The 223,618-nt window shown below is 36.4% G+C and overlaps 3 protein-coding genes, 1 long non-coding RNA gene and 1 pseudogene across 9 annotated transcripts; 3 read left to right on the top strand and 2 right to left on the bottom strand.

Moving 5' to 3' along the window:
• Positions 1–423: 423 nt before the first annotated feature.
• SIKE1 (suppressor of IKBKE 1) lies at positions 424–7,790 on the bottom strand. Its single transcript, XM_058716122.1, has 5 exons — positions 7,551–7,790; positions 7,208–7,313; positions 6,200–6,342; positions 4,223–4,336; positions 424–2,386 (listed from the first exon to the last, which is right to left on the bottom strand). The coding sequence occupies exons 1-5, from the start codon at positions 7,707–7,709 to the stop codon at positions 2,285–2,287; spliced, it is 624 nt and encodes a 207-aa protein (XP_058572105.1). The 5' UTR covers positions 7,710–7,790; the 3' UTR covers positions 424–2,284.
• On the top strand, positions 7,685–59,061 carry LOC131504136 (bile acid receptor-like). Of its 2 annotated transcripts, none has more exons than XM_058716121.1 (11): positions 7,685–7,794; positions 47,265–47,376; positions 49,470–49,832; positions 51,438–51,578; positions 53,222–53,361; positions 53,467–53,571; positions 53,735–53,834; positions 54,709–54,831; positions 55,224–55,349; positions 55,499–55,612; positions 58,192–59,061. In XM_058716121.1, exons 2-11 carry the CDS (start codon positions 47,313–47,315, stop codon positions 58,437–58,439), a joined length of 1,524 nt encoding a protein of 507 aa, XP_058572104.1. In that variant the 5' UTR covers positions 7,685–7,794; positions 47,265–47,312; the 3' UTR covers positions 58,440–59,061. The 2 variants fall into 2 exon arrangements, with proteins under 2 accessions (XP_058572104.1, XP_058572103.1); XM_058716120.1 differs by lacking the exon at positions 7,685–7,794 and adding an exon at positions 42,735–42,848.
• On the top strand, positions 11,137–12,605 carry LOC131504138 (microtubule-associated proteins 1A/1B light chain 3B-like; annotated as a pseudogene).
• On the bottom strand, positions 27,731–61,093 carry LOC131504139 (uncharacterized). The gene is made up of 6 exons (XR_009257806.1): positions 60,986–61,093; positions 50,963–51,122; positions 46,419–46,493; positions 38,448–38,525; positions 38,237–38,292; positions 27,731–27,800 (listed from the first exon to the last, which is right to left on the bottom strand). It is a non-coding gene; the product is annotated as an uncharacterized LOC131504139 (long non-coding RNA).
• SYCP1 (synaptonemal complex protein 1) lies at positions 60,990–190,221 on the top strand. Of its 5 annotated transcripts, none has more exons than XM_058716117.1 (33): positions 60,990–61,100; positions 61,542–61,673; positions 64,888–64,972; positions 65,151–65,194; positions 65,380–65,436; positions 66,774–66,938; positions 67,624–67,691; positions 76,420–76,493; positions 85,275–85,333; positions 86,762–86,831; positions 87,438–87,511; positions 89,850–89,958; positions 97,260–97,354; positions 97,821–98,005; positions 99,460–99,527; positions 106,276–106,337; positions 119,339–119,443; positions 120,258–120,361; positions 121,632–121,749; positions 122,544–122,614; positions 125,624–125,705; positions 128,895–128,957; positions 131,396–131,458; positions 131,621–131,683; positions 145,437–145,553; positions 146,219–146,329; positions 147,593–147,685; positions 148,204–148,278; positions 169,035–169,094; positions 175,683–175,862; positions 181,840–181,983; positions 189,600–189,689; positions 189,787–190,221. In XM_058716117.1, exons 2-33 carry the CDS (start codon positions 61,566–61,568, stop codon positions 189,922–189,924), a joined length of 3,000 nt encoding a protein of 999 aa, XP_058572100.1. In that variant the 5' UTR covers positions 60,990–61,100; positions 61,542–61,565; the 3' UTR covers positions 189,925–190,221. The 5 variants fall into 5 exon arrangements, with proteins under 5 accessions (XP_058572100.1, XP_058572101.1, XP_058572102.1 ...); XM_058716118.1 differs by lacking the exon at positions 60,990–61,100 and adding an exon at positions 61,156–61,229; XM_058716115.1 differs by lacking the exon at positions 60,990–61,100 and having other exon boundaries at positions 61,346–61,673.
• Positions 190,222–223,618: the final 33,397 nt, after the last annotated feature.

The raw sequence follows: 223,618 nt of genomic DNA, 5'->3' as shown, positions 1-223,618 counted from the left end.
AATCATGTAATTTTGGATTTCTAAATCATGAGGAAATCTCTAAAACTATTTTATTTATTCATTTATTTGTTTGTTTAGTTAGTTGAGAGAGAGAGAGAGCCAGCACATGAGCCGGGTAGAGAGGGCAGAGGGAGAGAGAAGAGACAATCTCAGGCAGGGTCAAGCTCAGCATGGAGCCCGATGTGGGGCTCGATCCAACAAACCTGGGATCATGACCTGAGCTGGAATCATGCTCAACTGACTGAGCCATGGAAGTACCCTTCTAAAACCATTTTAGATACAACTATTTGTAGACTTATACATCTGACTACATTATGCTAATTATAAAATATTTATGAAAAGCCCTGTCTACTTGACATGTTGCTATTATGTGAAAAATAGACCTTTGTATTTCCTGATAATTAGACTCACTGCGGAATAAAATTAACTGTTATTCTCAAAATGAAGTTTTTATTAGAAACATTTATATTAACACTAGCCAGAATTACATTATGTAGGGTGCTGAGAGCTCTTTAGACTCAGACTTCAAGCTTTTGATTTGCTGGGGTGAAAAGTTAACATAGACATTTATCCTGATATCTAAGATGTAAAGTACTTTATAAACACCTTTAAAGGAACATAAGGCAGATAAAGAGACACCATGTCATATTTTAATGGGCCATTTGATGGCCCTGTATAGTCCACTGCCTCCTGAGTGGAACTGTGGGACACACAGTGTCACTTAGGGTATATACTTCAAGCCAAATGGCTGGACTAAAGGTTTACTTACTCTTGGAAAACAAGATAAAAATGCCCACACTGGGGGTGGTAGTATTTTTCAAATTCTGTATAGGACTTTGAATAGAAATTTGACAAATTCTAAAATACCTGATTATTAAAGACCACCACTATAGGCAAAGTCATTTCAGTATTACTGGGATTAGATGCTTTTAGGATATCTTAGTGAAGTTTTACTGTTTTAATTGGAATTAATTCTTTATGGCAGTATGAAAGTTTACATCACACAAAGCACAAACAAAAAACTCTTTTTAATACTGGGTCTCTCCTATGCAGTATGGTGCTTAGTACTACTGGAAAATATGGACAGGTTTAGGATTTGTTATTTCAATTATTTTTAGGCAAACCTAATCTGACAGTATAACATGATGTAATTTGTAAATTTCACATGTGACTAAATTGAGATGGGAGAATGAGTTGATGAGTGAGCCTAGTTGACCACTCAGCATTTGAATCTCAACACTGCTTTGTTGTCTGCACAACACGATGAATGTAATAACTCTCATTAGGTGATAAACCTTTGCTTCCTTGTGAAAAGTGGATCTAAAAAGAAAGCCAACTGCCAGTACTAATAATGAAAGACATCCAAGTAAGTGATGGTACTCAACTATAAAAAGAAGTTCTATGTATAGTAAACAGAATGTTGTACATTAAAAACCATGATGTGAATAAACCTATTGTATGCTCTTCAACTGGGTGAATCACCCAAGTTGAAGATTTCCTATGAGGACAATATTGAAAAATTGACTATTAATATCAAATAGAATAAATAAAAGCTACCTTTAGGATTTAACTAAGAGTACATGTGTATATGCACATACACGGGACAAATTTCTCAGGATTCTTTGAACAATACAATGACTTTACTATCACCAGAAAAAAGGTGGACTTATTTTCAAGTATGTTTCTTGGGAACTAGCAGTAGGTTCTCTCAAATTAAGAGTAAAGACACCAGGTCATAAAGTGCCAACTCTTAGCACCAGAGAGACTTAAAACTTCATAGGAGGTGAATGACGTTACAAATCAGAGAATCTACTAATCTAGTTCTATGGAATTGTATTACTTTTCTCAACTGGAAAAAAAACTAGGTGTATGCCAAGTAGATTTAAAAAGCTAATCTCTTTTAAAAATTTTTTAGAATTCTAATTTATAGTCCTATATAAAATAAAATTGCTGGCTTATAATAAAAGGCTCTAAGTTTCAGAGATATGAACAAACAAAAAGGAACTGGTAACATAGTTTATATAAATCAAGGTCCCAGAACTGAAAATTAAAAGTAGTCTCTCAGAGAAAGGAATGGTGAAACTCAGTGTGTATTTTCACGAACACACCCAAAAACTGTTTTGTGGACAGCCAATCTGATTTCGAATTTCTGAACTGCCACCTGGTACCTTTAATCAACACTAAATCAAGTCTGAGGCAAGACATTACATGGACAATACTCAAATAGAAAGATAATAACTTCCTTCCTTCCTTGACAATCTCCAGCTGTCATTCAGAAGTGGAGTTATTTGATGGCTTGGGAAGCAGTGTCCATTGAGTTTTCCTTCCTGACCTGAAGAGATTCACTGCTGATGGACAATAATTCTCGAAGTTCCTTATTTTCAAGCTGGAAAAAAAAAGGTATGTTTATTTCAGTATTTTGATTGTCAAACTGTATCAGAATACATTGTTTTGGGCCAGGAACAGAAAGCATATTAATTTTAAACATTTGAAAGAAACAAAATAACTGAGAATTTCCTAAAATACTAATTATTAATCATTTAATATACATTTACTGAGTAATTTATATAAACCACATGTTAGGATTACAAGGAAAAAAAACCAAAGTCTCTCTCCACCTGAGGTATTCAGTGCTTGTTGTACTTTTTGTGGTTCCCGCTAGTTTTACTACTATTTCTTCTACCTTTTAAATTCCTAATAATATTTTTACTGTGCTCAGTCTTTTCTTCTGAATGTGCTACAGTTTTGGAGGAAGGAAGAAAAGGAGAAGAAACTACACATGGGTCCACAGCCAGGTACCAGTGGGTGTCCTACATATATCATCTCACAACAACATGTAGGGCAGGTACCATTCCCTACATCCATGTTCTCTAGAAGACGAGGACACTGTGGCTCACCAAAGTCCAAAAACTTGTCCAAACGCAGACAACGTGGATGTGATACTGCTAGGGTTTCAATCTGATGTTGGTGTCCTTTCCACTTAAAATACTGAGTAAAATTTGTTCCACATTTCCTTAGGGCTATTTCCATATTTGAGGTACATCAGGGATACTACAGACAAGGTTGTTCTACTGTTTTAACTAACTCCTAATTCCTACTTGGGACCTTGTCTCTCCCTTTGATTTCCAGCTAGGGCAGCTTGCACTCTGTATCCTCATTCTCTCTGTAGGAAATTCTAGGAAACCATAGCATTTTTAGGCTTCATCAAGAGTCTGCGTCCATGGTCATTAAATCGTCTAACATATAAAGTGCTTCCCTTAGTACTGTGCATCTCTCCTAGCATGTACAAACCATTTCAATATCATATAAGTACTAGTCTTATTCCTTTCAGTAGACTCTGTGCAGGGATCCTCTCTTTCTCTCTGATATTTCTCAAAGGGGCCATGACAGCATCTTGTAATAAGCAACATTCAAATGATTTACTGTTATGTGTTTTCTTAATAATTTTATGGGATTCTAATACCTCCAGGTCTTTTTTTTTCCCTTGGTAAATTATTGCTATTATAATAAAAATATTACATGAAAAGAGCCTTTAAAAAATCAAAACTGTAAGGCTTATAAAATAAATAGCATGCCCTTGGCTTTGTTCCCCAAGGGCAACTACTTTTAAAACTTTTATCTATTTCTTTTGGTACTTACTTCCATAGTTAATAAATGAATAATTAATAGTAATTATTATGCCTGTACTGCTATATATATATTTTTAATGTTTATTTTTGAAAGAGAGTGTGAGTGGGAGAGGGGCAGAGAGGGAGACACAGAATCTGAAGCAGGCTCCAGGCTCTGAGCTGTGAGCACAGAGCCCAATGTGGGGCTCGAACTCATGAACTGCGAGGTCATGACCTGAGCCGAAGTTGGATGCTTAACCAACTGAGCCACCCAGGTGCCTCTGTACTGCTATTTCTTGATGATCAATTTAAGACATTATCTGACTTCCTTTTATAGCAGAGGGATTTTAGCTCACATGTAATCTGTCTCTTCTACTCTCTCTACCCTCTCAATATGATAATATCTCAATTTCTAGCCAATACATAGTTGGCATTTTCATTGTTTGCTGCTGATTGTATTTACTTTCTTGGAAAGGATGTAGAACAGGAGTTTTAATTTTAAATCATGAACACACAGAAAACATCAATATACTGCCTAGGATAGCAATGGCATACCTTCTGGACTCTAAGAAAACTCCCTGAATATTGTGACCCTATAATAGCAACAATCTTACCTCTAATTGGGCTAGTTTTTCCTGAATCTTACAAAATTGGTCATCATCCACCTGAACTGCTTTCCTCATCACTTCTCCCATTTCACAGATTCTGTCAATCTGACTCTCAATTTCCTGTAAAGATTAAGATTAAGAAAAGACAAAGGTGAAAAGTTATCTTTTCTACAGATGTTCACGAGAACATATGCATTATGAGTTAAAAAATTCCTTTAATCTATGCTATAGAAGTTACACAGGAGTTTCATCACAATCTGAGTCTGAAGAGGCAAAGACATAATCAAGTTATCTTGTGGTATTCACAAATAAATAATTTGTTTTCAAAAGATTGATTCTAGTCTAACCAACCACTGGCCATTGAACAACATCTCTAAGTGGCTGTTTAACTTAAATTTGAGTATATTTATTGGCAGGAAGCTCACCGCATTCCAAGGTACCTTATTCTATCATTGGACATATCTCTTCGCAACTTTTTCATGTGAGTTAAACTGTTGTTTTTTTTTTTTCCCTTTTTTAAATGTTTATTTTTGAGAGAGAGTGAGTGAGGTGAAGAGAGAGAGGGGGACAAGGTCCAAAGTGGGGTCTGCGCTGTCAGCACAGAGCCTGACGCAGGGCTTGAACCCATGAACCGTGACATCATGACTTGAGCTGAAGTCCAATGCTAAACCAACTGAGCCACCCAGGCGCCCCAAACTAAACTGTCTCTTTTAAGGTTCAAGTTTTTTCCTCCAGATAACAGAAAATCATTTATTTTTCTCTTCTAGATGAGAGCTATTCACATATTTAAAATATTCCTGCTCCCTAAGACTTTTGTTAAGTCAGTAAAATGCTTTCAAAGGAATCTAAAATGCAACTTATCTTTCATAAATTCCCTGGAGCAAATAGGTGCCCATATTTTAATCCCGTTTTAAATAATATAGTACATGTGAATGTACAATGACAACTATGAAGCACTCTACAAACATAAGCACAATTACTAGGTCTCCCAAATTAAATCATAAGCAACCAAAGTATAGAAACTACGCCATGTATTTTTTTAAAACCATACTTCTTTTTTTTTTTCTTTTTAATGTTTATTTATTTTTGAGACAGAGAGAGACAGAGCATGAACGGGGGAGGGTCAGAGAGAGGGAGACACAGAATCGAAAGCACGCTCCAGGCTCTGAGCCATCAGCCCAGAGCCTGACGCGGGGCTCGAACTCACGGACGCGAGATCGTGACCTGAGCTGAAGTCGGACGCTTAACCGACTGAGCCACCCAGGCGCCCCTAAAACCATACTTCTAACAACATAGTATGATGCTATGTAGTTCAGTTTAATAAAGGTTTACTGACTGCCTGCTATGTGCCAGGTACTATGTTAGGGATAAAAGAAGAATTCATGCTCCTTACAATCAAGGAGCTTATAGTTTAGTGAAAGTACAATAATAACCAACCAAATATTGGGGCTCCGGGGTGGCTCAGTGGGTTGAGCGTCCAACTTCGGCTCAGGTCATGATCTCGTGATTTGTGAGTTCGAGCCCCGCATTGGGCTCTGTGCTGACAGCTTGGAGCCTGGAGCCTGCTTTGGATTCTGTCTCTCTCTCTCTCTCTCTGCCCCTCCCGTGCTCACTCTGTGTCTCTGTCTCTCAAAAAATAAATAAAACATTTTAAAAAATTTAATAAGCAACCAAATATTTACTGAGCACCTTCACCACTACCTGGCATTATGTTTGGTCAAGGAACTAAGCGTCCATTAATCTTGAAAAGAGATCTTGGTGAAGAAGGGAAGAACCTTAATCCCACTCAGAGAAAATCACCTGAACAGTCCCTTACCCCCTTCTTTCTATTCATATCCTTACAAAGGTATAGGGAAATCAAAGCAAATATGACAAACATGAAAGGAAAACAAGCTTACTTTTCTTCAAAAACAAGCAAACAATTTAAAACAATTCAAGATTTCAATCCTGTTCATTTAGAACTTATTCATCAAAATTTCTTACTGCCGAGTGAGACTGGTGAGCTTTCAGGACTGGTTCAGCATCCACGGCCTTTTTAGCAACCATTAATTGTAACATCTGTTTCCGGTACTTGCTCATGATGAGTTCCAAAGCATCCTGGTGTTCCTCCAAGGAAACCCATAGCTCTATAAGAAAATAAATAAATAAAATCACTTGGCAGTGATGTCTGAGAGAGAGCTCTCAAAGCCAAAGCTCTTAAAGTTGGAATTTTATGACAGTCCATGAGATATTGTGAATGCAAAGTTATAACTCAGTGTTTAAGTCCACAAAACTCAACAGTTAAGGTCTATCTGAAAAATAACTTTCTAGGCAGAGGCAGCATAGTCTGGTAGAAACAACATGGGATGTAGAACCAGAAGACATGGGTTTCGGTTCAATTCCGTGAGTTACTAGCTTACTACTACTCCTATGCAAATCATTTAACCTCTCTGAGCCTATTAACTGCATTGTAATATTAAATACTGGCTTATCTACCTCAAAATGAAGATATGAGAATATAATGTGATGATATATGTGAAAGCTCTCTGTAAACTGACATACAAATAACTTCATACTATCACTGATCATTTACTCATTAAACCTGAGAGTATATACCCTGAGGATAAAATTCATTTCTTCCACCTTGCACAAGAACATTTAAAAAACTTCTTCAATCAGTGTTTATGTCAATTAATAAACAAAAAATTTAAGCTCTTGAGGATATTAACTCTTTTCTTATGCAAATATCCATATGGGGATACACAAATAAGCCATGCAATAATTCAACTCTACTAAGCACCCACTTTGGTAAGCAGCCTATAAATACAAAATCAGTCAGATGACCTTAAAAAGGGTAACGTAAACTTTATTGTTACCGGGCCAGCAAGGGATAACGCTTTTTCAAAGTACTAATCCGGAGATATATACAAGATGTGAAGTTAGTTTGGCAAGAACTTTTGAAACATTATTGGATATTAGAAAATAATAACTACAGAAAAAGACCTGACTAACCTCTGTTTTCCTGCTGCAAGTCTCTAATCTGTGTGTTCTCTTGGGACAGCAGAATGTGAGGTTTGAATTTGGACATGTCCTTTATATCGGGTGCATCTTCTTGATACTGGACAAACAGAGACAGACTAAGCGCGCCGTTAACAGGAAAACAGCCGCGGATGCAACCGAAGAAGTTGGGGTCGGGGCTCCAGGGCAGCATTCTCAGCCCCGACCCCGCAGAAAGGTCTCACCGCCACCCTCTGAGAGCAGGCATAAATTTAAAGGCGGGTTCCCACCGTCCTATGCCCTCCACCCCTCCCGGTGCACAGAACCGGCGGGCACGGCCCCCTACCCTCTGCCCGACCTGGTCCGGAAGCGCCGTCCCCGCCTCCCTCATAGCGGCCACCCGCCGGTGCAGCGCGGCGGACTGATCCACTAGCGACTCTGCGGCCGCGTCGTGCTCCCGCAGCCGCTCCAGCAGCGTCTTGGCGTCTGTCAGGATCTTCTCGATGGTGCAGCTCATAGCGGCCCAGGACCACGGCCCCCCGCCCTGCTCACCTACACGAACCTTCCCTGAACCTGTCTCAGCGTTACAGACGTCACTTCCGGTATGTTTAAAAGGCGCCTAGGCAGCCGCCATATGCGCCTGCGCAGGGGCGGCCCAGTGCGCCGGTGACCCAGTTTAACCAGCAGCCTCGCCGTGCGGCCCCGCCTTGCGCGGAGCCCCAGGCCTGGCCTGGCCCCGCCTGGCCCCGCCTCTGGCTTCTGGCTCCGATGGCCAGGTAGTCAAGCTGGCTTCTGGTCCGTGTCTTTTTTCCCAGTGGGTTCTGACTGATGTGGATTGCTGTTCAGTCATCTTTTTTTTTTTTTTTTAATTGGTGCTTGGTTTCTTTTTAAAATTAATTCTTAAAAATTGTGGTAAAATACACATAAAATGTAGCATATTAAGCATTTTCATGTTTATTTATTTTGGGAGATAGCTAGAGCAAGTCGGAGAGGAGCAGAGAGAGGGAGGGAGGGGGAGACAGAGAGAGAGAGAGAGAGAGAGAGAGAGAGAGAGAGAGAGAATCCCAAGCGGGCTCCACGCTGTCAGCACAGTGCCGGATACTGGGCTCCATCCCACCAACGGTGAGATCGTGACCTGAGCCAATATAAAGAGTTGGACGCTTAACCCAGTGAACCTTTTTTAAATATATACTCTAGTACTGTTTAAGTGCATTGCCTTCCTTATGCAACCATCACCACCATCCATTTCCAGAACTCTTCCTCTTGCAAAATGGAAACAATATGTCCATTAAATACGAACTCCCTATTCTGCAGTCCTCTCAGTGCTTGGTAACCACTAATCTACTTTCTGTCTGTATGAATTTGACTACTTTAGATACCTCAAGTACAGTAAGTGGAATTATACAAATCATATCTGTTGTTTTGTTACTAGCTTATTTCACCTAACGTGTCCTCAGGGTTTATCTATGCATTTCAGAATTTACTTCCTTTTTAGGGCTGAATGATAGTTCATCAAATGTATGTGCCATATTTTGCCTATCCATTCATCCACTGAGGGACACTTCCACCTTTTGGCCACTGTGAACAGGGATGTTTGCTTATCTGTTTTGAGTCCCAGCTTTCAATTCTTTTAGGTATTTACTAGAAGTGGAATTGCTGGGTCATATAATAATAATTCTGCCTTAGATTTTTTGAGGAAAGATCATACTGTTTTTCACAGTGGCTGTACCATTTTACATTTTTAACAACATTGCATAAGGATTCCAGTTTCCCCACATTCTTGCCCACACTTGGTTCTTTCTTTCTTTCTTTCTTTCTTTCTTTCTTTTTTTGATAGCTATCTTCATGGGTATTATGATGCAGTCATTATTATTTTCTGCTTGCCTATTTTTCCTTTCTAATTCAATTAACAAATAATAAATTTAACCAGAATGGCACTGACTTCCATACTATTTGTTATATTGGTTTATAAGAGTTTACCATATCAAGCTTGTATGCCAATCTTTGTTCTTTTTCATTCATTACTTTAATAAATATTTTTGGTGAGACTGCTTTGGTTCAGGCACTGTTTAGTGTCTGAGAATGCTTCAGAAAATGACACAAGGTCTCTGCCCTTAGGGAGTTTATATTCTAATGGGAGAAAGAGTTCATACTCATGAATAATTGAAGTTCATGACAGCATAAGGAGGCTGGTAAAACAGGCAAGTGCCTCAGAGAAGTAGTGACAGGTTAGAGAAGGGAAAGAACATAGCGGGGGAAAGAACTATGCTTTTTATTTTTGTATTTCAACACATGGCACAATGGAGACATTCAATGATTGTCAAGAGGGTGATGGGGAACAAGTTAAACAAAAATAACAAATCAGGACCACTGATCGACAGAATAAAGAATAATGTAGAGCCACAGATACAAAGAGGTTTCATTCATTCATTAAAACAAAACAAAATACCCTCCCTAAGTGATCTCTTTCACTTATTTACCTTTGACTTCTATTCAGGGATGATGGTTCTCAAATTCATCTCTGTAGCCCCAATCTTTTCCATGAACCTAGAATATATTTGTATTCGCAGAGGGAGAAGATCAAAACCCGATCTCATTATTGATGTTTATATACCTGCTCTTCCCCATTTCAGTAAAGAGCATATTCATATATCCATTTGCCCAAAAGAGCATCCTGGAAGTTGTCCTTTATCCTTCCTATTTATTCTTTACACTTAATTAGTTATCAAAGCAATCTATCTCCTTTATACCATTAGGACATATTTCCTTCTTTTTATTCTCACTGCTACTGGGTAGTTGGGCCATCATCCTTTCTCACCCAGATGCAGCAACAGTCTCCCAACTGGTCTTCTCCCTACCTCAAGTCTTCTTCTTCTCTAATAGTTCTCCCTTAAGGACACCACAAGCCATGCTGCCCTTTCCATGGTGGCAATTATTCTTCTATGCCCCACCCATGTTAGGGCTGAAAACTAGACTGTCATTGTAATTCCCCAATGACACTGCCAAACCATTACTTGTACTTGGTTGTGTAATTACAACCTCTACTTTATTTGAAGTTTACATCATGCAGCTGAAGAATCTTCTGTCCCTCCTTATTGTTGTCAGTTACTGACTACCTTGGATAGTCCCCTTTATTCGTAGGAATAAGGAATTGGCTTACAGTCTTTTTGATTACTTCATTGGTTTGCTCTCATCTTGGGTGACATTCATGTCTATGTGGACAATTTGTATAATGTCTTCCTTGGCCTTTTCATTTCAAGAGACATTGAATTTATTTGGGCATCCATGACCACACCCTTGATCATTCACTAACAATTTTTCCTCATTGGGAATTTAAACTTTCAGGGGCACCTGGGTGGTTCAGTGGGTTGAATATCTGACATTGGCTTAGGTCATGACCTTACAGTTCCTGAGTTCAAACCCCACATGGGGCTTCTCGTTGCTGTTGGTGCATAGCCTGCTTGGGATACTCTGTCGCCCTCACTCTCTGCCCTTCATCCACTTGTGCTCTTTCTTTCTCTCTCTCAAAAATAAACATTTAAAAAAAGGATTTTAAACTTTCATATCTAGTCATTTGACTGCAACCTTTATTTTAATCTGTCTAGTTCTTGCATACTTTTCTCCCACTACTGTCTCTTTGACCTCATCCAGCTCTTTCATTTCTGAATATGTCATAATCTCTCTACCTATCAGATTATTTTGTTATGCTCTAATTTTCTTTCCCTGAATAGACAGGGAGCTTATGATAGCCAATGTGAACCACAGTCTCTCTAGTACCCTTAATTTCTGTGCATATAATTAATAATAATATATTTTAATTATTATATATACTAAGCCATATTATTATATAATATGTTACATGTTACGTATAATTATCATACATTAATTATTAATTATATATATGTATATTTATATATCTTTTTTTTCTTTTAAGTAGGCTTCATGCCCAACGGGGAGCCCAAGATGGGGCTTAAACACAGGCTCAGATCAGGACCTGACCTGAGATTGAGATTTGGATGCTTAAGTGACTGAGCCACCCAGGTGCCTCTGTGCACTTTTTTAAAAAGCCAAATGCAAACAGTAAACTCCAACCCTTGACCAATACTATGATTCTAGTAGTGGTTAAAACAGGATACAGGGTTTTTGTTGCCATTTTTGCTTTTATTTCTATGAACAAGTGTTGAGCATGTTTATAGCCTTCATATGGGAAGGATCCAATGGAGGAAGAGTTAAAAGAGAGGAGGGGGATGTATGAAGGAGGAAGAACCAGAAGAAAAGGGACATAGTAACTATTTAATAAATTTTTTCAGGAGTTACTATCTCCACAGTCAGAGCCACCGCTGCTGCCATCCTATCTCAATCTCCTATGCCAAGATCTTGGAGAAGACCTTCAAGTGGCTCTGCACCTTGCAACAAAGAAAAAAGATGCCAAATTTACCCAAGAGCAGTATCCTACCCAAATCCCAGTGATAATAGAACCAAGAAAGGGTGAGAAGCAGTTTCCTATCCTGGATAAAACTGAGTTCTTTGCACCTGATCACATCGAAATGCGTGAACTCATCAAAATAATTAGCAGACTCTTACAATTCAATGCCAATCAAGTCTTCTTCCTGGCTGTGAATGGACACAGCATGGTGAGTGGATCCATGCCAATTTATGAGGTGTATGAAAGTGAGAAGCATGAAAATGGTTTCTGGTATATGGTATATGCCTCTAGGAGACATTTGGAATGAAATTGTTGGTCTAAGATTAGAAAACTGGGTCTATTTTATTTTGCTCCTTTGTCCTCCATATGGTAAGTTTTGAGCTCTCATACCTATTTTTTTTCATGTTGTTGCTAACTAATGGCTTTCTAGGACTTGGTCTTGAAAAACCACAGACCTTCATAATTATGGTAAAAGAAATCTCAATAAGATAAGGAAAAATGTTTAGTCTTCTAGAAAGTCAGAAAAGCAGATGCTCATTTTGTATCATAAAACTTCTTGTAAATGTTAATTCTAATTAAGAGACACCCTGACTTCAGAGATTGTTGCTATGGTCTGTGAAAATAACCTTTAACATCTAAGAAGTCTGTAATTCTGATTTGCTGTTTTACTTAATAATTTGTCCAAGCCCTAACTCCCTGTACCGGTGACTGTGACCTTCCTTGGAAAGAGATCTTTCCCCAAATGATATGTCTCCCCAAAAGATATGTCCAAGCCTTAACTTCCTATGCCTGTGAATATGACCTTACTTGGAAAGAGATCTTTGCATTTGTAATTAAAAAAAGGATCTCAGGGGCGCCTGGGTGGCGCAGTCGGTTAAGCGTCCAACTTCAGCCAGGTCACGATCTCGCGGTCCGTGAGTTCGAGCCCCGCGTCAGGCTCTGGGCTGATGGCTCGGAGCCTGGAGCCTGTTTCCGATTCTGTGTCTCCCTCTCTCTCTGCCCCTCCCCCGTTCATGCTCTGTCTCTCTCTGTCCCAAAAATAAATTAAAAACATTGAAAAAAAAAAAAAAAGGATCTCAAAATGAGATCATCCTGGATTAGGATGAACCCTAAATCCAATGACAGTCGACCTTAGAAGTGGCAGAAAAGGGGGTACCTGGCTGGCTTAGTCAGTAAAGCATGCGACTCTTGATGTCAGGGTTGTGGGTTTGAGTGTTGGGTGTAGAGATTACCTAAAAGATAAAATCTTAAAAAAAAAAAAAAAAGAGTGACAGAAAAGAAGACACACAGAGTCAAAAAGAGGAGGAGGTCATGTGACGGAAGTAGAAATTGGAATGGTGTGTTTACAAGCCAAGGAATGCCAAGGTTTGCCTACAGCCACCGGAAGTTAGGGAAAAGGCATGGAATAGATTTCCTCAGAGCCTCCAAAGGGTATCAACCCTGCTGACACCTTGACTTCAGACTTCTGGCTTCCACACATCTGAGAGAATAAACTTATGTTGTATTAAGCCACCCGGGGGTAATTTATTATGATAGCCCTACGAAACTGATACACACATATAGTTGTTTTGTGTGCGTGTGTGTGTGTGTGTGTGTGTGTGTGTTAACGGAATCAGAAGAACATCATTGGTGATCACTGGTGATGTTCTTCTGATTCCGTTTAAAAAAACCCACAAAAAACAAAACAACTATATGTGTGTATCAGTTTTGTAGGGCTATCATAATAAATTACCACTGGGTGGCTTAACAACATAAGTTTATTCTCTCACATGTGTGGAAGCCAGAAGTCTGAAGTCAAGGTGTCAGCAGGGTTGATACCCTTTGGAGGCTCTGAGGAAATCTATTCCATGCCTTTCCATAAATTCACCCTTCTTCTCCTTCATGTATGGAGATTAAAAACAAAGAAACAAAAACTGTGATGGGTATATTTCTTAAGTAAACAAAAAGCCTATTCTTATTTAAATTAACGAGGGAATCCAAGAAACAGGCATTTGGGGTATTATCACAATGTTGGGAGAACAGCAAGATGGGTGGTCCTAGTTATGAAACCCAAACTACCTCTTGTTGGATTAGACTCTGCTGAATCTGCTTGCCTGGCAGAGTGGGAAGGCAGGTGAATGCAGCCCCAAAGTCCTATTAACAATGGTGGAGTCAGTGCAGACCAAAGGGTGGCTGACTATGCTTTTAATTGTTCATTTTTAAAAAACACTTCTGTGTATAATCCAGTGTTTATCATCAAATGTGCTCCAAATCTTTCACAAGTGTGCTGACCAATTCTGATCAATTTGTAAAACTATATGCAATAGGGTCACAAATTTACTTTTATTACACAGATATGTGCACAAACTGTATCTTATTTTCTGTAATCTGCAATTTCTTGTGAACCCCCATGTCCACCTTATTAGGTAAAATAGGGCAAAAACCCCAACCCTAGCTTTTAGTTGAGTCTGATAAACTTAGTCTAATTAAGTAATTTAACAGTTTCTTTAGGTAAATCAGATTCTTTTTTTTTTTTCAACGTTTTTTATTTATTTTTGGGACAGAGAGAGACAGAGCATGAACAGGGGAGGGGCAGAGAGAGAGGGAGACACAGAATCGGAAACAGGCTCCAGGCTCCGAGCCATCAGCCCAGAGCCTGATGCGGGGCTCGAACTCACGGACCGCGAGATCGTGACCTGGCTGAAGTCGGACGCTTAACCGACTACGCCACCCAGGCGCCCCTAGGTAAATCAGATTCTTATGTGTGATTGTTTTTCAGATTTCATCCCCCTTTTCCCTCTTTGACCCATGATGGAGTATGGGTATTTGGAGGTGTTGGGCAAAGAGTGTCCCCTGCAAACCCCAGCCTTTGGAGGTGTGATTGGTCTGTGGTTGGTCTGGTTCCATCCCTCAGAAAGCTTGGTCTTTCCTCTCTAGACTCGGGACCTAGTAGTCCTCCCTGACCCATATGCAGCAGTGGGGAGGGGTTTATACATCTAATACCTCCTTAAGGCCATACCTCTCAATAGGTTCCTGGCTGAGGCAGTATTTGGAATCCTTAGTTATAGGACCACCTGGGTACCTCCTGATGTTGCAGTGAATTCCTCTGGTAAGTTTCCTAGCCAGTTTCTCAGCTACTGCTCTCATTTCCTTAGAGGCCAGTGGGAACATCTGGGTGTCTTCCATGTTGTGATCACCATTTCTCTTTCTCAATATTTTGAGAGAGAGAGAGAGAGTGCACGCGCAGTGGAGGGGCAGAGAGAGAGGAAGACACAGAATCTGAAGCAGACTCCAGGTTCTGAGCTGTCAGCACAGAGCCCCATGTGGGGCTTGAACCCACGGACCGTGAAATCATGACCTGAGCCTAAGTCAGATGCTTAACCGACTGAGCCACCCAGGTGCCCCACCATTTCTCTTCTTTATATCAGCAATGGTTGTTGTGGGGCCAGCAAGGAGTCCTCCTCTTTAACTAACGAGATATAGATTATCAAACTCTTTGTTTAAAAGAAATCTACCTAAGTCGGGGGTGGGGGTGGACAGGTTAAATGGGCGATAGGTATTAAAGAGGGCACTTGTGATAAGCACTGCGTGTTGTATGTAAGTGATGAATCACAAAATTCTACACCTGCAAGTAATATTGCACTGTATGTTAACTAACTGGAATTTAAATTAAAACTTGAAAAAAAAAAAAGAAAACTTGCATTTAGAAGGTTAGGTTCTGGAATTATAACTAATTAATTTTAATTTAATTTAAATTAGTATTATATGAGAGAGCAGACCCGATGAGTTCAAATTTTACTAGAAGAAATAATAATGGGTATGGAATGGAATGCTTTACATCTGCATAGAATTTCAAATGGGAAGCAGGACAAAACATTCTTCTATTTTGGACTTTAACCTGGGACTTCACAGAAGAAAGGTCAGGACCTGTATGTGTCTGTGTCTTCCCACAATCTTCTGATTTTTTCCACAGTCCACCCTGACAGAAAGGGCAAGATATTTTTTTTCTACTTCCTCTCAGGCCTGGACACTCCCAAAGTATCCCCTCCCTCCTTTTTGGAACTGTAAAGTGAAAGGAAAGAGAGGCCAGTTGATTAATAAGAAAGCAAATGAGGTATTATTTCTAAATGCAATATATGTTATGAAGTTATGGAGTTATTTGTCAGCAGAAACACTGAGGTGAGATATGAATCGCTGTATAATATAGAGTATCAACCTGGGTTAAGAGGCAAAGTTGGCTCCAAAGCCTACTGAATGTTCCGTAAAACATGAATGAGATTGTAAATACTTCACTCTGTAACATGGGCCCACCTAAATGGGTAGGCACTGTGTTCTGATTCAAAAGATTTATCACCCTTACCCTCATCCTTGACTGCTCAGTGTGTCCCTAAATTATGGAAACATATAACCAACAGTGACAGATCCCCTTCCATCGTATGGAGAGCCACATCACAGAAGATTCTTGGAATTTGAAGATTTAGCATTCGTGACCTTTGAGTATTCTCAAAAGATCGTGACAGTCCATGAAGTATGGTGATTTTTCTACTACAAGCTAGTGTGTAGGGTCTCTGCTTAGCTAGTGAGTTGGTTTAAGCAACAACTTAACTCTGCACTGGCACCATTTTATTGTTGCATATGTGGTTTTGTATTCATTTTGTGGGGAAAATTATATGCTGCAGTCATCTTTTCAAATTTGCAGTATCATAAAAGTCTCAGGCTTTTTCACTCAGGAATGTTAAGAGTCTACTCTATAAGAAACTGTTATGCCTTTGTAAGGAAGACTGTGTTGGTTGAGGCAAAGCTGTAAAGTGGTAAGAAGACAGTCAAGTTGTCTTCAAAACTACTTTGAAGGAAATGGGAATCCTGAGATGATGAAGTCTGACCACCTTGGTTTGCATCAACTCAGAGAAAAATGAAAATGCTTAGCCTATGCCAGATAAAATGGGCAATTTTATCAAAGTTTTGCCTTTCACATCATGCATACAGCCAGAACTGGGGAACGTAGGTTTGTTTATAAGCTTTGACAAAAAGCTGTGCAGGTTCCCTGAGAACTCTTGAAAACTCTGCAGCTTTCAGCCCTAGCTGAAAAATATATTAGACTGTTTTTGTTTCCCCCTTGAATTTTGAAAGAAATGGTGCTAATCAAAAGGCCCATAATCTAGATTCCTGATTGATGTAGTCATCTCCACTGTTTTTTTTTAATTTCTTTTTCTTTTTCTTTTTTTAATTTTTTAATTTTTTTATTCTTTTTTAATATATATTTATTTATTTATTTATTTATTTATTTATTTATTTTAATATATGAAATTTATTGTCAAATTGGTTTCCATACAACACCCAGTGCTCATCCCAAAAGGTGCCCTCCTCAATACCCATCACCCACCCTCCCCTCCCTCCCACCCCCCATCAACCCTCAGTTTGTTCTCAGTTTTTAACAGTCTCTTATGCTTTGGCTCTCTCCCACTCTAACCTCTTTTTTTTTTTTTTCTTCCCCTCCCCTATGGGTTTCTGTTAAGTTTCTCAGGATCCACATAAGAGTGAAACCGTATGGTATCTGTCTTTCTCTGTATGGCTTATTTCACTTAGCATCACACTCTCCAGTTCCATCCACGTTGCTACAAAAGGCCATATTTCATTCTTTCTCATTGCCACGTAGTATTCCATTGTGTATATAAACCACAATTTCTTTCTCCATTCATCAGTTGATGGACATTTAGGCTCTTTCCATAATTTGGCTATTGTTGAGAGTGCTGCTATAAACATTGGGGTACAAGTGCCCCTGTGCATCAGTACTCCTGTATCCCTTGGGTAAATTCCTAGCAGTGCTATTGCTGGGTCATAGGGTAGGTCTATTTTTAATTTTCTGAGGAACCTCCACACTGCTTTCCAGAGCGGCTGCACCAATTTGCATTCCCACCAACAGTGCAAGAGGGTTCCCGTTTCTCCACATCCTCTCCAGCATCTATAGTCTCCTGATTTGTTCATTTTGGCCACTCTGACTGGCGTGAGGTGATATCTGAGTGTGGTTTTGATTTGTATTTCCCTGATAAGGAGCGACGTTGAACATCTTTTCATGTGCCTGTTGGCCATCCAGATGTCTTCTTTAGAGAAGTGTCTATTCATGTTTTCTGCCCATTTCTTCACTGGGTTATTTGTTTTTCGGGTGTGGAGTTTGGTGAGCTCTTTATAGATTTTGGATACTAGCCCTTTGTCCGATATGTCATTTGCAAATATCTTTTCCCATTCCGTTGGTTGCCTTTTAGTTTTGTTGGTTGTTTCCTTTGCTGTGCAGAAGCTTTTTATCTTCATAAGGTTCATCTCCACTGTTTTAAAGAGTTATCTCCAGAGATTTACTAACAACTTACCTGTGGCCCTCAGACTTATTATGATTCTGGTAATCATGTCAGATTCCTTTGTGTATGTCCACATGTCCATTGCCAATCACCTTAGGACCAATTTGCCAAACAGATTATATCAACAGAATTCTGGAAGACAAATTCCACTACCATATCTACTCTAGATAACACTGCTGGTCCTCCTACCTCACCACTGCAGAACTGCAAACAATACTTTAATATACTTTTTACTAAAACCCACAATTCCAGTACTCTCCCACAATTTCCCACACTGTTGAACCACAACCCTCCAGGACATCTACATTATACAAAGCAGAGTACTTCAGTATGCACAACAGAGAGTGGCCTACAGGAGAGGCAGTCTTGTGGAAGTCCCTGTCTAATTCTCTTGCTATGCTTGTACAATCTGTTCCTATCAAAATCTGGAAGACGACTTTTTGGGTCCATTCAAAGCCACAGAGATAACCAACTGCATTGAATTCTACCTCTCATTATGCTATTCTGTGATATTTTTTCCTATTACTATTCTGTACTGTGCCTCAGGAGGCCTACATCCTGCCCCCCTTCTCCTGACATGGGAAGCCAAAGTTTACAGAAGAGAATACTGGTTTTATAGAACCATAAACATCTCTGACACCTGGTCTAATGGAAGGTATTAGATCCAGAAGAGCTGTCATTGGAACCAAACTCCTACTTCAACAAGAATAATAGCAATACTGGGGCGCCTGGGTGGCTCAGTCGGTTAAGCGTCCGACTTCGGCTCAGGTCATGATCTCACGGTCCGTGAGTTCGAGCCCCGTGTCGGGCTCTGTGCTGACAGCTCAGAGCCTGGAGCCTGTTTCAGATTCTGTGTCTCCCTCTCTCTGACCCTCCCCTGTTCATGCTCTGTCTCTCCCTGTCTCAAAAATAAATAAAAATAAAAATGTTAAAAAAAAAAAGAATAATAGCAATACTGATGTTTAATAAGTGCTTACTATGTGCCAGTCACTGTTCTAAGGACTTTATATTAATTACTTAATCCTCATGATTATCCTATGTGTTAGATTTTTTTTCTTTTTTCTTTATTTTTTTTAAGGCTAGTTGAGTGAAGCAGTGGGAGTGGAGAAGGAACAAAGAAACCTGTAACTGGCTATGATCAATTAATTATAAACACCACTGCACTCGGACCAGCCCCATGTATTAGATACTTTTATTTCCTACTTCATGCATGAAAGAGCTTTAGTATTATCTGTCAAGCTCAGACTTTTATGATAAGTCAGGTTTTGGTTATACAATCGCATAATTCCTTACTAAAAATCTTGGGTCCCATGTATTCTGAGATTCAGAAAATTTAAGATTTTACGGAGGCACTGAGATCTATAATATTGATATTATAGAACACCCTTGGCAGGGTCTGGGGAAGTACTCAAAATTAAACAGATTTCTGCCGCAAATAAATGCATATTGATTTAACATGGGCATTAAAGATTATATATAACCTCACTCAGCAATAACCCAAGTCATGTTTTTTGTTTTACTTTTTAATACTAGCTTTATTGAGATATCATGTATGATGAATTTCACCCTTTAAAAGCATACAATTTGGTGGTTTTTAGTAGATTTTAGAAGTTGTGTATTGATCAACACTAATTCTAGGACATTCATTACCTGAAAAGAAATTCCATAACCATTAGCAGTCACTTCCCATTTCCCTTCTCACCCTAGTCCTTGGCAACCTTAATCAATTTTCTGTCTCTAATGATTTGCCTATTCTGAGTATTTCATATTAAACAGAATCATAGAATATATATCTTTTGTGTCTGACTTCTTTCACTTAGCATAATGTTTTCAAGGTTTGTCTATATTGTGGTGTGTATGAGAACCTCATTCCTTTTTATGACTGAGTAATGTTCCATACAATGGAACAATATATCACATTTTATTTACCTCTTTATCTGTTGATGGATATTTGTATTGCTTTTTGGCTATTATGAATAATGCTACTATGAACATCTGTGTACAAGTTTTTGTGGGAACATATGCTTTTGATTTTTATGGTTAAATACCCTGGAGTGGAATTGCTTGGTCATAAGGTAACTCTACATTTAGCTTTTTGAGGGACTGCCAAACTATTTTCCAAAGCACCCACACATCATTTTACATTGTCAGTTTCTTCTCATCTTTGCCAACACTTGTTATCCTTCCTTTTGTTGTTGTTGTTAGAGCCATACTAGTGGGCGAAATGGTATCTCACTGTGTTTTTGATTTGTACTTCCCTCATGGCTAACGATGTTGCGTATCTTTTCATATGCTTAATGGCTCTGATATATCTCCTTTGGAGAAGTGTCTATACAAACACATTGATCATGTTTAAGTTGGATTTTTTGTCTTTTTGCTGAGTCATAAGAATTCTTTGTATATTCTGGATTTAAGTCCCTAATCAAATATATGATTTGCAAATATTTTCCTCTATTTTGTGCTTGCCTTTTTACTTTCTTTATGGTAGTTTTTGAAGTACAAATGTTTTTTTAATTTTGATGGAATGTAAATTACCTGTTTTTAATTTGTTTTTTTATGTTGTAGCTGTAATAGCTAAGAAACTACTGCATAACGCAAGGTCATGAAAATTTACTTTTGTTTCATGTAAGAGTTTTATATTTTCAAGTTCTTACATGTAGGTCTCTTATCCATTTTGAGTTAATATTTGTATATAGTGGGAGGTAGCCAGCTTTGCTGCCAAATGAGTTATGAAAACAAGCTTTCAAATTTCAGAGATTTTTGGATTTTGTAAGAATATTTAAGGGATTATAGGCCCTTATGATCCTGCCCCCTGACCACAGGTGGTCGAAGTAGGCATGGACAAGTCACATGAACTGGAAAGAATGTCATTTTAAGGACAGTAGCCAGTCTCTATATTGTATGATGGAGCTTGGAGTTGTTCTGTAAGCATTTTGGTGACCTCTTTCAGTGTTGGAGATGTTGAATAATGAGTAATAGTACTTACTTTATGGGGATGATCCTGACCGGGTGAAACAAAACAAATTAATATGCTTAATTTCGAGATGATTAAAGTTTGGCTTAACAGTGTGAATTATGTGCATCTTTTACACATAATTGCATCTTTTACAGAACAGGCTGCCTACAGTTAATTGTTTTCTTTATCATTCCAGAATTAGGCTGCTTTATGACAGAATATAATCATTACTTTTATTTGGGAGTGTGTATGTCTTTGTTACGAATGTTTGTTTGTAAGAAATTGGGAGAGCAGACCACAAGAGGAACATGAAGATCTGAAATCTTTTCAGTGTAACCTGGAGGAAAGTATGGGAAAAGGAGCTGGACTGGATCTGACACGGTGGCAGCTGGGTGAGACAGTCAGTGAGCCACATGTGATCCCTGTTAAGGCTGAGTAAGTCAGACTTTGGAAACTCTAAACTATTGTGGCTTCCTGTGGCCAGGGCCCATACCATATTTTGTGTGGTGGGAAATAGGAGATCTTTCCTGAATACCACACTTGTTCCCACCGTCAGTCATCCTTGAGAAGGAGATGAGGCTCCTAAGTAGAGAAGGCCAGCCTTTTACTCTGGCTGGGTCTGGGAAAGAGCAGGAAAGCCCATGGCCTGGGAAGGAAAGGATAAAAAGCGTTGAAAGGACCCCGAACTTTGGGAGGAGAACTGTCATTCTATACCACTGTGGCCGACTGAAGGTCACTGGTAGGGAACCCTCTGTGGTAAAGTATTGCCAGTAGATACAAGGGCAATGATGACTAAAATTTTGTTTTAAATAACCATCTTTTCCTGTGTTGTAGTTTCTTTTATCTTTTATTTTTTTTATTAATTTTTTAATATTTATTTATCTTTGAAAGCTAGAGAGACACAGAGTGTGGCAGGGGAGAGGCAGAGAGAGAGAGAGGGAGACACAGAATCGGAAGCAGGCTCCAGGCTCTGAGCTGTCAGCACAGAACCCAGGAACCATGAGATCATGACCCGAATTGAAGTCGGATGCTTAACCAGCTGAGCCACCCAGGCGCCCCTGTGTTAGAACCTTTTAGAGGGCAGAGATTTGTGGGAAGTCCTAGATTTTTAAGTCTTGACAGAGTAGGTCTGAAGGTGGGAAGTGAGAAGCTTTCCCTGGTGCCACACCTTTAAGTTAGCCTGGCAAATGTGAAAATGTTAGCTGTAGACAGGCTGGTACTGTTTGTGGCTATGTATTGAACTTCATTTCCTCTCAAGTCTGTTTCCATCTGATCCTAATTCTTGGCTTCACCTCTTATTTACAGTTCTGCTCCTGCTCATTAGACTGGCATCAGTATTTGGTATTCCCTGTTGGACTTTTGGCCTTTCCTCAAGGATGTGTCTGACAGCCACTTTAGTATTTCAAGTCTCCAAATCAAGCTTTGTTTGGGGGTGATGAAAATGCTCTAAAATTAGATTTGTCATGACGGTTGCACAAGTCTACAAACATACTAAAAATCACTGAAATGTACACTTTAAATGTATGAATTTTATGGTATATGAATACTGAATATGGTTGTGAATGAAACTGTTAAAAAGTCAAGGTCACTGGCCAGTGCACAATAAACATAATAGTAGCTTATATTTTTAGTGTTGACTATGGGAAACAAAATGGTCTCAAGGCTTTATTCATATTTTTCCCCACAACTGTATGAGGTAGGTATTATCACTGTCCCTACTCTTACAGAGAAGGAACACATAATTTTCTCTCAGCCTTATAGCTTATATGTGCCAGAGTCCAGATAAGAATTGGGAGTCTGGCCTTAGGATTAGTATTCTTGGCCACTATGCTATAGTGTGGTGTTTGGTCAGGGTGGGGAGTTAAGTATGTCTGTTTTTCTTATTTGAAAAAGGAGGTAAAATTAGGTACCTAGAATGGTAGCGGGGGTGGTCATTGAATGCTTGGAATAAAGTACTGAAGTGACTCAGAAGGCGGATCATTTATTTCTTGTTACATAATAAACTACCCCCAAACTTAATGGCTTAAAACAATAACTATTTTGTTCATGAGTCTGCCGGGTAGTCCCTGTGGTCTGGGTCAGGCTGGCGGATTCTGGTTTGTGATTGCTTGGCTGGCAGGAGGCTAGATGGGAAAATATTTAAGTTGACTTTCTTAGTCATTTTAAATTGGCTTAAGGTGTAATATATAATATTGTCAATTGAAGCATAGTGGAAGTTCAGTTTTCCAAATCTTGCTTAACAGTTATTCTTAATTATCTAGGAGAAAGAGAATACAATGTATTATATTCTTTAGTATTTTAAGTATTTCAAGTCTCAAAATCAAGCTTTGTTTGGGGGTGATGAAAATGCTCTACAATTAGATTGTGGTAATGGTTGCACAACTTTGTGAGCATACTAAAAATTTGGGTATTTCGGTTGTAAATAACATGATTGAGGCTGTTCACTTAGATTACTTATGTTAGTGTTCTTTTGAGACTTCAGTCTAATCTCTCATTTAGAGACTATCAAGATATTTAACTATCCTATGTTTCAATTATTGAAGGAACACTCCTTCAATGTATCTTGGATAATCAAGTCTCCTTTGAAGCTCTAGCATCTCATAGAAGAGGAATTCATTTTAGGGTCAGGTCCCTCTGACTCTAAGTCAGTAGGCTTAACTGTCTTTATCATATTTGACTTTATTGATCTAGCTAAAATGTGGGGACTATTTTCTCAGCCATTTGAGAATTTTCTGCTTCAAGCTTCTGCCTCCAGCTACTCCTTTATGCCCATTTCTGCAGTCTTCTCCCTGATGGATAGTTGCATGTCCCAGTAGGTGAGAACTAAAATGTAGTCTTATGTTTATGTCATAATACTGTCCTGTTGGACCACTCAGCTTAGTTTGTCTGTTCTACTGATGGTCTTGTATGAGATGGGCCATGTTCAACAATAAGCCAAGAAGTTCCAACAGGTTGCTCCTAGGAAGTGAGGATTATGGTTTTTATTTCAGGCCTCTTCCTTTTCTCTGGTCACAAGGCCATACATATTGTGGTCAGTGTTTTGTTTGTTTGTTTGTTTTGTTTTACTTTTTTAAAAAAATTTGAGTGGAGTTGACACGATGTTACATTAGTTTCTGGTGTACAACATAGTGATTCAACATCTCTATATATTATGCTATGCTGCGATCAGCATTTTTCTTTTTTTTTTTATTTTAAGATTTTATTTTTAAGTAATCTCTACACCCAACATGGGGCTCAAACTTACAACCCCAAGAGCAAGAGTCATATGCTCCACTGACTGAGCCAGCCAGGCGCCCCTCTGTGATTGGCGTTTTGAGGAGGATAGGCCAGTTTATCTCCTGTCTTCACCTACTCCTCCTGAACCACTGTATGGGCTTTGAATATACCTAGTTGAATATATCTAGGTTTAATCTGGGTAAACACCTACCAGCTGTGTAACCCTGGGAAAGCCATTTAAATTTTCTGAGCCTCAGTTCCCTCATCTATAAAATGAGGATTACATGAGTACTTGTGTAACATGGTGGCTGTAGAAATGAAAGAGGCAATATATACAAAGAACCAAGTATAGTGCCTGGTCCATAAATAGTCGGTGCTAGTCTGGGATGATTTCAGGGTTAAATAGCACAGAAGATCGAGCTGTGGAACTAGTCAGTTTATTGAGAAATGACTCCTAAGGAAAACAGTCCTAAGGTGAGGCAGAAGTAGAAAAACTGACCCTAGGGCTGGAAGCACACATCCTGCCATGATACTCTTCAGTCATTACTGCAGATCTCAGCTTACCCTGAACAGTTATCCAGCCAGATTCCTGGGGAAGTTTCTTTGCAAAGGTGCCAAATAGCAACTTTGCCTCTTTACGGCAGCTCATCAGTTGAAGACTGCTGGAGTCTGATGCTTTGGACAGCCCAAGTACCAAAATCCACTAAACCTGTCTTTGAAAACATAGTGTGAACAAAGGGAATAAGTGTATTGCTTACAAGATGTGCAGGTATGTAAAGAAACAAACAAACAAAACCCTGGGGAATTGCATCTCAACAACAACTTGGAATGATTATATGCATTATTCCAAATATATATTCTTTCCTTTTAGGAGTTGTAAACTCAAAGACCAGGAGGGGCCAGACAGGAATTGTGAGTTAATTGAGCTTAGTGCTAGTAACAGGGAGTGGAGGGCCTTGGGGTCAAAGTGAATTCAAGAGAGCTTGTTTTTCACACACCCCCGCTCTCCCCCCCCCACCCCCAGATAATCACAGAGGATGTTTCTTGACCAATTCCCTTTCTGACACTAGTTTCACCAGTCATAAGTGATTAGAATTATGTTAACACTAAAACAACTATTTATACTGTCTCTTCCTTCTAATGCCTTACTTTCTATCACATTTATTCTTTTAGGTTAAAGGGAATAGATCCGTTGTTCACTCCAATTTTTAGCGTTTGACTTCAGTTTGATAAAATACTGAAACGCGGGTACTGAGTGAAAAATGAGGTTGCTAAAGGTTAATGTTTTAATGCTTTTAATATCTAGTAGTGCCACTTCTGCATCTTGTCAAAATGAGACAAGTTCCATTCTGGTAGGACTCAGAAGAGCTGCTAACAAAGAATTACTTGATTTAGTTAAAAACAAGAAAGGGCAACTCTTCCCCTGTATGCAGCTATCATCCAGAGCAACTATCCTCCTCCTTAATCTAAAAAAAAATACCCATTCTAACTCTGACATTAATGTAAAGAGGACTGTCAAGTAGTCATAAACACTACATTAAAAATGTGAAAAATTTTTTATTCTTACAATTAGAGCCTGAGCTGATCTGTCAGTGCTGCATCACACAAAGCAGACTGGCAATGCCAAAACAATCCTCAGAAATCATGTGCATTTCTATAACATTATGCCAAACATAATATCAAGGAACAAGGGGAAGTATAATGGGAAAAATATTAGAGTGTTTAATTCTATATTTTAATGTGCATTTATAAAACATATCTGACAGTCTAAAACCAATGGTGAAATTTCCAGGTAAAAAGTGTTAGTATCATAAGTGGTGACTGAAATTCTCCCTGATATCATTCAGTTCTTTAATTCATATAAAGGAGATTTCACTTGTCGATTTAAATCAGATGGTGTGTGTGTGTGTGTGTGTGTGTGTGTGTGTGTGTGTGTGTTTCCTCTCAGAATACGGACCCTTAGCAGGTGCCTATGTACCTTTGCCACTTTGGAGAAAAATGAATATTTTTTCCTAGATTGTCCCTGATATTATGGGAAAATTCTGGGAAATTTTATTTTCTAAATCCTCCAGATAGGAGAATTGTAACTGGAACATTAGATAAATTTTCTGCTCTTGAAATTGGGGTTGTAACAAGATTTAATTTTTTCATTGGTTGTTGTATTAATATAATTTTTTAAATGTGTAATATTCTGTAAAATCCAAATGAAGAAATTTCTAAAATATTATTTAATGCTAATTAGAAGTCATAAATTTTTGGAGCCATTTCTTCGTAAGTCAGAGCTAATCAATAAGATTTCGAAAATACATTGTCACAAATAAGTAGAAATGCCCATGGTATTATCTGCACATTCCTGAATTCTGAAAGGTCTGTACTATATTAATACACTAGAAACAACTTAAAAATGAAAAGGAAAATATTTTTAGAAAAGTTTAAACTTTGGGTTCAGCAAGCATTTATTGAGCATCTCTTATGCACAAGTCACTGTATTAAGCGCCAGGGAGATAAAAACGAACATGGTGTTTGCTCATAAGGTATACATGACTAATGGGTTAAATAAATATGAATGAAAACAATTAAGGCCCAGGGAGATAAAGTGCTAACAGATGCATAAACAGTGTTAGCTACTAGTGCTCAGTTTTCCTCCTGCAAAATGAGGATAAATAAATGTTGAGTTCAAAAGTGAAGGTGTAAGATAATGGGCTCCTTAATTGAGTATTTTGACGTTCTCGAATGCCAGAAGTATTACTTTATTACGTCTTCGCTTTCAAGTTCTGGACAGTTAGCTCAATTGGTTAGCATAGCCGTCATTCATCCTTCATTCATCCATTTGTTTATTCATCCACACAAGAAATACTGAGCACGCATTCTGAGCCAGGCCCTGAGATGGGCACTGGGAACACAACAGGGAGGCAGATAGCCACAGACCAACATTCTAATAGAATAGTAATGAAAAAAGATCAGGGATTAAATCACCCGATGTGCTTTCTCCTGCTCCGTTGCTACTGTTGACCTTTTAGCTAGCAAAGTACAATTGTGTACTAGAAAAGAAGCTCAAAGAACATGCTCAGTTGGTGATCTACCACTTGCATCATTTATATATATAAAGTTTGCATCTCATCATTATCTCTTGTATTCTGAATTAACATTTTAATTTTTGCCTTATTTTTCTAAATTAGTAATATTCTAAATTCTATAAAATATGAAGCCTTGGAGAGAAAGGATTACAATAGTGGAGCCTATTTTCCTAGAAATCATTTTTTTTTTTTTTTTTTAATTTTTTTTTTCAACATTTTTTATTTTATTTTTGGGACAGAGAGAGACAGAGCATGAACGGGGGAGGGGCAGAGAGAGAGGGAGACACAGAATCGGAAACAGGCTCCAGGCTCCGAGCCATCAGCCCAGAGCCTGACGCGGGGCTCGAACCCACGGACCGCGAGATCGTGACCTGGCTGAAGTCGGAGGCTTAACCGACTGCGCCACCCAGGCGCCCCTCCTAGAAATCATTTAAAACTTTGTGGCATTCTCATTAAATGCCAGTGGAGCAGTCTTTTAGAATACTTAAATCTAATTTTGGTTTTGGATATACAAACCATAATTTTGCTTGTGTGCTCTCATAAATATATCTTGAACTAAGAAATATGTCTTCAACTATCTCCCATGCTCCTTTTCAGTCACCTAAAAATCAAGTAAATAGAAAATAAAGTCTCTAAAGGTGGCTTGATTAAATAAGAATCTGATTTTTGTAAGTAATAGACATAAATAAGCAGCTGAAAACTCAGAGCTTTTCATAACAGCGGATAAAAAGTATTGTTAAAATAATTCCTCTTGGATAAAAGAATTCAGATAACTATGCCAAGAGAAAATCTGTAGGTCCTGAAGGATTCTTTCATAATAAATGGAAAACAACAACAAAATAACTAGAATACTTTATAATTAGTTGCAGTAGCTTTCAAAGAGCTGTTACTTTGCCCAGATCCTATTCTTTGTTTAAATTTTGTTTGACAAGCATTTTATAAATGATTATAGGAGGTGGTTTCTGTTTCATTAATGAAGCTGATAATGGTTAATTACTAAAGTGGAGTAAACAGTTCAAAACCAGATCAAGAATGAAAAGCCAATTATGTAGAAATGATCCAGCTGTACTAAATATGATTTCCTTTTACTATTAAGAACCTCAAAAATATTTTAAAACCCTTAAGAAAAAAACCAACCAAACCACCTATGTTGTAACTTTATTTCTTACTGTTTGGTTTAGTATTGAAAGCCATATCTAGTTTGGTTTTCAAATTCAGTGAAACAGCTCCAAAACACAAAATGGAATTCACTTGATCTTAACATGAAATGAAAATCAGTACAACTGGAGACATTCTTTTTGATTGCTTACTATGAACTCTTAAGTATAGAGCCAAATTTAGAATCCAGCTTTTCTGTTTCTAAGTTGAGATTCACGAAACATAACCATTTAAAAAGGGAACATTTCGGTGGTATTTAGTATATTCACAGTGTTGTACACTTACTACCTCTGTTTTAGTTCCAGAACATGTTCATTACCCCACAAGGAAAGCCCATACCCATTTAAGCTATTACTCTCCATTTATCCCATCCCCACCTCCTGGCAACCACCGGTGTGCATCCTGTCTTTATGATTTACCTATTCTGGATATTTCATATAAGTGGAATCATACAATATGTGACCTTTTGTATCTACTTACTTTTACTTAACATTTTTGAGACTTATCAACATTGGACCATATGTCAGGACTCATTTCTTTTTATGGCTTAATTAATATTTCATGGTCTGTTTATGCCACAGTTTGTTCATCCATTTGTCTGTTGGTGGACATTTGTAGTGTTTCCCATCTTTTGGCTAAAGTGAATAGTGCTGCTATGCATATGTATTTGAGTACCTGTTTTCAATGCTTTTGGGTATATATTTAGGAGTAGAATTGTTTGGTCATATGCTAATTCTATGTTTAACTTTTTGAGTTATCAATAAACTTTTTCATAATACTGAACTATTTTACATTCCCATTAGCAGTGTACTAAAGGTCCAATTTCTGCACACACTCGCCAACACTTATTTACTATTTTTTTAAATTATAGCTATCCTAAGGAGTATGAAGTGGTACTTCATTATGGTTTTGATTTGCATTTACCTAGTGGCTAATGATGTTCATCTTTTCATGTGTTTGTTGGCTGTTTGTAGGTCTTCTTTAAAGAAATGTGTAATCAAGTCCCTTGTGCATTTTAATTTAATTTAATTTATTTAAAAGTAGGCTTCATGCCCAGTGTGGAGCCCAATGCAGGGCTTGAACTCACGACCCTGAGATCAAGACATGATCTGAGATCAGGGGTCAGATGCTTAACTGACTGAGCCACGCGGGTGCCCCCATTATGCATTTTTTTTTTTTAATTTTTTTTTCCAACTTTTTAAATTTATTTTTGGGACAGAGAGAGACAGAGCATGAACGGGGGAGGGGCAGAGAGAGAGGGAGACACAGAATTGGAAACAGGCTCCAGGCTCCGAGCCATCAGCCCAGAGCCTGATGCGGGGCTCGAACTCACAGACCGCGAGATCGTGACCTGGCTGAAGTCGGACGCTTAACCGACTGCGCCACCCAGGCGCCCCCATTATGCATTTTTAAATTGGACTTTTTAAATCTTTCTGTGGTTGAGTTGTGAGAATTCTTGATATATTCTGGATACTACATATATGGCTTGCAAATATTTTCTCCCATTCTGTAGATTTTTTCACCTTTTTGATAATGTTCTTTTATACATAAAAGTTTTTAGTTTTGATGAAGTCCAATTTATCTATTTATATCTTCTTTTGTAACTCATACTTTTGATGCCCTATCTAAGAAACCATTCCTGAATCCAGGATCATGTCAATTTACCCCTATGTTTTCTTCTAAGAGTTTTATGGTTTTAGCTCATATTTAAGTCATTAAGCCATTTTGAGTTAATTTTTTTATATGATGTGATATATCATATATATGGATATATATATATATATATATATATTTCCAAAAATATCCACTTTTGCATGTGGGTATTCAGTTGTCCCAGCATGATTTGTTGAAGGGACTATTCTTTCCCCATTGGATGGTTTTGGCATCTTTGTCAAAAATGAATTAGCCATAGATGAATAAATTAGAGACTGGATTTTAAATAACTGCAAAACCAACTAGTCATTTTTATCTTACTACAGAGATTCTAAAAAATTTGATCCAAGGCTAGCGGGGTGTATAAGGATTTTCCTGATGTTATACATTCTGATCTCTTAGTTTAGTTCCTATAATAAGAAATGGTAGTGAGGAAGCATTTTCCAGTGGAAAGAGCAGTCTCTGTACACTGTCTAGGCTTTGAATCCCATGTCTGCATTTACTTGTCATCGATCTTAGGCAAATAACATTATCTGCTTCTTTAGGACAGTGTCTAAACATTTCTTAGCTGAATTTATTATAATGGTGTTCATTATTGGTAAGCTGCCCAACACTACAGTCATGCTTCTGAACTTTGTTCTTTTACCGCAGTGACAACTGTGTGAGAAAGAGGCTCCACTGGGTCTTTTTTCCATGACAAGGTGTACTGTAGAAGAAAGAAGCTTGGTGTATACTTTTCTGTTGTATATTCTGTTCTCCCTCCACCTTCCACTTAAGTGGTGTAGACTCATACAAGCCAACTGTGCGCATTTTTTCCTGAGTCTGTATCCTATAACATCACATTGGTGGCTTGATATTGGCCATGGTGGGAGTATATGCACCAGTGAAATAATCAACCACCACAAATCAAGTTTGTGTTTTTCCAGCAAGCTGGCTTACTAGCTTACCACCGCTTCCACTTCTCTCTTACCTTACTAATTGTTAATAATTCTTTAAAATTCAGTTTAAGTGAAATCTCACTCTGGAAGTCTTCACTCACCTCTCTAAGTCAAGTGTAACTCCTCTGCTTTCCTAGAAACCAGTGGATAACTTAATTGCCTTTTCAATGGCTTCTTAAGGATCAAATTCAGTATCAGTCAGGATTTAATCAAAGAAGCAGAACCAGGAATTTTAAGGGATTTACTGCAAGGAATTAGCTGAAGCATTTGTGAAGGGTGGCTAAGTAAGTCCAAAGTCTGTAGGCAAGACAGGACAGGAAGAGAAGATCACAAGTAGGCTGGAACCCATGGGCATGAGCTGTTTGGAGTCCTCTTTATTCCCTTGACTCGCTGCATCATTAATCTCTCCCCTCTTCACTGCGATCACTCCTGTCACCTGACAAAGTTTGTCTCCTTGGCGTTAAAAACAACAACAGCAAAAAAAAAAAAAAAAAAAAGCAACCAAAAACCTCCGGACCTTAAATCCCAGTCTAGATACCATCCCACTTCTCTGCTCCTCCATACAGCTAAACTTCTAGCCAAATGAAGAATGTTTCCATCTGTTGTGTTTTGCTGCCTCTCCCTCCAATTCACCTTTTTAAAAAGTCAACAACTTTTATTATAATTCCATGTATTTTACAGAAATAAGAATGTAGCCAACAGGTCAGAGGCATAGGACAAAATGTTCTAAAACTGCAGGTTTGTTCATGTTGCTCTACTGACATCTGGAACAGGATCTCCGTCACATCGGGCACAGCAGCTGCGCTTGTCTGATGCCTCCTTCTGATGCCAGATGCGGCCCTGGGCACACTTGGCACTGCCCACCAGGCAGCAAGAGCAGCAGTTCTGCTTCCTGCAGTGCATTTGCATTCTGCATGTGCAGAAGCCACTGGTGGAGCAGGGGCAGTTGGGTCCGTTTCTGGCTGAGGTGGGGACAGAGGTCCAAAGCAGGTGACACAAGGAGACACGCTGCAGGAATAGTTCCGGTTCCCTCTTCAGTCTCCTATGTAATCTGGTTTTGTTCTCATCACACCACTAAAACTGTTGTGGTCAGGGTCATCATAGCAGGCACTTTTGATCGACTTAACCCTTCATTCCCAACTCCCTTTTCCCTTGTCTACTTTCTCCGTAGAGGCTAGAAAAATTCAACTCTCACCTTCCCAGAGCTTCCCTTGCAGTTCAGGGTGGCTACGTGGCATAGCTCTGACTGATGAGATGCAAAAGAATTCTGGGGATGGAAGCTTCTTGGAAAGTTCTTCTATTCTTAATAAAGGGATATACACTGTGGGCTCCACACCTTAGCTTCCCCCCCCGCCCCCCGCCTTGTACACGAGTCCAGAACAATGACACCCATCTTGCCGCCATCAGAGCATAACCGGCTCCGATATTCAACGGCCAACTAGCGCCTGTAGCTGGTGATAGATACCTCCAGACTTTTTGTGGTATGTGTGGGGAAAAAAATCCCAGATTCTTATTTGGGTTTAATCTCATTTTTTGTTGTCATTTCTTGACTCTGAAATCAGTTCCTATTAATACAGTCACCACCAACTTTCATGCTGCTAAATTCAATAGAACCTTTTCTTTCCTCATCTTATTTAACTTGTCACTAGCATTCCACACTGTTGAGCACTTTCTCCATGAAACATATGTCTCTTTTAACTTCCTTGATGCCTTTTTCTTGTTTTTTTCTTTTACCTTTTTAGCTACTCTCTCTATTTTGCAAGTCCTCTGTTGTCAAACCGATACTTAAATATTGGAGTCTGTCAAGGTTGTGTTCTACTACTTTTTTCTTCCTCAGTGATCTTATGTATTTTAATAGCTTTAAATACCATCAGTATCCTGAAAACTTCCACAGTATTACCACCAGCATGGACTTCTCTCAATTCCAGCTTCATATTATCTGCTTAACATTCCAGATGCTTCACAAACATTTTAAACTCAATATGTCCAAAATTGAACTACTACTTTTCCATTTAAAAGTGCATTCCTTCTTTATGTCTATATATCTTAGTAAACTTAGTAATATAATCCATCAACCAGAAACCTGGGAGTTATCCATGGTTCCTTACTCTCCATCATCTTTAATGTGGCAGATAGTATGGGTTGGCTCACCTAACACCCATTACAATAAACTCCTCCTTGCTTTTCTTTCCTTTAAAGACTGGAAAATGAAATACTCATTTCCTAGCCTCCCTTGCAGCTGAGTAGCCACGTAGCTTTTTTTTTTTTTAACTTTTTTTTTAAAGTTTATTCATTTTATGAGAGAGAGAGCAAGAACAAGCAGGGGAGGGGCAGAGAGAGGGAGAGAGAGAATCTCAAGCAGGCTCTGTACTGTCAGCACAGAGCCCAATGTGCGGCTTGATCCCACAAACCATGAGATCATGACCTGAGCCTAAATTGAGACTTGGTTGCTTAACCAACTGAACCACCCAGGCGCCCACCAGTTACATAGTTTTGATCAAGGAAATATGAATGGATCTTTACAGAAGTGCTTAACTTTCTTTTCTTTTTCTTTTAGAGAGAGAGTGAGAGTGTGAGTGGGGGAGAGGGGCAGAGGAAAGGAGAGGGAGTGGGAAAGAGAGAGAGAGACGTTTAAGCATGCTCCATGCTCAGCACAGAGACTGATGTAGGGCTTGATCCCATGACCCTAGGATCCTGACCTGAGCCAAAATCAAGAGTCAGACACTCAAACTGCTGAGCCATTCAGGCATCCTAGAAGTGCTTAACTTTCTACATAAAGTTTTACTAAAAGAAAATCTTTGCAAGTCTCTCTCTATCTTCCTTACTGGAACTTATCTGTGATACCTGGAGGTACAGCATCCATCTTGTGACCATATGGTTCAAAGCTACATGCTAGTGATGAGAAAGCAATGCATAGAAGTATCTTGAGACACTGATGACATCAATAAAACTACTGTTAAACTGTTAGACTTGTCACATTCAGACTATTGTTATATGGGGGAGAAAAACCCTCCACTTAAGTCATTGTTGTGGACTTTTTTTTTTTTTAGGGAGAGAGAGAGCATGCGAACAGGAGGAGGGACAGAGGTGGGGGTGGGGGAGCAGAGGGAGAGGGAGAGAGGGAATCTTAAACAGGATCCATGCCCAGCACAGAGCCCCATGCAGGGCTCTCTCTCATGACCCTGAGACCATGACCTGACCTGAAATCAAGAGTCAGACACTTAACTGACTGAGCCACCCAAGTGCCCTGTAGTAGACTTTCTATTGGTTGCATCCAAATGCAATTTCTAACTCTAACCATCCAATCCATCAGCAAATCCTACAGAGTCTACAGCAAAATATATCTTGAATCCATTCACCTATCTCCTGGTTCAGATCACTATCATCATCTAAGCCTAGGCTATCATCATCTTTCACCTGGAGTACTGTGATAGTCACCTAACTGGTTACCTCACTACTTTTTAAAGTCTCCTCTAATGTATTCCTCTTACAGCATCCAGAGTTATTTAAAAACAATATTCACTCAGTAAGTGAGGAATATAAGAGATTTACCTCAACTTGAGAGTATCTATAAAAAGTTACAGTTAATATCACAGAATGCTGAAAAACTATATGCTTTCTCAAGATTGGGAGCAAGGGAAGGCTGTCTGCTCTCACCACTCTTATTCAGCATAGTACTGGAAGTTCTAGCCATTGCAAAAGGTCAAGAAAACAAATGAAAGGCATACAGATTGGAAAAGAAGAAATAAAACTGTTTCTATTTGCAGATGACACGATTGTCTACATAGAAAATTCCAAGGAGACTTATGTTGGGTGTAGAGATTACTTTAAAATATTTTTAAATTTTATTTTGTTTTAGTTTTTAAGTTTATTTATTTATTTTGAGAGAGAGAGAGAGAGAGAGAGAGAGAGAGCACAAGCAGGGGCGGGGCAGAGAGAAGGAGAGACAGAATCCTAAGCAGGCTCCACGACATTAGTGCAGAGCCCAACGTGGGGCTCGAACTCATGAACTGTGAGATCTTGACCTGAGCCAAGATCAAAAGTCAGACGCTTAACCAACTGTACCACCCAGGCACCCCAAAAATAAAATCTTTATTTTTTTATTTATTATTTATTTTTTTTGCATTTTTTTCAATATATGAAATTTATTGTCAAATTGGTTTCCATGCAACACCCAGTGCTCATCCCAAAAGGTGCCCTCCTCAATACCCATCACCCACCCTCCCCTCCCTCCCACCCCCCATCAACCCTCAGTTTGTTCTCAGTTTTTAAGAGTTGCTTATGCTTTGGCTCTCTCCCACTCTAACCTCTTTTTTTTTTTTTTTTCTTCCCCTCCCCTATGGGTTTCTGTTAAGTTTCTCAGGATCCACCTAAGTGAAAACATGGTATTTGTCTTTCTCTGTATGGCTTATTTCACTTAGCATCACACTCTCCAGTTCCATCCATGTTGCTACAAAGGGCCATATTTCATTCTTTCTCATTGCCATGTAGTACTCCATTGTGTATATAAACCACAATTTCTTTATCCATTCATCAGTTGATGGACATTTAGGCTCTTTCCATAATTTGGCTATTGTCGAGAGTGCTGCTATAAAGATTGGGGTACAAGTGCCCCTATGCATCAGTACTCCTGTATCCCTTGGGTAAATTCCTAGCAGTTCTATTGCTGGGTCATAGGGTAAAAATAAAATCTTTTAAAAAAAGGGAGGGGGGCACCTGGCTGGCTTAGTCAGCAGAGCATGCAACTCTTGATTTGATCTTGGGGTTGTAAGTTCAAGCCCCATGTTGGGTGTAGAGATTACTTTTATTTATTTATTTATTTATTCTTCGTTTTTAAAGTTTATTTATTTTGAGAGAGAAAGCAAGGAGGGGGTTGTGCAGAGAGAGAGAGGGAGAGAGAACCCCAAGCAGGCTTTGCACGGTCAGTGCAGAGCCAGCTGTGGGGCTTAAACTCATGAACCTCAAAATCATGACCTGAGCCAAAGTTGGATGCTTAACCAACTGAGCCACCCAGGTGCCCCAGGTGTAGAGATTACTTAAAATCTTTTTTAAAAAATTTTTGTTTTAACGTTTATTTATTTTTGAGACAGAGAGAGACAGAGCATGAACGGGGGAGGGTCAGAGAGAGAGGGAGACACGGAATCGGAAGCAGGCTCCAGGCTCTGGGCCATCATCAGCCCAGAGCCCGACGCGGGGCTCGAACTCACGGACCGGGAGATCGTGACCTGAGCGGAAGTTGGACGTTTAACCGACTGAGCCACCCAGGCGCCCCAAAAATAAAATCTTTAAAAAAGAAAAAAAAAAAAAAAGAAGAAAATCCTGAGGAATAACAAAATCACTCCAGAACTAGCAAGTGAGTTCAGCAAGGTTGCAGGATACAAGATCAACACAAGAAATGAAACCATATTTCTATATGCCAACAATGAACATGAAGTAACTGAAATTAAAAACAGTACTATTTACAATCACTTCGAAAAAAATGAGATACTTAGGTATATACTTAACAAAACATGTATAGGATATAGATGCTGAAAATTATGATGAAAGAAATCAAAGAAGACCTAAATAAATGAAGAGATGTATTACGTTCATGTTTGGAAAGGCTCAATGTAGTAAGATGTCAGTTCTTCTCAAACTGATCAATAGGTTTAATACAATTTTTATGAAGAATCCCAGTAAGTTTTTGTTTTGTTTTCTTTTCTTTTGTTTAGAAACAGACAAGCTTATTTTGAAATTTGATTTGTGCAAAAAAGCACAGGTCCCAGAATAACTAAAGCAATCTTACTAAAGAAGGATAAAGTGGGGGGGGGGAGGATCTCTTCACTCAATATTACAGGCTTACTTGATAGCTATAACAATCAAAATAGCGTGGTGTTGTACTGGTGGAGAGACAGATACACAAATCAATGGAACAGAATAGAGAACCTAGAAATATATCCACCCAAATATGTCTAACTGAATTTTCACAAGGTGCAACAGCAATTCACCAATGGAAAGATTGCTTTTTCAACAAATGGTGCTGGATCAATTGAACATCTCTTAGCAAAAAAATGAACCTTAACCTAAATCTCATACCTTTTAAAAATAGTAACTAAAATCGTAGACTTAAATGTGAAACTTAAAATATAAAACTTTAAGGAGCGCCTGGGTGGCTCAGTCGGTTCAGCATCTGACTTGGGCTAAGGTCATGATCTCATGGCCTGTGGGTTCGACCCCCACAACAGGCTCTGTGCTGACAGCTCAGAGCCTGGAGCCTGCTTCGGATTCTGTGTCTCCCTCTCTCTCTGTCCCTCCCCTGCTCACACTCTGTCTCTCTCTCAAAAATAAATAAACATTAAAAAAAATTAAAATATAAAACTTGCAAAAAAAAAAAACACAGGAGAAAATCTTTGGGATCTTGGGCTAGGTGAAGAGTTCTTAGACTTAGCACTTAAAGTACACTCCATAAAAGGATGAACTGATAAATTATACTTTATCACAATTAAAAACTTGTTCTGCAAAAGATCCCCTCAGGAGGATGCAAAGACACACCACAAATTGGGGAAAAAAAGCTTGCAAATCACATATGCAACAAAAGATTAGTAAGTATCTAGAATATGTAAAGAACCCTCAAAACAGTAAAACAAAACAAAACAAAACCTCAGTCCAATTAGAAAACAGGAAAAAGACATGAACAGACATTTCTTTAAAGAGGATATACAAATGGCAAATAAGTACATTAAAAGATGTTCAGGGGTGCCTGGGTGGCTCAGTCAGTTGCTTTGGCTCAGGTCATGACCCCAGGGTCATGGAACCTACTTGAGATTCTCTCTCTCTCTCCCTCTACCCCTCTCCCAAGTTTGCTGTCTCTCTCTCTCTCTCTCTCTCTCTTTCTCAAAAGAAAAAGGATGTTCAATATGATTAGCCAACAGAGAAATGCAAATTAAAACCATGAGATATCACTACACATCTTTCAGAAAGGCTAAAATAAAAAACTGTGACAATATTGCATCCTAGCAAAGATACAGAGATACATTTGCATGTTGCTGGTAGAATTGTAAAATGGTATAGCCATTCTGGAAACGTTTGGCAGTTTCTTATAAAACAAAATATACAATTACCATAAAACCCAGTAATCACACTCTTGGGCATTTACCCAAGAGAAATGAGCATATACTTGTACATATCTGTACATGAATATTCATAGCAGCTTTATTTGCCATAGCCAGAAAATGGAATCAACCCATGTGTCCTTCAATAGGTGAATGTTTAAACTGTGGTATACCCATAACCATAGAATATTACTCACCAATGAGTATACTATTGATACGTACAACAACTTGGATCAATCTCCAGGGAATTATGCTGAGGAAAAAAAAAAGCCCACCATAAAAGGTTATATAATGTATGATCCATTATATGACATTTTGAAATTACAAAATTTTAGAAATGGAGAAAAATTAGTGATCTCCAGCACTCGAGAATGGGGAATGGGAGGAGGGAGGTGGGTATATACAAACCAGGGCAACACGAGGGCTTCTGGTGATGTTGGAACTATTCAGTGTTTTGACTGTGACTGTGGTGATGGATACATGAACCTATAGGTGATAAAATTACATAGAATTTAATACACATGCAAAAATAAGTACAAGCAAAATTGGGGAAATCAGTATCAATGTCAATATCCTGGTTCTGCTATTGTAGTATAGTTCTGCAAGTTTTACCATTGGGGAAAACTGGATTAAGTATAGACAGATCTCTCTGTATTATTCCTTACCTCTGCAAGTGAACTGACAATGATGTCAATGAAAGCTCCATTAAGAAAAGCAGGAGCACCTGACTGACTCAGTAGGTAGAGCATGTGACTCTTTATCTCAAGGTTGTGAGTTCAAGCCCCATGTTGGGTGTACAGATTACTTTTAAAAAGGGGTGCCTGGGTGGCTCAATCAGTGGAGCATCTGACTCTTGACTTCAGCTCAGGTCATGATCCAGGGTCATGAGATTGAGCCCAGGATCAGGCTCCGTGCTGAGCGTGGAGCCTGCTTGGGATTCTCTGTCTCTCTGTCTCTGTCTCTGTCTCTGTCTCTCTCTCTCTCTTTCCCTCTCTCTCCCTGCCTGTACCCTTCCCCCACACGCACACGTGTGCTCATCCTCACTTTGTCAGGAAAAAAACAAAACAAAACAAAACAAAAAATATACTTCAGATTACGTGCCTTTTTTGGGTAGAGTCCTTCAATGATTTCTTATTATACCTGGAATAAAATTCAGATGTCTCTCTAAGGCTCTTATGTTACCTAACTGGAATTTAAATAAAAACTTAAAAAAAAAAAAAAGAAAGAAAAACAAAGGGGAAAAAATCAGGTTTATGTCTTTCCCCCAGTATCATTTTATGCTAACTGTGTCTTCTTTTCCCATTCATCACACTGGACTTCTTTCCATATTACACAAGCCAATAGACAACACTGTGTTGTTCCCACGAAAACATTCATCTCCCAACCCTTCTGTGGCTTTTTCTCATCTTTTAGGTCTTGGCTTGGATGTCATCTCTTTAAGAGCCTTCCGTAATGATGCTCCCAACCCTACAGCAAACTAGTTGGTTAGATTTATAACTCTTTAGATTGTTTGTTACTGATATGGTAACAATGTTAATATTTATTTTAAATGGCATGTATTGATAAGATAACAATGTTAATATTTATTTTAAATGGCATGTATCTATCTATCTGGGCTAGCTGCCTATTGAGTGACTGTATGAAAAGAATAAACTTCAGGAGATTCCCCCATTTATGCTTATTAAGGAATATCAGTGAACTATGTAATTATAGAGTGCTTAGGTGACAGTAGCCTGTTGTATAAAATTTAAAAATATGTTCTGCATTCTCTATTTTAAAGTATTAACATATATTTGCACATATTTTCAAGTACTTGGAATGAGTACTATGTGAACAACATAGTAAGTCTAGGGTGTTATCATAAACCAGGGAAGTACATATAAAAATTTGTAACAGAAAAGGTCTGAATGAATTACTCTTTGCAATGCTAAACAAGGAAGCTGGTGGCAATGAATTATAATATTTCAGATATAGTAAGGGTGGAATGAGGGTGTAAGTGGTCATGGTGATATGAATTAATGAAACGTTTGAATCATTGAGCATTTGAGATACATCACTGAATACAGAAACTAATAATTATAGTTATAAGTAGAGGCTAAAATTGGTAATTATCTGAATAATAAAATTAATTTATAAAGCTCCTAGAAGTAAACATGGACTATAAGCTCATTGCATTGGTTTTGGTGATGATATTTTGGATCTAACACCAATAGCAAAGGCAACAAAAGCAAAAATAAATAAGTGGGACTACATTAAACTAAAAAGCCTCTGCGCACCAAAGGAAATACTCAAAATCAACAAAATGAAAAGGCAACCTACTGAATGGGAGAAAACTTTTGGAAATCATATATCTGGTAAGGGGTTAATTTCCAAAATATATAGAGAACTCATATAATTCAATAGTAAACAATCTGATTACAGAGTGGGCAGAGGACCTGTACAGACATTTTTTCAAAGATGATATAGAGGTGGCCAACAGGTACCTGAAGAGGTGCTCAACATCATTAATCATCAGGTAAATGCATATCAAAACCATGATGAGATATCATATCACACCTGTTAGAATGTCTGTTATCAAAAAGACAAGAAATAACAAGCATTGATGAGGATGTGGAGAAAAGGGAACTGTTGTACACTGTTGGTGGGACTGCAAATTGGTGCAGCCATCATGGAAAACAGTATGGAGAATCCCCCCAAAATTATAAATAGAACTATTATATGATCAAGAAATTACACTTCTGGATATTTATCTGGAAAAAAAAATGAAAACACTAACTTGAAAATAAATATGCAATCCCATGTTCATTGCAGCATTATTTACAAGAGGAAACATATGGAAACAACCTCAGTGTGCATGGATAGATGAATGAATAAAGAAAACATGATGTATACCATTTGCATTTACAACAATAGGGATGGACCTTGAGGGCATCATGCTAAGTGATGAATGAAATGAGTCAGACAAGGACAAATATCGCATGATCCCAATTATATGCGGAATCCTAAAAAAAGCAAAATACAACAACCAGTCTCATAGGACAAATTGGTGATTGCCGAGGGGGTGGGGAGTGGAGGGTGGGCAAAATGGGTGAAGGGGATCAAAAGGCACAAACTTCCAGCTATAAAATAAAATAATGAACAGGATGGTAACTATACTTAATATACTGTACTGCATATTTGCTATTTGCTAAACGAGTAGATCTTAAAAGCTCTCATCACAAGAAAAAAAAATTGTAACTATGTATGGTAACAGACCTTAACTAGACTTATTATGTTGATTATTTGACAATACATAGAAATATTGAATTATGTTGTAAACCTGAAACTAATACAAGGTCTTGTGTCAATTACACCTCAATTAAAAAGATAAAAAAATGATAAAATAATTTATAAACTATCCCTGATACTTGTATACTAATACTGAAAGGGCTGAAGTTCTTTTAAAAATGTTTTTTTTTTTGAGAAGCAAATGTTCCTGATAAATATTTAGAAGTTAAACATTGCTTTTAAAACACATCAAGTAGTGTATGTTTGTTTTGCCTTATTTCATTGTAAGGTTTCCAGTAGAGTGTCAGTTCTTCTGAGACATAATTTGGAGCCTGTTTTTGGAATATTTTATAATCAAATAAATGAATTTATAATGCTGGAACTATTATTCTTTGGTTCACGGATTAAAATTCATAGACACAGGGCCTATTCTTTTAAGAAATAAGCAAAACTCTGTGTGACATGACTTGCAGATTTTATCATGAATTCTTCCCAGTAGTAGATAAGGTCCCTTGAAGAATTCAGCAGATATAGTAGTTGTGAAGTCAGAAACGGGAGGTGGACTAAGATGCCAAGAAAGGTGGAAATGTATACTGTGCTACGTTAACGTGCAAGCAGAACTGGGCAGGACAGAGACCAGAGCCTAGAGTCACGTAAAATAGGTGAGTTAGAGGAGGTGTTACCAGAAGAATTGGAGGTTAATGGTGGAACATGCCTCTGTAGAGATGCCTTACAGGGATGATACTATGAGCCTGGTAGCCAACAGACTTTGTTTACGTAAGTGACATTAAAAAAAATCATAGTGAAGTTATTTATGTATCTTGTTCAACTATATGAATTTTCATTGAGTTTCAACTCTGCTGCTAACTGGCTTAGCTATGAGAACTTGAACCAGGAGTAGTATTTATTGGTGTTGCAGTTTTTTAAGCCAAAACATCGAGAGGGTTGGACTAGATGGCTTGTATACATGTAACACTGTACCGATCTGAATTATTATCAACATTTCTAATTGGACTAACAATTACTTTGTAGGTAATGCAGAGATAAACTTCAAGTTGAATTGTTACAACACCTGTATTAATGACGTTTGAATTAATGACGGGTTTTCCTTTCCTGTACATATTGCTTAGTAGTTTCTAGAGACCCAGTGTTTTGTAACCAAAGTGGGAGAATGTCAAATTTAATCAAGAAAACAAAATATTTATTAAGTAAACAATAAGGAACTCTGGGAGAGTGTGACCTGAAGGTCCCAAAGAACTCTATCCCTGATGATCTGGTTATTATTTGATTTATGTCAAATAATAACTGCCCTTGTTTTGACCTAAGAGAGGATTGTCTGGGAAGTTTGTCTCTGAGATAGAGCTGAAGTGTTGCTCTGCAGAGTGTCTGGAGCCTAAGTGTATGCAGAGTGCCCCCCTCTCCGCTCCTTGATAAATAGGGAAAAGGTCCAATTTGCTCCAGCTGGAAAGTTGAAGTCCTTGTTAAATCTATCTATACTCGTTCTGCGAGGAAAAGGACAATCTCTAGTAATATCATTTAACTGTGAGTATTTTGTCTTCTTTCAAAACACAAAATTTTATAATTTTATGCTGTCTAAGTTAAATATGAATATTAATTTTGTTGGCAATTTAAACTATTATTAAACTGGAAGGTGTTAAGGGTATTTTTGGAACCCTTTAGTTTCCATCATCATTAATTTAATTTTTGCAAAGCAAATAAGCCAATGTTGTTGCTATGATAGTCAAACTATAAAAAGCATTTGCTCCTTGAAAACAAGAAACTTAAGTAGCTTATACAGTGGTTTGGTTTTCCCCTGAAGAATGACAAGGCAATTTTGAACCGTAGCTGGACTTCAGGTGACATTTGATGTAATAATGTAAGTTGATTCACAGTGGTATTTACTCTCATATTTAAAAATGAAATGTGTTTTTAATCAAGAACTTATTCTTAAAACACATTTTATTTTTTAAAGCAATAGGTTATATGTAAATTGAAGGCAACTTGAAATATATTCTGATAGGGGTATATTCAGGGAATTACACCTCTGTTCAAAATGCTATGATATTTATAAACATTCTTCCAGATTATGGAAGTAGACACAAACTGTATTTCCACATCTCTGAAGTATACATTGAATTCATAGCCATGAATTTTCTAAACATTTAGTCTGTTTTCTCTTTCTTAAGCTGTAAAAATTACTTGACATGATATTAACTAAATATGTTTTTTCATTTAAAACTATATATGGAATTGTAGGATTCCATTTATATGAAATGTCTAGAATAGGCAAATACATAGACACAGAAAGTGGATTGGTGGTTGCTAAGGATTGGGGGGGAGGAGGAGAGACTGTTTATGGGTATAGGATTTCATTTTGCAGTAATAAAAATGCTCTGCAATTAGATGGTGGTGATAGTTGCACACTCTGAGTATTCTAAAAACCACGAATTGTACATTTTAAAAGGGCGAATTTTATATTATGTAAATTGCATCTCAAAAAAGCTGCATGATAAAACTATATGTGAAGACTTCACAGTGTAAAATCCTCCAAGTATTCGAAGGTTAAAGGACAGATCCTTGTAAAGGAATCCAGAAGCCTTAATTTGTGCTGTTATTCAAATATATTCTTTTCATTTTCTTTGGTTCCAATAAGCTCAGAGAATTTTGGATCAAAGAAGTTCTGCTCTGAAAAACCTTTTTATAATTGTGTATCATACAGCACTATCATTCCTTTTTTTCTAGTAGAGGCTACTCTGAAGAGTAAAATGTTTTTCTTATGAAGCTATCTACTTTTCAGTGATAACAGTTTTATGCAATGCATTATTCATGATTCAAGTGACTTATTGCAAGAGTGAAAATGTAAAAACCGTGCCTTTAACATGTCACTGTAGTTCTCCGGAGTCAATATGTTTTTCCTGTTAAAAGTTCTAGCTACGTGAAGATTTCCTACACATGATTTAGGGTTAAGGCAGAGGAGATGCAAATTCATTTCTGCAATTAAGCATCTTTTCAGGTAAATAGCTATTATAATCTGTGGAAAGCACAATTTTTTAATAAAGTTATATTTGTTCTAGAAAGAAAATACAGACTTTGCCCATGCCAAATTGATCCTCTTGATAAAAGCTTCTCTCTTAACTAAGTTATTTTTGTTTTTAAGTAAATATTTACTAGGAAAGATAACAAAACAGAATCATGCCAGGCCTATTGTAACTTTTAACAGGATAGGAAGTCTTTGATTACATACCTTTCTCTATGTTGTTAATAATTTACTTAAGTGATCTTAAACTAATTGTACGAACACTGTATTTCTGAAAGCTTTTATTTATTATGTATACATATTAAAATAATTCTATTAAACATCTAAAAGGCTGAAGAAAATTAGTGAAAAATTTTATGTAGAAAATAATACAACATTACTGTGAGCATTTAGAGAGATGAATATTTCATATTTTAAGAAGCATATTTTTTTTTTTTTAATTTTTTTTTTTTCAACTTTTTATTTATTTTTGGGACAGAGAGAGACAGAGCATGAACGGGGGAGGGACAGAGAGAGAGGGAGACACAGAACGGAAACAGGCTCCAGGCTCTGAGCCATCAGCCCAGAGCCTGACGCGGGGCTCGAACTCACGGACCGTGAGATCGTGACCTGGCTGAAGTCGGACGCTTAACCGACTGCGCCACCCAGGCGCCCCAAGAAGCATATTTTTAATCAAAGGCTTATTTATGTATGTTTCATGTATGCCCGGGAATATAACTAGTCCATAAACTGATAAAAACAGGTTTACTTTAGATAATATTTTTGGGTGTTTATTTACCAGCATTGGAAGGACTGGATTTTAGAACATCATTGTTTGTGATTTGAACCCTGATAGTGGCATTACTACAGGATACTTATGTGTGTCTTTGTCAGGATACTACCAGTTTTGTTTTAATGTGCTACCTCTGGTTTGTTCTATATTATTTCTCAAACTCTCCCTCAGCAAGGTCTGTATCTAAGTAGTACCAAATACTTTTAAATTATCAGACTTCTTCAGATATTCAATATTGTATGAAGCCTCATGGCAAATGCAGCAATTTTAAAAGGAGGGTGAATAACAACTTCAAGTTTTCACATTCATTTATAATTTTATGAAATTGAATTGAGACTCCAAAGAGAAGTTTGGAGAGAACTGAACAGGATCATTGCTAAAAGGGACCACACAAATTAAATGGATGGCATTCAGAATTGTTTTTCTATGGAGGGCCAATTGACCTGTTGCAATATAGGAAACACAGAAGTGTATGCTGACTGATCATACTGATTTTAGTCCTGACTTTTCAAGGAAGGAAAACTTCATATCAAAGTTGCACTTATTTGGGGGTACTGCTTTTGCTTCATCTCTTCCATCCAATACTCATTCTACTGACTGCTATGCTGTCAGAACACTGGAGATTCAAACGCTTTTAAAGGAGCATACATTCTATTAGATGATAAAGGGGACACATTTCAGAGATATTACTATTTGAACCGTCTTCGTGGACATAGAAACCTTAGCCACGAACTCGTCACATGGGTAATAAATCCAAGTGAAAGATTTTTCAATATAAGCTCAGAGACTGTCTCAGAAGTTGGTCACATAAATTTTCTGGCATGATTTAAAACCCCAATTTCTCCTTTTTTGGTTCTTTTTGAAGGTGAAAACAGTCTTTATCTTCTAATAGAGAAGATAAAGCTGTAAGATACGATGGACTCTAGGGTGAACTTTATTTTCTTCCAATAATTTTCAGTCTCTTAAACTGTGATTTCCTGTTTAACTTTATTTAAATTTTTGGAGTTCCTTTCTAGGAAATAACAAAAATAAAGACTTTTTTTTTTTTTTTTTTTTAAAGGATAGCCTTAGATTTTGAATAATTTTTCTTATAACAGCTTATGATTTTTAGGCTTTACTATTAAAAATAAAACACTTTCTCCAGTAATCCATAAACTTTCTTTAATAAATACTAAAATAAAATTTTAGTTAAGCAGAACAAAAATTAATGTTTTAATGTTTAGCATATCATAGGACTATGAAAAATATTTATAGAGGACTTAGAAGATAAACACAAGTGCTATGAAAGGCATTTTTTTCTTACTCTTTAATTTCCTTAGTGAAAAAGTCTCATTTTTCTTCCTAGTTCATCTAAATTTAGAACAGTGAAATCTAGAAACTATTAGAATAGAGATTATGAGAATCAGTTATTAAGACAAGAAGTGTGCTGGATTTTACATACATTAATTAAACTCTCCCAATAATTTTGCCAGGAGGGTTTTATTATTTTTCTTCTACAAATGAGGAAACTAAGGTTAGGGGAGGTTTAATAAATGACCCATAAGTAAGTGGTGAAAGCAGTGTATGAAGCCTGACACCAAAGCTTGGTACACTTTCAAAAGCCACATTAAAAAAAAAAAAAAAAAAAAAAAAAAAAAGCCACATTCATTATTACCAAGGTTTAATGAGTTATTTGTAAAGAGCTGAGCAATAAGAAATTGGCAAAATTAGGGATGCCTGGGTGGCTCAGTCAGTTAAATGTCCGACTTTGGCTTGTTTCATGATCTCACGTTTCATGGGTTCAAGCCCCACTTCGGGCTCTGCACTGACAGCTCAGAGCCTGGAGCCTGCTTTGGATTCTGTGTCTCACTATCTCTCTGCCCTTCCCCTGTTCATGATCGATCTCTCTCTCTCTTTCTCTCTCTCTCTTTCAAAAATGAACATTAAAAATTAAAAAAAATATGTATAAAGAAATTGGCAGAATTAATAATTTGGTGTTTAGAAATTGAAAACTCACTATTTTTCCAATTAAAGTATAAATATAGATGTCTAATTTTAGTATAAATTCTGCTAACTCCTCTTTTCCAAAAATAGTACTGTACTTTTATAAAGTCATGCTGAGTTGATAATCATGCTTTCAGACAGTCTACAAAAGTTTTATTTCCTTCAGGCTCTATTTCAGCATTCACTGATGAGTAAGTGAGAATTGGACCAGAGAATGGCAAATACTTACATTACTACATCTGATGGGTACTGTCTTGCTGAACCAGTGGAGTACTATGGTATGTAGACAAATACAGTATAATAGTTAATAAAACATTTTTGTGTGTGTGTGTAATATTGGTTAATAATAGGGTTTTTTTAAAAAAAGAAATAAACAAGTAAACCAAAGACTTTAAATTATTCTCAACAAGAGGAATTAAAATAAAAAACTTAATAAAAAATTATTCCCTCTACGAGAATATAATTTAAAAAATCAGTAATATGAAAATATTGTAAGCCAGAATCAATTGTAAAAGGGAAAAGCCCAGCGTGCTTGGGTAACTCAGTCGGTTGAGCATCAGACTCTTGATTTTGGCTCTCACAGTTCATGGGATGGAGCCCTGAGTTGGGTTTTGCGCTGATAGCTAGGAGCCTGCTTGGGATTCTCTCTCCCTTGCTCTGACCCTCCTCTGTGTGCCTGCGGGAGTACACTCTCTCTCTCAAAATAAATAAACTTTAAAAAAAAAAAGGAGGGAAAATCAAGATAGTACAAAATTGTATTTAATTTTTAAAATGTGAATTAACATGCACATTAGAAGTTGTTTTAGGAGTTAGTTGTAGCTAGTTCACATGCAATTTAGTAAATGTAGCTCAGAGTGCTATTCAATATACTTGAAATTTTAATCTTGATATAAGATTTTTATCAAAGGGAAAGAAATAGAAACAGAATGCAGGATATGACAGGAATTTTCTCCAAAAAGAGTAAGGCTATAATATAAATTTATTTTAGGGGCAGTTTTCTTGTTAGGGGTAAGGTTAGGGTTGAGATTTCAACTCGGATTGCCATGACAATGGAACATCAGCCAGTATTCTACAGTCTTTTGACACTCAGTCAAGAAGGGCCTTCTTTTTTAAAAAAAAAAGTTACATTGTTTTTACTGATAACCTTTCTTTTCATATCAGGTGGTCATTAGTATTTACTCGACACTTAGCATTAGACTGAATACTCTAAGATTGCAAGTGACTTATGTGAGTTAGTTAATGAAAATTATAACGTTTACTGATATTGGTAGAATTTTGAGGTTAATCACCTGGTGATTCAGCATCAGGAAAAGTACAAATATTGCTAGTTACAGACATAGGGTACTCAGTACTCCTGGATCCATTTGGAGCCAATTTTCTGGATTTAGATTTAACAATTTTGCTGAAAGTGAAAAGTAAGCTGGTGTTTGGGAGCTTCTGATAATTATAATAGTGATATTCATTAAGCATTATTTTGTATTTTATGTTTTATATTTGCTTTTGCATACCATCTTTTATTTATCCTTGCAGTAACCCTTTGAGGTAGGTGAGCTTATCACACATAATTGCTAGTTAGAACTGTTAGTCAACAAAACACAAAAGAAACTAGTAATTTAAATCAGGCCTATGAATTGCAAAGGAGAGTGTTAAGGTATATTAAATGGGGAGTTCAAGTAAATAATATTTTTTAAATTTATTTATTTTGAGAGAGAGAGAGAAAGCACGAGTCAGGGAGGGGCAGAGAGAGAGGGAGAGAGAGAGAATCCCAAGCAGGCTCCATGCTGTCAGCACAAAGCCCAACATGGGACTTGAACTCATGAACTGAACTCATGAACTGTGAAATCATGACCTGAGCTGAAGTTGGACACTTAACTGACTAAGCCAGCTAGGAGCCCCAGAAAAAAAATTTTTCTTTGCTTGAAATAACCAGGTAACTGGTAAAATTGTATTTCAGTTTGGTATTTTGGGGAGGTGCTAATTTATGAATTCATCTCTTTGTTGGCCTGACTGCATTGCAAACGGTTGTATCCACAATAAGGGAAATGCATACGGTGGGGAAAACCTTTCATTCCAAACTTTGGGAAATACGCATTTGTATTTAAGACGGAGGCTGGGGTTGTTATGCAGGCCATTAGCAACGACTGCCCTTTCTCCCAGCTCCTGGGCAACCTCTGCATACCACTGGGACAGCAGCACTTACGATGCATTGCAATACAGTTTACTGCCTGCTCCTCATGCTGGACAGCAAGTCCCTGGGATGTAGTGGACATGTTGAACTGTTTGTTGAGCATAAAACTCTTTGACCTTTGAAAACAATTATGAAATTTTGACTTTTTACCATTTGTTCTTTGTTTATGCTAAAAACACCTAGATATTCTGCCAGAGCAAATCAGTTATCAGCTGTATGACACTGATTTTCAAGAATCGCCTTTTTGCCAGTATTCTACCGCCCAGTTTCCAACAGCTCTACAGTCCCAATCTTTACAAAGTCATTTCAACACTTACAGCTTGGATCCACAGTTCAGTGGTGGAGAATGTGGACTTGTTTCCTGTGAATTAAATAAACCCACTTATGTGGTTGACCATGATGTTGAAGACGGATACTCTGGAATAAAAAGGTCCAGACTAACTCATTCTTCTATGCGAATTAAGAGACAGGAAGACCTCTGTGTAGTTTGTGGTGATAAAGCATCAGGATATCATTATAATGCACTTACTTGTGAAGGTTGCAAAGGTAAGGATAAAGTTAAAACGAAACTGAAGTCCTAGTGTTCACTGAAGAGACATGAAATTTTAGGCCTGTAAGAATAGCCTTACTTTTTAAAGTGTGAAAAAGAAAACCAGGGAGACCCATTGATGTATTTAAAGGTGATCCATCTGTGGCATAAAAGACATGAAAGTGGAATGTAATAAAGTTTTGATTTAGTTTTCATTTTTGATGAAAACTTTTACATTTAAATACAAACTTCAATATTTATATAATAGCAGGAGGTTTCTGTGTTCCTAGATGAATCTGATATTGGAATGGAAAATGATTTTTAAAACCATCTGAATGGTAACTAATACATCTTCTCATGCGGCTGGTATAATTCATGCATTAGAAAGGAATTTGAAATTAAATGACTTCTATGAGTCTATTTTAATTCTTTTGGAATGCTTTTTTGAAAACAAATGGGAAGTTTGCAAGCAAAGATCATTATTGACAATGAAATTTTCAAAAAGTGAAACAGCCCTTGATGAAATTTCGAGGTATTAAAACACTTCTGCACTATTTTTATTTACAAATGCAATGTTGAGACAGACCTGGAAATGCTTAGGCCAATGCAGCACTAGGTAAACATATCTATTAGAAGTTCACGGTGAAGACTTACTGTCAGAATCTCACAGCATACCCCTCACAAAGAATAGCCAAATAAAGACTATGGGAAATGAAGTACCAGCTTTGTGAATAGAATAGCTGGGCATGTATTTGCTTACTCTTAAAATGCAGGGCCTTGCTGTTAAAACTAGGTGGAGGTTGAGGCATAGTTCTTGAAGACTTCAGCTGACCTTTCTGCTCCCTTTGTTGAATCTAAGTCATGAAACTCTCACTCTCAAGTGTGGCTACAGAAAAAAGGTATGGCAGGCCTCTGAGAGAGGCATTGACATGGCTTATCGACTTTACTGCTTGGAATGGATTAAGAAGGTAGCAGGGGTGACTACAGAGAAATGGGAAATAAAAGAGGAAATGGGAAGGGGGACTGCTATGCGTGGATTTAGGAAATGAAAGAGCAAATATAGATACCTCCACCAACACACACACACACACACATAACACCGCTGACTCAATGTCTCAGGCCAAATAACTTAAAAATATTTTCTCACCTGTGGGGGTGCTAAAAAAGGAAGGACAGGGAACTAAGTTTCGAAGAATATCTCTTCCTTTATGGGTTGAGGTGGAAATGTGAGGAGAGCAGAAAAGAGGTTTCACCTGAGCACATATTTCAAAGGCAGCTAGAGAGATGCTTCATGGAATCTTGATAGTCTGCAGAACATAGTTATAAAAATGCTTTAGATGATATAGTATAACCATGGTAAAATAGATAAAAGAAAATCTTAATGTGTTGGAGCTATTTAGTTTAATTTTCGGATGTGATTATTGAAAGGAATACCCTTGGAATAGAATATTATCAATCACGAGGGAATATAAATGTATATCAAACCAAACCTTCTTATTGATAGAAAAACACACTTTATTGAAATAATTTTATTTTGATCATTTTACTAGGAAGGTATATTAATAAAAAACAACTAAAAATACCTAGTCGTAAATTTTAAAAGTAGTTTTTCTTGTCATTAGGTTTTTTTCGACGTAGCATCACCAAAAATGCAGTATATCATTGCAAGAATGGTGGCCACTGTGAAATGGACATGTACATGCGTAGGAAATGTCAAGAGTGCAGACTAAAAAAGTGTAAGGCAGTAGGAATGTTGGCAGAATGTAAGTATTATTGTGGATTTGGGGGGCTCTTTTTTTTGAGGGGGATTTTAGTTTTTCTTATCTTCCTGACAACTTAATGCATTCCTCAGATTGTCATTTTGAATTGTAACATACTTGTCTAGATTTAAGCTATTTCTCTAGCAACTGATAAATTAGGATGACCAGTAACCAATCTAGGTAATTATTTCCATAAACCCCATTCTATACTATATTGCTCTAATTTTTCCAGTAATCATGTGTTCTTAACTGGAAATCCTTGTACTGCCATATTACTTAACCTAAAGTTATACAATGTATCTGTAAAGAGCAGAATTTTAAATTGGTAGTTCCCCTTCTTTGGTCTGGTATCGTTACAAGCCTACATGATAACATGATAGGGAAGTAGAGCCTACTAACAACCCATAGGTGTCAAAACCCAACTCAACAGGCAGAAGAGTACCTAAGCTATTTGGGTTCCTTGTATGTTCACTGAGTTTTTAGCTGAAACTTACATGATGTCATTTAATCCTCAGAGTAGCACTAAGATTTTGGCATTATTTCCTCAATTTCTCCTATTTCCCAGGGCTCAAAATCTCATGGTGATTTCAAAATTTCATTTTTCTTAGCAAGGTACTATTAATGTTTTCTTATGTCTAATCTTGCACAAACTCTTATCATCTTGCACTTATACTATTATATTAATTTTATGGCTATTTTTTCATTTTCTGTTTTTTAGTTCAATCTACCTTCAACTGCTATAATATTCTTCAATTTTTATTAAGTTACATTCTTGTTCAATAAATACCAATGCAGTATCCTGTTTATTTTATACAGCTTATTATAATAAAATCCAAACTCTTCAAAGTTTTTGAGCGAAAGGATTCCTATTTAAGATTCTAGGGTTGGAGAAGATCTTAAGGTTATCCTGTCCAGCCTGAATCCTTTACTTTATCCCTGTCTTGAGACTGCTCGGGCTGCCATAACAAAATACCATTTTCCTGTCTTGTTAGGAAAAAATTGACTTAGCTCATTTGAAAAAATCACAAAATATTCTCTTGACCTTATATAAAAATCAAAGAAAAAAGCTCATGGATAAGGTAGTTAGTTCAACTGCTATACCAATTGATATTTTATGTTACTTCCGAGATCTAATTAATGTGTATATTTCCCTGACATAAAAAGGTCTAAACTTATAGTTTGGAGATGCAAAATTAATTTTTAATTTATGTCTAGGCTATGTATTTTTTTTGATGTTTATTTATTTTTTGAGACACAGTGTGAGTGGGGGAGGGGCAGAGAGAGAGGGAGATGCAGAATCCGAAGCAGGCTCCAGGCTCTGAGCTGTCAGCACAAAGCCTGATTGATGCGTGGCTTGAATTCACGGGCCATGAGATCATGACCTGAGCCGAAGTTGGAAGCTCAACCGACTGAGCCACCCAGGTGCCCGTAGGCTAACTATGTATTTTTAAGTAGAAGGCAGTGATGGAAGGAAAAGGAGAAAGTAATGTAGTAAATTTAATTGCTGCTTGCCATAAAAGAAAGATTCTTTGTGAAAAGACAAGTCTATGATTATATATGTATCCAGTATAAGACAATTTTCATCAAATCCTAGAATGTTATTTGCCATACCTAAAACATTTTATATGAATTTTGTAATATCACAGGTTTGCTCACAGAAATCCAATGCAAATCAAAGAGACTTCGAAAGAATTTTAAGCAGAAGAATAGTTTTTCCTCTAGCATCAAAGTGGAAGAGGAAGTAGACAACAAGCTTGTATCATCTACCACTAGATCTGGAAAAGTGGCAAGACTCTTCTTATAAAATTTCTTGTTTCTTTAATGATGACATGATGTCTTGTTTAATAAGAATTCATTATAGTTCTCCTCCCTCCCCCATGTTTTCTTACAGATTAAGGAGAGCATGGAACTAACTCACGAGGAACATCAGCTCATTAAGGACATTGTGGCTGCTCATCTAAAATACACAAGTCCTTTAGAGGAAACAAAGATGTTTGTATGTGTTCATTATTGGCAGGAAATAATTTATAACTAATTATGTTAGAAAATAAGAGTGTAATTGTGAAAGTTAAAAATTTAAACTTGTAATTTAAAAGTTAAACATTTTAATTTACTTAAAAGAAAAAAATCTATTAACCTTATTTCTTTTTGCTGGCTAGCTCCAGAAGTATGCAAATCCTGAGCTGAGCTTTTTGCAACTCTCGGAGACTATGGTCCTACACCTACAGGGGTTAGTGGATTTTACCAAGGGACTCCCAGGTAATCACTTCACCTTTGGAAAAAAAATTACTTTAACACTTTTTTTTTAATTAAAAAAAATTTTTTTTTAATGCTTTATTTTTTTGAGACAGAGAGAGACAGAGCATGAGCAGGGGAGGGGCAGAGAGAGGGGGAGACACAGAATCTGAAGCAGGGTCCAGGCTCTGAACTGGCAGCATAGAGCCCGACGTGGGGCCTGAACTCATGGATCCGAGATCATGACCTGAGCTGAAGTCTGGATCCGAGATCATGACCTGAGCTGAAGTCGGATGCTTAACCGATTGAGCCACCCAGGCGCCCCAACACTTTTTTTTTTAAGTTTCCTATTTTAAAGGAAGGGGACCATTTAGGAAAACAAAAACCTCTATTTTTCCAGCAAAGCTGGTGGAAATGGTTCATTTTGTCTGCTTTAAACAATCAGGTAGTTGAAAGTATAAATATTTTAAAATATTCAAATGACTTCAAGGACTTAGGAACAAGAGAAATAATATGACTGTATCTTTTAACTTTAGATAAAACATGAAACAAAATTGCTGGTACAGTATGAAAAAATCAAGGTACAGTTGGCCAAAACTTACCTATCTACATATACAGATAACTCACTGTAGAAATAAATTCTTTGAGGCTAAACTATGTTTGATTTGCTCTTGCCATATGAAAGTATTATTATCTAGTTCTGATGAAAGTGCTCCAAAATATTATCATGTGGAATCAAGAATTTTATTTAGATTTGAAGTTACAAATTGTGATTATTCTAAGGAAACATTTAGGATTTATATTATAACTAAATGGATGGTTAAAAATACTAAATCTTATACCTGAAAATTATCTTTTCATTATTGATTTCAAACAATTATGTGATCTTTTGTTAAAGGATTTGAAAATTTGACAACTGAGGACCAGACTGCATTACGTAAAGGATCAAAAACTGAAGTGATGTTTCTTCACGGGGCCCAACTTTACAGCCTGAAAGAATGTCTTTCGTCAGCTTCTGAAAGTAAAAAAGTCCGGCCAACATAACCTTACTGTTAATAGTTAACTATTAAATACAGCAACAAATTATACAACATTGAGTTATTTTTCTTATTATATTTTTGTTTTACTAGTTAGTGTAGTAATAAGAATTTCGTAACATTGGTCTAGCTTTTGCTTTTCTTTTAAAGTAAACCATTTTGATTATATGGCATCATAAGAAAAATCTTTTTGGAAGGTTTTCTACACAAAATTTATATAAAATCTAAACTATTAATCTCACTTCCTGTTTCAGTAATAAAAATTATAAATCTACCATTTGTTGGGAGTGTTTCCTAACAGATTAGAGAGAATGGATTTACTATCTGTGTAAAGTTTTTTTCAAAAATCAGACTTTATGTTTTCCCCTGTTACTAGGTACTATGAGAATATCAGATCATTCAGATCACTCACTGAATTGTCACAATCAGAGTGTTAATGGAAGTGTTATTTATTCTATGGAAACCTTTTGCAACGAAGACTGTCCTCCTACTACACTGACTGGTAATATTACATATCATACAAAATATAATGGGTGGAAAAAATTGGTCAGATATAATGTTTTATTCTGCTTTAATAAAAAATGATAATGACAATATGTTTGATTCTGCACTATGTTCTGATGAAAATACATTTGATATTAATCTTTTTAGGTATTGCTGAAGAATTTATTAACACATTGTTTTACTTCTGCAGAAGAATGAGTGAGCTTAATATTACTAATACTGAATATGCTCTGCTTGCAGCAACAACTGTGTTTTTTTCAGGTAAAAACCATTCAAAAGTAAAAATTTGGATTAAGTTTGGCAATCAAATCATGATGTCTGTGGTTATTACATTATTCACTGATGCCAAATGTAACAATTTTGTTTCATCAAAATCTCTTTCTCCTTGAGAGAATTCTCTTTAGCTTACAAACATGCTATAATTTCTTGCATCTCAAAAAACGCCTTCTTGACCTATAATCCCCTTTCAGCTGTTCTCCCATTTCTCTGTTCTACTTTACAGAAAAAAAAAAAACAACTTTTTGAGTTGTCTGTGCTCCTGCCTTTATTTCTCTCAACTCATTTACTCATGAACCCACTGCAGTCAGATTTTGTCCCCTTCTTTCCATTCTGCCATAACTTGTCAAGATCTTTAGTAATCTGGCATTGCTGATTCCAGTGGTCAATTCTTAGTCCTTATTGTACTTGACCCATCATCAACTTCATCTGACAGAGCAGATCATTCCTTCTTTCTTGGAACACTTTCATCACTTGGCTTCTGTTGGTCACTCCCTCCCTCTTGAAAAAAAAATTTTTTTCCCCACTTAATTTCCAGGACATCACACTCTCTTGATTTTCCTCCTCAATGACTGCTCTTTCCATCTCCTTTGTTGACTCCTCCTCATCTTTCACACTGATAAATGCTAAGAGTGTTCTAAGGCTCAGTTCTTTTCTCTTTCATACTCACTTCCTCTGAAATTTCATCCTATCTCATGGCTTTGAACACCGTCTACATGTTAACAACTTTCAAATTTTTTTATCTGAGAGAGAGAGAGAGAGAGAGAGAGAGAGCGTGCGTGTGTGCGCGGGAGAGTGAGTGGGGGAGGGGCAGAGGGAGTGAGAACTTAGGCAGTCTCCTTGCTGAGCCTGAGCTGAGCATGGAGCCTGATGTGTGGGGCTCAATCCCATGACCCTGGGATCACAACCTGAGCCAAAATCAAGTTGGATGCTCAACTGACTAAGCCACCCAGGCGACCCAGCCAATTCCCAAATTTATATACCAACTTGGACTGCTCCCCTAACTCCACTAAATAGCCTACTCAAGATTTCAACCTGCAGTAAGGCATATCAAATTTAATCTATCCCAGGATGAACTCCTGATCTCTCCCCGATCCTCCTATATTCTTCCTCCATCTTTACTAAATGGCATCTCCATCCTTCAAGTTGCACAAACCAAAAACCCATATCAAAAAGGCAACATCTCCTGTTGGCTCTAGCCTCAGAATATATCCAGAACTCAACCATGTCTTACTGTTCTGTTCCTGCCACCCTAATTCAAACTAGTGTCCTTTTTTGCTTTCCTGTTTCTGCCCTTTCCTCCCTAGGGTCTAGTCTCTATATAGAGACCAGAGTTATTCTTTTAAAACATAGGCCAGATCATTTCACTTCTCTGCTCATAACCCTTTCATGGTTTCCTATTCTACATAGCTTAAAGCCCAGTTTTTTCCATTATTGCCTACTACTATTCCTTTTGCTTACACCACCACAGCCACATTTTTTTTTCCACATTACTTTTGATACATTTTGTTACTTGAAAATGTCAAGCAGTCTCCTGCCACAGGTTGTACTGTACTTGACAAATATCCTTGGAAAGCTATTTCCCCAGAAGAGCTACATGCCTCCCTCCTTCATCTTGGATCTCTGCTTAAATGTCATCCTATCTCTGATTATCCTTTTAAAAATAGCTAGTGTGCCTCCCCCCCTAAATTCTTACCCCTTTCTCTGTTTATTTGTCTCTGTAACACATATCATTGTCATATTATATTTTTATTTAAAATGTGTACATGTCTCTTTTCTCATCCACTCCTCCCAAACTCAGGATATAAGCTTAATGAGGGCAGGAAATTGTGTCTGTTTATGTTCACTGCTGTATCTCTACCAAAATGCCTGGATAAATAACTGTTGCCTAAGCATTAAGAAATTCTTGGTTGGTTCTTATTTTTATAACTAGGTACTTAAGAAGCTTAACCTTTTGGGGCGCCTGGGTGGCTCAGTCGGTTAAGCGTCCAACTTTGGCTCAGGTCATGATCTCACAGTCCGTGAGTTCGACCCCCGCGTCGGGCTCTGTGCTGACAGCTCAGAGCCTGGAGCCTGCTTCAGATTCTGTGTCTCCCTCTCTCTCTGCCCCTCCCCTGCTCATGCTCTGTCTCTCTCTCTCTCTCAAAAATAAAGAAAAACATTAAAAAAATAAATAAATAAATAAATAAATAAAAGAAGCTTCACCTTTTACTTGTTGTTGACCCGGAGGAAATTAATCTTTTTAAGTTTCAAGTAAGCTTGAAACTTGCTTTTATATTCTTACAACCACTTACTGACCTTTCTCTTCCTATTTGACTTCTCTACATCTTAAGAAGCTTGTCCAAAAAAACAGCGGTAATAATAGAATTTACCTCATAGTGTACTCTGAAGACTAAATAAGACATTGCATGAAATAAATTACTTAGTGTAATATCTGGCATATATTAAGGGTTCAGTAAATATTTGCTATTTTTATTATTTACAAACTGTATTGTTTTCAATGAATTTGCTATCTTTTACCACTTTCCAGTATTCATTAAGATGTATATGATGATGTTTTTCAGATCGTCCATGCCTTAAAAATAAGCAATATGTGGAAAATTTACAAGAACCAGTTTTACAGATTTTATACAAATATTCAAAAATTTATCATCCAGAAGACCTACAGCATTTTGCTCGTCTCATAGGGAGGCTCACAGAACTGAGGACACTGAATCACAACTACTCAGAAATACTTAGCACTTGGAAAGCAAAGGACCCCAAATTGGCTAGTTTACTCTCAGAGAAATGGAATTTGTATTCACATTGCTGAAATTTTAGAATGTGGCTGTGGTTTGTCTTAAAACTTTCAAAATCTAGATTGTTTATCATTATAGGATGACTGCTTTGAAAAACATAAACAGGATTGCTAGGTTACCAATGTATCAGCATAAAATGGGACATTATCAGTGCTCATCAAATTTTGTGGAATATAGGACCACCACTAGAGGGACATCCAGGATTCTTTTCCAGATTTGACTCAAAAGAAGCAAGGATTATTGTTTGCATGGTTCCTTCTAAAGGGAAAAATGCTAAATAGAGTTCTTTCCTGAAGATGCTCTACTTTTTCCCTTTAGTAGAAAACTGAACGAAAATATGTAGATTACTTATAGACATGAGAAAGGGTATCTAGTGGAAACAATTGTAATCAGAATAAAGGCAGTTTGTGAACCTCATTAATTAGGCCAGATTGATGGATAAAGAACTAACATTTTAAACTTATTCCTGTTATGGCATTTTATGAATTATTAAAGAGGAACAAAACTTTGTTCAACTCTTACCTTTTCTTAATGTTTTTTGAAAAGAAATCTTTTATAAGTCTAAATTTAAAAAAATTGCGATGGTAAAATATTGAAAAAAGTTAAAGTGACAAATCATTAAAATGGTTTTAAAAATTTTTTTTTAACGTTTATTCATTTTTTGAGAGACAGAGCGTGGGGTGGGGAGGGGCAGAGAGAGAAGGGGAGACACAGAATCCGAAGCAGGCTCCAGGCTCTGAACTGTTGGCACAGAGCCCGACATGGGGCTCGAACTCAGGAACCGGGAGATCATGACCTGAGCCAAAGTCGGACGCTTAACCGACTGAGCCACCCAGGCGCCCCTAAAATGTTTTAACACATATTGGGAAATACTGGCACGATTTACTGCTTATTCTGGCAGACAATACTTTGACATTTTTGCCAATATCTTTTGTAGAAAAAATGAAGTTCTTAAAAACTGAAATCTTCCCACAAATATTTTAATCCTTGTAAGGATAGGAAGGCTATCTAGTAAAAATAAATTTCATATGAAATACATGAAATTAATAAATTCTGTGGTGGTTTTATTATTTTGAAAGACTGGGTGTAAGTCTTTCAATGCTGTGAATTTAAGTTAATTTGATAGCAGAAGTAGTAGCAGTTTGGTTTTCGATGAAAAAAAAAAAAGCCCATAGTTAAAATTTTCATATTTATAAAACTTAAAAAAAAAAGACATAGTTGAATTTATATCCTCAACTTCAAAAAGATCTTATTTAAATGTATTAATTATTGCCCCCGGGGGGGGTATCTTGGGCATAAACCTGGAATCATCTCTTGGAGGGAATATTCTTTTTTTAGGGTATCTAGACTCAATTTCCTTAAAGTGTAAAATGAAGGACAACCTGGCTCATCTCTTTCAAAGCTCAAAAATTTTTTAAATTCTAGCAGAAACTATGATGTCTCATTAAATTTACACAAAACAAAATTGGTTATTTAAAAATATTACTCAAGTCCTTTGGAAAAACATCAATTATAGACATTAGAAAACAAAGTCAAATGTGGTCAAAACGGAACGGAACTCATCTAATTGCTCAAACCTAGGTACTTAGAATCACAATATTTATTGCATTTACTTGCCCAAGTCTGAAACTAGGAAGTCATCTTAGACTTCTCTCTTTCACTGCTTACTGTTAAAACAGCCCATCAACTCCTATTAATTTTACTTCTAAATACTTTTTACTTTTGATGCCTCTTCCTCATCTCCAGCGCCACTGTCATGGCTTGGGTCCTCATACTTCACCCAGCCTATTAAAACTGTCTCCCTAACTCAAGTCCCAATGCCTGCCTAAACCATTTCTCATACTACAAATTTTCTTCTGAACTTGATCTTGCCTCCCTCTCCACTCAGAATTCTACCAGTTCCCCATCCACATTGGCTAAAATCCAAAGGTCTTTGCAAGGCCTTATCTGTCAAGTCTGCAGTCTCCTTCTTGCCATTCCCCGACCTTGTCCTCACACACGTACGCCACACTTGTTGGAGTCTCTCTTGTACTAATCTCTTTCACAACCACAGGGCCTTCGCCTACCTTCAGGAGTAGTCTTTCCCCATTGACTAGCCCAATCTGTCTATAGTCACTCTATCCTTGACGGAAGCCTTAAAAGAAGCCCATCACATCTGGGCAGCCTCTCCTGACTCCCCAGGCCACTGAAAGTACCGCTTTCCCTGTGTCCTAACCAGTCTTTGAAAATTACCACCTTTAAGTGATTACACGTGGCTACAACTGTTTGCCCATCTGTTTTTTGCCCTAAGACTGAACTCTTGGAAAACACAAGTGGAGTTTTTATTCTTCGCTCCAATCTGTCATGGGACTTGTTATAGTTTTCCTTGCATTCTCTGACAATCGCAGAAGCTTCAAGAATGTCTAAGGAAAAACAGAATCCAGAGAAGAATTGTTACTAACACAAAGGAAAATCTCGCGAGAATCGGGAACCAACGGTCGCGGCTGACCGTTATTTAGCCGTTAAACCGTTGTGCACCCGGCCCTTTTCGGCCGGCCGCTGAGGCGGAGCGATTTCTTACTTTTCTGGAGGTTTGGCGGCAGAAGTTCTCGTAGATTCTTTTTGCCGCCCTAGTAGACAGCGGGTAGCAGTTCGCGTGGGCACCGAGTCCATGGTTTCCCGCTGACTATTCAGAGGTAAGGGCAGGTGTACTGAGTTCTTTTCCTGACGACCGAACCCGGAGCTGGGCGATATTTTGATTCTGGCCGCCCCCCTCCCCACCCCCCGGCGCCTCGTTGGTAGCTGTAGCCCTCTAAGAACCTAAGGTAGTTCTCGCGGCTGGGTGATGCAATTTACCAGGGCCGGTGGGGGCAGAGCTTTCTTTTCTGGGGTGGGAGTTTCTGGCTTATCTACGCTGCCAGCGTGGCCATTGGCGGTGGGGGGTGGAAGGGAACAACTGCGGGGTGTTTTTACTTTGCCCAGTAATGTGACGCTGCAGACTCACATTGTGGCAAAGGGTACACCTGCTCCTTGACACAGCATTTATTGTACAAACATCGCCTTTTAAAATAAAGAGGGTATTAATGAAACCATGTAAAACGCTTTCCCTCCCTCCACCCCGCCCGCTGGGGCAACAGATAATTACAACTGGAAGAGAGAAAATGGAAAAGCAAAAGCCTTTTAAATTGTTCGTACCACCAAGATTAAGTAGCAGTCAAGTATCTGCAGTGAAACCTCAGAATTTGGGAGGAGATTCTAATTTCTTCAAGGTAAATTTGCGTATGAATCTTGATTTGAATATTCTTCAGGTAAAGAGGCACGGTGTACTTTCTAACTGGTAATATTGTATAATTTTATTTGTACATTGTATAATTTGTTTTTCACCAAGTGTGGCCTGATTTGCCCAAGAATTTTTATTTTTAATTTATTTTTTATCTTTTTTAATGTTTATGTTTTATTTTTAAGACACAGAGACAGAGCACTAATGGGGAGGGGCAGAGAGAAAGGGAGACTCAGAATCCGAAGCAGGCTCCAGGTTCCAGGCTCCCAGCGGTCAGTGCGGAGCCCCATGCGGGACCTGAACCCAGGAACCCTGAGGTCATGACCTGAGCCGAAGTCGCTCAATGGGCAGAGCCACCCAGGCGCCCTATTTTTGATTTTATTTTAGCCCAAGAATTTGTAAACAAATTTATTTAAAAATTTAAATCCAATTTACTTGATATACAGTGTTATATTAGTTTCAGGTGTACAATACAGTGATTCAGCAATTCTGTACATTATTCAGTGCTCATGAAGATAAGGGTACTCTTCATCCCCTTCACCTATTTCACCCGTCCCTCCACCACCTTCCCTCAGGCAACCACCAGTTCTCTATAGTTATGAGTCGCCTTCTTGGTTTGTCTCTTTTTTCCCTGTAGCCTCCTTTGTTTTGTGTCTTAAATTCCACATAGGAATAAATCATAGGGTATTTGTCTTTTTCTGACCGACTTATTTCGCTTACCACTATACTCTCCCAACTCTGTGCTTGTCGATGCAAATGGCAAGCTTTCATTCTTTTTTTATAAATCAGTACTATTCCATTGTATATCTATAGCACATCCTTAAATTTTTTTTTGATGTTTATTTTCGAGAGAGAGAGCGCAAGCCGGGGAGGGGCAGAAAGAGAGGGAGACCCAGAACCTGAAGCAGGCCCCAGGCTCTGCGCTGTCAGCGCAGAGCCCGACGTGGGACTCGAACCCACAAGCTGTGAGATCGTGACCTGAGCCAAAGTCGGACGCCCAACCGAGTGAGCCACCCAGGCACCTATGACACATCTTCTTGATCCACTCATCTATCAGTAGACACTTGGGCTGCTTCCATGGCTCGGCTATTGTAAATAATGCTGCAGGAAACATAGGGGTGCATACATCTTTTCAAATTAGTGTTTTCATATTCTTTGGGTAAATACCCAGTAGTGGAATTACTGGGTCATAGGGTAGTTCTATTTTTATTTTCTGAGGAACCTCCATACTGTTTTCCACAGAGGCTGTACCAATTGCATTCCCACCAGCAGTGCACAAGTGTTCCTTTTTCTCCAAGTCCTCACCAACACTTGTTTCATGTGTTTATGGTTTTTGCCATTCTCACAGGTGTGAGGTGATACTGTGATTTTGACTAACATTTCCGTGATGATGAGTGATGTTGAGCATCTTTTCATGTGTCTTTTAGCCATCTGGATCTCTTCTTTGGAGACCTGTTTGTTTCATGTCTTCTTCTCATTTTTTAAATTGGATTATTTGGGTTTTTTGGTATTGTATATATATTTTGGATACTAACCCTTTATTGGATATGTCATTCGCAAATATCTTCTCCCATTCAGTAGACTATTTTTTAGTTTTGTTGATTGTTTCCTCACTGTGCACAAAGAAGCTTTTTATTTTTTTGTAGTCCTAATAGCTTATTTTTGCCTTTGTTTCCCTTGTCTCAGGAGACTTGCCTAGAAAAATGTGGATATGGGCCAGTGTCAGAGAAACTCCTGCCTGTGTTGTCTTCCAGGATTTTTATTACCCAAGAATTTTGAATAGTATTGCTTTGAATGAATAATGAGCATACTTAATGTTTGTGAGCATTGTTCATTAAAAAAAATAATCACTGTTGCCATAGAACTCCGGGTACATAATGGGTCCTAATTTGAATCCTCTCTTGGAGGCAACTTATAAGACATGTACATTGAAGTAGCAAGATATAAAAGTATATTCAGAGACTATTAGGATCAAAAAAATAAGAAAATTTGGACAAATATGTCAATAAATTGGTAAAAATTAGTGTCTGACTAAGCTTAAAATTTGGCTTTGAGCTTCCTGCTTGACAGGATAAAAAGAGAAATTCATTTCTGTAGTAGAGTTCTTACCAGAAAGGGGGAATCATACCAAGTTTCTCAGGCAAAACAGCTCTTACTACTAAATTATTTTAAAAATTTCTCTGGAGGTTTTTTTAAAAATTTTTTTTTTTAAGTTTATTTATTTTTGAGACCGAGAGAGACAGAGCATGAACGGGGGAGGGCCAGAGAGAGAGGGAGACACAGAATCGGAAGCAGGCTCCAGGCTCCGAGCCATCAACCCAGAGCCCGACGCGGGGCTTGAACTCACGGACCGCGAGATCGTGACCTGAGCTGAAGTCGGACGCTTAACCGACTGAGCCACCCAGGCGCCCCTCTCTGGAGATTTTTATATCTGGAGATATAAATATCTCCAATATTTATAATAATATATAATCTATATATAATATATATAACATGTAATAATATAATATAATAATATTATAATTATAACCCAATAATATATAATATTTATATACTAAATATATAAAATGTTAAAATATTTTAATTTTATATGCTGTAGAAAAATTTCTATGTCTGTATAGCTAAGAGGATAACATTAAAATGCTATTCAGTGAAGACAACTCTCAATTCTCTCAAGGGAAAGATAATGAAATTGAAGAAGACTAATATATTAAGCTAGTAATTAAAATTACTGTTACTTTTGGGGTGCCTGGGTGGCTCAGTTGGTTAAGTGCCCAACTTTGGCTTAAGTCATGGTCTCATGGTTCATGAGTTAGAGCCCAGCACTGACAATGTGGAGCCTGCTTGGGATTTTCTCCTTCCCCCTCTCTCTGCCCCTCCCCCCACTCATGCTTTTTTTTCTCTCTCTCTCAAAAATAAATAAAAATAAATAAACTTTTAAAAATAAAATAAGATTTTACTGAATACTTCCAAAGTGTGTATTGTGAAATTTATAGTTTAGCTTTATCTTCTAAGTCAAAAAATTTTTTGCTTTCTTATATAGCAAAACCACTTGATATTTTAAATACTGTATATACATGAAAGGGTTTACAATTAAAGTCACTTTTTCAAGCAGATGTATGTTCCATATATAACTACATATTCACTCCTAGTTACCAGAGTGATATGGAACAGTATGTTTAAGAACTTCTTTGTGTTTCTAGAGTTTCAACAAATGTATTGAAGATGATTTTGGCTTTCCATTTGCAATGACTAATCTCTCCAAAAATGGGGAAAACGTTGATTCAGGTAAGAAACTGGAACAGCAATACATCACTATACGTATAAGCATTTTTTATATATACATTGTTAGATATTGAAAATGTAAGTATTATATTGATAGCCTTGACATTAAAGCTAGATATAATACTTGACCTAAAAAATAAGATGTTGGCATACTTAATATCAGTTGTCTTCTATCTTGCAGATCCTGCTTTACAAAAAGTTAAGGTTTTGCCCATGCTTGAACAGGTCAGTTAAGTATAACGTACAATACTATAACATATAACATGTTTAGGTCTTGAGTTGCTTGTTTGAAAAAAAGGAAAAAAAAATCTTTATTTGTTGGATTACTAGCCTTCAGTATTTAATTGCTACTATTTGGAAACTCTCATCAGAAATATTTTCTTACAGGAAACATTTATTCATTTTTTTAGGTTGATAACTCTGACAGTTGTCACTACCAGGAAGGACTAAAAGACTCTGATTTTGAGGTCAGAAGTTTTCCTATCCATATTCAATTTATTGTAATTGAGTATCATTTATTGCTATTTGTTTATATTTTTCTTTTGAAGGTTCTAAAGGATTAAAGTTTGGCTAATGTTTTAAGTTATATCCTTCAAAATCTTTTTCCCCTCTTTGTTTTTCTTTTAAAGTTATTGAAACACTAGGCTTCTGTATTTTCCTGGGTTATACAAGCAACCATCCTTTAGGAGAAATTTAATTTTAAACTATAGCAAGAATAGAAGAGGGGCTGTGGCTACAATTTCATAGGCTCAGCTTATGAAAAGGCTGAGAATCAAGTCACTATTTTACAAATAAAACTAATAGATATGATTGTTTGGCTGGTTTGCTGTCTAAGGAATTTTTTTTTTTTTAAGGCTTATTTATTTTGAGAGAGAGCACAGAGGAGGGACAGAGAGAGAGGGAGAGAGAGAATCCTAAGCTGACAGCACAGAGCCTGATAAGGGGCTTGATCCCGTGAAATGTGAGATCATTATCTGAGCCTGGTGCTTAACTGACTGAGCCACCCAGGAGGCCCCAGAGCATGTGACTCTTAACCTCAGGGTCCTTAGTTCAAGCCCCACATTGGGTGTGGATCTACTTTAAAAAAAAAAAACAAAAACCAACAGAGAGAAACTATGGCCTGATAAAATGCTATATGTTTGTTGCTGTGATTATAGCATCACAGAATTTAATATTCATATATTTTGATAACAGAGCTAATCAGAAAACAGAAATCAATATGATTTAAAAAATACAAACTCTGGCATTACCTTATAATGTTGAAATGGATAATGAAGGAAATTCAAATAAAATCTAAATAGAACCTGAGAATAAAAAAAAAAAAGAAACTGCGAATAAATGAAAGCTAGATCTTTTGTTAACTATATTTTTTGTCATTATATTTTAAAATTCTTGTCCTTTAGGTAATCTTCAAACTGTATAACCAAAATGTTTTAAGACCATGGTAAAAATTTATAGATATCATGTAGAGGGATTTACTCTAGCTTTTAATCAGCGATACTCTCTCACTGATTAAAATATTTCTAATTACTGGCTTAGGTATATTTTGAAGGTATTTGATTATACTCAGTGGGTATAACTTAATCAAGTGACCAGTAACTTTAGTAAAGTAGCTAATACTGCCTTAGTATTTTAAAGAATTAATGTAGCCTTTAGTATGATATTAGGACGTAATTTGAGGAGAGATTTATTGTCAACTAGTAAGGTACTATTAGTCTTGGGTATTTTCAGTAGGCAGCTGTAGTTTGTTAATTGTTCATAATTTTAGTGTAACCAATCTTTGAAAATCTATTTGTTTTAATAGAATTCAGAGCCAATGAGCAGACTGTATTCAAAACTGTATAAGGAGGCTGAAAAGATCAAGAAGTGGAAAGTGAATATAGAATTTGAATTGAAGCAGAAAGAAAATAAGTTGCAAGAAAATAGAAAGATAATTGAAGCACAGCGGAAAGCCATTCAAGAACTACAGGTATAATGAGATTTGGAATTGAAAATGTAGTGTAGTAGATTTTGTCATAATAGTATTTAAAATAGAGTATTTCTGTGGTGTGGATTTTAAGGACAGTACTTTTTTTAAGTTTCAGCGATACTGCATTTCAACTTTAGGATGAACACAGAAGACAAGTTGTACAGAGCTTAATGCAAATGATTAGGGAAATAATAAATTACTTTAGATAAAGATTGATTTAATGATTCTAATTATAGACTTTGAATTTTTTAATTCCTATTACTGATGTTCTGTTTGAAATAAATGTCTTTTATTAATTGGAATATGATATTGGTGGTTAAAACTGTATTTGAAACTATTGAGCTTCAGTTTTGTGGCCTAGTGAAAGAAAAAGGTTGAGAAAATGCACCATTGGGTTAGGACAAAGATAAGACATCATTTAAAAATGTTTAGGGAAGATAATATTGCATTAAAATATTGTTGGATACTTTCTGGAGATGATTCAGCAAACTTGATTTTAGATCTGTGAAAGTGAGACTGTATTCTTATGGGAAAATCCATAAGCTGTGACAAAAAAACTTTTTTGTGTGCAAAGAAGTTTTTTACACTTCTTAGTTGTTAGCAAAGAAATGCTGCTTAATAATTATACTCATGTTTATTTTCCTAAGCAAAATGTGATGCACTGTTCTTCTGTTTTGTTAATTAGTTTGAAAATGAAAAAGTAAGTTTGAAATTAGAAGAAGGAATTCAAGAAAATAAAGATTTAATAAAAGAGTAAGTAATCGTTTAATGAATTTGTTCTCTCTAAATTTTATTCCAGATTTATTAAAATAATTTCCAGAAATGTATTGAACACTTTCTATTATGTATTATATACAGAATTTTACCTGGGTACTGTGGGAGAAGGAAGACATAGTTATTCTACATTCTTATGTTTGGCAAACAGTGGTCACTGACTAATAATTTTTCACTTTCTAAAATGTCAGGTAGGAAAAACCATTAATTGGGTGTCAAAAAGGTATCTGATAATTCTGTATCTACAACTGCCTATGTATATTGTCTACCTTTCTGTTGTAGTATTTTAGGTACAGTATTTATAGTGTAAATAGTATAATAGTTAAATAGTATAAATAGTGCTCAATTTAGTTCCAAGCTAATTCTCACTCTCAAGTTCCTGTTTTTGTCAGTGGCCTAATGATTGTTTCATGAACATTAGCTTTAAATTTTAGAGTCATCTTTAACTTTTCCTTTTCTTTGTTCTAGGCAGTAGCTAAGCCTTATTTTATACACTCTTACCTCATCCTCATTCAGATTATATCATATACAATTTAATAGAAATATATAATTGTTTAATTCATCTGCTAAATAGATATTGAATAGTTAGAATGTAATGTATGGGTACACAAAGAGTGCAAAACTTATTTATTCCTACTTGCTTGCTAAATATGGTTTTAGAAGACCTATCACCTTGTCAGTGAAGTTGCTGATAAGTGAAAAGGGCTCTTAATGACAAATTGTTTTAGCCCAAGTGAAAGACAACCTGTGGAAGTGCCTGGCTGGCTCAGTTGGAAGAGCATGTGACTCTTGATCTGAGGGTCATGAGTTTGAGCCCAATATTGGGGTTAGAGATTACTTAAATAAACAAACTTTAAAAAAGGTAACCTATGACTTCCCAGATCAAATTGAAATATTATACCTTAATTTTTTCTCTGCCTACTTGAGGTTTGGTTATTAGGGAGAAGAGAGAGTGAAGAGGAAGTTTCTGACATTGTGTGCCTATTGTATATTTTGTACTTACGGTCACTTTTGTAGGTTATGTGACTGAGTTCCTACAGTATCTTACTGTCACCCTAATACCAGTATTTGATAACTGGTGAGCTTTCTTAAGTTTGGTGTTATCTCCATTAATGAACATGTGTATTTTTGTTAATACTGTGACTGTTAAATTACATAGTATAATGTAATGTAGTGTAGCGTGACATAGGAGTTACACCATTTTTTTGAGGTGAGAGGTAGTTTATTTTGGATGGGATCTCCTTCTATTTTAAGCACTTGTTTGAGTTGTGTGTCTGTTTTGCCCTCAAATGCTGAATTGTCATTTGTCATCTGAAAGAACCTTGACGTTTAGGTAAGAGCTTTGTCAAAATGTTGGTGAGAAACAAAGTTGCACTTAAGGTCGAGTGACTTGATTGTTGGATGACAGACTTAATATAAAGTTGCTCAGGACCAGCCTATTCACTGGTCATGACTTTCTAAAAGGGATATAGATTTGAAAGAGACTTTGGGTATTTCAAAACCATATGCCTGGCCTGTAGTAGAAGTTTGAGAGGGAATGGACACTTTAATTTATTGACAGTTTTGAGCAGGAAAAGACTTTTGAGATAGTTTAGATAATTTGGGAGGGATTTTTTTTTTTTGAGTGGAGTGTGATTTTATTTCCATATATTAGTGTCTCAATTTTCAAATTTCAGCAGTCAAACCTGAAGCATCCACAATTACATAATTCAGAAATTACTTTAAAAAGCAGCATTTGTCAGACTCCTATCTGGGATTTGTTTAGATAATTTGATGAATTAAACCCTTATGGCATGCATATGGCAAACCCTGTGGCATGCATGTGATAGTGATAGTTATCAGAGAAGAGAAGGCTTTCTACAGATGAGGATGTCCAAAGGACGAATAGGAATTAACCAGGAGGAGAATTAGAGGTTGCAACTCTGGCATTTTGTGACACGCTAGAGTTTTGATTTTATCTTAAAGTGGGGTGGGAGGGTAGGGCTGAAGAAGAGTGGGCTGAAGAAAGGCTGATTGGCTATAGCTATGGCTCCCTTCAACAAGAATAGTTTTATTTTTTCAGTATAATTTAAAATCTTGTGTATCCAGTTAAGATTTCATTTTGTAAGAGAATTTTGGTTCTAGGAAAAAAAAAAAAAAGATTGAAAATTGCTGCAGATGGTCGTTTTGAAGCCAGTGAAGGGTTTTCAGAATTCTAAAATTGAGCCATTGTGAATACAGAGTAGGCTTGAAATATTTATTTGATTGGATGATTGCTTGTATATGGATATATGGCTAGTTTTATACCAAGCTGTGCTGCTCAAAGGGTCTTTGTGGTTTGGGGAGCGTATTGCTAAAGACACTTTTGTCCTTTACTTCTCACCATAGATTAGCAGGAAGAGGCTGAAGTTGTTTTTTCAAATTGTAATTGAAAAATTAGGTTTATGGTCACTTGTTCTGATTTTTACAAAACCTCTAACAAAAAAGACCCTCTCTAGACCAGTGGTTCTCAAATTTTAGCAAGCATCTGAATTATCTGCATAGCTTGTTGAAGAATATACTGTTGTCCTCCCCCCACCCCCGAATTTCCGATTCAGTGGAGTAGGGCTTCAGAATTTGCCTTTCTAACAAGTGATGTGGATGCTACTGGTCCAAGGATCATACTTTGGGAGCTACTGCTCTGTACTAGAGAATAGTCACAGGCTTTAAAAATAAAGCAAACCCACCTTTTCTCTGACTGGCTTATTTTTCTTAGCGTTATACTCTCTAGATCCATCCATGTTGTTGAAAATGGCAAAATTTCATTCTCTTATGACTGAGTGATAGAATGTTCCATTGTGTGTGTATGTGCATACACCACATCTTCTTTATCCATTCATCTATCAGTGGCCACTTGGGCTGCTTCCATATTTTGGCTATTTTAAAGCTGCAATAAATATAGGACTGTGTATATCCCTTCAAATTAGTGTTTTTGTGTTCTTTGGGTAAATACCCAGTAGTGCTATTACTGGATCATATGGTAATTCTGTTTTTAATTTTTTGAGCAACCTCCATACTGTTTTCCACAGTGGCTGCAACGGTTTGCATTCCCACAGTGCATAAGGTTCTTTTTTCTCCACATTTTCTTCAGCACTTGTTGTTTCTTGTGTTTTTGATTTTAGCCATTCTGACAGGTGGCGTGATTTTGATTTGCATTTCCCTGTTGATTAGTGACATTGATCATCTTTTCAGGTGTCTGTTGGCCATCTGTATGTCGTCTTTGGAGAACTGTTTATGTCTTCTGCCCATTTTTAAATTGGGTTACCAGGTTTTTTTGTGTGTGTTGAGTTTTATAAGTTCTTTGTATATTTTGGATACTAACCCTCTATCAGATATGTCATTTGCAAATATCTTCTCCCCTTCAGTAGGTTGTTTTTTAGTTTTGTTGATTGTTTCCTTTGCTGTGCAAAAGCTTTTTATTTTGATGTCCCAATAGTTTATTTTTGCTTTTGTTTCCCTTGTCTCAGAAGACCTATCTAGAAAGATGTTTTATGGCTGATATGCCTGTGCTCTCTTCTAGGGCAATCAGACAACAAAAAGAAATAAAAGGCATCCAAATTGGAAAGAGTTTTATGATTTTAGGTCTCACATTTAGGCCTTTCAAAAATCCATTTTGAATTTGTTTTTGTGGATAGTATAAGAAAGTGGTCCAGTTTCATTCTTTTGCATGTAGCTGTCCACTTTTTCCATTACCATTTGTTGAAGAGACTTTTTTCCCATTACATATTCTTGCCTCCTTTGTTGAAGATTAGTTGACCACATAATTGTGGGTTTATTTCTGGGTTTTATATTCTGTTCTCTTAACCTGTGTGTCTCTTTTTGTGCCAGTACCACAGTTTTGATCACTATATTTGTAGTAGCAGTTGAAATCTGGAATTGTGATACCTCCAGCCTTTACTCCTGTGGAATTTAAGAAACAAATGAACAAAGGAAAAAAAGGCAAACCAAAAACAGAACAAACAGATGGTTACCAGAGGTGAGGTGGGTGGGGGGTGGGTAAAATAGGTAAAGTGTATTAAGAGTACATTTATGGGGCGCCTGGGTGGCGCAGTCGGTTAAGCGTCCGACTTCAGCCAGGTCACGATCTCACGGCCTGTGAGTTCGAGCCCCGCGTCAGGCTCTGTGCTGACAGCTCAGAGCCTGGAGCCTGTTTCCGATTCCGTGTCTCCCTCTCTCTCTGCCCCTCCCCTGTTCATGCTCTGTCTCTCTCTGTCCCAAAGATAAATAAAAAGCGTTGGAAAAAAAAAAAAAAAAAAATTTAAAAAAAAAAAAAAAAAAAAAAAAAAAAAAAAAAAAAAGAGTACATTTATCATGAGCACTGAGTAATTTCCACAATTGTTGAATTACTGTATTATAAACCTGAAACTAATATAACACCGTATGTTGACTACTCCTGAATTAAAATAAGTAAAAAATTTTGAAAAAGCAGACAAAAAACCACACTTGATTTCAGTGATTTCTTAGCTTTTTCATTTATTAGATTATTGAAAATGTCAAAGGATATGGTCTATGTAATAATCTTTTGCTTTTTACTAAACTAATATGTAGATTTTAAAACTCAGAAGTTTATTTTTATTTATTTTTCAGAGAGAATGACCATGCAAGTGAGAGAGGGGCAGAGAGAGAGGGAGACAGAATCCCAAGCAGGCTCTGTGCTCTGAGCACAGAGCCCAGTGCAGGACTTGAACTCATGGACAGTGAGATCATGACCTGAGCTGAAATTGAGATCCACACTTAGTGACTGAGACACCCAGGTGCCGCTAAAAATCATTATTAATGAGAGGCACCTGGGTGGCTCGTCGGTTCAGAGTCCGACTTCAGCTCAGGTCATGATGTCATGGTTTGTGGTTTGTGCTGCTGTCAGCACAGAGCCCACTTTGGATCCTCTGTTCCCTTTTCTCTGCCTCTCCCCTGCTTGTGCTCTCTCAAAAATAAATAAATATAAAAACACCCCAAAAATCATTATTAATGATTAATTTGTAACAGTTCATTTCTATGGAAAATTTATAAGGTGGAAAATTATATCTAACTGTTGAATATATGATAACTTCAGGATATCTAGAGGTCTTTTTTCCCTCTTCTTTCTTTTTTAAAAATTTTCATTAACATGTAATGAGATTTGGAACATACAAGACTACATTGTATTGAACTTTCTAAAAAAATTTATTGGTATAATTTATCTATGACATTAATTTTAGGTATGAAACATAATTATTGGATATATGTATAGCAAAATGATCAGCAAATATATTCTCCCATTTAGTAGGTTGTCTTTTCATTTTGTTGGTAGTTTCCTTGGCTGTGCAGAAGCACTTATTTATTTTTGTTTTTTTATTATTATTTTTTAAATACTGATCATGTATTGATTTCAGTTGTCATGGCTTTTTTTAAATAATTTTTTTAACGTTTATTTATTTTTGAGAGAGTGACATGGAATGCGAGCAGGGGAGGGTTAGAGAGAGAGGGAGACACAGAATCCGAAGCAGTCTCCAGGCTCCGAGCTGTCAGCACAGAGCTGGATGTTGGGCTCAAACCTACAAACCTTGAGATCATGACCTGAGCTAAAGTCGGTGCTTAACCAACTGAGCCACCCAGGCACCCCCAGAAGCTTTTAAATTTGATGTGGTCCCACTTGTTTATTTTTGCTTTTGTTGCCTTTGCTTGTGTCAAATCCAAAAAAATCATTTCTAAGATTGATGTCAAGGAACTTACCACCTATGTTTTCTTCTAGGAGTTTTATGGTTTCAGGTCTTATGTTCAAGTCTTTAATCCATTTTGAGTTGATTTTGTGTATGCTATAAGACAGTGGTTCCATTTTCCCAGTGGCATTTATTTATTTCAAACAATTTTTAATGTTTGTTTATTTTTGGGGGACAGGGAGAGAGCACGAGCAGGGGAGAAGCAGAGAGAGAGAAAAACGCAGAATCAGAAGCAGGCTCCAGGCTCTGAGCTGCAGCACGGAGCCCAACACAGGGTTCAGACTCACGAACTGTGAGATCATGACCTGAGCCCAAGTTGGATGCTTAACTGATGGAGCCAGACACCAAGGTGCCCCTTCTCAACACCATTTATTGAAGGGATTCTCCTTTCCCCGTTGTATATTCTTGGCTCCTTTGTAGTGAACTCACTGACCATATATGCATGGGTTTGTTTGTTTTGTTGATTTATGTGCCTGTTTTTATGCTAATACCATACTTTTGAAAAACGTTTTAAATTCCAGTTAGTTAACATACAATGAATATTAGTTTCAGGTGTACAATACAGTGATTCAACACTTGCATGCAATACTTGGTGCTCATCCCAACAAGTGTACTCCTTAATCCCCGTCACCTATTTGACCAGTTCCCCCCTCCTCCCAGACTGTTTTGATTACTCTAGTTTTGTCATATAGTTTGAAATCAGGAAGTGTGATTCCTCTAGCTCTTCTTTCTCAAGTTTGCTTTGGCTCGTTGGTGATATCATACAAATTTTAGGTTTGTTCTGTATGTGAAAAATGCCATTGAAAATTTGGTTGGGATTGCATTGATTCTGTGAATTGTTTTAGGTAGTGTGATATTTATAAGAAAAATATATTTGGTCATTCAGATGACCAAATCTGTATTTCTCATATAAATATAAATATATATATACATACACATATACACACACATATATATGTATGTATATGTATATATATATGTATATATATTTGGTTTTCATCCACCATTCCTGGCTCATAGCTTCCAAAACCCTTGGAATTTCCTAAGTGCTAAGAGTGACAAAAGTATCTCTTATTATGTTAATGAGATGACTTTTGGAACCTACTTAAGGATGAGGTTGGCTGCTAGGAGAACCCAGCATGTGATTAGAGGGTTGGAACTTACAGTCCCTCTCTACCCCTACCCCCCCACCCTTGGTAAGGGGAAGAGGGTCTGGAAGTCGAATCTGTCATCATTGACCAATGATTTAATCAATCATGATTATGTAACTTAGCCTCCATGAAAACCCAAGAGGACAGGGTTCAGGAAAACTTCGAGCTTGGTAAAGAGATTTGAAGAGAGTGGTGAGCTCAGAGAGAGAGCATGGAATCTCCCCACCCTTTCCCCATGCCTGTCCCTATGCATCTCTTTTACCTATTTCTGACTTACATTCTTTTATAATAAACTAGTAACATGGCAAGTGAATTGTTTCTCAGTGTTCAGTGAGCTGCTCCAGCAAATTAATTGAACCTAAGGAACCTCAGATTTATAGGCAGTTTGTCAGAGGTATAGGTAACAATCTGAGCTTGTTACTGGTGTCCGAAAACTAAGGAGTGAGTCATGGGAATTTTTTATTTATAGCCAGTTGGACAGAAGTGTAGGTAACAACTTGGGCTTGCAACTGGTTAAGTAGGGCTGGGGGAACAGCAGTTTTGTAGGACCGAACCCTTAACTTGTAGAATCTCAAGTAGGACTGGGGGAACAGCAGTTTTTGTAGGACCGAACCCTTAGAATCTGAGGCTATCTCCAGGTAGGTAGTGTCAGATTGAATTGAATTGTGGTACACTCAACTGGTGTCCCAAGAATTGCTTGTTGGTCCCAAGAATTGAACCGCTGCCCCTCCACATTGGAATTGGTATTAGGACCCATTTAGGTAATGTGGACATTTTAACAATATTCTTCTAATCTATGAGCATGGAATATCTTTCCATTTATTTGTGTCTTCAATTTCTTAATGTATTATAGTTTTCAGTGCACAGGTCTTTAATTTCCTTGGTTAAATTTAATCCTAGGTATTTTATTCTTTTTGATGCAACTGTAAATAGGGTTGTTTTCTTAATTTCTCCTTCAGATAGTTCATTATCAGGGTACACAAATGCAGCTGATTTTTGTGTATATTGATTTTATATCCTACACACTTCACTGAACTGGTTTTTTCTAACAGTTTTTTGGTGGGGTCTTTAGAGTTTTCTCTATATATCATGTTAAGAGTTTCTTTTTCCTTTCTAATTTGGATACCTTTTTTGATACCTTTAATTTATTTATTTTCTTGCCTCATTGCTCTGACTAGTTCTTCTAATACTATGCTGAATAGAAATGGCAAGAGGGGGTATTCTTGTCTCGTTCTGATCTTAGAGGAAAAGCTTTTGGCTTTTTACTGTTGAATATGATGCAAGCTGTGTACTTGTCATATATGGCCATTATTATGTTGAGGTACATTCTCTTTATACCCAACTTTGTTGAGAGTTTTTATCACAAATGGATATTGAATTTTATTAAATGCTTTTTCTGCATCTATTGAGATGATCAGAGGTCGTCTTATTCATGTAATGAAAGGCTAGTCAGAAAATTACCTGTTTACTGTTTTGAGGGTAAGACAGCTAGAGTATATGTGGGGTAATTAGTAAATGAAAAGCCCTACTCTCTTTTCTCATATTTTTTCTTCTGCAAATCTAGAACTGTTTACTGAAGGGTTATTGATAGCTACTTGGGTAGAAACTTGTTAAGGAACTATCCTTTTTACTTTAAAGGGAAGCAGTTACTAAATCATCTTTGCTAATAGTGCAGTCAACCCATTTTTTTTCCATAGTCATTTATGAGGGATGTGATATATATATTAAAGTATTATAAGACTTTCTTCAAAAATTATAACAATAATGTTTCATAACTTTTACATATGATTTTGCTTTGAGATCAGATTGCACTTACACAGACTCTTTGCTTTCTTTCAGGAATAATGCTACAAGGCATTTATGTAATTTACTCAAAGAAACCTGTACCAGATCTGCAGAAAAGACAAAGAAATGTAAATATTTTTCTTGTTTTATGTGATTTTCTAAATTTGTTATTATTTAAAAAAAATTTTTTTTAATGTTTATTTTTGAGAGAGAGACAGAGTGGGGGAGGAGCAGAGAGAGAGGAAGACACAGAGTCAGAAGCAGGCTCCAGGCTCTGAGGTGTCAGCACCTAGCCCAAGCCCGACGTGGGGCCCAAACTCACAAACCGTGAGATCATGACCTGAGCTGAAGTCGGATGCTCAACCAACTGAGCCACCCAGGCGCCCCATCAACTTATTATTATTTTAATGGAGAAGGGAAGAAATTGTTTTTTCACTTTTTGGAGCCAACTTTGATTTGAACAAGTTACATGTGCCTCATACCATTTCTTTGCATAAGTAGTGATTTGATTCTCAGTTCTTTGAGCTTTCAAAGCTCAAAGTTTTTTTGAAAGATAATTTATTTCAAAAGCTGTATATCTGACATTGGTAGTTCTTATTTCAGTTAAAATGTGATCTTGAGACTAAGCTTCTTTCTGTCTGGAACAACCAGCATATTAAATTTTGATGCATAACCATGTTTATTATAGAAACTACTGGTGGAAGGCTATGCTGAAGGCCTAGTACTTAAGAGTAGTGCAATATTTATTTCCTATCTAAATAGAATTCTCAAGTTTCTTCTAAAGAAACATGCTTTTAAAATATTCAAATAAGGTTGTGGTATATATATGAAAGTATACCTTTTCATTGTATGCATATTTTGATTTTACTTGTAGGAATTTTTTTCATTTTGATGAAAAACAAATTTTATTTTCAAAAATAATACTTTTATCTTTGTCATTATTTTCACACTAGCTCTACTTTGTTTCTGCCAAGAATCTATTAGGATATACTGTCTATCTGCTTTTTCAGGATAGCTAAAATTTTAGTGTCACACAGCTTATTGCTTAAGAGCCTGGGCTTAAGAGTTAGGTTGCTGTCTACTTGACCTTGGATAAGTTATATAATCTCTGATCCACTGTTTATTGGTTAATAAAGTGCCTCTTAGTGTTGTTTTGAGAATTAAATTTGTTAATAAATATAAATTGCTTATAACAGTGCAAAGTGCTCCTCCCCTCCTCCTCCCTCTTCTTTTTTCTTTTTCTTTTTTTCCTCCTCCTCCTCTTCCTTTTCCTCCCCCCTCTCCTCTTCCTTGTCTGTCTGTCCGTCCGTCCTTCCTTCCTTCCTTCCTTCCTTCCTTCCTTCCTTCCTTCTTCCTCCCTCCCTCCCTCTCTCTCTCTCTCTCTCTCTCTCTCTCTTTCTTTCTTTCTTTCTTTCTTTCTTTCTTTCTTTCTTTCTTTCTTTCTTTTTCTTTCTTTCTTTCTTTCTTTCTTTCTTTCTTTCTTTTTCTTTCTTTCTTTCTTTCCAGTATGCACTATTGCTAGTGTTTTTAATTCTTTGTCCCTACACATAGTACTTTGCTTTTAGAACTAATATATATAGTTCTAGAATGTAGTGTACCCTACCAGCTCCTCCACTGCATCCTGTTTATTCAACTTTCAATATTAGCTTTCCCATCTATATATAAAAAATGGTGAAAAGTATACACTGATGGGTGTAGAGGGATGGTGTGTTGACTGCTTTGTAGAAAGTAACCTGGGCCATAGAGACAAGGCTGCTAGGTTTTTTTTTTTTTTTTCTCTGTTTAGTTTTATGTTCTCTAAGTCAGAGATAGATGGTGGGAGAGGTTTGCTGAATCTTTAAAAAGATTTTTAGGTGATTTCTTAAATGAACCGATGAGTGTATCTTGATATGATGTGTAGATCGTTTTTTCCTATACAAAGTCTTTACACTTATTAATGTAAACTCCATCTAGATTCTTCCTGAAGTCTTTCCTTTTGCTATTGGATTTTTCTGTCTCATTTATTCATTCACCAGCTTTTTAAGTGTCTACTTTGGGTCATGAAATATTCTGAATGCTGAGGAAAACAGCAATGAACAGTTTCTGCTTTTAAGGAGGATGCATCCTAGTGGAGGGACACAGACCATAAATTATATGTTGGGTGATGGTAACTACTTAAGGAGAGAGTATTTTGGAATAGGGTGATTGGGGAAGTATTTTAGGGACCCTAGTAAGTGTGTGTGTGTGTGTGTGTGGGGGGGGTGAGCCATGTAGTTATTTTGGGAAATAGTAAGTGCAAAGTCCCTTAGATGAAAGCCTGTTTAATCTTTTCAAGTCAGTGAGGCCACTGTGCTGTTACCTTTCATATTTCTGCCTTGTATATGTTTTTCATCTTTTTTCTTGTGTGCCATTCGGGAACATTTCTTCTAATCTCTCTTCTAGTACACTAATTCTCTTTTTAGCTAGTTCTAGTTTGTTTTTTAATTCATTAGTCGAAGTTTCAATTTTTGTTATTGCATTTTTTGGTTTTGTATATATTAGCTGGTCTTAAAAATATCCGTAGTGTCACTTTTTAGACTTTGAGGTTTGTTGCTGAAATTTTTCTTTAACATAAAGTTGATGGACAATGTTACATTAGTTTCAGGTGTGTAACATAGTGATTTAATATGCGATGTTCACCACTAGTGTTCCTTGCTGAAATTTTTAAGTTCAGCTTTTTTATCTCCATGAACATAGTAAATTAAACATTATTTTATTAAGGTTTTAATAAAGTTTATTAAAGGGGTCTATTCTGGTGTGTCGTCCTCTAGATTCTACTTCTTGTTTATCTCATTGTGTACTTCATTATCTATGATTATTTGCTTGAGACCTAGAATGGTGTCACATTTTCCTGGTTCTTTGAATGTTGAAAAGTTTTGATTATATCCTGGACATTTTGAAATTATATGTTGTGAGAATCTGGGTCCTTTTAAAATCCCCAGGACAATGTATGTTTGTTTATTTTTTAGCAGTTTGTCAACTCCAGATCAGATCACAAGTTCTATCTTGCCTTTTGTGTGCTGGGTTCCAGTATCAGTTCAGTTTTCAAAGCCTTTGGTATACTGCTCTGGCTCTGTTTCTTGTATGCTCCACTCAAGATTAGGTCTGGGATGTGGGTAGTGGTTTATATTGGAGTTTAGTTTTCAAAGCCCTTGCTGTATTTGTTTTGGGTCTGTCTTGTACATGTATAGTCTCTCAATTTTCCCATGGGACTCATATCATAATTTAGGTAATCCTCTTTTGGAGCTGTCTTTAAGATTTCTCCCCCATGCTCAGCCTTGGGCCCATTTTCCCTGCCCGTTGGCTGTAAATGTGGAATTTCTTTTGGGGTTTTGTATGTCCTCACTGCCATGGCTGCTACTATTCCACTACTAGGGCCATTTTGGGGACAGGGCTGTGAGGGGAAAAAAAAGAAAAAAATCAGGATTTCCTTTTGCTGCTCATGTTTCCTGTTACAGTTCTGCTGGGGCCTTACACTTTGGCTACTGTTAGGAGGGAAGATAGGAAAAAACCTAAACAGGAAACTCACCTTCCCATGAGTCATTTCTTTAAGATTTTACTTTTTGTCTCCAGTATATCTGCCTTTGCTTACTTTTCAGAGTCCTAAAGTAGTTGCTTTATGTATTTCATTCAGGGATTTTAGCTGTAAGTAATGGGAGAGAAAAGCTATAGTGGAATTACTTCATCTTGACGGGCACTGGAAGTTGGTTTGGTGTTTTTGAATTATAACCCTCAATCTATTCTTGGCCTGATTATGTTTTCATCATTATGTTTTTAGATCTTTGATTCCTTCAAGAATTAAAAAATCCTCCAGGTTTTTAACTGTCTGCAGTAGGAGGGTTGGTCTGAATTACTTAGCTATTACCAGAAAACAGAGTCCTTGATGCTTTCCTAAAATACAGACCAAATCATGTTACTGTCTAATTCATTAAATGGCTTTCCATATGTTTTTTGGTGGATAGCATGGTGTTTGCCACTTTCCCATATATACAGGCTCATGGAGAACTACTTGTTACTCCCTAAACAGATTATGCTTCTGAGCTTTTGAATATATTTTTTTATTGACTGATCCTCTTTCCTTCATCTCCTTAGCTCGTATTTGTCCTTCAAAACTCAGAATAAATGTTACTACTCTTGGGAAATATTCCCCAATTTTGTAGTCTGATTTAGATGCTCCTCTTCTTTGTATACCTTTACCATGTACTGTATTTATGAATTCCCTCAACAAATATTTGAGTGTCTACTACTATATGCTAGACATCTCACTGCAAGCTTAAGGACAAGGGATCATATCTTAATTTAGTATAGTCCGTTCTTTAGACAATGTCTTTCAAGATAGTAGGTGATAGGTTAATAAAAAAAGAACAAATCTGTTCTTAGATGCACCTTTAAAAAAAAACCCTTTAAATGGCTGTTGCACACTGAATGATATTGAATTCTTTAGCCTGCCATTCGAAATATTGCGTTAGCTTTTTTTTTTTTTTTGTAGCCTTAAGTCCTAACCTAAAGTAGTTAGTATTTTAATGTTGGGAAAGACTTTAAAGCTTTTGTAGTCTACTTACATTTCCATTGATCTACTTTCCTTTATAGCATGTCTAACCAAGTGGTAGTCGTTTTTATGTTTGAATATATTCAGTGATGGAAACTCACTAACCCCAAGATTGTCATTTAAGGACAGCTCTTAATTTTTATGTTGAGCTGAAATCTTGACATAGTTTCTGTCTTCTTATTGTAGCTCTCCTTAGGGCATATGGAAAAAGTCTAAGTCATTTTTTATGTGCTATCTCTTTAGATCTTTAAAGCTGGCTTCTTGTCCTTTTTGAATCTTGTCGTTAGCCTAGACATTTGAAGATTCTTAAGTGCTTTTGGCATTTTGGTTGATCTGTTGAACATCTTTGTTATAGAGTCCAGATCTGTCTGAGGTAATCTAGTTTTGTAACTTAACCTGTGTAAGGGACTATTCATTGTCTAATTGTAGGTGTCTTTAATGAACTCTAAGGTCAGCTTATTTGATAGTCACAATGCATTATAGGCTTAGTGAGTTCACTATTAATTAAAACCTTTACATTTTCTTTTTTGCTTCGTTCTTTGCATGTACATTTACATTTTTGGATCCAGATAGCATTCTTTGCATTTATCCAAACTAGATTTAATCAGGCACACCTGTGTTTAAAAAAAAAAATTTTTTTTTTACATTTATTTATTTTTGAGAGACAGAGACAGAGCACAAGTGGGGGAGGGGCAGAGAGAGAAGGAGACACAGAATCTGAAGCAGGCTCCAGGCTGTCAGCACAGAGCCTGATGCTGGGCTCAAACCCACAAACCATGAGATCATGGCTTAAGCTGAAGTCAGACGCTCAACCGACTGAGCCACCCAGGTGCCCCCAGGCACGCCTGTGTTTTAATCATGTCCCACTACTCACTAGCTTTGGGATCCTGGAAAATAACATAATTTTCTGTCTCACAATTTCCTCATCTGTGAAATGGGGGTAATCACAGTTCCCTAGATCTATACCTAGATATTGTGTGTGTGTGTGTATGTGTGTGTGTATGTGTGTGTGTGTGTATTTTTGATCATTATAATTCACAGTTTTGTCAGTACAACCATTTCAATCTGTACCGGTCTTTTTTTTAGCTCATGAATGCTTTATGATATCTTTGGGCACTGTCTGATTTTTGTTTGGGCAATACTTGTTTGTTGGCCTTCAGTTCTTCTTTTCTCTAATTGTTTTAATATTTTCCCCCTCATTGGGTTTGTTTCCTATATTTCCAGTTTGACTTTTGAAATATCAATTCTGTACTGTTCTGCCTCTAACCTGTAATTCTCTTGTAGTGTCATCTAATTCATTGCCCCTTTCCTCCTCATTTATTTTTCTATTTGATTTATTCCATTTCTTGCATTTCTGTTGTGGCCTGTTCTGTCTTTTTTCACTGTATCTTCCTCTTTCATTGACCATATTTTCTTGGTTCTGTTGAGAATACTGGATAGTTTTCTGAAATCTTCATCTGGGTTCTCTAGATAGACTTTGTTTTCAGAGATAGGTTATTCCTTTTAACATCTCTCATGTTGTTCCCTTTCCTTTGTTTGACAGCATTTTTTTGTAGGCCTCATGTGGGTTTTCTCACCATATATGTCATTGAAAAAAGCAAGAACTATCCAGACTAAATAAACTAGGTGATAAACTGACTTTAGTCTGGATTTACCTCCTCTGGTTTAGTGGCTGAATCCTCTTTTTATATTTACAGTTGTATGGCAGATCCCTGAGCAGTTTGTAAATTTTTCACCTTGTGTAACTCTGCCCCTTCTGGCTGGTTTTCTGATGCTCTGATAAATGTAGAAACTATGATTCTGCATAATTGTAATCAATAAACTGAAACATGCATAACACTTGGATATCTTAAAATATAAAAAAATCTTAATTTTTTAATATCTTAAAGCCTTGATGCTGCTAACGTAGAAGAAACATAATCTTAGTAAATTTGGGAACTTTCCCCCTTCCCCTGGGGTTGAATCTAAATTTGGAAGTTCCCATATTGTACCATGTGGTAGAGAAGGACATTTGTTATCCATGGAGACTTTTCTCGTTTCGACTGGTATTCGGTAACTGGTCCACATAGGTTGCTGCTGAGTCCTCCCTCATTTCTGTCCTCAGGGCCCATTCAGATCTGCTGGTTCTCTGTGCTTTGTCGCACCATGCTCAGCTGCATCGGGTGTTGCAACGTAGAGGATGAGAATCTTTGTTCTGACTCATATATTTAAAAAACCTAGTGTTTATGTCCTGAATCCTTCCCTTAATCCCCAATCTGGTGTTTTGAAACCCAAAGAGTTTTTCTTTGCTTTTGTTTGAATCATCTCTTCTTTTCTAAATTATTTTTTAAATGTTTATTTATTTTTGATAGAGAGTGTGAGTGGGAGAGGGGCAGAGAGAGAGAGGGAGACATAGAATCTGGAGCAGGTTCCAGGCTCTGAGCTGTCAGCACAGAGCCTGATGCGGGGCTCGAACTCATGAGCCATGAGATCATGACCTGAGCCGAAGTCGGATGCTTAACCGACTGAGCCACCCAGACACCCCTGAATCATTTCTTCTTTAAGGCAGTACATGCTGAAAGATCTAGTTGCCCAAACTGGGGCAAAGCATGTGTGGGGGAGGGGGGGGGGAGGAGGGGTAGAGTGTGAAGGGAGAGGGAGGGAGGGTAGTAAAGAGAAGGGAGTGAAGGTGGGGGGTGGGGAGATAGATCAATGGATAGATAAATATCAAGAAGAAAAACAGAAAATGTAGGGTTATATTTTTACAATACTGCATTACCACATTGGAACACTCAACAGCTACCAGAGTCCCTACTTTGTACTACCTATAGGGTCTTGCTTCTGACAACTGTAAAGTATATCTATACCCGTTTATGTTCTTTTCTGTAGTTTTATTTAATTTCCAGTACTTTTCTATTGGAAGAATGGCTGGATGGTATCTTGGAAGTACTAATGGTATTGGTAATGGGAAAATTGGAGGTGTTGGCAGTAGAATGCAGTTCTTTGGCACAAATCATTTCTGAGGAATAGAGAAGATGTGTTACTAAGTGTGTAAGTAGTGAATATAAAACAATAGATGGAGTGAGAAGTATGAACTATCTTTCTGTTCAAATGCTGATATATTCTGCCTCTATTTCCTTAAATTTTCCAGCCCTTTATTTCCAGCCCTTTAATATTCAGATAAAATTGGTTCAGTTCCTGTTTCATATGCTATAAGTCCAGAGCTTTCTCCATTATTTTTTAGGGGTTTAGCACACCTGCATTCTTCTAAAGATAGTTCATGTACCCTCTTTTTGGTTATTTGGGTTCCCATTGACAGCTGCTATTCTCTTGTTTGCAGCTGGTTACTGAGAGTCTGGGACTAATACCCTCTTTACATTTTTTTTTTTTTAGCGTTTATTTATTTTTGAGACAGAGAGAGACAGAGCATGAATGGGGGAGGGTCAGAGAGAGAGGGAGACACAGAATCTGAAACAGGCTCCAGGCTCTGAGCTGTCAGCACAGAGCCTGATGCGGGGCTCGAACTCACAGACTGTGAGATCATGACTTGAGCTGAAGTTGGACGCTTAACCAACTGAGCCACTCAGGCGCCCCTACCATCTTTAAATTTAACATGCTTTAATGTAATGCTGGTCTCATTTGGGGGGATGATAAAGGAACAGCCACGTTGTCTGTTACTGCTTTGTAATTAAGGTACTGCCTTCTACCTTCATTCCCCTCAGCATAGCTAGAGGGAATCATTGATCAGGTAAAAAAAAAAAACACCCAGAAAAATAAAAAGGTTGTAGAGGATTTATAGGGGATTTCTCTCTGGAGCCACACCTATTCTTAAACCTCAAGGCATGAAGAGCAAGTTTATCTTCCTTTCTGCCTCCTCAGAAGTAGAGCAAGAGATCATGGGCTTTGGTTTTCATGTGGACTCTATGAATCATAAATATACACAGGAGAAAGTACTTAATAGAATAATTGTTAAATCCCTGCTCATTTTAAAGGCTAAAACTGTAAATATATTTTACAAAGTTTGAATAAATTCATGGGTAGTAATTCGGTAAAAGAAAATTGGAACTTTTGAGGTTGAAATAAAATCATGCCTTGCTGTGCCTTGCTGTGAAACTACTATGAAGTAGCTTATTTAAAAAAATTTGTTACTGAAGTAGAGTTGACATACAACATTATGTTAGTTTCAGATGTACAACATAGTAATCAACAATTCTGTACATTTGATACTATTTTCAGAGACTCAGGATATACTAATACATTTCACTAACAGAATTTTAAATATTTTAATGGTTTCTTGAGGCATTTTGAGTATTATTGGCATTATCATTTTAAAATTTAATTCTGAATTATTTTATATTAATAGATGAATATGAACGGGAAGAAACTAGGCAAGTATATGTGGATCTAAATAATAACATTGAGGTAAGATGTAGTGAAAAGTTAAATGTTTTAAACAGAGGCATTTAAAAAAAGTGTTTATTTTTGAGAGGGAGAGAGCGAGCACACACAAGCAGGGAAGGGGCATAGAGAGAGAGGGAGACACAAAATCTGAACCAGACTCCAGGCTCTGAGCCTTTAGTGCAGAGCCTGATGTGTAGGACTCAAACCCATGAACCATTAGATCATGACCTGAGCTGAAGTCGGACGCTCAACTGACTGAGCCACATAGGCACTGCTAAATAGAGACATTTCTAAGCAAAATTAAGTGATAGCTACAAAGATATATGTAACTCTTCTTGATAAAAGGATTATTATTTGTTGACATAGGATTATATCCAATAAGGTTAAGATTCTGTACTAGGTGTGTTAATGTTTTGTTATTCAGTGGCTTTTGAATTTACGTGTTAGTGACACCATTTAACTTAATTTATCAAATATGTATTAACTCTGTGTCAGAGACTATCACATTATGTTACATAACCATTAATTTGAAAAAAAATACAAAGTATTACTAATGTGTCTGGTTCCTGCTTACCTTTCTTATCCCTCTTGTTTTCCACTTTGCTTTTTCAGCTATAGTCATTCTCTTTTATGTTTCTCAAACTTGTAACTTCTTTATGATCTTGGTTCTTTGACTTTGTCTAGAACTTTTGTGTCCAAGATTTTATGAGAACTCTTAAGCTTCATTCTCCTTTTTAATTATCCCCCTTACTACTTTATCTAAAATACCTTTCCTTTCAGTTTTTCTCTATCTCCTCACCGTGTTTAACTTTGCTGAAAGCCACATGACATTTATTTGATATAGATGTATATGTAAGTATTTTCCATTACCCTGGAATATAAATTGGTTCCCTATCAGAACCTTGTCCTATATCCTAAGTGCCTAAAACAGTGGCTGACACATGGTAGATACTCAGTAACTATTTATTAAACAAATAAATGAATTCGTACAAATCCGCAAATCAGGATTTGTTGAATGCTGAATGAACTTAACACTGCTAGATGACGTAAGTGTTAATTTGGACTCTAATAGGAGGGAGACCTCACAGAGGTTACACTTTAGTGGGGGGAAGACAGAAATTAAGTAAGCAAAAAAATATGTAAAATTATAGACTTTGATATGGGCTATTAAGTAAATGACTAGAATACCAAAAATCATTTTGCTACTGTTTGGTAGTATGTAACATGTCTCCAGTGCATTTAAGCATCTGGGAAGCTAATTTAGTAGGCACTCTTAATACATTTTTAGTAAGTTATTTAATTATTGCAAGTTATGGGAATTTCATTATTCAAAGTTGAGTGGTTTTATATCTAGTGATCATGAGACAAATTTATTAATATTTTCATAGTTTGAAGAACCTATTTAAAAAATGTCAGTATGATTCTTAAAAGTCAAATTTTATATTTCAGAAAATGATAATAGCTTTTGAGGAACTTCGTGGGCAAGCTGAGAATTCCAGATTGGAAATGCATTTTAAATGTATGGATCCTATTTAATTTTATATTACTCTACTGATGTTTATAAAAAATATAAATAGATAAAATAAATAAATAAAGTAAAAATAAATAAAAATATATAAATCTAATAAAAAATTAGATTCCTTTAATGTTTTCCTAGCTTCAGCTTGATTCCTCAGGTGCAAGAATACAGTGTATAATACATATGACCTACAAAACATGTTATGGGTAAGGCTTCTGGTCACCAGTAGGCTATTAGTAGTTCAGTTTTGGGGGAGTCAAAAGTATATGTGGATTTTCAACTGTGTAGGGGTCAGTGTCCCTAATGTTTGTTGTTCAGGGGTCAACTCTGTATATATTTAAAATCTGTTATTTCAGGTTAGGGTGTTATAAAGTATAAGGTTTTACATATTTGCTGTTATAAAATTTATAGAATTTTCTTGTTATATTTTGATATTATTTAAATTCAATATTTTATTAAACAGCAAGAAAACAGCAGTTTTAACTTGATAGAACTTTGAGGTTTAGTATCTAGATACATAAGGAGGTGAAATAAAGTCTCAGAAACTTTAAATTTTATTGTGTAATTGTGTTAAGATATTAAAGTATATCGGCTTTATTTTTAAAGTAAAGGAAGATCATGAAAAATTCCAACACCTTGAAGAGGAATATAAGAAGGAAGTAAATGACAAGGAAAAGCAGGTATTTTTTAAAAAAATCAACTCTTTGTATTCTTTGTATTTGCTAATTCATAAAATACTTAAAATTTCAAAAGAAATCTATTGCAGACTGCATGATAAATTTCTGTGAGAGATTTTAAATATATATTTCCAAATACTTAGCTATTTACCTAGCAGAATTAATTTCCATTGATTCAAACATGCATGCCCTGAATGGCAGCCCTATTTTAAAAACTCAGTGAATTTTCTACAATATTTATATTAGTGGGTAACATTGCTGCAAAAATATTTTATGAGAACTTTAGATAAAAATTTTATCAAATGTAAAGATGATGATCGTTGACCACTCAACTCCTATTTTGCAGTTTATTTTGAAATGTATTTGGTATTAATGACACCAAGGAGGGGGAACTAAAATACTCTTTTGCTTCTTTCTATTAATGTCACATAGTGGAAAATGTGAAAATAATGTCTGTGTTCTTTGACATTCACAAGAATGTCAATTATTATGCCAACTTAATTTCAAGTCATGCTTACCAATGGAAAATGTTTTATAGAAAGGAATCCCCTTCTTTCTGTCTCCCCCTATTTTTTCAGAGTTTTTTTTTTTTTTATAAGATACTTTGTAATGATAGATAACAAGGATATCTACTTAAACAATAGTAACAAAAGTTAATTGAAAGTACAGAGAAGATACTTGTATTTTTAAATTCTGGTTAAATTTATGTGTTAAGGCTTAGATCTTTTGAAAGACTTAATAATTTTCCATATTGTAACTGAACTTTTAAACCAGATTTCTGAGAGAAGGCCTTTTTAAAAGTTAAAATTGTGAATATTATAAAGAACACAAAAAAAGAAGGAAGTGCTAAAAAGCTTGTTGGAGTTCTGGGTGCATGGGCAGGGCTTATAGATTGGTGGGGTTCCCTGTGAAATGGTGGCGTGGCCAACTAGTGTTTTGCTATGGACTCCTAAATGTCATTATTTATAATGCTTTTTTTTTTTTTTTAATTCTCCAAATTCCTGCATGGTGATACAGACTTGACTGATGGCATTTTGGATTGAGGCTGGCAGAGTAGGAAGGACAGAATGAGTTTTACTATTCCACAGGCTGACCTTTCATTACAACCCTCCCTGTGATTAGAAAACCTACGTTTAGAGATTCTCTTTTTCAATATGACTACGTCTGTATCTTTAGTCAGGTTAGTTCTCTGACTACATTGGCTATCAAGGAGGAGAGTCCGAAAAAGGAGGATTAAGTGGACCTGGGGAGGTTTTAATACGCTTTATACAGACTTCCAAATAGCCTCCTTATACTTAGTCTTTTTTATACCTACCTTCCACAGTGTCTGTTGCCTCTAATTCTTGAAACATTCTGGAGTCCTTTGGGATTGAATTGTTTTGCTTCTCAATAGTATCTTCCCTGTGTAGGCTCTTAGGTTTGACCTTGCTTTTCTATACTACATCATTTTCCATTCCTTTTAACTGCTTTCCTTCTTTACATATCGTGGTTTGGGTGATAGAAGTCTCATAGTTTCATGGGAAATGGAATTTGTCTTTGTTCTCCTGGTTATTTCTTGGGTGATTTGGAATTGAATACAGGGCAGACAGGTCTTTCTGCCATCTTGAATCTGCGAGTCTTCAGCTTGTCTTTATAAGTTTATCTTTTACCTTTTTCTTCACATGGACTCTATACTCTATCCATCTGAATATTTTCAGCTCTTTAAATAAAACATGATCTCTTGATCCTTTGTGTTCTTGTATGAGTTAGAATGTTAATTTCTGTGTTTGATTAATTTCTATTTGTCTATCAAGACTCAATTCAGTACTCTGAGAAGGATTAATTTTTATTTACATCCTCTAAGACTGACTTAGGTCTGTGTGTGTGTGTGTGTGTGTGTGTGTGCGTGTGTGTGCGTGCTGATTCATATAACATTTTGTCCTGTTACTAATATTCAAGTATAGTTGTCTCCTGGTGTAGGCTCTGAGTTTCTTTAAGGTAAGTTTCCTTATCTCTGTATACTCAATGCTTATTATGGTTTGTGGAATGAAGTAGGTGCTCCATAATATTTATGGAATAAATGAGCCAATAGATTTCATTATATATCTATTTCATTATCTGCGTATTCTAAGTACTAACTTGAAATGCATATTATAATATCGCGTAGATCATTGGGTAGATCATATTAGTTTGTTCATTCACTTAGTAAATGTTTATTATGCAAATATGTACTAAATGCCAGGCACAACCAGTTGAAAAGCATATAAACAAGTACATAAATAATCGTAGGTAATGGTAAATGCTAAGGTGTTATATTTAATTTTTCATATTTATATTGTATTATTTAAATATTTCATTTTAGGTATCACTACTATTGGTCCAAAATACTGAGAAAGAAAATGAAATGAAAGATTTGGTATTTCTGCTGGAGGAATCCAGAGATAAAGTTAATCGATTAGAGGAAAAGACAAGTAAGAATTTACATAAGAAAATATAACAATGTGTCTTGTGTATTACTCTTGTTATATTTAAAATTTTGGCTTTCATTACAGTTTTGTCGTAATGCTTTCTAGTGCTGTAATTCTCAACATGGATTGGATCTTTGGAGGAGGGTGTAATAGAGTCACTTAGGGAGATTTTTCAGTGTACATATGATCTTTTCACTTTTCCATACTGTCCCTTTCTTCAGAATTTCAACAAAATGCTTCAAGAAAACAGGGATTTTCTTTCTTTTGTTTACTGATGCATTCCAAGTGCCTAGAACAGTGTTTGGCACACAGCATACTCAATAAATATTTCATGAATGAATGAATACCCTGGGAACACTCTAGAGGTATTGGGAAAGGTATTAGGGAAAATTGCTTGTTAAACTAAATATACCTTTGATGATTAAAGTTTCTCTACTGAATTGGAGGGGGGAATGTAGGCAGAAGAAATGCCTTGTGCAAGTCATAGAAGTGTCAGAGTTAGGGTATATTTGAAACACTGATTTGTGTGTTTATATCTTAGAGAACTCAGGTACATGACTGGAAAAGAATGTTTGGATCAGATTGTGAAGGTTCTTGAATGTCATGTTATGTTTAGACCACCTTATTGAATATTTTTCAAACTTGTTTAGGTGGCAGGGCACTTGGAAGGCATAATACACTTTGTGAAATACTGTATACCTTCCAGAGCATCATATAGATCTTGTGATATTTGTCACTTCTCTCTTAAAAAAAAATTTTTTTTCACATGGCAAATGATTACATAGTTTGGGTGAAACGTTGCCCACTCACTTTACATTACTGTTATTACTAAATCGGTATACTCCAGGTATGAAATAGTTTAACTTCCCATACGTTTTTTGTTCTTCTTACCTCTCCATCGTGATGTTGGCTACTTCCTCTGCCACAAGTGAGCCTCTTACCTCCACTCCAAATATTTTGCCTAAATTCCAGTGAACTCCTTATTCTTTTTTTTTTTTTTTTTTTTTTAAATTTTTTTTTCAACGTTTTTTTATTTATTTTTGGGACAGAGAGAGACACAGAGCATGAACGGGGGAGGGGCAGAGAGAGAGGGAGACACAGAATTGGAAACAGGCTCCAGGCTCCGAGCCATCAGCCCAGAGCCTGACGCGGGGCTCGAACTCACGGACCGCGAGATCGTGACCTGGCTGAAGTCGGACGCTTAACCGACTGCGCCACCCAGGCGCCCCTGAACTCCTTATTCTTAAGAATGGCTTAACCATTACTCATCTGTGACTATGGGTGTCTTGCAGGCAGGGCTGTATTTCATTAAGTATCTGTGTAATTCAATGCCTAGCATATTGCTGTGTACATAATAGCTAAAGAGTTGTTAGGATGAATGAATGTTTAATCTTATCATTTAAACTGGAAACAATTTCCTGGTACTAAGTAACTAATTCTCTGTGATTCTGCAGACTCATAAGCACTGAAATGTATTCATTTAAGTTACTTTTCATTGTGTCCCATATGTGGTATATCTTTTATTTTTTCTCTTTGTTTCAGTTGGGAGATCTTCTATTGACCTGTTACCTAATCCCACCTTCTGTGTCTAATTTGCTTTTCTTTTTAATTTGTTTTTAAAATATTTAAATTATTTTTAAAGTTTTATTTAAATCCAAGTTAACATACAGTGTAATAATGATTTCATAAGTAGAATTTAGTGATTCATCACTTGCATGTAATACCCAGTGCTCACCCCAGCAAGTGCCCTCCTTAATGCCCATTCCCCCTTTAGTCCATCCCCCCCCCCATCCAATACCCCTCCAGCAACCTTCAGTTTGTTCTCTGTACTTTAAGAGTTTCTTATGGTTTGTCTCTCTCTCTGTTTTTATCTTATTTTTCCTTCCCTTTCCCTATGTTCATTTCTTTTGTTTCTTAAATTCCACATAGGAGTGAAATCACACGATATTTATCTTTCTCTGTCTCATTTCGGTTAGCATAGTACACTTTAGTTCCATCCATGTTGTTGCAAATGGCAAGATTTCATTTTTTTTGATTGCCGAGTAATTTTCCATTGTTTATATATACCACATCTTCTTTATCCATTCGTCAGTCAATGGACATTTGGGATCTTTCCATAATGTAGCTATTGTTGATAGAGCTACTATAGACATTGGGATGTATGTGACCCTTTGAATCAGCATTTTTGTATCCTTCAGATAAATACCTAGTAGTGCAATTGCTGGGTTGTAGGGTAATTCTACATCTGTTGTTTCCTGAGTTGTTAATATTAGCCATTCTGACCAGTGTGAGGTGGTATCTCATTGTGGTTTTGATTTTTATTTCCCTGATGATGAGTGATATTGAGCATCTTTTCATGTGTCTGTTAGCCATCTGGATGTCCTTTTTGGAAAAGTTCATGTCTTCTGCCCATTTCTTCACTGGGTTGTTTTTTGGGTATTGAGTTTGGTAAGTTCTTTATAGATTTTGGATACTAACCAATTATCCAGTATGTCATTGCAAATATCTTTTTCCATTCCATTGGTTGCCTTTTAGTTTTGTTGATTGTTTCCTTCACTGTGCAGAAACTTTTTATCTTGATGAAATATAATAGTTATTTTTGCTTTTGTTTCCCTTGCCTCCGTAGACATGTCTAGAAGAAGTTGCTGTGGCCATGGTCAAAAAGATTGCCTGTTTTCTCCTCTAGGATTTTGATGATTTTCTGTCTTACATTTAGGTCTTTCATCCATTTTGAGTTTATTTTTGTGTAAGACAGTGGTCCAGGTTCATTCTGCATGTCACTGTCCAGTTTTCCCAACGTCATATGCTGAAGGGACTCCCTTTTTTCCACTGGATATTCTTTCCTGCTTTGTCAAAGATTAGTTGGCCATACATTTGTGGGTCTATTTCTGGGTTCTCTATTCTGTTCCGTTGATTCGTGTGTCTGTTTTTGTGCCAATATCATACTGTCTTGATGATTACAGCTTTGTAATACAGCTTGAAGTCCAGAATTGTGATGCCTCCAGCTTTGGTTTTCTTTTTTAACATTACTCTGCCTGTTCAGGGTTTTTTCTGGTTCCATACAAATTTTAGAATTCTTTGTTCTGGCTCTGTGAAGAATGCTGGTGTTATTTTGATAGGGATTGCATTGACTACATAGATTGCTTTCTGTAGTATTGACATTTTAACAATATTTGTTCTTCCAATCCATGAGCATGGAATGTTTTTTCATTTCTTGTGTCTTCCGTAGTTTTCAGCATATAGATCTTTTACCTCTTTGGTTAAGTTTATTCCTTGGTATTTTATAGTTTTCAGTGCAGTTGTAAATGGGATCAATTCCTTGATTACTCTTGCTGCTGCTTCATTATTGGTGTATAGAAATTCCACAGATTTCTGTACATTGATTTAATATCCTGTGACTTTGCTGATTTCATGTATCAGTTGTAGCAGTTTTTTGGTGGAGTCTTCTGGGTTTTTCATGTCGAGTATCATGTCATCTGTGAATAGTGAAAAGTTGACTTCTTTCATGTGGATTTGAATGCCTTTTATTTCTTTTTGTTGTCTGAATGTTGAGGCTGGGACTTCCAACACCATCTTGAACAACAGTGGTGAGAGTGGACATCTCTGTCATGTTCTTGACCTTAGAGGGAAAGCTCTCAGTTTTTCCCCATTGAGGTTGATATTAGCTGTGGGTCTTCCCTATATAGCATTTGTGATGTTGAGGTATGTTTCTTTTTGTCCCTGCTTTCTTGAGGGTTTTTATCAAGAAAGGATGCTATATACTGTCAAATGGTTTTTCTCTATTTAGAGGATCATGTAGTTTTTAAATTTTTTATTAATGTGATGTATCATGTTGGTTGATTTGTAGATGTTGAACCAGTCCTGTATCCCAGGAATAAATCCCACTTGATTGTGGTGAATAATTCTTTTAATGTAATGTTGGATTTGGTTTGCTGGTATCTTGTTGGGAATTTTTGCATCCATGTTCATCAGGGAAATTGGGCTGTGGTTCTCCTTTTTAGTGGGTGTCTTTATCTAGTTTTGGAATCAAGATAGTGACTGGTCTTATAAAATGAGTTTGGAAGTTTTTCTGCCATTTGTATTTTTTGGAACAGTTTCAAAAGAATAGGTACTAACTCTTACTTAAATGTTTGGTAGAATTCCCCTGGAAAGCTGTCTGGCCCTGGAGTCTTGTTTGTTGGGAGGTTTTTGAGTAAGATTTAATTTCTTTAGTGGTTATGGGTCTATTCAAATTTTTTTTTTCTTTTACATTTATTATTTATTTTTGAGAGACAGAATGAGACAGAGCACAAGTGGGAGAGGGGCAGAGAGAGAACAAGACACAGAATCCAAAGCAGGCTCCAGGCTCCGAGCTTCAGTTTCAAGGCTTCGGGTTCCTTGGACCACTCAGGTCATGGGAACCTGGGCTGCAAATCTGCTTGAGGATTGGTTTCCTTTGGCTTCCTTTACATAAACAGTGTCTCAGCTTATTGTATAGAGGTTTAGTTCTTGGATTCCTTTCCTTTTTTAATGTTTGTTTATTTTTGAGAGAGCGAGAGGAGAGCGAGGAAAGCTGGGGAGGGCTGGAGAGAAAGAGGGAGACACAGAATCTGAAGTAGGCTCCAGGCTCTGAGATGTCAGCGCAGAGCCTGACATGGGGCTTGAACCCATGAAGTGCAAGATCATGACCTGAGCCGAAGTGGGACGCTCAATTGACTGAGCCACCCAGGCGCTTCAGTTCTTGGATTCTTTGTCTTATACAGTCTTTTTGGGTTTTCATGTTTCTTTTCCTGACCTCATTTTTTCATCATCTCATTTCAAATCAAAAGTCTAACTTTGCCAGGATCTGCAAATGCTTTCAGGGCAAAAGAGGGTTTCTGTGCTTATCTTCTCCAAGTTTCTGTTTTCTCCTTCACTTGGTCCTGGTAATTTCTTACGATTTTGTCAGGAGCTTAATGATTTTAATATTCTTAATATTTGATCCTGGGTTTTTATGCCTTTTTAGAGGAATGTTTGAATGACATACCTTACTCATTACCCCAATGGAATTTTCAGTTTCAGTTTTATAAATGTCATTTCTAGGGGCGCCTGGGTGGCTCAGCTGGTTAAGTGTCCAATTTCGGCTAAGGTCATGATCTTGCGGTTCGTGAGTTCAAGCCCCGCGTCGGGCTCTGTGCTGACAGCTCAGAGCCTGGAGCCTGTTTCAGATTCTGTGTCTCCCTCTCTCTCTCTGACCCTCCCCCGTTCATGCTCTGTCTCTGTCTCAAAAATGAATAAACGTTAAAAAAAAATTAAAAAAAAAGTCTTTTCTAGAAGTCTTATTTAGTTTATAGATATCTTCCTTTTTTAGTTTTTAAAGAATGTTATAATACTTTTTTTTTTTTTTTTTAATCCACAGCCAGTAATTCTAACATCTGAAATTTTTGCAGATCCAAGTACGCCTTTCATTTATTATGCTGACTCTGCTCATGGTGCTTTGTTTTCTCTTGTGATTTTGAGGTCATGTAACTTCATCTGTGGAACTTCTTTAAGACTTGGATTGGAAGTAAATTTCTACAGAGAAAATTTGCATTAGCAGTTCTGGAATCCTGGGTGAACTTAAGGACATTTCAAATTAAGTTTCGGCTTGGAGCTTTTTAGAACATTCAAGCAGCATACATTCAGTTCTCATACATGCTGAAGTACTAGTTTGTGATTATGATTTCTCAGAGGAGACATTTATTACCAGACTATAATAAATAGTACCATAGCAGACACCATAGTCTTTGGTAATCATTTTCCTCTCTCCAGATCTATTTTTCCCATTTTGTTTTCAGAGGTGGACCACTAACCTTTTCATTTCTACACAGATTTTCAGAGTGGAACTTTAAAAAAATATGAACTTGAAACATTCTGTGGTCTAGCATCTTTCATCATTTTTCATAGTGTTTATGACTTCTGAACTACCTCTGAACAAGTCATATAAATCCTGTTATCTTGTCCTTGTTATTTTTCTAACCATAATTGCTATGATTCTTCCCTCTTACTTTGTTTCATGCTACTGAAATGCATTTCATTTAGACATTTAGATGTGTCATCTCGTCTCTTTCATTTTTGTCTTTGTACATGCTCTTTGACCTGTGATATTTCTTTCTCTCCTAGCTCCCACTACTCTTATTCTTACTGGCTTTCAAATGTTTGAACTGATCTATCACTTTCTGGAAGCCTTCCTTGAACTTTCCCTCTTTATGTCTGTCTCCCCTTACCTCTAACTTTTATTGATCCTTTTTGGCTTAGGTTCCCCGTCTGTATATTTCCAGAATTTCTGAGTGAGTGCCCATCAGCAGTTATCATTGATTATTTGTCTGCTTGCATTGTAAATACCATGAATTTTTAAGGCCCAGTTTCTAGTTTACACCATCATTATCATACTAATCTTTAACACTAATTGACTATATATGCTAGACACTGTGGTTAATCATTTTAAGTTGCATTATTTTGTTTAATCCTTCAGGATATGAATAACTATGATTATTCTCTTTCTCCAGTTGAGAAAAGTAGTGACAGACTAGTTATTATCATGCCTAAGTTTAGGTAGCTAGTAAGAGGACATAGAATAATTTGAATCCAGGGAAGAGCATGAACTTTTTTTTTCACCCTATTTTTTCCATGAGGTTTAAAAGTAGAATGCACACATATAAAGCACATAGACTAGTACGTAACGTTTAGTATTTAATAAATATTAGCTATAGAGTCAAAAGCCTTTTTTCATAATATTTCAATATATAAATGTAATATTTTAGAAAACTAAAAATCAAGATGTGCAATGATAAAAATAAAGTATTGAATAATTTCACCATTAAGAGGTAAATTACTTGCAATATTTTTGTATTGTTTCCTTTCATATGCATTATTTCTATAAATACCGTTTAAACTTGCCCTTTTTATTCTGCCCTTTTTATTTAATACATATTCTGTGAATATGTATTCCAATTTGGAATAAAGTCCATTATCTTTTATAGTGGTTACATGGTATGCCATTGTGTGTATGTACCATCATAATTTAATTTATCTCCTATTGAATATTTAGATTGTTTCCTTTGTTTAGCTGTTATTAAAATGTAGCATCAAACATCCTCATGTTTACTGGTGAGTGCTTGGGAGTTAATAGTCTTGAAAAGTCAGTAAAAGTAGATGATGGCCAATATCAGTGCATCTATATTTGCATAATTTTCCTTCATTTTGGAGTATCTCATGGAGGAAAGAAAAGTAGTTGAACAAATAATTTGTTTTCTTGGTATGTATTTTTTTATTAAGTACTACCAATCCACAACTCTCTTTTTTAGAATTACAGAATGAAAACTTAAAAGAATCAAATGAGAAGCAGGATCATTTGACATCAGAACTAGAAGATACTAAAATGTCTTTGCAAAGAAGTGTGGTATGATTTAAAAACTGATTCGTGTGTGATAAGCCTCACACTATGAATCAATAAATACTTATAAAATGCTAATACTGTGTACAAGGACCCGGAACTTCATCCCAGTCTACAAAATGCTTATAATTAGAAACATTGGGTAAAAACGCATCAAAAGTATAAAATAGAAGACTCTGCTAAATACCAACAGAGTGATTCAGGCTAAAATTGTTACAGTAGTTCTAAAAATGGAAAGAACACTGTGGGCTAAGAAGACTCCATTGGGAGGTTGGGACTATAGGTTGGCTTTGGGAGAATGGTAAATTGAAGTAGGAATACTGAATGGGCATTGAAATTGGCCAGGGTGGGGTAATGGAGGAGGGTGATAGAATAATAAGGAGGGAGGAGAGGCGGCAAAGGCAGATGAGTTCAGTTTTTTTTCTTAAGGCCCTTGGATTATAGCTTTTGTTTTGTATTTTATTTCATTTAGATTACTCAGAAGGCTTTAGAGGAAGATTTACAGGTAGCAACAAAAAAAATATATCAGCTCACTGGAGAAAAAGAAACTCAGATGGAAGAATTTAACAAAGCTAAAGCTGCTCATTCATTTGTGGTTACTGAACTTAAAACTTCTGTCTGCAGCTTGAAAGAATTATTGACAACAGAACAGCAAAGGTAAAGCTATTTTTATTTAGCTAGATAAAAACAATTTATTTCCAATATTCACTATATTTTCTATTCATTGTCAAGTGACTTCTAATTCCTATAGTATCTGTAACCAAGTCTCTTTTTTAATTTATAAAATGGGAGTACATTTTAAAAGTTTGTATTAGGTAGGCAGGTGTCCTGGGAAAAGATAGCAGGTATTCTTTAGGGTAGTTCCCATGCATACTTGGCCACAGAGTCCAGCTATATAAACAAGCTCATAAATGCTGATGCAGTGATAGGACGTATTTAATTAAACTGTGGATCATTATTAGCTTCATAGAAATAACTTCCCAGGTTGTGAGTTTGTTTTACTTGGGTCTGTAACCTCTCTGATGTATAAAATTAGTACTAGCCTGGTATAGGGTAGGTACTCAAAACATTTTTTTATTAAATTAATGAATTAATGAATATTATATATAAGATATTCATTTGAATTTCATCTAAATAACAGTTTGTCTAAAGCTTGAATTAAAAACTTACTCTGTTTTCACTATATGTGTATTTTTAAAGCTGTGTTATGAGGCCTAAGTTATTATTTTTGTCCCATTAGCATTAGGGTTTAGTAAGTCTAGTAGGATGAAAGACAGGAACACGCTTTTCTGTGAATTCATGACCTGAACCTAGTAGTATTTCTTCTCTACTGCTTATGTATGGTGGTGGAAGAAAAGCTAGTTTTTCTACTTCAGCTCATCTTATATATTCTTTGTTGATATTATAGGTGATTTTCAAATTTTGAAATTGTAAGTTAGCTTAAATATCATCTGTTCCAATTATTTCAGTTAAAAATTTTTTTTAAGTATTTATTTTTGAGAGAGAGAGAGAGAGAGAGAGAGAGAGAGAGAGAAAGAAAGAAAGAGAGAGAGAACTGGGGAGGGGAGAGAAAGAGGTTGACACAGAATCTGAAGCAGGCTCCAGGCTCCAAGCTGTCAGCACAGAACCCGATGCAGGGCTCAAACCCACCAGCAGCGAGATATGACCTGAGCTGAAGTCGGATGCTTAACTGAGTGAGCCACCCAGGGGCCCCCAATTACCTCGGTTTTATAGATGAGGAAGCAGAAAGCTAGAAGAGTTAAGTGGATTGCCCAATTCTCACATTTATATTGTTTCTAAGGCAGAATTCAATGTAACAGTAGGTCTCTTTTAAAGTTCTAGGATGCATTAATTTGATTATCATCAATAGCTAAGAGATAAATTGTGACCATAAGCTTTAAGGTTTTATGCAGATATAATTAATATACAACTATTGATTAATAATAGTGATACCTTATTTTGAAATGTTATACTATATGGCATGGTAGGTACTCAAAAATTGTTTAATTGGGTGAATCTGTGAAAGATATATTGTTAAATTGCACCAGTTTTAGTTACTAGATGAATTGTGATTAAAAGAATGTTTTACATGTAAATTAATATTTTACAAGATTGGAAAAAAGTGAAGATCAATTGAAAATACTTACCATGAAGCTTCAGCAGAAATCAAGTGAACTCGGTAAGATTTAGAGAATAACGTGTACGTGATAATATTAGTCTATTATACAGATATAAATGCTATTTCAGATTATAATATAGTTTCTCCTTTGTCATTTATCAATAATAATTATTTTGTAACTTTTAATTTGATTTTCAAAGACAGAACATTTAAACCTTAAGAAAGACTATTCTGTGCCATTATGCAATTCATAGATGTCTGGAAGTGGAAGGAGCTTAAGAGATGTTTCTAGTTTATTTTTCTTATTTTAGGATTTAGAGGCCTTAATAATTCTTAGTGGAAAAGGTCTGTTATATTTTAATTGAATTTTGACATTTTATTGATTAGTCATGTTGGATTATGAACTATCTATAGGAGAATGCTATCCTGTTTTGTCATGTAGTATTGTTAATACTCAATAGATTTCATGGCCAAAAGAGAAAGAAGTTCTGTAGTTATTTTGTGAATTTATAACCCTTTAATTAGCTAATCATAATTTAACTCCTGTATTTCATATTTACAAATCTTCATATGTACAGATGTGGAGAATTATAAAGCTATAAAAACATTTTTCCAATTTTGGTGAAAAGAATTATTTTTATAAATTAACTCAGGAATTTGCAGGTGTTTTCTAGACTGTCTCCACAACATTCTGTAAACTTTATTATTAGGTTTGAGAAATTGTGTAATTAAAATAATTGTAAGAAATTTTGCCTTGTTAGGATGTTTGGTTGAACTTTCAAATCTTATTTATGCCTTTCCTTTGGCAATGCTTAATCTCCCACTATAGACTAGACCAATCTTTGAGCATCCAAAATTGTACTTTTCAGTGGTAAATAATTCCTTTGGTATTATTTTATATTACAATGACTGTAAATGCAATTTTCATCTAATTTTTAAATCTTCCTTTAAAGCATAATGTAGTATTTTAAATCACTGCACATACCTGCTTTCTTAGAATTATTCAATTGAATGTGGTAGACTAAGGAATAATTTTAGTCCTTAAAATATCCTTAGTGGATATTTATTTGTAACAATTCAGTCTGATATTGAAGTTAAGTGGCTGTTATTGTCAGATTAACAAATCAAATGCATAAGGTGATTTTTCTCATAATAGAGAAATCTCTAATTTAATGAGAGAAAGGTTGAACACATAAAATCATTAGAGCAATGAGGGGATGAGCAAGAATTCTATTAAGAGAAGGGAATATTTAGAGTTTCTATTTCTATTTATTTTATGCTTTGCATATATTTCATAATAGTATAGTACACATATTTATATTTTAAAATTTTACACGATATATAAGTATGTATTTGGGGTGAATGCTCACAGACTTGTTGCTGATGGAGATGTGTTAATGCTGATGACAAGAGGAAGCCAAAGGTATCAATGTGGACTGCAGAATTGGAAATGATTCTCTAGAAGAGGTAGATTTTAAAAGTAGACTTTAAGGTATAAAGAGGCTTTGGGTAGTTGTAGAGAATGATGGAATGTGTAAAGCATTATGTGTAGGAGAGCAGCATTAACAATGACATAAGTACTGAGCATTAGCTTATTTCCTTCTTTGGTTAATAGTATAGTTCTCAAAATCAAAATCTTGAATGATATTCTGTACTGTTCTTTCTCCCTTACTTTTCACTTCTAATTGGTTATCCAGTGCTGTTGTTTCTAACTTTTAATATCTATCTAGCTTGTAAGATCTAACTAATTTAACTCTATCTTGCGAATCTTTGTCTTTTTAAAAAATATTTATTAGAGGGTGCACACAGGTGGGGAAGGGGCCAGAGAGAGAGAGAGAGAGAGAGAGAGAGAGAGAGAGAGAGAATCCCAAGCAGGCTCCATGCTGTCAGTGCAGAGCCCTACCAGGGCTCAAACTCATGAACCATGAGATCATGACCTGAGCCAAAGTCAGACGCTTAACCGACTAAGCCACCCAGGTGCCTGTAGTTTACATTTTTAGAGGATCACTGCCACTTTTGTATGGCAGATAAATTTGGTGGTGGGTGGGGAATGATGATAGGAAAAGGACAAAGAGGAGAAATCATATTAGAAGCTGTTTGAGTGGTACAGGCATGAGAGACTATCTTTTAAAAGTGGAATCATATCACACTTTTGCTAGCATTTGGTGAGCTCTTGAATCTGAGGACACTGTCTTCAGCTCTGAAAAGTTCTCTTAATTCTTCTTTTCTAGTGTCATTGTTCTCTCTCTGTAAATTTTGATAGGTGGATTTTAGAAATTCTGAATCTTTTATATTTTTATTTAAAAAAATTTTTTTAATGTTTTTTATTCTTGAGAGAGAGAGAGAGAGAGAAAGAGCACGAGTGGGGAAGGGGCAGAGAGAGAGAGAGACATAGAATCAGAAGCAGGTTCCAGGCTCTGAGCTGTCAGCACAGAGCCCCAAACGGGGCTTGAACTTAACAAGCCATGAGATCATGGCCTGAGCCGAAGTCAGACGCTTTACCAACTGAGCCACCCAGGCGCCCCAATCCTTTATATTTTAAAATTTCTCTCTTAAACTCTTTACTTTTTAGTTTATTTTGAGGGGAATTTTGGGAAAAAAGTTTTTTTGGCTTCTCCCTAATAATTCAGTCTTTAGATATGTTTAATTTGCCTTTTTTTGTTTTTGGTAGAGAGCACATGCATGAGCTGGGTGGGGAGAGGCAGAGGGAAAGAGAGAGAATCTTTTTTTTTTTAATTTTTTAAAAAAATGTTTATTCATTTGTTGAGAGAGAGACAGAGACAGACAGAGAGAGTGCACGCACAAGCAGGTGAGTGGCAGAGAGAGAGAAGGAGACACAGAATCCAAACCAGGCTCCAAGCTATCAGCACAGAGCCCCATGCGGGACTTGAACCCATGAACTGTGAGATCATGACCTGAGCCAAAGTCGGATGCCCAACCAACTGAGCCATTCCGGTGCCCCAGAGAGAGAATCTTTAACCAGGCTCCATGCTTAGTGCAGAGCCTGACATGGGGCTAGATCCCACGACCCTGGGATCATGACTAGAGTTGAAATAAAGAATTGGATACTCAAATGACTGAATCACCAGGCACCCCTACTTTGCTGTTTTTAAAGTCTTAGTTACCAAATTTTAAGTTTCTGAGAGCTCTAGGTGATTAATTTCATGGATATTGTATCCTGTTGGAACATACTATACTTAGCAACATTTCTGCTTCTGTTTGCTCTATTAATTCCTTCTTGAATTTTATTTTAGTTCTTCTCTGAATTTGGTGCCTAACATTTATGGTTTTGCTTTTCTTCACTAATTGGTGATTTTTGATTATTTACTCATCTAAATATTTGAGAATCTTTTTTCTCCCACATATGTTATAATGTGATTTTTCTGATTATGTTGGGGGGAGACGGGAGGTACTGTAGGGAAGGGTGGGCTCAGTAGCTAATCTTTTGGATTTAGGGGATTGTTTGTAGAGATCATGAGCTGTTTGGGGGCACTGCCTTACCCCTTGGGCTCCAATTCCTAGGATCTTTGATTTAACCTGAGGTGGACTCTGTGGTGGGAGGTATAGTCACCTGGTCTAGTTGTTGCACATAGTCTTCAATGAATTAATGTAGGTGACTCCTCCTCCTTCTAGGATTCTTCAGTATTTTGGTTTGTTTATGGTAGTCTGTCTGGTTTTGTTATTGTTGTAAATATATATATATGAAGGGGTTTTGGGGTGATGGTGGGGTCCAGAGCAGACGGCCAAGGACGAATTCTTGAAGACATCTTTGGTGTAAAAAGTGATTTTATTAAAGCACAGGGACAGGACCCGTGGGCAGGAAGAGCTGTGCTGGGGTTGTGACAGGTAACTGATTATATACCCTCAGGTTGGGAGGGGATTAGGGATAGAGTAACTCTCTAAGGTATTTTGGAAGCAAGGTTTCCAGGACTTTGAGGGGCTAGCTGTGTTAGGAAAACACCATTTATTACCGTTCAGTAAAACCTGTCATGAGACCCTTCATATGTGTATCAGGGGGCCATAAGCTTGGAGTATAATTGCCAGCATATATCTTAGGGGAGTTGAGATAAAGGAAGTTTCCAAAGGAATTTTTATATGTTGAAGTAGACTTACAGATTCCTGGGGGGTCAGGATAAGCCAAGATTTCCTTTTGCCCCTAGCAGAGGTCACTCTGCCTGTTCCGAGGACTTGTCAGTGGGCTGTAGACAGTAAGGCAATTTAATTTTTCATTTGTCTTCGTTTTCCACATCATCATGGCAAACACTTAAATCCCTTTTCTTTATTCTTGGGTAGCCAGGACTGTCTGAGGAATATCACACATATCCCACCTGGGGGTGGGTGGTGCCATTAGCCTGTGTTTTGCCCTCAGCTTGTCCTGTACTCCCTCATCATATATTTTTATATATGATTTATATTTTATATATATATAAAATACATATATATATATATATATATGTATCTTTAAAAAATTTTACGAGAGTGGGGATGAGAGAATGTGAAGATATGCTTAGTCAACTATTTTTAATTAATCCTTGAGTTTGAAAAACTCTTTTTACCTAAAATGAAAATTGTGGTTAAATAAGCTTTGCTTGTGACAGGTGTTTCTTTTAGACTCCATGCTGGCATTTCCTATTTGTTTGATTTTTTCTTAAAAATTGTGGGTAATTATTACAATTTTTTTATTTTTTACTTTTATTTTTTATTATTTTTAAAAAATATTTAGTTTTGAGAGAGAGTGTGTGTGCAGGCGGGGGAGGAGCAGAGAGAGAAGGAGACACAGAATCCAAAGCAGGTTCCAGGCTCTGAGCTGTCCACTCAGAGCTTGACGCAGGGCTCAAACTCACGAACCATGTGATCATGACCCAAGCAGAGGTCAGACACTTACCCAACTGAGCCACCCAGGTACCCCTGTTTATTTTTAATGTACAGAGTCTTGGAAATTTCCAGTAAATCTCTTATATCTCCATTTATTAAAAACCCTTAATTAACAGTGAAGAAAGACAATGTTTCAAATACAATAAAATTGTAGCTGACAGCTAGGCATCATTTGGGAACTTTGTAGGCGGTTAAAGAATTTAAGAAAGGAGGATAAAGGTGGTTTGGCCTGGAAAAGTTTTATAAATTTATTAGTCTAATACTGAATTAATAGAAGATAGAAATAAAAGCGTTGTGTAGAGTGTTATTATTTAGGGTAGGAAAAAAAAAGAAGGGTGTCAGCAGAGAAAACAGGAAATGCAAATAACACAAGGTCTTGAAAATCAAAGAGAGAAAAATAGAGAGTAGTTGATCGCATTAAATTCCAGAAAGCTCCACAATAAAGAGGACTGAGAATTGTACCACAGAATGGTTATTGAGGATCATAGTTTTAATAATGTAATTATAAATAATGTAATTATAAATATTTTATAAATATAAATTATGAATTATTTATAAATATTTATTAAGGTATTTATATTTATAAATACTTATAAATAATGTAAAATAATGTAAGAGATGTAATTAATGTAATGTCATGAGATAGGCATTAGTTTTGCATAGGACTAAGAAATGTGTAGATAACAAACAGGAATTTGTTTGCAAACCAAAGAAATTGGACAGTAGTAAGAAAAGGCAGAAAGGTCAGTCAGATATTGTTTTGTATTCAAATAGATGTTTCGATGGGATGGGGGAAATGAAAGATTCCTTTACAGAGAGTCAGTATATATATTGGTTATATAAGCAACTAAAGTCTCAGAGGAGGTAGGAATGTTGAGGTCCAGAGTACAATGGTCAGAATTAGCTTGAGAAAAGTAGATCACTTGTCCTTTTTAGTTGAGAGTGAAGATTAAGAGGCCAGGTATTTAGACAGTGATGAATTAAAGGTAAAGGTACATGCTGAGTAACCTCATTCCAAATATATTTGGAGTGTGTGTGTGTGTGTGTGTGTGTGTGTGTGTGTGTGTGTGTTGCTTATTTTGACTAATGAACTCCGGGCTCATTTGGTTGTGGAATTAACTTGATACAAACATTGCTATTAATACGTATCCATTATTTTTGCGTAGTTCCATTTGGACTTCTTCTATGCTTTATGGGGCTTTCTTTTTTATTTTATTTTTTTTAACTAAGGCATTTACTTATTTATTTTTTAATATGAAATTTATTATCAGATTGGTTTCCATGCAACACCCAGTGCTCATCCCAACAGGTTCCCTCCTCAACGCCCATCACCCACTTTCCGCTCCCTCCTACCCCTCATCAACCCTCACTCAGTTTATTCTCAGTTGTTGTTGTTTTTTTTTTAATAAGGGATCAGTTTATGGGTAACAGTATCGGGTTTTTTTTTTTTTTTTTAATAAGGATCAGTTTAGTTTATTCTCAGTTTTTAAGAGTCTCTTATGGTTTGCCTCCCTCCCTCTATAACTTTTTTTTCCCCTTCCCCTCCCCCATGGTCTTCTGTTAAGTTTCTCAGGATCCACATAAGAGTGAAAACATATGGGATCTGTCTTTCTCTGTATAACATATTTCACTTAGCATAACACTCTCCAGTTCATCCACGTTGCTACAAAAGGCCATAATAGCCAAACTATGGAAAGAACCTAAATGTCCATCAACTGATGAATGGATAAAGAAGTTGTGGTTTATATATACAATGGAATACTACTTGGCAATGAGAAAGAATGAAACCTGTCCTTTTATGGTGCTTTCTTTAGTTGCACTAAACCATCTCCGTTTTCTTCCCTTTCAAACTGTGGTATTCTTATTTCTCATCTTTCCTTTCCTGTTCTTCTAATCTGGCTTTTCACACCTTGTATTCTTTTGCTTATTTTAGAAGAGATGACTAAGCTTAAAAATAACAAAGAAGTAGAACTTGAAGAATTGAAGAAAATCTTGGTAAGTATATAGTTTCTCTTATTAATACAGAGCAGTTATTTTTCAAAATAATATGAATCTGTTGACCTAGTCTCATACACTATAGATATTTTATATTAGTGTTTTCAGCTAAATATAAAAAAATACACTTGTGTTTTAGTAAAACCACATTCTTATCTGTACCAAGTTTTATACATCTGTCTTGGCAAAAGTGTTTATGTTATTTGAACATGTGTTGACAGTACATTTAAGTAAGAGCAATGCATATGATATAGCTGGTTGTAAATTTGGTATGCCTTTGATACCTTTGAACCACAAAGCTACACTTTTAAGGAAGATATGTATGTTATATATTCAGTAGCTATTTATTTATTATTTATTTTATTTATTTATTATTTTATTTATTTATTTATTTTTTTAATTTATTATTTATTTTATTATTTATTTACTATTTATTTATTATTTCAGATAAAATCACGTTTAATGAATATGTTAGGGTAGGCTTCATTATGTTTTAATTGATTATAATGTGTGGAGCATGGGTGGCAAACTTTTATTTAAAGAACTGGATAGTAAATATTTTAGGCTTTATAAGCTATATACAGAATGTTAATTCTCCTCTCCTCCTATTTCCACACCCCCTTCTCCTCCTCCTCTCTTTTATTTTTAAATAAAATGTAAAAATTATTCTTAGGTCAAGGGCCTACATAAAGAGATTGTGGGCTGATTTTATCTAGCAGGCTACAGTTTGCCAACCCTTGCTATATAGTATTGTTTATGATTATAGATATTTGATGGTGGGTTTAATCTATTGTGTCTCTACCTGACTTTGCAACTCCTGATTCTTCCATCTCTTGGGAAGCATTATTTCCAAATGCTTATCTTTTCTCCACTGAATTGCTTTAACTCAAATTCTTGTGAATAGTAATGTTTACATTGCTTTCAGATTTGATAATGCAGACTCATACTTTAAGTTTCAGCTTGAATATCAGTTGTTTAGGAAACCTCTCTTTAATACTCTTATCTAGTTTAGGTCTCTGTATGGCTTGTTCCCATAGCCACCCTGTACTTTTCCTGTATAGCATTTATCACAAATAGAATTACTTTATTTTTGGTAAAATTATTTAAAGCTTTATTCACCCTTTTGATTCCCCCTTACTTAGCACAGTAGGTGGTATACAGTAGGTCTTCAGTTAATAAATAGTGGAATGAATGTATGCTCCCATAAGGGCTAAGGGCTAAGAATCCATGCCCTGTTTTCCTTATAAACCTAGTACTTAGTACAGTGACTGACACTTTATGAATATTTGTTGAATGAATGAATACTAAAGCATTATTTTTACTGTAAAGATTCACTCCTATGCAGACAAGAACTGGTTTAAGGTTTTGTTATATTTGGACAGCAGTAGAACACAATATCTTGGTCCTTAAAATTATGTTTTGATTGGTAATCTAGCTCTTTGCTTCTTAACTGTATGACTAAGAGTAATTTAACTAAACTCTTGATGCCTCAGATCTCCATCTCTGAAATGCACATAGCTAATGGGGTAGTTGTAAGGGATAAATAAAATAATACATTTGCCCTTTTAACAAACATTTGTTGAGTTTCTATTATTCTATACTCTGGGGGTACAGCTGGGAGCAAATGGATGCATATGCAGCTTTCATGGATCTACAGTCATGAAATAATCACATTTAAATATAAGCAGTCATTCAAAGGTAATATTACAATGGTGACAAAGGCAATAAAGGATTAATTTTCAGTGCTATGAGGCCTATAATTAAGGAATTTGAACTAGTTGGGTCAGGAAAGTCTTTTTTTAAAAAAATAAATATTGAACTGAAATTCAGAGAAGGAAGGGAAGAGCTTATCAGGTAGAGGAAATATTATGTGCAAAGTTTCTTTAATAGGAAGGAGTATGGTGAGTACAACCTCGAGTGAAAAGAAGAGAATGGTACAAAATGAGGCCAGAAAGTTAGGTAGTAGGAGCTTGGCAGTTCATGGCCTTTTAAATCTTATCAGGATAATTTTGTATTATCCCAAGAGGTATGGGAAACTCTAAGGAATTTCAGTAGGGAGTGACTTGGTTTGCATTTTGAAAAGCTCATTTGGCTTGCAGAATTGAGAACAGTTTAAGATAGAACAGTTAATTAGACAATCACAGTAGCTAGAGGAGAGATGATTGTAGCTTAGGCTGGGAAGTAGTGGTGAGAAAAAGTGGATGGTTTTGAGAGATATTTAAGATTTAAATACTTAGGTTGATCCAGGATGATATTAGCATTTGTTGAAAAGATTCTTTTTCCCCCTTGAATTGCTTTTGCACTTTTATAAAAAATCAATTGGCCATATTTGTGTGGATCTGTTTTTGGACTATTTCTCTTTTCTTGATCTATTTGTTATCAATTCACTGACATATTAGTGTTTTGATTACTGTAGCTTAATAGTCTTAGATTTGGGTAGTGTGGTTCCTCTGGCTTTAATATTCTTTTTCAAAATTGTTTTAGCTATCCTAGTTCCTTTATCATCTAGATTTTCAGCTTGTCTATTATCTAAGGAAATCCTACCAGAATTATGATTGTAATTGTGATTGTAATTGTAATTGTGATTATGATTGTAATTGTGTGAAATCAAGTTAGGTTGAATTGCTGTTATTACTTATGTTGGGTCTTCTAATATATGAACATGGTATCTGTCCATTTGTATAGATCTTCCTTCATTCTTTAGCATTTTTTAGTTTTCAACATACAGATCTGTACATGTTGTATTTATACCTAAATATTTCCTTTCTGGAAAGTGTTTTAAGTAGTATTTAAAAGTACTTTTCTGAGACGCCACCTCCGAGACACCTTGCACCGAGCTTCTGGTCTCTGGATTGCAGGTGGCTGCAAGTCCCCGACGAGGGTAAAAGTGGGTAAAAGCTCCCGACTGATGCTTGGTAATCTCTAATCTAAATGCTCCCGAGAGTTCCGGAAGATGGCGGCGTAGGAGGACGCTGGGCTCACCGCGCGTCCTGCTGATCACTTAGATTCCACCTACACCTGCCTAAAGAACCCAGAAAACCGCCAGAGGATTAGCAGAACGGAGTCTCCGGAGCCAAGCGCAGACGAGAGGCCCACGGAAGAGGGTAGGAAGGGCGGCGAGGCGGTGCGCGCTCCACGGACTGGCGGGAGGGAGCCGGGGCGGAGGGGCGGCTCGCCGGCCAAGCAGAGCCCCCGAGTCGGGCTGGCAAAAGCGGAGGGGCCGGACGGACTGTGTTCCGACAGCAAGCGCGACTTAGCGTCTGGGAGGTCAGAAGTTAACAGTTCTGCTCAGAAAGTGGGAAGGCTGGAGGACAAAGGGAGGGAGAGCTGCTGAGCCCCCGGACGGCAGAGCTCAGCTTGGCGGGGAACAAAGGCGCTCGCCAGCGCCATCTCCCCCGCCCATCCCCCAGCCAAAATCCCAAAGAGAACCAGTTCCTGCCAGGGAACTTGCTCGCTCCGCGCAAACACCCAACTCTGTGCTTCTGCGGAGCCAAACCTCCGGCAGCGGATCTGACTCCCTCCCGCTGCCACAGGGCCCCTCCTGAAGTGGATCACCTAAGGAGAAGCGAGCTAAGCCTGCCCCTCCCGCCCCCGTGCACCTTGCCTACCCACCCCAGCTAATACGCCAGCTCCCCAGCACCACAAGCCTGGCAGTGTGCAAGTAGACCAGACGGGCCACACCACCCCACAGTGAATCCCGCCCCTAGGAGAGGGGAAGAGAAGGCACACACCAGTCTGACTGTGGCCCCAGCGGTGGGCTGGGGGCAGACATCAGGTCGGACTGCGGCCCCGCCCACCAACTCCAGTTATACACCACAGCACGGGGGAAGTGCCCTGCGGGTCCTCACCACTCCAGGGACTGTCCAAAATGACCAAACGGAAGAATTCCCCTCAGAAGAATCTCCAGGAAATAACAACAGCTAATGAACTGATCAAAAAGGATTTAAATAATATAACAGAAAGTGAATTTAGAATAATAGTCATAAAATTAATCGCTGGGCTTGAAAACAGTATACAGGACAGCAGAGAATCTCTTGCCACAGAGATCAAGGGACTAAGGAACAGTCACGAGGAGCTGAAAAACGCTTTAAATGAAATGCAAAACAAAATGGAAACCACGACGGCTCGGATTGAAGAGGCAGAGGAGAGAATAGGTGAACTAGAAGATAAAGTTATGGAGAAAGAGGAAGCTGAAAGAAAGAGAGATAAAAAAATCCAGGAGTATGAGGGGAAAATTAGAGAACTAAGTGATACACTAAAAAGAAATAATATACGCATAATTGGTATTCCAGAGGAGGAAGAGAGAGGGAAAGGTGCTGAAGGGGTACTTGAAGAAATTATAGCTGAGAACTTCCCTGAACTGGGGAAGGAAAAAGGCATTGAAATCCAAGAGGCACAGAGAACTCCCTTCAGATGTAACTTGAATCGATCTTCTGCACGACATATCATAGTGAAACTGGCAAAATACAAGGATAAAGAGAAAATTCTGAAAGCAGCAAGGGATAAACATGCCCTCACATATAAAGGGAGACCTATAAGACTCGTGACTGATCTCTCCTTTGAAACTTGGCAGGCCAGAAAGGCTTGGCACGATATCTTCAGTGTGCTAAACAGAAAAAATATGCAGCCGAGAATCCTTTATCCAGCAAGTCTGTCATTTAGAATAGAAGGAGAGATAAAGGTCTTCCCAAACAAACAAAAACTGAAGGAATTTGTCACCACGAAACCAGCCCTACAAGAGATCCTAAGGGGGATCCTGTGAGACAAAGTACCAGAGACATCACTACAAGCATAAAACATACAGACATCACAATGACTCTAAACCCGTATCTTTCTATAATAACACTGAATGTAAATGGATTAAATGCGCCAACCAAAAGACATAGGGTATCAGAATGGATAAAAAAACAAGACCCATCTATTTGCTGTCTACAAGAGACTCATTTTAGGTCTGAGGACACCTTTAGATTGAGAGTGAGGGGATGGAGAACTATTTATCATGCTACTGGAAGCCAAAAGAAAGCTGGAGTAGCCATACTTATATCAGACAAACTAGACTTTAAATTAAAGGCTGTAACAAGAGATGAAGAAGGGCATTATATAATAATTACAGGGTCTATCCATCAGGAAGAGCTAACAATTATAAATGTCTATGCGCCAAATACCGGAGCCCCCAGATATATAAAACAGTTACTCATAAACATAAGCAACCTTATTGATAAGAATGTGGTCATTGCAGGGGACTTTAACACACCACTTACAGAAATGGATAGATCATCTAGACACACAGTCAATAAAGAAACAAGGGCCCTGAATGATACATTGGATCAGATGGACTTGACAGATATATTTAGAACTCTGCATCCCAAAGCAACAGAATATACTTTCTTCTCGAGTGCACATGGAACATTCTCCAAGATAGATCATATACTGGGTCACAAAACAGCCCTTCATAAGTTTACAAGAATTGAAAGTATACCATGCATACTTTCAGACCACAATGCTATGAAGCTTGAAATCAACCACAGGAAAAAGTCTGGAAAACCTCCAAAAGCATGGAGGTTAAAGAACACCCTACTCACGAATGAGTGGGTCAACCAGGCAATTAGAGAAGAAATTAAAAAATATATGGAAACAAACGAAAATGAAAATACAACAATCCAAACGCTTTGGGACGCAGCGAAGGCAGTCCTGAGAGGAAAATACATTGCAATCCAGGCCTATCTCAAGAAACAAGAAAAATCCCAAATACAAAATCTAACAGCACACCTAAAGGAAATAGAGGCAGAACAGCAAAGGCAGCCTAAACCCAGCAGAAGAAGAGAAATCATAAAGATCAGAGCAGAAATAAACAATATGGAATCTAAAAAAACTGTAGAGCAGATCAACGAAACCAAGAGTTGGTTTTTTGAAAAAATAAACAAAATTGACAAACCTCTAGCCAGGCTTCTCAAAAAGAAAAGGGAGATGACCCAAATAGATAAAATCATGAATGAAAATGGAATTATTACAACCAATCCCTCAGAGATACAAACAATTATCAGGGAATACTATGAAAAATTATATGCCAACAAATTGGACAACCTGGAAGAAATGGACAAATTCCTAAACACCCACACTCTTCCAAAACTCAATCAGGAGGAAATAGAAAGCTTGAACAGACCCATAACCAGCGAAGAAATTGAATCGGTTATCAAAAATCTCCCAACAAATAAGAGTCCAGGACCAGATGGCTTCCCAGGGGAGTTCTACCAGACGTTTAAAGCAGAGATAATACCTATCCTTCTCAAGCTATTCCAAGAAATAGAGAGGGAAGGAAAACTTCCAGACTCATTCTATGAAGCCAGTATTACTTTGATTCCTAAACCAGACAGAGACCCAGTAAAAAAAGAGAACTACAGGCCAATATCCCTGATGAATATGGATGCAAAAATTCTCAATAAGATACTAGCAAATCGAATTCAACAGCATATAAAAAGAATTATTCACCATGATCAAGTGGGATTCATTCCTGGGATGCAGGGCTGGTTCAACATTCGCAAATCGATCAACGTGATACATCACATTAACAAAAAAAAAGAAAAGAACCATATGATCCTGTCAATCGATGCAGAAAAGGCCTTTGACAAAATCCAGCACCCTTTCTTAATAACAACCCTTGAGAAAGTCGGGATAGAAGGAACATACTTAAAGATCATAAAAGCCATTTATGAAAAGCCCACAGCTAACATCATCCTCAATGGGGAAAAACTGAGAGCTTTTTCCCTGAGATCAGGAACACGACAGGGATGCCCACTCTCACCGCTGCTGTTTAATATAGTGCTGGAAGTTCTAGCATCAGCAATCAGACAACAAAAGGAAATCAAAGGCATCCAAATTGGCAAAGATGAAGTCAAGCTTTCGCTTTTTGCAGATGACATGATATTATACATGGAAAATCCGATAGACTCCACCAAAAGTCTGCTAGAACTGATACATGAATTCAGCAAAGTTGCCGGATACAAAATCAATGTACAGAAATCAGTTGCATTCTTATACACTAACAATGAAGCAACAGAAAGACAAATAAAGAAACTGATCCCATTCACAATTGCACCAAGAAGCATAAAATACCTAGGAATAAATCTAACCAAAGATGTAAAAGATCTGTATGCTGAAAACTATAGAAAGCTTATGCAGGTAATTGAAGAAGATATAAAGAAATGGAAAGACATTCCCTGCTCATGGGTTGGAAGAATAAATATTGTCAAAATGTCAATACTACCCAAAGCTATCTACACATTCAATGCAATCCCAATCAAAATTGCACCAGCATTCTTCTTGAAACTAGAACAAGCAATCCTAAAATTCATATGGAACCACAAAAGGCCCCGAATAGCCAAAGTAATTTTGAAGAAGAAGACCAAAGCAGGAGGCATCACAATCCCAGACTTTAGCCTCTACTACAAAGCTGTCATCATCAAGACAGCATGGTATTGGCATAAAAACAGACACATAGACCAATGGAATCGAATAGAAACCCCAGAACTAGACCCACAAACGTATGGCCAACTCATTTTTGACAAAGCAGGAAAGAACATCCAATGGAAAAAAGACAGTCTCTTTAACAAATGGTGCTGGGAGAACTGGACAGCAACATGCAGAAGGTTGAAACTAGACCACTTTCTCACACCATTCACAAAAATAAACTCAAAATGGATAAAGGACCTGAATGTGAGACAGGAAACCATCAAAATCTTAGAGGAGAAAGCAGGAAAAGACCTCTCTGACCTCAGCCGTAGCAATCTCTTACTCGGCACATCCCCAAAGGCAAGGGAATTAAAAGCAAAAGTGAATTACTGGGACCTTATGAAGATAAAAAGCTTCTGCACAGCAAAGGAAACAACCAACAAAACTAAAAGGCAACCAACGGAATGGGAAAAGATATTTGCAAATGACACATCGGACAAAGGGCTAGTATCCAAAATCTATAAAGAGCTCATCAAACTCCACACCCGAAAAACAAATAACCCAGTGAAGAAATGGGCAGAAAACATGAATAGACACTTCTCTAAAGAAGACATCTGGATGGCCAACAGGCACATGAAAAGATGTTCAACGTTGCTCCTCATCAGGGAAATACAAATCAAAACCACACTCAGATACCACCTCACGCCAGTCAGAGTGGCCAAAATGAAGAAATCAGGAGACTATAGATGCTGGAGAGGATGTGGAGAGACGGGAACCCTCTTGCACTGTTGGTGGGAATGCAAATTGGTGCAGCCGCTCTGGAAAGCAGTGTGGAGGTTCCTCAAAAAATTAAAAATAGACCTACCCTATGACCCAGCAATAGCACTGCTAGGAATTTATCCAAGGGATACAGGAGTACTGATGCATAGGGGCACTTGTACCCCAATGTTTATAGCAGCACTCTCAACAATCGCCAAATTATGGAAAGAGCCTAAATGTCCATCAACTGATGAATGGATAAAGAAATTGTGGTTTATATACACAATGGAATACTACGTGGCAATGAGAAAGAATGAAATATGGCCTTTTGTAGCAACGTGGATGGAACTGGAGAGTGTGATGCTAAGTGAAATAAGCCATACAGAGAAAGACAGATACCATATGGTTTCACTCTTATGTGGATCCTGAGAAACGTAACAGAAACCCATGGGGGAGGGGAAGGGAAAAAAAAAAAAAAAAAGAGGTTAGAGTGGGAGAGAGCCAAAGCATAAGAGACTGTTAAAAACTGAGAACAAACTGAGGGTTGATGGGGGGTGGGAGGGAGGGCAGGGTGGGTGATGGGTATTGAGGAGGGCACCTTTTGGGATGAGCACTGGGTGTTGTATGGAAACCAATTTGACAGTAAATTTCATATATTAAAAAAAAATAATAAAAAAAAAATAAATAAAAGTACTTTTCTGGGGCGCCTGGGTGGCGCAGTCGGTTAAGCGTCCGACTTCAGCCAGGTCACGATCTCTCACTCCGTGAGTTCGAGCCCCGCGTCGGGCTCTGGGCTGATGGCTCGGAGCCTGGAGCCTGTTTCCGATTCTGTGTCTCCCTCTCTCTGCACCTCCCCCGTTCATGCTCTGTCTGTCTCTCTCTGTCCCAAAAATAAATAAAAAACGTTGGAAAAAAAAAATTAAAAAAAAAAAAATAAAAGTACTTTTCCCAAAAAACCTGTATTTTTCCAGTTGTACATTACTAGCAGGTGGGGATACAATTGCTTTATGCATTGGCCTCGTATCCTACAGTCTTGCCAAAATCATTTATTTTTTATTTTTTTAATGTTTGTTTATTTTGAGAGAGAGGGAGGGAGCAGATAGGGAGAGATGCTGTCAGTGCTGAGCCCGATGTGGGGCTCGATCTCATGGCTGGTGAGGTCATGACCTGAGCGGAAACCCAGAGTCAGATGTTTTAATCCACTGAGCCACCCAGGTACCCCTTTTCAAAATGACTTACTAGTTCTTGGAGTTTTTTGCACATTCCTTATAATTTTCTATGTAGACAGTTATTTTGTCTGCAAATAAGGACAGTTGTAGTTCTTTTTTTCTTGTCTAACTGCACTGGCTCAGACTTCCAGTATGATGTTGAAAAGGAGTGGTGACCATGTACATCTTTGATGTGATCTTAAGGGAAAATATTCAGTGTTTCACCATTAAATATGATGTTTAATTCTAGTTGTTTTTTTTTTTTTTTTTTTGGTGGAAGTGCCCTTCTGTTCCTAGTTTAAGCTTTTTTTCTTATGAATCTGTGTTGAATTTTGTCAAGTGCTTTTTCTGTGTTTACTGATATGATCATGTTGTTTTTCTTATTTAGAATATTAATATTCTAATCAATGTCATACATTGATTTTCAAATATTGAACCAGGCTTGCATTTCTGGGATAAATCCCAGTTGGTGTGGTATATTATTCTTTTTCTAAATTGTTGAATTTATGAATATTTTGTTGAGGATTTTTGGTTTTGTGTTCTTGGGAAGTCTATAGTTTTCTTCAATGGTCTTTATCTGGTTTTGGAATCAGGCTAATACTGGCCTCATAAAATGAGTTGGGAAGCATTTCTTTCATTTCTGTTTTCTGGAAGAGATTGTATACAACTAGTGTTATTTCTTCCTTAAACATTTGGTAGAATTCTCTGGTGAAATCATCTGGACTTAGAGATTCTTTTTTGGCAAGATTTTAAAGTATGAATCTAATGTTTTTCATTATTACAGAACTGTTAAGGTGACCTGTTTTATCTTAGGTGATTTGGTAGTTTGTGGTTTTTAAGGAATTAGTCCATTTCATTGAAGTTGTCAACTTTCTGTGCATAGAGTTGTTTGTAGCATTCTGTTATTTTTTTAATATCTATGGAGTCTATAGTCTATACTCTTTGATTACTAATATTGGTGATTGGTGTCTTCTGTCTTGTCAGTCTTGATAGAAGTTTATTGATTTTACTGACCTTTTCAAAATAACCAGCTTTGTGTTTTGTTGATTTTTCTCTACTGTTTTTCCATTTTCAGTTTCATCAGTTTTGGCTCTTATCTTTACTATTTCCTTTCTTCTACTTGCTTGGGTTTATTTTGTTCTTTTTCTAGGTTCTTAAGATGAAAACCTAGATTGTTTTGAGACTTTTCTTTTCCATTTAAACATTTAATGCTATAAATTTAATCACTTCCTTAACTGCATCCCACAAATTTTGATACCTTATATTTTCATTTTTATTTAGGTTAAAATATTTTCTAATTTCTCGATTTCCTCTTTGACCCTGGGGTTATTTAGAAGTCTGTTATTTAATTTCCATGTATTTGGAGATTTTCCTCTTTTACTTATTTCTAGTTTAATTCCATTATGGTTCAAGAATATACTTTATTATTTAAATTTATAAAGGTTATAATCTATCTTAGTAAATGTTCCATGTGTACTTGAAAAGAATGTGTATTCTGCTGTTGTTAGGTTCTATATGTGTTCTTTAAATGTTAGATTCATTTGATTGATGGTGTTGTGAAAATCTTCCGTGTTGTCGATTTTTTTTTTGTCCTGTTATATTATTACTGAGAGGTGTTAACATCTCCTATTTTGATTTAGTAATTGTCTATTTCTCTATAATTATGTCAATGTTTGCTTCACGTACTTTAAATTTCTGTTATAAGTCTCACATTCATATAGAACTATTCTGTCTTCCCGACAAATTGATCTTTGATCATTATTAATATCTCTCTTTATCTCTGACAGTATCTTTTTGTCTTGAAGAATGTTTATGGTTTGCAAGGTACATCTTTCAAACTGGATTAGTCTTTTATTTGTAAACACTTGTGTATATGTATATATGTAGTCTGTATATAATTGGGTCTTCCTATGCACTATTGCTAGAGTTAGCTTTCTAAATCACAGATGCGATCATGTTATAGCTGTATCAAAATTTTAAATAGCTCCACATTGCCTATAAAATTGAGACTCTATAAACACAATTTAGTAGTTTTTATTATTAATATAGGACCTTTATTGTCAAGCCTTTAATAAACCGTTGTGATCTCATGCTTAAGTAAACAACATGAAAATTGACTTAAATCTATGTTGGATAACAGGAGGAGTTGATAGTAATTAAGCACCTGTAAGTAAAGAGTTAATGGTTGTTTTATACTTAGTTTTGCTCACTTTCTAGAGCTATGCCATCCAGTATGGTAACTAGAGGCCAAATGTGGCACTTAAATTTACATTAATTAAAATAGACCAAATTTAAAAAAAAGTCAGTTCCTCAGCTCCAGTAGCCACATTTGAAGTGATCAGTAGCTACCGCATGTTCCTATTATTGCAGAAAGTTCTATTGTATAGGACCCATCTAAAGCAAAGATTGACAGAATTTTTCTTTAAAGGGCCAGTAGCAAATTTTTAGGCTTTGTGGGCCATGTGGTTGGTCTCTCTTGCATCTATACAGCTTCATTGTTACAAGGCAAAATGGGAATATACAATACATAAATATGTTGGCTGTATTACAGTAAAGCTTTATTAAAAACAAGTAGGGACTGGATTTGGCCTGTGGGCTGTAGTTTGTTGATCCTTGATTGTCTAGAACATTGAATTTAATTCTTTTTTTTTCAATATATGAAATTTATTGTCAAATTGGTTTCCATACAACACCCAGTGCTCATCCCAAAAGATGCCCTCTTCAATACCCATCACCCACCCTCCTCTCCCTCCCACCCCTCATCAACCCTCAGTTTATTCTCAGTTTTTAAGATTCTCTTATGCTTTGGCTGTCTCCCACTGTAGCGTCTTTTTTTTTTTTTTCTTCCTTTCCCCCATGGGTTTCTGTTAAGTTTCTCAGGATCCACATGAAAGTAAAAACATATGGTATCTGTCTTTCTCTGTATGGCTTACTTCACTTAGCATAACACTCTCCAGTTCCATCCACGTTGCTACAAAGGGCCATATTTCAACATTGAATTTAATTCTTGATACCTTATTTAAAATTGTATATTGACAAAGGAATCCTTGGGGAATGAAGTAATTTAAAACCATTTCATAGGAAGAATGATAATAAGAATTAGAGATTTTAGAATGGTTAAGAGAAAAAGAAAAGTTAGGGAGTGTTGATAATTCTCTTCAAATATTTGTCAGCTATCATGTAAAAAAGGAATTAGACTTCTATGCGACTAAGAAAGGCAGAACAATGACAATTGCATGGAAGTTATAGGGAAGCACGTTTTAGTGCAATATAAAGACAAACAGGATTGGTAGGATAGTGAGTGACTAATAAATGCTAATAACTTAGAGTGAATTATGCATAAGATAAGGTTTGAATTCAATGACCTGTCTGATTTTTTTTAAATAAAAAATTTTAGGGCTCTGTTTATTCAATCCTTTGTTATCATATTTAGTTTTGGAATTAACTTATTAATTACTTGTTTTCTCTTTTTAAAAAATTTTAGCCAAAAAGAAACTCGTAAGTCTCTTCACTCTAGTTAGGTAGTTTGATCATTTTGCATACGTGTGTGCTTTGGTTGTCATGATTTATGGTGTTCTTAAATAGGTAGAAAACCAAAAGCTTTTAGATGAAAAGAAACAATTTGAGAAGATTGCTGAAGAATTAAAAGGAACACAACAAGAACTGACTGGTCTTCTCCACACCAGAGAGGTTTGTTTAGAAAAGATACATTTTGTCCTGCAACATTTTGTTAGTAGAGTACAGATTTACAGAATAGATTATGGTATAGCTATTAGCTTTGTGAAAGATTTCTTCACAAAATTCCTTTCAAAGGAAGTGTTCCTGCTACATTTAATGTACTAATGATTTATGTGATACACATCTAGAAAATCTTCATATTCTAATGTGGGAGAGAGAGGTCAGCATTTAAGATATCAGGAGTATGCATCATGCTATGGTTTATAACAATCACATTTTTGATGTCTTCAGTATTCTTAATTTAAACATTTAAAATTTAACTTTTGTTAAGTTCTTAGTTTACAATAATTTTTATAGTGCTTACGTTATAATTTTGGAATATGTTTTTTATTTTATAAAGGTATTTTTTCAATCCATAACAGTATTACGTTGTAACTATACAATAGTTTAAAATAGTAAGAACAGCTTAGTTTTTAAGATACTGCCTGACTTCATTAATTATTATATTTTTTCTTGATAATATAACATTTTAATGGAGATTAATTACCTGGTTGAGTAAAACTGATGAAAATATTTTATAATTTGTAAATATAATTTTACTGGTTGAGCTTTAGAATATCAAGATGGAATTTACTTGTATTACATTTGTCATTATTCATTATTCTAAAATTATAATGCTTTTGGCATTAAGTCTATTAAATTTTAAAATGTGACATTTTCTTACCAAATTTTTGCCTAATATATGAGTTGATTACAGACTGACCATACTTTTAAAATAAGAATATTGTAAAAATGTTTGCTGTGATTATACACATTTATTTTCCAGAGAAAAGTGCATGATTTGGAAGTACAGTTAACTGCCATTGTGACAAGTGAGCAACATTATTCCAAACAGGTTAAAGAGCTGAAAACTGAACTTGAAAATGAGAAGTAAGTTTTCTATCTTATAAATAGCTTATATATTTCATTTTTAAGCTTTCTGGTAGTTAATAAATTAGTAAATTATATTCAATATTTATTTGAATGGGGTTAAAGTTGTATTTTATTCCTAATTAGAGATCAAAATAATTTATTAATTTTACTGCTGATGAAATTAACAATGGTGTGTGTATATATGTATATGTGTATGTATATACATATACATATACACATATACATATATACACACATATATATACACACACCATTGTTAATATATATATACAAATACATATACATATATACATATACATATATACATACACATATATATATATAATTGACATAAAAAGAGTATATCACAAAGTTGAGAACTTCTTTAGAATATCAATATATTACTTTTCTTGGCGATACTTAGTTCCTCATAAAAATAATTATTTGCAATTCTACCCATTTATTTTGGTTGCTTGTTAAATTATTTCATAGATTTGTTTTGGTGAAGTGACAAAATACATACAGGTCATTGAATTCTGGGTAAAACTTGTTAACCAAAATTCCTTTTAGTAAATGGACTGGTTATTTATACATTAGTTTAGTGTTTCCTATTTCAACCTTTCAAAGCTATGTTTGCTTTTTCAACCTTTCATTTTTTAATCTACTCTTAGATGAATTTCCAGTATTGGTTAAGTAGGAGAAGATAATAGGTGCTTGCTACTGAAATCATTCCATAGAACCGCACAGTTCCCCCTTCTTTGATTTAAAATTGATCCTGACTGCACTAATAGCAGTAGTAATCTCTCTTCCAGTGTAGAGTATTTGAGATCTTGTAAGAGCAGTTTAAGTGTTGTACACAAAAATTAAATCTTGTTTTACTTATTTTAATGAAAATATTTTGTTAAAAATAGCTAATGCCTCATGTACTACTATAATCAAATCACCAGAAGTTTGGAATAGTTTTGAGACTGTCTACTAGAGAAAATTATATGAGAAAGTAAGACACCCTTCAAAATTTGTGGAAAAGTATGGGGAGATGAGGTGTAGGGAATATGCAAGGAAATGTGTGGCATCTTAACTTAGTGTTGAAAATTTCAAACGTGTAGAGGGAATAATGTAATGAAGCAGCACATAGCTATCATTGCACTTCAGAAATTATTAATTAATGGCCAATCTTATTTATATTCCCAGCCCTTTCTCCCTTTCCCCTAAGATTATCTTGAATTAAATTCTACATCATATAATTTAATAGGTAAATATTTAGGTCTGATATGTTTTTAAAAAACAGGCTTAAGACTACTGAACTAAATGCAAGCTGCAACAGACTTTCACTGGAGAACAAAAAATTAGCACAAGAAACAAGTGAAATGGCCCTAGAACTCAAGAAACAGCAAGAAGATACTGATGTGAGTTGTAAAAGAAAGTACCAGTGACTTAGTTTTCTAACCTGTAAATATAGGGGGCTTGAATAGATGACTTTCCAAGATTCTTTACCCTTTACAAATCTGATTATCTTAGAACTGATCCTCTGTTTCAGAAGAAAAATATGCATATTGATTTAGATGGTGATAATGGGCAACAGACTATAGAACTACCCATTGATAAAGTTAATGTAATTTTAAGCGTTAGGATTTTTATGAATATTTATTCAAGTATTTATCGGGTAAATCATATGACAGTGTGGAGGATACAACGATGAATAAAATACCTTCTTTCCTCATTAAGATCTTATGACTCAAGAGAAGAACTAAATGCTCAAATAACTTAAAATACTATGTTATATGTGTTGTTTTGGGGACAAAGTGTTATCTTCTTCCTTGGAGGAAGAGAAGGCTTCAGAGAGAATATAGCATTGATTTTGGTCTTAAAAGATGACTGATTATAAGTTCAGTAGGTAATAGTGAATGGAAAAGCATTCCTTGAAATCACAACAATATGAACAAGGATAGAAGGCCTTAAAGTATCACTGGGAGACAATAAGTAAGACTTGCTTTTTAGCTGTTGTATATAAATTACTAGGGGAATAATTAAAATAAGGCTGGAAAAATAGTATGTAACTATGCAAGTTAAATAGCTCACTGTCTTGTTTTATATATAACTAATTGAATTTTATGGTGACAGATAAAGGTTTTAAATATTAGTTTCAATTTTATTTTTGTTGAAACAGAATGATTAACATAAACATTTATTATTTCTTTAGAATAGCAAAAAGAAAGAAGAACGGATGTTGAAACAAATAGAAAATATGGAAAAAACTGAAACACAATTAAGGCAAGACTAATGAGTTGGCTTTTTTTTGTCTGGCAAAAGATTTTAGTATGTTTCTATTTGTTATGGTTAATTTAAATTACACTTAATGTTGGATATGGTATAAAGTAAAAAATTAGAATGATTGCTTTGGAGTTCTGCTTAAAAATAAAATCATAACAATGTCTTTTGTTCTATTGTTGAAATAGGTTAGACAGGAATTTTAAAGCATCATGAAGAAAGTAATTATATGCAAGAAAATTTAGAAGCGAAATTTAAAAAAATTAATGTTATTTTAAAACGTTGTCCATGTTTCTAGGTGTTTTCACAATCGTCTATTTTTAATGCCTATAAACCAGTCAAGTGGATATAACAATTTATTTTAATCCTTGTTGGTTTTAGAGATGACATTTTCCAGTTTTCCACTATCATAAATAGTATTGTAGTAAACATCTTGGAGCATACAGATTTTTTCCCTTATTTTGAATTTGATAGGATACATTTCAAGGAGAATTTACTGAGTCATAGGAATAATTATTTCAATAACTGTTGATAGTCAAATGGTTTCTAATAGGTTATACTAGTTGTAAACCATGCAGTACAATCACTATTGTATGAAAATGCTGGCTCCAAATATCTTTTAATTTGTTTTGGGTATTATTATTAATTTATTTGATAATATAATAGATAAAAACAACTCATTGCTATTAGGACTTGTAATTTTCTTTTTTGGGGGGTAAGGTTTGGAATTTTTTGTTTGCTTGCTAGAATTTCTTATTTCTAAAATTGCTTATATCTGTTGCCTGTTAGTACTTTTGAGGTCTTGTTTACTTACTGATTTACTTAAGCTTTAAATAATATATTTACATATATTTACAATATATTACAGTACATATTTCCCCCAACTTGTTGTTTTCCTTGCATTTTGGGTAATTTTTTGTTGTGCGTAAATTTTTTAAATTTGAATTAAATCTAGTTGTCTTTTTTTGGTAATTTTTCCATTGCTTTTCTACTTAGAAATGTTTTGCCTGCTTAAAATCACATATTAATCTTTTCTTTAGTTCTTTTTCAAATTGATATATTGATAGTTAGTTTTCTTTCTCTTTTTCAAATCATAAAAACATTTGAAGATAGCAGTTTACTTCTTAACACAGCTATGGATCTATGACTTAGGTTTTGATATATAGTGTTTTTAATGTTTATTTTCTAAACAACCTGTTCCTGTATTTTAAGTTTCCTTTTAATCCATTAGTTAATTTAGATGGTTTCTAAATACTTGGGGGTCCTTGTCTGTACTTATATTTTGAAGTATTAAGCTTTGGCTTCTCATTTTGGTTAATATATAGGATTGAGGATTATATGAGGTAATGTGAATAAAGTACTACATATAGTGTCTGGCCACAAGACCGTCGCCATTTTCTAGGTTTGGAAAGTCATCTTTTATTACACTTCTAATGATTGCTTTTGTTGTTGCTCAGTTTTCTCCATCAGAGAAAGTAGCTGTTATTTCTAGATTGAATCTCTGTGATTAAAGCACTGTACATTTTGGAGATAAAAAATGAAGACCTATTTTAGGGAAAGGCTACCTTTTATTTAGGAGAATTAAAATTACTTAGAAAATATCTTCTTGTACATCTACCTACTCTATGGACATAAATAACTCTGAATATATATGTATATATACACTCTGAAGAGTTATATATAATAACTGTATATATTATATAATTATATATATTGTATATATATTATGTAATTATATATACAATATATATTACATATATCACAACTCTATATACTATATATATATACACTCATATATAGAAGTAAGAATATGCCAATTAAAAATTTTATACTCAGTTAAAGAGTAAATAGCCTGAATTCAGTTTTTACAAGGCCAATTATTTCATATGATTGAATAATATTTATATATTTCTATAAATAGAAATAGCTTCAAGAAGGGGTGCCCGGATGGCCAGTCGGTTGAGCATCAGACTCTTGATTTCAGCTCAGGTCATGATCCCAAGGTCGTGGGATCAAACCCCGCATCAGGCTCCACACTGAGCATGGAGCCTGCTTGGGGTTCTCTCTCTCCCTCTCCCTGTCCCTCTCCCTCTGTCCCTCTCTCCTGCTCATGTGCTCTCTCTAAAATAAAATTTAAGGGGCGCCTGGGTGGCTCAGTCGGTTGAGCGGCTGACTTTGGCTCAGGTCACAATCTCGCAGTCTGTGAGTTTGAGCCCCACGTCGGGCTCTGTGCTGACAGCTCGGAGCCTGTTTTGGATTCTGTGTCTCCCTCTCTCTGACCCTCCCCCATTCATGCTCTGTCTCAAAAATAAATAAACGTTAAAAAATAAATTTTTTAAAAAAACATAAAATTTAAAAAAAAGAAAAAAATAAATAGCTTCAAGGATTCAAGACAAAAGACCATTGCTTTCATGTGCAACAAATTTTTAATTTACAAAATTTTGAAAGGATAATACATGCATATGGTACAAAATTCAAAGTGACAAAGGGGGGCACATAAGGAAAGAAAACTGTCTTTCCTTTGTCTTTCTGCTATCTATTTTCCCTCCCCAGAGGTATCACTGTTTCTTATGTGTGTTTCCAGAGATACTCTCTCTCTATGTAAGGATATTTGTCTATGCAAATATCTCAGTCATGTAGTAGTTCATTAAAAATCACTTGTATTTATGTCCCTAATTTATTTGTATAAAATAATAACTATGTCTTGACTATGATGACTAATTTAAGACTAAGGAAGAGTAAAGTGAAATCTTGATTTAAATCAGAAGTACTTCTTTCTAGAGGTTTTTTTTAGTGGAAAAAGGATCTAGATAGTTTCAAGTTAAATGTATAAATTCATTTAAATGTAGGAGAGGAGGTATATATGTTGACATTAATGCATGAATAATTACCAAACAAAATGAAAATCTAAACCAACAAAAAAATATAGTCAAGCATTTTAGAAATCCCAGAAAATGAGTAGAACAAAAAATATAAAGTTTATTACTATATCACTCTTCCATTTCCTTTAAGGAATGAACTGGAATCTGTGCGAGAAGAACTAAAGCAGAAAGGAGATGAAGTTAAATGTAAATTGGACAAGAGCGAAGAAAATGTATGTTATATTTAATAATAAATTGTAGAATAGAATTTCAAATCATAAAATCACCATGTGTGTAAAAAAAAATAAAGTGAAATATTCTAGTGTATAAATAGTGATATAGGGACTATTGTAGACTGCTGACCTTAAAAATACAGGCAAAGCTGAGTTATTTTGCTTACAGGATTTATAAATAAAAGAAATAGTGGTATAATTCTAAATTTCTTTCATAAATCCTCAACATTTAATGTTGATATACATTTTTAGGCTAAAGAGGCTCAAGAAAAAATTTGTCAGTAAATGACATACTTATAAAATTGGTAAGTGTGTGTTGTGCTTTGGTGGGTATGATGTCAATATATAGAGATAGGAAGAAGGTTTTCCAGGAAGAATATCACAAAAGTGGAATAGTACAAAGTATGTGATTCCACCATGTTCTAGGCACTGTTCTGGGTGTCAAGCTTGGACTTCATTTGTTCTGGTGGATAATGTGTGATCCAATTAAAGTTGTTTTTTTTTTTTTTTAATGCTTATATATTTTTGAGAGAGAGCAAGCGAGAGCATGGGGGGAGGGGACGGGGGGGGGGGGGCACAGAATCTGAAGCAGGCTCCAGGCTCTGAGCTGTCAGCACAGAGCCCAAGGTGGGGCTCGAACTCACGAATCACTAGATCATGACCTGAGCGGAAGTCAGATGCTTAGCTGACTGAGTCACCCAGGTGCCCCCAATTAAGATTTGTTATTAGGGAAGTGATATTTTTAATTTTTAAGAATGGAATGAGGAGATATGAAAGGTGCTGGAGTCAGTTGGAAGGCTTTAAAAAAGTGTCCTGAAAGCTCTGGAAAAAAAATCTTGGAAAGGACTTTGGCCTAGTTTAGTTTACTTACTTCTTCCTGAATTGATTATTGTGGGTAAGGGGTAGAGTAATTTGGCAAAGCCTGAGGTACTTACCCACCTACTCCTGGAGACAGATTAGCTTCGATCAAACAACATGGATTTAGCAGGATTATCATGGAATTTACACTAACAGAGTTTTCTCGGGAAAGAATGGTGGCCAGACCAAAACATAGGTCCTCTATATAGATGCTGTTGGAGCCTGTACGGGGCATCTAATCAGGATAAGTTTCCTGGAAGAAGTGACATTCAATTTGAAACCTTAGATTAATAGGAATTAGTGGAAGGCAGAGAGGTGGACATAAATATATCAGGGAAAAGAGTGTTCTAATTTACAAGTATACACACACTGTATACAGACCATGAGAGAGTCTTTTGTATTTAAACAATTATGAAAAGTTCATCTTGGTTGAAAGGTGGAGTTTAAGATTGTGGTAATAGTGTAGAGAGTAGGGAAAGATGAGAGTGGAGAGATGAGGATAGGGAAAATGAAAGTTGGGAGAGATGAGGGCAGATTATTTAAAGTCTCATAAACTATATTTAGGAATTTGAGGTTATTGAAGAGTTTTGACCTGAGGAATGTCATGTTTACTTTTAGAAAGTTGTCAGACCATCTCAACTAAGGATGAGATGAGCTAATATTTTGAAGGGCTTACAGTGTACCAGGAACATTCTAGTTCTCTATATATGTTATCTTAGTTAACTGGAACTTACTTCTGTCCTCTTTTTATGAATTAAGAAATCAAGCCTCTGGAAGCATCTGGGTGGCTCAGTCTGGTTATGCATCTGATTCTTGACTTCGGCTCAGGTCATGATCTCACAGTTTGTGAGACTGAGCCCTGCATCAGGCTCTGGCTGGCAGCACAGAGCCTGCTTGGGATTGTCTGCCTCTTTGTCTGTTCATCTCTCCCTGCCTCCTCCCCCCAATAAATAAATAAACTTAAAAAAAAAAAAAAAGAAATTGAGACTCTGAATAGCATGAATAAGAAGTAGTAGTGGTAGTGCTAGACTTCTACCATTCTTTAGACTCTCCCATATTTTTTTCTTCCAAAAACATATTTTTTACTTTCAGTTTCATATTTACTACGTTCAACCAGAAAAAAACAATTTAATCTTATCCTAAAGACTTGCTATGTAATTTACTGCTTTAAAATTTGCATCGGAGGCTGCCCAAGACCCCAGTTCTTTTGTTTGTGATGTGGTAAAACATGAATTTAGTGTTTAAAATAAAAATTCTCTACCAAGAATTTAAATTTATGTTATCAATGTACAAGATAATTAGTGATGAGTTAAGGGAAAAAACCCAAAATGCAAAACAAGTTGTTAGCATATTTAAGCTTTTTCCATGGTTGGATTTCTATTTACCTATTGAAACAGCTTCTCAGAAAGAATCCAATTTGTAAGTAGTTCTCAGATATTTGCCTGGCATTGATATTCATTACACTTTTCCCCCCAGTCTGCTACCTTAGTTTAGACATTTATATTGTTTCATGCATGCTTTATCTGAGCCTATTTTCTCATCTCTAAAATGGAGATAATAATACCTGACCTGTCTTTATCATTGGGTTGTTACAAGGTTCAGATCTAACAAATGTTTGTGAAAGACATATTTAAAAAATTATAAACATTTGTATGCAAGACAACTGTTAAAAATCCAGGGTAGCGGGTGCCTGGGTGGCTCAGTTGGTTAAGTGTCTGACTCTGGATTTCTGCTCGGGTCATGATCTCATTCATTGTTTGTGAGATTGAGGCTTGTGTTGGTGCTGATGGCTCAGAGCCTGCTTGGGATTGTTTTTCCCTCTCTGTCTGCCACTTTCCCACTTGTATGTGTGCATACGCACACACATGCACTCTCCCTCAAAAGAAATAAGTAAACATTTTTTTTTAATTTCAGGGTAAACTGGGAAGTTAATAAAATATAAAGTGATTATTGGGCCAAGATAAGAATGATGAACATTAAAGACAGTTTCTTTTTTTAAAAAAAAAAGAATACTGAAATAAATTGGGAGAATGGATATTTTTGTAGAAATATAAGACTAAGTTTTATAATTCCATTTCTTATTTTAAATTTTTTTTTTCAACGTTTATTTATTTTTGGGACAGAGAGAGACAGAGCATGAATGGGGGAGGGACAGAGAGAGAGGGAGACACAGAATCGGAAACAGGCTCCAGGCTCTGAGCCATCAGCCCAGAGCCTGACGCGGGGCTCGAACTCACGGACCGTGAGATCGAATAATTCCATTTCTATAAGATTCTCATAGAAGAAAATTCTGTTAGCGTTTTTAATCTGATGTCATATAATGTTTTTTAGGCTCGCAGCATTGAATGTGAAGTTTTAAAAAAAGATAAACAAATGAAGATATTAGAGAACAAGGTATTATCAAATTGCAAAAAATGTTTTTGAGAAAAGAGACTTTGTAACAATATATGTATGACTAGATTCTTTAGGAGGAGTCTTTACACTGTCTTGTAGAAAGAGATCTCAATTCTCCATTGAAGGCTTTAAGGAATAATTTTGGATTTTTACTGCAGGTTTCTTTGAAGAGGCCATTAGTTCAGGAGTTTCGTACAGTGCTTCAAAGAGCAAAGTTTCATTAAACTTCTCTTTAGTTATCTCTTCCCTTTCCCCAGATTTCACACTCTCAGCAGCTGTATTTGTTGCAGATATCTTTAGAGCAGCAAGATGCTTTTAAACATTATTGTTAGACTTTGCTCTCATTCTTATAATCTAGGGAGCTACAGAAAATTGTCTCGTCTTTTTATGTGAAGTTATGAAGTGTTTTTACTGCCTGGCTGTCCATCCCAATTCACTCTTCCTTTCTCTGTCCCTCACCACACACTTGTCCTAAACTTGACCTTCTTTATAGTTGAGTAGTCCTCTGGAAAAGTATAGTTCACTCTCTGAAGTTCTGACCTCTAATAAGCAACACTGTTTTCTTCTACCTAGAATTCTGGTGAATAAAATTCTTTGTTTCTATGCACATGAATTATTTTATTTAAAATTGAACTGTGATTTCAAAAACTGTGATAGTTTAAATCCTTTTCAAGAATTTTTGGACATCCTACCAAATATATTTATCTTCATTAGCCCTAAATTTGGAGATTATTTAAACTTAAAAGGAATGAAAACTTGTTATTTTAATTTTCATTAGCTTATTCAGAAAGAAGGGAGAATGAGATGGGGCAGTCAAAATGACTTCAAAGTTGATAGTTTTGATGCCACTATCATTTTAGTAAGCTATATAATTTTCGGATGGTAGTAATGCCAATAATAAAGAAGGTTTTTTTTAGGAATACCAGTATTTGAAGTCTTTTCAGGTCTGATTCTGCTTTTTGTTTCTGCTGATTCTTTTGTGTTTTTTAATGATTCTTTGGAATTTCATCAATGGGATTTCTTTGTGGTTTGTATTGAAGTTGGGATCTTCCCCAAAAGATTTTCTTGGGAGCACTGTTCACCAGGAACCATTTTAAATTAAATTCTCCATTTTTAAGTTTTTCCAAATAATAGAGATAGCATGAATTAAGCCTATAAACTCATATAAGGCTACCTCATGTCTACAAATTTCAGGGAAGATTTTGATACCTTTAACTTAAGTGTTAGCATCAAGACAGACAAGTTTTCTTACAGTACCCTTCTGTGTGGCAGATTTATTTCTTGTTTACATTTTCATAGGGTAGGTAGTCTTTTGAGTTTATGGCTTTATGCGGGGTTGCGTTATTGAATTCTTTACCTTTAGTGAGCTCTAAGTTTTATCTATTTCCCTTACCCTAGGTAGTTTCAACATACATCCTTAGCTGGTTTTGGTGCTACCCCCAAACCTACTATTATCACTTTAAATTGTAATTTCAAGTAAGCAGATTATCTGTTTTGTAGCCATTTACTTTTAAATTATCAGGAAGGTTGTTCAGAGTATCTAGCTGCCTTTTCTGTCAAAATTGGAAGTAAGGAAAAATTATATACACAAATAGTTGTACCTGCTAATATGTTTATACCAGTAAAATTGCTGTGAAAATCACTTTTCTTTAACTTTTCTTCTGTGAAGTAGATGGTTTGGGGGTGGGGGATATTAAAAATGAGATAAATAAGTCACTTTAAACAACAGTGCCGTGTATTACTCAGCTTTAGAATAATACTTAACTATGACTGCACATGGGTTTTGCAGTAAAAATATTTAACAGAATAGTTTGTGCTAAGACAGGTTAGTTTCCCCCCCCCCCCTTTGGAGTTTCTATTTTGATGGAAATTAGGACAATTTACAAAGTTGTAATGTCTTAGGACTGTTTAGAAATCTGTGCTTTTATGGTGCTCCAAATATTTCTTAGCCTAATGCCTCTTGATCCAATCATGCCTGTGTACTCAGGTGAAATAGTCTCTTAAAGTGAGATTTAAAAAAAGTGGTTTAGATAAGAGGAATTAGAATGTAGCTAGAACATAGAGTATCACCTTATTTCCCTTCCCCAAATATAACAAGTAAAAGAGACTCAGAAATGAGAAATGGGGAATAATGAGTGGGGAATAATTAAATGGGGAATAATGAGTAATAATGGGGAACAAATTACAGTTAATCTTATCTCTGGCTGTAGCTTTTGAAAATCCAATTAATATAATTCAGCCTTCTGTATAGAATTTACCAAGAGGCACATTTTCTTCATTACAATTTATACTTGATCACATAATTTTTGACATTAATGGAATTACTTAACCACATGATTTTTGAAATGACCTCTTTGTTACCTTATGCAATATTTTTGTTTAAAATTACTTATTTTGACTGGAATATTGAATAAAATATAATTTCTCATAATTTGTAGTGTAACAATTTAAGGAAACAAGTTGAAAATAAAAGCAAGTGTATTGAAGAACTCCAGCAAGAGGTACGTGCTGATTCTCAAAATCAAACTATTAAAGGAAAACTATTTTTTTCACTATACTTTTAGAGAATAATGCTTTTCTTTCCTTTAGTAATTTCAGTCTAAGTCAGTGGCAGTGCAAAATTGAATCACTAAATGTAATTCTGTATTTTTAATTTTTTACAGAATAAGGCCTTAAAAAAAAAGGGTACAGCAGAAAGCAAGCAACTGAATATTTATGAGATAAAGGTATTTGGACTCGTTGTTTTTAAAATACTAGTAAGTAGATGAGAACTTAGGAATTTTAAACTCTTCATATTGTAGCAGTAATTTTCAGAAATTATCTTTTGAGATTACAGGAATCCTTTTAGTTGTAATAGAGTACTTGTCTGTGATTTAGCTGAATTAAAATAATATAAGCAGCTTAAAATACATGAACATAGCCAAAGCATAAGAGACTGTTAAAAACTGAGAACAAACTGAGGGTTGATGGGGGGTGGGAGGGAGGGCAGGGTGGGTGATGGGTATTGAGGAGGGCACCTTTTGGGATGAGCACTGGGTGTTGTATGGAAACCAATTTGACAGTAAATTTCATATATTAAAAAATAAAAAAAAAATAAAAAAAAAAAAAGAAGAAAAAAAGTTCCTCAAAAATAAAGTACTTATTAGAATTCATGTAAAAAAAAAAAATACATGAACATGTGTGGTATATGTGTGTATTCATATTCCTTACCCATACCTCCACAATTGAGATTGAGTAGATTTTGGGGTGGAGCCTTGGAATCTACATTTTATAGAAGCTCTACATATGATTATCTGGCTGCCCAAGAAGTTTGAGAACCATTGGTTTTGTAGAAACAAATTAAACTTAGGGAATGTCAGCTCATGATGTCAGAGCTCTAATTTGTTATCATATGCCCAAGTCTTTGAACAACAACTGACAGTACTCAAATAGTTTTTGAGTCTTGAATGGAAAACAATGGTTCTCAGTGTTTGAGACATGTCCCTTTTCTAGGAAAGCAAAAATATTACACCTTCCTGTAATACTATTTGAGATTAAAAATATATAAACATTGTGTTAAAAATGAAAAGAAGTCTCAAACTGCTGGAATTATGTAGAAAAGTAACTGATACATATATCCTATAAATCAGCCTTCTGTAGGTAGAATCAAGAGAAATGTACAAAATCTTCATAGCAGCATTACTTATAGTAGCCCTAAACTGAAGATGACACAATAACCATTAGCAGTATAAAAATAAGTCAATAAGAAATCACTCTAAGATGACCCAGATGATGGAATTAGCAGATAAGATCATTTATATAGCTATTTTAATTGTGTTCAAAGATGGAGAGTATGATTATAATGAAATAACAAATGGGGAATCTCTATGAATAAATGGAAACTTTAAAAAAGAATCACATGGAGATTCTAAAACTGAAAAGTAAAATATCTTAAACTTCAAGTGTCCTAGTAGTAGATTGAAAATGGATGAAGAGAGTGTCAGTGAGCTTGAAGCTGGATCAATAGAAATGATCAGAGAAGCACAGAAGAAAGATGGAGAAGAAAAAAAAAAAAGGAATGGTACTTCAGTGGCCTGCGGGACAATATCAAGTGGTTTTAAATGTGTAGTTGGAGACCCTAAGAAGAGGGTAGAGAGAGAATAGATCAAAAGAAGGTTATTTGAAGGATTTCTGAAAAATTTCCCACATTTAATAAAAAACAGAAACTTGCAGATCTGTGGCTTTTATCAAATCCAAAGGAAGATAAACAGAAAATGATACCTAGGCAGGTATATCTTAGTCAAAGTGCTAAAATCCAAAATAGAAACTTAAAAGCAGCCAGAGAAGAACATCATATTGCATATGGGGAAACAATGACACAAATGAGGGCTGACCTTGCATTAGGACAGTGAAGGCTGGATGACAAAGGAATGACATCTGTAAAGTGGTGCCAGAAATAAACCATCAAGCCAGAATTCTGTATGCAGCAAAAATAAGGACATTGAGAGTTGCACTAATCGTTAAAGACCTGCTGAAGGAATTTTTTTCTGTCTGAAGGAAAATGACATCAGATGAAAACTTGAATAAATGGAAGGAATGAAAAGTACTAGAAACAGTAAATATGTAAATGAATACAAAAGGCTATATATTTTTCTTTTTTTTAATTTTTAAAATGTATTTGGCTTCTATAAAAAAATTCTATGTACAGTGCATAAGATATATGACAACCATGGCTTAAAGGGCAGGAAGGTAAATACAACTATTTTGTTGCAGGATTTTTACATGATACATGAAGTAGTACACTATTAAGTCCTTGTGTAGACTATAAGTTAGTGATACATATTCTCTCTAGAGCAGTCACTATAAAATAATGGAAAGAAACAGTGAAAAGCCAATAGAAAAATGGAATGAAGAAAAAAATTTTTCCATTGGTTGTCAAATGATCCTTTATTGAAATATTTTTATTTACAGTTCTTCACCAGCTTAGCTCCACTGCTCGCTATTGATGTCATGAGAGTGTCAGCCATCAACATTGCAGCCCGCAGATTGGGCAGTCAGTCCCCAAGATCTCTTTAATGGTTCCAGAGAGTTCTCTAGCAAAGATCGGTGCCACATCTGTCCGACTTTGTTGCCAGTCTCATCAAAAGTGTTATTTCCACTGTGCTTAATATTTTTCTGCTGCTTTCTGTCTCTTGGTGGTTTCTTGATGGCTTTGATAATCAGGTCAGAGGCAGAAGGTACTACTTCAATCTGGGCCTGTCTGTTCTGAATGGTCAGTTTCACTGTAATCCTCAGACCCTTCCAATCACCAGTTGCCTTGGTGATATCATCACAAACCTTTTTTGGAGACAGACGTAGGGGGCTGATCTTCGGGGCTAGGACAGATGTGGCACCAACTTCTCTACCATTGCCCATCAGGTATACAACTTTCATCTCATTGGGATCAAACTTTATTGGCATGGTGACAGCAGTTGATGTTGGATGAATCTGGATTTGGGACCACCAAAGACAGTTGCACCTTCATCTCCTCCCAGCCAAAAGCCAAAAAAGTGGAATACTAAAAAATTTTGATAAATCCAAAAGAGCAGAACAAAAAGATGACGTGAATGGAAGGCAAAGAGCAAAATGATACATCTGAATCAAGCATATCAATAATTACCTTAAATATCAATGGACTAAATAATAAAAAGAAAGGCAGAGATTGTTAGTCTGGATAAAAAATTGAGACCAAACTATATGCTACCTATAAGAGACATACTTTATTTAATATAAAGATACAAGGAAGTTGAAAATAAAGATGAAAAAGATACATTGTATACCATGCAAACAGTAAGAATAGGAAAACTGGAGTGATTGTTTTAATAACACACAAAACAGATTAAGATAAAAGTATTATCAGAGATCCAGAAGAGCATTTCACAGTGATAAAGGCATTAATGTATCAGGAAGATGTAACAATCATGAGTATGTTTGTATTTTATAACAGAGCTTCAAAATACATGAAGCAAAAACTTAAACTAAAATGAATTATAATACACCTCTTTCAGCGATTGATACAACTAGTAAAAAATTGGTAAGAATGTAGAAATTCTGAACAACACCATTTACTACCTTGACTTAATTTGCATTTATAGAACACTATAGTTAAGCTGTGAATTATTTTGTAGACACATAGAATGTTTACCAAGGAAGACCATATGCTGGGCTATAAAACAAGTCCCCATATGTTTAAAAAGACTGAAGTTTTACAAAGTATATTCTCTAACTACAATAGAATTAAGTTAGAAATAAGTAACCTTAAGATACCTAGAAAAGTCTGAATATTTAGAAATTAAATATCCCACTAATAAGTCATAGGCCAAAGAAGAAATCACAAGAAAAGTTAGAAATGATTTTAAACTGAATAATGATAGAAATACAGCATGTCAAAATTTGTGGCATGCATTTGGCAGGTTTTGGAAGGAAATTTATAAACAATGTTTTATTTATTTATTTATTTATTTATTTATTTATTTATTTATTTTTTTAATATATGAAATTTACTGTCAAATTGGTTTCCATACAACACCCAGTGCTCATCCCAAAAGGTGCCCTCCTCAATACCCATCACCCACCCTCCCTCCCTCCCACCCCCCATCAACCCTCAGTTTGTTCTCAGTTTTTAACAGTCTCTTATGCTTTGGCTCTCTCCCACTCTAACCTCTTTTTTTTTTTTTTCCTTCCCCTCCCCCATGGGTTTCTGTTACGTTTCTCAGGATCCACATAAGAGTGAAACCATATGGTATCTGTCTTTCTCTGTATGGCTTATTTCACTTAGCATCACACTCTCCAGTTCCATCCACGTTGCTACAAAAGGCCATATTTCATTCTTTCTCATTGCCACGTAGTATTCCATTGTGTATATAAACCACAATTTCTTTCTCCATTCATCAGTTGATGGACATTTAGGCTCTTTCCATAATTTGGCGATTGTTGAGAGTGCTGCTATAAACATTGGGGTACAAGTGCCCCTATGCATCAGTACTCCTGTATCCCTTGGATAAATTCCTAGCAGTGCTATTGATGGGTCATAGGGTAGGTCTATTTTTAATTTTCTGAGGAACCTCCACACTGCTTTCCAGAGCGGCTGCACCAATTTGCATTCCCACCAACAGTGCAAGAGGGTTCCCGTTTCTCCACATCCTCTCCAGCATCTATAGTCTCCTGATTTGTTCATTTTGGCCACTCTGACTGGCGTGAGGTGATATCTGAGTGTGGTTTTGATTTGTATTTCCCTGATAAGGAGCGACGTTGAACATCTTTTCATGTGCCTGTTGGCCATCCAGATGTCTTCTTTAGAGTAGAGAAGTGTCTATTCATGTTTTCTGCCCATTTCTTCACTGGGTTATTTGTTTTTCGGGTGTGGAGTTTGGTGAGCTCTTTATAGATTTTGGATACTAGCCCTTTGTCCGATATGTCATTTGCAAATATCTTTTCCCATTCCGTTGGTTGCCTTTTCGTTTTGTTGGTTGTTTCCTTTGCTGTGCAGAAGCTTTTTATCTTCATAAGGTCCCCATAATTCACTTTTGCTTTTAATTCCCTTGCCTCTGGGGATGTGTCGAGTAAGAGATTGCTACGGCTGAGGTCAGACAGGTCTTTTCCTGCTTTCTCCTCTAAGGTTTTGATGGTTTCCTGTCTCACATTCAGGTCCTTTATCCATTTTGAGTTTATTTTTGTGAATGGTGTGAGAAAGTGGTCTAGTTTCAACCTTCTGCATGTTGCTGTCCAGTTCTCCCAGCACCATTTGTTAAAGAGACTGTCTTTTTTCCATTGGATGTTCTTTCCTGCTTTGTCAAAGATTAGTTGGCCATACGTTTGTGGGTCTAGTTCTGGGGTTTCTATTCTATTCCATTGGTCTATGTGTCTGTTTTTATGCCAATACCATGCTGTCTTGATGATGACAGCTTTGTAGTAGAGGCTAACGTCTGGGACTGTGATGCCTCCTGCTTTGGTCTTCTTCAAAATTACTTTGGCTATTCGGGGCCTTTTGTGGTTCCATATGAATTTTAGGATTGCTTGTTCTAGTTTCGAGAAGAATGCTGGTGCAATTTTGATTGGGATTGCATTGAATGTGTAGATAGCTTTGGGTAGTATTGACATTTTGACAATATTTATTCTTCCAATCCATGAGCAGGGAATGTCTTTCCATTTCTTTATATCTTCTTCAATTTCCTTCATAGGCTTTATATATTTTTCAGCATACAGATCTTTTACATCTTTGGTTAGATTTATTCCTAGGTATTTTATGCTTCTTGGTGCAATTGTGAATGGGATCAGTTTCTTTATTTGTCTTTCTGTTGCTTCATTGTTAGTGTATAAGAATGCAACTGATTTCTGTACACTGATTTTGTATCCTGCAACTTTGCTGAATTCATGTATCAGTTCTAGCAGACTTTTGGTGGAGTCTATCTGATTTTCCATGTATAATATCATGTCATCTGCAAAAAGCGAAAGCTTGACTTCATCTTTGCCAATTTTGATGCCTTTGATTTCCTTTTGTTGTCTGATTGCTGATGCTAGAACTTCCAGCACTATGTTAAACAACAGCGGTGAGAGTGGGCATCCCTGTCGTGTTCCTGATCTCAGGGAAAAAGCTCTCAGTTTTTCCCCATTGAGGATGATGTTAGCTGTGGGCTTTTCATAAATGGCTTTTATGATCTTTAAGTATGTTCCTTCTATCCCGACTTTCTCAAGGGTTGTTATTAAGAAAGGGTGCTGGATTTTGTCAAAGGCCTTTTCTGCATCGACTGACAGGATCATATGGTTCTTCTCTTTTTTTTTGTTAATGTGATGTATCACGTTGATTGATGTGCGAATGTTGAACCAGCCCTGCATCCCAGGAATGAATCCCACTTGATCATGGTGAATAATTCTTTTTATATGCTGTTGAATTCGATTTGCTAGTATCTAATTGAGAATTTTTGCATCCATATTCATCAGGGATATTGGCCTGTAGTTCTCTTTTTTTACTGGGTCTCTGTCTGGTTTAGGAATCAAAGTAATACTGGCTTCATAGAATGAGTCTGGAAGTTTCCCTTCCCTTTCTATTTCTTGGAATAGCTTGAGAAGGATAGGTATTATCTCTGCTTTAAACGTCTGGTAGAACTCCCCTGGGAAGCCATCTGGTCCTGGACTCTTATTTGTTGGGAGATTTTTGTTAACCGATTCAATTTCTTCGCTGGTTATGGGTCTGTTCAAGCTTTCTATTTCTTCCTGATTGAGTTTTGGAAGAGTGTGGGTGTTTAGGAATTTGTCCATTTCTTCCAGGTTATCCAATTTGTTGGCATATAATTTTTCATAGTATTTCCTGATAATTGTTTGTATCTCAGAGGGATTGGTTGTAATAATTCCATTTTCATTCATGATTTTATCTATTTGGGTCATCTCCCTTTTCTTTTTGAGAAGCCTGGCTAGAGGTTGTCAATTTTATTTTTTCAAAAAACCAACTCTTGGTTTCGTTGATCTGCTCTACAGTTTTTTCAGATTCTATATTGTTTATTTCTGCTCTGATCTTTATTATTTCTCTTGTTCTGCTGGGTTTAGGCTGCCTTTGCTGTTCTGCTTCTATTTCCTTTAGGTGTGCTGTTAGATTTTGTATTTGGGATTTTTCTTGTTTCTTGAGATAGGCCTGGATTGCAATGTATTTTCCTCTCAGCACTGCCTTCGCTGCGTCCCAAAGCGTTTGGATTGTTGTATTTTCATTTTCGTTTGTTTCCATATATTTTTTAATTTCTTCTCTAATTGCCTGGTTGACCCACTTATTCGTTAGTAGGGTGTTCTTTAACCTCCATGCTTTTGGAGGTTTTCCAGACTTTTTCCTGTGGTTGATTTCAAGCTTCATAGCATTATGGTCTGAAAGTATGCATGGTATGATTTCAATTCTTGTAAACTTATGAAGGGCTGTTTTGTGACCCAGTATATGATCTATCTCGGAGAATGTTCCATGTGCACTCGAGAAGAAAGTATATTCTGTTGCTTTGGGATGCAGAGTTCTAAATATATCTGTCAAGTCCATCTGATCCAATGTATCATTCAGGGCCCTTGTTTCTTTATTGACTGTGTGTCTAGATGATCTATCCATTTCTGTAAGTGGGGTGTTAAAGTCCCCTGCAATTACCACATTCTTATCAATAGGTTGCTTATGTTTATGCGTAATTGTTTTATATATTTGGGGGCTCCGGTATTCGGCACATAGACATTTATAATTGTGAGCTCTTCCTGATGGATAGACCCTGTAATTATTATATAATGCCCTTCTTCATCTCTTGTTACAGCCTTTAATTTAAAGTCTAGTTTGTCTGATATAAGTATGGCTACTCCAGCTTTCTTTTGGCTTCCAGTAGCATGATAAATAGTTCTCCATCTCCTCACTCTCAATCTAAAGGTGTCCTCAGATCTAAAATGAGTCTCTTGTAGACAGCAAATAGATGGGTCTTGTTTTTTTATCCATTCTGATACCCTATGTCTTTTGGTTGGCGCATTTAAGTATGATTAAATTCAGTGTTATTATAGAAAGTTACGGGTTTAGAGTCATTGTGATGTCTGTATGTTTTATGCTTGTAGTGATGTCTCTGGTACTTTGTCTCACAGGATCCCCCTTAGGATCTCTTGTAGGGCTGGTTTAGTGGTGACAAATTCCTTCAGTTTTCGTTTGTTTGGGAAGACCTTTATCTCTCCTTCTATTCTAAATGACAGACTTGCTGGATAAAGGATTCTCGGCTGCATATTTTTTCTGTTTAGCACACTGAAGATATCGTGCCAATCCTTTCTGGCCTGCCAAGTTTCAAAAGAGAGATCAGTCACGAGTCTTATAGGTCTCCCTTTATATGTGAGGGCACGTTTATCCCTTGCTGCTTTCAGAATTTTCTCTTTATCCTTGTATTTTGCCAGTTTCACTATGATATGTCGTGCAGAAGATCGATTCAAGTTACGTCTGAAGGGAGTTCTCTGTGCCTCTTGGATTTCAATGCCTTTTTCCTTCCCCAGTTCAGGGAAGTTCTCAGCTATTATTTCTTCAAGTACCCCTTCAGCACCTTTCCCTCTCTCTTCCTCCTCTGGGATACCAATTATGCGTATATTATTTCTTTTTAGTGTATCACTTAGTTCTCTAATTTTCCCCTCATACTCCTGGATTTTTTTATCTCTTTCTCTCAGCTTCTTCTTTTTTCCATAACTTTATCTTCTAGTTCACCTATTCTCTCCTCTGCCTCTTCAAGCCGAGCCGTCGTGGTTTCCATTTTGTTTTGCATTTCATTTAAAGCGTTTTTCAGCTCCTCGTGACTGTTCCTTAGTCCCTTGATCTCTGTGGCAAGAGATTCTCTGCTGTCCTGTATACTGTTTTCAAGCCCAGCGATTAATTTTATGACTATTATTCTAAATTCACTTTCTGTTATATTATTTAAATCCTTTTTGATCAGTTCATTGGCTGTTGTTATTTCCTGGAGATTCTTTTGAGGGGAATTTTTCCGTTTGGTCATTTTGGATAGTCCCTGGAGTGGTGTGGACCTGCAGGGCACTTCCCCTGTGCTGTAGTGTATAACTGGAGTTGGTGGGCGTGGCCGCAATCAGACCTGATGTCTGCCCCCAGCCCACCGCTGGGGCCACAGTCAGACTGGTGTGTGCCTTGTCTTCCCCTCTCCTAGGGGCGGGATTCACTGTGGGGTGGCGGGGCCAGTCTGGGCTACTTGCACACTGCCAGGCTTGTGGTGCTGGGGATCTGGCGTATTAGCTGGGGTGGGTAGGCAAGGTGCACGGGAGCAGGAGGGGCAGGCTTAGCTCGCTTCTCCTTAGGTGATCCACTTCAGGAGGGGCCCTGTGGCAGCGGGAGGGAGTCAGATCCGCTGCCGGAGGTTTGGCTCCGCGGAAACACAGAGTTCGGTGTTTGCGCAGAGCGAGCAATTTCCCTGGCAGGAACTGGTTCCCTTTGGGATTTTGGCTGGAGGATGGGTGGGGGAGATGGGGCTGGTGAGCGCCTTTGTTCCCCACCAAGCTGAGCTCTGTCGTCCGGGGGCTCAGCGGCTCTCCCTCCCTTTGTCCTCCAGCCTTCCCGCTTTCTGAGCAGAGTTGTTAACTTATGACCTCCCAGACGCTACGTCGCGCTTGCTGTCGGAACACAGTCCGTCCGGCCCCTCCGCTTTTGCCAGCCCGACTCGGGGGCTCCGCTTGGCCGGCGAGCCGCCCCTCCGCCCCGGCTCCCTCCCGCCAGTCCGTGGAGCGCGCACCGCCTCGCCGCCCTTCCTACCCTCTTCTGTGGGCCTCTCGTCTGCGCTTGGCTCCGGAGACTCCGTTCTGCTAATCCTCTGGCGGTTTTCTGGGTTATTTAGGCAGGTGTAGGTGGAATCTAAGTGATCAGCAGGACGCGCGGTGAGCCCAGCGTCGTCCTACGCCGCCATCTTCCCTCTCCTCTCAACAATGTTTGTTTTAGAAAAGAAATGACTCACGTTTTTATTCAGCAAATTAAACCGAAAGAAAGTAGACAAAAGGAAAAGTAAAGAAGAGAGATCAAAGAAACAGAAGAGAGACAAAGAGAAAAAAAAAATGAAAAAATCAATGAAGTCAAAAGTTGATTCTTTGAAAATATTACTAAAATTGATAATCCCTTAGCAGGATTGATCACAAAAATAATAAAACTCACTAAAGGTAAGAATGAAATAGGACATTATTAATATAAATATTATAACTATTGGAAAGATAATAAGGGAATGTCATGGACAATTATATGCCAATAAATTTGAAACTTAGATGACATGGGAAAATTTGGAAAACCTAATTTACTAGAACGGACACAAGATGAAACAGAAAATCTAAAGAACCATATATCAGCGATATTGAATTCGTCATGAAAATTTCCTAGAGAAATATCCAGATCTGGAAGGTCTCACTGGTGAATTCTAACAAATGCTTCAGGAAGAAGTAATACCCGTTTTGGGGGATGGGCAAAATGGGTGTTAGGGAGTAGGAGATAACAGCTTCCTAGTTATGGAATGAATAAGTCGTGGGAATTAAAGGTACAGCATAGGAACATAGTAGTATTGTAATAGTATTGTGTGATGACAAATGGTAGCCACAGTTGTGGTGAGTGTGTAGCATAATGTATAGAGACGCTGAATGACTTTGTTGTACATCTGAAAGTAATGTAAAATTGTATGTTCAGAAATTTTTTTAAATAATATCAGCCTTCTATGAACTCTTCCTAAAAATAGCAGGGGAACAATTCTCAACTAGTTTTTTTGATACCAAATCCTGGCAAAGACATTACAAGAATACCTTTTATTTTTTCACTATCCCTTAAAAATATAGGTATAAGGGCGCCTGGGAGGCCCAGTTGGTTAAGTGTCCGACTTCGGCTCAGGTCATGATCTCACTGCTCATGAGTTTGAGCCCCGCGTCAGGCTCTGTGTTGACAGTTTGGATCGTGGAGCCTGCTTCGGATTCTGTGTGTCTGTCTGTCTGTCTGTCTGTCTCTCTCTCTCTCTCTCTCTCTCTCTCTCTCTGCCTTTCCCATTTGTTCTCTGTCTCTCTCCCTCAAAAATAACACTAAAAAATATATATGCATAAAATCCTTAATATAATAGTAAATTTAATCTTGTAATGAAAACTATCTTACATTGAACGAGTGAAGGTTTATCTTGAGAAGGTAGTTTAAAATTTGAAACTATTAGTGTAATTTCCTGTATCAAGTAATAAAAGAGAACAATATAATCATTTCAGTGATTGCAGAAAAAGCATCTGACAAAATTCTGCACTCATTTTTTTAATTTTTTATTTAAAAAAATTTTTTTTAATGTTTACTTATGAGAGAGAGACAGAGTGTGAGTGGGGAAGGGGCAGAGAGAGAGGGAGACACAGAATCCGAAGCAGCCTCTAGGTTCTAAGCTGTCAGCACAGAGCCCGACGCGGGGCTCGAACTCATGGACCGTGAGATCATGACCTGAGCCGAAGTCGGACACTCAACCGACTGAGCCACCCAGGCGCCCCTGCACTCATTTTTTTAAAAATATAATTTATCGTCAAGTAGCTAACATACAACATATACAGTGTGTTCTTGGTTTTGGGGATAGATTCCTGTCATTTATCACTTACATACAACACCCAGTGCTCATCCAACAAGTGCCCTCCTCAATGCCCATCTCCCATTTTCCCCTCTCTCCCATCCCCCTTATCAATCTTTAGTTTGTTCTCTGTATTTAAGAGTCTCTTATGGGTTTGCCTCCCTCTCTGAAACTATTTTTCCCCTTCCCTTTCCCCATGGTCTTCTGTTAAGCATCTCAAGTTCCACATATGGTGGTACATGGTACCTGTTCTTTCTCTGACATATTTCTTAGCACAATAACTTCCAGTTCCGACCATGTTGTTGCAAATGACTGGATTTCATTCTTTCTCATCACCAAGCACTACAGTACACTCATACAATGGAACAGCGTTTAGCAGTGAAAATGAAGGAAGTGTATTTACACACATAAGTATCTGAAATATACTGATGAATAAAAAATACAAGAAAGAAAAATAAACATACATTTACATAAAGTTCAAAAACAACTCTGAAGTATTGGTAGATAAATATACAGTAGAACTATAAAGAAGAGCAAGGAAAAATGAATATTAAGGATATTTGTTACATTTGAGGGGCAGAAGGGGCAAACCAATGAAAAGAGGCAGTCAGAAGTATTTATCAATATTGATACTATTCCGTCTTAAAGTTGGTGGTTGATTCTTGAGTACATATACGGTCTGATTCATTGTTAAATTACTTATACCTCCCTTCCCCAATTCCTGTCCCTGCCATATACCTACTCTTCATTTCTAATTCAGCTCTAAAGTAATAAGTGACTCTGGAGGGTGGATATGCTAATTAAGGTTTCTCTTTCTTTTGATAATTTCTGTGTTTGAATCATGTCTACACAACTCAGTACATTTTTGTACAAAATATATGAAAATAATAGAAATCAGAGATACTATTTTTTTATAGAAAATCTCTTTAAGACTATGTCTTTCATGAAATCTATTTTTCTCATTTGCTTGTGCTTTTAGTATCCTATCTAGGAATCCATTGCCAAATCCATGAATGTTAGCTCCTATTTTCTTCTAAGAGTTTTATAGTTTTAGCTATTACAGTTAAATCTTTAATCTGTTTTGTTTTTTTTTTTATGATACGAGGTTAAGTGTCCAACTTTATTTCTTTCCATGTGAATAGCAGTTGTCTCAGCAACATTTGTTAGAGTATTCTTTCCCCATTGAATTGTCGTGTTACTCTTGTTGAAAATAAATTACAAATTGACCATAGCTGTATGGCCTTATTTCTGGACTCCCAATTCTATTGCCTTGATCTGTATGTTATCTTATGTCAATATCACACTGTTTTCATTATTGTAGCTTTGTAATAAGTTTTATTATAAATTATTAATGAGTATGTGTCCTCCAACATCATTCTTTTTCAAGATTGTTTTGGCTATTCAGGGTCCCTCATAATTCCATACAAACTTTAGGATCAGCTTCTATATTTTCTGACAAAAAGATAGTTGGGATGTTGGTAGAAATTTTACCGAATGTATCAAAGGGCAGTGTCACAAGAGTGAAAGGCAACCCACAGAATTGAGAGAATATTAGCCAATCATATACTTGGTAATGATCTAGTATTCAGAATATAAAGAACACTTCCAATTCAGCAACAAAAGCCAGTCACAAAAGGACAGATGCTGCATGATTCCGCTTTTTTGAGGCATGAGTCAGATTCACAGAAGCAGAGATTAGAATGGGCAAGGGGTAGGGGGAAATGGAGAGTTCCTCAATTTGTATAAAGTTTCCATTATGTAGGATAAATTAGTTCTAAGATCAGCTGTACAGCAGCAGATGGTACAGCATGGAACCTATAGTCAACAATACTGTATTGTGAACTTACTCATTTAAGAGGATCTCACGTTAAAATGTTCTTAATGGCAAAAAACAAAGGGATAGCAGGAAACTTTTGGAGGTGATGCATTATGTCTATCATCTGAATCGTGGTGGTTTTACAGTATATGCATATGTCTAAATTTATCAAATTGTATACATTATGTGTAGTTTTTTTTATGTGTATCAGTTGTACCTCAGTAAAGCTGTTTGTTTTGTTTTGGTAAAAGAGCAGACTTTTCTTTGAGTCACATGGGTGTTCTATCCAAATGGAGTACTTACTGTAATAAACCTAAACCTGAGACTAAATATTGCTGAGGAATGGATTAAAAAATATATATGTTTGCTTTTAAAACATTACTCGCTAAGACTACATACATACTTCAGGGGAGAAGATAGATTTTGTGAAAAATAAAGCACATCTCACCATATAAAAAATGTAAGAAAATGATCTAGCCACAATTGCAATGAATAAGTAATCTTTTAAGATTCACAATACCCCAAAGTGAATACAGAATATTTTTAAGTAATCCACAGCTTTACTAATGTTCATGTTATTTTCTTTGCTCAAAGGTCAATAAATTAGAGTTAGAACTAGAAGTTGCCAAACAAAAATTTAAAGAAATGACTGACATCTATCAAAAAGAAATTAAAGACAAAACGATATCAGAAGAAAATCTTTTGGAAGAGGTAGGAAAAACTATGTTTGAAAATTTGTTATCTTGGGGCGCCTGGGTGGCTCAGTCGGTTAAGCGTCCAACTTCGGCTCAGGTCACGATCTCACAGTCTGTGAGTTCGAGCCCCGCGTCGGGCTCTGGGCTGATGGCTCAGAGCCTAGAGCCTGCTTCCGATTCTGTGTCTCCCTTTCTCTCTGCCCCTCCCCCATTCATGCTCTGTCTCTCTCTGTCTCAAAAATAAATAAAAACATTAAAAAAAAAAAAAAAAAAAAAAAGAAAATTTGTTATCTTAAAACTATATTTTTTATTAGCATTTTAAGAGAAAAGCAACTCTTATTTTTAAATTATGATTTTTAAAAGATTTAATAAATTTATATGAGACAGTTTCTATGAAGCTTAAAAATATCTTTGTTATTCTAAGTATTTGATTACTGAGTAGTATATTTTGCCAAGATTAAGATTATAACATTAAAAGGTTATAACATTGCAGTGTTATATTGTCATCTCACTTGATAGAACACCCTAAAATAAACCAAAACAGTAATGCATTTTCTGCTTGGCTTTCCTAATATCCTTGTGTTTGATTTCTGCATTTTATGTAAGTAGTGTGTATGGTCTTTGGATTTAAGTTAAATTTGTTTTTTGTGCATTAATTTTAAGAATCACTTTATTTGATAGGTTGAGAAAGCAAAAGTAATAGCTGATGAAGCAGTAAAATTACAGAAAGAAATTGATAAACGATGTCAACATAAAATAGCTGAAATGGTAGCACTTATGGAAAAACATAAGGTAACTCTTCCCTTTTTGTGTATTGAAAACTATTAATTGGAGCCATATTTATGAATAAAATGATGAAATCAAGATAACATTCTGATATGTCAGAAAACTATGCAAGAATGTCTTATTACAGCTTGAATATTCTTGATCTCTCATTTCTCAGTTTGGGTCTTAACTACACAAAGCTGAGTTCGGGTGTCACTTCCTTGGTAGAATCTCTCTTTGTCATCTATGACGTATGGAAGTGATCACTTTTCTTCCGAATTTTCCTAGTAGTCTCTTATAGCCACCTTCTATTTATTGAAGCACATCCCCAGGATATGTATCTGGTAAATATTTATATCATCTATATGGCTAACACATATTAAGCTAAACAAATTTTTATCAGTGGTATAAATAGATGAAAGACTTCATGTTTGTTGTGTTTGTGAGTATGCTGTATTTTTTGTTCTAAAAGTAATGTTCTAAAAGTAGTCATTCTTTTAGGGGAATTTACCTTTATTCCCTTCAAGATTTGGAGAGGAGGTAGGCTATATCTATCTATCTATCCATGTTAAAAATTGTTGGTGGAATATAACATTGTTATGAGGTAACCAACAAGAATTAAAAATATTTAGGTAATAAATATTAACAAAATTCATAAAAATATTGGGAACTCGGGGTGCCTGGGTGGTTCAGTCAGTTAAGCATCCTACTCATGATCTCAGCTTAGGTTCGTGAGTTCAGGTCTCACATTGGCTTCCACGCTGGGCGTGGAGCTTACTTTAAATGTGAACTCATAGATTTAAATATATTTTATATATCTCAATCCAGTATAATCCTTGATGCTCAAATTGTTTATCTTTTGGCCAGTGGGAGGCTCTTCAAACTCACTGGCCAGTCTTTTTGACCTTAATAATTTCTGACAGCTTTTTTGCTTTCTATTGTGACAAATGTTCAAGACTCATCCTGTATTCCCAGATCTGGAATCAGTTACTTTTCTAAGAGGTCCTGGCATTCCTACCTTAGTTTTTAAATTATGACATTCAACATTTCTAATTAAAAAGAATTTTTTGCTGCTCTTGTGTTAGATTATTTTCAAGACTGTTTTTATGTTTCATTGATTACGTTATATGAATAAAAAAGACTTGAAAAGTTAGGAAAAAACTCAAATATATATCACTGAATTCCTAGACATTGTCTAACAAATATTAAATGCTTAAGAATACCACTATTATTAAAACATGACCTATTTGTGTTCTGATACACCTAAAATATTTTCTCTGTTTAATATAGCACCAATATGATAAAATAGTTGAAGAAAGAGACGCAGAATTAGGACTTTATAAAAGCAAAGAACAAGAACAGTCATCAATGAAGGCATCTTTGGTGAGATACAGAGCAAATAGTAGTAAAGCCAATTTTCATATCAGCATGGCTGGTGGTAAAGAGTAATATATTAAATAAAGCCATAATTTTAGAGCTATAGAATCAATCTTACATTTTGAAAAAGATCTTATGGGTTTGATAGTTAAGTGGTTTTCCAATTTATATTCTGAAATGGTGGAGTGAACTATTTTTTCAAATGAATAAATATAAACTCCAGTTACAAATAAATTTGGAGCTCTGATAGAGATGGGGAGAGGAGGAATGGGATATATTAGGAGATGCTGAGGAGGAGAATATACATGGTGTTAATATTTATTCAGAGAAAACTGTAAGAAATTTGTCTAAATGAAATCTTTAGTCATGTTCAGCTAGCAGGCTGTCTATCAGTAGACTTTTAAAATGTATATATTTTATTAGTGAATTTATTTCTCTGAAAAACTGAATATTTGAAGCATTTTTTAGCATTGTTTTGAGAAATACATGGATGTACTTGAAAATTTCATGTTTTTTTTCTTTAGGAAGCTGAACTATCTAATTTCAAAAATGAACTTTTGTCTGTTAAGAAACAACTTGAAATAGAAAGAGAAGAAAAGGTAGGTTTTGTGGCATTATAGATAAAGTAACTAATTGTACCATTTAGGTGTGACTTTGTTTTCTTAATTTTTTACTGAAGTATAATTGCAACATTGTTCTTATAAACATGTCATACTAGAAAATATATATTTATTATATATATTAAATATATATGTAATAAATATATATTTTTAAAATATAGTTTTTCCCCATTAGCTTCTTTTTCAGACATATTTAGTATATTCCTTTATTGAAATGTTAAACATATAAATATAGCCATACTTTAGGAGTGCTTTTAGATGTACTTGGAAAATATTATCTCATATATTATAAAATGCTTATGTATTTAGATGTGTTTTTTAAACTATTCATCAGGTTTTAGGAAAGAATAATGCCTTATATTTGTATAGTGTTTTGCAGTTTACAAAATGAATTCACTTACTTAAAATTTTTTTGTAATGTTTATTTTTGAGAGAGAGTGCGCATGCAGGAGTTAGTGGGAGAGGGGTGGAGAGAGAGGGAGACACAGAATCTGAAGCAGGCTCCAGGCTCTGAGCTGTCAGCACAGAGCCTGACATGGGGCTTGAACCCACGAAGTGCAAGATCATGACCTGAGCCGAAGTGGGACGCTCAACTGACTGAGCTACCCAGGCACCCTGACAAACTGAATGGGCTTATTTTAAAATGGCAGATACTATTTATTTATTTTTGCTTTCTATAGGACTATCCTACCTAATCCTTACAACAATGGTATAAGCAATACATATTATCCTCATTTTTACAGAGTTTAGGTTATTTTTTCAAGATCACATAATAAAAAAGTAAAATGACTTAGAATTCAAATCTAGGTCTATTTTACATGATTCCAAAACCTGTGCTCTTAATGACTCAACAGCAGCCTAGGTAACTTGCACTTTCAATTTCAAGACCCTGTGCATTTGTTCACTTTGTTTCTTGTACTTAATTCCTTTCTTCACTATGGCAAATCTGACACATCTTTCAACTTCCAAAGGTGAGCTTACTGTATATAAGTATTTTCATAGCAGTTTGTACTTACATTAAAATAGTTATGTCACTCTATGCTTCTATTATATTTCAGGCTCTTCAGAGGCAAGGATTATATCTTATTTATTTTTGTTTTCTCTTTATCTGAGCACAGTGCTTTGAAAAATTTTTTAATGTATTTATTTTTTTATTATTTTTATTTTTTTAATGTTCATTTTGACAGAAAGACAGTGCAAGAGGGGGAGGGGCAGAGAGAGAGGGCAACACAAATTCTGAAGCAGGCCTGTCAGCACAGAGCCCAACACGGGGCTCAAACCCACAAACCGCGAGATCATGACCTGAGCCAAAGGTCTCAGACGCTTAACCCACTGAGCCACCAAGGAGGCTCTGAAAAGTTTCTGCTTTTAATGAATGTTGTCAGAGGAATGACTAAATGGTTTTCTCTTCACCTGTATTAGTAACATATACTTACCTTTATCCTGCTGTTTTAGTATAAGAGGTCTTCTTCATTGTTTTTAACTACTCTTAAGGTTCTTTTCTTTCCAAATGTTTTCCAGTTTTGTTGAGATATACTTGGCATGCAGCCCTGTCCAAGTTTAAGGTACACAGCATGATTTGACCTACATATATTGTGAAATGATTACTGTAATCCATTTAACATCCATCATTTCATATAGATGCCAAAAAAAAAGGAAAAAAATGTTCTTTCCCTTTTCATGAGAACTCTTAGGATTTACTCTCTTAACTTTCACGTATACCATATAGCAGTGTTAACTATAGTCATTGTGTGGTAAATTACATCCCTAGTACTTATTTATCTTATAACTAGAAGTTTGAACCTTTGACCATTTTCATCTAATTCCCCAGCCCCAAGCCCCTTGCCTCTGGTAACCACAAATCTGATGTTTTTCTATGAGTTTTTTGTTAAAAAAAATTTTTTTTAATGTTTGTTTATTTTTGAGAGAGAGACAGAGCACAAACAGGGCAGCGGGATGGGGGAGGGCAGAGGAAGGGAAACACAGAATCTGAAACAGGCTCCAGGCTCTGAGATGTCAGTACAGAGCCCAACACGGGACTCAAACCCACAAACTGTGAGATCATGACCTGAGCAGAAGTCAGATGCTTAACTGACTGAGCCACCCAGGTGCCTGGAGTTTTTAAAATTTTAGACTCTCATATAAATGAGAACATGTAGGTATTTGTTTTTCTTTGAATTAATTCATATAGCATAATGCTCCCAAGGTCCATTCATGTTATTGCAAATGGCAGGATTTCCTTCTTATTTATGGCTGAATAATATATCAGTGTGTGTGTATATATGTGTATGTATGTGTATCACACTTTATGCATTCATCTGTTGGTAACACTTAAGTTGTTTCTTTGTCTTAGCTATTGGAAGTAATGCTGCTGCAATGAACATGTGGGGACAGATATCTCTTTAGCATAGTGTTTTCATTTCCTTTGGATGTATTCCTAGAAATGGAATGGCTAGATCATATGGTAATTTTATTATTGATTTTTTTGAAGAAGCTCCATACTGTTTTCCATAGTGGCTGTACCAATTTACAGTCCCACCAACAGTGCACAAGGGTTTTCTTTTCTTCTTGTTTTTGTTGTTGTTTCAAGCTTGTACTTAAATTCTAGTTAGTTAACATATAGTGTAATCTTAGTTTCAGGAGTAGAATTTAGTGATTCATCACTTACATATAATATCCACTCTTCATCAGAACGGGTGCCCTCCTTAATACTCATCACCTATTTATCTCCCTCCATCAACCCCCAGTTTGTTCTCTGTTCTTAAGAGTCTCTTATGGTTTGTTTCCCTCCTTTCTTTTCCCCCTTCCCATATGTCCATCCATTTTATTTCTTAAATTGCATGTATGAGTGAAATAATACAGTATTTGTCTCTGACTTATTTTTCTTAGCATGATACACTCTAGCTTCATCCCTGTCATTGCAGATGGCAAGATTTTATTCTTTTTGATGTCTGAGTAGTATTCCTTGTGTGTGTGTATTTATACCACATCTTCTTTATTCATTCATCAGTCAGTGGATATTTGGGGTCTTTCCATAGTTTGGCTGTTGTTGGTAATGCTGCTGTAAACAAATTGGGGTGCATATATCCCTTTGAGTCCGTATTTTTATATTCTTTGGGTAAATACCTAGTGCAATTGCTGGGTCATAGGGTAGTTCCATTTTTAACTTTTTGAAGAACCTCCATATTGTTTTCCAGAGTGGCTGTACCAGTTTTCGTTCTCATCAACAGTGTAAGAGGGCTCCCCTTTCTCCGCATCCTTACCAACGTCTTTTATTTCCTGTGTTGTTAATTTTAGCCATTCTGACAGGTATGGGGGTGGTATCTCATCATGGTTTTGATTTGTACTTGACTGATGATGAGTGATGCTGAGCATATTTTTTGTGTCTGTTATCCATTTGAATGTCATCTTTGGAAAAGTGTCTGTTCATGTCTTCTGCCTATTTCTTCACTGGATTATCAGTTTTTTGGCTGTTGAGTTTGATAAGTTCTTTATAGATTTTGGATACTAACCCTTTATCAGCTGTGCTGTTTGCAAATATCTTGTCCCATTCTGTCAGTTACCTTTTAGTTTTGTTGATTGTTTCCTTTGCTGTGCAGAAGATTTTTATCTTGATGAGGTCCCAACAGTTGATTTTTGCTTTTATTTCCCTTGGCTTCAGAGATGTGTCAAGTAAGAAATTGCTGCAGCTGAGGTCAAAGAGGTTGTTGACTGTTTTCTCTAATAGGATTTTGATGGTTCCTGTCTCACATTTAGGTCTTTCATCCATTTTGAGTTTATTTTTGTGTATGGTGTTAAAAGTGGTTCAGTTTTGGAGTGTCTGGGTGGCTCAGTTGGTTGAGCGTCCGACTTCGGTGCAGGTCATGATCTTGCAGTTCATGGGTTCGAGCCCCATGTTGGGCTCTTTGCTGACAGCTTGGAGTCTGGAGCCTGCTTCAGATTCTGTGTCTCCCTCTCTCTCTGTCCCTCCCTGCTCACATGCTCTCTCTCTCAAAAATAAACATAAAAAAATTAAAAAATAAAGTGGTTCAGTTTCATTCTTCTGCATGTCACTGTCCAGTTTTCTCAACACCATTTGTTGAAAAGACTGTCTTTTTTTTCCATTAGATAGTCTTTCCTGCTTTGTAGAAGATTAGTTGACCCTATGGTTGTGGGTCTATTTCTGGGTTTTCTGTTCTGTTCCATTGATCTATGTGTCTGTTTTTGTGCCAGTAGCATATTACAGCTTTGTCATATAGCTTGAAGTCCAGAATTGTGATGCCTCCAGCTTTGCTTTTCTTTTTCAAGATTGCTTTGACTATTTGGGGTCATTTGTGCTTCCATATAAATTTTAGGACTGTTTGTTCTACCTCTGTGAAAATGCTTTGATAGGGATTGCATAAAATATGTAGATTGCTTTGGGTAGTATTGACATTTTAACAATATTTTTTCTTCCAATTTGTGAGCATGGAATGTTTTTCCATTTCTCTGTGTCATCTTCAGTTTCTTTCATCAGTGTTCTATAGTTTTCAGAGTACAGATCTTTTACTTATTTACTTAGGTTTATTCCTAGGTATTGTATGGTTTTTAGTGCAGTTGTAAATGGCAAAGATTCCTTGATTTTTCTTTCTGCTGCCTCATTATTGGTGTTTAGAAATGCAACAGGTTTCTGTAAGTTGATTTTGTATCCTTTGACTTTACTAATTTCATTTGTCAGTTGTAGCAATTTTTGGTGGAGTCTTTTGGGTTTTCTACATAGAGTATCATGTCTGCGAATAGTGAAAGTTTGACTTCTTCCTTGCTGATTTTGATGCCTTTTATTTCTTTTTGTTGTTGATTGCTGTGGCTAGGACTTCCAGTACTATGTTAAATAATAATGGCAAGAGTGGATATCTCTGTCTTGTTCCTGACAGTAGAGGAAAAGTTCTAAGTTTTCCCCCCATTGAGGATTATATTAGCTGTGAATCTTTCATATACGGCCTTTATGATGTTGATATATGTCCCCTCTATTCCTACATTGTTGAGGGGTTTTATCAAGAATGGATGAGATACTTTATCAGATGCTTTTTTCTGCATATATTGACAGGATCATTACGGTTCTTAGCCTTTTTTTTATGTATGATGTATCACATTGATTGATTTGTGAATATTGAACCAACCTTGCAGCCCAGGAATAAATCCCATTTGATTGTGGTGAATGATTCTTTTAATGTATTGTTGGATTTGACTTTCTCTAGTATTTTGTTGAGAATTTTTGTGTTCATGTTCATCAGGGATATTGGTCTGTAATTCTTGTGTTTAGCTGGGTCTTTGGTTTCAGAATCAAGGTAATGATGGCCTTGTAGAGTGAGTTTGAAAGTTTCCCTTCCATTTCTATTTTTTTGGAACAGTTTCAAAAGAATAGGTATTAACTCTTCTTTAAAGGTTTTGCCTGAAAAGCCATCTGGCCCTGGACTTCTTTTAGTTGGGAGTGTTTTGATTACTGATTCAATTTCTTTGCTAGTTATCTCTGTTCACGTTTTTGATTTCTTCCTTTTTCAGTTTTGGTAGCTTATATGTTTCTAGGAATTTATCCATTTCTTCCAGATTGCCCCATTTGTTGGCATGTAATTTTTCATAATATTCTCTTACAGTTGTTTGTATTTCTGTGGTATTGGTTTTGATCTCCTCTCATTTGTGATTTTATTTATTTGGGTCCTTTCTCTTATAAGTCTGGCTAGGGGTTTATCAATTTTGTTAATTCTTTCTAGGAACCAGCTCCTAGTTTCATTGATCTGTTTTATTTTTTTGTTTCTATATCATTTATTTTTCTCTAATCTTTATTACTTCCCTTCTTTTGCTGACTTTAGGTTTCATTTGTTCTTTTTCTAGCTCCTTTAGGTGTAAGGTTAGATTGTATATTTGAGATTTTTCTTTCTTCTTGAGGTAGGCCTGTATTGCTGTATATTTTCTTCTTATGGCCGCTTTTGCTGCATCCCAAACATTTTGGTCTGTCATATTTTCATTTTCATTTGTTTCTGTGTATTGTTTTATTTCTTCTTTAATTTCCTGTTTAACCCATTCATTATTTAGTAGGGTATTCTTAACCTCCATGTACTTGTGGTCTTTCCAGATTTTTCTTGTGGTTGACTTTAAGTTTCATAGTGTTGTGGTTGGAAAATATGCATGGTATGATCTCAGTCTTTTTGTGTTTGTTGAAGCCTGATATGTAACCCAGTATGTGATCTATTTTGGAGAATGTGTATGCTACCCTAGGATGAAAAGTTCTGAATATTTCTCTTAAGCCCATCTAATCCAGCGTGTCATTCAAAGCCATTGTTTCTTTGCTGATTTTCTGTTTAGGTGGTCTGTCCATTGCTGTAAGTGGGTGTTATATTACTGTATTATTATCAATGAGTTCCTCTATGTTAGCTATTAGTTTTATATATTTGGGTGTGCTCAAGTTAGGGGCATAAATTTTTACAATTGTTAAATCTTCTTGTTGGATAGACCCATTTATTATGATATAATGCCTTTAGTCATCTCTTGTTAGTCTTTGGTTTAAAGTCTAGTTTGTCTGAATTAAGTATTACTACACTGGCTTTCTTTTGAAATCCATTAGCATGATAAATGGTTCTCCATTCTCTCACTTTCAGTATACAGGTGCCTTTAGGTCTAAAATGAGTCTTAGGGTGCTTGGGTGGCTCGGTTGAGCATCTGACTCTTGATTTTGGCTCAAGTCATGATCCCAGGGTTGTAAGATCAAATCCCACGTTGGGCCCTGCACTGAGCATGGAGCCTGCTTAAAGATTCTTTCTCCCTCTGCCCCTCACCTGCTTGTTCTCTCTCAAATAAAATAGGAGAAAATAAGTCTCTTGTGAACAACATATAGATGAGTCTTTTTTTTTTAATCCATTCTGACATACTATATGTCTTTTGATTGGAGGGTTTAGCCTGTTTACCTCAGAGTGGTTAATGATAGATATGAATTTAGTGCCATTGTATTATTTGTTAAGTCATTGTGTCTGGAAATTTTCTCTATTCTTTTCTTTTATTTTGCTTTTGGTCTTTATTGCTTTTGGTCTTTCTTTCCCAAAGAGTCCCCTTTACTATTTCTTGCAGGGCTGGTTTAGTGGTCATGAACTCCTTTAGGTTTTGTTTGGGAAACTCTTTGTCTCTCCTATTCTGAATGACAGCTTTGTTGGATAGAGTGTTCTTGGCTGTATATTTTTCCCATCAGCACATTGACTATATCATGCCACTCCTTTCTGGCCTGCCAAGTTTCTGTGTGGAGGTCTGCTGATAACCTTATTTGTCTTCCCTGGCAAATCAGGGACCTCTTTTCCATTGCTGCTTTTAGTATTTTTTCCTTATGTATATATTTTGCAAACATTACTATGATATATCTTGGTGCTGGCCTGTTTTCCTTGATTTTGATGGGAGTTCTCTGTGCCTCCTGGATTTCGATGTCTGTTTCCATCCCCAGATTAGGGAAGTCTTCAGCTATCATTTTCTTAAATAAACCTTCTGTCCCTTTTTCCCTCTCTTATTCTGGGACTCCTGTGGTATGAATGTTATTATGTTTTATGGAGTCACTGAGTTCCCCAAGTCTACATTTGTGATCCAGTATTTTTCTTTCCCTCTTCTTTTCAGCTTCATTATTTTCCATAATTTTATCTTCTATATCAGTCATTTGTTCCTCTGTTTCTCCCATTGTCATGATCATTACATTCAGTTGGTTTTGCATTGCGGTTATAATATTTTTTATTTTGGCCTGAATAGTTTTTAGGTCTTTTATCTCTGCAGTAAGGGACTCCCTGGTGTCTTCTGTGCTTTTCTCAAGTCCAGCTAGTATCCATATGATTGTTGTTTTAAAGTCTAGATTAGTCATATTACTTTTATCTGTTTCCAGTAGATTCCTAGCCATGATCTTTTCTTGCTCTATTTGGATGAATTCATCTGTCTTGGCATTTTGTCTAGGTCTTTGCCTTTTTTGTGTGTGTTAGGAAAGCCTGTTATGTTTCTTGCTCCTGAGAGTAATAACTTTAAGAAGAGGTCATATATTGTTCTGGGCCTGGTGCTTTAGGAAGTGTTTCTGGTGTACACTGTGTTTTGGCTGCTCTTTCCCTTATGTCAGTCCTCTGCAGTTTCTCCTTGCCTGCAGTGGGGAGTATTTGGACCTTGGCCAGAGTGTGTAGTGAGTTTTAACTAGGTGTGTTCTTGTCTGCTTGTTAAAATAGACCTGATCAGTAATTTGCACTAGACCTGAAGCTTTGCAACATTCTATTAGGTCAGCAGACTTGGTGCATGTGGGGGGTTTGTACTGGTCTTCTTGGGGAGGGGCCTGGTGCTCTGGTTCTCAGGCACACTTGCCCTAGTAAAGAAGCACCTGCAGAACACTGGGGGGTGGGGCTTGGCATAAGTGGTTTAGGCCTTCAATTTTGGTGCTGTCCTGCTAACTGAAATTAGTTTACACTAAGGGATAAGGGAGGAAAATGATGTCGGCCCTCTCTCTTGTCCCTGGAGAGTGGAGTTTGCCCCCACTGCTGTCTGGGAAGCCCTCATGGAAGAGTGAACCATCTCCACTCATGTGTCCCAGGTGTCCCTCAGATCCCTGCCTTCACCCTGCCTGTGTTTGGGTGATCTGCCCACTCTGGCAGTGCAGTACACCTGAGTTTTATCCAATGCAGGATGGCTAAGATTAAAAAATTCCAGGGGTGCCTGGGTGGCTCAGTCGGTTAAGCATTCCTCTTTAGCTCGGGTTATGATCTTGAGGTTTGTAGGTTCAAGCCCCACATCAGGTTCTGTGCTAACAGCTCAGAGCCTGGAACCTGCTTCAGGTTCTGTGTCCCTCTCTCTCTCTGTTTCTCCCCTGCTTGTGCTCTGTCTCTCTCTCAAAAATAAATACACATTAAGGAAAAAACACCCTCCAAACTTTAGGGGCACCTGGGTGGCTCAGTCAGTTGAGTATCTGACTCTTGATTTCAGCTCACATCATGATCTTGCAGTTTGTGGGATTGAGCCCTGTGTCAGACTCTGAGCTAAGAGCACAGATCCTGCTTGGGCTTCTTTCTCTCCCCTTCTCTCTGCCCACCCCCCCTCTCCAAATAAATAAATGAACTTAAAAAAAATTTAAAACTCCAAACTTTAGAGACCTGGCATGGAGCAGATCCGTGCTGATCCTCTGGGGGAGGGTCTCGCCATGATGGGGCTGGTGCAGGTTTATCCCAGAAGGGCAGTCACACCAATATGCAGGAACTTTGAATTTGGAGTAAAGCTCAGCAAAAAGCCAATGTCCAGGTTAGCTGTCTTCAGCAGTTGTCTCTGCACCTATGCTAAGGAGTGGGAGAGTGTAATGGTGCCTGCTGGCTCTTTTGTCCGCCAAGAAGCAATGCCACCTCTTCCAGTTGTGCTCCAAGAAGGAGGATCCGTCTCTCCCAGTGCATCCCAGGAGATCGTCAGATCTCGCTGTCTGCTCCCAGCCTTCTGCCCTCCTTCTCCACAGGAACACTGCAATGCCCACCAGGCTCAACACCAGCCATGGTACAGACCTCTAAAACTCCAGTCTTTGAACTCTGATTGTTGTAAGAACTCATGATAATCAGCCCCTTTCATTTTCTCAATCATTGGCTTTGGGAAAGTGTTTTCCTTGTGCTCCTTCCTCCCTCCCTCTTCTTCTTTCCCTTCCCCTCCCTCTCTCTGTGATCAGGGCACCCTCTCCCCTGCAGCACCTGAGATCCTTTTCTCCCCCAATCACATATCGCACCTCCCTCCTTCCAATGTCATGTGTACTCTTCTCTCCTAGTTGTGCAGTTTGTTCTGTCCTCAGATCGATTTCTTGGCTGTTCAGAATGATTTGATATTTATCTACCTGTATTTGAGGGACAAGGCAAGCCTAGGGTCCTCCTACGTTCCCCTGTCTTAGCTCCCTTCAAGGGTTTTCTTTTCTATACATCCTCTTTTGTCTTTTTGATGATAGTTATTCTGACAGGCTTGAGGTGGTATCTCAATATGGTTTTGATTTGCATTTTTCTGATGATTACTGATGTTGAGAACCTTTTCATGTACCTATTGGCTATTCATATATGTTCTTTGGAAAAATGTCTATTCTGGTCCTTTGCCCATTTTTTAATTGGATTTTTTTCCTCTTGAATTGTGTGAATTCTTTATATATTTTTGATATTGACCCCTTATAAGACACATAGTTTGCGTATATTCCCCATTTTGTAGGTTATCTTTTCATGTGATCCATCATTTCTTTTGCTGTGCAGATTGACATAGTCCCACTTATTTATTTTGATTTTGTTTGTGCTTTAGTGTTCTATCCAAAAAATCATTGCTAAGATCCTGTCAAGGAGCTTTTCCCCTGCTTTCTTCAAGGAGTTTCATGGTTTCCAGTCTTACATTTAAGTCTTTAATCCATTTTTAGTTAATTTTTGTGTGTGGTGTAAATATAGGATAGTGGTCTTTTATTCTTTTACTATGAATATTTAGTTTTCTCAGCACCATTAATTGAGGAGACTGTCTTTTCTCCATTGAGTATTCTTGGCTCCCTTGTAAAATAATAGTTGACTGTATATGCATGAGTTTATTCCTGGACTCCTGATTCTGTTCCATTTGTTTATGTGTCTGTTTTTATGCCATTACCATACTGTTTTGATTATTGTAACTTTATTTTTATTTATTTTTTGATTACTCTAGCTTTCTCATAGATCTTAAAATCAGGAGGTGTGATGCCTCCTGCTTTGTTCTTTTTTCTCAGGATTGTTTTGGTTACTTGGGGTCTTTTGTGATTCTATGTAAATTTTAGAATTGTTTTTTCTACTTCTGTAAAAAATGCCATTGGAAACAATAGAGAATACATTGAATTTATAAATGGTGTTGGGTAGTATGGACATTTTAACAGTATTAACTCTTTCAACCCATGAACTTGGGACATCTTTCCACTTATTTGTGTCTTCTTTGTTTTCTTTCATCAGTGCCTTAAAGTTTTCATGTACATTGCACTGGGTGTTGTATGTAAGTGATGAACCACAGGACTCTACTCCAAAAATCAAGAGCACACTTTACACACTGTATGTTAACCAATTTGGCAATAAATTATATTTAAAGAAAAGTTTTCATGCACAAATATTTCACCTCCTTGATTAAATTTATTCCTAAATACCCTATAGTTTTGACACTATTATGGATGGGATCATTTTCTTTATTTTTTTAATTTCTTTTTCAGATAACTTGTTGCTAGCGTATAGAAATGCTATGGATTTTTGTACATTAATTTTGTGTCCTGCAACTTTGTTTATTCTAGCAGCTCTTTGGTGGAGTCTTTAGGATTGTCTCCGTATAAAATCATGTCATCTGCAAATAGAGATAATTTTACTTCTTCTTTTCCATTTTTGATGCCTTTTTTTTTTCTTGTCTGCTTTCTTTGGCAGAGAAATAAGTGAATAGGAGTGGTGACAGTGGGCATCTTTGTCTTCTTCTTGATTTTAGTGGAAAGGCTTTCAGCTTTTCTCTATTGACTATGATGTAAGCTGTGGGCTTTTCATATATGGCCTTTATTATGTTGAGGTGTATTCCTACTATACCTAATTTGTTAAGAGTTTTTACATGAAAGAGTGTTCAGTTTTGTCAGGTGCTTTTTATGCATCTGTTGAGATCATCATATTATTTTTACCCTTCAATTCTGTTAATGTGGTTTATCACATTTATTGATTTGTGTATTTGAACGATCTTTGTATCCCAGGGAAAAATCCCACTTGATCATGATGTATGATTCTTTCAGTACTGTTGAATTCCCTTCACTAGTATTTTGTTGAGGATTTTTGCAGTTGTGTTCATCAGGGATATTGGCCTGTAATTTTCTTATAATTCTCTTCCCTAGATTTGTTAACAGGGTAACGCTGGCCTGGTAAAATGAGTTTGGAAGTGTTCCTTCCTCACTTTGGGAGGAATATTTTGAGAAAGATTGGTGTCAGTTATTCTTTAAATGTTTGGATGAATTCCCCAGAAAAGCAATCAGGTGTTCTCTTGGACTTTTCTTATTGGGAGACTTTTGACAACTGATTCTTATTGGTCTGTTCAAATTTTCTATTTTTTGATGATTCAGTCTTGGTAGGTTACACTTCTAGGGATTTACCCATTTCTTCTAGGTTATCCAATTTGTTGGCATATAATTGTTTTCGTAGTCTCTTAGGATTCTTTGTATTTCTGTGGTGTTTGTTGTAATATCTCCTCTTTTAATTCTGATTTTATTCATTTGACTCTTAGTTCTCTTTTTTCTTAATGATCTAGCCAAAGGTGTGTTGGGTTTATCTTTTCAAATGATCAGACTTAGCCATTGTCCTTTTCCTTCTGTCCTCCTCCCCCTGTCCCATCCTCTCCCCTTCCTCATCTGTCTCTTTCATGTTTTTATACTCTGATCTTTGTTATTTGCATTCTTCTACAAACTTTGAACTTAGTTTGTTCCTCTTTTTCTATTTTCTAGAGATGTAAATTTAGGTTGTTTACTTGAGATCTTTCTTTTTTCTTAGTTGAAGGTGTTTACTGCTATAAACTTTTTCCTCTTAGAACTACTTGCATCCTGTAAGTTTTAGTGTGTTATGTTTCCATTTTCATTTGCTTTATATATTTTTTAAATTCCCTTTTGGATTTCTTCTTTATTGGTTATCCAGGAGTATGTTGTTTGATTTCCACATTATTTGTGAATTTTCCAGTTTTTCTCCTGTTACTGATTTCTAATTTCATACTCTTGTGGTTCTAAAACATACTTGGTATGATTTCAGTCATCCTAAATTTGTTAAGACTTGTTTTATGGCCTAACATATGAGTTACCATGATCATGTTCCATGTGTTTTGAGAAGAATGAATATTCGTCTCAATATGTTTTATTGGATGAAAAGTGTGTATGTCTGTTAGGTCTGTTTGGTCTAAAGCATAGTTCATATTCCAATGTTTCCTTACTGATCTATCCATTGTTGAAAATGGAGTACTGTTCAAAACCACTATGAGATACAACCTCACACCTGTCAGCATAGCTAGAATAAAAAAATAAGAAATTACAAGTGTTGATAAGGAGAATAAGGAAGACTCAGGCACTGTTGGTAAGAATGTAAATTGATGTAGCCACTGCGAGAAGCAGTATGGAGATTCCTCAAAAAATTAAAAATAGAAATAAACATATGATCCAGTAATTCTACCAATTATTCTAGCTTTGTAATAAATCTTAAAATCAGGAGGTTTTTTGTTTCTCAAAAAACACTAATTCAAAAAGATATATGCACTCTAATGTTTACTGCAGCGTTATTTACACTAGCCAAGATGTGGGAGTGATCCAAGTGTTTATTGATAGATGACTAGATAAAGAAGACATGAGATACACACACACACACAATGGAATATTGCTTGGCAATAAAAAAGAAAGAGTTCTTGCCATATGTGACAATATGGCTGTATCTAGAGGGTATTATACTCAGACACAGAAAGACAAATACCATATGATTTCACTTATATGTGGATCTAAAAGAGAAAACAAATGAATAAATGGACTCATATTTTACTTATTTTTAAAATTTTTTATTTGTTGAGAGAGAAAGAAAAGGACAAGCAGGGGAGGGGCAGAGAGGGGGGTACAGAGGATCCAAAGTGGATTTTGCACTGACAGCAGAGAGCCCAATGCAGGCAGGGCTCAGACTCATGAATCATGAGATCATGACTTGAGCTGAAGTTGGACGCTTAACCAACTGAGCCACCCAGGCACCCCTGAATAAACAGACTCTCTCTCTCTCTTTTTTTTTAAGTTTATTTATTTTGAGAGAGACAGAGACAGTGTGAGCAGGGGAGGGACAGACAGTCTGACAGTACAGAGCCTGATGCAGGGCTCGAACTCATGAAACCGTGAGATCATGACATGAGCTGAAACCAAGAGTCGGACGCTTAACTGACTGAGCCACCCAGACGCCCTGAACAGGTTCTTAAATACAGAGAACAAACTGGTGGTTGCCAGAGGGAAAGTGGTGGGGAGGGGTAAAATAGGTAAAGGAGATTAAGAGGTACAAACTTCAATTTAAAATAAGTAAGTCAGGGGCGCCTGGGTGGCTCAGTCGGTTGAGCGTCCGACTTTGGTTCAGGTCGTGATCTCGCAGCTCATGGGTTCAAGCCCCGCATCAGGCTCTGTGTTGACAACTCAGAGCCTGGCGCCTGCTCTGGATTCTGTGTCTCCCTCTCTTTCTGCCCCTCCCCTGCTCATGCTCTGTCTCTCTCTCTCTCTGTCAAAAATAAATAAACATTAAAAATAAATAAAAAATAAAATAAGTCATAGAGATGAAAACTACAGTATAGGGAATATAGTCAATGATATTATAACAGTGTTGTTCTAATGATATAACAATGTTGTTCTAATGATATAACAATGTTCTAATGATATTATAACAGTGTTGTGACAGATAGTGACTACACTTATTGTGATAATCACTGAGTAATATATAGAATTGTTGAATCAATATGTTGTATATCTGAAACTAATTTAACATTGTTAATTATATTTCAATAAAAAAATGAGGTACTGAAGTCCCTTACTATTATATTGTTTTCTGTTTCTCCCTTCAGGTTTGTTAGTATTTGCTTAATATATTTAGGTGCTCTGCTGTTGGGTGCATATGTATTGACAGTTGTTATATGATCTTGATAAGTTGACCCCTTTATCATTATGTAATGACCTTCATTGTCTTTTGTTATAGCTTTTGACTGAAAGTCTGTTTTGTCAAATAGATTTTTTTTTTTTTTGCATGGAATATTTCTCTGTCCCTTCACTTTGACCAATGTCCTTAAAGCATAACTGAGTCTAGTTGGCAGCACATTGTTGGATCTTTATTTATCCATTCTTCATCCATTACCCGTATTTTTCCATTCAGCCACTCTCCATCTTTTGCTTGGAGAATTGAGTCCATTTATATTTACAGTAATTAATGTTAGGTAAGGACTTACTAATGCCATCCAATTGTTGTCCGGCTGTTTTGTAGTTCCTTTGTTTCTTTCTTCTTTTGCATCTTCCTTTGTGAAATGATAATCTTACCTACTGGTATATTTTGATTCCCTTCTGATTCCCTTCTGTTTCTCTTTTGTGTTCCTACTGTAAGTTTTTCCTTGGTGGTTACCATGAGGCCTCCCTAGAAACTCATATAGTTCTAATAGTCTATTTTAAGGTGATAATAACTTGTAGTGCAAACAAGTCCCTTTTACATTTTGTGTTTTCAGTCAGTGTTACAGTTTGCATCTTTTAATAATGTGTGTCCATTAACAAATTATTGTAGCTGTATTTCTTTTTTCTCATTTTTAAAATTTATTCAATTTTTAAGTTTTATTTAAGTTAGTTAACATATAGTGTAATGTTTTCAGAAGTAGAATGTAGTGATTCATCACTTACATATAACACCCAGTGCTCATCCCAACAAGTGCCCTCCTAATGCCCATCACCCCTTTAGCCCATCCCCCACCCAACACTCCTCCAGCAACCCTCAGTTTATTCTCTGTATTTAAGAGTCTCTTATGGTTTGCCTCCCTCTCTGTTTTTACCTTATTTTATTTTTCCTTCCCTTCCCCTATGTTCATCTGTTCTGTTTCTTAAATTCCACCTATGAGTGAAATCATATGATACTTATCTTTCTCTGACTTATTTCACTTAGCAGAATATACTCTAGTTCCATCCATGTGTTGCAAATGGCAAAATTTAATTCTTTTTGATTGCCGAATAATATTCCATTGTGTGTGTGTGTGTGTGTGTGTGTGTGTGTGTACACGTACCACATCTTCTTTATCCATTCATCAATCAATGGACATTGGGCTCTTTCTATAATTTGGCTATTGTTGATAGTGCTGCTATAAACATTGGGGTGCATGTGCCCCTTCAAAATAGCACTCCTGTATCCTTTGGATAAATACCTAGTAGTGCAATTGCGGGTCATAGGGTAGTTCTATTTTTAATTTTTTGAGGAACCTCCCTACTATTTTGCAGAGTGGCTGCACCAGTTTGCATTCCCACCAGCAGTGCAAAAAGGTTCCCCTTTGTCTGCATCCTCGCCAACATCTGTTGTTTCCTGACTTGTTAATTTTATAGCTCTAGCTATTTCTAATGCTTATTTAACCTTTATACGAGAGATAGTTAAGTGATTAACATACCACCTTCATACATATTAGAGTATTTTGAATTTGACCTTTACCAGTGTGTTTCATAGTTTCATATGTTTTCATATTACTAGTTACCATCCTCTCATTTCAGCTTGAAGGACTACTTTCATTATGTCTGCATGATGCAGCATTGACCCAGCTTTCTGCACATGATCACTTGCCATCTACAAAGACCCACACTTGCCACACTTATAGGGGCATGCATAGGTTGGCAGCGGGGTAGGACGTGTATGGGTGAGATGTGTGGAGCGTTGGGAGAATGCCCATTGGCCAGTTGAGGAGATCTTCAAGCAAGGTATCCTCAGCAGCTCTTGGTCAGGCTTTCCAATAGAGTCCATGATGTAGTTAGTAGGATCTGTGTCCCTTAAATACATTCTAAACTTTTGCTGCTATAGTCCCAACCCTCCTCACCCCTTAGTCTTATAGTTAACCTCAGTATCATGGATGGAGTGATCTTGTACAACTGGGGAAGCTGGGCATCCCTCTCTTGGCAGTATCCTATATAACTGGGGAAGCTGGGCATCTCTCTCTTGGTCTCACTTTTTCCCATAGGAAAAACTGCTGGCTGAGAGGTCTTTCTTGGCACTGAACTGTGCTTTCTTGGGAGAAGGGGTAACATGGGTAAAGTGAAACTGTTCCTCTTGTCATCTTCAGTGTGTTCGATCTATGATTTTTTTTCTTTTTTTTTTCTTTTTTGGTTCCAGTGAAATGCTGTAACTTCTCTGCTGGATTCCAGGATGTCCATAGAGGAACTCTCATCTGTGGATGATTGTTAAAATATGTTGTCTTGGTGGGGTAGATGGTAGAAAACTCTTGCCATTTTGCTGACATCAATCTTCTCTTTTCCTATTGAAAGCATTTAGTATTGTATGCTATGCTCACCCTAAGTGTAGTTACCATCTGCCACCATACAGTGCTGTTATAATATCACTGACTATATTTCCTATGCTGTACCTTTCATCCCTTGACTTATTCATTCCATAACTGAAAGCCTGTATCTCCTATTCTCAATCACCCATTTTGCCATCTCTTCACCCTTTTCCCCTCTGGCAGTCATCAATTTGTTCTCTGTATTTATGGGTCTGTTTCTGCTTTGTTTATTTGTTTTTTAGATTCCACATAAGTGAAATCAGATGGTATGTGTGTCTTTGAGTTATTTCATTTAACTTAATACTCTATAGATCTATTCATGTTGTTGTAAATGGCAAGATCTCTTTCATGGCTGAGTATTATTCCAGTGTGTGTATTCACTTTTGCCATTTACCAGTCTCTCTTCAAGCTGTATTTCTTTGTGCATTTATGCAAGAAAGATAAGAATATCATGATTTGGTATATTCTACTTACAGCGTGGTAAGAGGGAGGCTGGGAAAAGGACAAAATTCATTTATTTTTTCAGTGAATCTCTTCTTTTTGTGTTTTCTGCTCCTTCAGGTGAATCTTTTCTTCCTTGTTTTTTTTTTTTAACTTGTCTTTTGACTTTATTGCTAGTATGTCCTATTTATTGGCATGGATAATTAATTCTGTATGGGTATGTTTGTTGTACTTTCTTTATCCAGACTAGATAGACCAAAATGAAAAAAATTTAGTCATTTTTCCTGAAACTTTCACTCTCTGTGCATTTTATAGGCCTCTTTTTTTTTTTTTTTTTTCCTGGACTGCCTACTTATCCCCTCAGATTACTTCTTATCAATACAGGTATACTAGTGACAGTTATTCTCATTATTATATGTGTCCACTTTCACCAGTACTATACAAGTGGTGATTAGGTTAAGAGCCATATTGACTAGAATCAAATAAGCACAGGTCTACAGTGGCTGTCATGCTGAGTCTCACTGGAATCAGAAATTATGGCATGTGATTGTATGTTTATGTTATTGAATTTATTTTGGAAGTTCTTAATTGTTTCCTTCCCCTGTTGGCCATTTACACATCTTCTTTGGAGAATTGTCTGTTCAAATCCTTTGCCCATTTTTAAATTGTTTTTTGTTGTTGACTTATATTTTCTGGATATTAACCCCTTATTGATATGATTTATATCATGTTTTTGTCCTCTTATTTTACATTACATATTAATATTTATTTATTTTTTCTTTTTCTCTAAATGTGTGTGTGGGTATCTTGTTAATTTGAAAGGTGTGTGTAGTATTTTCAGTTATTTTACTGGTTACCTTTGTATTTGTAAACAGTGTATCTAACACTTCCTCCTACTGCTTCTTCCTTTGCTTATACAATTTTGGTATTAATTTACATTGTCAAGATTAATAAACACATGTATTTGTTCTGTAACCATGATTCTGGTATTTAATTTGAGCTTTATATTTACATAGATTCAGGTCATCTTTTCTTTTTCATTTTTTTAATGGTTATTTATTTTTGAGAGAGAGAGGAAGACAGAGCACGAGCCAGGGGAGTGGCAGAGAGAGAGGGAGACACAGAATCTGAAGCAGGCTCCAGACTCTGAGCTGTCAACACAGAGCCTGATGTGGGGCTCAAACTCATCAACCGTGAGATCATGATGTGAGCCCAAGTCGGATGCTTAACTGACTGAGCCACCCAGGCGCTCCCCCCACCCCGATTCAGTTCATCTTTTATATGAAACTATTTTCTTAGTTCTCAATTTTGGTCCCAGTCATTATGGCAATCCGTATTTTGACTTCTGTTACTTGCCCATTGGTATGACCAAATTATTACTAGATGACAGTCAAATTTAATTTTCCAAAAATTATCTCTGTGGGACTGTGATAAATCACCTTCTCTATATCTTCCATGGTTTAATGGGACCTTAGTCTCTGCCTATGTGAGATGTGACATTTGATTTGTATTTGTTTACATTCTTGATATGGAGGAAAATAACAAAGTCTTCCCGTTGGTCCTTCCAAATTTAAAACCCTCATTCTGTGGTTAGAACCAGTATGGGGATTATGGCACTTACTGAATTTAAACTTTCTCTCAAACTTTATTCTTAGGATCCAAAGAAATGACCATAGATTAGGTTTATAGTTCCATGGGCTCATTGTGAAAGTAGACTTGGATTAAATGCCATTTTCACCTGATCCCAAAACGCCTGCACTTGATCTAATGAAAAAATAGTAACATTATGGGTGTAATAAATGGGGTTAATTTATAGTCAGTGTCCACTTACCCATAAGTCTTAGTGTTTCAGCGCACAAGATACTAGAAAATACAGTATTTATTTGTGATACTATTACAAAATCGTTCCACAAGAGTGGCTTTCTTTTAATTTAGAGGGTTCTAGGTTTATAAATTTAATTTGTTCAAGTCTGAAATCTGGGTATGGGCCTGTCATTCTCTATTCCTGTGGCTGAAGTCAATCCTCTGTTTGCCAATGTGTATTACAGGCATATTTTAGTTATTTAGATTGAATAGGGACCATAGTGGACTGCGCATTGGTATGTTCTTAAGGAACTCAAGATCCATTAACCACTCCCAAAGATACATGTTTGTGTATGAGCTAATAATTCCCACCTTGGAAACATATGTTGTATTAGAATAGACTGTACTAAGATCTCCAGACCAGTAAAAGTCTCCAGACTTTAATAGAGTCATTGCAGTCATAAGAGGTGCTTTTGCCCTTCTGTCTTCTAGAAGCCAAGATACATATTCAGAGAGGCAGTGCAATTTTGCTGGTTTAGAGGATGTACTTTACTCTAGAAGATAGCATTCTAGTCCCTTAGTAGAGACCCCAGTTGTCATTATAACTAAAAATCAACCATTGGTGGTTGATAGGATACATAATAAGAATAATTTAACTATTGTTAAATTAGTTTACTGCCAGCGTCTTTGTGGTGAAGTGAGTTTTTTGGTTAGGAGCAACACTCTGGGATAGAGAGCACAATGTACAAGAGGCATTCAGTGAGGATTGATATTGGCATAGGCATCATGGGCAGGCACGGCAAGTTTGCTTAAAGTTCTGTGTGTTGGAACTTTCCCTTCTCTGAGTCCTTTAAGTTCCCCTGGGGCTGTAACAATTCTGTTTTCCAGTTGGTTGTCATATTAAAGGCATAATACATATTCTTTTCTGTAGGCCAGGGGTAACTTTTCTCTTTTCTATACTGAGTACACATACCCTAATCTCCAGCAAAAGTGATCTATTATTTCCTAAGTATTTTGTACTCTTTTTTCCCCTCATCCTTGATTATCTCATGTTGAAAGTTCATTATCCAAGGTCCAACTGAGATGTATCCTCTCTCAACACACAGAAAAATTGAATTCTGCATCTAAAGGCCCATAATACTTGGATCTCTTTATAGCTCTTCACAGTTATTACTTGTGTGTATTCCTTAGTTTATAATCCAATTCGTCTACTTCATTTTACAAATGAGAAAGTTGATTCAGAGTTTTAAAAGACTCAGGATTCCACAGATACATACTAGACAGATCAGAATTTTTAAAAAAGATAATCAAAACTAAATAATGGGCTCTGTAGAAAGAAACTAATTTGCTTTTTTTTCATTATTTTCTAATATTTAGAGTTTAGCATTCTTTGTTGATACTTCTCAGCAAAGATTTTGATAATAGCATTAATTTTTGATAACAGTAATGACTGCATTGTGTGTACTCATTTTTAATAGGAAAAACTGAAAAAAGAGACCAAAGAAAACACAGTTCTTCTCAAAGAAAAAAAAGACAAGGTAAGAGTTTTATATAATTCTCCTGGTTTTTCTAACATTTACCTGAAAATTTTTTTTGATCATAAATATGTAAGGAACATCTAATATTCATTTCTAAATATAGAATGTGCTTAGAGTATACCAGTATATATCATGTATCCTTATGGAGTTATTTTGATTCATGTATAATTCCAGTAATATAGGCCCATTATTTAGATTAGTAAATGCCCTATATTTCGTTTGGGGTTCTGGATATATAAATTACAAATGAGGAAATAATACAAGAAATAAAAAATTTTAATAAGCTTTTATTTGCTATGCCTTATTCCAACAATATTGAAATAGCACAGTCTTTATATGTAATGACTATTAGGTTTATGAAACATTTCTGAGTTTGGGAAAATTACTTTATGCCTCAGTTTCTTCATCGATATAGGGATAATTAATAGTATCTATTTTTTAATGTTATAAGGATTAAATGAGATAATATTTTAAGGCATTTATAATAGAGTGTGGCATATAGAAAATGCCATATAAGTGTTTAAAAAATACAGTGATGAGCACTGAGTAATGTATAGAATTGTTGAATCATTACATTGTATACATGTAACAAATATAATACTGTATGTTAATTATATTTCCATTAAAAAAGTAAAGCAGAAAATCGTGAATGTTCTGTATGTAGGCACACCTTGAAGATAGTGCGGGTTCAGTTCCAGATCAATGCAGCAAATACCACAGTAAATGAATTTTTTGGTTTCCCACGGCATATAAAAGTTACATGTATACTATATTGTGGTCTGTTGAGCGCGCATTATGTCTAAAAAACAGTGTACATACCTTAATTTAAAAATACTTTATTACTTAAAAATGCTAACCATCATGTGAGCCTTTAATGAGTAGTAATCCTTTTTGCTGGTGGAGGGTCTTGCCTTGATATTAATGGCTGCTGACTGATCAAGGATGATGGTTGCTGAAGGTTGGGATATGTGACAATTTCTTAAAATAAGACAACGATGAAGTTTGCTTCACTGACTCTTCTTTTCACGAATGATTTCTCTGTAGGACGGGATACTGTTTGATAGCATTTTGCCCATAGTAGAACTTCTTTTAAGATCAGAGTCAGTCTTCTCAAATGCTGCTGCTGATTTATCAACTAAGTTCACATCATAGTTTAAATCCTTTGTTTCATTTCAACAATCTTCACAACATGTTCATCAAGAGTAGATTTCATCTCGAGAAACCACTTTTTTTTTTTTTTTTTTTTTTTTTGCTGATCCACATGAAGTGACTCCTCACTTGTTAAAGTTTTATGAGATTGCAGCCTTTAAATCACATCTTCAGGCTTCACTTTTAATTCCAGTGTTTTTGCTGTTTCCACCACATCTACAGTTATTTCTGCCACAGAAGTCTTGAACCCCTAAAGTCATCCATGAGGGTTGGAATCACATTCTTCCAAACTCCTGTTAATACTGATATTTGACCTCTTCTATGAATCACAGATATTCTTAATGGAATCTAGAATGGTGAATCCTTTCCAGAAGGTTTTCAATTTACTTTTCCTAGATCCATTAGTAGAATCACTATCTGTAGCAGCTGTAGGCTTACAAAATGCACTTATTAAGCGGTGCTTGGGTGGCTCCATCAGTTAAGCGTCTGACTTTGGCTCACGTCATGATCTCACAGTTCATAAGTTCGAGCCCTGTGTCAGGCTTTGTGCACACAGCTCAGAGCCTGGATCCTGCTTCGGATTCTGTGTCTCCCTTTCTCTCTGCTCTCCCCTACTCACATTCTGTTTCTCTCTCTCTCTTCCTCTCTCTCTCCCTCTCTCTCTCAAAAACAAGCAAACATTAAAAAAAACGCAAAATGCATTTCTTAAATAACGAGACTTGAAAGTCAGAATGACTCCGTGATCCATGGGCTGCACGCATCAGAGCAGTAACCTTGTACATCTCCATCAGAGCTCTTGTGTAACCAGGTGTATTGTCATGGAGCAGTAATATTTTGAAAGGAATCTTTTTGTCTGAGCAGTAGTAGGTGTTAACAGCAGGCTTAAAATATTCAGTAAACCATGTTGTAATCAGATGTGCTGTCATCCAGGCTTTGTTCTATTTATAGAACATAGGCAAGTAGATTAGTGTAATTCTTAAAGGGCCTTAGGATTTTCAGAATGGTTAATGAGCACTGGCTTCAATTTAAATTCACCAGCTGCATTAGCCCCTAACAAGGGAGTCAGCCAGTTCTTTGAAGCTTTGAAGCCAATCATTGACTTCTCCTCTCTAGCTATGAAAGTCCTAGATGGCATCTGCTTCCAATATAAGGCTGTTTCATGTACATTGAAACTCTCTTGTTTAGCATAGACCCCTTCAGTAATTAATTAGCTAGGTCTCATGGATAATTTCCTGCAGCTTCTATATCAGCACTTGCTGCTTCACCTTGCACTTTTATGTTATGGACATGGCTTCTTAAACCTCATGAACCAACCTCTGCGAGCTTCAAACTTTTCTTCTGCAGCTTCCTCACTTCTCTCAGCCTTCATAGAATTGAAGAGATTTAGGGCCTTACTCTGGATTAGGTTTTGATTTAAGGGAATGTTGTGGCTGGTTTGATCTTCTATCCAGACCACTAAAACTTTCTCCATATCAGTAATAAAGCTGTTTTACTTCTCATTTGTGTGTGTTCACTGGAGGTAGCACTTTTAATTTCCTTCAAGAACTTTTTCTTTGCATTTACAACCTGCCTAGCTGTTTGGTGCAAGAGGCCTAGCTTTTGGCCTATCTCAGCTTTCAACATGCCTTCCTCTCTCTAAGCTCAATCATTTATAGCTCATGCTCTTTTTTTCACTTGAACACGTAGAGGCCATTGGAGCATTACTGATTGGCCTAATTTCAGTTTTGTTGGGTCTCAGTGAATAGGGAGGCTCCAGGAGAGGGAGAAGGATGGGGAATGGGTGGTCAGTGGAGCAATCAGAACACGCACAGCATTTAACAGTTAAGTTAGCCATCTTATGAGGGTGTGATTCATGGTGCCCCCAGACAATTACAATAGTAACATCAAAGATCACCAATCACAGATTACCATAACAAATATAACAATAATGGAGAAGTTTGACATATTGTAAGAATTATCAGGATGTGACACAAAGAGAAAAAAGTTCCAGTAAGTGAGCAAAATGGTTAAGGAAAAATGTTGCCAATAGGCTTGCTTGACACACAAACAAAAAACACCAAAAAACACACAGCATCTGAAACACAGTAAAGTGAAGTGTAATGAAAGGAGATATGCCTGTATATGCATCACTAGAAATGTAACCTTCAGAAAAGAATGAACTGGTAGGAGAATATATACATTTCTATGACTTATTATGAAGGGGAATATTTCAGTATTCTAGAATGGGGGTGAATTTTCTTTCAAACTACCCTTCTACCCCAGGAATTGTTAAATTCCTAGACTTGGCCACAAGGTGGTGTAGTTGTCATTATCAGTCCTTTCAAGAGAGAAAAATTTGTCTATGAAAACAGCTACATTTTGGAAATTCTGAGGATGACTCCTGATAAGTCCAGAGAGCAAAAAGATTTACTTCCATCAAAATTGTGTTATCAACTATGATGCAGAAATATTTAGGAAGGAGGATACAAAAATGCAAGTGTGTGAAAAAAAGCTACCAAAATTTATACCTGCTGGAAAAAAGATTATGAAGTGAGATCACTAGAACCGGGCAGAAGCCTACACGTCACCTCATTTAGCTCCTTGATTTATGTAGATGGACAGATTTAAGCCAAGAGGTATTTGGAGATTTACTTAGAATCACCCAGCAAGATAGTAAAAGATTGAGGAGAAAAGAGTATATTCCTTGACTCTTAGTCTAATGTTTTGTTCTGTTTTTTAAAATATAGTCAACATACAGCGTTATGTTAAGTTCAGGTACAACATAGTGATTCAACAAGTTTATACATTATCCTGTGTTCACCACAAGTGTAGCTACCATCTGTCCTGTTACATCACCATGATAATATCATTGACTGTAGTCTTTATGCTGAGCTTTTTATTCCTGTGACTCATTCATTTCCTAACTGGAAGCCTGTATCTCTCACTTCCTGTCACCAATTTTGCCCATTCTCCCATCCTCTTCCCATCTGACTACCATCAGTTTGTTCTGTGTATTTATAGGTCTGATTCTGCTTTTTGTTTATTCTTTTGTTGCTGTTGTTGTTTTTGGATTTCACATATGAGTGAAATAATATGGTATTTGTCTTTCTTAGTCTGACTTATTTCATTTGGCATAATAGCTTCTAGGTCCAGCCGTGGTGTCTCAGATGGCACAATCTCATCCTTTTTTATACAGTTATGTAATATTCCTCTGTGTGTGTGTGTGTGTGTGTGTGTGTGTGTGTGTGTGTATGTATACCACATCCTCCTTATCCATTTGTCTATTGATTAGTCCAGTGTGGGATTTAAAAAAATTTTTTTTTTAATGTTTATTTTTGAGAGAGACAGAGACAGAATGCGAGTGGGTTAGGGGCAGAGAGAGAGGGAGACATAGAATCCGAAGCAAGCTCCAGGCTCTGAGCTGTCAGCACAGAGCCCGACACGGGGCTTGAACTCACGAGCTATGAGATCATGACCTGAGCCGAAGTCAGTTGCTCAACTGACTGAGCCACCCAGGCGCCCCAGTGTGGGATTTTTTTATTAAAAATTTTTAAATGTTTTATTTACTTTTGAGAGAGAGAAAGTGCGAGTGGGGAAGGGGCAGAGAGAGAGAGGGAGACACAGAATCTGAAGCAGGCTCCAGGCTCTGAGCTGTCAGCACAGAGACTGATGCAGGGCTTGAACTCACAAACCACAAGATCATGACCTGAGCCGAAGTTGGACACCTAACCGACTGAGCCACCCAGGTGCCCCAAGTTTTTTAATTTTTAAATTAAAATTAATTAATTTAGAGAGTGAGAGTGTGAAAGTTGTAAAGGGGGGAGAGGGGGAACTTGCCGGGGCGGAGAGAGAGAGAGAACAAACCTTAACCAGGCTCCATGCTCAGCAGGGAGCTCGACACGGGGCTGAATCCCATGACCCTGGGATCATGACTTGAGCTGAAATCAAGAGTCCGATGCTCAACTGACTGAGCCACCCGGGCTCCCCTACTCCCAATATTTTTATAGCACATGTGGTCACCTCTTAATCCTGCATCTTATACCCTCCTAATTTAAATTTATGGCAGACTTAACCACTGAACTTTTGAGAATAGCCCTTTGTGTGTGGTTTGTATGTGCTCCATTTTTTCTTGTGAGTAATTGCCATGCATGGAGACAGTGGCAACCAGGAGAAGTGATAAAATACAAAGCAACTAACACAATTCCACTAAAGTAGCTACTACGAACTTTTACTAGAAAGATAGGTCAGATGCTAAAGAGAAGATACATATGAAGGTAGAAAAAAAATGGAAGACATTGAATTGAAATAAAACCTAAGTATTTATTTTTTTTATTTTTTATTTATTTTTTTTTAATTTATTTATTTATTTATTTATTTTTTAATATATGAAATTTACTGTCAAATTGGTTTCCATACAACACCCAGTGCTCATCCCAAAAGGTGCCCTCCTCAATACCCATCACCCACCCTGCCCTCCCTCCCACCCCCCATCAACCCTCAGTTTGTTCTCAGTTTTTAACAGTCTCTTATGCTTTGGCTCTCTCCCACTCTAACCTCTTTTTTTTTTTTTTTCCCTTCCCCTCCCCCATGGGTTTCTGTTACGTTTCTCAGGATCCACATAAGAGTGAAACCATATGGTATCTGTCTTTCTCTGTATGGCTTATTTCACTTAGCATCACACTCTCCAGTTCCATCCACGTTGCTACAAAAGGCCATATTTCATTCTTTCTCATTGCCACGTAGTATTCCATTGTGTATATAAACCAGCCTAAATGTCCATCAACTGATGAATGGATAAAAACCTAAGTATTTAAAGTAAATTTGCAATTTGTTTCAGAATTGAAGAAAATTTTTTTCTTCAAAAAAATTTTTTTCTTCAAAAAAATTTTTTTCTTAAAAAAAAAAACAAACATTTTTTTTTTCCTCCTGGAAAAAATTTCTGGTTCTTTACTTTTATAGGTTTTCTTACCTATTTTTCTTTCTTTTCTTTTCTTTCTTTCTTTCTTTTTTTTTTTTTTTTTTTTTTTGGTGGGGAGTAAGGCTGGTGGATAGGAAAGGTGATATTTTTATAGATGAGAGAGAGGAAATACGAAAGCATAAAAGAGAATGGATAGAAATGAGAATAAACTGCCCTCTGGCTTTTAGACTATTGTAATGAACAACAAAGAAAGGCTTTTTTGCTACCAGGAATAGAGGTTTTTCTTTAGCAAATCCTCAACTTTTGGTCAGTTAGAGAGTTGAGATGTTTGATTTCTTTTTATAGCAGCTCTGTGAAGACAGAGGGGCAGATACCATTTTCATCTTAAATGGGAAAATAAAGTGATAAATATAATTTATTGAAAGTTATTTAATAATAAATTTGGGGGTAAATTCTAGTTTATTCCAGTGTTATCTCTAGTAGTTGCTGCACTTTAAATGACATATAGTGATGATTTTATTCCTATTTGTTGTTCAATATAGAAAACACAGACATCTCTGTTGGAAACACCTGAAACTCATTATTGGAAGTTTGATTCTAAAGTAGCTCCTTCACAAAATATATCCAGAAACATCACATCAGTGGACAATGGCAAATCCAAAGACAAAAGAGACTGTTTGTGGACATCTGCCAAAAGTACTTTATCCACACCATTGCCAAAGGTTGGTTGCTAAAATTTCTAAGAAGTTCATAACGTTTTGGTTAAAAAAGGTTTTAGTATCATATGCCATATATCTGGTATTGCACATACATATATAAAACCAATTCAGTTTTTGTGATACCAGCATGAAATGGTTTCCTTTTTTTTTTTTTTTTTTTAAGTTAAAAAAAATTTGTTTTTAAATTACTGTCTACAACTTAATGACATCTTGGGCAGATTCCGTAAATTTTTGGCATTCACCAGATGGCATTCCCTGATGTGGGAAATCTGGTTCTGACTTGGCATTTTTCACTCCAGTTGCTTCCTTTGCTATTTACCCTTCATCATCTTGCTGCGAGAGTCCTTTACTTAGCAGTCAGCCCTTGGTGCATCAGGTACCACCAGGAGGTGTCTGAGTTACTAGCTATCTTCCATGTGCCCACTTAATCCATGGGGAATTCATTCAGCCTTTCCGTGCTAAATGGTAGTACAGAATGTCTACTCTAGCCCGCCCCCCCTCCCCCGCCACCATCCATCTCTCTCTAATTTCTTTATACTCTAAACTATTCAGCCAGATGCAAAGACAAATGAAATTTCTTCCTAAGTGTGTATCTAGTGAGGTATACATTAAGTGTGTATCTTCTTAAAGGTGCCCCTAGTTTTATATTAGTTCCTCACTTGGCTTGGAACTTGAAGGGAAAAATATCTCTACCTCTTTGTATCCTTCTAAGTTGAAATTTCATACCTTTCCTTCTCAGTTTCCTTAAGATAAGGAAACCTCTTTTCTTCCCAGAAAGGAGGTGTTTGGTGCTTGTATGGCCAGTTTAACCACTTTTTTAATAAGCCCGAAAGAAGGATCGAAGGATCCAGGCTTTACTCATAGGTTACTTTCTTTAGAATATGGGTTACTAGCACTTTTTTCCACAGCTTTGTGCCCCAGTTAACAGTTCCAGAGCAAAAAGAAGAGTCTCTCACATCCTGTTGATACATATTATCCACACCATGGAAATTATGAAAATTAGTAAACTACATGGCTTAGGCTTTTATATAAAATTATTTTGTTGTATTTATAACTATATTATTCACATGAAATGATCTTTATAGAAAATGAACCTTACTTAAAAAAAAAAACTTTTTATTGACATATATGCAAAAAAAATGCCCAGGTCTTAATTATACAATTGGATGAATCTTTACAAACTAAAGATGACTTTTTTAGTAATCAGCATTCACAATAAAATACAGAACATTACTATCACCTCTGAAGGTCTTCTTGCCCCCTTACTAGCTTCTCCCCCAAGGCTAATTACTGTCCCAACTCTAATATTTGATGTATCTGTTTTTGCATTCTCTATAAACAGAATCATTATTTTTGTTTTGGCTTTATTCATTTAACGTTATGTTTGTGGGACTCATCTATATTGTTGCTTTAAGTTGTAGATTCTCTGTTTTTGTTCCTGTATAGTAATCCATTGTATGATGTGCCATATTTTATTTATTGTATTGTTAGTGGACTTTTGGGTAGTTTCCAGATGGGACTTTTATGAACAGTGTTGCTATAAAAATTCTAGTATTTGACATATATGCATTTTGGTTGGGTATGTCTTTAGGAATGAAATTGCTGGGTAATAGCATTATGCATAATATGTTACATTTTAATAGATATTGCCCGAGCTGTTTTTTACTGTGATACAAAACATGTGTTTTTTGTTTTTTTCCCCCTCATGCCAGTTCTCTGATTGCAGACACCAACTAGGTGTCCCACAACTTGATTAAATTCTCACACTACCTGGAGCTAATGTAGATCCCAGTAAGTTAGGGCTCAGTCTCATAAGACTGCTTCCACTTCAGACACCAGTCACAATCCTGGTTTGCCACTTGTACTGCTGACCAACTGGCTCTAAATTGGGGGTTCCCACAACCCCCTCCTCAGGTTTGCTAATTTGCTAGAATGACTCACAGAACTCAGGAAATTCCTTTCCTTACTATTACCAGTGTATTATAAAGGATACAACCCAGGAACAGCCAAATGGAAAAGATGAGTAGGGTAGGGTATAGGGGAAGGGGTATAGAGCTTCCACGCTCTCTTCAGGAGTTCCATCCTTCCAGCAGCACCTCTGTGTGTTTGCCAACATGGACATTCTCAGAACCCTATCGTTTAGGGTTTCTTTTTAATGGAGATTTCACTACCTAGCATGATTGGTTAAATCATGGCCATTGGTAACTCAATCTCCAACCTCTCTCCCCTCCCAGGAGGTCAGGGGGTGGAACTGAAAGGTTACAAACTTCTAATCAAACCTTGTTTTTTTCCGGCAATAAGCTACCAACTTGAAGTTATGTAGGTGCCCTTTACTGCCAGTTGTTTCATTAACATTAACTCTTGTCCAGTTGAAAGGAGTTCATTCTGAATAGGAAAAGACTCCTATCACATTACTGTCAACAAAGACCAAATGTTGTACCAAAAGATGCTCCTTTCACTCAGAAAATTACATGGGTTTTAGAAGTTCTCTGTCAGGAACCAGGGACAAAAACTAAAGGTATGTTTCTTGTTGTACCACACTGCCAATCATTTAAAAAAAAATCATTACATCAATTTATATCTAAGCTAGCAGCGAGTGAGAGTTCTAGTTGCCCCACATCCTTGCTACCACATGGTATTTTTTATCTTTTTGATTTTAGCCATTCTCATGGCTGTGGTGACTTTACTTTTTAAAAAAGAACATTTTTACCATAATTTTAGATTTACAGGAAAATTGCAAAGGTAGTACAGAGAATTCCTTTATACCAGTCACTCAGTTTTCTACATTGTTAACATCTTACATTACCATGTACATTTGTCAAAACTAAGAAACATACATTGGTACATTACTGTTAACTAAACTTTATTTTTCCATTAATGTTTTCTTACTCTTCCAGGATTCAATCCAGGGTACCACTTTGCATTTAGTTGGCATACTTCCCTAGTCTTGATCTTAAATTTTTAAAGTTTATGTATTTATTTATTTATTTATTTATTTTGAGGGAGAGAGAGCATGAGTAGGGGAGGAGCAAAGAAAGAGGGAGAGAGAGAATCCCAAGCAGACTCTGAGCTGTCAGCATGGACCCCAGTGTGGAGCTCACAAACCGTAAGATCGTGACCTGAGCTGAAACCAAGAGTTGGGCACTTAACCAAGTGAGCCCTAGGTGCCCCTAAGTATTTTCTAGTATACCATTTTAATCCTCTTGTTTTTTTATTATACTTTTTGAATTATTTTCTTAGTGATTACCTGAGTATTAACGTCTTAAAATGATTTAGTTTGAATTAATACCAATGTAATTTCAACGGTATACAAAAACTTTGCCCAAACTTAGTTTCATTCCCTCTCTCTTTTGATATCATTGTCATGCAAATCATATATTTATACATTTTAAACCCATTGATACAGTATAATAATTATTGCCTTATGTGTCTATATTTTAGATTAGATAGGAAAAAAGAATTATAAACAGAAATACATGTATACTATCTTTTATAATTATATAGTTTTCTTTACTGGATGGTTTTGGTGTATATAGAATTATTTGGAAACAGGTTTTTTTAAGTGCTTTGGAGTCAACCTACAGCTGTTTTAACTCCATGCTTTATGGTAGAAATCAACTGTATGTAATGAGTCACTTGTCTCTTACTGCTTTTCTAGTTTGTCTTTGACTTTTGACAGTTTGATTGTATGTCTAAGTGTAGTTCTAATTGAGTTTATCCTCCTTGGAGTTTGTTGAGCTTCTTGGGTGTATAGATTAATGTTTTCACCAAATTTGGGAGGTTTTCAGCCATTATTTTTTCAAATGTTTCTTCTTCCCTTTCTCTGCTCTTATCTTGGAACTCCCATTATGTATACTTGATGGTGTCCCACAAGTCTCTGAGGCCGTGTTCATTTTTCTTCTTTCTATTTCTTAGACCAGATAATTTCAATTGAACTATCTTCAGGTTCATGGATTCTTTCTGCTTTAATCTGATATTGAGCCCCTCTACTGAACTTTTCATTTCAGTTATACTTTTCAACTGCAATTTTTAATTTGGTTCTTTTAAAAAAAAATAAGTTTTATCTTTATTGATAAGTCCATTTGGTTAGAGATTGTCATCATACTTTATTTCTTTAGATATGGGTTTCTTCAGCTCCTTGAACATATTTAAAATAACTGACTTAAAGCCTTTGTCTAGGAAATCCATGACAGGTCTTCCTTAGGGATAGTTTCTTTTGATTGTACCATCCCAACCCCTGTGATGGGCCATAGTTTTTTGTTTCTTTGCATGTCTCATAATTTTTTCTTGAAATCTGAACACTAAAAATAACATAATGTGACAGCTGTGGAGATCAGATTCACCCCTGTCCTTAGGGTTTGTTGTTTCTGCTTGTTATAGTTGTTGTTTGTTTAGTGACTTTTCTAAACTAATTCTGTAAAGTTTGTATTCTTTGAGTGCCACTGAAGTTTCTACTTGGTGAGCTTAATGTTCAGCTAATGTTTGAACCAACTGAGCCTGTACCAATAAATCTCCCAATTTTTACCAAAGGACTGTAGGTACTTATTAGGGTATACCTTCAGCACTCAGCCAGACCATTGATAACTGAATCTTCAAGCTCAACTAGGGCCTTCTTAGGTCTTTCCTGTGCTTATTCACAGTCCTATGCATGTGTGGCTTTCTACATTTCCAGGAATGCCAGAATTTTTGAAGTTTTTGTCTAGTTTATCATTTGACCTGTTAAAATCATTGCCTCATGGAACTGCAAAGTGAAAACACTTGTCTATAATTGTCTTGATAAATGCTGTGTCCTACTCAACACCAAAGAGAAAGCTTTTGTACTGAATGAGTTCTGAATCAGGTTAAATACAGACTAGCTTGTGAGGTCTTTCACAGAACCCCTAGACAGGTCAAATAATGACAACTCTTTGGGAATAAAAGCCTTGAAAGAGCTCTCAATTTTGTTTTGCTCTAATGGCTGCCAGTCTGGACCGGGAGTGTGGGATGTTATTTTTGTGGGTAACATAGAGAATGGAAGCTAGGATGAAGAAAAGTTAAGACACTGCAAAGCTTGCTGTTCTTATGGAGGTTCTGCCAATTATTTTATTTTATTTTATTTTATAATTAAAAAAAATTTAACGTTTAGTTTTGAGAGAGAGCGAGCGAACATGAGTGGGGGAGGGGCAGAGAGAGCGAGGGAGACACAGAATCCTAAGGAGGCTCCAGGCTCTAAGCTGCCAGCACAGAGCCTGATTTAGGGCTTGAACCCACAAACTGTGAGATTATGACCTGAGCTGAAGTCGGAAGCTTAACTGACTGAGCCACCCAGGCACCCCTCTGCCAATTACTATTTTTTTTAAATAAACACTACAGTTTGTGACAAGCTTTTGGTTAATTTCCAGAGTTCTGAAAAAGTGGACTTTGACCATTTTACTAGTATTTTATTGCTTTATGGAAGAGAAAATTTTTGGAGTACCTTACTGTGCCATTTTTGCTGATGTCACTGACCTAACTTTTTAAGGTACTTGAAAAAAAACTGTAAAACTTACGGGGAAATATGGAATACTAAACATTGACTAATGTGAATTACTTAATCAACAAAATATAAGCATACCTATTTTCTCATAAATCAGTAAGGATTTTTGTAGAGAGAGCTAAACTCACTCTGTTTTTTGGTCTGAATCATTGTTAAAAAAGTTAAAAATCCCTCTTCTTAAGATCGTTGACTCCTGAAGTTGAAGAGTGTCTCTCCGCACTCTCTCCTGCCATTATTTTCTTCAGTAAGTTGAAGGGAAGGACAAAGAAAAAGTTTTCTATTAAAAATTTTTGGAAGGAAGTTGTAAGTTTTAGCATCAAAAATACCTGAATTAAATTCTTATCAAAAATCTCTCTATACATTCCACTAATAATTGAGAGTTATTGATTGCTAAAGACTTAACTTGCCTTTATTAATAATACGGGGTTTTTGATGGGAAAATGTATTGTTTTTCTTTTTGGATAGGCATATACTGTGAAGACACCAACGAAACTAAAAATTCAACAGAGAGAAAGCAAGAAGATACCTACCGAAGAAAGTAATAAAAAGAGAAAAATGGTCTTTGAGTTTGATATTAACTCGGATAGTTCAGAAACTACTGATCTTTTGGTAAAAATACTACAAATCAGTATTTATTACTTGTTTACATTATTCATTATTCTTATACATTACTTTTTGATGTATATGTATAATATATACACATAGCATCTACCATTGCAATACTAAAATATAGTAGAACTCTACTACAACACAGAGCCCTATATGCTTTTGCAGCATTTCGGATAGGGTTCAAATAATCTAACTTCAGTAAACATGGCATTTTGAATTACTTAATGTAACATAGTTGACACATGATTAACAATCTTGTTTTCCAGCAGAGTGTTACAAGGAATTTTTAACCACATTTTCTCTTTTTTTGTTTCTTTTCTTCTTCCTCTTTCTTTCTTTCAGAAAGGTTAGATGAATCTTGCTATGGCCAAATTTGTTATTTAGGGCCCCTTTTGATTTTGCTAATATACATGTTACTTCATTTTATACCACTTTTTGGTTGAAATCTGTATCAAGGTATAACATTACTATTATTCTTAAAGAGTTAATGTATTAAAGATGAGTTGTTTAAGGAAGATATTTCCCCTAGCAGTTTGTATTAGTAATTACTCCCTACCATGAGTGTATCCACACATACCAGTGTTTTCTGAAGTTATAATATTGATTTATTGAGAATAGTTAAACTTAGATTCATTTAATTTAAAACCAAATAAATCTCATCACACAAAATGAAGCAATATACCAAAGATTCCTAATTACAAAATTCCTGTTAAAAGCACTTGTTTCATTGTTGCCACTTACAACTTTTGAGATTCTTCAAGCTTTTTTGGGACTTCTTTGTTCTGGAAAAATGAGTAGCTGAAGTCTTAAAACTTTAATTATTGAAGTTAACATACAGAATCCTTACTCAAGTACCTCTTGTTTTATAGATGTTAACATTTTAATGATTAAAACTGAACCAAGCAATGTTTCAAAGACTACATAGATTATTTCTTAGAACAATCTCCTGTTTAAGAAGTATAGACAATGTTGCTGTTCTCATTTTACAGAAGAGGAAACTGAGTCACACAGATACCTTGCCCAAGATCACATAGCTAGTAAGGCAGGGAGCCAAAATTTGAACACAGACCATCTAGCTCCAAAGCCTATGTAAGACCATGTACATAGTAACTTCCAGCTTAAACTGAAGTCCAGATATATAAAAATGTAAGGAGAATTAGTAGAAAGACTATGAGCTCTGGGATTAGACACTCCAGGGTTGGAATCCCTACTATTTTTCTAGCAGTGTGAATTTAGCTGATCTGAGATTCAAAATGACTCATCTCATTTTTAAAAGGAGCATCACAACTTTGCAACACCATAAACATACTACACTATTATATGTATACACAATTATTTCCACTTGTCTAAAAAGACATTTCATGTCTGTTTATTTGGTTATAATTATCATTTGAAGTTACTATTTTTGTAAATTTCTTAACTGTTGTGTTTAAATTTTGATGAACGTTCAAATTATTATAAAAAGTTAGATGTAAAAATGGATTGTCTAAGTGATCTTGGAGAAGATGGTGGAGTAGGACATACCACAAATTTATTTCTCCACCTAGATAGCAGTTGTACTTGCAGAAATTGCCAGAAGTAACTATTTTGGAGCTCTGGAGACTATTTGAATGCTTGCAATTTCCAGGGTTGCAACTTGGTAAATTATAGTTAAGTTTGCAACCTTAAGAATGGTAGTAACTACCTATCATCCAATCCATAGGCCTGTGGCAGACAGCTATGCTCAGGTCTTGGCCATAGCCAGGGTAAGCAACAAGGACTTTTTCTCTGAGTATCAAGGGTCATTGTTCCATATCATGATTGCTGCTTCTCACCACTGAGGTGCAGGCACAGAAACTTCCTGTCATTCTTTCAACCCTCGCTGGCTTGTGTCTTCTTAGAGGATTTAAGTGAACTGTACCTGTGGGGTTTTTTTTTGTTTTTTTGTTTTTTTGTTTTTTTGTTTTTTGCCTTCCTCTTCTTTTCATTTTTCTTCTTTGGAGGACCAGGCATTTAAGAATTAGTACATTCAAAAGCACTCACATTTATGGGGTATTTAAAACCACTACATGTGCCCAGGGAAAGACAGGCTCAGAAAAAACCTGAGATCTCAAATTTTCACCTCATCCTGATCCCTGGCATAGAAACTTATACAACATAAAACAAAAACAAAACTAACCCACTACAGCAAACCCTGGGGAAAGTGAAGAATCTGATTTGCAGACCTATCTAATTATAAGATTCCAGTGTCTAGTTTTCAACAAAAATCACAAGGTATACAAAGAAAAGGAAAGTATGGCTATACAAAGGAACAGAACGAGTCAATGGAAAATGTCCCTGAGGAAGCCCAGATGTTGGGCTTACTAGATAAAGGTTTCAAAACAACCATCTTAAAGATGCTGAAAGAGCTAAACGAAGACATAGACAAAGACAGAAAAATGATGTATGACTAAAATGAGAATACCAATAAAGAGATAGAAATTATAAAAAGAACCAAGAAGGAATCCTGGAGTTGAAAGAACAGTAACTTAAAATGAAAAGTTCATTAGAGAGATTCAAAAGATTTGAGTAAGCAGAAGAATTGATGAATTTGGAAATAGGATCATTGAAATTACTGAGTTTGAGGAAAGGAAAGAAAAAAGGAAAAGTGAGTAGGCAGCCTGAGACTTGTGGGACATCATCAAACATATCAATATATGTTTTGTACGAGTCCAAGAAGAAGAGAGAGAAAAAGGGGAAAAAATATTTGAAAAAGTAATAGCTGAAAACTTCTCAAACTTTGATGAAAGAAAATGAATCTACAAATCCAAGAAGCTCATTGAATTCTAAGTAGTATAAAATCAAACAGACTCACGTCAAAACACATTATAATCAAACTGTCTAAAGACAAAGAGAATCTTGAAAGTAGTGAGAATCAACTCATCACAAACAAGGTACTCTCAATACAATTATCAGCTGATTTCTCACTGAGAAGACTTGGAAACCAGAAGACAATAGTTTTCCATATTCAAAGTGCTGAAAGAAGAAAATCGTCAACTGAGAATTTGATACCTGCAAAAACTGTTCTTCAAAAATGAGGGAGAAATTAAGACATTCCCAGATAAACAAAAGCTGAGGGAGTTACCAAATAATTTACACAGGAACTTATAAAAGCTAGCATTGTAATTTTGTTTGTAACTCCACCTTTTATTTTCTACAGGATTTGAAAGAAATTGCATCAGAGTTGTTAATCTACATTACTGGGTACCCAAGGTATAAAGATGTAATTTGTGACATCAATAACAGAAAAGGAGCATGGAGCTGTATAAGAGCAGGATTTTTGCAGGCTATTGAAGTGAAGTTGGTATAAATTCAAATTAGATTGTTATAACATTATAGGATGTTAAATGTAATCCCCATGGTAACCATACAAAAAAAATCTGTAGAATATACACAAAAGGAAATGAAAAGGGAATCGAAACATTTCACTACAAAAAAAAAAAAAAATCACCTAGCCATAAAAGAAGACAGTGATGGAGAAAATGAGAGAGAAACAACAAACCTATAAGGCATATAGAAAACAAACAGCAAATAGGCAGAAGTTAGTCTCTCTTTATTGTAATTACTTCAAATGGATTACACTTTCCAATCAACATAGATTTACAGAATAAATTTTAAAGAATGATCCAACTAGTGTCTTGTCTAAAAGAGACTCATCTTAGAACCAAAGACACAATTTGAAAGTCAAAAGGTAGAAAAAGATATCCCATGCAAATAGTAACCATAAAAGATCTGGGCTGGCTATACTTCTATCCAACAAAATAGGTTTTAAATAAAAAAAGTGCAAGAGGCAAAGAATGACATTTTATATTAATAAGAGGTTCAGTACAGCAAGAAGATATGAGAGTTTTAAACATTTATACCTAATAACAGATCCTCAAGGTACATGAAGCAAGTCTTTACAAAATTGAAGGGACTAATAGTTCTACATCAATAGTTGGATACTTCAATACCCCACCTTCAATAAAGGATAAAACAATCAGAAGATAAATAAGGAAATAGAGGACTGGAAAACCACAATAAAGCAAATAGGACTAACAGATCTATACAAAACACTCAACAACAACAGAATACACATCATTTTCAAGTGCACATGGAATATTCTTCAGGATAAGCCGTATAGATTACAAAACAAGTCTCAATACATTTTAAAAGATAGCCATCATACAAAGTATCTTCTCTGACTACAATGGGATGAAATTAGAAATCAGTAAGAGTAGGAAAATTAGAAAATTCACAAATTTGTGAAAATTAACACACTTTTAATCAGAGAAGTCGTCACAAGGGAAATTAAGACTTCGATATGAATAAAAATGAAAGCACAGTATATCAAAACTTATGTGATACAGCAAAAACCACACTCAGAGGAAAGGCATAGTTCCCAAATTCCTACTAAAAAAGAAAGATCTCAGTTCAGTAACTTAACTTTACACTTTATGTAACTAGAAAAAGAAGAACAAACTAAACCCAAAGCTAGCAGAAAGGATATAATAAATATTCAAGGGGGAGATAAACAAATTAGAGAATAGAAAACAATAGAGAAAATCAATGAAACCAAAATTTGTTTATTTGAACAAAACTGACAAATCTTTAGCTACACTAACAAGAAGATGTAAATAACTTGAATCAAATGAAAGTGGGTACATTATTACTAATTATTCAGAGATAAAAAAAAAATACTGTGACTATATGGTAACAAATTTTATAACCTAGAAGAAATGGACAAATGGGTAAAATCCTCAAAACACAAATTACCTAAACTGATTCAAGAAGAAGAAATTCAAGAAACAACAGACTTATCTACAGTAAGTAAAGAATTTGAATTAGTAATAAACTCTCAACAAAGAAAAGCCTTGGACCAGATGGTTTCATTGATGGATTGTATCAAACATTTGAGGATATAACCTTCTCAAGTTCAAAAAAATTAGAGAACTCATGCTAACTCATTCCCTGAGGCCAGCATTACCTTGATACCAAAGCAAAATACAGGTATCATTAGAAAAAAATTAAAGACCATTATCTTTTATGATTGTAGATGTAGAAATCCTCAACAAAATATTAGTCAAATTCCACATCATATTACAAGGGCTATTCACCATGACCAAGTGAAATACAAGGATGGTTCAGTATAAGAAAATTAATGTAATATATCACATTAATAGAACAAAGGGAAAAAATTCATCTCAATTGGTATAGAAAAGGCACTCAAGAAAATCAAACATTTTTTCATGATTAAAAACTCTTATAATAAAGGGAAAATTCCTCAGCATGATAAAAAGTACTTCCGAAAACCCACAGCTAACATCATAGTCAGTGGTAACAGATTGAAAACTTCCCCCTAAGATTAAGAATGAGACAAGGATATCCGTTTTCACCACTGCTAGTCAACATTGTTCTGGAAGTTATAGCCAAGACAAAAAAGACAAAGGGAGAGGGAGGGAGCTAAAAAGCCGGCATACAGATGGAGTATGGGGTACAGCTATGTGCAGATGTCATGATCCTATCCATTGAAAATCACAAAGACTCCACAAGAAGGCTACTAGAGCTAATAAATGAAGTCAGCAACATGGAAGGGTAGAACACATGACATCAGTTATGTTTCTATACACCAGCAATGATTAAAATCCAAAAGGAAATTACTACCACTACTACTACTACTACTACTACTACTACTACTAGTACTATTATTTAGGTACAAATCTAACCAAGAAGGTAAAACGCTGAAATAAAATGAAAACTATAAACATTGCGGGAAGAAATTAAGACTTGAAGAAATAGAAAATTCTGCTTATGGATAGGAAGACAACATTGTTAAGATGTCAAAACTACCTCTGATACTAAAATTCATACAGAACTACATGGGTCCCCAAATAGCTAAAACAATTTTGAAAAAGGATAATGTTGGGGGATTCATAGTTCTCAACTTTCAAATTTTCTACAAAGCTAGTAATTTAAGCAGATTAATACTAGGATAAGGACAGATATATGTGGAATAAAATAGCCCAGAAATAAATCCTCACATATATAGTCAATTGATTTTTGACAAGAGTGCCAAGACCATTCAGTGGGTAGAGAAGACATTTTTTTCAACAAATGGTGCTAGAACTGGATATACCCATATGCAAAAGAATGAAGTTGGACTCTTACTTTATACCACATATAAAAATTAAAAATGGATCAAAGATCTAAACTTAATGCTAAAACCATGAAGCTCTTAGAAGAAAATATTGGGAAAATTTTCATGACATTGAATTTGGCAAGGACCTAATGGGTATGACACCAAAAACAGCCGAGAAAAGAGAAAATAAATCAATTTGACTTCAAAATTAAGAATTTTTTGTGCATCCAAGGACACTATTAAAGTGAAAGGACAAGCTAGAGGGTGGCAGAAAATATTTTAAATCATATATTTGAAAAGGGATTAATATCTAGAATACATAAGGAACCCCCATAATTCAACACCAAAAACCATACAGCCCAATTTAAAAATGGACAAAAGACTTGAATAGACATTTCTCCAAAATGGCCAACAAGCACATGAAAAGGTGAACGTTACAGAGTTAGAAGGACAGATAAGGTTTTGTTTTAATTGGGTTAATTTATTTTTATTTGGGCAGTCATTAATGAATTATCAGTTTGCTATGTACTGAGTAAAATTTTAACAGTTTCCAGGATGATTTAAAAAATTTTTCTTTTCTAAGCTGGTCAGTTGGTACATACTGGTTCTGAGTATAACTGAAAAGGCAGCTTTTTATGAATTACTGAATTCTGCTGAAATCTTAGAATTCATGAAAATCTCTCTGAATATTTTTATTCATGAAGCTTCTGTAAATGTGACATTAGGAGCAGGAAAAGATAATGTAAACAGATTGCTTGCCTGACTAAATCTGTGTAGTATATTTATTAAGAGAATGGATTCTAGAACCAGCCTACCTGGATTTGAATCCTGGCTCCACCTCTTATTAGCTGTATAATCTTAGGCAAGTTACTTAATATTTCTGTGTCTTCATTCTTCACCCTCAAAATGGGGATAATAATAGTATACCTACTTCATAAAATTGTTGTGAGGATTAAAGCTAAAATACACAAAGTGATTAAAACAGTTTCTAACATAAAGTACTAAATACGTGTTAGCTATTGTGTAGGGACATTACAATACTCATAAGTTGATAATTGATAACATTATAGCTTTATAGGATTATAAATGCTTATTCTAAAGCTAAAGTGTGAGTTTGAATAAGTGGGCTGGGGGGAAGGGGAAGGAAAGGTAGTATAAAGACTCTGAAACTGAAATAGAAATAACTAAATAAGTACTATTCATACACATCTTGTATTTCACATAACCTTTCAGGAACACAGTTAATAGAATCCAAATCTATGTCCTTGTTTGACAGATGGAGGATTTATTTTGTCATTGTCTTCAGTTTTTCTTCTTTTTTCTCTCCTCTTTCTCCTCTCTCTTCCCTTCTCTTACCTCCTTTCTTCCTCTTTTCCCTTCCTCGTTTTTCTCCTCCTCTCTGTGATATGTAGGAAAAATCTTAATAACAAATATCAGTGATGACAGACTCCAAATTAATATTTTTGTATCTTCCTTTAAGGGCATGGTAGCAGAAGAAGACACATCGAGAAAACTGTACAAGACTAATAATCCACCAACTCCTCATCTTTGTGTCAGAACACCAAAACAGGTATCTTTTCATTTTTACTTCAGAAAGCAAATTTCAAAAGCTGGACTTTATCTTTTTAAATTAGATATATTATGATTTTATTTTATTTTATATTCAGACCCCTTCATCTCTAACAATGCCTGGATCTACACTGAAGTTTGGAGCTATGAGGAAAATGAGGGAAGATCGTTGGGCTGTGATTGCCAAAATGGATAGGAAAAAAAAACTAAAGGATGCAGAAAAGCTATTTGCTTAATTTCAGAAAATAAGTGTGATTAAGGAGCCTAATAACATCTTATTTATAGTTAATTAAAAATGTTTATTTTCTGAAGAGCCAGTTTCTGAAATTGAGACTTTTTGCGTAAATAATTTGGTTTTTAAAATTTGTATATTTTGGCCTAAATTGAAATAACCACATGTTACCTGAAATCTTGTAATTGTATTCAAATAATAAGAAGATTGTATTTTGTTTTTACCTTTTCTTGTATTTATGAAAACTGTTTTAGCTAAGTTTTCAAATTTGTAAAGTTATCCATTAAATGCTAGGAACACATTGAGATTTACTCTTTATTCTTTACTATTAAAATATTTTGAACGCAAATAAATGCTTTTCATTGATTCTGTGAGGTCATCTGGACAGCTTATCATAATTTTGATAATATTTGTTTTTAAAATCTTAAGGTCCTTTTAGTGAAGTTTCATAATTCTGAAGAAGCTTTATCTATTTAGTTGTAGGGGGAAAAAGGCTATACCTTTTAGCTATACTAAACTTTAGAGCTATACTAATAGCTCTATCTATTTAGTTGTAGGGGGAAAAAGGCTATACCAGTATGCCTTCATAACATTATTTATTCAACACTTACTAATTTAAGCAAATATTTATTGAATGCCCACTAAGAGCAAAACACAGTTCTAGATACTGGAGATATGACAGTGAACAGAACAAAAAAAAGAAACCCTCTGTTTTTCTAGAGCTTACATGTTAGGGAAATAGACAAGACAGAAAATTTAAAGACCAAAACATAGTGTACTGTTAATGGTAATTGCTAGGAGAAATAAAACAGAAGAGTACTAGGGAGTATGAAGAAGGTTGGACTTTTAAGTAGAGTGGGCCTCACTGAGATAACATTTGAAGATCTGATGACTAACAAGTGAGCCTGTGGCTCTATGGGAGAGTGCATTCCTGGCGCAAGGAACAGAAGTTCAAAGACCCAGAGGTGGAAGTGTGCCTACTGTATTTGAGAAGCAGCAAAGAGGTCACTGTACCTGGAGAATCATGAGCAAAAGGAAGAGTAGAAGGAGAAAAGGTCTATCTTTATCAGGATGGGGAATTTGGGTGGGCAGTTTATGTAGTGCTTGTAACTACTGTAAGAACTGTGGCTTTTACTCTGAATAAGATGTGAAATTAATAGTATTTTTTAGCAAAGAAGAGCTATGATCTGACTCAAGTTTTAACATAAGGACCTTTCTGACTACTATATTGAGAACAGATTTTGAAAAGAAGACAAAAGGCTAAAACAAAACAGGAACTTTTTTTTTTTTTATTTTAGAGCAAGTGAGGGAGAAGGCCAGAGCAAGAGAGAGAGAATCTTAAGCAGGCTCCATGCCCAGCATGGAGCCCAAGATGGGGCTCAATCCCATGACCCTGGGATCATGACCTGAGCTGAAATCAAGAGTTGGACACTCAACTGATTGAGCCACCCAGGTGTCCCAGGAAGTTATTTTAATAATGCATATGAGAGATGGTATTTGGCTTGAACAAGGGTGAAAGCAGTAGAGGAATAACGTGGTCAACTTTTGGATCTGCTTTGAAGATTAGATCTGGGACGTGATAAGAAAAAGAGCTGGAGAGTGTGATGCTAAGTGAAATAAGCCATACAGAGAAAGACAGATACCATATGGTTTCACTCTTATGTGGATCCTGAGAAACGTAACAGAAACCCATGGGGGAGGGGAAGGGAAAAAAAAAAAAAAAAGAGGTTAGAGTGGGAGAGAGCCAAAGCATAAGAGACTGTTAAAAACTGAGAACAAACTGAGGGTTGATGGGGGGTGGGAGGGAGGGCAGGGTGGGTGATGGGTATTGAGGAGGGCACCTTTTGGGATGAGCACTGGGTGTTGTATGGAAACCAATTTGACAGTAAATTTCATATATTAAAAAATAAATAAAGAAAGAAAGAAAGAAAGAAAGAAAGAAAGAAAGAAAGAAAGAAAGAAAGAAAAAAAGAAAAAGAGCCAAGGAGAATTTAGTATTTTCGGCCTGAGCAATGTAGTTTTGGACATGTCAGGTTTGAAATGCCTGTTAGACATCCAAATAGGGGATGGTAAATAGGCTTAGAGACAAGTTTAGGGTAGTGATATAAATTTGGTGGGAGTTAACAGCATATTTAAAGCTATCAAACTGGATGAGAACATGTATAATCATGGGTGTGACTGTACCTAGAAAAGAGGAGATTAGAGAGATGATAAGAAACCATCAAAAGATTAGCTAAGAGTGATAGTGAAGTCAAGCAAGAAAGTATTTCAACAAAGAGGGAGTGATAAATTGTGTTAAATACTGCTCAGAGGTAAAGTAAAATTGGTTAAGGTGTTGTTAATGTGGAGCCTGGATGATCTTAAGAATGGCAGTTTTGGTGACTGGAATTTGAAGGGGACAGTCAAGAGAATGGGAGTAGAGGAAGTGGAGATAACATCTCTATCAAGAGTAAGAAGCAGTATGCCTGGGTGGCTCAGTTGGTTAAGTGGCTGACTTTGGCTCAGGTCATGATCTCATGATTTATGAGTTCAAACCGCGCATCAGGTTCTCTGCTGTCAGTGCAGAGCCCACTTCGGATCCTTGGTCTCTCTCTATGCCCCTCCCCTTCTTGTGCTCTCTCTCAAAAATAAAATTTTTTTAAAAAGTGTAAGAAACAGAAGAAGTTACACTTTAAAGGGAAGAAGATAAATGAAGCAGTTACTAGAAATGGAAGTGGATCAAGAGATTTTTTTTTTAAAGATCTAAGAATTAATAGCATGTTTAATAATTAGGGAAGGATTCAGGATGGGGGGAAATGATTATGCAGGAGAGAGGGAAGTGCTTTTTTTACTGTTTTGTTTTGGGTTTTTTTTTTTTGGTAGAATGTTCTATGATAGGCAAGATGAATAGAATCTAGTGGAAAATGAAAGTGCTGGGCCTTAGGTAGGAAAATAGAGAGTTCTACCATAGTAACCAGAGAAACGGAAGAGTGTATCACACAAGATGTTGGTAAGTGGATAGGAGTTTGTGGAAGTTGTGGTTTCATAGCTTCAATTTTCCTAGTGGAGTAAGAATTGAGAATGAGAATGGAGGAGAAAGATGAGCAGGTGAAAGATTCATATAAACTAGGGAAGCGAAAATAAACTGTCAAAACAACTGACAAGTAGATAAAAAATAGTTCCAGTTGTCTCTAACAATTTTGGTGTAGTAGAACTCTAATTCCCTCATAGTGTGGAATTCTGTGTGCCAAGAAAAAATGGAAATGCTATAACATTACAGAAATTGTGTTCCTCCTTCAATTTGTAAGCCTTTGACTATACTCTGATAACTGGAAATGGTTTGGGGATTTCCAGCTTTCTGGTGTTTTTTTTTTTTTATTTATTTTTTTTTTTTTAACGTTTATTTATTTTTGAGACAGAGAGAGAGAGACAGAGCATGAACGGGGGAGGAGCAGAGAGAGAGGGAGACACAGAATCGGAAGCAGGCTCCAGGCTCTGGGCCATCAGCCCAGAGCCCGACGCGGGGCTCGAACTCACGGACCGCGAGATCGTGACCTGGCTGAAGTCGGACGCTTAACCAACTGCGCCACCCAGGCGCCCCTTTTTTAAAATTTTTTAATGTTTGTTTATTTTTGAGAGAGAGAGAGTATGAGTGGGGAAGGGACAGAAAGAGAGAGGGAGACACAGAATCTGAAACAGGCTTCAGGCTCTGAGCTGTCAGCACAGAGCTGGATGTGGGCTCAACCAACTGTGAGATCATGACCTGAGCCAAAGTCAGACGCTTAACACAATGAGGCATTCAGATGCCCCTCAGCTTTCTGATATCGTGATTGAAATTTTATAATTAGTCTCCTGAGCAAGTGTTTTTTAGAGGATTATTGGTCTTGATAATGTGATATTTTGTATTTGAAGCTATATATTTTCAAACATTTTATTTTTAAAAAAATGTTTATTTTGAGAGAGTGCATGCACATGAGTTGGGGAGGGGCAAAGAGAGAATCCTAAGCAGGCTCCAAGCTGTCAGTGCAGAGCCCTATCTGGGGCTCAACCCCACAAACTGTGAGATCATGACCTGAGCTAAAATCAAGAGTCAGATGCTCAACTGAGCCACCAGGCTAGTGTATTAAGGTAACAAGCTTCTCTGGCTAATCATTCATCAAGTTGTCACTTATCTAAACTCCAACATAAATGTTCCTATTTAGTGAGAAGCATTCCTCCAAGCAGTGATTCAGGAAACCTGGCTACTTCCAACTTTTAGTTCTGCCATGTTTAACAACGGGCTTCCAAGGTTGCTGCAAAAGGGGAAACACCAAAAAGATTTGCTGACAGATTGGCTTGAAATAAGGATGAAGTGAGAGAAAAAGAAGGTACAAAGTTGGGTCTTGAAGTTTTGTTTTGATGTAATATTTGGAGGCGGGGGCTACGTAATATTTGAGCTATCTTTTTTTTTTTTAATTTCTTTTTTTAACGTTTATTTATTTTTGAGACAGAGCATGAACAGGGGAGGGGCAGAGAGAGAGGGAGACACAGAATCGGAAGCAGGCTCCAGGCTCTGAGCCATCAGCCCAGAGCCTGACACGGGGCTCGAACTCACGGACCACGAGATCGTGACCTGAGCTGAAGTCGGACGCTTAACCACTACGCCACCCAGGCGCCCCAAGCTATCTTTGATATCTAAGTGGAGATGTTGAATAGATCTTTGAACAAATGAATCTGGAGTTCTCCAGAAGGATCATTATTTGGTAATCATTGGCATATACATGTCATTTAAAGCATAGGACTGTGTGCACTCTTTCTGTGGACAGTGTGTAGTTACAGAGAAGAGTTAATACCCTTGGGATACTGGAACATTTAAAAGTCAAGCAATAGAGGAGTTGCTGCAAAGACTAAGAAGGACAGACAGGTGAAGTGTAAGGGGTCATGAAGCTTAAAGACCAAAGTGATTTAAGAAGGGAGTATTCTCCCATGTCCAATCCTTCTGAGTGGCAATACTTGAAAGCAAATAATTGGATTTATCTATATGACATACAATCTCTGCCGTCAATGACTTGATGTCCAGTAGCAAATATAAATGTGTAAACAAATGAATCACTTATAATGTAAGCAATTCAACAGTACATAAGAGATACAGAGATGTGAAAAATAATTTCATGTCTTGGCTTCAGAGAAGACCTTCTAGAAGAGATGAATTTTGGACATAAAAAAGAATGCTACCGGTGTATAAGAAGGACAAGGGAAAATTAAGGCAGGAGAAATAGCAATATAAAGGATGAGCTGAACCAGACCATGGTGTCTTCATGTAGTATGTTATATTCCAAAGCTTGGACTTTTTGATATGGAAAATTGAATAGAGTTTAAGCAAGGAAAATAAGACTTTATTATTTAAAATACAGTATTTTAAAATTTAAGTTTTACAAAAGTGTAACAAGTGTTTATAAGGTCTCCCAACTCTATTATTCATCCCCATAATTGAAAAAGACTTTTGTCTTTAGAAAGCTCATTAAAGGTCAGTTGGAACAGGGTGACATTATTGCAGCTATGGAAATAGTCCAGATGAGAGATGGGAAAATTTCTTAGACTAAAAATTTTAAGTTCCAGACTTTTAGATTATATCTAATACCTAGCATAAGAAAAATATCCATAATTTTATCTCTTTAAACCCTCCTTCATGTAAATGTAAGTTAATGATGTCAAAGAACAACTTGCTTTGGTTGATATAAAGGTTAGAAATAAATTATTTATAATTTAGGCAACCTGAATTCAGTATAATTAGTAGTCCACAGGCTGTAGAAGTACATCTACTTTAATCAGTGGCAGGTCATCTCTGGGTTAGAAATAGGAAATGACAAACAGGAGACAGGTAGGACTTACCGTTATTAAGTTATGAAATCATAGGGTTTAGAGCTGGAGGGAACTGAAAAGATAATTTAATTTCAATAGATCAATAATTTGAGGCCTATAAAAATAATCATAATTAAAAGGAAAAGATAGTTTTGAAAACTGAATTTCTATGCATATACATACTTTACATCAATACATAAATATAATCATAAAATCTTACTGCCTTCTTTTTTCCTTTTGCTTTTGTCTTCCCCCTTTCTTCCCCTCTCCACACACATCAGGGTCGCCCTCTGCCAAATCCCCCTCTCCTGGGGGAAAAATCCTTTCCTGTTTTTTTCAATCACTGATAGATGTAGATAATAAATGTAATATATTTAGTTACATACTTTTACATAGGCACACACACAGGATTCTCTTGTCATGGTTAATTTACAAAAATGGGATAATATATATGCTTTTCAGAGTCTTTACACAGTATCTCATGACAATCTCTTTAAAGCATGGTGTAGTTCCAATTCATTCTTTTATTATTATTATTTTTTTTAAGTTTATTTATTTTTGAGACAGAGTGAGCACAAGTTGGGGAAGGGCAGAGAAGGGGGTGGGGGAGAGAGAGAATCCCAAGCAGCCTCCATACTGTCAGCATAGAGCCTGACACAGGGCTCAATCCCACCAACTATGAGATCATGCATGACCTGAGCTGAAATCAAGAGTCACTTAACTGACCGAGCCACCCAGGTGCCCCTGCAATTCATTCTTTTAAATGGCTGTAGTAATATTTCATGGATGTACCATAATTTAGCTATATATTAGAGTATGGTAGAGACTTTTATGATCACCTATACCTACTTCTTCTCTCCTTCTAGGCACACAAGATAAAGATTACATTTCCCTTCGCATCTTGGTGAGCCTATATTGTAAGTTCTGGCCAAGGGAGTTTAGATAGAACTGATACGCACTAATTACTTCTGTGCCAGAGTATTTGATTAATAGTGTGAGACCTTCTAGAACATTCTTCCTCCTGCTGCAGCAATTTGTGATGTTACAGATGACAAAACTCCTGTCATTCTACGTGAGTAAAAATTACATAAAATAAAGTTTCCCCATTAGCCCATCATGGTCATGTAGTATGAATAAAATATAAGACTTTGTAGCATTAAGCCCCTGAGAGTTTGGGGTTGTCTATGATTGTTGGCATAACCTACTCTATCTTAACTGATATAATGAGAATTCTCTTTGTTTCCAGTTTTTTGCACTATGAACAATGCTAATGTTAGTGCCTTTATTTCTGTAAATTATTAACTTTGGAATTGATGGGCCTACAGATATGCATATTAAAATTTTTAATAGGTGTTGTCTAGGAGCGATAGTAAAAATATGTAATCACTGATATGGAAATATATATTATGTGTATAAATCATTATGTAATTAATAGTTGAAACTATATTCTATGACAATATATTCTACAGAGTACAGCTTATTCTCTTATAAAAGCCTGGGTGGCTCAGTCAGTTAAGTATCCAGCTTCAGCTCAGGTCATGATCTTGTGGTTTGTGAGTTCAAGCCCCTCATTGGGCTCTCTGCTGTCAGCTGGAGTCGCCTTCAGATCCTCTGTCTCTCTCTCTTTCTGTTCCTCCCCCTCTCCTGCTTTTTCTCTCTAAAAAATAAACATTAAGTTAAGTGATAATCAAGAGTTGTAAACTGTAATACAAATTGATTATTCTAAATTATTTTTTAATTTTTAAAAATTATTGCTATGTTATATGATATTACATTAAAAGTTTTCTAGTCCTTATAATAATAACTGAGATTTTTGTATATTCTGTTTATCAGCTAAATCACAAATATAGTTTGTTGGGGTTATCATGTTTACTTAAGTCAAAACTAATTCTTTGGGCCAGTCTGCATGTTACATGTGTCAGTTAAAAGTATTGTGGGTTTTTTTGTTGTTTTGTTTTGTTTTGTTTTGTTTTGGGTTTTGTTTTTTTATTTTTTGTTTTGGCCTACTGAATTTGGAATCTTAGCAACTGTTGTTCATGTTTTGAATAACAACCTCTGTGTGGCTGAGTTTTAGGTCTAAAAAAATGATGATACTTATAACTAGAAAAAATAATGGGCATTTTGAAAGGAATCTAGCACAAAGCAAGTGCTAATCATGATTACCTCTCATTTTTATTAATAAAATCAATCTTATGCATGCCCATGACGTGTAGGCTTTCAGTGGATTTTGATGAATTTGACTCACCATATGAAGGTGAAAATTTAACAGGGACAGTGAAAAAGAAGGACCTGTATTCTAGAAGTTCCCTAGCTCCAAATTGGCCAAGTGGACTCTCTCCAGCCTCAGAAGCTCCTTTCTGTCCTAGGAATACCTGAAATGTCAACAGAATCCATATTGCCAGACTGGTGCCTGCAATAACTATTGTTACCACACACCTGTTTCTCCCAGGTTCTTTGAAAAATTTGGAGTTAACTTGGAGGCTACTGTTCCTATGAATGGACACATTAGGGGCTACCTCAGGGCAGCTCTGGCCAGTAACAGGTGGCCACAGTCTGTGAAAAGCCAAATTGGCATGGAGCATTGGTCTACTATTGCTAGCTTCACTGACTGAGGAAGTCTGCCTTGCTGAGGTCTGCATGTGTTTGGAGGAATCAGAAGATGGTGTTTGGTGTATGGGAACTAAAGCAGGATAGCTAGCGGGACAGCAGGTAGATGGGCCCAAGGATGGCCCCCTAGCAGTACCCATCTATAGAGCCTAGGATCCAAAAGGAGGTGTGAGTATGGCATGGCCAGGCCCTCCAGATACAGTGTGGCAGGGGGAAGATAATGATGCCTGGGGAGGTGGAGATTTTTGTCTAATCAACTTGTATCCCACAACCTTGATAAACTCACTAGTTCCAGTTGCACTTTTATAGATTCCTTGGGATTTTCTATGTGGATGATTATGTCATCTATGGCTAAAGACATTTTTACTTCTTCCTCTTCAATCTATAGCTTTTTCTTTTTATTGCCTTATTGCACAGGCTAGTACCTTCAGTACAATGTTGTATATATATGATGAGAGTTGACATCCTTGCCTTTTCCCCAATTATTTAACCTTAAGTATGTTGTTAGATATCTTTTTATCAGATTAAAGAAGTTCTTTCTATTGCTAATTTGTTGAAAATTGTATCATGAATGAAAGTTGAATTTTCTCAGGCTTTTTCTGAATATTTTGAGATGATCATATGGTATTTTACTTTTAGTCTGTTAATATGGTGAATTGTACCGAGTGAGTCTTGAATGTTAAACTAACTTTGCATTCCTGGAATGTGAAGGTCATTATATTTTATTCTATTTATGTATTATTGGATTCAACTTGCTAAAGATTTTCTGAGGAATGGCATCTAGTTTTGTTTTTTTGTAATATTTTTGTTTGGTTTGCTATCAAGGTAATGCTGGCCTTATAACATGAGTTGAGAAGCATTCCCGCAATCTAACTTTTGGAGTTTATGTCAAATTGGTATTATTCTTTTTTTAATGCATGATAGAATTCACCAGGGAAATCATTTGGGAATGGAGTTGTTTTTAATAATATATTTAATTATGAATAAATTTATTTGATAAATATGTGGCTACTTACAGTTACTATTTCTTCTTGAGTCAATTTTGATAATTTCTATCTTTCACAAAATGCATATTTTTTTTCCTAAATGGTTGAGTGTATTTGAAATGAAGTTGTTCATAATATTCCCTTAGTATCATATTAGGATCTGTAGTGGGGGCTCTTTTTTAATCCCTGATTTTGGTGATTTGTGTCTTTTTCTCTTGACCAGTCTACTTAAATGTTTATTGATTTTATTGATCTTTTCCAGAAAAAAATGGTTTTAGTGGTTATTCTGTTGATTTTTTGTCTGTTTCCTATTTCTTTGATTGTATTCTCATTTTAATTTTTTCCTTTGTTTTGCTTACTTTGGATTTACTTTTCTTCCAAATAGAAGCTTAAAAACTTGATTTTAGACCTTTCTTATTTTAATATGTACACTTAAGGCTATACATTTTTCTCTATACATTAGTTACATCTCACAAATTTTGACACATTTTTATTTCTATTCAGTTTTAAATATTTTCTAATTTACTTTTTAACTTTTTGCTTTTTTGCTTTGCACCATTGAATGTTGAAATTGTGTTGTTTAATTTCCAACTATTTGGGAATTTTCCAAATATCCTCTGTTGATATTTAATTTCACTTTGGTCAGAATCTATACTCAGTATCATTATGATCTTTTAAAATTTTTTGACACTTGTATTATGGCCCAGAATATAGTCTTATCTTGGTGAATATCCCATATGTAGTCATGTGCATAAAGAATGTGTGTTCTGCTCTTGGTGGATGGAATATTCTACATATATCAATTAGGAAAAGTTGTTTATAGGGTTCAAATTTTCTATATTTTTTCTTATATTTTGTGTATTTATTTCAATTACTGAGAAAAACGTGTTGAAAATTTCAACTATAATAGATTATTTCTCATTTTAAATTCTATCAATTTTTATTTCATATATTTTAGAGTTTGTTTTTAGGCGCATACACATTTAGGATTGCTTTTCTGGTCTTGACTAATTTGACCCTTTATCATTGTAGAATATCCCTCTTTATTCATAGTATATTCCTTGCTCTGAGGTTTACTTTGACTTGCATATAGCCACTACAGCTTTCTTTTAATTAATGTTTGCATAATGTATCTTTTTCAGTCCTTTTATTGCCACCCCATGTGTGTCCCTATATGTAAAGTGCATTACTTGGAGATGGAATATATCAGTCTTGATTTTTTCATGCAGTCTTATCATCTTTGCTTTATAACTTTGTTTAAACCCTTTACACTTAATGTAATTGTCAATGTGGTTAGGTTTAAGTTTATCATATTGCCATTTGTTTTCTATTCTTTATATTTTCCCTCTATTCTTTTTTTTATTTAAATTTTTAAATATTTATTTATTTTTGAGAGAGAGAAAGAGAGAGCATGCGTGGGGGAGGGGCAGAGAGAGAGAGGGAGGCACAGAAACTGAAGCAGGCTCCAGGCTCTGAGCTGTCAGCACAGAGCCTGATGGGGTTGAACCTACAAGCTGTGAGATCATGACCTGAGCCGAAGTCAGACACTCAACCGACTAAGCCACCCAGGTGCCCCAATTTTCCCTCTGTTCTTATTTTTTCCACCTGCTCTGTTTTATTATGGTATTGTCATGATTTCATTTTATCTTCATCATTGACTTTTTAAAAATTAAGACTTTATTTTTTTTAATTTTTTTTAACGTTTATTTATTTTTGAGACAGAGAGAGACAGAACATGAACGGGGGAGGGTCAGAGAGAGGGAGACACAGAATCTGAAACAGGCTCCAGGCTCTGAGCTGTCAGCACAGAGCCCGACGTGGGGCTCTAACTCACGGACTGTGAGATCATAACCTGAGCCAAAGTCGGTCGCTTAACCGACTGAGCCACCCAGGAGCCCCTAGACTTTATTTTTTAGAGTAATTTTAAGTGCACATCAAAACTGAGTGGAAAGTATGGAGATTTCCCATATACACATTCCTCCACACATGCATACTCTTTCTATAAATATCCAATACCAGAGTAGTACATTTGTTACAACTGATGACTCTTTATCAATACATCATTATTACCTGAAGTCCATAGTTTACATTAAGGTTAATTCTTGATGTACATTTTCTGGGTTTTCACAAATGTATAATGACAGATACCCACCATTATAGTATCATACAAAATATTTTCACTGTCCTAAAAATTCTCTGTTCTCTGCCCATTCATCGCTTCCTTCCCTCAATCCCTGATAACCACTGATACATATTTTTAAATTAAAGTGTAGTTGACATACAATAAATATAATATTAGTTTGAGGTGTACAAAATGGAGATTTGATATTTATATACATTATGAAGTGATTACTATGATAAATCTAATAACCATCTGTCACCACACAAAGTTGTTACATATTATTAACTATATTCTGTATGCTCTATATCTTATCCCCATGTCTTAGGTATTTTATAACTGGAAGTTTGTACCTTTTAATCCCCTATTCTATTTCACCCATTTTCCATACCTCTCACCCTTCTGGCAACCACTAGATTTGTCTCTGTATCTATGAATCTATTTCTGTTTTTTTCTGTTTGTTTTTCTTTTTAGATTTAAGTGAAATCATGATATTTGTCCCTCTCTCTTTGGCTTATTTCACTTAGCATAATATCTCTAGGTTCATCCATGTTGTCACAAATGGCAAGATCTCATTCTTTTTTAGTTGAGTAATACTTCATTGTGTGTATGTATGTGTGTATATATTTTTCCTTCAAAAAAGCTAACTTATTTTTTTTAATGTTTATTTTGAGAGAGCACATGAGTGGAGGAGGAGGAGGAGGAACATGTTTCTCATTTTGTTTATTGAGCCCTTTATCTCTGCTATGTTATTTTTTATCTCTGTGTTAAGCATCTCACTCATGTCTTCCACTCTTTTCTCAAATCCAGGGAGTATTCATATGATCATCACTTTATTTTTTATTGTTTTAAAGTTTATTTCTTTATTTTGAGAAGGAGGGAGAGAGAGAAAGAGAGGGAGAGAATGGGTGTGGGAGGGGCAGAGAGAGGGAGAGACAGAATCCCAGGCAGGCTCTGCGCTGCTGGTGCAGAGCCTGATGCAGGGCTCAAACTCATGAACCGTGAGATCATGACTTGAACTGAGATCAAGAGTCAGATTCATAACAGACTGAGCCACCCAGGTGCCCCAATAAATTACTTTAAATACTCCATCAGTCATGTTATTATCTCTATTTCACTTAGATCACTGGCTATAGCCTTGTCCAGTTCTTTCATTTGAGATAAATGTCTCTGTCTCCTCATTTTGTCTGCCTCTCTGTGTCTGTTTCTCTGTGTTAAGAAAGTTAGCTATGTCTCCTATTCTTGAGGGTAATGGCCTTATGAAGAAGCAGTCCTATAGTGCCCTATAGTGTACTGTCCTGGCAGTTTCGAGTGCTTCCAATGTGTGCTTCGTGTTCTCTGATGTTTTGTCTTGGCCACTTTAACTTTCAGGCCAGTCATCTGCAGAGGCTATCTTTGCATCTTGTGGGCAGTATTTGATCCCAGGCCTGAACGTGGTGCATTTTAACTAGGTATGTTCTGGTCTGCGTGTGAAATGAGGCCTGTCCCCAGTGGAAATGAGGCTCCAGAAAACTCCCTCGTGGAGACATGCAGTGTGACCATGGGTTTGGGCAGGTCTTCTGGGGAAGGGGTCCAACAAAGCTGGGACTGAGGCAAGTGAGACTGGAAAGGGTGGTTCTGCCAGAGTGCCGTGGGGCAGTTCCTTTGTTCCCAGCAGGGTTTCTTCATGAACACTGCCTCTCTGGGATATGCTCTGAAATGAGCAAATAACCTTCCCAGTATGTATCCCTGGTGCTCTTCAGATCACTGTTTTCACACTACCTATCTACAGATTGTTTCCTGCTGTCTTGCCGAGAGCATGGGGCTCTATCCCAGCCAAGTCTGCTGATCTTCAAAACCCCAGGCTTTGGGGGTGCCTGGATGGCTCAGTGGTTAAGCTTCTGACTTTGGTGGCTCAGGTCATGATCTTGCAGTTTGTGGGTTCAACCCCGCATTGTGCTTTGTGCTGACGGCCCAGAGCCTGGAGCCTGCTTCAGATTCTATGTCTCACTCTCTCTCTCTCTCTGCCTCTCCCTCGCTCATGCTGTCTTTCTCTCTCTCTCAAAAATAAATAAATATGAACAAATAATTAAAACAAAACAAAACATGCCAGGCTTTAAGCCCCACTGGTTGCCAGAAGTCAGGAAATTTGTTCCCTCTCACTTTCCAAGCCACTTGCTATGGGGATACATTTTCCCTGTGAGCTCCCCTGTACACACAGTTTGTCTCTTGCCCTTCTCTCTGACCACAGCTCCCTGCCTACCACAGTGGCCACAATCCATTTCTCTCCCAAACCATATCTCTACGCTTCCTACCTTCTTTCATATGGCCTCTTCTTCAGTTGTGGAGTTTGTTCTGCTAGTCTTCAGGTCAATTTTTGGAGTATTTAAGATGATTTGATAGTTACCTAGTTGTATTTGTGGGACAAGTTGAGCCTAGGGTCTTGCTACTCTGCTGCCATTTTCCAGCCTCCATGTGTGTGTATCTGTACACACACACACATACACACACCACATTTTTATCCGTTCATCTATTGATAGATGCTTAGGTTGCTTCTATATCTTAGCTGTTGTAAACAAAGCTGCAATGAACACAAGGGTGCATATATCTCTTCAAATTGGTATTTTTATTTTCTTCAGGTAAGTATTCAGAACTGGAATTGTTGGATAATATAGTTGTAGTTCTACTTTGTTTTTTTGGTGTACAGTTTTATTTTTTTAAGTTTTTATTTAAACTCCAGTTAGTTAAAATACAGTGTAATATTAGCTTTCCGTATAGAATTTAGTGATTCCACACTTACATACTACATCACGTGCTCATCACAACAAGAGCACTCCTTAACCCACATCACCTATTTAACTCATCACTTACCCGCCTCTCCTCTGATAACCATCATTTTGTTCTCTATAGATAAGAGCCTGTTTCTTGGTTTTCCTTTCTTGGTTTTTCCCCTTTATTTGTTGCTCATATTCCACATATGAATGAAAGTAAATGGTATTTGTCTTTCTCTGACTTATTTCGCTTAGCATAATATTCTGTAGGTCTATCCAAGTCATCACAAATGACAAGATTTCATTCTTTTATATGGCTGAGTAATATTCATTGTATATATAAACCACATCTTCTTTAGCCATTCATTAGTTGATGGACATTTGGGCTCTTTCCATAATTTGGCTATTGTTGATAATGCAGCTATAAGCATAAGGGTGCATGTATCCCTTCAAATTAGTATTTTTGTATCCTTTGGGTAAATATCTATTAGTGCAATTACTGGATCATAGGATAGTTCTATTTTTCACTTTTTAAGGAAGCTCCGTACTGTTTTCCACAGTGGCTGCACCGGTTTTCATTCCCACCAAAAGTGTAAGAGGGTTCTCCTTTCTTAACATGTTTGCCAAACTTGTTTTTTCCTGTGTTGTTAATGGTAGCCATTTTGACAGATGTGAGGTGATAGCTCATTGTATTTCCCTGATGATTATTAATGTTGAGCATCATTTCATGCGTCTGGTAGCCATTTATATGTCTTCTTGGGAAAAATGTATATTCATGTCTTCTGATCATTTTTTAACTGGATTATTTGTTTTTTTGGGGTGTTAAGTTTTTTCAACTTTTTTTTTATTTTTTTATTTTTGGGACAGAGAGAGACAGAGCACGAACGGGGGAGGGGCAGAGAGAGAGGGAGACACAGAATCGGAAACAGGCTCCAGGCTCCGAGCCATCAGCCCAGAGCCTGACGCGGGGCTCAAACTCACGGACCGCGAGATCGTGACCTGGCTGAAGTCGGACGCTTAACCGACTGCGCCACCCAGGCGCCCTTGGGGTGTTAAGTTTTATAAATTCTTTCTATATTTTGTATACTAACCATTTATAAGGTATGTCACTTGCAAATATTTTCTCCCATTCCAAAGGTTGCCTTTTAGTTTTGTTGATTGTTTCCTTCGCTGTGCAGAAGATTTTTATCTTGTCGATTGTAATACATTTATGAAAGAAATTGAAAGTGACACAAAGAAATGGAAAAACATTCCATGCTCGTGGATTGGAAGAACAAATATTGTTAAAATGTCTATACTACCCAAAGCAATCTACACATTTACTGCAATCCCTATCAAAATACTAACATCGTTTTTTCACAGAGCTAGAACAAACAATCCTAAATGGCTATTTCCACACTCTATGCCTCTGAGTTGTTTGCCAGCCTTCTCTCCAGGAACAGTGAAGTGCCTTCTTAACAGTTCCCAGCTAACCCTTTGGACTTTGAAAATTCCAGGCTTTACGGATGTGGTATGGACAGAGGCCTGCCCTGGTTTTCTGGGGGAGGGTCTCACCATGCTGGGAATGAGGCGGGCTTCACTGAGAAGGTCAGTTGTGCCAGATGTGGTCTTGGTGTAGGGAGGTTAGCCAGCCACTGTCAGGGCTGAACCGCTTCCCACAGGTGGCTCTACATTTATGCTGAAGGGCAGGGGAGGGAAATGGTGCCAGCCAGCTCCTTTGTCCCCGGGGAGAGACATCTCTGTGAATGCTACCTCTCAGGGACTTGCTCCAAGAAGAGTGAATTATCTCCCAGCTGTGTGCCCCAGGTGTTCTTTAGATCCCTGTTTCTAAAACCTGTCTGCCCCTAGGTTTTTTGCCTGCCCTCTCTCTAGGAGTAGGGAAGTACCCTCAGGGCTTTATTCCAGCCAAGCCCCTTCACCTTTAAAACACCAGTCTTTAAACCTGGCTGGTTGCAAGAACTCCCAAAAATCAGCCCCTCTCATTTTCCCAGCCATTGGCTTGGGGAAAGTGTTCTCCTTGTGCATTTCCCTGTGTTCTCCTGTCTCCCTCACACTTCACCACAACCACAACTCCCTCCCCTCCGTAGCACCTGTGGTCAGTTTCTCCCTCATACCACACCTCTGCACCTCATACCTTCCTCAATGTGGCCTCTTCTCTCCCTCAAGTTGTGAAGTTTGTTCTGTCAGTCTTCAGGTTGATTTCTGGGGTATTTAGAATGGTAGTTATCATTTGATAGTTATCTAGTTGTGTTTGAGCTATGAGATGAGCCTAGGGTCCTCCTACTATGCCATCATCTTAGCTCCCTCACCACCTCTATTTTAATTTTTTTGAGGAAACTGTATACTGTTTCCCATGGTGGCTGCATCATGTCGCATTGCCACCAACAGCACACGAGGGTTCTCTTTTCTCTACATCTTTGCCAACACTTGTTATTTCTTGTCTTTTTGATAATAGCCAATATGATAGGTATGAGATAATATCTCATTATGGTTTTGATTTGCATTTCTCTGATGATTAGTGATGTTGAACATCTTTTCATGTATCTGTTGGCCATCTGTATATCTTCTTTGGTGAAAGGTCTTTTCAGATGCTCTGCCCATTTTTTGATTGGATTGTTTGTTTTTTCATATTGAGTTGTGTGTTTTTCCACATTTTGTTTCAGTTATATCATTTGTGAATATTTTCTCCCATTCAGTAGATTGCCTTTTCATTTGGTTGATGGTTTCCCTCACTATGCAAAAGCCGTCTAGTTTGATATAGTCCCATTTGTTTATTTTTGCTTTTGTTGCTCTTGCCTGAAGAGAAAGATGCAAAAAAATTGTTGCTGAGACTGATGTCCAAGAGCTTACTGCTGATGTTTTCTTCTAGGAGTTTTATGATTTCCTGTCTTACATTTAAGTCTTTAAACTATTTTGAGTTTATTTTTGTATATCATATAAAAAAGTGGTCCAGTTTCATTATTTTGCATGTAGTCCAGTTTCCCCAACATCATTTACTGGAAACTGTCTTCTGCCCATTGTATGCTCTTGCCTCCTCTGTTTTATATTAACTGACCATAAAACCATGGGTTTATTTCTGGACTCTATTCTGTTCCATTGATTTATTATCTGTTCTTGTGCCAGTACCATAATGTTTTTATTTACTATAGCTTTGTAGTATAGTTTGAAATCAGGAAGCATGATACCTATAGCTTTGTTCTTTCTCAAGATTGATTTGGTTATTTAGGGTCTTTGGTGGTTCTATAAAAATTTTAGGATTATCCTAGTTCTGTGATAAATGCCATTGTTATTTCGATGTTTTGAATCTGTAGATTGCCTTGGGTAGTGTATGGATACTTTAACAACATTAATTTTTCCAACCCATGAGCACAGAATATTTTTCCTTTTATTTGTGTTCGTCTTTAATTTCTTTTATCAATGTCTTAGAGTTTTCAGTGTATGAGTCTTTCACCTCCGTGGTTAAATTTATTCCTAGGTATTTTATTCTTTTTGATGCAATTGTAAATTGGATTGCTTTCTTAATTTCTCTAAAAGTTCATTATAACTGTATAGAAATGCAATAACTTATGTATATTAATTTTGTATCTTACAACTTTATTGCAGGATACTGCATGACTGCATGTTAACTTTTTAAATTAGTTCTAATATATTTTGGTGGAGTCGTCAGGGTTTTCTATATATAATATCATGTCATCTGCAAATAGTGACAGTTTTATTTCTTTTCCAATTTGGATGCCTTTTATTGTTTTTGCTGTCTGACTGCTATGACTTCCAACACTGTGTTGAATAACTAATGATCTTTTTAATGCCTCTGTAGTGTTGCCTTTTCCAGAATGTCATACGATTGGGATAATGCAGTAAGTAGCCTTTTCAGATTGTCTTCTTTCACTTGGTAATATGCATTTAGGGTTCCTCCATATTTTTTCATGGCTTGGTAGTTTGTTTGTTTGTTCGTTTGTTTTTTTCTACTACTAAATAATATTCCGTTGTCTGGATATGCCACAATTTGTTTATTTTTCACCTTCTGCAGGATATCTTGGTTGCTTTCAAGTTTTGATGATTATGAACAAAGCTGCTATTAACATCTGTGTGGCTAGGGTTTTTGTGTGGCTAGGGTTTTCAGCTTTTTGGGGTAAATACCAAAGAGTGAGGTTGCTAGGTAAGAGTATGTTTAATTTTTGTGAGAAACTGCCAAACTGTCTTCCAAAGTGGCTGCAGCATTTTGCCTTCCCACCAGCAGTGAGTGAGAGTTCCTCTTGCTCCTCGTTCTTGCCAGCATTTGGTGATGTCATTGTTCTGGATCTTGACCATTCTCTTAGATGAGTAGTGGTATTGCGTTGTTATTTTAATCCGTATTTCCCTGATGACCTATGATGTGAGGCATCTTTTCATATGCTTATGTGCCATCTGCTGTGTCTTTTTGGTTGCAGCATCTGCTCAGTTATTTTTTAAATCAAACTTAGTTTTCCTACTGTTGATTTTTAAGAGTTCTTTGTATATTTCAGATAGCAGTCTTTTACCTGATATGTCTTTTGCCAATATTTTCTCCTAGTCTGTCTTCTCATTCTTTTGACACAATTGGCTTTTAGCTATACTTTTATTTTGAGTGATTGCTTTAAGATTTGCAATATACATCTTTAATTTATAGTTTACCTTCAAATAATATTATAGCACTTCACATATAGTTAAAGAAGCTTACAGAAATATATTTCTATTTCCCATTCCTGTTCTTTGTTTTATTCTTGACGTATATTTCTTTATATGTTATAAATCCCACAAAACATTGTCACTTTTTCTTTAAGCTGTCAATTGTCTTTTTTTTTTAATTTTTAGAATTTTATTTAGTTTTGAGAGAGAGACAGAGTGAGCAGGGGAGGGGCAGAGAGAGAGAGGGAGAGAGAGAATCTCAAGCAGACTCACACTGATGCCACAGAGCCTTATGTGGGGCTTGAACTCACAAACTGTGAGATCATGACCTGAGCCAAAACCAAGAGTCAGACGCTTAACCGACTAGGCCACTCAGGTGCCCCCACTTTTTTTTTTAAGTTAGGTGAAAATTACATAATAAAATTAAATGCTTTAAAGTGAACAGTTCTGTGGTATTTAATACATTCACAATGTCCCAAATGTTCCATAATGTACCCTTATCTAGTTCCAAATCATTTTCTTTTTATTTTTTTATCTTTTAATTTTTAATGAGAGAGAGAGAGAGAACATGTGTGCAAGTGAGTAGGGGAGGGTCAGAGGGAGAGACAGAATGCCAAGCAGGCTCTACACTATCAGCGAGGAGCCCAACATGGGTCTCAGACTCACAAACCAAGAGATCATGACCTGAGCCAAAATCAAGAGTCAGACACTTAACAGACTGAGCCCCCCAAGTGCTCCTCCAAATCATTTTTATAACCCCAAAAGGATGGGCCCGCACCCATTTGCTGTTATTTCCCCATTCCCACTCCCTGCAGCTCCTGGTAACCACCAGTGTGCTTTCTGACTTTATGGGTTTACCTATTCTGTATATTTCAAATAAATGGAATTGCACCATATGTGATCTTTTGTGTGTAGCTTCTTTTCACTTTGTTTTATACACACATGTGGTTAAGGAATTTAACTGCATTGTTCGTTTATTATTTCTTGGCTACCACAGATTAATTTGCTAACAGAATCTTTTTTTGTTTTGTTGAGAGAGTGGGGGGTGGAGAGAGCATGAGCAGGGACGGGCAGAGAGAGAGGGAGAGAATTTCAGGCAGGCTCTGCACTGTCAAGTGCAGAACCCGACGTGGGCTCAAACCAACGAACTGTGAGATCATGACCTGAGCCGAAACCAAGAGTCAGATGCCTCCCTGATTGAGCTACCCAGGTGTCCCACTAACAGAATCTTTTATTGATTTTTGCATATAAAAATACTATGAACTTCTTTTAAGATAAAAGGTGTACTAAACAAAGATGAGAAAAGTTAAAATAAGTTTTGATGAGATTAATAACCAAAAATTAATATTAACTAATACTGTTGATTAATATTGTTGATTAGCTGTTAGGAAGTAGCTGCACATGTTATTATGAGTACAGTTAATACTACTCATATTATTCAGCCAGAGAAATAATATCTAATTACCAAGAGTTTATGCAAAGCAACAAAAATAGAGTGAATGATAGTACACTAAGGGATCAAGAAATACGTTTTGATATACAGGAAAGAAAACTTGATATGGAAGATGCTAGCAATTCCTATTAACATTAATATATGACCTTAATTTCAGAAATGTTTTGAAAAGGATGGAAAAAGCTTATATAAATTCATATAAATCTGGCATATCAGGGGCTTTAACCTGTTACCAGATGGGAGAAGCACACTGACATAAATTTTATACATATTAAATCAATTTTGTCCCTCTACTTGGGAACTTTAGGATAATAAAATGATCAATACACACATTAGGCCCAACTCTACTTGCTATCATTTATTTGTGTTGTTTAAGAAAAAAAACATTAAAAGGAGTTAAAAAACAGATTTTGTTTCAAATGGCAGACAGTTCTAATGTGATGCTTACAGATAACTCAGAATTCAGATAGACAAACTGATTAAAAAATAATTGTTGTACAAGATTTTAGAATTTTATGGAAGCAGAGCAAACTACAAAATTACCCTCTCTTTGAGGAGGGGAAAATACTATATGTCTGATTCATATTCCTGGGCCACTCCTCTGTTTCTCTGTTTAGGTAATTAAAGGTTGTGGGTAGCTTTTTTTTTTTCTTTGAAAATGAGTTAAAATTTTAATGCAATAAAAGGGCATCAGGAAACTTGGATTTTAGCCTGGGGTTGCCTATAACTATCTATAGAACATCAGAACAGTTGGGGTGCTTGGCTGGCTCAGTTGGTAGAACATGTGACTCTTGATCTCAGGGCTGTGAATTAAAGCCCCATGTTGGGCATGAAGCCTACTTCAAAAGGAAAAAAAAACAGGGCAAAATTTTTTTTCAGAACATCAGAGCAGTTAATAGCCTCTCTGAGTATCAAATTCTATTTTTGTTTTTTTTAATTTACATTTATTTATTTTTGAGAGACAGAGGCAGAGCACAAGTTGGGGAGGGGCAGAGAGAGAAGGAGACACAGAATCCAAAGCAGGCTCCAGGTTCTGAGCTGTCAGCACAGAGCCTGATGCAGGGCTCAAACTCACAAACCACAAGATCATGACCTGAGCCGAAGCTGGACACCTAACCGACTGAGGCACCCAGGCGCCCCCCTGAGTATCAAATTATAAACTCTGGGAAAAGCATATCTATTTCCATTTATTTATGCATTCAGTAAATATTTATTGAACATCTAATGTATGTAATAGGCTGGTTTGAATTCTAAGGATACAGTGATGACCAAGACAAATAATTCCCTCTATTTAGGGTGCTTACATCCTAGTTAGAAGGGGAGAAACAGAATAAACATGTAAACAAATGATATGATATCAAAGTTATAAGTGCTTTGAAAAAAGTATGAGATAGTGGATTAACAAATGACAGAACCGGAGTGCTATATTAGATTTGGTGGTGAAGGAAGTCTTTTCTGAGGAAAGTAGTTTTAAGTAGTTTAAACTGAGATGATGAGTAAGCCATTTGGAAATCTGGTGAAAGAGCCCTTCATAATGAACGATAGCAAATGAAAAGTCCTGATGCAAGAACAAGTTTAGCATGTTCAAAGGAACATTGTAAGTGAAAGGTAGAGTGAGAGAGTGGTATGACATGAAGCCAGAGAACTGACCACAGATCATTTGTACCTACTGGATTTTAAAAACAGCTTTGTTGAGGTATAGGTGACATACAATAAACTGCATGCGTTAGTTTCCTAGGGCTGCTGTAATAAAGTACTACAAAAACGAGGGGCTTAAACAACAGAAATTTTTGTGTCACAGTTCTAGAGGCTAGAAGTCTGAGATAAGAAATTAGTAGGGCCAGGCTCCCTCTGAAGGTGCCGGGAAAGATCTGTTCCAGGCCTGTGTCCTAGCTTCTGATAGTTCTTTGCTTTGTGGCAGCATAACTCCAGTCTTCATATGGCATTCTCCCTGTCTACATGTCTGTGTCCAAATTTCCTCTTTTTATAAGGATATCAATCACGTTGGGCTAGGAGACTACCCTCCTCCAGAATGACCTAATCTTAACTAATTACATCTGCAATGCCTCAGTTTCCCAAATGTGGCCACGTTCAGAGATACTAGGGGTTAGAACTTCAACATATGAATTTGGTGGTGCACAATTCAAACCATAACATTGCATATATTTAAAGATCACAATATGATACATTTTGACATATGTATATGCTGTGAAATCATCACAATCAAGATAAACATTTTCATCACCCCTAAAATTTCTTCTGCCCCTTTGTAACCCCTCTCTTCTGCTCTTCCTTCCCTTTCCCCATATTAGGCACTCAGTAATCTGCTTTCTTTCTTTCTTATGATTAGTTTGTACTTTCTAGAATTTTTTATAAACAGAATCATATGATCTGGCTCTTTCACAAAGCATAATTACTTTTTGAGGTTCATCCATGTTATTACTGTATCAATAGTTTATTCCTATTTACTGTTGGAAAATATTCCTGTGTGTGTGTGTGTGTGTGTGTGTGTGTGTGTGTGTGTAATTTGTTTATCAGCTGTGGATGGACATTAGTGTCTAGGTTTTGGCTTTTATAAATAAAGACATTATGAATGTTTATGTACAAGTCTTTGTGTAGGGACATGCCCTTTAATATCTCTTGTGTAAGAATGGAATGGTTGATCATAGTATAGGTATGTATTTAAATTTTTAAGAAATTGCCTGTTTGACAAACTTTACCATTTTATATTCCTACCAGCAGTGTAGGAGAATTTTAGTTACTCCACATCCTTGCTGACACTTGATATGGTCAACTTAAAAATTTTAGACATTCAAAGAAGTATGCAGTAGCACATCACTGAATATGCATTCAATGTGCACATTCCTAAGACCAAGGATGAACATTTTTTCCTTATTTATTTATTGACATACAATGTCACATTGGTTTCAGGAGTACAACATAGTGATTTGACAAGCCTAAAGGTATGCAATCCTCACCACAAGTATAGCTACGATCTGTCACCATACAATGCTATTTTGATACCATGGATATGTTCCCTTTGTTGTACTTTTTATCCCTTTGACTTATTCATTCCATAATTGGAAATCTGTGTCTTCTACTCCTCTTCACCCATTTTGCCCATCCTCACACCCCTTCCCCTCTGGCAACCATCAGTTTAGTTTGTTCCCTGTATTTATGGGTCTTTTTTCTGATTTTTGTTTGTTGTTCATTCATTTGTTTTGTCTTTTATACTCTACATATAAGTGAAATTATATGGTATTTGTGGAAATTATATGGTCTTTTTCTGTCCGACTTATTTCACATAGCATAATACCCTCTAGGTCCATCCATGTTGTTGCACATGGCAAGATCTCTTTTTTTTTTAATAATTTTTTTAACGTTTATTTTTGAGAGAGAGAGACAGAACATGCGTAGGGGAGGGGCAGAGAGAGGGAGACACAGAATCTGAAGCAAGCTCCAGGCTCTGAGATGTCGGCACAGAACCCGACATGGGGCTCGAATCCACGACTTGTGAGATCATGACCTGAGCTGAAGTCAGGCACGCAACCAACTGAGCCACCCCGGCACACCAAGATCTCTTTCTTTTTAAAGTCTGAGTAATATTCAATCACTATTCAGACAAAATATAGAACCTTATCATATCCCCCTCCCACAAGGTTCACTCATGCCTTCTTTCAGGCAAGTTCTTGAACATCTTGTAAATGGAATGACATAGTATGTATACTTTTTGTTTTTTTTTTTTACTTTTTTCATTCAACATTATGTCTATGAGATTCATTAATGCAATTGCATGATTCAGTAGTTCATTCTTTTTTCACTATTGCATAACATTCCATTGTATAAACATGTCACAGTGTATTACTCATTCTAATGTTAATAGACTTTTGGTATATCACATCTTTTTATCTATTTATCTATTGATGGAAACTTGGGTTGCTTCCATATCTTGGCTATTGTGAACAATGCTGCAGTGAAGATAGGGGTGCATATATCTTTTTGAATTAGTGTTTTTGTTTTCTTTGGGTAAAAACCCAGTAGTGGAATTATTGAATCATGTGGTACATCTATTTTTAATTTTTTGAGGAACCTCCATGTTGTTTTCCACAGTGCACCATAGTTTTTATTGCTTTAAAAAAATAATTTATTATCATGTTAGCTAACATACGTGTATATAGTGTAGTCTTGGCTTTGGGAGTAGATTCCCATGATTCATCACTTATATACAACACCCAGTGCTCATCCCAACAAATGCCCTCCTCAATGCCCATCTCTCATTTTCCCCACACACACCCCCAAGCCTCCACCCCCAACAGCCTTCAGCTTGTTCTCTGTATTTAAGAGCCTCTTATTGTTTGCCTCACTCTCTGTTTGTAACTTACCTTTCCTTCCCTTCCCCTATGGTCTCAAATTTCACATAAGAGTGAAAACATATGATATCTGTCTTTCTCTGACTGACTTATTTCACTTAGCATAATACCCTCCAATTTTATCCACATTGTTGCAAATGGCAAGATTTCATTCTCTTTCATCACCAAGTAGTAGTCCATTGTGTGTGTGTGCGTGTGTGTGTGTGTGTGTGTGTGTGTATGTATGTATGTATGTATATATATATGTATACCACATCTTCTTTATCTATTCATCAGTAGATGGACATTTGGGCTATTTCCTTAATTTGGCTATTGTTGATAGTGCTGCTATAAACATTGGGGTCCATGTGCCCCTGTGAATCAGCACTCCTGTAACCTTTGGATAAATTCCTAGTAGTGCAATTGCTGGGTCATAGGGAAATTCTATTTTTAATTTTTTGAGTAACTTCCATACTGTTTTCCAGGGCAGCTGCACCAGTTTGCATTCCCACCAACAGTGCAAGAGGGTTCCCCTTTCTCCACATCCTCACCTACATCTGTTGTTTCCTGAGTTGTTAACTTTAGCCACTCTGACCAGTGTGAGGTGGTATCTCGATGTGGTTTGATTTGTATTTCCCTGATGATGAGCCATGTTGAGCATCTTTTCATGTGTCTGTTAGCCATCTGGATGTCTTCCTTGGAAAAGTGTCTGTTTATGTCTTCTGCCCATTTCTTCACTGAATTATTTGTTTTTCAGGTGTTGAGTTGGTAAGTTCTTTATAGATTTTGGATATTAACCCTTTATCCAATATGTCATTTACAAATATCTTCTCCCATTCCATTGGTTGCTTTTAGTTTTGTAGATTACTTCCTTCTGTGCAGAAAGAAGCTTTTTATCTTGATGAGGCCCCAATAGTTCATTTTTGCTTTTATTTCTTTTGCCTTCAGAGACATGTCAAGTAAGAAGTTGAGGTCAAAGAGGTTGTTGCTTGTTTTCTCCTCTAGGATTTTGATGGTTCCCTGTCTCACATTTAGGTCTTTCATCCATTTTGAATTTATTTTTGTGTATGGTGTAAGAAAGTGGTCCAGTTTCAGTCTTTGTGTTGCTGTCCAGTTCTCCCAGCACCATTTGCTAAAAAGACTGTCTTTTTTCCATTGGATATTCTTTCCTGCTTTGTCAAAGATTAGTTGGCCATACATTTGTGGGTCCATTTCTGGTTCTCTATTCCATTGGTCTATGTGTCTGTTTTTGTGTGAATACCATAGTGTCTTGATAATTACAGCTTTGTAGTACAGGTTAAAGTTGGATTGTGATGCCTCCTGCTTTGGTTTCCTTTTTCAACAAAACTTTGGCTATTCAGGGTCTTTTGTGGTTCCATACACATTTTAGGATTGCTTCTTCCAGCTCTGAGAAGAATGCTGGTGCGATTTTGATTGGGATTGCATTGAATGTGTAGATTCCTTTGGGTAGTATCGACTTTTTAACAATATTTGTTCTTCTGATCCATGAGCATGGAATGTTTTTCCTTTTCTTTCACTAGCTTTCTATAGTTTTCAGCATACAGATCTTTTACATCTTTGGTTAGGTTTATTCCTAGGTATTTTATGGTTCTTGGTGCAATTATAAATGGGATCGATTCCTTTATATCTCTCTCTTTTTTTTTTTTGCTTCATTATTGGTGTGTAGAAATGCCACTGATATCTGTACATTGATTTTATATCTTGTGACTTTGCTGAATTCATGCATCAACTCTAGCAGTTTTTTGAAGGAGTCTTTCAGGTTTTCCATGTAGAGTATCATGTCATCTGCGAGAAGTAAAAGTTTGATTTCTTCTTTGCCAATTTGGATGCCTTTTATTTGTTTCTGTTGTGTGACTTCTGAGGCTAGGACTTCCACTACTATGTTGAACAACAGTGGTGAGAGTGGACATCCCTGTAGTGTTCGTGATCTCAGGGGGAAAAGTCTCAGTTTTTCCCCATTGAGGATGATCTTAGCTATGGGCCTTTCATATATGGCTTTTATGATGTTAAGATATATTCCTTCTATCCCAACTTTATTGAGGTTTTTCTATTAAGAATGGATACTGTATTTTGTTAAATGCCTTTTCTGCATCTATTGACAGGATCATATGGTTCTTAATCTTTCTTCTATTAATGTGTTGTATCACATTGATTGATTTGCAAATATTGAACCAACCCTATAGCACAGGAATGAATCCCACTTGATTGTGGTGAATCTCTTAATGTACTGTTGAATTCGATTTGCTAATATCTTGTTGTGGTTTTTTCATCCATGTTCATCAGGGATATTGGCCTGTAATTGTTCTTTTTAGTGGGGTCTTTGGTTTGGGAATCAAGGTAATCCTGGCTTCATAGAATGAGTCTGGAAGCTTTCTTTCCAGTTCTATCTTTTGAAACAGCTTGTGAAGAATAGGTACTAACTCTGCTTTAAATGTCTGCTAGAATTCCCCTGGCAAGCCATCTGGCCCAGGGCTCTTATTTGTTGGGAGATTTTTGATAACTGATTTAATTTCTTTGCTGGTTATAGATCTGTTCAAATTTTCTATTTCTTTCCGTTTGAGTTTTGATGGTGTGTGGGTGTCTAGGAATTTGTCCTTTTCTTCCAGATTATCCACTTTATTGGCATATAATTTTTCATAATATTTTCTACTAACTGTATTTCTGTGGTGTTGGTTGTGATCTCTTCTCTTTCATTTGTGATTTTTGTCTATTTGGGTCCTCTCTCTTTTCTTTTTGAGAAGTCTGGTTAGGAATTTATCAGTTGTGTTTATTCTTTCAAAAAACAGCTCTTAGATTCATTGATCTGTTCTACTGTTTTTTTGGATTGTATATTATTTATTTCTGCTCTAATCCTTTATTATTTCTCTTCTGCTGGCTTTGGGCTTTCTTTGCTGCTGTGTTTCTAGTTCCTTTAGGTGTGAGGTTAAATTCTGTATTTGGGATCTTTTTTGCTTCTTGAGGTCTGGATTGCAATGTATTTTACTCTTAGGACTGCTTTTGCTGCATCCCAAAGGGTTTGGACTGCCATGTTTTTATTTTCATTTGCTTCCATATATTTTTTAATCTCTTCAGTTTCCTGGTTTACCCATTCTTTCTTTGATAGGATGTTCTTTAACTTCCATGTATTTGGAGGCTTTCCAAATTTTTTCTTGTGGTCGATTTCAAGTTTCATAGCATTGTGATCTAAAAATATGCACGTTATAATCTCAATCCTTTTATATTTGTTGAGGGATGTTTTGTGACCCAGTATGTGATCTGTTTTGGAGAATGTTCCCTGTGCACTCAAAAAGGATGTGTATTCTGCTGTTTTGGGGTGAAAAGTTCTGAATATATCTGTTAAGTCCATCTGGCCCAGTGTATCATTCAAGGCTATTTTCCTTATTGATTTTCTGCCTAGATGATCTGTCCATTGTTGTAAGTAGAATATTAAAGTCACCTACATTTACAGTATTATTATCAATAAGTTTGCTTATGTTTGTGATTAATTGATTTATATATTTGTGTTCTTCCACCTTGGGGGCATAAATATCTACAATTGTTAGCTCTTCTTGATGGATAGACCCCGTAATTATGATATAATGCCCTTCTTCATGTCATAGTCTTTGGTTTCAAATCTGGTTGGTCTGATATAAGTATGGCTACTCCATCTTTCTTTTGACATCCAGTAGCATGATAGATGGTTCTCCATCCTCTCACTTTCAATCTGCAGGTGTACTCGGGTGTACAATGAGTCTTTTGTAGGCAGCATATAGATGGATCTTGTTTTTTCTATCCATTCTGATACCCTATATCTTTTGATTTGGGCATTTAGTCCATTTACATTCAGAGTTATTGAAAGATATGGATTTAGTGCCATTGCGTTATCTGTAGGTTTTGTGCTTGTGGTGATATCTCTGGTCCTTTGTAGTCTTTGCTGCTTTCTACTCATAGAGTTGCACTTAGGATCTCCTGCAGGGCTGGTTTAGTGGTCGTGAACTCCTTTAATTTTTGTTTGTCTGGGAAAGCCTTTATCTCTCCTTCTATTCTGAATGACTATCCAGCCTAACTGGATAAAGGATTCTTGGCTGCATATTTTTCCTATTCAGCACATTTAATATTTCCTTCCTCTCCCTTCTGGCCTGCCAAGTCTCAGTGGACTGGTCTGCTACTACCCTTATGTGTCTACCCTTGTAGGTTAAGTTTCATTTATCCCTAGCTCCTTTCAGAATTTTCTCTTTATCTTTGTATTTTGCCAGTTTCACTATGATATGTTGTGATGTTGACCTGTTTTTGTTGATTTTGAAGGGAGTTCTCAGTGGACTTGGATGTCTTCTTCTTTTCCCAAGAACTTTAGGGAAGTTCTCAGCTATAATTTGTTCAAATAAACCTTCTGCCCCTTTCTCTCTCTTCTTCTTCTGGAACTCCTATGATATGGATATTATGTTTCATTGAATCACTTAAGTCTCTAATTCTCCCCTCATGGTCTAGTAATTTCCTAGCCCTCTTTTTCTCAGCTTCATCATTTTCCATAATCTTATCTTTTATTTCACCTATTCTCCCCTCTGCTTCCTCCATCCTTGCTGTCACTGCATCTAGATTATTTTGTATCTCATTTACAACACTTCTTAATTGGTCTTGACTATTTCTTAGGTTCTTGATCTCTGCAGCAATAGATTTTCTGTTGTTTTCTATGTTTTTTTCAAGCCCTGCTATTAGTCCTGTGACTGTTATTCTAAATTTATGTTCAGATGTATTGTTTATATCTGTTTTGAGAAATTCTTTGGCTGTCATTTCTTCCTGGAATTTCTTTTGAGGGGAATTCTTCTGTTTCATCATTTTAGCTAGTTTTCTGTCTTTTATGTGTTTTAATAGCTTTTTATGTGTACTGCACCTGTGAGTACTACTATATTTAAAAGGGGTTATCCACTGTCCAGGTCCTGGAATTTCAGGAAGTGTTTCTGGAGTGTGTTGTGTGCACTTTGTTGTTGTGTCTCTGGTTGTTTTATCTCCCTACTTGTAGTGGAGGTTTGGATCTTCCACCAGGTGTGCTTTGATCTGTTTGTTGAAGTAACACTTGAAAAAATGAAAAAAGGTGGAGAGTGGAAGACACCTTATCCCATAGAAAGAGAGAAATGACAGGGGTGGGGAAAAAAAGACCAGGCAGAGAATCAAAGAAACTATAAGGCTTAATCCAGAAAGAGAGAGAGAGAGAGAGAGAGAGAGAGAAAGGAAGGAAGGAAGGAAGGAAGGAAGGAAGGAAGGAAGGAAGGAAGGTAGAAAGAAAGAAAGAAAAAGAAAGAGAGAAAGAAAGAAAGAAAGAAAGAAAGAAAGAAAGAAAGAAAGAAAGAAAGAAAGAAAGAAAGAAAAAGAAAGAAAGAAAGAAATATAATAAGAACTGGCCAAAAATCAAACCAGAAAATGCAAAACTGCAGGATGGTTGTCTGTTGGTGCTTTGAAACTGGCGGCTATACTGGTCTGGAGGAGAGGCCGTCTGGTTTGGTCAGTGTCAATCTTGCTGCTGTAGATAAGCAGTTGCCAGGCATGAAGTGAAAGGGTTTGGTGTAAGTGGGTCCTGCCTCCACTGGGACCCACTGTCCTGTTCTCCAAAGCCCCACTGTGTTGGTGATGGCCAGAAAAATGGCAATACCCCCATCTCTCCTTCCTGGGCCAGGTGTCGCAAACTATTCTGTTTAGGCAGCCCTCACAGAGCAGTACAGGTGGGCAGGCTTGTCCTGCTATACAATCTCCTGCTCCTCCCAGATGCTCGAATGGGATTCAAAACCAACTGTCTTAAAGGATCCCATTCTGTGGGGACCCGTTCTGGAATAGCACCACTCTGCCCAGTCAACAAAAGGGCCTCTGGCTGGTGCCTGCAGGTCTTTTGTCCTTGGAGGGGCAGTATACCCTCTTCCCACAGTACTCAAGGGAGGACTGCTTATTCCCACTATGCCCCCAAGATTGCTACTGAGTCCCAGTGCTGGCTCCCCTCCTCCTGAAGTTCGTGCACACAGCTCCAGTCTGGAGATAGTTGTGCAACCCTGAAAACTCAGATCTTCACTCTGAATGCTATTTGCAAGGTAGAAATGGGCTCTCTCCGTATTTTTCATTCTCGGAAAATGAAAAATTTTCAATGGTCCAGAGAGGTTTTTCTCTTGTCCAAATACAATCCCTTACTTCCAGAGCCTTTCTCTTCCCTTTGTCTCTCCACTAAAGTGGTTCCCCCTGTCCATGCCTACACCACCCAGTTCACTCTCCCAATTCACAAACATGCACCTCTGTCCTGCCAAGCTGTCTCTATACACCTGTGGAGATGTTTCTGTTGCTCTGTAGCCTGGATTCCTGGAACTTCAAATGTTCTGACCTCAGTACTGCTGTGTTTGAGGGCTGAGGGAAATTCTGGTTCCCCTACTTCTCCTTCATCTTGACTCTCCCCTATTGTTTAGTCTATTCGTATAGTGAATTGCATTGGTCGAATGCAAATTATCCTTACATTCCTGGAATAAACTCTATTTGGTCATGTTTTATCCTTTTTATATATTATTTGATTTGATTTGCTAAAATTTTGTGAAGAATTTTAGCATGTATGTTCATTTCATGAAGGTTATTGTCTGTGGTTTTCTTTTCTGTAATGTCTTTGTCTAGCTTTATTATCAGGATAATGTTGGCTTCATAGAATGTATCGGGATGTACTTCCTTCTCTTCACATTTTTTGAAGAATATGAGTTTGTATATAAGTGGTAATGCAGTTCTCGTCAAATGAGTTGAGAAATGTTCTGTTTTCTGCTACCTTCTAGATTTGTGTAAGTTTTGTTTTATTTCTTTTTTAAAAGTTTGGTAGAATTTCCTTAGTGAAGTCATTTGAGCCTGGCATAGTATTTGTGGGAATGTTTTTAACTACAAGTTCATTTTTTAAATAGATACAAAGCTATTCAAGTTACCTTTTTTTTTTCTTTAGAGTTAGCTCTGGTAATTTGTGTCTTTTACAGAATCTGTCAATTTTATCTAAATTGTTGATATTTGAGAGAGAGAGAGAGCAAGAAGGGGAGAAGGGCAGAGGGAAAGAGAAAGAGAGAATCCCATGCAGGCTCCATGCTCAGCACAGAGCCTGACACAGAGCTTGATTTCATGGCCCTGGAATTATGACTCAAGCCAAAATCAAGAATCAGACACTCAACTGACTGAGCCACCTAGGCGCCCCTAAATTGTTGATTTTTGAGAGAAAGTTATTCATAATACTCCTTCTTAATACCTATGGAGTCTGTGGTGATGTCACTTCTCTCATTTCTAATCTTAATAATATGTGTTTTGTCTTTTTCTTATCAGTATGGCTAGAGGCTTATTGATCTTATTAATTTTCTCAAAGGATTAGCTTTTAATTTCATTGAGGTTTCTCTACTGTTTTCTTATTTTATTGACTTTCTCTTTGGCCTTTATTTCCTTTCTTTTGCTCATTTTGGGCTTACTTTGCTCTTCTAGTTTCTTAAGATGGAAGCAGAAGTCATTGATTTGAGACCAATTTTTATTTTCTTTTTTCTTTTTTTTTTTAATTTAAATTCAAGTTAGTCAACATATAGTGTAGTATTGGTTTCAGGAGTAGAATTTAGTGATTCGTCACTTACATATAACACCCAGTGCTCATCCCAACAAGAGCCCTCCTTAATGCCCATCACCTATTTTCCCCTCTCGTCTGCCTTCCCCCCTGCCCCCCCATCAACCCTCAATTTGTTCTCTGTATTTAAGAGTCTCTTTTGGTTTGCCTCACTCTGTTTTTATCTTACTTTATTTTTCCTTCCCTTCCCCTATGTTCGTCTGTTTTGTTTCTTAAATTCCACATGTGAGTGAAATCATATGGTATTTATCTTTCTCTGACTGACTTATTTTGCTTAGCATAATGCACAATAGTTCCATCTATGTTGTTGCAAATGGCAAGATTTCATTCTTTTTGATCACTAAGTAATATTCCATTGTATATAAATACTGCATCTTCTTTATCCATTCATCAGTTGATGGACATTTGGGCTCTTTCCATAACTTAGCCATTGTTTTTTTTTTTAATTTTTTTTTTTAACATTTATTTATTTTTGAGACAGAGAGAGAGCATGAACAGGGGAGGGTCAGAGGAAGAGGGAGACATAGAATCTGAAACAGGCTCCATGCTCTGAGCTGTCAGCACAGAGCCCGACGCAGGGCTTGAACCCACAGACCGCGAGATCATGACCTGAGCCTAAGCTGGACGCTTAACCGGCTGACACCCAGGCGCCCCAATTTAGCTATTGTTGATAGAGCTGCTATAAACATTGGGGTGCATGTGCCCCTTTGAATCAGTATTTTTTTATCCTTCGTATAAATACCTAGTAGTACAGTTGCTGGGTCATAGGGTAGTTCTATTTTTAATTTTTTGAGGAACCTCCATACTGTTTTTGAGAGTGGCCGCACCAGTTTACATTCCCACCAATAGTATAAAAGGGTTCCCCTTTCTCTGCATCCTCACCAACATCTCTGTTTCCTGAATTGTTGATTTTAGCCATTCTGACAGGTATGAGGTGGTATCTCATTGTGGTTTTTGATGTGTATTTCCCTGATGATGACAGCTGTTGAGCATCTTTTAATGAGTCTGTTAGCCATCTGGATGTCTTCTTTGGAAAAGTGTCTATTCATGGCTTCTGCCTATTTCTTCACTGGATTATTTGTTTGGGTGTTGAATTTGATAAGTTCTTAATAGATTTTGGATGCTGACCCTTTATCAGATATGTCGTTTGCAAGTATCTTCTCCCATTTCATCAGTTGCCTTTAAGTTTTGCTGATTGTTTCCTTCACCGTGCAGAAGCTTTTTATCTTGATGAAATCTCAATAGTTCATGTTTGCTTTTGTTTTCCTTGCCTCTGGAGACATGTCTAATGAGAAGTTGCTGTGGCTGAGGTCAAAGAGGTTGCTGCCTGTGTTCTCCTCTGGATTTGGAAGGTTTCC

This window comes from Neofelis nebulosa, chromosome 2 (genome assembly GCF_028018385.1).
Source record: "Neofelis nebulosa isolate mNeoNeb1 chromosome 2, mNeoNeb1.pri, whole genome shotgun sequence".
In the NCBI taxonomy this organism is placed as follows: domain Eukaryota; kingdom Metazoa; phylum Chordata; class Mammalia; order Carnivora; family Felidae; genus Neofelis; species Neofelis nebulosa.
This window is presented reverse-complemented; position numbering and strand designations above follow the sequence as displayed.

Coding starts and splice junctions, on each gene's coding strand:
- SIKE1 (XM_058716122.1), bottom strand. CDS start 7,709: ATGAGCTGCACCATCGAGAAGATCCTGACAGACGCCAAGACGCTGCTG. Junction 6,343..7,207: donor CTTGCAGCAGGAAAACAGAG/GTTAGTCAGGTC, acceptor ATTTTCTTATAG/AGCTATGGGTTTCCTTGGAG. Junction 2,387..4,222: donor AAAAACTAGCCCAATTAGAG/GTAAGATTGTTG, acceptor TTTTTTTTCCAG/CTTGAAAATAAGGAACTTCG.
- LOC131504136 (XM_058716121.1), top strand. CDS start 47,313: ATGGCAAATACTTACATTACTACATCTGATGGGTACTGTCTTGCTGAA. Junction 47,377..49,469: donor TGAACCAGTGGAGTACTATG/GTATGTAGACAA, acceptor AAAAACACCTAG/ATATTCTGCCAGAGCAAATC. Junction 53,835..54,708: donor TTTTACCAAGGGACTCCCAG/GTAATCACTTCA, acceptor CTTTTGTTAAAG/GATTTGAAAATTTGACAACT.
- SYCP1 (XM_058716115.1), top strand. CDS start 61,488: ATGAAACCATGTAAAACGCTTTCCCTCCCTCCACCCCGCCCGCTGGGG. Junction 67,692..76,419: donor AATAAAGATTTAATAAAAGA/GTAAGTAATCGT, acceptor GCTTTCTTTCAG/GAATAATGCTACAAGGCATT. Junction 120,362..121,631: donor ACTGAACTTGAAAATGAGAA/GTAAGTTTTCTA, acceptor TTTAAAAAACAG/GCTTAAGACTACTGAACTAA.